Below are 252,350 nucleotides of genomic sequence, written 5' to 3' on the forward strand. Positions count from 1 at the left end.
GTGTTGATGTCATTAGACCACACCCCTTCTCATTACAGAGATGCACATCACCTAATATGCTTAATTGGTAGTAGGCTTTCGAGCCTATACAGCTTGGAGTAAGACAACATGCAGAAAGAGGATGATGTGGTCAAAATACTAATTTGCCTAATAATTCTGCACTCCCTGTATATATATTTTTTTTTTAAACAAAGGAGAAGGGGTGGGGTAAGGGGGAAAAAGGAGGGACAAAAGAGGAAAGAGGAAGTGGAGAGGGGGAGGGAAAAGGGAGGAAAAAAGAAGACACAAAGAAAAGTGGGGGTGGGCAAAGAACTGTAAGGGGAAAATAAAAGGCCGCAGTTCGCACCGCGAATGCTGCATCAAGTACTCAAGAGTCCACCCACAGGCCACGACACACCTGGTTTAGGATTAAAGAAAAGTCCACTAGGCAGTCCTATAGTCGGGGATACACGACAGGGCCCAAGGGAGGTACGGGGACGTTAGGAACCCGACCCTTTAAAAGACTCCCAACACCAATAAAACCACTGGATACTCATGGGGATACAAGGCACCTTAGGGAATAAAACCCTCACCTTGGCTAAGGTTTGGGTGGCCCGGGTATGCATGGCACCGGAAGGTGCACTTTACCTACCCTAACAAAAAGGGACCCATGCCCTTCCTACTGATGCACGAATCATACTGGTATAAGCTAATATACTAACTCCTTTGAGTAAAAGTTTATATACCTCATGTCACGTTGTCACTGCAAATTGGGAAGAGAGAAGGGATGGGAACCGAGAGAGACCTGTATATATCTATGTTTGTTTTTTTCCTTCCCTCTATACTTTTTGCTTAATTTTCAATTCCATCTGATTTCAGTTCATTATAATGTGAAAACCTGTAACTGTATAACCGTAAACCATACAGGGTCAAATATCATATATCGACACCCGCTGACTCTGGTGTCCTGAACCTAAACCAGTCAAGCTTTCCTCCACCTGGTATCGTAAAATTAGAGACTACATAGAGCTAACTATAAAACTCATAATACTACGGGAGGCTGAGAGGGACCCCTCGGACTTAACACCACTTCCCAAGCAAAACTCAGAGCCGCGAGACAGATCAGAAGAGGGCCACCCTGCAGGCCACTCTCCAGACTCTCTCTCCCTCCAACCCCACACATATCTTGGCATCCTAGGTATAAGACCAGGAGACTCTCCTCACATACCCAACCTGCTAGCCCTTGGCCTCTAGGCTAACTTCCTCCTTACCCCCCTCTCTCACAGACAGCCCTCTCTCTCCCCTCTCTTCCCCTCCACTACACACTCTCCAAACCACTACACCCCTCTTACCCCACGCTAACTCTATATGAGGTAAGTCCGCTGCCGCAGCTGCAACCAACAAGCCTAGGCATGGTACATCCCCGTCAACCCTTCGATAAGCCATCATGACCTCAGACTTGACATGTGTATCTATAAACTGCAAGGTTCTCAACAACCCCTCTAAGAGACATCAATTCATAAGATGGGCCAATAGAACTGGCGCAGACTTGTGCTCCTACAGGAAACCCACATCACCCAATCTAAACCATTCCCTCTCCTGAGCCGACACAATAGAGAATGCCACACGGCAAACTCATCAAGGCAGATACCCTACTGGCACGAAGACTAAAATGCAGATGCGCTCAAAAATGTATCAATCAACTACTGTCAGGGTACCTGCGGTCTCTACCTCCGAAAGAGGTAGAGACTTAGCTGTTCCTCCATCCAGACGGCCTGATGGCTCCCTTTCCCACGGTCTATCCGGTCATGCAAGGCCGGCCGCGAGGGAGTGACTGCCTTTTACAGCATCTAGGCAGGAAGTTGTCATCAGGACACTCCTCCGGAACGACCTGTCACTCAATTGCTGCAGGACCAATCAGGACGCCTCGGAGGCGTGGTTACTGCTCTGAACAGGGTATTTAACAGAGCTTCTTTCATTAGCTCATTGCCCTGTCGTGGTTCTAGCTTGTTCTAGTCACTCAGTGCTTGTGTTTTCTATTATCCCTTTTGGTTTTGACCCGGCTTGTTTACCTTACTCTGCTTATCTCTGTTACCCTTGATTCGGCTTGTCTCTCGCTTACCTGTCTTCTGTTACCCTCGACCTCGGCTTGTCTTTGACCATTCTATACTGTACTACTTACGTTAGTCCGGCCATTCTAAGGTCCGGTATACGTATCTGGCTACTGTTTGTACTCTGCGTATTGGATCCCTGTCCCGATCCTGACAACTACAAACCCCTGACGGACAACCCACACACATCCGTGAAAATTGCAAAGTGTCTCAAACCTACTTTGCCACTTTTTATGACCATACCCCAACTAATAGACAACAACAAACACTCCATTCCATAGAAGAATACCTTAACACTATTCCACTACCAGCCCTTTCCCCGGCGGTGATCACCAGGCTGAGCGAACCCATCACCATTGAAGAAGTAGCCAAAACCATTAAGCCAAACAAAAGCCCAGACCCGGTCGGGTTCACAGGGCTATACTATAAAACCTTTCCCACATTATTACTCCCTCATCTCTGTAACCTCTTTAATTCCATGCTCCAAGGCGACCCGTTACCCCCAGACATGCTAAGAGCCAACATATGCCTTCTCCCCAAACCTAACAACTCCACACGGACCCAGGTCACTGCAGACCCATTTCCCTACTGAAAATGGACATCAAACTCTTTACGAAATAATGGCAGACAGACTCAATCCACACCTACCCAAACTGATACACCCAGACCAGGTGGAATTTTTTCCCTCCAGACAAGCATATGAGAACACAAGACAAACCTTTGACTTATTATGGGTCGCAACACACAGACAGATACCAACCCTATTCCTATCGCTGGATGCCGAAAAGGAGTTTGACCGCCTCCTATGGCCCTTCCTATTCACTACTCTTCGCAGGTTCAGATTCCAGCAAACCTTCCTCAACACACTCCTGTAGCGGTACTTACCCTTTCCAGGGGCCGGCCGGGGTCCTCTGTTCGAGCCGCGCGCGGTCATGCTGCTGCACGAGCCGCACGCGGCTCATCCGACGGCTGTAACAGGAAGTCGGGCAGTGACCGCGAGAAGCAGTCACGTGTCCCATCTAACTCTAAGAGCGCGCCGCGGGTCTCGGGCACGCTCTTAAAGGGACAATGGGAGCCTAAATTGGAAAAGGCATCCCATTGGTCCCTGTCATGCCACACTCCCCATACACTTACCTTTTGGGGGCGTGGATGTGACAGGGACCAATCAAAATAGATGTTTAGGTATTTATACTCACCTTTTTCCCTTAGTTCCTTGCCCTATCGTGGTTTCTGTTTCAGTTCCCTTTAGCGCTTGTTGTATTCAGTTGTGTTCCTTCGTACTTGACTTTGGCTTTGCTTTCTGACTACGTTATCTCTTTATCCTTATCTTTTCTGTTTGCCGGCTTGCTGTTTACTGTGTACCAGACCCCGGCTAGTCCTAGTTTACGCTGTCTCTTTGTGCCCTTGACCTCGGATCGTTCCTGACTCTGTACTTCTCCTATATACGTCGAGTCCAGCCACTCTAAGGTCCGGAAGACGTATCTCTCCTCCGTGTTGTCTTCTGTTCAGCTGAATCCTGCGTGTTGGGGTATATTTTCGTTACAACTCCAGACTCTATACTCCACACCTGTAGCAAATCTATGCATCGAATGCACACCCACCCACCTTTCGATTCTTCAAATGGTACTAGACAGGGGTGCCCCCTTTCCTCAATCCTGTTTGTGTTATCTTTGGAACCTCTATTACAATTTAACCCACACATTAAGGGCTACAAATTAGGAGTGGAGAATAAAAAGTGTCAGGCTACACTGATGACCTACTCCTAACCCTTACAGAACCAACGCACTCACTACCACCACTACTTAGCGCACTGGCGCAATACTCCACAGTCTCGGGCTACCGGCTGAAGGTAGACAAAACTGAGGTGCTACCGGTTCAGATCACCACAGAGACACTGACCATCCTCCAAGTAAACTACCCATTCTATTTCAATTCCACACACATTCACTACCTGGGCACCAACCTCCCTGCAGACATATCCCAACCATATGCTCTGAACTACACCCCCTTCTGCAGAAGGCGACAAAAGACTTCAAGTCCTAGGAAGGACTCTCGATATCATGGTTAGGCAGACTGGCCTTGGTGAAAATGAACATACTACTCAGATTCTTATACCTATTCAAGACACGTTTCCATAAAGGACTTTAAAATACTACAGACCCACATAGATCAATATATACGGGCCCACAAAAGAGCCAGATTAGGGAGGGCTATATTGTATCTCTCGACGAGAGCAGGTGGACTGGGTTTACCACACTTATTACACTACTTTCACGCGGCACAATTGGCACAGATACAAACCCTACATGTACCAGCCAGGCTTAAGAGATGGGTAGACCTTGAACACAACCTATTCAGCAGTGACTTCCCGTCTTTACACATCTGGCTCCCAAAACAGGCAGGACCCCAACTCCCACAGAATACTCCGCCCCTAACAACCTGCATCAAGATCTGAGATAAACTTTCATTAAAACACAAACTCCCGATTAATCCGTCTCCCCTTATCCCGATTCTGAGAAATTAACAATTCACACCGGGTATGAATCCATGCGATTTTGCCTGCTACGAAGACAACGACCTCATACGAATCTATTATTTCTACCGGAACCATCAACTAATCCCATTTACAGACCTGCCTCACAACACACCATACACTACCACGATTACTTCTGCTACATACAAATCAGAAACTTCCTGGACACCACTGCCTACAAAACGGCAGGACGAACCACACCCATGGCATTCGAAACAGTATGCATCCAAAATCCGGTACAAAAAGGTCAGATCTCTTTGATCTACTCCCTCTTGATCCGATCGACTCCAGACATACCGTTGTCCTATGTCTCGGCTTGGGAGAGGGATCTGGGTCCCGCTGAGGATCCCTCAGACTGGAGGGCCATATGGAAAGCCACAGCAACCATCACAATTTGTGTCACAATCAAAGAGCAGGCATATAAAATACTAATGCGGTGGTATCTCACCCCTCTGAAACTGAAACAGATGGGAATGTCCACATAAGACCTGGAAGGGCTGTGGGCAAAAAGGGAATGTCACCAAACAGCCAAACTAATCTAGCCTCCAAAATCTTACACACAACCATCACAAAGGACCCTTGGACATGGTTACTCTCCAAACCCTTGAAATACACACCCCAAGCGCAAAACAAATTATTGGCCAAGATGGCACTGGTCATCAGAAGAGCAATAGCAACACATTAGGGGGAGCAACATTCCCGACCAAAGGAGACATAAAAAAAAAAATAGATAAGCCATAATCATCGCACTTATGACAAATCACGGCTTGAACTATCTTGCTTTGCATGTAATGCGTTTATCTCATATATCAGTTTCCCCTTTTACGCTGCATTACTGAAATAAATTAACTTTTGCACGATATTCTAATTTTTTGAGTATCACCTGTACATGTAATGCTTTCAAAATTCAGAAATAAAGAATGTTAAAAAAAAATAAAAAAAATTAGGAAAGTAGAGGCACTTGATTTTCAGGGACTTTGCAGATTTAAATTGAACATACATGTTATCAAAATGTTACATGCTTCTGTGTTTCATTAAAGCCTGCTTTTTCACGGATCCTCGAGTGCTTGGACTTTCATATGTTCTATATGTGTCTGTGTATATAAATGTGTGTGTATACGTGTCTGTGTGTATATAGGAATGCGTGTGTATGTGTCTGTGTTCATGTATATCAATGTGTGTGTCTGTGTATAAATATATATATCCATGTGTGTATCTATTTCCATATATGTACAAGAATGTATGTGTGAATATGAATGTGAATATGTGCATCTACTCTCCATAACAAAAGTGGGTTAGGGGTAAACATTTTTGCTTACTGTTTGGGGTAAAACCATTTTTGTTGCCCGTGTGTATGTAACTTAGATACATCTTTGCTCTAATACTTGAACTCTAAACATGTATCTGTAACTTTATTTGAGATATGCTATTTGTAACGTTTCCTGTGGTTGCCTCACTATGCCGCTCTGCCCCTGGTATTATTAACAATTTCAAGCCACTTGCTGTGCTTCTCCATAGAAAAGCATCATTGGGGGGCTACAGTGCATGCATGGCCATCAGAATCTCCTCATAAAATGACATTATACTAGATTAAGCTGTAGTGGTTGTGGTGGTGATGAGTGTCCCTTTAATTGCCCTCTGTGTGATCAGTAACATTTCTAATGTATGATTAATAGAATAGAATTAATAGGAATAGAAACCTATTCCTGAATGTCCTGTAATGTGTGCCTTTTGCCAAGTCCCATGTCCTGTATTGGTTTTAGTGATTGTAGGCTGTGCTGCAGGGGGCAGTGGAGAGCTGACACACAAGCAGTGTAACAGTAGCACTAAGTGGGCGGAGCTTTAAGGAACAAGGTCTTGTGTGGGGGTGGGCGGGGTTACATGCAGGTGGGGGCGGAGTTTAAAAGTTTAGGACTGGGTGAGGCTCGGTTAGACTAGTAAAGGGGCGGGGTTAATAAGGTGTAGTCGGGTGGGGGCGGAGTTACGATGTACTCATATCAGGCGGAAAGGGTACGGGGCGTGGTTCCGATAATTGCCGAGGCAGCACGGTGTTCTATCAAATAACGGCTCGTTCGTGAAGAGAATTTATCAGCGTTTAATATATTCCACCTGACTCGAACTAACATAACATGGGCTGACAATGACAGTAACAGTATGTCATCTCTCACCATAAACCGACTATGGGGTGCTTGCTAACTGCAAACACCGCCTCGCTCTGCCGACCGGTTGCATTCTGGGAATAAACGTTTTTACTGCTGGAATGTCATCCAGGCAGATCGCGTGAGACCTGCGGCTTGCACTACATGTCCCTTGATCCTTTGCGCGCTATCCACCTCCCCACTTTGTCTCTCCGGGGAGCATTTATGGGATTTGTAGTTCTTTTTCCTCACTTGTATAATGCAGTGAGCGGTGAAGAAAACTACACTTCCCGTCATGCCCGCGGGAATGACGCTATTATACTGCTATGTGTGTCTGGATGTCACTAGGGTGGGAGAGCTTTACTAAGGGGGTCTTGCTGTGACTCGGGTGATTGGGGGTAACAGAGAGGTTGCTTGCAATCCTTGCCATTGCATCACTAGGGGAGGGGACCCTGCATGCAGGTTATGGATCAGAGCCCATGTGAGCTATTGGAAGCTGCCCATGTATTCCAATGATAGGGATTGAGGGTCATTGCATGGAGTGGGAGCTAACTATCTGTATAGCAGGCATTGGGGAGGCAGCCTTGCTTTAGGGGAATTATGTAGACTCAACATGAATGTTAGAAATATAAAGTGCTTTATCTAACAGCACACATAACTGCTATGGTCATGCACATTGCACATTATTGTCAGGTGACTTTCAGTGTGTGTATACCTGTAGTGAATAATTCCATGGTGACTTGTAACATTTTTTTGATTGACCGATTTGATAGGAATTTTGAGACTAAGGGAATGGCAGCTGTGGTTTAATCTTGTGGTTCAGGCGTGTATTTGTGCAGGGGTGTTTTGCTGCTGTTAAAGTGTTGTCACATGGCTACTGTTGCCAAATATTCTACAATCCACAGACCGCTACACCAATAGGAATTATTGTTTATAATTTCCTTGTCAGATTAGGCGAGTACGTTTTATTTACAGTAATCTGGACAAAGTAAATTTGCCTAAATGAGAAATGGAGGTTGAGTTTTGTAGAGAGGTACGATACGTGACTTCAGCCGTCCATCACTGATCTGCCATTTTGGGGGGACAGACAGAGCTTTAAGCATGGCACTCCTGCGAGACTTCCCAGCTCAGGTAAGCCACGGGAATAGACTTCAACAGTTACAGTTGTTTTCATATAACCATGTGTTCAAAAATCTGAATGCAATATATTAATTTTTTTTATCCCTGGCCAGACTGAGAAATCCAGTCCTGGTTAAGTATTATTACAATACGGTTTATCTGGCAGTAAAAAAACAATTCATTTATAACTTCTATAGGTTGTTATATGGATAGTCAATACAATGTTAATCAAAAATCTGCACACCACTCAAGCCATAAGACTTGCATTTCCCACAAAAAATCACAAATTTGCAGTGATGTTACTACCGCAAAGGATTCTGGGTGGGCATATGCAAATTAGCTCAACAAGGAATCACATTTGTCTAATTTCATTTTAAATATGGATTCCTTAGAGTCTGCGTTTGCTGTATACAACAGCTTTTAAACACAACTTAGGAAAAGATGCAAAGCCAGTGAACCACTCATGGACAGCTGTTTCATTGTTAATGCAACCCATCAGCATGAGGTTGGTTACTGTTATATGGCAGACATAATAGGCTTAATAGTCTTTTGGCTTTCAGGAACACAAAGTGCACAGATGGGATAAGTGCTAGAGTGTCAACTGAGTATAGATCTGATAGCAGGCAAACATATATTCTTGACCCTATAGTGTTAAAAACACTATCTTGGCCCCCTAAAAATAGTAAAATCTTACTTTTATTCCAGTCTGCTGCTGCTGGCTCTGCCCGTGACCTGCTTGCTTGGCTGGCATTATCAGAAGTGATGATCTGAGCCAATCACAATGCTTTCCCATAGATAAGCATAGAATCGGTTGAGACTGTCAAGAGGCAGGTGTTCCTGACCCTATAGTGTTCCTTTAAATAAAAAACTTTATTTGATATCACATTTAAAAAAATTATACATTTGATATATGTACACATATTTTGTCCAAATGAATATTTCTTAAATACAAAAAGGATCAAATACATCAATTTAATAGCTACGTAAAGTAATACTAGTGTACAAAATCAATACAAGGTAGGAAAAATATCCCGCCACGCGGGAAGCCGGGCAAAGTAACCCAAACGATCAATGGAGAGTCCTATTTGAAGCCAAGTTTGAAGCCGTCTGCCGCAATTTCTGGCAACGCATCAACCGAAGGGCAGCCACGATAACCTGCTTACCTACCAAACTGAGAACCCACCCAGAGAAGCAACGGGCGGTCAAAACCCACACCCAGAGGGAACCCCGGAAGGGGGAGAAATCTAGGTCCCACGCCTGTGCTGAAGTGAAAGTGAGGCGGAATCAGAAGAGGACGCACTCAGGGACACCATACCGCAAATACCCCGCACCCTACAAGCCATCCTAGGCCGAGGGCCAACCGGAAAATATTTCCAAGGCACCGTCCACACTGCCCAAGACCCGACCGCTGCTGGCGGAGGCAGAACACCCGGGCACATCTAGGCACCCGAAAAAGGGAAGACCCGGCCTCCAGCAGTTCCCGAGTCTGTTGGCCGCAGGTGCTGGCCCTCTTCACGGCCTGGGGCATGAGGGCAGCCCTCCAACGCCCGCACTTCACTATCCTCAGGGGGTCACCCCAAACATACGGTACCCCCACACCCCGCTTGGGCATCGGCTGATCGAGGACTCAATGGTCGGGGGGACCTACATATAGCCACTTCCAGCTGTGGTCCTCACTGCTCACCGGGAACCCCACTTAGACTGCACACACTGCCCGTCACACGCCCAGCATATACTGGCTGTACCATGTTGATCCAGGGGCCTCCATAAGTTACTTAAAAAAAGCCCATTGCTGTCTACTGCTATGTAGGTTTTTCATACTGTAAAATAAGTTTGTTGTTACTAGCCTGCAATTACATAGCCATTGTGACCACTCAGACTGCAATGTACTACCTCTACCGAAGTAACAGACCTCAGCTCAGCCTTACTATGTACTATATTGTATAACCTGATAAGCTCATGTCCCAGCCTGTTAGCAGACTATATAAAGGGATAGACCCCTAGGTTCAAGCAAGCTAACAAGACTGGGTAGGGCCATAACTATTGTTACGAGAGACCCCTAGCACTGTACCTAGCACAGGAACAGCCACACGGTGTGATATGCCAATATAGAAATGCTTTTTTCTCAGGTAGACATGAGCTCCTGCCCTACCGCCGGTGCTCACTGATACCGACTCTAAGTAGTGTACCTTCCATTGAGATAAGCCTGTACAATTAACAATGTCATAAGTACTAAGCGACATAGTTCAGCATGTTCAAGTTTTAATAACCTATAAAAATGAGGCATCGTTATCTAGGAAATGTTACTTACAGCTGCGATTTCCCTAACATGTACCTACTATTGCACATTTCCCTTTTCTTTTTTCTGTATCCCATCTCTATTGCCTCAATAAAAGAAAGATTGACAAAAAAACAGTTAGGTTTCAAGTTTGCATTTGTACAGTTGATAAGATCTTTACTGGAACATATATGGCCAGAGTAAGCAGAGGTCAACGAAATATCACCGCAGCAGGTGCTTAACAATATATGCCAACCAAAAATAATGCTGATCCATCAAAGATAAAATTCCTCTTATATTAATAGTGTTGTAATATTAAGCCATAACACAGAATAGATACCCTCAAAAAAGTTAAAACATGTTGAGTAGATGCCATAGTTCAGATCTCTAGGAATGAGTTTATTTTGGTTTTGATCCTTTCTCCAGAGTTCCAGAATGGATCCAGAGCGCCTCTTCACCAAGTTAGAGGGCATTGGGAAGGGTTCATTTGGAGAAGTGTATAAGGGCATCGAAAACCGGAGCAAAGAGGTAGTTGCTATTAAAATCATTGACCTGGAAGAAGCCGAGGATGAAATTGAGGACATACAACAAGAAATCACTGTGCTGAGCCAGTGCGACAGTCCATATATCACCCGCTATTATGGCTCCTACCTCAAGGTAAGTGCAACTGGTCCCAGGTTGCTAGATGGAATTACAGGTTCAGCAAGCACAGTGGCAAACTAAGGAAACATGAATTACATCTATTCTATATTAAATGGACACTATAGGCACCCAGACTGCTTCAGTTAGAGGAACTGCAGTGTCTACCAGACAGTCACTAGAATGTTACCGGACCTTTGGTTGCCTAACTAATTAAAGGTTATATCCCTGAATAGTATGTTTTTGAAGTATTTATCTAGTTGCTGTTTTAAACATTAGTACAGACTCTGATAAAACCACCTCTTCAGACAGAGAATTCTACATCCGTATTCTTCTTACTGTAAAAAAACACTTGCCTTACACTAGATCTCCTTTTTTTTTTTTTTTTCCTGTCTAAATGTGTGGTTTTGTCTCCTATGTACAGTCCTGTTTATGAATAGATTTCAAGAGTATTGTTTGTATTGGCCCCGAATATATTTGTATAACGCTATCTTATCCAGTCTGAGGCGCCGTTTTTCTAAACTAAACAGATTTAAATTTGTTGACCTTTCTTCGTATCTAAAATGTTCCATTCTTTTTATAATTTTGCAGCCGACTTCTGCACCCACATTTGCACAGCATATTGAAGGTGTGGTCTTAACTTATAAAGAGGCAAAATTATATTTTTATCCCAAGAATTTATGCCCCTATTTATACATGACAAAACCTTACTGGCCTTAGCAACTGCCGATTGACATTGCATATTGCTGCCTAATGTGTTGTCTATAACAATTCCCAAATCCTTCTCGTGTGTGGTTATCCCTACCATGTAGGGTGTTAGTTGCTCGTGAATAATTTAGGATTTATCTAGTTTAAATTTAATCTGCCATTTTAGGGCCCAGTCCCTCAATCTATCTGAATCCCTCTGCAGCACAGCAATATTATGCTCACATGGTATCACTTTACAGAGTTTTGTCATCTGCAAAAACTGAAACATGGCTTTCAATGCCTATTTCAAGATCATTTATAAATATGTTGAATAGAAGCGGTCCCAGAAATGAACCCTGAGGGACACCGCTTACCACTTTTACCATTAAAGGGTTACTCCAACCAACATGACTACTTCAGTGATTTGAAGTGGTAGGAGTAAATATGTGCAGTATTTCAGCTTGAAACACTGCACATACAGACTTATTGCTAATTGTGTGCTGGGGCTAGTTGCAGCCCAGAACTCTGCACACTGACAACAGATGTTAAAATCTTCCCCTTGTAAGCTAGCTCTCCCATCCCAGCCTCCCTCCGTGCAGCATTGGTTATTTACATTTTGTAAAATTCCCTTCTACACACGAGCACATGCATGCACTCCATGCTAGCAATTGGTCCAATCATAGGCTTCTTTACGTCAGGAGGGGGTGAGGAGGAATAGCAGCGGAATTCAAGGAAGTAAAACCTTTTTATCTCCGCTTTTACTACACCTTTAGACCTTCCCCAAGTATCTAGTAGGGCATATTACACCTGAAAGATCCCCCCCTCTCAATTGGGTTACAGTAGCCCTTTAATGACAGCTCATTGTACTCTATCTTTAAGCCAATATTCAACCCAAGGCCAAGAATTTTCATCTAGACAAATTTCTTTTAGTTTGAGCAATAACCTATTTTGTGGAACCGTATCAAATGCCTTGGCAAAATCCAACTAGATCACATCCACTGCTGATCTATATTTCTACTTACTTCTTCGTAGAATGCAATTAGGTTAGTTTGACATGACCTATGTTTCATAAAACCATGCTGATTATTGCGTATAACAAAGTTCTTCCCAATGTATTTTTGGTAACCCCCCCAAAAAAAGTGATTGTAGCTGATTCTCTATTGGTTCTTTTCCTTCACATTCTAAGTGCTAACTGGATGTTCTCTTTCTGCAGGGGTCGAAGCTGTGGATTATTATGGAGTATTTAGGTGGGGGATCTGCTTTGGATTTGGTAAGGGCTTTGTGCGGAAAACAAATGCTGTCTTGTTTCAGTATTTATTTTTCCCTGACTTTTGTATGTTGTGCGATGCCTATTCCAGTCTATATAAATTTCTGTTCACTTTCTGTTACGTCCCTGATATTCATTGAGTCTTAATGCGGCACATGGATTTGGGGGTTATGATTTGTATGCTGTAACGGAGCTCCGTGTACTCCGACCGAGTACCCTCCGTTGATGGATGCTCCTAGCGCTTCCAGAGGACTCCAAGCACTCCACCAGACACCATAAGCACCGCAGGCTGCGGCTATCTCCCTTCAGAACGAAGCAGGAACAAGCTCTTACAAGAGCTCAGTGATTATAGCAAGGGAATATGCCTAGCATAGCAATCCCTTGTAGCAGATTCCCCCAATAAGAGACAGGACTCAAGTTGAGGGTAAAAATAGAACTCTCTGGCTGCTAGCTTGCAGCCCTTTTTATTAGGTGCTCCCATGAAGGGGAGGGACACACACAGTAACGTACATTAACCAATCACACCATAGTTACATCCCACACATAGCCCTCCCCTCTACCTGTAAACTAATTATCTGTACACACAGGAAAATACAATTATCATAGGTAGGGAAATAACAGTTTTTACACAACATTCATAACTCCCAAAATATAAATCACATTCGCATAAAAATACATATTCACAATCATACGAATTGGACCAGGGGTTCAAAAGTTAGTACAAATGTGCATTTGACCTTCTGGAAGCATGGTTTTTCCAGCTCAAACTAGTTCCACAGAATCCTCTATCCTGGAGACAATGGAGAAGCTGATTTAATTATATCCAGGGACAAACACAGCCTCCATTAAGCACATGTTACCAGCAACCACCAAAAGACATAAAAATACATAACTCCTGTTATACTAAACAGAACCCCCACATTCAACCCATCCCCAGATGGCTTGGATCTGAGCGCTCAACAAATCCAAACAGCGCTCCGATGCCACAAACACAGTTCAAACGCCATGGGGTTTAAGTTTCGTATGGGCTGATGAGAGGGCCCATAATCCTGGGGCAGCCCAATAACACACAGTATGCCCAAATACCGCGCATAAAGGGCCAAATCGCCCAGGGACCGTAGTCACAGGGTAAGAGGCGGGCAAGCAGCCCCCTCCAAAACACAGTGGCGAAGTGGCTTTCGCTACATATGCCATGGCTGGGACTGTTCTAACTATTTCCAGTGTAGTTTATTAGATGCTGCTACTTAATGATCATGTGTGTGTGCATATATGTATATATTCCAATATGTTCCTATTCATGACAGCTCAAGCCTGGACCCCTGGAGGAGTCCTATATTGCTACTATACTTCGGGAGATTCTTAAGGGTTTGGACTACTTGCACTCGGAGAGAAAGATCCATCGTGACATTAAAGGTACCAGACAGTGGCATGAAGCTATGCTGTCCCAAATGGTTACCCTATGTATTGATTTACATGTAAATGACCAAACAGCAGATGTTTTGCACTCATGCATGAAGTTATGATATTTAACCCTTCATGTCAAAAAGAATTAGCGGCAAGTAATTCACTTGTTATGTTGTTCAATGTGTCTGTATAAACTGAAAGTTTACTTTTTATTAAGTTAATCATAAATGGGCAACCTGGTTGTTTAAGCCATTATTGCAATAATAATAATAATCCTAAAAAGCTTAGGTATTATTAAGCATTAATCACATACGGTAATCTTGATATATTATCAGTATTACCAAGTAATGGACTCCGAGCTCTGACTTGGGATTTTATAGTGCTCACAAGAGTACAGTTTTTTTTTAACATGGTTTTACAGATTTTAACTAAATAATTGAATAGCAATAATCAAACCATTTCTAATTTGCAAAAATGGAATGCTGTAGCTTGCTGACATTAACCTTAATATATGGGTCATTTTATCTAGATTAGTAGCTGTTACTTTAAAAAAGAGTCTAGTCTAGTCAAGTTTAAGAACAATAGATATAATAAAAGCCTGGTATACTATAACTTGGTTTGTATAGTATGACTCCATTAATACAGAATGAATGCAAAAAGAATAAAGTATTTCTTTACACCATGCAATATTGTTTGGTTATTTCTTAGTATAGATAATAGACACCCAATAGCAGTTTCATGCACAGTTGACAATAATGGCGTTACTGTGTGTCTCTCCAGCTGCGAATGTGTTGCTGTCAGAGCAGGGAGATGTGAAGTTGGCTGATTTTGGCGTTGCTGGTCAGTTAACAGACACTCAGATAAAGCGAAATACATTTGTGGGCACTCCATTTTGGATGGCACCAGAAGTCATTAAACAATCAGCCTATGACTTTAAGGTAAGAAATACAGGATGTGCTGTACATGTCTCAAACTAAGAACATAACTCCAAATGCCTACCATTCAATGGTTTCTCCCTTAGAATGTGAGACCTGATATGTCTACCATAGCATCTGTGTTTGCTTTAGAATGGAACACCAAACATATCTACCGCTGGATATGTCTGTATTGGAACACAACACCAAACATATCTAGTACAGGCACAAAAATAAAGCACCGTGCTTACAGCAGCAGTAGCTTAGTATCTAACAGCTCAAAATACATAGACAAACACAAAGAAAGTTACTGTGCTCTGGCCTAAATCCCTATGTACATTTAAACAAAATGGAGGCTCTTTAGTTTTATTCCAATGGCCATTTGAATATAAGCTCACCTGCCATGTCAAGGCAAGCCTCAATAGGTGAGTTCCTACATTAGCCATTAGATATGCTGATATCAGCCAAGAATCTCCATTAAGACAGGAAGAAGTATTTTATAAACCCTTTCACATTTAACCCTTTATAGGGCTTCTACACATACAATAAACTTTGCTGGTATCAAAGTGTAAACATCTCTAATGAGACAGGAAGGGGTATTTTATAGACCCCTACATACTTATTAACCCTAAATAGGGCTATACCACATACAAATATCTAGTACTGGACATGTCTCCCATGGAACACAACACCAAACCTGTATACCCCAGGATGTCTCTGGTTTAGAAGATATGTATCATTATCTGACATAACCCAACACCAAACATATCTACCACAGAAGCACACCATTAAATGTGTGAGCCACAAGTTGTTGTATTTCTTTTTTTTTTTTGCTATCTTAGTACACGTCCCACAGGACTTTTCGAACTAACTTATAACTTTATTTGCTTTTCTTTCTCTCCTTCCAGGCTGATATCTGGTCCCTGGGAATCACAGCCATTGAGTTGGCTAAAGGAGAACCCCCATACTCTGATCTACACCCTATGAGAGTATTGTTCCTGATTCCTAAGAATAACCCCCCATCTCTTCAGGGACAGCACAGCAAACCATTTAAAGATTTTGTGGATGCCTGTTTAAACAAAGACCCCCGCTCAGTAAGTATGCAGTAGTGGGATCTTCACACAACATTATAGAGACAAATGAACATAAGAGCTAGCCCAGATTGTGGTAATATGACATTACGTAAATTAAATAAGAGGGGAAAAAAACAAAACCTTTTGGCCTGCGGGGCTCTTGCGGTGTGATCAAAGTTAAAAGTGAATGTCAATGTAACATTATATGATTACAATGTAAGTGATTGTAGTTGTACATTAGTTGGGTTACTTGAATTTTGTAACATTTTTTTCTTTCAGAACTAATAGGTGTTAATAACATCAGGAGGGATATTCTGTTGCAGCGTTATGGAAATGTGCAGTACGTTTAAACCTGTTTTTGTTGCTGCGGTCATTACTGCATTTTTAGAAGTCTCCTCCATGATGCATAGCTAGATATTATATTTAATTAGTGCTCACTTGTGTCAATACTAGGAATTACCATTTGCATATCAAAGTGATAGGACAGTTGAGAACCATTGTCGAAGAGATACAGAAACACAAGATAATTCTTAAAGCCTCTCACTGTGGAATTCTCCACAGTTAAAGGGACACTATAGTCACCGGAACAACTACAGCTTATTGAATTTGTTCTGGTTAGTAGTCATTACCTTCAGGCTTTTTGCTGTAAACACTGTCTTTTCAGAGAAAATGCAGTGTTTACATTACAGCCTAGTGATAACTTCACTGGCCACTCCTCAGATGGCTGTTAGAGATCCTTCCTGGGTCATGGCTGCCTAAAATGCATCCAAACACTCAGTATCTAATCCCTCTGCATGCAGACACTGAACTTTCCTCATAGAGATGTATTGATTCTATTCATCGCTATGAGGAGATGCTGATTGGCCGGGGCTGTGTTTGAATCATGCTGGCTCTGCACCTGATCTGCCTCTTTGTCAGTCTCAGCCAATCCTACGGGGAAGCATTGTGATTGGATCAGGCTACCACTTCTGATGATGTCAGCAGACTGCTTGTTTTTCTGAGTCTAACAGCATGCAGAGTTACAGCTTCAGGCTTGAATACAGTAAGATTTTTACTATATTTATGAAGGCATGAGGGGCCCAGGGGGGTTAGATGGTTGTTTTAACACTATAGGGTCAGGAATATATGTTTGTGTTCCTAACCCTACAGTGATCCTTTAAGGAATTAAATCACATTGTTTATGCTGTTGTAGCCACAGCTTTCCTGACTGTGACTCACACACCTACACAAAAAAATATTTAATTTTCAATCCGATCCTACAGCATATAGAGTTTACTATAGAAATTCCTATTTCCTGCTGATTACAATTGAATCACACAAAGGAGGCTGCTGCAAGCTCTAGTGATTATTTAACAGAGCAAGAGAACAAATATACATGCTGTGCAATAAGGGGAGTTTAAAAAATAGATCATATTCCTGATTCTGCATAGCATTTACGATTTCAGTACTACAGGGATTTTCTTTCTTGGTCCTTTCCTGTTCCTCAACTTCATTTGTCTTCATTAGTACCCAGTGGTATTACTGTCTCTCTGTTAAAGCTATATAACCTAGCATGATTTTATTATCCTCTTTATTACCCACTCCTGAAGTCAGCTAACAAACCTTGCCAAAGTTCTTTTTCTGTCCTTGACCTGACTCACACTTGTTTAACTTTCTTTTATTATAAAAAGTGCAGAGTCCTCGCCATTTAAAGTAACATCCATATTCTTTTATTGTCATTTCTACTCCTGTTAACATGTCAATGCAAGCTTGTATGTTTTATCCTGCAGTGCAAAAAAAAGAATGGGGGGGGTGAGGGGGGGAATAGATCTCTCTTTACAGGAAGTGTGTATTGAAGCTTTATTTGCTTCAGGCAGGGTAGGTGTGGCCATGGCTGCATAAACAAGTGACCTAAATTCTAAATGGTAGAGAATTGAGCAGTGAGACTGCAGGGGCATGATCTATACACCACAGCCACGTCAATATGCTAAAGCGTCCCTTTAAGGGACACTGCTTTGATAAAATTCTAAACTTGTTGGAGAACCAACTTGTCCTTCAGTTTTTAGAGTGATATCTCAACCTATGTTTCTTTCTGTTTTAGATTTATATGAAGTATTACAAATAACAAACGGTCTATTGCCATCTCTCTTATATGTGAGCTTTTCAGTATTTTTCACTGCAAGTTCTTTCTTTGTGACAGAGACCTACAGCTCGAGAACTGCTGAAGCATCGCTTTATACTAAGGTATACAAAGAAAACCTCATTCCTCATGGAGCTGGTAGAAAGATACAGGCGCTGGAAGTCCCAGGGTCAATCTGACGAGTCTGACTTGTGAGTGTGGCACGGTTCAATTTTATATAAAAAAATAAAATTGTCGTCCATTGTGAGCACAAAACCTTTTTTGTAATCCACCATTTTGTAGGTACTTCTAATCGCTTTTTTATCTCTGCAACTCTTAGGGATAGTGAAGATGAAATAGAAAATCCAAATCCGATGCCGCACTGGACCTTCCCAGAAACCATGCGGCCCTCATCTATGAGCAGAATGCAGTGGGAATATCCGGAGGTACTTGGTCTATGTGAACAGAGATGGAAAAAATTGTATTAACAGGGTTCTTCAATAAAATCTGAATAACCGGGAATTAAAAGTGAATTTCAAATGCCCAAAATAGTCGAACCAAACACAGAATTGACTTGGAGAATATTTTTAAATTAGCAACTGTGGCCCAAGTTTTGTAATTCACTTTGAATTCCCAGCAATTCTCACTCTAATAAATAACCCTGAATACGGTTTTGTCTGGAAGTTTATCATGAAAATAAACTCCAGTGATTATTTTGCGTGATGGGTGATAAAATATAAACATCTTAGACCCACACTCTTGTTTCGCACTTCCAAGAGTAAGTGGTGAGGTGCCTACACGTAATCTTCCAGCTGTATATTACCCAGAGCACACTCGGTGATGCTGACCTCACTCAAGTGAACAGTGACCATTTTTTTTTGTATTTAAATTTTTTCTATGTAGATTTTTTTTGGTTACGATCCAGTGCTTTCAAGAATCCTATAAAAATACCAAATAAAACTTTTTTTTAAATCAAATGATAGAGGAAAAAAAAAAACTTAGCTCCATAGTTTAGCCTTTAATTTTATAAGTAATGCTGACAGAAGCCATTGACTTTGTATCTGAATTTGGCATGGTCACTATGTATGTGTGTGTGTACTGGTTCAGTGACCAGGTTACACATACTTCCTGTTAATGTTAGTGCATGTTGTATTTATAGATTTCTTTGTCTCACACTGTTAATTATAATATATATATATTTTTTTTTCCCAGCAGCCTTTGGAAATGATTAAACGCCTGCCTCGGTCACACTGTCTGTCGGCCCTGGTAACCCCGGTCTTTCAGGAGGTGAGTACTGCATATAGATCCAGTGTGGGGATATAGTGCCAGTCTAACTGCAGAATAAAGATATTGTATCACAAACATGCTTCATCAGGAGATAGATTTATTTTGCTTGCACAGATGTATGTGTAAATACTGAGTCATGTCTTTATTTTTTTTTATATATATATATATTTAAAAAAATTTTTTTTTTTTTGGTTACACAGTTGCGGTTATTGATTATCTGGTAAACACATCTTGTATATAGAAACATAGAAAGTGACGGCAGATAAGAACCATTCGGCCCATCTAGTCTGCCCAGTTTTCTAAATACTTTCATTAGTCCCTGGCCTTATCTTATAATTAGGATAGCTTTATGCCTATCCCACGCATGCTTAAACTCCTTTACTGTGTTAACCTCTACCACTTCAGTGGGAAGGCTATTCCATGCATCCACTACCCTCTCAGTAAAGTAATACTTCCTGATATTATTTTTAACCTTTGCTCCTCTTATAGAATTAAAGCTGTTAATGTGATGGTTACAGGGGAGCATGACACTGCTGGAGAATTGTTACGTTTCTTACCAAGCAGGTCAATGTAGGAGGGAATTAGATGGGTCAGCCTTTTGATAGAGGATATTTAATAACATCCAAAGCTATAACATATCATTTCTCATTATGACAAAGGGTATACACATTGCCTTTCATTGGATGTTGGCTCTTAAAGTGAATCTTACATGACCGGTTTGCTTTAAAGCAGGCTTCTCAGATATAAAGAAATATACTTTTCATCTTTATACATAGAGTGTGATGTATTTTAATAATTCTTTTTGTTGTAGTTAAGGGAGCAGCGATGCGCGGGGGCATTTGGATCTGTGCAGGAGTTAGAAAATGCCTTCAGTTTGGCTGAGGAGTCGAGTCCTGGGATCACTGATGAACTCATATCTAACTTGGTTCAGCGAGTGCAAAGGTAACCGGCAGAGCTCACACATCATGCTGTTTGAGTTAACCAGTTATACACTAATAATGTATTAGAGGATGCAGTAAAATCACACAGCGCCCCCTAGAGGAACTAGAAGTTTTGGATGTTGAAAGCTAGTGGTACAGTGGCCAGTTTTTACTATTCCTTCAGTCAAGCTAATGGGGTTTTCAGATAGTGGCTTACACTTGGGAGGAGGACTAGTGATCTGCACAGCTGGAGGAAAAGAGCCCATTCGGGTGGGTTGACTACTCCAACAATCCTAGGATGGGTTTATAGGAATCATAGAGGGGGAAATGCTGTTGTAAAGCCTGCTAAAAGTTTACTTTAATTAGGAGATGAATATAAAGAAATGGGGGGGGGGGGGGGACACACAGCTTTGTTTGGCCAGTTTCTGCTTAAACATGAGATTTACATAGTATTAATAATAATGGAACTTGGTTTTATGCATTGTTTGCACATGACAATTTAAATTCTACCTCTTTGAAAATATAACTGCCGTCACTAGATGTTCGTAAAAATGAAATGGGTAGTAGCAATTTATGGGGTAACATGATACAAAAGCCAATCCCTGAGTGACATGGGAAAGTGCAAAAATGACTGCAGTGTGAGTGTGCCATTTGTCGGAGATATGGAAGACAAGCATACAATGTATTTTCTTAATAACGATGTCCCTTTCTCCCCTCCCCCCCCCCCCACAGGTTCTCTACTGCACAATGAAACCATGCTACTACTGCGCATGTGCATCCATTTTCATGTCCCATGTTATTATGGGACAATACTGTGATAGAAATGACATTCACACCATGGCATTACTTCTGAAGTGTTGTGTTCATTATTTTTATGAAGAAAATTGTAATAGTGTTTACTGATTGTTCTCATGAGCCAGTATGTTATGTAAAAAAGAAACACATATAAACTTACATTTCATACACAAGTGATCCGGATTCTTTTCCTGAAGTGTCTCGTATTCCTGAGACGTTTAAGATGTAAAAGCATTGGTGTGGGAAAGAAGGTATATCAGCGGGTAGGCAACTTTCAGTACAGTACTTCAGATGTTGTGGACTACATCCGTGCATATGCTTTGCCAGCAGTATGGCTGTAAGAACATTATGGAAAAAGAAATCCACAACATGAGTGCTGGATGTTTTCTACACATGCACTGTGTATTATGCAAGGAGAAATTGTAAGTCAGCAATTAGCTTTACAGAGAATGAATCATGTCAATGGAGATTGGAAACCAAGACAGAGGACCCATGTTTGTTTAGATATTCTAGCAAGTTGTGGGTAGTCCTGAGCTAGCCTTGTAGGCCTCTGACCTTATCGCATCTCTTTGCAACTTTGTTATGATTACAGGTGCCCCATGAGGCACATCTCAGCCTTCTCTGTTCCCCTTCCCACATTCTGCTGCAGCAATGGTGTGGGAAGTCAAATTCCATCATATGTGGTCTGTTATACCACTCTGGTCTATAGAAGCAGAGAATAGAGCTATATTGTATAGAGAATAGCTTTTGCTGTTTCCATAGTAGACTATGAAGATTCGGTGTATCTAGTTGGATAGTGTTATAGTGAAGTTGGTGAAAGAAAAAGATCGGAGAAGATAAGGTCTAAAGTGTAGCCAGCTTGATGGGTACGGTAATAAGACTAAAGTGCGAGGCCAGTGGAGGTAATCTGAGAGAAAGTTAGAGGAACTCGTAGGTGCACTAATAGGGATGTTAAAATAAAAAGCTAGGGGACAGAAGGTGTGGGAGTCAGGTGGAGGAGTGTTCCAAAAAAAGGGGGCCAGAGTGCCGAGGAGGGCGAAAAAGGCAGGTGGCTCACTCTCTAGTTACAGCGACCTGCCAGTAGCACAGGTCGGTCCCTGGGAGAACCAGTTTTATTCACATTTCAGTTCCAATAATATGTAATTAGTTTTTTCCAAGAAAGTGTATTAAATAGTTTTGCAATTCCACCAGTTCACAAAACAGACAAGCAACAATGAGCAATGCAATCCGTATTCAACATTTATAACACTTTAACAATTTATACACAATATAAATAATCTGTTGGGACATATTGGTAAATGAAATGGTGAAAGCTGTAGATATGTTGCTCACGGGTAGCATTTAGCGTCCTTGTTTACAGAGTTGTGATATAAGACCAGCTGCTTCAGAAAAAAAATCAAATATTCGGTGCAGGGTACCAGGACAGCTGCTTCAGACACAAGTTCAAATATTCGGTGCAGGGTACCAGGACAGCTGCTTCAGACACAAGTTCAAATATTCGGTGCAGGGTACTAGAAGACCAGCTGCTTCAGACACAAGTTCACATACCAATTGCTGGGTCCAACATGTGTTACATACAATGTTTCAGACAGACACTGTACAAAGATGATCCTGTGTGTGTAGTTAGAGCAGAATGGTCTTGATTGAGGTTCTGCACTTAATCTGTGGTTTGTAATACATTTGCAGTTAAATGCACCAAGTCATTCAGTAATTCCATCTTCTGCAAAGTGACCGATTTTCCCTGGAGAACTTACACAACGCCTGATTACTTCCATCCACCTGCAAAGAGAAGGGGGCCAGAGGTTAATCTTACATTCCATATTAAAAATGCAGATACAGTAACATGATGGGAGGATTGAATAAGAAATATGAACTGGTTGTGAAAAAGTGTGGAATGGGTGTGACACTGAGTTAATAGGAGAAAAATGTAAAGTGTAAACCCTATAGAGCCAACACTGTCTGATAAACTATCAGTGCAAGGGAATCGGTGCACCTCCATAAAAGATAAGCTGTGGAAGATTTTAAAAATCTGCCTAAATAACACAGAATTCAGATCTACTACATCGAAGTTCCCCCCACATTCTAGTAATAGGGAACACAATTTTATGGATTTTAAAGTAAATAACATTTTAATACAAAATGAAGGAAATAAATAGCCAGCCAAAAAGTGGTGGTCAAGTAGATTCTTGGAGATCTCACAGGTTCAGAAGCAAGTAAAGCAAAGTGTAAACAAAATGATACTACCTTCAATTACTGAACCATAGAAACATAGAATGTGACGGCAGATAAGAACCATTTGGCCCATCTAGTCTGCCCAGTCTTCTAAATACTTAATTAGTCCCTGGCATTATCTTATAGTTAGGATAGCCTTATGCCTATCCCACGCATGCTTAAACTCCTTTACTGTGTTAACCTCTACCACTTCAGCTGGAAGGCTATTCCATGCATCCACTACCCTCTCAGTAAAGTAATACTTCCTGATATTATTTTTAAACCTTTTCCCTCTAATTTAAGACCATGTCCTCTTGTTGTGATTATATTTAAAAGAACAAAAACTATCACCTTCTTTGTGATAAACATTACTGTATCATGTATATGTAGGGCTCAAAATTCCCACTCAACCATCTAGCTATTGGCAAGTGGAAATTCAACCTTACTGGGTGTGCCATTGACCCTCCAAACTTGCAGAGGCAAGTCACTTTTACACCTGGCAAATAGTGCAAGACTTGTAAGTTATTTCTTTTTTGCTTTCCTAGTAGGCACGCTACCTCTTCACAACACAAGAGCCATAAATATATTTAGGCTCAGCAAATAATGCAGAGAACATCTAGAAAACCAAGAATTCATAAATATAAATACGACATTGTAATCTAAAATTTGCAAGCAATTGGTCAATAAAACTTAAAATTGAAACACCGCTTTCAGATTGCATGACCCCTCTTCATGTTTCTGGAAGATGTCTAGTGTGGAGTTCACACTTAGATATAATATAAAAAACATGGGACTCATGTTGAACAGTGGAAGGCATAGTCGAGGTACCCTGTAAGGGGAAGAAGGAACTAAACACCTCCCCCCAACCGCAAAACAAGTTGCTCAGGGTAGACACAGGTCAACAAAACAATCCTCGTGTGAACTCAACATACTATTTGCCAGGTGTAAAAGTGACTTGCCTCTGCCAGTTTGGAGGGTCAATGGCACACCCACTAAGGTGGAATTTCCACTTGCCAATAGCTAGATGGCTGAGTGGGAATTTTGAGCCCTACATATACATGATTCTGTAATTATTTTCAGTAATCACACATATCCCAATAATTGACCGATAAATTATCTATGTATGGGCTGCTCCTTATAACAGTGTACAGAAAAGTACATTGTGTAACAGTATAACCAAACCTTACCCAGCTCATTGCAGACCATTTTTTTTTTGTCCCAATGTATCGTTTGTATTGGATTTCAACAAATACATAAGAACGTCAAGCCATTACAGAGAGCATAGTAATTCTAGACTTACTGGGATACAAACGAACACCGTACGGTTATAGAATAATGTGATTGAGATGCTTGTAGCCATCATTTCAGTTAATTTTTATGAAATAGATTCATTATGCACTCAAATTAGCAGTCTACCCAATACTTCTAACCGCCAACTCAGATTAAGCATTTACAGCTATGTACCTTCTCCACGTGTACTCGCTGTCTGCCCGGAAGAAATACACGTGTGATTTGAAGTGCAGTTTGAAGACATGCTGACAGCTGACCGGATCAGTATATGATGGGATGCTAACAGCGTACCCAAGGAGAGGCAGGGAGGCCAGGGGAGCGTCCTCCTGAAAACCGAATACAAAGCTAAATTCCATAACAGATCAGAGGCAACACATAATCTATGGATATTATGCCAGAAATGTCTGTATTTTTTCACATTTCACTTAAACATTTTTAATCAATCCTCTGTTGAGCAGGGGACTGCTATAAGACATAATATAAATATTATATATATATATATATATATATGTTATCTTTCACTGTAAGAATATATTACGTCACATTTTACCTGGTGTGTTTTGTAGAAGAAAAGGCAGAAGTTGGTAAAGACCACCCACAACCGCTGCCAACCATTGCTGTTCTTAAACTTGCGAAGCAGGTATCCCGATAATTGATTCTGGTAGATACAGATATTTATAAAGAGTTTATGTGTACATATATATGCACGCTATCTCCATAGAAAGGCAGGAAACTTAAAGGCCCACTCCAGACGCCTAAAGCACTTTATGTTTTCTGAATAGCTTTATGTATAAAGAGTGTGTCTTATTTTCATTTTACAAAAAGGGCAGATTTCAATAGACCTTAACACTTTTCTAAATTAACTTTGTTACACCCCCTTGGCTTTTAAGCAGCCAACTGGTCATGTTACTTCCTGGTTTGGTTAGCTCAGTGGAGATAAACTCAAGAGGCAGCAATTGCCCCGAGCACCTGCCTTGCAAAGACTTCTCATTGGGCTGCATTGGGAAGTCTGTGATTGGACAGCTACAGAAAGTCTGGGTGCAGTTAGAATGGGAGGGCTTGCAAAACCTGCAAACAAGAGATCTGTAGTATTTTCAATCTGTAATTATATATACAACCCCAATTTAAAAAAATGCATAATTAAATGCATTTAAGTTTTCATTTGGACTATATCTACTAAGCAGTGATTTTTATTTTGTATTTGGGCCGTGGAGTGTCCCTTTAAATGAAATCAAACTATTTTTTAGCAGAGAGGAAGCAGACACAGATCACATTCGTAAGTATTCAAAAATAAGGCAGACATCTGACTAATATCAGTTGCTGATGAAGTCTCTCTTTATAGCTATCTCTTATATTACAAGTCTGACAAAAATCTTTCAGTTACCTCCATCATGGTAGTGTGATCGCTAAGGGAGACACTCTGGTTCCTATACCAACAGACGTGGCTCAACGTGTTAGGGCGATGATTCTGAACAGTGGATGTTTGCGCAGGTTCTACACAGCAAAAATATAAACAAAAGGATTTATATTCAATGTTATTGTTGGACATTAGTAATTATTCTGCATGGCCCATGGCCTTATAAGAATTTAATGAAATGGTTTGACGCTCATAGTTGGTAGTTAAAGAGTCAGTCAGTTACTGAAGCGGTTTTGGTGCAAACACATTTTGCCCTTGCATTACCCATATACCCCTGCCATTCAATTAGACACTTCATTATAAGAATGATCAACTTTATCGACATTTTATGTTCTGTAATTCGTGATATCAGTTGCCAATTTAACGCTTCATTCAGAGAAGCAGTGGACTGGTCAGTTGCACTGCTCACCACGCAGTTTGTCATCAGTTTTTCTTTAGGAGAAATTCTTATTGTAAAGTGCTACGGAATCTGTTGGCGCTATATAAATGGCGATAATAATAATAATTTGTTTGGAAAATGGCCAGCACCAACAAATAGTTTAGTGCGTGGGGTAAAAAAAAATATAAGTGTTGGAATACTATTAGCCTAGCCTTTCCTTTTAATTATTAAAAAAAACGTTAAGTTTAAATTGTTAAATTGAGGCACTAAGATGAATAAAGAAACATTTACAGTTTTCTATTGGCCACTTCCCCCCCCCAATATTTATTCTCACAAAACAAGAAATGCAACAGAGGTATTAATGAGACCACTTAAAACCATTTGTATGACAAACCAGTCAATTTTGTTCACAAAAAAATAAATTAAAAAAATACATATATTCATCAATTTCCTTTTCATTTGATCGAAGCAGTATAGAAATAGAATTACATTAGGGTCTTATTTTTATGGAGTGTGTATAATACTATTCCAATAAAGGGGAATACACCAAAAATGTTTGTTGCAAAATTAGGGGGGCTGGGGGAGCATGGGCCATGGGCGCTGGATGTAGAGGCCAGCCACATCGAAACCATAGCCATAGAGACTTGCTCCACCGTCCGAGGCTTAGCCACACTTTACTGCAAATCACCGCTTGCTGGGGGGGGGGGGGGGGGTTGTTTCTTTGACTGTGTGTGACTGTATATAACAGTTTCTGTGACCATGTACTTATCATTGTGTGTGTGACTATTTGTATGACTGTGTGTGGTGTGCGCGACTGTGTACATGTGTCTGTGTGTGTGTAAGTGTATGTGTCTGACTGTGCATCTGGATGTGTAACGGTGTGTATATATACGTTACTGAGCATGTGCATGTGACAAAGTGCGTCTAACTCTGTGTCTAGGTATAAGTATGTGTAAGTGATTGTGTACAATTGTGTTAAGTGTTCTTGCATAGCAAGACCACTTAATGTTATTTCACATATATATTATTATTATTCTTATTATAGCCAAATTTACCACCCTAACTCCTCCCACCGTTTTTACACTACATAGACAGAAATGTGCGGATTGTTCCCGATCGGATTGCTATTACTTTGTGGAACGTTTCGCCGAATGGTTCATGAAATATCATCGTTCTTGTGGCGAAATTGGTCCCATAGGAATAAATGGCAAAATGTTCAAAACTAGAGTGGGAGCTGGCAAAAGTTGAAAAATCAGGACATGATTTCTAAACTGCCACCACTCCCTTATTTTCAAGCCCACTTAGTGGCATGAGTTGTTGTGTAGGAAGGGCCCCAGTGCATTGCTTTGCCCGGGGGCCCTTAACGCTGTTAAAATGGTACTGCTTGTGTGTGTCAGTGAGCTTCTATTTAGTGAGCATGTGTATGTCAGTGAGCTTGTCTTTAGTGAGCTTGTGTGTGTCCCTGAACTTCTTTGTAGTGAGCCTTCTGTTTATACAAGTGAGTTTGTCTGTAGTAAGCTTGTGTGTAAGTCAGGGAGTTTTGTCTGTCAGTAAGCCTATTTGCGCATGTCAGTGAGCTTGTGTGCTTACTGTACTATATATATATATTTTGACTTGTAGGAATGGCATACATTTTTGGATTTTTGGGCTGCTTTGGATTCTCAGGGATTCCCAGTTTGGCTCTGCCAGCGACTGCACTTTACCGCTGAATCATCTGTGTGAGCTGCCGCACATTTTAGCCCTGTTACACGCGTCTGGGAGCTGCTGTTGACAGGTACTTGTAGTCTAGCGATTGGGACATGGGGTATATGCTCAGCTATCTGTATAATACAGATCTGTGTGTTTATAATATCCCGGGATAGTCAGTGCTTCCTGTATAGTGCTGCTCTCTGTCTTGGGATATTATACACAAACAGACCTGTATTATACAGAGAGCAGCACTATACAGGGAGCACTGACTGTCCCAATTTATTATACACACAACCCTGTATTATACAGAGAGCACGGACTGTCCAGGGATATTATACCCAGACATTAATTGATAGCTGTGCTGCAAAATGTCCTTAGAAATTCTTTTCAAATGTTGGCAACTATGGCACTGTATCAAAGGAAATGTGTTTGTTTTTTTAACAATCCCTGGTGGAAAAAAATGAATCCTCCACCAGGGATTATTCAAAAAACAAAACACATTGTGTCAGGGGTGGGGCTTAACATGCACCAGGGGCAGGGTCAAACTGCGGCAAGGGCGGGATTAAAGGTGCCCCCCTACTTTTGTCCCTGGCCCTCCATGTGCCCCCCCTTAAAAATTAATACTAGAGACGCCACTGAGCCCACCTACACAAATCTTATATCAAAACGTTCAGCTATCCCTGCTGCCACTAGAAATGTTCACAGCTAAGCAATAGTACTGATAGTTTTCACAATATGACCATTTGTTTGCAACTCACGCCGTCCATTGACATTCATTGAAACTCCACTCTAGCCAGCTCAAACTTGAAGGGCAATTTCTAAACTGCGACTGTGCCTTCATTTTTAATACTTCAGAGACATACTATGCAAAATGTAGGCCCGTGTCTTGTGATTCTCACAATATAAAGCTCTTCGCTGTAGGATTTATAGTTTTTAAAATACGACCGTTTGAAGATGGCAACCGCCAAAATACTCTGACCTGTGCCAGGCTGGAGCAGCAAGTGATGTCATAGACAGGGCCTTTTGCACCTGCTTATGTTTTTATAACTATGTTTTAATGTAACTGTGAAGCACTTTGGGCAACAACGTTGCAATTAAATGTGCTATATAAATAAATAATAACAGTTACTCCGCCCACTCCAGTTGTAGACTACTGGTGGAGGCAAGAACACTTCACACAATTTCCCCAGAAATTGTAGCTTTTCTAGTTTATGTTGCAACTGTGTTTGTGTGTGAGTGCATGTATGGTTGCATGTCACTATGTATGTTGGAGCAAAAAAAAAGGTTAAGAAGGCTAAGAAAGACAAGAGGAAAAGGGGGTTAAGAGACACAGAAGAAAGTGAAAGAGTTTAAGAGATATAAAAGGTTGAAAGGGGGATTAGTAGACCTACACAAGAATGGTAAGGAGATACACACAAAGATGAGTAGTGCAAAAGCGACATAAAAGTTTAAAATTCAGGGGAGAGGTGCCTACATAGATAGTGACCTAGCTATGCCTCTGATTACGCTTACTCCAATTTGACTAGAAAGGTCTGTCATGGTATTTTTGCAAAGCAGTGTACCAAATATGTCATGTTTTTTTCCATGCCACAACAAGTTAAGTGTCTATCCCAAGACTGTTGAAATAGATGGGCAATAGCACTCTTCCAAATACTAGTCATCACTAGTTTAGTGGCAATTAAAATGGGATTTATCAATGTCCTATTGGATTTGCTGATCTATGTTAGATACATGTCCAAACGGGCAATTTCTGCAAGTTCAGGCACCCTAAACAAAATTAACTCAGCAATTAGAATGTCCTACCATAATGAGTAATGTGTGGATAACTGACCCCTTGTTATGGCAGAACACTCAATCTCCAATACAAATATGAGCTAATTCGAGAAATTAATGTTGCTCAGTTTTGTTGATAGAACCCATCATCTTCTCAACTATTAGGACTAACACCTGTCAGAGTATTTTGCTGCTGTAGGCCACTCACTTCTAGCCTTATCATGACACATGGTTACAGAGATGCCCTTGTACACAACACAAATTGCTAGTCATACATATTAGCAACAGTTAACCTTTTTAGCAAATTACAAAACAATGTGATGTAAGACGATCAAACTGCAATCTTATAGAGAGAGGTTTAAAGTAAATTTGAAAAGCCAAAATTAGCACAACTCACGCTGAAGCGGCAGGGCAGGGAGCTCACTATATCTTGGTGCCCTGCTTATGGCCGCAATCAGATCATCCAACCAGCGTCTCATATCGAGTTGAGAACTGAAAGGAAAATGAAGATGTTCCTCAAAGCTTCAGAGACGGAATGGGGTGGGAATCTAAAGATGCTATTCGATATCTCAATAAGACCAACACTAACAGCACTGCATACATGCAGATTAAGCATCACAAGAGAAAAATAGTGGAGTGAGTTTTTGGAATAAGAGCATCACTATACAAATCATTTAAATTTACATACATAAAGAACATTATTCTACATTTTGTGTGACTATGTAAGTAAGCACTGTTGAAATCGTTATAAGAATAAGTATTTTCCCTAAACAAAATAATTATTGTAAGTATGCCCAAAAAAGTGTAACTTTTAGAAATGTTTCTTCTACTACTCTGACATACTCACCATGGAAGGACCACGTCTGTCATTATTTTGCCTATTAATTACTAGAGGAATTAGAAATGTTCATATTAAAATGACCTCCATGATGCCTGTTCCTACTCGCTCACTACTCACCTGGCTGCTACACCGATTGTGGTCTGTGCAGAGTAGATGGTGAAGCAGTGGGGGACAGACGTTTGGCTGTCCTCAGCCTGTGGACAGTGACCACAAAAACATGAAGGTTCAAAGATGAAAGATATAGAACACATACAAAGACAAAGAAGTCGCAGGGAAACAGATTTTACACAAGTTTAAGAAATCTAAGGGTTTAAAGGATTAAGAAGTTAACAAATGAGAACAAAACAGCTAATTAGGAGGAGTCAATTCCATAAATGATAGGCTATAATACACACAAATAGCTCAATTATCTTAAATACTCACAGGTGGATCCAAAACCATCAGCTACAGAAAAAGTGACAGATAGTTTAAAGAGGAAGAATATAAATACAGATCACATAGAATAATCGCATTTTAAGTTATAGACATAGATTGTGCTTTATATTATCATATGCTATTAAGAGATTTTATATCTTGGTGACATTCCATGTTTTATTGACACCTTGCTAAGGTCACACTTCTACTTCTTCAAGTGGACCATCTCTCTTTTTTTTTTTTTTTTTTTACTACCTACTTTGTGAGCATTTTGTATAAATGAAGGTTTTACATCAAAACCACTGTTACGAATACTGTGTGTATATATATTTTAGGTAAGCCTCCCAATTCCGTGTATATTTAGTCACGACCAGATTCCTTGGCTTCAGTACTCTGCCCCTCCACTCCAGATGCCCCATTAGATGGTTCCACTAGAAAGCATATACTTGAGAACACTCCACTGCCCAAATGGGCAAACATGTATAATTCACTGTTTAGTAGATATAGAGCCAGGGGGTGTTCCAAAATGTTCCGGAGGTGGAACTGTGGCCTACTCACAGTGACCACGAGGGAGGTGGCCGATCCCTCAGCTTGTTGCCACACACCTCCCACGGAGACCTATCTTGTACTCTCCACCCCGCCGGTGAGGGTTATCCTGGCACCTTCTGCAGACTCATACTAATAAGTATCTATCCCTGTGTGCTGTTGATCACTCTTGCACCCCCTGTTATTTATTATTTTTATCTATTTCTTCAGTGGCATTTGAGTAATTTTAGACACTGGGGGTTGTTGCACTTACATTTGCACTTTTAAGCGCCAATCCACCTTTATTTTTGGTGTGCATAAAAGGTACATACATGGCGGTAATGACACAATAGCAGATACTGGCCACTCAAAGTAAACCGTAGTATGGCATGAGAAAAGACTGCACAATTTTTATAATAAACTTTGCGTGTTATATACGAGAAAAAGAAAACAAGATAAGGGCCATGCCTTCAGATGATAGTCGGTAGTTGGTTAGTCTGAGACATGTACTAAATCCACCTTTATTTTATCCTTTCTTGGATTTAATATTGTATATCTATAGTTACACCTTATCTCCACCTCTGGGCGAGGTTTGGTAATCTACAGGGTATATATCTAATGATACTGAAGTGTGTTTGTACTTGCTTGTGGGCCAGAATCCAATTCTAAGAAAGTCAACTCTTTTCTTACTAGAAACCCCTTGGGCAGAAATTCTTCTTTGAAAATCTAAGTAAGTGATTAAGACTTCTGTTATTTTATCCCTTTTGTTTTTATCAGTTGTTGGTGTAACTAATCTGATTGTCATCTATATTTTTGTATGCATTGTGACTATTGTTTGCTCATAACAATATTTTTTTAATCGTATGATTGGCAGAGGGTGGGGGGCACGGAGGCGGAGGGACACTATATAGTGTTAGGAATACAACTTTGCCTTTGAAATAAGTTGGTGATATCTAAATGCCAATAACCCCCAATTCAATATTTGTAGTTTCAATTATGCATATGGGCATGTGTTTAAGAGTAGAACAATTACACACACACAGATGAGAAAGAAAGTGTTATAAGAAGGATATTTACATATATAAAAAAAATGTATATATAACTATATATACTAACCAGCATCCCATGCAAAGGGAGACGTCCGTGGACGCGGAACTGATTGGTACAGCTCAACCCTTTCCGTGTGTACAACAGCATATCTGAAAACTGATTATATACATCAAACAAACCATTACCAACATTATTTACTATTGTTACAGTCCTCTTCTGATTACACAAACAGCAAATACCATGAAATGCATTTGTAAAATAGACAAGTAAACAGGACACCAATCACAGCATTTCTCTACAAGCAGGGCTTTGAGAGTGGTGAACAGACTAAATCTCAAACCCTCTTTAGGCTGTTCGTACGTACCGATTTCACCAGAGTCAGATTTGCCACAGTCTCCTCTGTGTAGGAAGCCCCCATTATATGTGAACAATATTGAAAATTGTTGTGTGTGCCTTTTTTTGTGTGCAATGTGGGATAAGACCCATGCATACTTACCAGATAGAACATGCGCTGTTGAAGGCCACTTTTGGTCAGTTTGAAGAGACAGCCCTCACGAATAAACTCCTGCAAGACATAACAGACACATGTTCCGGCATGGAGGTTTATACACTGGCACAGTTTTGACATGCCTGACATGATGTGTACTCACTCGGCCAGGCATTGAGAGGTGCTCTCCCCCGAGGAGATCTTTCTGCAGTTGACAAAGTCTCTGCAGGTTGTGTAGATGCAGCAGGCGGTGGCGGAGCTGGGAACTCGCTGCACTTGCCTCTCCGAGTGCCCCTATCATCAAGACACAGACAGTTTGATTTCCTCCTTCTGGAAAGCCCTACTGCACCTTCATAATCTAATGATACTTCACACAGGACACGTTTGTTGATCTGCACTCATAGGTCCTGTGTGAAGTATCATTTGGTTACTGGGAGGATTCCAACACCGAGAAGGTTACCCTGTTATGGCACCCATTGAGCGGCTAAAAGTATGATGAAAACCAGTATATCCATGCTTATTTAATTTTGGAGTTGCAGCTACATGTTTTTTGTGATTGAGGTATTTTATTCACTTACTTTTCTATCTTCATAATCTATACCCAACTGGCTAATTTTATGGATAGTCGAAACCATAGCCAACACACTATACGTGGCAAGTTCAGCTAACGAATACAGAGGTAGGACACTAAGGAAAGTCTAAATGATCAACCACTAGTTAATGTTAAAATAAGTCCTTTTTTAACACAACGTCCAAGTCCAGCCCATCGCATATCATGACTTAAAGGATCTGCTGCTAACATCTACCCATATTGTGGGGCTTATTCACTAAACACTACTGCTGTGAACTGAAAACCAAATGTAAAAATATTTACACCAATATAGGCAAGCTGTGACCATAGCAGATTTGGCCATTTTTTTTCTAGTTTGCAACTCACTTTTCAATGTACTATAATTGTGTTTAGTGAATAAACCTGATTATCTCAATCACATAACCACAAGTGTTTGAATTTTGGCTAAAACGTCTCTCATAGGCAAACTACTGTACCCACAGCCAGTTTTTTGCTCATCTACATCATTATGGTACAAAGTCGGTGGCCATCTGTGTTATCATGAATTAAAATTCTGTTTTTTATTTTATTTCATTTTATTTTATTTACACCTTAATCCAGTGGCAGGTCTTCTGAACCAAATCCAGAATAATTAATCCTGCTACCCATAAACTAATCTTACACATCAATAGTGATGTTGCATCTGCACAAACAGGAATATTGTTCTTCCAATGCTACACTTGAGTTTTTTTTTTCCTGCACTTTATTTGGAATTGGACCACTTGACCCATCCAACGCTCCATGGTAACAAACACTCACTCTGGCAGTTGTTGTAGTCACAGTGGGAGTGCGGGTAATGCCGGCAGAGCCGCTCCAGCAGCTTTTCATACTGTAGGGGGCGCTGCAGAGGTTTCAGCAGGAGACAGCTCAGAGGCAGGTAACACACCCTCTGCTGTTCAAATTCCTGCAACAAAACATTGATATCCTGCTGCTCTGGAGAATGTTGTTGGAGTTCCTGAAACCAATCTTCTAGTCTCTGCAGGGAAGGTAAAACAGCCTGGAACAAAGAATCAGTATTTACCAATATTATATTTCTTATCCAGGAAGGTTAAAGTACATAAAGAATCATTACATTAAATACCCTGAACATTCCATTTAGTAGATTCTATACATTGCAGTGATTGTCATCCATTGCTTACTGTACACTACAATCAGTCACTGCCTGGTGTTGCATAAGAAATATGACCGATCAAATATAATTATTAGATTTTAAATGGAAAACAGCACTTTTAAAATCACTGGAATTAAGAGGAGAGGTTCCTCCCACATTCAGCAAGCTGACCAATGGAGAATGGACTGGGGTGGTGCGTGTAATCAGTGCTGTATTTAGCAAAAGGCAAACAAGGCATTTGCCTTAAGCGGCACATTCCAGGGAGTGGTAAAAAAACGCTGCCCCACAAGTGCCCTGGCAAATAACTTGTTTGGCTTAACTAATAGGAGGCCAAAATTGGGCCGGCTGGCCACCCTTGAGCCCCCCCCCCCCCCCCCAGGGCGCCCGGACAGTTTCTTTTACAGGTGGGCGGCGAGGAAGCGCTGATCTAAACTCTTCCTGCTCATTTCCCTCACGCAACCTGCAGTGATGCCAGGAGACGGAATGTGACGTCACACCGGCACCCGGCATCACTAAGTGGCAGCGGCCAGCAGCCCCACTGGACCCCAGGTAAAAATCCACCCAGCTCTACCAAAGGTAAAAGTAAATAATTATTTGTAAATGTTGGGGGGGGGGGGGGGGGAAATGTGTGTGTGTTTTTTTTTTCTGTCAGTGAATGTGTTATATCTGTCAGTGTGTCTGAGTACTTGTCAGTGAGTATATTTGTCTGTCAATGAGTGTGTGTGTGTGTGTCAGTGAGTTTGTTTGTCAGTGAATGTGTGGTTCTGTGAGGGAGTGTGTGTGTGTTTGTCAGTGAATGTGTGTGTGTCTGTCAATGTGTGTTTGTCAGTGAATGTGTGTAGGTCAGTGTGTGTCTGAGTGATTGTGTGTGTCTGTCAGGTTGTGTTCAAATCAGCAATTGTGTGTGTCCATCAGATTGTGTTAAATCAGGGAGTGTGTGAGTATGTGTGTCTGCCAGTGAGTGTATGTCAGTGTATCAGAGTGTGTGGGTGTGTGTGTATGTCAGTCAAAGCGTTTGTTAGTCTTTAAGAGTTGTGGCATTGACAGGAAGGAGTGGGGAAAATTTAAATAAGGGAGTGCCTGAGTTCAGTCATGCCTAGGGCAGCACAAATTCAAAATACACCACTGCGTGTAGTACAGAAAAGACTGGGCAATGGACAACATAGACCACTGGAGACCACTGGAGAATGGACTGGAACTTCACAGAGATCTTTCTATAATGGATGAATTTCATATTCAGAACATATATACATAAATTCCATAAAATATATAGGCAAACAAAGGGGCCTACAATAAACACACATACTAACATATGGGGATGTCTTTAGACTATACAAGCCTGCAACACATGCGCAAACAAACATAAGAGGGAGCCTCTATAATACACACATGTATAAATAGATATTTGAATTCCTATAAAACCACAGACATAAAAATAGAAAGAAAAAAAAATAGGAGTGTATAAAATCTCACCCTTAGAGAGGTCATATTTCTTAACATGAAGTCTCCAATTATCTGTGTGTCCTTAGCGTGTGCAGATCGACCTTCCCTGGGAATAGATGCATACATACATATATACATCTAACAGGACCAAGTAGAAAATCTATTGAATTTAACAGCAAATGCCAACATCTGTACACACTGTATACACTGACCACCCACAGATTCACACACACAGTGAGGTCAGGCAGTCACAGACCAGATGTGGTGTGGGGGGGGGGGGGAATAAATAAACTTTTTTTATTTTGAAAGGGGGGGCGAGGGGGAGGTGAGGGCGTAGGCAGACCCAGAACATGCATTTCTCAGCAGTGGTGCTATCATAAAGACCAATATTTATACAAAATACAGATTAAGGACAAGCACATACAAATTTTTAACAAGGCTAATTTTAAATCACATATCAGCTAACAAATTTGTCGACTCAGTTCCATAATGTCGCCATATTGTGTTAAGACCACAACTACTTCACAGTACCCCAATATCAGTGGGCTTAACACAATATGGCCATGTGGTGGAACTATAACCCCATATTTGTTTGTAGTGACAGTCGACTTTAAGCCTCTTCACATTTGTCTAAATTTGCTTTCAAACTGATCGTTCAGATTTGGAGATCAATGCTGTGCAGTCAAGGAGAACTAGTGTAACTTAGGGGTCTACACTAGCGCCAATATATTTATCAATAACACAATAAGCAGTGCATATGGTACAGCCTATTGAGATGAATTCAATTACTATAGATATGAACCATTTATAACTCAACAGAAATTATACCACAGACCTCAAGAGAAACGTGCTAGTCAGTTTCCAGAGAGAAGTCACCTGCGGTAGTAGGATACAGCCCAATATATTGGGCAACAAAACCATCATCGAGAATTACTTTATTAACAGCAACAGAAGAGGAAAGAGTCTGTATTAGAACACTAAGATTTAACACCTCATATCACTGTATCAGACACAAAAAAGTCATTAAAGGTGCAATCCAGGCAACATAGAACATTTCAGTTTAGTGATTATGTTGCCAAGAGTCTCCTGGGCACAGTCTCTAAGTTCTTATTCAAACCGTTTAGGAAGGTTGTTACAAAATGAACCTGAGCATGGATTGGCTAAGAGTAGTGGGGGTGGTTTAGCCCTGCACTCTCTGCCGATCACTGCTGTCCACACTGAGCTGTAGTGGTTACGTAGTTTAGACCAGTGATCCCCAAACCAGTCCAGGTTTTGTCGGCATCTCCATAGGAATAAAACAGGGAAATACATAAATCCTGGCCTGTCGGTGGTCCATGAGCACTGGGTTGGGTAACACTGGTTTAGACAACCCCTTCAAAAATAATTTAGAGGAAGTAAAAAAATTAATTAATAAAAAAAAAAAAAAAAAGAGAAAAACGGCACATAGAACAAACCAAAGTTTTTAAGTTAGATTTTAAATAAGCATTTGAATAAATATATTTTTTAACTGTAAGATAAAAGAGAAAAAACTAGATCGGTCTTAAAGTATAAAATTGTGCAGGAGTCAATTTAAGAGACATTACAGAAAATGGATCCCGAAAACAGAAATTGTGAGCTGATGTTGGTGTTAAGACAACTAGAGGCAAGAAGGGCGACACCGCCAACAGATTCCTCACATCATAACCACAATAAACTGTTGTGATTATAGTGCATATTGTATCAATTTAATCAAAAAATATACAATAACATAAAGCAGGTGTGATCTCCAGACACATCAGCACAACAAATAAATGGAATCATCCTCCCAGTTGGTTTACAAGCAATAAAATAACAAAAACTTTAAAAGGAAAGTTCAAGAGAGGATTTTGACACCCACTTTTAATGTGCTAAGCAAAGCCAAACTATATATATATATATAAAAAGAGAGAAAAGTTTACTTGAGTTTTATCAGTACTTCCCTCTGAACCCACCTCCAATCAGGAAGTGGGGTGGGCAATAAGTCAGACAATTGATTTATATTTATTTGTATGGATGGATTAAAAACATGTCTAGTTGTGATGACATGCAAGACATGATAAGCTTGTGCACGTTCAGCAACTTCCAAAATTTCCCATTAGTTATCAGTAAATGCCACTGACGCAATACAGTCGTATTTGCCTCCTACTATCTTGCATGGGCACAGCTTGTGAAAAACCATGGTACTATCATTGTATGCAAAGAGAGAAAAAAACCCAAAAAAACGATTATTGATTCTTCAAACATAGACGATAGCTATGAATTCATGTTTCTCTGCCAGCAGTTGGGTGGGGTGGTTTATTAAGCAAGAAAAAAACATGAGCATCCACCTAATCTACCGGGAAAAGGCAGAATTATAATCTCATCAATCTGGCCGTCTCCAGAAGAATTAATCAATAAACAAACCAGATTTCAATTTAAGCTTATTTTATCATTCTTGGGAATAATACAAGAATCATTAGTAATTTATTTATTATGTATTACTAGGAAAACCGACCTTGGCTCATCTTGCAATTTTTGTGATCCAATGCTATGGTGGAAACAATGAGATGGTGAAACAAAAAGAAAGCAACATATAGCTCGCCAGAGTACTAACCAGAAAGTGAGAATATCCTCAAGTTGTTGGACAAAGTTTTGATGAAACTGATGCACAGGCTCCAAGTTAATAAACAGAGGTTTTAATAGTTTTTCTGATGACCCCTGGAAAACTTGTCCTTTATAAAGAGTCCCATGCAGCCACTGCAGAAGCAAGGGACACACGTAAATTCCATGTCTAAATCATACATTGTGTATATTTGAACGTGACAATTCAGCAATAGGTTTACATAGCCCTGATCGAATGAAACTCAGTTATCTGCAGTGTGCATCAGCATTTTTCAAAACATTAGAACTCACAGATCTCTACAGCTATAAAAAAAAACACAGCAAAGTGTAATGTGTTGCACAAAGTTCCCCAGCAAAATGACGACCAGTGATGTGAATGCCAGAGGTCCTCCGAAATAAACCACACAATAACGTGCAGTGTGTAAAGGACTGGCACGTCCATAAGGTGGCACAAGAAGCCGCCTTAGGGTGTACCTGCCCGGGGGCGCTAGATTAGAGTGACCAGCAGTCCTGCCAGTCACTCAGTGTAGCGCACAGTGTAATGAGAGAGAACTTCCTGTCAGTCCGGCCAGGTACATGAAACTGAAGCCCCTGTACCGCGGTCTGCTCCACTCGGCCACGCTAGGGAGGGGAGAAGAACACTAAAGGACAGTGGAGGGAGCGGGGAGAACACTATGGGATAGGGGAAGGGGGGGGAGAACACAAAGATAGGGAGGGGAGAGAAACATTATGTAGAGGGGGGCACCAAGGTGCAGGGGAGGGAAAAGGAACATTGGGGTAAGGGGGACAACTAAAAGTGAAGGTAGAGAAACATTAAGGTGAATGGGGGGCACTAAGACAGGGGAGGGTGAGAAGAGAGGGGCACGGGGAGAGAGGAAGACTAAGGGACAGGAGAGGGAGGGGAGAGAAACATTAAGGTGAATGGGGGCACTAAGGGACAGGGGAAGGAGGGGAGAGGAAGACTTAGGGACAGGGGAGGGAGGGGAGAGGAACACCTAGGGACAGGGGAGGGAGGGGAGAGGAACACCAAGGGACAGGGGAGGGAGGGGAGAGGAACACCAAGGGACAGGGGAGGGAGGGGAGAGGAACACCAAGGGACAGGGGAGGGAGGGGAGAGGAACACCAAGGGACAGGGGAGGGAGGGGAGAGGAACACCAAGGGACAGGGTAGGGGAGGGGAGAGGAACACCAAGGGACAGGGTAGGGGACGGGAGAGGAACACCAGGGGACGGGAGAGAAACACCAAGGGTCGGGGTAAGGGACAGGAGAGAAACACCAAGGGACAGGGTAAGGGACAGGAGAGAAACACCAAGGGACGGGGTAAGGGACAGGAGAGAGGAGAGAAACACCAAGGGACGGGGTAAGGGATAGGAGAGAAACACCAAGGGATGGGGTTAGGGACGGGAAAGGAACACTAACGGACAGGGTAGGGGACGGGAGGGGAACACCAATGGACAGGGTAGGGGACGGGAGAGGAACACCAAGGGACAGAGTAAGGGACGGGAGAGGAACACCAAGGGACAGGAGAGGGGTGAGAAAGATTCACAGAGGGGCTGGGGATGAAGGCAACACACAAAAGAGTCTGGAGAAGAGGAAAAAGACACGGATTGACTGGGGGGAGATGGACGGGCTGGTGGTGAAAAAGAAAGACACAAAGGAGCTGGAAAGAGTAAAAGACAACAGAGCTGGGAGAGAAGGAGACACACAAAGGGTCTGGGGGGAGTAAGACAGGGTAGGGGACGGGAGAGGAACACCAAGGGAAAGAGTAAGGGACGGGAGAGGAACACCAAGGGACGGGAGAGAAACACCAAGGGACGGGAGAGAAACACCAAGGGACGGGAGAGAAACACCAAGGGACGGGAGAGAAACACCAAGGGACGGGAGAGAAACACCAAGGGACGGGAGAGAAACACCAAGGGACGGGAGAGAAACACCAAGGGACGGGGGTAAGGGACAGGAGAGAAACACCAAGGGACGGGGTAAGGGACAGGAGAGAAACACCAAGGGACGGGAAAGGAACACTAATGGACAGGGTAGGGGACGGGAGGGGAACACTAATGGACAGGGTAGGGGATGGGAGAGGAACACCAAGGGACAGAGTAAGGGATGGGAGAGGAACACCAAGGGATGGGAGAGGGGTGAGAAAGATGCACAGAGGGGCTGGGGATGAAGGCAACACACAAAAGAGTCTGGAGAAGCGGAAAAAGACACGGATTGACTGGGGGGAGATGGACGGGCTGGTGGTGAAAAAGAAAGACACAAAGGAGCTGGAAAGAGTAAAAGACAACAGAGCTGGGAGAGAAGGAGACACACAAAGGGTCTGGGGGGAGTAAGACAGGGTAGGGGACGGGAGAGGAACACCAAGGGAAAGAGTAAGGGACGGGAGAGGAACACCAAGGGACGGGAGAGAAACACCAAGGGACGGGAGAGAAACACCAAGGGACGGGAGAGAAACACCAAGGGACGGGAGAGAAACACCAAGGGACGGGAGAGAAACACCAAGGGACGGGAGAGAAACACCAAGGGACGGGAGAGAAACACCAAGGGACGGGGGTAAGGGACAGGAGAGAAACACCAAGGGACGGGGTAAGGGACAGGAGAGAAACACCAAGGGACGGGAAAGGAACACTAATGGACAGGGTAGGGGACGGGAGGGGAACACTAATGGACAGGGTAGGGGATGGGAGAGGAACACCAAGGGACAGAGTAAGGGATGGGAGAGGAACACCAAGGGACGGGAGAGGGGTGAGAAAGATGCACAGAGGGGCTGGGGATGAAGGCAACACACAAAAGAGTCTGGAGAAGCGGAAAAAGACACGGATTGACTGGGGGGAGATGGACGGGCTGGTGGTGAAAAAGACACAAAGGAGCTGGAAAGAGTAAAAGACAACAGGGCTGGGAGAGAAGGAGACACACAAAGGGGGTTGTAAGAGATACGTCAAAGGAGGTGTAAGACACACAATGGGGAAAATAGGGTATAGGATACACTAAAGGGGGTAAGAAATAAAATGCGAGTTAAGAGGTACACATGCTTGATCTATTGTATCTTTTAGATAGGATTTAACTTTGACATATGGCTGTAGCATAATATCTACATATTCAGATAATTTAGATAAAATAGACCCGATACCGGAGACGATCGGTCTCCTGGGAGGGTTGGTGATGTCCTTGTGTATTTTAGGTAAAAAATAAATTACAGGTGTTTTTGGAGATAATTGAATTCCTGTTGATCTAAAATATTAGTTTGTTTACCTTTATCTAAATATTTAGTTTGTTTTATTTTGATGTTGGAAATAGGATCTTTATCAAATTTGAAGAATGGATCAGTATTATTGAGTTGTCTATAGGCTTCTTTCTCATAATATTCTTTGGATAAAACAACAAGGCCACCCACCGCCTTTATCGCCAGATCTAATCACTATACTATCATCATCTTGTAAGGTTTTAATGGCTTCTCTTTCTTTTCTATTAAAGTTATAGTTATTATATAAAAAAATTGTTATTTAGGGTATCTAGATCTTTATGGACTTTAAAAAAAAATAAATAAAAGAATTATAGAGCACTGGATTTAAAATAAGACGGATACAAATTAGATTTTTTCATTTTTATTTTTTTTTAAAACCTTTAAAAATTCTATTCCTCTTCATTATTTTGATTTATTTCTGTTGTATTCTCATTCTTTTTACCGATAAAATAGCATTTTAGAGTGGCATTTCTGACAAACTTGTTGATATCAATGAACGTTTAAAAAGGGTTGAAAGTCTTTGTGGGAGCAAATTTTAGTCCCTTTTTAAAAAAACATTTAGTTCAGTTGCACTTAAAATTTTATTTGATAGATTAAAAATTCCTGTGTTTTCTTGGTAATTTTTTGTAGTATTATTTAAAACCTCTCTATTCTTCCTTTTTTGTTTCTTCTTCCTCTAAACACAGCTTAGGACTTCCGTACATGCGCACGGATCTGATGTCTTCATGCATGCACACTACATAACATTTATGAAATCATCACAGCTGCCTTAAATAAATTATTTCCCAATGAGATAGGCAGAAATTCTAATTTGATTTACATACGGTCTGCTGGAATAACCAATTATGAATCAGATACTAACTCAAATTAAAATTTGCAAAACGGAAGTCTTCTAGGAAGCCAATCGGAACTTTGCTCATTATCTGTTACTATTAAACATTTATGTATATAAAATAAATTTGCTTCAAAACACCAGTCACACTTCTGATGAAACCCCACGGTGAAACGCATTGTGTGTTTTTATACCCTAATTTTGGTTTATATTTTATGCTTCACATTTTTGTTTATTTCTAGAATAAAGTTTATCCCTGTAAATGTAATAATTTTAATTTTTTGGGGGTATTTACTTCATATACCCTTGATTTCCTAAACCCCACACTTCCAGACCTGCATATCCCAGGTGGGGATTGTGCCACCAACGCTCAACTACACTACAGCAGGTTCATGCTCTCAAAAATGTGAGTAAAATAGCTACTATTACTCCAGAAAGTGATTTATGTATCTTACATACTATTCTATTGGATATCCCTGTTTGTGTATTCAGCAGTAGTGATGGTACTTTCTTGATAAAGTGCAATATGTTAAGACACAAACACCACTGCGGTTTACATATCCTTAGATGGGGATTGTACCGTCCACGGCTTCATCGGCAGATTTCTATTTAGCTTTTTAAAGCGTGAGTGCGCATTTGTCACTATATACTACCTCAAATATTTTATTATATTTATTGCACTTTAGATAATCTCTTTGTGGTCTTTCGTTTTTGAGATATTCTACTACCAACAAGCCTCTATTGTTACCATACATGTATGTATAATTTTTAATATCTATATCTGTGTGATTTCACCTATAGATCTACATATTATAAGTGTGGATTATCTTCCCTTTGTTTTTTGCACTTAATCATAAAGCCTGAGCTGGCAAAAAAAAACAAAAAACAAAACACAGCAAACATGCCAAAATGGTTTCAGTGACAGACAAAAAACAAATCTTCAAAAACTTCAGCCACTATAGTGTTCATGTCTCATCTATTAGCTTGTTGAGAATTCAAAGTATATGTTAGACCACAAACAGTATCACGAAAATACTAGCATTCTTAAAATGTTTTCTGCCTTTGACCTGCCCATCCCTTACTTACCACAGTTATGACTTCAATATCTTTCAGATGAGAAGTCTCTGTACTCAGTATTTCCTTGATTATGTAATATGCTTCATCCATCTGTAGAAGGGACAAACACATGGTTAGGCATCATAAAAAGCTCATGGTACCATGAATTCCCTAGTACTGGTGGAGCATGCTAAAACAGGAACTAACCAATAGATGGGGAGCCTTGTGGCTAACCAAAGCAATGCTTTGTCAAAGAGACATTTCCCATTAAATTAAGCTTTAGAGAACTTACACAATAGGGCACAGGAGCCTGAATGAGACAGAATGAACATTTTGCTTAAGAAATCATCTTGTGCAAAATGGTGACGGAATGAAAAAAATATTATTGAGAGAGGCAGAACAAATCGGTACAAAGACATGGGCGCCCATGGCTCATTGATGTACACGGGGAGCGTAGGTTAGCCTGTCGATCACACAGAAGAGCTACTGTTACTCAAATTGCTAATAAAGTTAATGCTGGCAATTATAGCAAGGTGTTTGCTGCCTTTTGCGGCTGCGTAGCCGCAGACCAGTTAGAGTGCCCATGATAACATCTGTCCACCACCAAAAGGTCCTTCAATGGGGATGTAAGCATTAGAATTGGACCATAGAGCAACGGAAGAAGGTTGCCTGGTCTGGTAAATCACATTTTCTTTTAGATCATTTACCCAGGGAAAACTGTGAACAGGATGCACTATGGGAAGAAGGAAGGCTGGCAGAGGCAGTGTTAAGGACTGGACAATATCCTGCTGGGAAACCATGGCTACTGGCATTAATGTGGATTTTACTTTGACACACTCAGTACCTAGAGATTGTTGGAAACCATGCACATCAACTCATGTCAATCATAGGCGTGCCTGGGCACACCCTAATCCCCGCGGCACGCATATGGAGTGAGAACGGCAGGGGAGATCTCAGGATCTCCCCTGTTGGCTTATGCAGAGCCAGCGCTATCCAAGCGCCAGCTCTGCTCTCAGCCTCCCTCCCCACTGCAGCATGGATGGAGGCAGGAGAGGACCCGGGGAGCTCAACCAGCAGCTCTGCCGGGTACCTCTCGCAAGATCTGAGCGTTGCTAGAGTTTACTCTCCACTGGACCACCAGGGAAAGCAGCAGGAACAAGAATCCCCCCTCCCCACATAAGGTAAGAAGGGAGGGGGGATATTAAGTAATGTACCCCCACCTCCACACAGCACACACACACCCACACATACAGCACCCTCACAAACACACACACAGAACACTAACAGGACCCCAACACACAGCACCCTCACAAACACACACACACAGAACACTAACAGGACCCTAACACACAGCACCCTTACACACACAACACCCTCAAACCACCCTCACAGCAGTGTATGAATGTATATACACATATATATATATATATATACACACACACACACACACACACTTACATATACACGCGGCGTGTTTGTGCTTTAGGGTGCACACCCTAATGCAATAGGCTGCGCACGCCTATGATGTAAATGGTGTTCCCTGATGGCAGGAGCCTCTTTCAACAGAATAATGCACCGTGCCACAGTGCAAACATTTTGCCAGTTTGAGTGAAAATGTTGGGAGCATCAGCTCGAGAGTAGCTGTACTGCAGGAAACTGTTCCTTCTAACAGCTGTGGAAACAGCCCCTCAACCGGACAGTTTGCTGTCTCCCGGGTGCTCGGGTCCAGCATATTGCTGACAGAGTGGAGGGATTATTGGGAGGGGCTGGGGATGACCCAGCTGTCATGGTCCATATTGGTACCAATGACAAAGTCAAAGGAAAATGGAAGGTACTAAAGAATGAGTTAAGGGAACTAGGAAATAAGCTAAAGAAAAGGACCTCCAAGGTAATATTTTCAGAATTTTCAGCTATGTAACTATGTAAAGTGTCCATAAATGGTTTAAGGAACATGACAAAGAATTCAAGGTGTTGCCTTGGCCTCCAAGATTTCAATCCGATTGAGCATCTGTAGGATGTGCTGAAACAACAAATCCATTCCATGGAGGACCGACCTCGCAACTTGCAGGACTTAAAGGATCTGCTGCTAATGTTTTGGTGCCAGATTCCACGGACCTGTTCAGAAGTCTTGTGGAATCCATGTTTTAACTCATTAATGCTGCTTTGCCAGCAAAAGGGGGATATGTGGTGGTAATGCCCCTTTGTAGTTACATTAAAAGTTTATCACAAAGGGTGTTTTAGCTTATCACTTGAAATTGATCTATGGTCCATTGTCATCTTTATTTTCCCGGCCAATTGTCCTTGGCCAGTCTGATTATCCTCTGCACTACCGAAATCTCTTGCTGCCAGGAGGGCTGAGGCTGCTGGTCGACTCAAACAGAAGATGCCTACCTTTACGGATATTTATAGAAAAAAACAAGGATAACCTTTTCATGGACAAACTTACAACCACTGTTCGAGGAAACATCCTCATTAAGGTGCCTTTATGCCTTGTTCAAAGCCATCTTGATGATAGGCTCTTCTGTACTTTTCAGGAATTACGTAAATTCTACCATGCTGGCTTTTATGTACTATCATGTGCCGCATTGTTTTCTACCTTGTACTCATATGTTTCAGGAAAATATTTGGATTGGAATTACTAAAGTACACTCTTATGTAAGAAATAATAATAAACAGTATAACACAATTCTCTGTCCTGTCCTCATATCAGGGGACAAAAAGATCCAATGTATTATGATAAAAGCGAAGAAGGGGTAAGTCCACAATTGCACTATTTAAAGAATAGTATTCCATCGGTAGACTGGCAGGGTTATTCACTTAAGGGAGAATTCAAAGTGAATTTCAAGGGACATCCATTACTTTGAGAAAACGGTCTCATTCAATGGCTTTTATTTTGAATGAGACCATTGCCTCACTCTGCAGGCTGTGCAGGAAGCAGGAAAATAGGATTTCCCTCCCCATATTTACCCACTTCTTCTGTGAAGAAGGGGCAGGGGTGGGGGAACTCTGACTTAACCAGTCAGTGTCCTATCCCTAGGGGAAAGCTGGAAAAGTGATCATCTTACAACATCCTGACAGGGGGAGAAGAGAGAGAGCCTGATTGGAGTTAATTAATGCAGAGAACGGTCAAGTGTTAAGTTTCTCTCTCCTTCTGCTGCACAATGATGCCCCAGTTTCTATCATTACTCTACTGGTGTCAGGATCGTGACAGGGATCCAACACGCAGAATGCAAACAGGAGTAGGTACGTATACCGGACCTTAGAATGGCCGGACTAACGTAAGGAGTAGACAAAGAATGGTCAGAGACAAGCCGAGGTCGAGGGAACGAGAGAACAGGTAAGCGAGAGACAAGCAGAGTCAAAAGGATAAGAGAAGTAAGCAGGGTCGAAAATACAAAGCCGAATCAATAACCAGATACACAAGAGAAGTAAGAGCACTGAGTGACCAGACTAGCTAGAACCACGACAGGGCAATGAATCATTGCAAATACATCTCTTTTATACCTTGGTTCTTTAATTGTTGACCACACCCCCAAAATGTCCTGATTTGCCGTTTCTAGCGGGTAGTGACGTGACTGACGTCATGACGTCGGCTATTGAGTGCCGCGTCATAAAAGGAGGCGGAGCTATCGCGGCCAGCGTGTAAAGGGCCGGAAAGGCTGAAGCAATCGGGTGTACCAGCCCCCTTCTGAGGAACCACGTCTAGGTGTCTAACCTCCTCTGAGGTAGACACCACAGGTACCATGACAATACCCCCCCCCCCTCAGAGACGCCCACCGGGCGGAAGGGACCGGGGCGAGACGAAAATCGAGCATGAAATGCCCGAAGGAGACGAGGGGCATGTACATTTTCATGAACCCCCCCGTGACCTTTCCTCAGGCCCATAACCCTTCCAGTCAACTAGATATTGCAACTTCCCACGAGAAATACGAGAATCAAGAATGGACTTGATTTCATATTCTTCCTGACCCTCAACCTGGACTGAAGGAGGGGAGGACACAAGGGAAGAATATCTGTTACAAACAAGAGGATGCAATAAAGAGACATGAAAAGAGTTAGGGATGCGCATGGCATGAGGAAGGGCAAGACGATACGCAACCGGGTTAATCCGTCTCAGGACCTTGTAAGGGCCTATGTAGCGAGGAGCAAATTTCATTGAAGGAACCCTCAAGCGGATGTTTCTGGTACTCAACCACACCCTATCACCCGGGGCAAAAACTGGAGCAGCCCGTCTACATTTGTCAGCGTGCAGTTTGAACACCGCGGAACTTTGAACAAGAATTCGTCGAGTCTGATCCCACAACTTTCTTAGATTGGCAACATGAACATCAACCGACGGTATACCTTGGCAAGGGGAAACCGACGGAAGAATGGTAGGATGAAAGCCATAATTCAAGAAAAATGGGCTATTATGAGTAGAATCACAAACAAGATTGTTGTGCGCAAACTCCGCCCAAGGAATCAGACCGACCCAATTGTCCTGGTGTTCAGAAACAAAACAACGTAAATATTGTTCAATCTTTTGGTTGGTGCGGGGAACAAATTGGGAACCTCTATCAGAAATGATCTCAGTAGGAATACCATGTAAGCGAAAAAATTTCCTTCGCAAATATCTCAATTCGGGAGAAGGCGGCAGTTTAGGCATCTAATGAGCATCTAATGAGCCATCTTAGTAAACCTGTCGATCACCGTGAGAACAACAGTATGTTTCTTGGAAACAGGTAAATCGACAATAAAGTCCATAGCTAAACTGGTCCATGGCTTCTTGGGTATTTCTAAGGGTTGCAAAAACCCACATGGGAGTGTATGAGGTTGTTTATTCTTCATATATATATATATATATATATATATATATATCACACGCCCTGACAAAATCCCTTATATCCTTACATAAAGTAGGCCACCAGAAGTCTTTGGAAATCAGAGAATAAGTTTTGTGTATGCCGGGGTGCCCAGCAACTTTACTGTCATGAAAGCAACGAAGCAGGTCCACTTGGAACTTAGGAGGAAGGAAGTACCGACCCCCCAGAGTAAGTTCAGGAGCTAGATATTGTTCTCTCTCAAAATCAGAAAGCAACGGCGAGTGTATCCTGACACTCGTGTTGGCAATAATATTATGTTTGGGAACGATAGAAGACAAAGCATTTTCCGTAACCGTAGTAGGTTCATGTTGGCGGGACAACGCATCCACCTTAGAGTTCTTAGAACCTGGTCTGTATGTGAGTACGTAATTGAAATGAGTAAGGAATAAGGAACAACGAGCTTGCCTGGCGGACAATCGCTTGGCTTCCCCTATATAGGATAAATTCTTGTGTTCCGTTAAAATAGTAATCAGGTGTAAAGTCCCCTCTAACAAATGTCTCCATTCCTTTAATGCCATTATGACCGCTAACAGTTCTCTGTCTCCAATGTCATATCTACTTTCTGTCTCCGACAATTTTTTTAGAAAAGAAGCCACATGGATGTAACGGTTTATCCAAACCTTGTCTTTGGGATAAGACTGCCCCTATACCTGACTCCGAGGTGTCTACCTCGAGTAAAAAAAGGCAACGAGGTATCAGGATGGACCAATATTGGCGCGGAGGCAAAATGTTCCTTGAGTGTTTTGAAAGCAGACAGAGCCTCCGTAGACCATGTTATGGTATTAGCACCCTGTTTAGTCATATTAGTAATAGGAGCAATAACAGAAGAGTAACCCTTAATAAAGCACCTATAATAATTGGAGAATCCGATAAATCTCTGAATGGCCTTTGAGTCCCCTGGGCAATGGGCAATCTAAAATCAATTTAAGTTTAATCGGGTCCATCATAAACCCGTCACCGGAAATTACGTAACCAAGAAAATTTATCTGAGATTGATCGAAGCTACATTTCTCCAATTTGCAATACAATCCATGTTGTAAAAGTTTACGCAATACTCTTCTGACTTGTCTGTGGTGAGTCTCAATCTCTCTAGAATGTATTAGTATATCATCCAAATATACTACAACGCATTCATGCTGAAATTCCCTAAGAACCTCATTAATTAGATCTTAATTAGACTGCTGGTGCATTGCAAAGCCCGAAGGGCATTACCGTGTACTCATAATGGCCGTAACGGGTATTGAATGCCGTTTTCCATTTGTCTCCCTTCTGAATTCTTACCAAGTTATATGCTCCCCTCAAATCTAACTTGGTAAAAATCTTGGAGCCCTTTAGTCTATCAAATAGCTCTGTAATCAGGGGAATGGGATATGCATTCCTAATCGTTATCTTATTTAAGCCCCGATAATCTATGCGAGGTCGCAGAGTGCCGTGTTTTTATCTACAAAGAAGAAACCGTCCCCAGCCGGAGATGAAGACCTCCTAATAAAACCTTTGTCTAAGTTTTCTCGTATATATTCCTCTAGGACTAAGTTTTCCTTAGTGGATAGAGGATATACCGTACCCCTCGGAGGCATAGTACCAGGCAAGAGTTTAATATTACAGTCGTAAGACCTATGAAGAGGTAAAGTATCAGCCTTCTTCTTGTCAAACACTGCCTACAAATCCAAGTACTGAGAAGGTATCTGTATGTCTGTAGATTGAGAAGAGTTAATAGGAACATTTACTAAGCAAACCGGTGAGACTTTCTGTAAACATCCTTCTCTACAACCCTGACCCCATGATACCATTTCTCCTAGTTCCCAGTCAATGGTGGGGTTATGCTTCTTAAGCCAGGGATACCCCAAGACCACTGGAACTGAAGGGGATGCGATTAGCATGAGACACATATTTTCCTTGTGTAGGATACCAATGGTTAATCTAACGGGTATGGTTTCACGAAAGATAACAGGCTCTGACAGTGGTCTACCATCTATGGCCTCAACAGCCAAGGGTGTATCTCTTAGTTGAGATGGGATAGAGTGGTTATTGGCAAAAGCTTGATCTATAAAGCTTTCAGCTGCTCTGGAATCTATCAAAGCCATTGTATCTATAACTCCCTTTTCCCAAGCTAAAGAGACAGGTATAAGAAGCCTATGGTCTTTATAATCATATATATAGAGGACAAGATAGAAACACCCAAGGCCTGTCCTCTTGAGAAACTTGGGTGCGAGCATTTCCTGGCCGGTTAGAGCAATTTAGGCGTAGGTGACTTCTTAGTCCACAATACATACAAAGACCCTCCCTTCTCCTGTACTGTCTCATCTTCTGAGAGCCGAGTGGTTCCTATTTGCATGGGTTCTGGAAGAGCTATGGTTGTAGAGTCAGAATTCTGAAATGAGGGGGCTACGAGTCTACGGGTTCTATGCCGAGTATTCTGCCTCTGTCTCATACGTTCATCTATTCGGGAAATAAATAAAACCAAATCTTCCAAATTTTCCGGACGTTCTCTTGTGGCAACCTCATCTAGAATCTCATCAGATAACCCGTTCAAAAATACGGCCATATAAGCCTGTTCATTCCATGTGACTTCTGCTGCCAAGGATCTGAACTCTAGCGCATAATCCACAAGGGTTCTGTTATGCTGTCTAAGATGTAACCGTAGTCTAGCTGCATTGGCCTTTCTTCCTGGGGGGGGGTCAAAAGTCCTCCTAAAAGCTGCGAGAAAAGCATTATAATTATAGACTAAAGGGTTATCATTTTCCCACAGAGGGTTAGCCCATCTGAGTGCTTTGTCAATTAGTAAGGTAATTATAAATCCAACCTTAGCCCTGTCAGTAGGATAGGCCCGGGGTCGTAGCTCAAAATGAATACTTATCTGGTTTAAGAAACCTCGACAAGTATCTGGAGAGCCGCCGTAGCGTAGAGGGGAAGTAACACGAGAAGAAGCACCCAATGTGGTTACCTCTAAGCCTGTGCTTACAGGAGAGATAGTGGAAGCACGCATTTCCTCTGACTGAGTATTAGGACGTGATAACAAAGCTTGCAAAGCTAGTGCCATCTGGTCCATTCTATGGTCCATGGCCTCAAATCTAGAGTCAGGGGAACCGATCGGAGAGTTCGCACCTGCAGGATCCATTGGCCCTGTCGTAATGTCGGGATCGTGACAGGGATCCAACACACAGGATGCAAACAGGAGTAGGTACGTATACCGGACCTTAGAATGGCCGGACTAACGTAAGGAGTAGACAAAGAATGGTCAGAGACAAGCCGAGGTCGAGGGAACAGGTAAGCGAGAGACAAGCAGAGTCAAAAGGATAAGAGAAGTAAGCAGGGTCGAAAATACAAAGCTGAATCAATAACCAGATACACAAGAGAAGTAAGAGCACTGAGTGACCAGACTAGCTAGAACCACGAAAGGGCAATGCATCATTGCAAATACATCTCTTTTATACCTTGGTTCTTTAATTGTTGACCACACCCCCAAAATGTCCTGATTTGCCATTTCTAGCGGGTAGTGACGTGATTGACGTCAGCTATTGAGCGCCGCGTCATAAAAGGAGGCGGGGCTATCGCGGCCGGCGTGTAAACGGACAGAAAGGCTGAAGCGATCGGGTGTACCAGCCCCCTTCTGAGGAACCACGTCTAGGTGTCTAACCTCCTCTGAGGTAGACACCACAGGTACCATGACAACTGGTCCTAATGGTCAATAATATCTGACCAAGTTTATAAATGTTTGTTACACACTTTTCAAAGTTTTTCTTGCTTAATTTTGATATATTTGTTTGAAAATGTTTGCTTGCTTGTTTGACAATAAATAAATAATTGTCAAGTGATGCATGTCCTTTTATGGCTAAAGTATCCAAAATGAAAGCGTAGCTTACTTGGAGAGTTTTACACTTTGGCTATTTTTAGCTTGAATTTGCACTTTGACAAAGAGGGAAATGTTTCCCATTACAGCTATTTTTGTTAAAATTTTAATTTCACTTAGAATTCACCCTAGCAGCCTTATTCAATAAAAACATAGAACTGTTGCAATTTGATAACTGGAATGGCAAAATTTAAGAGCATACAGTTAAGACGGAGAATTTTTTCCAAATCCGCCATTTTAGCCTCCACCTTTCATTCTGGATTTATTAGGCACAAAATATAATTTATTGAATAAACCCATGGATCCTCACCTTACTCACGGTCGAGTCTTCTACAACGTCAACTCTGTGACTACCAGAATCACTTAGCGCTGGACTCAACAAGGGAGATCTACCATTTTGAGTATAAGAAAAAGGAAACTTCGGAGATACAGGAGACAGGTGACAGCCTAGAAAGAGACACAGGAAAGGTGTTAAATTGCAGAAGGCACAGATACTCTAAAGCACATGAACTCTAGCAAGAAGGGTGACAATTTAAAAGTAAGAGGGTTTTTGGCACAGTTCAAATAAGTACTTTCTAGACAGGTATAGTAGGATATGTGAGAGAATGTATTCGATTGTTATTTAAAAGTTATTCTCAAGTTAGCAATGTAAAAGTCACATCAGTAAGAATATTTATCATTAAAGTGTTCAAACTAATGTTAGTTAAGACATATACAACATGCACAATCAACATCAGGAAAACAGATACATCCTCAGCAATCATGTCATTCCATTGCAGTATGAAATCTAGCAAATAGAGTACAGTAAGATGCCATCACAAGCAAGCCAGTTGAGGAAGATAATCAGACTGACAAAGAAAACCACCAAAAACAAAATCGTAGGAATTAAGTAGTGAGAAACCAAGCCAAAAGATATTAAACATTAACAAATCAAACAAGACAACTCAATCACCAGGAACTTCTTTTAACAAAGGATAAAGAGATGCAGACGAACATAGAAGAAAGTAGCAGCTGACCGTGCAGATGCTCAGACCCAGTTTGTTTAAAGAAGGGAATTATCCATCCACAGATCTCTCCATGCCAAAAAACAGAATATCCAGGATTCAGTGGTGTTCAGATGTGTGGCAACAAACAACTCACCCGATGTTTATTCCAGGGCATACAGCTGTGGATCAGGATATTAATTCCAAGCTGGGCACAAAACTGTATTCCATATGTGTAAAAGATTGTACACATTTCCTGCTGTGCTTTGATCTTCCATTAACAGTGAGTTGACAAGTGTTTGCTTTTTTTTTTCCTTTTCTTCTTCTTCAAAGGGTCAATTGGCAGAGAGAAAGCAATTTAAAGATGCACATAAGTTGATGAGTAAACTATCCAAAACTCTGCTAAACATGCAGTGAAGGTGAACACAGAATGTACAGATCAAGGAGTTACTTTGGCAGGCTTTATACCAAAGTATAAAAGGCAATCACACAACTGTTTAATGTTTTTGTAATGGTTCATGGATTTCCAAATGATGACGTGTACATCTGGAATTTTGTATAGCACGGTTTCTGTGCCCCAAGACACAAATGAAAAAGGGCAAAAACCTCAGGTATAGTTTTATTGGTGAGAAGAAAAAAAAATCCAATATAAATAAATTGATAGCATTTAAAAAAAAATATTTAAGTACAGAGTTGATAAATGTGTTTTTAACATGACATATGAAGGGATAACACGCCCCCCCCCCTCACCCCCCTTCAAAAAAGACGATATATTGGACATTTTGCCTTATTTATAGTCACCTGAATAACTTTAGCTTAATGAAGCAGTTTTGGTGTATAGAACATGCCCCTGCAGCCTCACTGCTCAATCCTCTGCCATTTAGGAGTTAAATCCCTTTGTTTATGAACCCCAGTCACACCTCCCTGCATGTGACTTGCACAGCCTTCCATAAACACTTCCTGTAAAGAGAGCCCTATTTAGGCTTTCTTTATTGCAAGTTCTGTTTAATTACGATTTTCTTATCCCCTGCTATGGTAATAGCTTAATAGACCCTGCAAGAGCCTCCTGTATGTGATTAAAGTTCAATTTAGAGATTGAGATACAATTATTTAAGGTAAATTACATCTGTTTGAAAGTGAAACCAGTTTTTTTTTCATGCAGGCTCTGTCAATCATAGCCAGGGGAGGTGTGGCTAGGGCTGCATAAACAGAAACAAAGTGATTTAACTCCTAAATGACAGTGAATTGAGCAGTGACATTGCAGGGGAATTATCTATACACTAAAACTGCTTTATTTAGCTAAAGTAATTTAGGTGACTATAGTGTTCCTTTAATATGACATGGTCCTCCAATAAGCAACGCTGGCAAGGTATAAACCACCACGATGCTTAGATTGGACATGACTGGCTGGCTTTAGTTCAAGTCACAGCTTTACCATTTGGAAAACAAGTAATAATGTAATTTTATCACCTGATTATTTTACAAATCACCCCTATTACTGCAACCTTCTGCAACCTTCTTTTGCTAGAGTGTACTCCACTACGTCAATTTTTCAATCCATTCCCCCAAGGCACATGAATTGTTGAGGTTTTGTCAGCATACCGAAACAAAAGTGAGAAATGCCTACACCCTGCACTGTTAGTATGCCTTGTACACTGGGTTTGGGAACACTGCTCAAGAGGACTTCATAGATCTGCACTGTCTGGGGGACACTATTTAAAAGCCCATATAATGCATTAAAAAGGGAATACAATCAAACTTTGTTAATTTATCAAGATGTAAAACGAGTAAAAGATGCTACAACCCTATTTCATATGTACCGGTATGTATGTATGTATGTATGTATGTATGTAATGTAATAAATAAAACCCGCATTTGCATGTACGAACACACACACACACGCGCACGCGCACAGAACGGTTGAAATAAAACACTAAGAATTTGTGTAAAAGAGGAGAGTACCAACACTTTTTATTACAGATGCTTTTGGTAATAAACAATAAATGTTACAGTTTAAAAAAAAAAAAAAAAAAAAATGTACGAAAATGTTTTTCCTGCATATAGATAAAATTGGCACTGGTAATTTTTAATATCACTAAATTTTCACAAAGGCACAGACATAGGGTTCTACAGTAACTGAACAGTAATCACAAAGCAGAACATCTTGAATGATAGGCTTTGATTCAATAAACCGTGAATTGCGATGGAGAGAGAAATTTTTTATTCAAGCTAAAATAGCCAAACTGCACTACAGAACAGCTGGACAAGCTTTCCAAATGAGATATTTCTTGCCTATATTTTGTATTTTCGCTCACTCTTCTCTACCATGTATTGTTTATTAAAGAAATCATGCAGAAGGGTTACAAACCGTGGCTCTAACAGGCCAGTAAGTAGCAATGTCTCAGTACAGCCACCTAGAATCATCAAGGCCGTGTCTCAAATCAAATCATCAAAATCTAAAGGTTTGTGTCAATGTAAAGAAAATATAGTATTCCAAAATAAACTGGCTTATCTGTATGAAGTGAGTAGCACAATCAGTGAGTGTCGGTCCACCCGCCTTGTGATATGACATATGAGGTGAAAGGAGTGTTCATTTATGTTTTCACAATTCAGAAATCTATCCTCTATCCCAAGTGTGCAGTAAATGGATACTTATTTGCCTATTTTCTTTTGTTATAAAATTAAAAGTAAAAAAATTAAAATAGAAATAATTATGTATATGCCATGTGCTTATGTCCATCCGATGAAGGGATATTTATTACATTCAGTTTATCTGCAGACAGATATACAATAGCTGTGCATAGATGGGATAACAGTAACAAATCTATAGTTTGCACTGTACTCAATCTCTCTATAGATCTGTAGTTAAGAACAACATTGTCATGAACATGTGCAAGTGTTTGAGACATTAAATATTTGGAATTGAGTATTTAATATAAAGCAACCATGGTGCTGTAGAGGTAGAATTAAATAGAAAATCATTTTTTATAATTAAGTAAGTTTTGTATATTAAAATATGACCCGTTTACGATCTAAACACGGCTGACTCGATCTGCGGTATCCTCATATTGTGCCACCGATGTGACAAGGGAGTACTTCAATGTCAGATAAAATTTCTCACGATGATTGTTCTTGTTAAAATTTTAACCAAATCAAACATTTTAAAATCAAAAGGATAACATGAAGCATACAAACTGGAAAAATGGATTCCTGATGGAGGTTTGCAAGAAAAAATAAAATAAAAAAATGACTGTGATACACACCTCACTATAGTTTGTATAACAAAGTACATGTCACATGCCGAGATTACTCATGGTGTAACAAAGCAACACAGAGTTTAAGCTCCGCTTTGGCTAACTTTTTCAACCCCGGGTTTAACATCATGACAATTCTTCACGAATGGCTGGAACTCCGATTGACCTCATTAAGCCATTTTTCACCCTTAATAGGTTTGAAATACGTTACAATACTTGAATAGCCCTCCTACAAAACAAAGATTAGAACTATAGTAGGCAAGCAGCTGGCCTGACACAAAAGCAACCATTTGCTGCAATTTAAAAAAAATCTATCGACATTATTATAGAGATAAAAGTTTAGAGTTTCTAAATCGTGCTAAATATAGTAGTACCTTACAAACCTTTCTTCTCTAGGCCATTCGTTCAGCCAACCATGGCACATTGCACAAATTGCCATTTATCTTGGCTTATATGGGTATTGCCAGGAAGTTTAACGCTGCTCAACACAGATCAACAAAGAGGACACTTGGGTCTTGTGACAGGGTATTTAGTGCTGTGTGTAATGCATTTCCTTAGAATAGTTTCTGCCTCATCTCCGAAATAGATGGAAGAGTTGCACTTTGAAGCATTACGTGATTATGCTGAAAATTAGTTTACCTCCTTGTGCTGTACGTTAATGACCTCGAAGAGTTTTATTTTTATAGGAATATCTGTACCTAGACAATGTTGCGAGATAATACACTAGTTATCAGTTGTCTCATAGCATCCAACCTAAACAGGTCTGATTACCTCTACAACTGAACATAAAATCAAAACAAAGCAAAAAAACAAAAAAACATTTACCCCCCCCCCCCCCCACACAAAAATTAAAATCACAAACTGTGCTTTATGTTAACATTACACAGAAATTTTTAATATGCTATAATTTACCACCAGAGCATAAATGTAACGGTTTAGCTTGCTTGAAAAAGGGATCCTACCCATTTGTTTGGCACAATTCCATCAAAGTACATGATTTACAAACGTGGAGAGCACGGTCGGTCTGGGCACGAAATTCGATGTATTTGCACCAAAAGACACTGCATAAAACTGCACCTCGCACTATCTGGGAGGAGTAAAGCCTCTTGAAATCTGGGTTATGTAAACCTTTGGCAAATCTGTAGAACATCTGATTTTTGGTTATAAATCCATCTCCATCACAGTCCCTTGCCAGAGACATAAAGGCTATAGTATGAATTCTATAATGCAGACCATCCCACACTTTTTAACTGTAAAAATCAGCATCACAGACTAAGCGGAGAGAAAGGAAAATCCCTTGAAATATACAATTACAACCATAGCATCCAAGGTCCCACGCTGAGTTTTGTTATTGAAAATAAAAAGGCTGATCACCCACTAAATCATGGCTCATATACAAAAGATAAAAGACAATTAAAGGCAACTTTCAATGTGGATTGTTAGATCAGCCATTTAACGTGGTTGAGAAAACACGGAGATGTCCAATGGACATCCTACTCCACTATCCACAACACACAAATTCAAGCTGCAAGATATTTTGTGACACAGCACATAAAGTGACACGTGAAAACAATGTATATAAAAAGTGAGCTACATCAAGACAACATGCTACTACAGGAAAGATTACAAAAAAAGTATTAATAATTGAAACAAAGAAAGGAAATAAAAAAAAAGGAAAGTGACAGTGACCGTGTAGTAGTGCGAAAGTACAGAGCCACAGCTTCATGGGTGACCTAAGTCTATGGTTCATTGTATAAAGACGTAGGGGGTTAGTATGCTAAATTACAAGGTTGCTTGCATAAATACAAGCATTATTATAGATCATTCTTTACATTTGCTATAGGAAATCACTCTTCTTCTTCAGCCCAACATTCCAGAGCATAAAATTAAATCTACCATTGACTCCAACATTAGATTATATGTATATACATAGGGATTTGTTAAGATTAGTTCTTCTAGTTTCAAAAAGAACAGACTACTGGAGTTTCCTCATATAATCACAGGTGAAAATCTACATTTAGGTTTCACAAACCTTTTTTGCTCATTAAAAAAAAAGCCACCAACTGGATGACAGCAGAAAATTGACAGAGGGGAAGATTTTTTGGGAGAGACCCATTACAGTAGATATCAAATATCTGGAATATCCCTCTTATCCTGCACACCCAAATTATTTAAATTAGCGTGATAATTTGTTAGAGGGTTGCTGAAAAATAAATTTATATCAAGAGGCGTTTCCTCCTCAGAGTCCCACGAGTCTCCTTCCGAGCTGCTAGAGTCCTCTGTTGTTGTAGGAGGATAACTCAGCTGCTCCAGTTGGTCCAAGATGTCTCCAAATTGGAAGGCAGAGCTTGATTCGGAACGTACAGAGCAGGCTGGGAAGTTTATCATAGAGCTAGCAGTGGAATGATTGGCAGAGCGAGAATAAGGAAGCATCCCGTTCAGGTTGGAGAGGGAGCTGCTCTCTGAACGATGGTGAAGTAGGGAGCTGCTCTCAGAGCGATGTTGGAGAAGGGAGCTATTTTCTGAGGGGCTCAGGAGGCTCTGCATGAGGCTAGCTTGTGCCTTCACTTCAAACAGCTCTGTTGCATCTGTAGGCCTTGGATTGCCATTGAAGTCCCTTGCATCTATTTCCTCCATGTAGAAGTCATCTAATGGAAGCTCTTCATGGACAGGTGACACACCTCTTCCACTGTAATTGTATAACTCTGCCCCACCACCAAACGATATGTCAGCTGGATCATCATCTATAAACTCTTCAGTCAAAAGGAGAGAGTCAGAAGCTTCTGACACCCACAACCTGACATTCTCTACCTGCTGAGAATTTTCTAAATCATAGATACATCCTTGATCTGGTCTACTAAGCAAAGAAGGATTGGGAGGTGTTGAAAGACCTTGGATAGTAGACTGTGATGTCTGTCCCACAGCTTCTGGAACTGCTCGGACTGGTTCCTCTTGTGGCCGAGAAGCTGAGATGTCATTGTTTTTAGGCTGGCTTTTTTGGAAAGAAGACATGACTGGGATGGACTGTGGCATCAGGGTAGGTGGAGAAGGTGATGGAACGCTCACACTCTCAGTGAAAAAAAAGTTCTGCAAGTAGAAAAAAAAATGTAAACAAAATCTGTACGAATATCAAGGACAGTTAAACAACAAAACTAAGAATCCAAATATAAAATCATGTGCACTACCAATTACTACCTGCAAACAATCTTTAGAACGTACAATTAAAAACATTTTTTTTTATATATTCTATAGAAATATAAATATAAAAAACAACTTTCCACGTGTCCCGCACTCACTGCTCCCGGTCTTGTTAATGCCTCGGTGCAAACTCCGACCATAAGTATATAAAGGTTCTTGTTGAAGTGCACTCACAGGACAAAAAGAAGTGTCGACGTTTCAGTCCTTGACTTTCAGTCCAAACTTTTTTCAAGTGTCTTGAAAAAAAGTCCGGCAAGGACTGAAACGTCGACACTTCTTTGTATTACTCGATGCTTGAATAAACAGCACAATTAGAAATATTATTGAGTCCTGTGAGTGCACTTCAACAAGAACACTATATATATATATATATATATATATATATATATATATATATATATATATATATATATATATATATATATATATATATATATATATATATATATATATACACACACACACACACACACACACACACACACAGTTGCAAGAAAAAGTATTACATGGGGTGTTCAATAAAAACATGGCAATATTTCATTCTGTGTGTTTTATTAGTTTAAGCAGACTGTGATTGTCTATTGTTGTGACTTAGATGATGATCAGATCACATTTTATCATATTTTATCATATCATTCCAAAGGGTTCACATACTTTTTCTTGCAACTGTATATATATATATCTATCTACATCTCTAGATATATCTCTAGATATATCTCTAGATATATCTCTAGATATATCTCTAGAGATATATATATATATATATATATATATATATATATATATATATATATATATATATATATATATATATATATATTAAACCTCCAAACCACAACTCTAAAGTTCTCAGAAATGACAGCTCAAAAACCTTCATTGAAATGACATTATTTATTTCTTTCTTTGTTCAGTACTCTTTGGATGCAGTAACAAAAATTATTCTAAACCAGATTGAGTGGTCACTATGGTTAATGAAAGCACAAAATACCTACACTTGAATATATTAGCATTTACCTTCTACACCTTGGTCTGAGGGTGCTACTACATAAATTAAAATGGGCCAGTCAACTACTGGAAAAGTCCACTTAAGTTAACCTCTACAAGTATTCCTATGGTGACCAACCCTTTCTTCCTCACAAACCACCATCAGCAAGTCATTTTGCAAACGCACAGCGCATCAAGCCTCCTCCTTCCTTTTGTAGACATTTGGCACAAATGACCAGTTTGATGACAGCTTGCAGGTGTAATGTCAATCTGCAGGTAATATAATGAATTGTTAAAAGGGTTACTCCAAGCACCATGACCACTTCAGTAATTACAAATAGTCATGGTACGTGGAGGAGTATGTATGTGCAGAGTTTCGCTTCGAAATGATGTATATACGGCGATTAACCCCCCAGCTACTGGAGGCATAACTCCATCATCATGCGCGTCATAGGGGTGTCATTATGCAGACCAGCTTTCGTTGCACAAGAATGTCAGCCCTTGGTTTAGATCGGTCAGCAGACACGCTCAGCCTGTAAATGTCAACCACTGCGGATTCTGGCTTCTGCAGCTCTGCAGGAGTCAGAAGCGTGTCACTGGTGGTTATGATGCTTGGAGTAAAAATAAATAAAAAAAAAAAAAAACCCAGACAGTCTGGTTTTATTTATTTTTCTGCAAAATAAAACTTTGACCATTGTCTTAAAATTATATCTAGCAGTTCAGAATAGCACATTGTGGTCCCTACTGGTGACAATATTATAGCTGGTACAAGATTTTACAGTGAGTGAAAGAGTCCTAAGAATACTAAACAATGTGAACATTAAACTGTAAGTTGGGGGAAGCCCAGGAGTCTCCCTTGTTTCCATTTGATAGGAGTAGAGTAGTACTAGTGGAATGTATCGGCATATGTACATATACTGAATAGAATTTGTAAAACCCCAGGTAGGCATTATGTTAATGGCAAGCAACAGCAGAAACAGCAAAGTGAACGGGGAAAGAGAAAGGAGGGTACTATGCAAGCATACAAAAACCCCAATGGCAACTAGAGAGAAGACATTTGAGAAAGCCCCAAGCAATAGAGACAGCAAAGCAAGAGGGAACCCAGGGCTACATAGCTAAACGCACCTGCTTTGGAGAATCAGGGATCACAGTGCAAGGGGACACTCTGGCTTTGCTGTGTCTCCTGCAGAACAGAGAGTAACACAGTCAGGAGAATCCCACTAATAAACCAAAGCCTGGCGATTAATACAGCTGTAGATCCATTACAAAAGCTCACATATTAATACATCTTAACCAGAAGGAGAAAGCTCAGTTATGATCACATCATAATGAGAAGTGTTAATAAGCACCAAGAACATTATTTGGGATTGGTTATTCCTAGTAGAAAGGGATCTGCAAACATGAAAGGCCTACAGTAGCTCGCTGTCCTCTAGAAACGCATTCTAGTCCGCTCATTGGCGCTACTTTAAGCATGAGAGCAGTCTAGGTCATTATCAGAGCATGTAATCTTCTATATGGTATATGTCAGATTAAAAATAAACATAGAAATATAGCAATATCTGGGAATGATCAATCTGGACAGCCATTCTAAATTCTAAATACATTTTTTATTTATTTTTTTAAATAAAAATCTATGGGTCGCTTGGTGAAGGGGCAGAACCCCAGGGTCTCTGAGTGAGTGAGCTGAATGCAGTCTGGAACGGAGTCCTCCATATATTGAATATGGTATCTGGGACCATGGGCTTCTTTTACCAGCGTAATAGAGTAGTCATTTCTGCATGAATACAAGATATGTGTACATTTAGACAAGATTCTGTTTAGTCAAGGACTGTTATTAGAATAAGCGTGTTACCACAGCTTGTGAACAACTGTAGGTAAGCCTTCTTGTCAGCTGTTAAGTGTTAATATTTTTAGGCCCCATTTGTACTCCGTTGATTAAGAAAGCTCCCAAGTTTAATGCGTTCGCATTATACTTCCCTAGATCAGTAGATTCATTTGTGATAGGGAAAAATGCCTAGAGGAGACAGAACAATTCTATAAATACAGAAGCTACCACACTGCAGACGTACTAAAGTGTTTGATATTAAGAGGTATTCAGTTCAAAACGTTACCATTCTGTAATTGCCAGTACACCATCACATAAGCCAGCTCGGATACTGTGCTGCGATACCCCATTATAATAGCCAGTGTGCTACCATTAAATCAACAAACTCCTAATATCCCACTGGATCTGCCAGTAAGCGATCACTTATAATACCCTACTGTAATTGTCCGTATTCCATTACTAACCCACAGTTCTGACCCCTAGCTGTAGCTTCCAGTAAGTTCCCACCGGACCAGAGGTTGGATATCCAACTGCCAGCAGGCTACCATTGACTAACAGAGCTCTGCTCTCCAGCTGAAACAGCCACTAAGGTTCCAGTGCCCAATAGAGTTCTGACACCCTATTGCAACTCCTACTAGGCTACCACTGACCAACATAGCTCTTATTCTTAATTTTCTGAATGAGAATTCTTTACCACGTGGCCTACATTACATCATTTGTTTTTAAAAGAGTCTCTCTGTGAACCCCTCTCTGAGCCTCTTGGTGTGTTTCTCACACAATCTGTCTATATGCAAAAAAAAAGGCCTAAAGAGACCCTCAGTCTGTCTCGCAGTGCAGAACAAGGTTTGTTTTAGTCTGAGTAACTGCTGAGTTTAGTTCAGAGTAACTGTAAATGTGTTTTTAACTCTGATCGAATAAATCTACCGTCATATCAAATATTGGCAGTTCCATATCATTTATTCATGGTCTTCCCACATCTAAAAAAAATTTTTAATGCATCAAAATAACACACAGTGCTCTACAGCATTCTAACATGTTGGTCTCGGTTTAAGGTGGAATGTTCCCCTTTATGATAATGGAACCTTGGCTACAAACCTGCATAAAATGAAGTCATATATATCAAATGTTTTTAGTTTACAAATGAAACATCCACCAACCTCTCAGACGGGGGTCTTTTTATGCTGGTGTCTCGCACATAGTCTATTAGCTGCTTCTGTGTGCGTCCACTGAAAGAAGACAAAGGGCTCATGTAAAAGGATGTCTTTAAAATCATATACAACCTGCTATATATATTGAGATTAAATGCATTTGCAAAACACAACACAGTACAGGCTATACAATTTCATAATGGTAATCTACAATACAACAAACACTATGGACATTTTCATGAGAAATTATACCTTTAACATTTTTTAAATTTTTTTTTTTTTTTTTTTTTTTTTTTTTTTTAGAAGTATTTACGGTACTTGTTTTTTAAAAATCAAAGTTAAAATGTATTTTGTTTTTAAACCGATCTTTTAAACCAAACTTATTAGCTGGCCTCACATAAAAAGTAGGTTTAAGCCATATAGGAATCAGGTTATTGAAATACCTTCAGATGCTCTTACTTTTGTAGCCTGCTACGTAGAATCACGTGACTCCTCTAAGGAGCACAAAAAACGTACAAATACAAACTACTAGAATGCTTTCACAGGTCACCCAGATGGAGGAGAAGACAATTGAAGCAATATGGATCCTTTATTTTGGGAGAAAAGTCTCAGTGAGCTCACATAAATTGCAGTATTGAGTGCCTTTGCTTTGTTTCCTTTAAATGATCAATTTGATCAAATAAAACCCAAATAAAATGTACACCTACAGCAATATTGGAAATAAAAGTACCAGATCCAGCATAGTTTGCAGTACACAACAGCTGATGCAGGAAGTCACATGCATGACTTGTCGTGCAAAATGAAGACAGCAGCTCTTTGCCTACACTAGAAATCTACATTATGGAAGTGAATTGGGTTTTAGAAGGAACGTCAGCCTTTAACATTACTCTTGCGAAGGTGTATCTCTAACAAAGTTCACAAGGTAGAAGTCACCAGTCATGTCCCTCTTCCTCTTCTGATATAAACCACAGCCACTTCTGGAGTTGGTGGGCTCACACAGAAGTGTATGGAATTGGACCTAGATGTGGGTATTTGCAGGGATGAGACTGCTCATTTCCATGGTCCCTGGTCATGGTCATGGATGTTGTTACAGGCCTCCCATGAAGAGGTGATTATGGGGAGGATGCCTGGAGGAGTAGTCAACTTAGTGAGAAGGGGGATGACATATACTTATGAAATGAGTGGACCTGGTCTGTCCCAGGGTATGGGTAGATCAATGACCCCTATAAAAGTCTCAGTCCCTCAATATAAAACACTGGCATTTTCGAACATTCATTTTCAATTCTACTGCATTTCTTGGTTACTGAACTTCTGGCTTGTTAGACAAGGCAATGATTGAATCATTGGTGCTTGACCTGACCCTCAGAACTGTCCAGGACTACACAATCAGATTATCCCTCGCTACACTTGCTTGTGGTATTGTTGATGTTCTAACTCTTTCTAGCTCTTCCATGTATAGAGCTGCTCCTCCTGAAACCTGAATGCCACTCTTCAAATCCTGACAACTCTCTACATTACTTTTGTTCCCCCCCCCCCTTTAACAGGTTTTGTAAAACAAAAATCATTTAGGTTTTCCCCAACAACAGATATCATGCTGTAGAACAATTCATTGCATACATAGTAATCCAAAGAAAAATAAATAAATTGGAATAAATAAAAATGTTTCAGAAGCAGTGCAGAGGTATAAAAGATTAGTAGTTACACTAATCATGTCTTGCCAATACACACCAAGGATATTTTCTACTTCCAAGTAAGCAGACCCCGTAACACATTCTGAAATGGGATTTCACAGCCTAGGACTATTTTATTAAAAATAATAAATACAATTTGAAATACCTTCTTGAAAATCAAATGTGTCAAATCAAAATAATAATATTTTGCCTACCTGTATCGGAAAGATGAGCCTCTGCTTAATAGAACCGGTCTAGATTTTGGCTTGGGCTGATCCTGAAGACGAAAAAAGCTGTGATACTCTACACAGATTTTCCAGAATCTCTTACACGTATCCCGGCTAGGTAGTAGGAATTCCAGTGAATCCTGATATGGGCCCTAAAAGGTGATGGACATATTTAAAACTATAACACCTGGAAAAAAAGACTTACATTTTTTTCCCTGAAATCCAATGCTGGGCAAAGCTCCTGGCGCTGCTATGCACGCCACCGTACAAGGTCATACTGGCCCTCAGAAGGGCAAGTCAAAATGTACCCTTTTACCAGCTCGGAGCAGGTACAAGCGCTCAGAGTTGGTGAGGGCAATTAAAAAGAATAAATTAAAAAAAAATTCAGAATGGAGAGAGGAGGGTGGCATGCAAGTCACGCGTGCCAATGGTACAACCCAGTCACAAAAATACAGACTACTCTGTATGTGCAGCGTTGTAAAACAGAAATGCTACAAATACAGACTTTTACCATCTTGACCACTTCAAATGAATGAAGTGGTAATGGTGATTGGAGTAACCATTTAATACAAATACATGCTAAAATCCTATATTTTACAAAATAAATGTAGACACAAAAAAAAGATGACAAAACATCACAGTGATGGACACAGTTACTGTGAAATGGGTTAAACAAATCAACAAAAATATATAGTAATTTCTCTGGACATTAGCTCACACGAATTTAGATGCTGTGTTGCCATTGTGATACATCATAGATGCAGTGAAATAACACTGCGCACATACATGGATGTAAAACCTTAACTGCAACGTGCCCAAACACATGGCAGACAGACAGACAGAGTATAGGGAATGTAAAATTGATTGATGCAAGATTCAATTACCCATAAGTCATTTACAGAGAATACGTGCATTAAATAATGTTAAAGAGAAGAAAAAAACAAAAACAAAACAAAGAATGCAAATGAGGTTGACCAGAGTTACATTCCACATTAGCGGTTAAGTAAATAGTTGTCTGTATCCCATTGATGTGTATTTTAACTCCCACCAGCCTCAACCAGAGTCTCACTGAGCATGATGGGAGATGTAATCCAGTATTACCAGGCAGCGTATTGCACTAAATTTGATGTGCACAAATTCTGAGCAGAGCAGTTTATGGTTTTTTGTTTTTTTTTAATCTCTCACCCAGGCCGTAAAATTTAAAGCTCTGTGCTACTAGCCAGGCTTTAAAAATACATTGCCCTTGCATGCCTAAAATAGATCAAGGCACACTCACTGGGTGTGTAGGTCTACTCACCATGGTTACATTTTCCCACACCAATGGCTAGTGAAACGTTTGAGCCCTGCTCTGACCTTTGCTCCCAAGGACGGAGCTCAAAAACCAGAACGGATTTACACTCCATATACATGTGGGAGCTAGAGAGTAAAATTGCCCGAGAGAGAGGGAGCGTGTGTGTCTCCCCCATCCATGGGCAGTCCTGTACAATGCATCTGGTACTGCCACCAGATGAAAATTTTGCACAAAATGGATATGGTCAGCCAAGATTGAGACTGCTTTATACACCGAAACATAATTGGTATTTACATCCTGAATAATTTTTTTGTTTGTTTGGTTTTTTTTTTTTTTTAAAGAAAAGTAAATATGCAATATAAAATCATGAAAAGAAAAAAAAGAAAACCAAAACCAAACCAAAAAAAAACAATATTTATAAATCTATAGAATATAACTGGGAAGGTAGAAGTATATTTAAGGACTATATAATAAACCTCTGTTTAGAAAGAAATAGAAAGGTTATATTTGTTGGTAAAGTTATAAATGTGGACGTATTCTGGATTTTGATTTATATACATATACACATTTATTTCATTGAAGCAGTCGGTTATAAGTGTTGCTTGCTTAGCAAGTGTGTTTTGTTTTGTTTTTTCTTCTTTTTAAATGATACACATTCCTATTCTAAAGTGTACAATAAGAAGAGCCAGACTACTGGGACATATTGGTTAGATTTTAAACATGCATTTAAAATAAATATCTTATTTTCCCATGAAGTCTATATACCTATTGGTGCTTACTTAAATACTAGCTTCCTGTATGCCTGTGCAGGGCAGATTATAGAATGCAGATAGGGCACAAAATAATTCAAACATTTAAACATAAAATGTCTACAGTCAGAGTTTTCAAACATGCTAGAAAACATTTTACCAATGCCAACAATTGCCTGATTATGGCAGCTTAAACACAGTCACTGCTAGGTTATTAGAGGTAACATCTGCAAAGGCTTGGTTGGAATCACAGTGGCTTTTATGTGATCTTTCACGTCAGAACGGTCTGATCTGGCCATGATGTCAGCATGCAGACCGTGTTTCCTGCTACAAAAGGCAGAACCTCTCGTGTGAATTACATCTGCACTCGGAATCTAAAAACCTCAGCTCCAAATTCTTCTTGATACGTATCTATTGATTTATTGATTTATTTTAAAGGGGACTTGCATGCCTTATGCAGGCTCTGCAAGGTTTCACATCTCAGGTTAATGACATGGTATGGTTTACAGATAAAGGGTATTTATCTGCATAATGATCTATAAAAAAAAAGTCCAAAAATATATATATATTTTTTAAATGGATTTGCTGGATTTTGGATTTGCTTGCAATAAGAGTTGTTTCTCTGCCTTTCTTTATATTTGTAAACTATAAAGTACCACACATAAAACACTCAAACAAGATAAAGGGACTAGGACACTAGTTGTGCTAAAACTCCCTCAGCTTCACCATGATGAAATACAAGACAGGCAGCAGTGGCAATATATCCATTTGCTTTCTCAAATCTAAACCGAATCTAAGCTGATCATTAGTGCACGACTTCTCTGTTAAAAGGGACACTAGAGGCACCCAGACCCCTTCAGCTCACTGAAGTGGTCTGTGTACAGTATCCTGATTTTCCTTAGTGCTGCAATGTTAAACATTGCGGTTCCAGAGACAATGCAATGTTTACATCACAGCACTAAGTCTGCCTCCAGTGACCATCTACCAGACAGCCACTAGAGGGCTTCTTGGATCGAAAATCGACCTTTGGTCCGGTATCTGACTCTTTGCATGAGGACATCTTTGTCCTTGTATTTCTGGCACTATAGTATCCCTTTAAAGGCACAACTCAGGCATCAAATTAACTTACAAGTTAATGTTTTGCAGCAATCTGCATATTATCCATGGCTCCTCTGACACCCTAAATACTTCCCTTCTTGCTGGTTCCTGTATGTGTGCGCATATTAACAAAATCACTCAAGCTAGGTTTTCAGTTGATATCGATGGTAAAATCCCACTTTAAAAAAATTACTCTGTATAGCTCTATGCTGACTAGGTAAAGGTGTTGCAGATACTCACACGAACCTCTGGGTGCAACTTTATAAGGAAACGCCTCCTCTTGAAACTTAACTTCCGAATCTTTGACCAGTTAAAAGTGTTAATTTTTGTGTTGCCCTGTAAAGGAAAACAAGATAGAGAACAGCAATCAGAAAAAGAGAAGAAAGAGGATGAACTATATATCACACACACACCTATTTGGACTGCAGATGTAAACTGAGAAACAGAAATTATTAAAGGGAAACTCCAGTCCTCTAAAGCACTTTATACAAAAATGCCAAATTTAAAAAAAGACAATGGTAGGCATATTAACAACATCGTATTGAAGTTCTTATATTGCCTGCAGTCCTGCCCCCTCATTCTACCAGCCAGAAACCGTAACATACCACCACATCACTGGCACACGCGCAGTGTCACCACAGTCTGCCATAGAGAATCACTGAGTACAATAATTCGGTATGTAGGAATTGCACGTTCATCATGGCTATGCTCCCCAATGCAACCAGAGGATGGGGGTCGCAGAAGTGCAGAGTCTCGGCGAAAGAGTGAGTAATCCGTTTAATATTTATTAAGTTTCTATTTTTTGTGCAGACGGAGGGGAAAAAAAAAATGTTACGGGGTACCAAGACTGTAGCGTTAAGAATACAGATATGTATTCCAAATGCTACAGTGTCCCTTTAATAGCGTGTGGTGTTCTTTATGTAGTTATTGTTACATTTAATTATCAATGGTCTGATATAAAACAGAATTAGTAGTGACCCTTACCAGAAAAATGTTTTAACTTGACATGACAGGTGGGCTTACATCTAATGGCCATTGGAGTTACTAAAAAACCTCCATTTATTTAAAAATGCATAGGCATTTGAGCTAGTGTGCAGGTAACTTTTTTTGATAGATGAATTTATATTTCCCTTAATAAAAAGGAATATAATCTTACTTGAAGTATCAAAATAAATAAAAATAGCAACACTTCAAGTACTATATTGCTCAGGGGACTTGACATGGTTATGCATGTAGACACAACCAAAGTTGGCCAATGGACAGATTTCTCACACACGCGCACACAGTAATTTCTATAACATTTATTAAGCCTTTACCTGAAATACTAGCACTCCCATATGCGACACGGACAGGTTAATTTTGGCACCTTCTCGGTCTGAAGCCAGATGAAAACGTGTTCCATACAGATCCAGTCTTCGTGAAATCTCTAGGATCTGAAAATCCGCATCAGCGGGAGACATCCCACTAAAAAAGATCAAAAATAGCGTGTCAACGTAAAGCATGTATTTACAAAAGGTATGCATATATTTTTCTTTCATTAAACCAAAATATATGAAAATTAAAAAAGGATATGCATGAAGGAAAGCATACAGAAACCAATTTACTAACATTTTACACACACGTTGGGGAGCAACCGCCTTGGAATCACCAATTGGTAAAGAAATGCTGGCGAGATTAGAGTAATGAAAAGGTTTTATTTGGAAGAAGGAGGGATGGTAAAGTACTCACAGGTGCTGCTGATGACATTGCAGGATCCGCTCTTCCAAGCTCTGCTGGCGCTGCACATAACGAGTACTTTTCAGATGCTCCTGATCTACTTTTGGATCATAATCTCCAACTTCCGCTAGAAGATGCAGCAAGAATACAAGGGTAAGAAGAATGGATTGATAGCCACAGGGGGAAAAAAGTATCTTATCCAGCCTTTCATCTAATTAGGCCTATCCATGCAATTATTGAAAGGAGATAAAGCCACAAAAAAAAATTATAACTTGACCATTCTCTAATTTTATTTTTTTATTTCTTATTTACAAACCCTAAAAGTAATTCATAGCTAACCAGAAAGCATGGCCACAAGCACTTCAATCGTTAACACGAGTGCAGTACACCCACAGTAGACTTCCACTCAACTGTAAATGTACAGCTAATGTGATTCTTCTCCTACTGGTATCAATAGGAGGTCAGAAATGCATGTGGAGCTCAAAGTCTCTTCCTGGTGAAAGTGACTGCTAAACATGGTGGATCACATTCCTCCCCTCTCCTTCGTATCTCCAGTCTAAGGAATACAAGCACATATTGCTGACACTTTAGCTGAGAAATGGCTGTACAGCTGGCCAGCCCCAGTTGTTCTCCGTTAAAAATTTGTTTTACTCCCCTTTTTTCCCCCAGAGGCACGACAAGATCCTGTCTCCTTGGCGGAGGTCATTCAATTTGATGATCTCAGCCAATCCAGTGCTTTCCCATAGAAAAGGATTGGGAGGCTAATGTGCATGCGCATCAAAACGCTGCACTACACCAATCAGGGCTGTCTGCAGTGCTGCCTAGGAACACCTCTAGTTGCAGTCACTCAAACACTGCTTTTTCTCTGAAAAGACAGGATTTACACTAAAAAGCCTGTAGGGACAGGCTGTACACACCAGAACAACTACATTAAGCTGGAGTGGTTCTGGTGACCATACTGTCCCTTTAATGTGTGATTCATATTGGTAAAATTAGCATGACGTTTGTATATACTATTTTCTTCTCACATAAACAAAGCAAAAAAATTGTTTGAAAGCAGAGTTTCCTTTGAAAACATCTCTCGGCTTTGTAGATACCATATTTGGAAATAGACTACAGTTTAGAACAAGGGAAACAAACAACTTACATTGCATTAGAAAAGAAATTAGCAGCGCAGTCGTATTGTCACTGCAGACCAGCTGTTCATCTCCCAAGTCTCTTTTGATTTGCAAAGCAAACAGATACCTACAAAAAAAAAAATAATAATAATTGTATAAGGATCGTTCAGTTAATGTATGGCATCGTATACACCAAAATGCAGAACATTAGATCTAACCTTGTGTATTCTTCTTGCAGTTGACCAGGGTCAGGAGGAAAGAATTTCACCGCCAGACGCATCTTGGCATTCTTTGGTTCTGCGCATAAAAAACAAGTATACAGCGTGTTATGTTCAGTGGATGATACTTACAAGCCTTAAAAGGATAGGGAATAGGAAAGGTTTGTGGACGCGGATGCAAAGGTTTCAGACGGTTTTGCTCCTTTTTAGCTCAATTTTTTTTTTTTTTTTTTTTTGTAAATCTTTATTTTTCAGTGCCGGTTCAATATTACAAATTGGAAATATGCCACAACAGCAGTCTTACAAAACGTTTCAACAATCAATATATATTGCCATTGGGGCTAGAGTGATCGTACACATTTTTTCATATAAGGCTAAATAGTTATAACGACATGGTCTCAATACCAGTGTAAACTATGCGTATCATGTCTAGTGTGAAATTAGGGTGTTGCACCTATAACGATATGGTACTGGTACGGGGGTTGCGCTGTGAAGACACCTGTCCCCTTTAGACGTGGAGAGGCATAGGCGAATGCGCTAGTGTAGGAACTAGGAGTTTGAGTATCGTCTATGTGTGGGTTGTCTATAACCCAAGATATATGTGTCTGAGCCGTGTGGAGGGGGGGTTCTCGAAGATGGCAATGGAGGTCTGTGTGAGTGAAAGCTTGTACCATTCAGGCGTAATGTGTTCCAACGGTTGCTACGCCTCTTAACCCTGAGACATTAGGGGGGGGGGGGGGGGGTCGGCGGCAATCCGCTGCCGCGTTGCCTTACGGGCACCCGGTCAGTTACAACCTAACGTCGTTAAAGGAAGCTGACTGTATACAGGTTAAACATAACTCAATGTGGTGCATTAAACAGGAGAGTAGAGCATAGAAAAACTTGAGCAATAACAGGAACTGAAGTTCTGGTCTTTGAACACTTCATGTGTCAGGGAGTCGGTTCTGGGTGCGAGTCGTCTTCACCGGTAGTGTTGTTGTAGAGTCCCAGTGTGTGCAGCAAGGCCTGCCCTTCTTCCCCGTTAGTGATTCTGTAGTGTTGCTCTCCTTTGGTCACCCAAAGCGTTCTGGGGGTTGCCCATCTGTAAGTCAAGCCCGCTGTGCGTAGGGTGGTGGTTATGGTCTGCATACTCTTACGCCATGTTAGTGTATCTCTGCATAAGTCCTGAAAAAACGTGATTTGATGAGTCTCAAAGTCATATGGCATTTTCCCTTTTATGGCCGTTATCAGGGCTATTTTATCTGTGACGGTTTGGCAGCGGAGGATTATGTCCCGAGAGGCCGACTTGGGTGCCTTTTGGGGTTTAGCAATACGGTACACCCCGTCAAACGTAAAATGCTTCGCCTGCTTGTTAGGGATGACCGAGGCCACCAGGCGTCTTACAAAGTGGGGCAGTTCGTCCAAAGGTATGGACTCTGGGACCCCCCTGATCTTAATATTTTTCCTCCTACCCCTATCATCGAGGATGTTTACCTGTCTGACGACAGAGGCTTGTAATGTTTGTAACTGGGCCACTTTGTCCGTCAGTGAGTTCAGGGCTTGGCTCAGGTCTTTTACTTCTTTTTCCGTGGTCTGTGTTCGGGCCGACAGTGTCTGTACCTCTGCTGCCAGCCCCTTCAGGTCTGCTTGCCACATGATTTGCAGGTTACTTTGGAGTCCCAGCAACATGGCCTGGATGTCCATTTTCGTCGCTGGGGTTGTTGCACTATGGGCTTGTGCATCCGAGGTGCCTGCAGTGGTCTCAGTTGTGCTGTGTATGGAGTCCTCATCGTCAGACCTTCTAGGTGAGGTTGCCTTGGGAGCCTGGGCCTGTGCGGGTGGATGATGCTGCAGTATGCTGCTGCTGTCCCTGTTAAGTGTGGGGGTGCTTGCTGTCAGTTTGTTGGACCTCCGTCCCATATCTGCAGCTGTCGGGGAGTTTACCTCTGTGGGTTGCGGGCTTTGTTCAAGCCACGTTGTCAGCTCCCTGGTGAGGTACTGGTCGCGTGTGCGGTAGGCCCCTTGCCCCTTGCTCCGGCGTTTCGTGCCCGACGGCTGAAAAAAAGGCATCTGCGTGTTCAGCAGGATGCCCAGACGCTGTGCCCGTCGGTGGTTTGGGTCGATGGGTGTCGGGTCTGCTTGTTTTTGGGGTCTTTAGTGCCTGTTATGCGGAGCGCTCAGAAATGGCGACTGCCTCGGTGCGCCGTTGGCTCCGCCCCCGCCTAGCTCAATTTTTTAAATGTGTTAGCAATACTGGGTACAAATGGGATTTATTCTCTACAACCAGGACTTTAAAGGAAGCAATAACGTGTTTAAACCGCCTACACGAGAAAATGCTGACCGGAATTAAAACATGCCAAGGACACAAAGATCGTTTTTATAATCTGTTCCCAGCAAAAACAGTAACAAAAAGTGCTTCACAGTCCCTTAAACGAGAAATAAGTTCTGTTCACCAGTGAAATGCTGACTATATACCCTAAAGTACACAAGAGCCATTTTTTTTTTTAAATACCAGCACACAAGCATCACTGTTCTGATATTGTGTTTAGCAGAATACTGTACGTCTGTCTCTCACTGTCCAAAAGCAATAAATATGAAAAGAAAAGCAAGTACAGAGGCCAAAATCCTAGAAGAGATATGGACAGCACAATCTTAAATCCCATACATCGGGATAAAATGTAAGTGCTTTGACACAGCTGAACTGGGTAATAAAAGTAGAGGTTAAGAAATATTTTTGTTTTGTTTTCTCCCCCCAGTTCTAGAGGGATTAGCATCCTTTATTCCAAATCAATAAATTATGTCTTCAGTAGAAGCAACAGGCATTTGAGCAATGTAGTTAGCATGAAGGAATGTCATATACTTTGTAAGTAACATTACAGATTTCATCTCGTGCCTCTCACAGCTCATCAGCTGGTGGAGCGCATCAAGTATTATAGTAGTATAGTAACTAGAGAGCAGGGGCTGCTATTAGAACGCTCTCAATGCTCCTGCAGTTTCTCAAATGTTTGATGGCTCCTTGGCATTCTACTTACTGCGCAACAGCTTGGAAACGAATTTCAGAGGCTCCGACCACACCTGAAAAATATTATATAGGAAGATTACATTTTATGAGCTACATCGTAATAATCGTAAACAGAAAATTATGGGAGGATCTATTAATAAGCATGAGCAATCTTCCACGCTTTAATTTTGTAGCCTTGTATAAGACAATATATTATAGGGATCAGGTTACTGACAACAGTTATAAAAATAATAATACAGTTTTAACTACTGGGATGAAAAAGATGAAATGGAAATTTTAAAAGGATTTTACTGAATGCTCTCCAGCAGCTTTCAGATAATTAGAAGTTTTATTTATAGCTGAAGATTTAACCACAATGTGGCAATACAAGATTTGTGTTAAATCTGCTAATTTTCTCCATGCTTAGAAAACCTACATCTTACAAACGGAAAGATTAAAAAAAAAAAAAAAAAACGAAGTTAAAGCAGCTCTGTCACTTTTGAGCATTTCATTAAGATATTATCTTTAGGGAATACCAATGTGGACTAAGTTGGAGAGATACCATAAGAAAAACTATGGAGTATTTTCAGGGTTATTTACTAAAGGGAGAGTTAGCAGGAATTCAAAGCGAATTTAAAATTTAAAGGCAAAAAAAAAAAAAAAAATTTCAAGTCAAATTCCGGTTCAACTATATTGGTCTATAATTTGAAATTTCCTTTGAATTCCCAACACAGTTTTACTTTGTTAAAAAAAATAAAATTAAAAAAAACGTTTAACTTCCGGACAAGTCTCAGGTTAACAAAAAAGTTCACCAACGGCGAACCTCCACTGCCCCTCTGTCAACTGTTGTTGAATATAAGCAGCCATTGCAAGCAACGGCCGTAGGATTCGGGTATTGACTCACTCATCGCAAGACCTACTCTATGGATTCCTCTGTCTTGTGGGATCTTTTATAGACCTTGCGAAGCACCAAGAGATGAAAAGGGTACCCTGAAAAAAGATGGTAGTTGTGGTGGGGGGTGGTAGAGTGTGATCGCTTCAGAGAAGTATTCATACCTTTCCATGGCTGTCAGACCCTAATCAAAGATCACACTTTAGGAGGTATTTGCATATTACAGCCCCCCTGCAAAGGACAGATTCACTTTAAAGTGATTTATGACCTGACAATTTTAGTGTCACTGCTGCGTTAAAATACAAAGTGATAGCAATAAATCTGTACAATAACTATCCTTAAAGTGAGTCATCCTGCAGGCTTTGACCAGCTGGGGGATCTGAATCTCTTGAGCAATGGCCAGTAAAAAAAAAGCTTAAGAAGTTGGTACCCTGCAGGCTGCAACTTCAAAGATCTGAATGCACAAACAAGAAAGTTTACGTACCCATTGTGACTGTGCGGTCTGGAACTCAATCCCAAAGTAGTCTGTCTCCACCACATTTAGATGAGTGAACACTTGGCTCAGCAATGTCTGTCCCGTGGTCTTTGGCTGCAGGGGACAGAGAGGGTGGTTAGGAATCTCCCAAAAAAGCACATTCACAGACAGCTACTGTTGCTGGCTAGCTATCTGACCCTTTAAAATATAATTACACAAGGGATGGAGAATCTTAAATAAAAGAAAAATGATTGGTGCCTCTAACAGCACAAACTCCAAATAAAGACTCAGTAAGCGTCTGCTGCTGCTTGCTACTTTAACAGACCTGATAATCCCCCAACCTTCTTGGCCAGGAAGGCCAGACAGAATAAACAGAGTGTTGTAAAATAAAGCATCCTAATCTATAAACAGGAGACACAATGCAGGAGTTAACCCTTTAAGATATTGTATGTGCACAAGAATTAATGCCAGCATAGAAATGTCTGACTTATTAAAGCGGCACTGTCATGCCAAGCTTACCTTTCCTCAATCTCTTCCTCTTCTCCCCCTCTCTCAGGATCTGTTCTCCGTTTCTTCCTGTCTGCTATAGTTTTCTTTGAAATCATAATAGAAAGTAGGGACTCTTTGCCTTATGGAGGTTTCCTCCGCTTGACCAGCTCTGACCAACGGAGGAGCAAAGTGTGCTTCATTTCCGCTGGTCAGAGCAATTTTCCCATAATTCTTACCTTTCCTCCCTGTTCCCACGATGCTTCCTGTCATTTTAGCCGAAACGCGTTCTAACTGAATGAGAACAGTTTCTCCATTCGTGTTAGGATGCAATTCGGGACTTTGTTCGGATCGCAATTTCATTCGAATGAATGAAACTCCGATCCTATTCGTGCTGTGGCTGCATCTTGCAGCGGCTTAGTAGATAACTCCCTAATTCCCACGGTATCAGGGAGTTATCTACTAAAAGGCTGAAAAACCTAAATTGGTCTTTCAGCCACATTTACTAATACTAAGTAAAGATTACTTAGTATTAGTAAATTCAGCCCCTACTCACTATACCGCAAGTAGGGGCATGTCTAGTAAACAGTGAGCAGCCTTTGGCTGCTCACTGTAAAAAAATAAATACAAACCTATTGGCCCCCACCCCTAAACGACGGGTGGGGGCCCTAAAGTAAAATAAGGGGGGAGACCTATTGTGTCCACCCCCCAGGCCCCCACCCCTGAGCGGTGGGTGGGGGCCATAAAGATAATGAGGGGGGGGGAGGACCTACTGTCCTTTCCCCGGCCCCCCACACCTGCGCGGTGGGTGGGGGCCATAATGAAGGGGGGGGGAAACCTACTGTCCTCCCCCTCTCCAGCCCCCACCCCTGGGCGGCGGGTGGGGGCCATAATGATAATGAGATGGGGGGGGAAACCTACTGTCCTCCCCCATTCCGGCCCCCACCCCTGGGCGCCGGGTGGGGGCCATAATGATAATGAGGAGGGGGTGGAAACGGTAGCTCCCTCCTTGTAATAAACTGAATGAACAAACTAACACTGATACTCAGTGTTAGTTTGTTCGTCTGATTTTTCTATTCATTCATTCGTCTGTCTGACGAATTAATGAACAGATGAAATTCCCGTTCGCATGTCCAGGTGTTTCACTGGGCATGTGCGGGAATCTCAGCGCTATCTAGTGTGGGCAGATGACGTGTCCCACAGGGACTTCATCTACCCACACAAAGATGGCGTCGCCCTGAATAAAGATCGGGGCAGAAAATAAAGATTAATAAATAGGTAATATGGGGGGCTTAGGGGCCTTTGGGGGTGACTAAGGGGTCAATTGGATGTAGTGGAGGCGGGGTTAAAAAAAACAAAAAAAAAACAAAAAAAAAAAAACAGGATTCGGCATGACAGTGCCGCTTTAAGAGTCAAAATCTCTGTATAGCTCTGGGTGGCTTGATCCATTTTGTGTAATAAGCGTCATTAAAAATCCCAAAAGACTGTCATAGCCTGAATGAGATTAGGTGGCTAAAAGAAGCAAAGTGCACAAACTGCATATAATCGGGTTTTAAAGTCTGTAGATACAACCATTGTTAAATTATAACCTATAAAACACACAGGGGTCGGAGCTTAGAAATAGAAGCAGTCGGATGCACAATTTAAGAGCACCAAAACGGATTGCTATCATTGCATTTAGGGCCTTTATAAAGCACAAATCTGGCTTGGACTTTATTAACCACTCTTATAAATCCACTCTTCTGGTCTTACATGGAGACTCAATTTTCACAAGATCTACCACGACTGAGAGCATCAATCCCAGCCAATGCAATGCTTTCCCAAAGGGGTAAACAAACTGAAAGCATAGTTGACTTAGAGAATTTTTCCATTTTGTCCTTGAAATTCTCCCTGAATTAACTTTGAAATCTCACTTTTGTGAGTAACACTGTCAATAATCTGTTATGTTCCGTATGTAACTTACTCTTATTTAAAAATCCCCATATAGAATTGTAAAGAACTGCGGAATATGTTGTAGTTCAAGCATGTCTGGGTTTAATCCAGTCTACCGGACAGCCACTAGAGGCGCATCGGCAATGATTGAGGCATATTAAGCCTCAATCACGCAGAGCGTCCATAGGAAAGCATTGAAAAATGCTTTCCTACAGACACTTTGAATGCGCGCGTTTCGGCGCCGGTGACGTCAGACAGGGCTCATATGTTATAAACCCCCAAATGTAAATATTAATGAGGAAGAACTGCTGTTAGAACAAATTGGTAAAGCTGCAAATCGGGGTAACACGTTAATTATTGGAGATTTTAATTACCCGGACATAAATTGGGATAGAGGGACTAGTACTTCAGCAAGGGGAATCCGGTTTTTGAATGTGTTAAATTACACCTTTATGTCACAACTGGTACAAGCACCAACTAGAAAGGATGCTTGTCTGGATCTCGTAATTACAAACAATGTTAAACTTTTAACCAACATTCAAGTAGGGAAGCATTTGGGAAATAGTGATCACAATATGGTAACTTTTGAAATAAACTCAAAAAAGCAAAAGAAGGGAGGCGGAGCTTGACCATCGAGCTATACAGACGCCATTCAGACAGGCTCCGCATCACCCTGAGCCAATCCAGCTTCCAAAAGCCACCAGCTGGATTCCCTACCTTCACCTGAGGAGATAGATGCCATTTTTCGCGGCGTCCTCCCAGCCGAAACGGAGGCGGAAAACTGGGGCCTACCCCACGCTGACACTCTCGGACCTGGAGAAAATATTCAGCGGCTACGAAACGCAGGACAGACCCTCCCCACAGAGATCAGACCAACCTGCGCACACGCCAGCCATGGGCCGCCGATCACAAAGACCACAAGCTGCAGAACACAGCAGGGATATAGGGGCCATGTTCCAACGGTCTACTCCGACTAAAATCACCCCCGCGGAAATACCGCGTTCAGCAACTCACTCCCATCACACTGAGCCACCGGAGCCAGTAACAACCCCAGAAACCCAAACAGAGCAGCAACCCCAACCTCCAGCAGACATGACCCCAACGTCCAGGCACGACCTGAAAATCTTATTATCGGACTTCCACAAAATTCTGGCGGCAGAACTAGCCCCCATCAAAATAGAAATCACAGCCACCACTAACATGGTGCAAGAATCCGAAAAACACATCACAGACTTACAGTCCCATCTAGCTGAGCTTCAAGACTCAGTGCAACAAGTCTGGACACAACAAAGAGTCATGATGGCACAGCAGACGGCCATGGAGGAACGCTACCGGCGCATAAATATAAAAGGAAGGGGCATCCCGGCAGCCATTTCAGCAGACAAACTGCCACACTACACAAGACGCCTACTGTCCACTATTCTACCCCACGCCACATTAAAGAAGATGGTCACAGGGGAGATATATCGCCTACCCGCACCAGCAAAGGTGCTCTCTAACGTGCCCCGCGATGTGATACTCAGGTGTCCAACGGTCCACGACGAGATACAGATCATGTCCGCTTTAAAAGGCAAAACACCTCTGACCTTTGAGGGCGCTAGCCTAACATTCTTCCAGGACCTCACAAAATCCACCCTTATGTGGCGCAAAACCTTCAGTACCCTCACTAATGGACTTAGGGCGGCAGGCATAACTTACAGATAGGAGGCAAACGGATCCCTGGTGATACACCAGAACGGAATCCAACACATACTTACCTCAATGGAGGAGGCACCTACACTCTTAGAGTCCCTGGGACAGGAGCTCCCGACCGCTAACCCACTCCCGAGACCCTCTACTGCTAACTGGGATCCGGAACGCACCACACCATTCGTCCCAAGGAACGGAAGCCCCCGGGCCCAGGAACCAAACCAACCTCAAGGGAATGGCTGACGACGATGCGCAAGTACCGGCGGAAGGGACCCTTCCTCAGAAACGGACTTTGCCTTAACAATTCTAAAGACTACAACATTTTATTTCCTTTTTTCTTCCCTCCTCCTCAACCTTTTCGTTGACATGGATCTTGTGACATATGATGTTACTCAAGTTTATTGTTTATGTTGACGCTATTTTCCTCGGCGGAGATAATCTCACTGATAGCTCATGACGGACCAACTATAGACATCGACCCCAACTGTTTGACATTACACGTTCAGTACGGCTCACACCCACACGACATGACACCCAACACACACAAAGGGCCATCAAACCCAAGACAAAAACAAACATGTAACAGGGCGACAAGTACACTCTCACCAAAACCCCCTCCTCCCTGCCCACAACTCCCATGGTTAGGAGTTTCTCACCCAAGGCATAGCACACAATCATAAAGGAGAAGCTGCGAACGAATATCCACACACTTCAGAAGTCACACAACTGTGCCCACTCACTTCTATGCCCACGAAACACTCACGCTCAACACATTTACACCCAAAAGTGCAATAACCACGGACGCACCCCTTCTTCTATGGCCCTCCAGCACAAGGGACAAGGACGCTAGGACTGACTAGGCGACCCACACTTATGTCTACATATATGTCACACATAGCAGAACCTAGATCCAAGTTTATAGCATGTTAAAAAAAACATTTAAAAACAGTGCAGACGCACATAATGTTATTCTCATACAATAATTGTATATCAGAATTACTATTACGCAACAGAATGTTTATTGTATGCAACACACTGCAAAAAGAAAGAATTTGAAGAAAAAAAAAAAAGCAAAAGCACTTGGGGTATATTAAAAACGTATAATTTTAAAAAAGCCAATTTTAATAAGATTAGGGCAGCTATACAACATATCGACTGGCATAAACTCCTTAGTGATAAAAACAATGAGGATAAATGGAAACTATTCAAACAAATATTAGAAAGGTACATTTCACAGTATGTACCATTGGGTAATAAATATAAAAAACAAATTAAAACCAATGTGGCTTAGTGGAGAAGTAAAACAAGAGATTAAAAATAAGAAAGGGGCTTTTAAAGCATTTAAATCGGACAAATCAGAGACATCCTATATAAGATATAAGGAAGCCAATAATACTTGCAAAAAGGCAATTAAAGTGGCTAAACTAGAAAATGAGAAATTTATAGCCAAAGAATGCAAAACCAACCCCAAAAATTTTCTCAAGTACATTAATTCTAAAAAAACAAAAAATGAAAGTGTAGGTACACTGAAAACAGAGATGGGTCTGTTAGTCAATGAAGACCAGGAAAAGGCAGAAATTTTAAATAAATATTTTTCTTCAGTATATATTAATGAGGATCCTATGGCAAGAGATATGCAAATGATTGCTGCAACAAACTTGCAGATAACTTGTGATTGGATAACTCGAGACAAGGTGCTACAGCTATTAAAGAAAATTTATGTAAATAAAGCTCTGGGGCCTGACGGTATCCACCCACGAGTAATTAAGGAGCTAAGTGGGGAAATAAGTGTACCTCTGCATTTCATTTTTCAAGATTCTTTTGTTTCAGGTATTGTACCGGAGGATTGGAGGAAGGCAGATGTTGTTCCTATATTTAAAAAGGGTTCAAAATCCTTGCCTGGAAATTATAGACCTGTGAGCTTAACTTCTGTGACTGGGAAATGATTTGAACGGCTATTAAGGGATAATATTCAGGAATTCATTGCGAAGAACTGTGTTATTAGCAATAATCAGCATGGTTTTATGAAACATAGGTCATGTTAAACTAACCTAATTGCATTCTACGAAGTAGTAAGTAGAAATATAGATCAGGGTGTTGCAGTGGATGTGATCTACTTTGATTTTGCCAAGGCATTTGATACGGTTCCTCACAATAGGTTAGTCTTCAAACTAAAAGAAATTGGTCTAGATGAATATTCTTGTTCGTGGGTAGAACATTGGCTTAAGGATAGAGTACAACAAGTTGTCATGAATGGTAAATTTTCAAGCTGGACAAAAGTGGTAAGTGGTGTCCCTCAGGGTTCTGTTTTGGGACCACTTCTATTTAACATATTTATAAATGATCTTGAAATGGGCATTGAAAGCCATGTATCAGTGTTTGCAGATGACACAAAACTTTGTAAAGTAATAAAATGTGAGCAGGATATTGCCTTGCTGCAGAGGGATTTGGATAGATTGGGGGACTGGGCACTTAAATGGCAGATGAAATTTAACGTAGAAAAATGCAAAGTTATGCACTTCGGGGTCAAGAATGCACAAGCAATTTACACCCTAAATGGTAGTGAACTAGGGATAACCACACACGAGAAGGATTTGGGAATTGTTATAGACAACAAATTAGGTAGCAATATGCAATGTCAATCTGCCGTTGCCAAGGCCAGTAAGGTTTTGTCATGTATAAAAAGGGGCATAAATTCTCAAGATGAAAATATAATTTTGCCTCTTTATAAATCGCTGGTAAGACCACACCTTTAATATGCTGTGCAATTTTGGGCACCTGTTCTAAAGAAAGATATCATGGCACTAGAAAAAGTGCAGAGACGAGCTACAAAATTGATAAAAGGAATGGAGCATTTTAGTTATGAAGAAAGGTTAAAAAATTTAAATCTCTTCAGTTTGGAAAAACGGCGCCTTAGAGGGGATATGATAACATTATACAAATATATTCGGGGCCAGTACAAACCATTATCTGGAAATCTATTCATAAACAGGGCTATACAAAGGACACGAGGTCACACATTTAGGCTTGAAGAAAGGAGATTTCATTTAAGGCAAAGAAAAGGATTTTTTACAGTAAGAGCATTAAGGATATGGAATTCATTGCCTGAAGAGGTGGTTTTGTCAAAGTCTATACAGATGTTTAAACTGCAATTGGATAAATACTTGCAAAAACATAACATACAGGGATATAATTTCTAATTAGTGGGGTAATAGCTGCTTGATCCACGGAGATATCTGACTGCTATTTTGGGGTCAAGAAGGAATTTTTTCCTAGTTTGTTGCAAAATTGGAAGCACTTCAGACTGGGTTTTTTGCCGTCTTTTGGATCAACAGCAAAAGTATATGTGAGGAAAACTGAACTTGATGGACGCAAGTCTCTTTTCAGCTATGTAACTATGATGCGGACGTCGGCGGGGGAGGAGAGGTAAGGGAGCCCGGCGGGGGAAAAGGGTGAGTAGCTGAAGGGGTTTTAACCCCTTCAGCGCCGGGGGAGGGGAACCCTGAGGGTGGGGGCACCCTCAGGGTACTAGAGCGTCAGGAAAACCAAGCTGTTTTTCTGACACTGGTGTCCCTTTAAGGTTTTTTTTGTTTTTTTTTTATAACAAAACAATGTTTAAAAATCTATTTAAATCAATCTTGTAGACCAGTGATTTCAATAAAATCCACCCTCGTTTCCATATATTACAGCTTTAAGATTTTGTCCACATATAGCTTCAATAAGCAGCAAGCACTAGCAGTGGAAAAATTATTATTATTTTTTTTAAATACGGTAGAAGAACACGTTGAGAGTGCATTTATCACATTAACAAGAAAATTGTTGAATGGTTTATTTTCCAAATAATTTACTGATTGACAAACGCTAGCATGCCTCACAAAATTAGGCAATTGTGTCAGAGTCATAAATCATGATCGCTGTTAAAACTGGATATTATAAAATATTGGATTACCATTTACAATTCTGTAGACGCAATTGTAAGACTTTGCTGGGGTTCCTATATCCTTTTTACCCATCTATAAATATTCCAAAATCTAAAGCTGGGAAAGCAAAAAACGGAGGTCAGGGAGGGACAGAAGATCGCCAGACACAACCTTTACTCAAAGGGCAGATCACATGACACAAAATCATTCATGAAACAGAAACACAGAACATAGTGCCAACTGGGAAAGACAGCAGGCTGTACGTGTTTGAGACTCTTAGACTGCACTTCTTCTAGGTCCATGCTTTGAATCTTTGAGGGCATAATATCTGTATTCAATGCATGATTACCCAGGACATACTTGAAAACGAGAGAAATCTCAATGTATCTTTCCTGGTAAAATATTTTATAAATAAATAATAATAAATTATAATTAATGATTGCAAAGCTAACGGTGCAGAGAGTACCCTGCATACAAGAGTGGCTTTTAACTGCAGTTATTTGTTATAGAAAAAACACAAATAATTATAAAAAAAAAAAATTAAAAAGCAAAAGCGGTCAGAGCCGTCAATCATGTAGCGGGAATTCTCCAAAAAATTAGGTTCTCGGTCCAATCAGACACTTTTCAAGCACTGCAAGCTGACAGATGTCAAATGGATTGTATAACGGAACCTATTAATTCCCAAGCCCCTAGAGACTGTCTATATCACAGCATATAGTAGGAGTGTAAATAGCAAAATGTAACTAATGTGTTTTGTCAGAAACTGCAGGAGCAGCATATGATAGAGTGATTTTGGTGCTTAGACTGTCCTTTAACGTGTTTGCAAGGTCAAAAATGTAATGGACATTAGCATTGAGAAAGGGCTGCTGCTCGAAACGTTTGCTGCTTTAACTTTGTCCTCAAATAAATTGTGGTAGCACCTGGGTGTGCACACCTATACTGGCTGCGCAGGACTCTTGTTTGTTTTTTGGTCAAAAATGTAATGTAGATATCCACAACACCATCCTAGAACTGAGTGACCCCATCTAGGCTCCCTGTCAATCATTATTATAAAGCCTATTCGTTTGGATAACAGAACAAAGCATGTGGAGGTGGGGAACCAAAACAATGTTAAAATGTTTGTTTCTATTTCTCCAATGGGTGCTCTGGTTGTGTCTGGACTTAACTGGATTGTGAATATTATTGCACAAATGTTGTACATTTAAAAAGAAAATAGGGCAGCACGTGATAAACTTTAAAAAAAACAAATAAATGGACCACGAGCTTAAGGAAATTTTCAGTAAGGTATTCAATAGCCAAAAAAAAGGAAATTAATGTACAGATTTCAAGCTAATCAACACTACTGGGCGTGACAGTGTTAACAAAACTAAACGATATTAGTCTTCTAAATAAAGCAGTTCAGCATCTGGACACAATTCTCTCAGGAATTCAGAATATTCCCTCACAAATGGAAATTACAGACTCAGCTTTTGTGAGGCCCAAAAATTTCCACAAGCTTAACCCACATGTATCTACACACTGTTCCTTGCAATTTGCCTGTGTCTAAAAATGGACAAAACCGAGCAAATTAGCCAAGTGTAGTAAAAAGAGAGAATAATGATGACAGACAGGCCCTTATAAAAGCATCTACTGAACAATCAATTGCCCCTTTTATGGCCATCATGACCATTATTCATTTCTCTACCCCAAGGCAATTTCCAAAAATTCTAAGGCCCTGTAAAATTCCACCCAGTGTGGCTTGCCCCAGCAGGGATGATACACAGTGAGTTACTCGAATGGATGAAAGCTAGCAAGACTTACTGGGTAGGTTTGTTGGCAAACCAATTTTTAGATCTATTCTCAAACTACCTCAAGCTACAATTACCTTGCCACTGGAAACAAATATAGGACTGACCATATGTACTTGGAGCAGCATGTCCTTATGGACTCCCAGAAACACCAGTATGTACCAATAGCCAATCAAAGTGTTGTCAGAAGGGAAGACTTAGACCCATTTAGCTCCATAACTGTGCGGTAAGGATTCATTAGTAATCTTGTAGGCCGTGTCATTATTTTGCAAACAGTGGCTGTTCGGCTGCCATTTGAAAATATCCAAACCAATAATGTTTTTTTTTTTTTTTCTTACGTGGAGGTACATGTTGAATTTAAACTGTAGAAGCAAACAATAGAAACGCAAGTTGCCCTTCAGTTAGTTCCTGCTTAGATCTCAAACTTTAACTCACAGTTGCAGATGACTCGTCATCTGCACCTCTTCTAAAATACAAACCTCTTCATAGGATCATCAAATGCATTTTTAAAGCCCTAAAGTAGGAGGTAACCCTCCCCCGCGCTTTAGGTTTACGCTCCTCTAACATGTAAAAATGTATATAATTAGGTAGTCACCAACCAATTTATTTACATACTGCTATTAGTCTTCATATTCCATTTTTCATATATTTCTGGAATAATTTCTATACAACTAGCGCAACTGCAGAAAACCAATTCAACATACCGGTAGATTATCTTTTTAATTCTGGATGTTAATACAGACATGTAATTGTAACCAGACAAGTGGACGTACAGGAACAGAGGGGTTGAGAGCCCTACGCAATGAGCTTACATGCTAGAGGGAGTGGGGTAAAGTGACACAAAGGGTAAAAGTAGGTTGTTAGAAAAGTATACTAGGAGGGCTTAGTAGGTAATTTTGATAGTTGCAGGAGAGGAGTCATTGGGGACAGGGGATGAAAATAGTTTAATTGATATGCTTTTTAAGTTTTCAATTACATTTTGGACAAATTCTGGCACGTTAAGGATGTAAAAGCAGCCCCCAACTGCACTTTACCCGCATCATTGCATGATGTTTGCAAAAGACAATTTGCGAGACAAATTGAGTCTTTTTACTTGGCCATTTCATCACTAATTTACTGCATTAATGATGGTTATATACAAGGACCTCTGCCCATCGAGAAGGTGTTAAAGCAGCACTCTCGCTTATGGTGTCATTTTTGCAAGGATCCCCCAAAATGACATGTCTACATTCATAGTGACAACCAGGCTGTGGAGGCGTAGACTGTAGGCTTATTTGAGCAGGGCCCTCACAAACGTTTGCTATTGCAGGACCATTTTGTGTTGTTGCAACTAATTGTTTGTACATACACCTATTGTACCGCTCATCAGAGTATGTCTGTGCTTTATAAATAACATACTTGACTAGACCTCTCTCTCTCTATTAAACATGACCATCAGCTCTTTACACCTTCATCTGCCAAGAACCGAATAATTCATGTACTCTGCCACATTTGTGAAGAAACTAAAAGGGGCACTGAGATGCATTAGACTTCCAATATAAAAAACAAACAAACAAAAAACGCCTTTACCTCTATGTTGTCATAGTTGATGGGAAATAGCATGATACGTAGGCAGAAGCTCCACTCAATGACAGATTTTGACAACAATCAGGATCTACATATAAAATAGTCTCTGCCATAATATTCCTGGATCAGTATTTTAATGTCTATGAAAAATTCAAGAGTAACATTGTTGTTTAAATGATTTTATCATAATTATGCGCTTTGAGTGCCACCAATGTGAGACCTTTTTAGGGCAATAACAGTTAACTGGCGTTCAGTTTAATATAATGGTCACCCTTTCATTTGCATTTCTAATTAAAAACTTAGATTTTAAAGTGGAGTCTGCTCCACACCCGATTCATGCATACCATGTAAATGACACATGAAATTAGCATAACTGGACTACAAACTGAAATTACCGGTAAATGGAATAATAATAATAATAATAATAATAATAATACGTTTTGGCAAAGCAATCTGAATTACTACCAAACAGGAAAAAAAAGAATGTCCTGGGTGTGTGGTTATTGTTAATACAACACAAAACCCTAAACGTTTAGACAATTATATTTCAATTGGCCTAAGATCTAATGAGTATCACATGCGTTTTATTAACTGAAGGCAGTTTTTATTAAGTGGCCAAACAAACGTTTGCAGGGAACGGTGGTTGGCAAGTTTAAAAGAAAGATGTCGGTTTTCAATTAGTGGCTCATTCTAACCGCGAACAAAAACTAACAAGAAGTCATGCAATTTGTTTTTTGGGGGGAGGGGAGAGGGGTTTTAAATTTACATTTGAATGATGAAAACGCCTTTTGTGCAGTAGCCTGATATGCACTGCACATAACTAATGTCTTATGATTCCTTGTATCCGGGGAAGCATGTGAGGATGCCTGTGACAGGGCATCAGGAGAAGTTGATACCCATCTGCACAGCGCCATGGAATGATGTTGCCATTCTAAACTCAAGGAGGAGATATGCATTTAAACTTCAAGGAACGCTCCAAGCACCCTAGTGAATTTCAGCTTGCTGAAGTGCTTTTGGAATTAAAGGGGAGCGGACACTTCTCTGGAATTTACAGGGACCTCCTGGAACCATAACTTTATTTCAATAAAGCGGTTATGGTGCCCGGAGTGTTCATTTAAAGGGTTGCTCCAAGTACCATGACTACTACAATTATTTGAAGTGGTCATGTTCCCTCAAGTCTGAATATGCAGCATTTTACCTGAAATACGGCATATACAAAACCCTTTCCTGCCGGAGAGGTAAATCCAAGGGTCGTCATTAGCCAGCCCGGAATTGCTATGCATTAGCGGAGAGTGGTCAGCGGACACTCTGAGCCAGTAAATAGCGGGCAGGATCAACATCACTTATGGGACCCAGTCAAAAGGGCAAACCATTGCAAAACAGTCTGCCCCATTATGGAGAAATGGGGTCAGTGTACTCCTGGCATCATAACCACTGCAGCAGACTTTACTGGTTATGATGCTAGGAGTAACCCTCTCATTTATTTATTTTTACAGCTTACAAACTTATATGTATCAAACACAGGGATTGGTAAAACACAATACTAAAAATCCATGGAAGCCTTTATAGGGTTACTCCAAGCACCATAAACACTTTAGTGATTTGAAGTGGTGATGGTGCTTGGATTCTTTATGTGCAGTATAACAGCATGAAACACTGTACATACGGAGCACTTTGCTGCTCAATGTGTAAGTCCACCACTGGCAGCATTATTAGACAGCCTGTGATGAGAGTTAAATCTGTGCATAGCTTGTGGTCTTCAACACACATAGCATGGAGATGACGGACGATAAGTGGCGACATACCCTCTCTGTACTACAGCAAGAGGGAGAAGTTGGCCTCAGCGTTGGATTGCATGCAAGTATATTATTTATTTCTCTTCTCTTATAAGGTGGAGGGAGTGGGACACCATGCAACCAAAAAAAAATGCTGCAGCCAAAAACTGTCTTACTATTGTTGGAGTTTTTTTGGGTCACTTTCTAGAGAAAAATCGATACTTTTATAAAGTTATGCTCTAAAACAGCTCAGCTGGTCTTCCTCACTTTCTTTGAATGCTCACTGTGCTCTCAATACACAGCTGAAATTAAAGGGTTTTGTGATGCATGTATCTATTCATGTTTCTATGCAATATATAGCTATGTCTGAGAGATTTAATGCTTCTTGAGGGTGGTAGACAGCCACGCGAGACTTCATATCCTATTTTCAAAAGTCACAAAATGATGACATGAACACCACTTTAGGATATTACAAGAAGCACACTTGCATATTGGAAATTAACGGCAAGCTGAGCAGTCACTTGTAAACACTCAAATCATTGGCTTTAAAAGGAACACTATAGTGTCAAGAATACAAACTAATTCCTGACCCTATAGTATTAAATAAACATTTTAAATGCCCAGTCCCCCTTAAATAAGAAGAAAAAAACAAAAACAAACCTCTTTTTCAGCATCCCGCAGGTCTGCCGTCGCTGGCCCTGCCCCCTTGGCTGAGATCATCAGAATTGACAATCTCAGCCAATCCAATGCTTTCCCATAGGAAAGCATTTGGAGGCTATTGCGCATGTGCGGCAAGATACCACACTGCACCAATCAGCAATGCATCTCTATAGGGAAAGTTCAGCACCTCCATGCAAAGCGTGGAAACGCTGAACGTTGGTGCTGTGTATTGTGCAGCACTGACTCGGGAAGCACCGCTAGTGGCTGAGTGATTGCCACTGGAGGTGTCCCTAAGCAGCAACGTAAACACTGCCTTCTCTCTGAAAAAGGCGTGTTTACATGAAAATGCCTGCAGGGACAGGCTGTAGACACCAGAACAACTACATTAAAAGGGATCCTATAGCACCAGGAAAACAAAGCAGTTTTCCTGGCACTATAAGGTTAATAGGTGCCCTCCCTCCCTCCTTCAGCCACTTACCTGAATCCAGCGCCAATGTCCCTCTGTGCTAGGTCAGGCGCCGCCCACGACCCAATGTGCATGCGCGGCAATGGCAGAGCGCATTAGACCTCCCCATAGGAAAGCATTATTAAATGCTTTCCGATGGGAAACATATGACGCTGGAAGTCCTCATGCAGTCCGTGATGATGTCCAGCCTCAGATACCGGATCAAAAGTCTGTTAGGATTCCGGAAGCCCTCTAGTGGCTGTCTGGTAGACAGCCACAGAGGGCAGACTTAGTGCTGCAATGTAAACATTGCAGCACTAGGTGCAAAAAAGGACACAGCACCCAGACCACTTCAATGAACTGAAGTGGTCCAGGTGTCTACAGTGTCCCCTTTAATCTGTTGCCTTCAAACTTCTGCCCAATCATCCCAACCTGAAATCATCAACCACTATAAGCACCTAGACCACTTCAGCTCAATGAAGTGGTCTGAGTGCCAGGTCCCCCTAGTTTTAACCATGAAGCTGAAAACATAGTTTCAGAAAAACTGCTATGTTTACACTGCAAGGTTAATCCAGCCTCTAGTGACTGTCTCCTTGACAGTCACTAGAGGCCGCTTCCGCGATTTACACTTAGAAAATCGCACTGAAATGACATCCTCATGGAGTACAGCGTAAAAAAAAAAAAAATCTGGTTTGAATGTACGCACGTGCATGTGGCTCCACTTGGGAGCTGATCTCGGCGGGGGAGGAGAGGTCACCAGCGCAAAGGGAGCTAGAACCCATTTAGCCCAGCGGGAGGGGGGGCCCCTAATAACCCTATGGTGCCAGGTAAATGGGTTTGTTTTCCTGGCACTATAGGTTCCCTTTAATAAACTTTCAACCAATCAAATGCTTGTAATAGATAAGTGTGTCTTAGAGGTAGAATAAAGGTAAATTTAAAAGCATTTTTAATTTTAGTTTTTGCTTGTGATGGAATTGATTTCCTTTCGATATAACCATGTTTAGGATAGTAAAGTATAAAACAAAGAAAGGGACTAACATTTCAAGGACATTGTTTGTACTTTCTGTTTTTCCCAGCAAACTAATATTTGGCTAGGCAGGAAATAACTGAGAAATGACGCGCTTCTAACAAAGATAAAGTAATGCCAGTTAACTAATAATGGGCTGGATTTATGGCCCCAAAAACGTAGTACTTTGAAAATGTGTTAACTTTTGATTGGTACAAAAGTTAAATCACGCCCTAAGACATGAATTCATAATGGTGCTACGCATGCAAATCTTCGGCAGTTCTTTATGAACTGGTGTGATTGTCGTCCATTTGAGGGCCTCCAAGCGCAGCAATCAATAAGGGTTCAGGTAAAAGAAGAGATCTCTAAATTGAAGTCCATGGCATTCTGATGTATCGTTTACAAGGGTCTTCACCACTGAACATAATTTTCTTACAGCTTGTTTTTTTCTTATAACATGAGGGTGCCACAAAAAACAAAACAAAAAAAAACAGTAAAGCGCTCTTTCTAGCAGATTTCAATCAATATAGAACATGAAAAAAACAGCATTCTAATTCCTATATTTGTAATAAAATTGTTTTTCCATGTTTAGGGTTGGTTTATTGGCATCATTGAAAACTCGTCCTGCAATACTGTAAAACCACGTGGGCTTCACTTAAATTCACTGGAAGCACTTGTGGCAGTACTGAGCATGTGCAAAACGAATGCATTCATATCACAGAAACAGCATTGCAGTAACACTGAACAGGACAAAACATCATGTGCGCTGACCACAGTAGTAGACGGAGTAGCAAACTAGATTTATCACTCATAGGCGAGTCTTGCATGATTCTCTTAAGTTATAGCCAAGATAAAGAAGCGAGTTGTGTTTTTCTTCCTTCTAATGCACGCATGCATAAATAAATCAGCATCTTTTATGTTAGGCAATTTCCTTTACTCCATCCTTCAACATGATGTGTTTCAGGTTCATGGTTTCATGTGAGTTTTCATTCCGGATTGTGATCGTCCTATGGGTCACAGAGTGATTGAAAACAACAGTCACTGAGTTTATCACATCGTAGATACATTTGCCTCTGGCTGGCCTGTACAGGATTTCCTATATTTCTACAGCAAGCTGACAATATTTATACTTTTCTTTCATCTGTGATCCTTTGTAGTCAGTCAACCTCTTGGTTTGGCCCCGGAGTTCAGATGGTTAACACATGTAATCTGGTTTAACAAGAGACAATGACTAAATCCTGAAAAAGATTCCTTATTTATCCAACTCCTGTATATAAACGTTTGTCATGAAATGCAACAACAAATCTTCAAATCCACCATCCTTTATTGTACGAAGGGCCCACCCTTTGCCCTCCAGCTCATGTCACAATACATTTTCTCGATTTATCTGAAAGTTGTGGGCTTTAAGAGAATTATGGGAATCCTAGGCTAACAGACTAGGGCCGTAGTTAAAAACACCCCTACTTTATGATTTCCTTTCTCTGTTATCCAAATGATCAACAGATTTTTAACTTCTCTCTTTGAGGTTATGTCCACCCGAGCAGGAAGCAATTATCTCAACAATTGGAAGCCCTGTGGTTTCTTGCTTACATGCTAAAAACCAAAGCTAGCTATTGCTTTAGACAATGTTCCTCTTGCAATCAGAACATGAGGGTGCATGTATCTACTCAAATTGTGTTACATAAGCCGATTAATTCCCACACTGCATGAACATTAAGTCATTATGGTAAATAGTCTGAGAAAGTTGTACTTTGGCAGAAACACCCAGCCTCCACGCTTGGCACGGAATGGCATCTATCCAATTGATGCAGCTCAATGAACGTACGCACGGTGCTTAAAGCATGGCACACTTAACTGAGTGTAGTGTTTGAGAGCCTCCCTCCTGACTCATATGTGAAGGTAGAGATCCCATACATGGGAATGGCCTTCATTAATAGAGCTGCCATTCAAAGAACCAAGAATACACAGGCTTCAGGTGCAATAGAGAACTGACGAGGAAATGCAAATTCAAGCCACATTGTAAAAAAAAAAAAAATAAATAAATAAACACTCCAGTTCAGATAGGTTTCCAGGTTTTGTCATTTTTCCATAAACATGTGCAATTCCCTTGTGAGCGTTTCACGCTTTAATTAGTGGTTACAAACCGGGCTAGTGGAAATCTGTCCCAGGCAAGTGTATAACTGCTCCCAGTAGTGACATTAATTCACTAAAGTATGAACTACAGGTAACTAAGAAGCAACTGCAAGTTTTGGGACAAAATAGCGGAATTAGAAGGGATTTCCACTAACCTACTTTAACAATTGAAGTTTTCAGTTTAGTGATATCCTGAAGGTTTACTTATAACACAGTAACAATCATTGCCATTTCAGGCTGAATTCAGATGGAATCTTCTATGCTTCCAATCGTGTATTTTAAATGCTACCTCCTATAATGGTCAGATTCAGAGGGTCCCTATTCAATAAATCTGGTTTCTGCAGCGTTTAGTTTGGCCCTGGGACTGCGTTTCTAAACACGCACAGCAAGTGATGCTCTGCCAAATTGACGTACACAAATCATTGCATGGGAAATCTGATAACCCACGCTTGAGGACTTTACTCCCCGAAGAGGAATTTTCTCAGACTGATAGACCACACCACAACATGCTTTTAAAAATGAAATCAAGGAAGCACATCACACAATCAATTATGCTACAGAGTGAGGCTGCACCTTTAAATGGAATGTTCTGGCGCTACAAATGAACAGGAATTTGTACACAGAGGTAAAATCAGTAAAGCTTGTTAGAACAGCTTATCCCATGTCCATCTGCTTCTCATTGACAGCAAACCTGCGCTGTGTAAGGCATCTACAAAACCTCATTCCACACTCACAATCTGGATTACATGGAGAGCCCTTCCTTAAAATTGTAGGTTTTCCCATGACTCCATGCAACAAATTAGAGAAAAAAAAAAAACACACAACAACCTTAGATGAATGCATTCCAATAAGCTTTAAAAGGGCTAACAAAACAGCAAAACCTTGAAACATTGAAAGAAATGTTAATCATAGCGATAAACATATGACACACTGCATGTACTCTTGTCTTTTTCCCAAAAAGTGTCACTAGTGCTAGACTATACAGTGATCTTCCAACTCAAAAACATAGCCCGCATCCGCCCCTTTCTTACGCAAGATGCTACCAAGGAGCTTGTCCATGCTCTAGTAATTTCCCGCATGGATTACTGTAACCCTCTCCTGATTGGTCTCCCCAAAAGCCGTACTGCCCCGCTACAGTCTGTAATGAATGCTGCAGCTAGACTGATTTTCCTATCCAGTCGGTCCTCTCACACCTCGCCCCTCTGCCAGTCCTTACATTGGCTCCCTGTATCCTATAGGAGTCAATTCAAAGTGCTAACCCATACATTTAAAGCACTGAACAATTCCAGCCCCTCTTATATCTCTTCACTGATCCAGAGGTATGCCCCTCCTCGTACCCTCCTCTCTGCCCGCGACCACCTCCTGACCGCTGCTCGCACCCGTACGGCCAACTCACGCTTGCAGGACTTCTCACGGGCGGCTCCTCTCCTATGGAATAACTTGCCTACTGCCATCAGACTCTCCCCTAGTCTTCAATCATTTAAGAAGGGCCTTAAATCCCATCTCTTCAGGAAAGCGTATGGCCTCCCAGAGTAATCTCTCCCTTACATACCTGTCTCTTGCTCTCCTATGGGATAGTGCTTTGCTCTCTCCTCCAGCTCTGCTCACTCCTACTTGATATTTCCTATCCTAATGTTTCTAATACCCCACCTCCTATAGACTGTAAGCTCATTTGAGCAGGGTCCTCTTCAACCTATTATTCCTGTAAGTTTTCTTGTAATTGTCTTATTTATTGTTACATCCCCCCCCTCTCAAAATATTGTAAAGCGCTACGGAATCTGTTGGCGCTATATAAATGGCAATAATAATAATAATACTTCAAGTCTCCTCAACATAATCTACTTTTTTCCAGCTACATATCTCAAGTAGTACATTAGGCACAACACTTTTGAGAAATTGTGTTTCTGCAATTCTCCCAGAATTCCCAGTTCAACATGTAAATGAGGAGAAGCATCCGGCTTCAAATTTCATCTTGCATTTCTGCCAGCAACCTTAACCATAGAGAATGATTTTAAGCACAGCTTTTCAACACATTAATTAGTTGTGACGCAAAAGGTGCAATGTTCTGATCAGCAGGGTGATGGTTCTTATCGAGGAGTAAAACTCTTGGTCGCCAAGTAGCCATGTACTTCCCACTTAGTTAATGCAAATAAAATAGTAAAATCTGAAGTGGGGGGGGCTATTTTGTTTGGGCTTACCACTATTTAGTATATTGAGATTAAACAATATAGGCATAGCGATAAGGATATAGAACCAATCTGCGTTTTTATGGGAAAATAACTCCACAGAATGGTTCTGAAGTCCTTTTAAAGGACCACTCTAGGCACCCAGACCACTTCAGCTTAATGAAGTGGTCTGGGTGCCAGGTCCAGCTAGGGTTAACTAATTGTTTTATAAACATAGCAGTTTCAGAGAAACTGCTATGTTTATCAATTAGTTAAGCCTTCCCCCTAATCCTCTAGTGGCTGTCTCACTGACAGCCACTAGAGGCGCTTGCGTGATTCTCACTGTGAAAATCACAGTGAGAGCACGCAAGCGTCCATAGGAAAGCATTATGAATGCTTTCCTATGTGACCGGCTGAATGCGCGCGCAGCTGTTGCCGCGCGTGCGCATTCAGCCGACGGGGAGGAACGGAGGCGGAGAGCTCCCCGCCCAGCGCTGGAAAAAGGTAAGTTTTAACCCTTTTCCCCTTTCCACAGCCGGGCGGGAGGGGGTCCCTGAGGGTGGGGGCACCCTCAGGGCACTCTAGTGCCAGGAAAACGAGTATGCTTTCCTGGCACTAGAGTGGTCCTTTAACAAACCATAAGACTGAAGGTAGAATGGTTTTAAAATGTGTAAAGAACTCGTGAGATGCTACTATTCGGATCAATACATGCTTCACCTTTATATCAGCTTTTATATTATTACAGGATATATTTTTATGTCAGTTTAGGGATTAATGGTTAGTGTTGGGATATTATGGATGTTAATACTTGTTGATCATGGAGTTCACCGTTTAGAGATAGTGCAGTGTGTTAAGTCAATGTAGGTGTTCATATGTAGTGTGTTACGGTAATGTAGGGGTTAAGGGCAGGAATTTACTGTAGGAGCAGAACTGACATTTTCCAGTGCTGCCTGAAATTAAATGAGAGTTACAGTGCTGGGCGACAGGTTATTTCAGTTGCCGTCAAGAAAATGACAGCAGGTACCACTAATCTCAGGCCAACCCGCCATGTATGTCCTGGTCTGCCCGAGATAAGGAGGTGAGCCATTCATTACAGAGAATAATTGCATGGATGACCTCACCATCTGTGAAGTACGGCTACTAGTAACAGGGAAGACTGACAGCGATAAACACTGGTTAGGTGGAAGCTGTGATTTAGGAACTGCAGGAGGTTGGGAAGGGGTTTCTAATTTTCACTTTGCGTTTCACCTGGCGTTGGACAACATGAGGCAATAGTGGAGAGCTCCATTAGTATCCATGCTCCTGCATAGGTGGCACAAAACATAGCGAAGATAAGGGAGAGGGGCTCAGCACTCTGTAACAGTACTCCCTGCATCTCACAGCATAACCAGCAAAGCCTATTGCACAGGCAGTGACAAACAAACTATTAGGAGCGTTTTTAATACATGCACAAGTGAGCTACTCACATTCCTCAGATGTAGTTATCCTTTGACAAGTTTCCCCCTGCTGCTTGACAGCTACCATTCAATTAAAACTGGTGATGCTTCCACACTAAATATCTTTAAATCCCCAGCACCATAAATCAGAGCTTAAATTTGCCAATTGGAACTCAGAATGGTACTTTGCTGCAATAGAGGTGGGGGAGCAGGGGGAGAACTTTCACACAATCAAATGCTAGGCTCTAAGGCAGGGGTTCCCAACCCATGGTACGTGTACCCCCAGGGGTACGCGAAAAAAGTCGGCAATGGCAGTGCAACCGGGTTCATTGGGAGGCCCATGCACTCAGGGCCACCGAAAGGACATGTGCTGTGAGTGGTCCGGTCGTGCATTGCAGCGCTTTACACGACCGGGTCCCTTCTAACTTGCCCGGGATGCTAGAAGTTAGAGCGAGACGCACACTTCCTTCCAGCTGTAACACATCAAGCCTCGTGGGAGGGGGCTGGGCTGACTGGACAGGGAAAAGAGATCTTCTCCCTCAACTCCCAACAAGCACAGCCAGCAAAAGTCACCCAAAAAGGTATGTGTGTGTTTTGGGTTTCAGAATGTATATAGTGTTTGTATCTGTGTATCCGTGTGCGTCTGTGCATGTGCGTATCTGCATGTGTGGCAGTGTTTGTGTCTGTGCATCTGTCAGGGCCAATCCATCTATATGTCCCAGTGGGACCAGTACTCCAGACAGCACTTTGACAGGGGCAGCGTTTTGCCATCTCTGTCAATGTGCCAGGAAAGCCCAGTCTTCTCTGATCAGCTGGGCCACCGGGGAGGGCGTTCTACACTAAAAAAAAAAAGAAAAGAAAAAAATCATAGGTGTCTGGAGAGGGAGGCTGATCTGGGGTTGGCCGGGTCCACAGGGTTATGACACTACTGAAATTCTGGCACTCTCTAAATATTAGCTGTGCGTGCCAGAACTTCATTGGGAACTTTACTCACAGCAATTTGCGGCAGGGCTGCTGCTGTTGGCTTGCTCTCGGGAGTGGCAGAATTCCCCTTTTGTCTGGCTATGTGTGCTGAAAGGGTAAATCAGGGCTCGACAAATCCAAGGCGCCAGGTTGCAATAGCAACTACAAATTTTGCGCGTTTAGGTACCTTCCCCCACTCAGCCTCCAAAAAGGTAGGCAGGCTGAGTGAGGTTCAAAAAAGAAAGTGTAAGAGTGTGCCTGCGCGCGTGTGTGTGTGTGTGCGCCTGTGCGTGATTTTAGCAGGCTCCTGGATTCCAAACAAATATGTCAAGCCTGGGGGTAAGTAATTATTAGCTTCAATACACACAATGAGCTTGACCGCCATGCGGAGAAGTCGCATGCACCCAGAGCTCCCACCAAACAGCTGACTTTGAACTCCCCTTGCCCCAATACAGCAAAGTTAAATGGGTTCCACACTTACCCACTCCACGGAGTCCCCGGTGGAGACAAGCCAGGGGCACTCTCCAGAGGCGCTAGCCGAGGCAGGTCCGACTTGCAGCCTAGCGGTTAATGCGGGGCTGGGGATGCAGCCGGTCCTCCAGTCCTGAAGTCCTGCAGACGCAGAACCTCCACTCCCCCCCCCTTTGGACCGTTGGGGGTCATCACGATCCACCACAGCACCCTCACAAGCCCAAACATAAACACCCGAGCCCTATTGGGCGGGCGCGGGCAGGAGGGGGCAACAGCACTCCACATACCTAAGATGGCGGCAGACAGCATCATGGTTCTCACTCACCCTGACAAGCAAACCCTCGTGGAGTAACCAAGATGGCCGCCACTTCTGCTGACCTGCAGTCACGTCACCCTGGGAAGCCAGATTCCATGCGTCCTGTGAAGCCCTGTGTGCAGCCTTCTGGACCCGAAACGAGTCTCACCAGCAGCAACACACATCCGCTACGGCTGGACCCGTGGAGATCTCCTGCGGTGATCCGGTGCTTCCTCCCACCTCTGGGCAGAGAAACAAAACGGCCCACAGACGCATCGACCACTCGCAATCACATTGGACTGCCGCACCGAGAGGCTTACCGACATGTGGAGTGAAGATGCAAATAAGCAACCATCCAAACGCCTGCTGTCTAGGAGATTCTCACCTGCGACAAGAAATCAGCGGAGAACTCGCACAGCACCTTGCGACTGAAGCGGATCTGGTACCCAAGCACAACAAAACTGTGGCAATGGCTGAAGGGGCTATCCCTCACTCATCTTTATAGGGACATCTTACCACCTACACTGTTTTGCCTCCAGTTATCTCACTCTTTGGAACTCTGTGCCAATATCGCCTGGTTAACCTGAACCCAAATGTTCTATCTAGTGGAATACCTCACCTTTAAGCATGTTTATATAGTTTACTTTATAAGCCTGAGTACCCATCCTGTCAGATTATTTAGTCTATATAGCTATCAGTCATCTACTGATTTATCAAATGCATGTTTATTCATGGTTTCTCATTAAAAAAAAAAAAAAAAAAAAGTGCAACATATTTTGATTAAGCATACTTACACACATCTTGTTAACATGACATGTCTAACGCTACGCTATGATTTATTGTTTGCTCTTGTATGCAACACTGTACCCCAAAAATAAAGAATTAAAAAAAAAATTTGTAAGGCTTTTAACCCCTTAAAGGACCACTATAGTGCCAGGAAAACATACTCGTTTTCCTGGCACTATAGTGCCCCGAGGGTGCCCCCACCCTCAAGGACCCCCTCCCGCTGGGCTTGATGGAGAGTATTCGGCTGAATGCGCACGCGCGGAAAGAGCTGCGCGCGCATTCAGCCGGTCTCATAGGAAAGCATTTACAATGCTTTCCTATGGATGCTTGCGTGCTCTCACTGTGATTTTCACAGTAAGAATCACGCAAGCGCCTCTAGCGGCTGTCAGTGAGACAGCCACTAGAGGATTTGGAGGCTGGATTAACCCATTTATAAACCTAGCAGTTTCTCTGAAATTGCTAGGTTTATAAAAAAAAATGGGTTAACCCTAGCTGGACCTGGCACCCAGACCACTTCATTAGGCTGAAGTGGTCTGGGTGCCTAGAGTGGTCCTTTAAGGACCAAACGTCTGGAATAAAAGGGAATCATGACATGTCACACGTCATGTGTCCTTAAGGTGTTAAAGGCTACATGAAGCAATAGTTAACAGGCAACACTGACATCCTGAGATTCTTAATGCATGTTAATTAAATAGCACGTGGGGAAATCTATCAAAGAATTCTTGAGAGAGTGTCTTAATTATGGTCTCTAATCTGTTCATATGTATTAAATGGTGATACAAATGGTCTAAAAAGTGATGTATTTTCTCTGCCTAAAAAATGAAAATAATAAATAAAAAATAAGGTGCGAAACAGAATATTTTTTCTAGTGGAAAACGTGACAGAAAGCTTGATAAAGCTATTGCACCAGTAAGAAAGAATGTGGTTAAGGTTTCACACATGCAAAAGAAGGAAAGAACAGTCTGAGATCCTGATAAATTTACCCCATGGTATGTTTACAAGGTTTTAAAAATAAATTCCAACATAAAATCCATAGTGTTCTGTCGGCTTCTATCTCCCTGTCAACAGTCATAACCTCCGTCCTCTGCACTTGTGAGCCAGCGTAGACACAGCACAGAGCGAGAAAGAGGAGTAGAAATACTGGGGGAGATTTAGCACAGTGCTCGGTTCTAGAAAGTGGTGCAAACAGTTAAAGGGGAGAAGTCACTAATGGAATGTATCTACTGGTTCCACTGGTTTCTATGCGGATTCCCCCACTTTTAGTATATTAGACCACTATTTACAACAAAACACTTTGCATTGCAGGAATTAAAACATCTGGAAGACTTATTAGTCAGTAGTGAGTTTTGACATGAATTGCTAAAATCATCAAGGAACACTATAGCATAACAAATACAAACATGTGTAGGTGCCCAATCCCCCTTGCAGAGGTTTAACCTTACATCCCATGCTGCAGTTCTGCCTCCCTGGCACAGTAAAGATATGCTCACTACAAGTTCACTACAAGCTCACTGACATACACAATGTCACTATAAGCTCACAGACGCAAACAAGCTCAATATAAGCACACTGACACTCAAGCACAGTACAGACATGCTCACTACAAGCTCACTGAGACATAACCTCACTTACACGCTCACTACAAACTCACTGACATACACTAAAGTACAGTACAGACATGCTCACTTCAAGCTCACTGACAAACACACAATCACTATCAATCATGTACTGCTTAGTGGATATACAAGTACCAGTTACTTCACTGTAACTGGACTTCAAGTGCAGTAGGAGTATTTTCCATGAAGCTCTTCCACATCCTGTGTGAAAGGTCACCAGGGTGAGGCAGGGGGGCAGAGCTCTAGTGCGGGGGCTGGATCTGCCAGACTGTCCATGTACAGCTGGAAACTAAGAAGAAGCTTTTGTGAGGGAGTGAGAGAGAGACTTTCAGTGCTCTCTCACTCCTCTCTGCTGCAAACCAGCTGTCACCTTTTTTTTGTTACCAGGCTCACTGCGGCCATCCAGCAAACTTTCTGCCCCTGGCTCCAGCCCAAACAAAAAAGGTCAGTGGAGGAAAAAAAGTGTAATGTGCTGCACCGGCCACTGGGGAATTTCCCGGTATCCCGGTGGGCCAGTCCAGCCCTGCTTCTAGAGTCCCTTTAATATACATGTAAAATTCCATAAAAAAGTGACATTTCCCTTCTAAGATCTAAGGCACATCAAACTAATAAGGACATCATTTAAACCATTACTCCCTTGCCTAATACGTATCTTTCCCATATGCGGTCCTTTCTACACAGCATAATAAATCACAAGAAATCATAAGGTTACATTTAGGCCTGTTGTAGACACCATTATTATCATGTTCATGGTAAATGACCACGATTAAAGCAAAACTCCAGACACCACACCACCTCATCCTGTACAAGCAGTTAATGCGGCAATGTTCATACTGAAAAGGGCCCTCAGGCTACCATGACTCAGTCCCCTCTATTGGAGGCATGGCTAATGCACCTACTGATACAAAGTAGTTATGGTGCCTAGAGTAATCCTTTCAAATCAATCTACTTATGAGAAACACCAATTAACCAATTAAATTCATGCAAAAAACAGTAAGCAGAAAAAAGTAGGAATTCTGTTAACTGAAAGGCCTATTCTGTATGTTCTGAAAGCTGAGGAGCAGTGCTGTTTTTGGATCTTACACCTATCTCCACGGGGAACATGGATCCGTCAAGAAGAAGCACATGATACTGCAAGTCATTTTGTGACGTCTTGGGTTGATATGAGGTCAAAGCAGTGTTGAGGTTCTGCCCGGGTTCAAGAGTGCTGATTCCAGTGTTTTTTGTAGTACCAAGGCGAGCACCAGGGGTCTGCAAGACACGGTATGTTCCTTCTATTTCCCCCATGATGACTGTAAGCCACTCCTGTGAAAAAAAATAAAAATAAAAGTTACATTTATTTAACAACACAGTTTCATTGCAACCAATACTCAACATCTAAAAGCGGTTTGCAGAACTGTTAAAAATAACCCACAAAATCATTTAATCTGTCGGTATTAAAAATGGCTTTAATAAAACCAGATTCATCAAATCACATCTGTTGGATTTTATTTCTTTGGAAAACTGCACCATTAATCCATTAAAACACACTGCCTTTCCCTGCAAATAAATAAATACAATATATTCATTTAACAGAACAGATGAAACAGTCATACAAGGTGAAAGGAAGTCTTGAATCTTTCAAACCAGAGTGACCAAACCAGTTTGACTCATAACTGGCTTGTGCAAGTAAATAGGACAATGGAAGAAAACAAGATCTCAGCACAGAGCACAAAGAAACAATCACTTGAAGGTAAAGATCATTTAACCTAGCTCAAAAGTAACTATTTTACTATTCGCTGAACACCCCTTAAGGACTTAAAATTAAGAAGAAAAAAAAAAAAAAAACAAACACAAAAGAGAGACACCATATTATCTGTAAGGTAGGCATAATTCAAATTACAGCACCATTTACGTGTAGAAAGGTCACTATAAAAGCACTCTGCATTATAGGTAGTATAAGGTGGGATATCTGGGCCACCAAGAAATTAACGTTGCTTGGTATGACCCTTCAAATATAAGCTGATAGAAAATCAAGACAACTTTTTGTTAGGAGACAGAATATATTATCCCTTAAAATGAATGTACAAAAACGCTTTACGGCATCCAAAGTTATCCTAGTCAATTTGATTTGCACTTCTTCAAATTTCACACTTCATAGCACTTTGCCCTCTCTCTGCTGTAAATTGGTTTCTTAGATTAGATAAGAAAAATCTTCAAGAGAGAAGGGAAACCATGAATCGGAATGCATGGTTTACCAACCAAGCAGGGGGGACAAAAAAAATAAAAAATTCCTTTATATATAAAACTTCCAATGCATCCATCAAAAATGCCAGGGGAGATAAATGGTCCTTTACCCTCCTTAACACATGCATCTTCACACTTCTTCAGAAACAAGTCTTGTACATTGTAGCCAGTTTCACTTTTTATGTTTCAGAGTTGATAATGATTGAAAGGTATCTAGAAAGGTTGACCTAGAATAGAGGTGACATTACTTAACTTGAACGGCTTTGCAAATTTAATTAAAACACAAAGTGTGTCTGATAGTCTATACAACAGGTAGGTATTCTATTTCTACACACAAAGAACAAGTAAGTAGCTTGTACTGGTTCTAGGAAGATGTAGTCCTATAGTCACATGTTGACAGTGTTCTGTTTTATACCCATGATTGCCAAACAAACAAGTCAATGGTTTCGCTTTAAATAAAGACCCCATCTGCCATCACTGGTCGTACAAACCACAACTTGACAAACAAGAGTTTTGTTATGTGGTGGTGGGGGGGGGGGGGGGGGGGGATTTCGTCACTTCTCACAAGTCTAGCCCTTTAGATTCAGATATATGGACAAATCAAAACACATTTTAAAAAGGACCAGTTTGGGTATTTTTCATTAAAATGTAAATTGGGCCTCCATGGTATGTAAAATGTAAAAGGTCAACTGTGATTGAATTTTCAATGCTTATTATATTTTAACTTTGCGACAGTTTGTAAATAAGGTATATTCTCTCTCCCCTCCCCCCCCCCCCCCCCCCCGAATATGTCACCCAACATGGCTACTCAGCCAGATAAAGTCAGGCTCTACTGCTGACCCTAATTTGATTGCTACTGTAGTTTCACATAGAATAATCACAGTAGCAGGCAAGCTATGTTGAGAAGCAGCTGATCAGATAAAACTGTCTGACCCAACATGCAGATAAAAAGTAGAATTTTCTTTAAAAAATAAATAAATTAAAAATCAATATACATAAATTTAAAAAAACATTATCAAGCATAAATGAATGTAAGAAAAAAAAAAAAGTGATGGCAATTGTTTAAGCCCATTATATACCTATGCTATGGTTAGTAAATACTGATGTAGTAAAAAAAAAAAAAAAAAAAAAAAAAAAAAAAGGTACAAGACACATGTATTAGATTTTCTGTGTGTCTGGTGATAGGAGCAAGTTTATTACAAGCAAAACAGAAAGATCTTCACATGAGGGAATGCAATGTATGCGGTGTTCCAGAACTCCAGATGGTCTGGTAACAAGTTAAACAAAACATCAAAACCCAACAGTCATAGTTCAAAGTAAAATGTTGTACAACCTGAGAAATGTTAGCAAGATTTTCACATCAGCTTTTATTTACCACAGATTTAGAAGGTTATACTTTTTTTGCTCCCTGTGATTATGATATATGCAGTGGTGTATTCTGGTTTTGTGCTGCCCTAGGCAGGACAAAATCAGGCGCCCCCCTCCCACCCCACCCAACCCTTCCCCCCGCCCCGCATTCTAAATACACACACACACACATTCACTGACAGATACACACACACACTAACAGGCAAACACACACTAACAGGCAAACACTCTCACAGGCAAACACTCTCACAGGCAAACACTCTCACAGGCAAACACTCTCACAGGCAAACACTCTCACAGGCAAACACTCTCACAGGCAAACACTCTCACAGGCAAACACACTCACAGGCACACACACTCACAGGCACACACACTCACAGGCACACACACTCACAGGCACACACACTCACAGGCACACACACTCACAGGCACACACACTCACAGGCACACACACTCACAGGCACACACACTCACAGGCACACACACTCACAGGCACACACACTCACAGGCACACACACTCACAGGCACACACACTCACTCTCACACTCACTCTCACACTCACTCTCACACTCACTCTCACACTCACTCTCACACTCACTCTCACACTCACTCTCACACTCACTCTCACACTCACTCTCACACTCACTCTCACACTCACTCTCACACTCACTCTCACACTCACTCTCACACTCACTCTCACACTCACTCTCACACTCACTCTCACACTCACTCTCACACTCACTCTCACACTCACTCTCACACTCACTCTCACACTCACTCTCACACTCACTCTCACACTCACTCTCACACTCACTCTCACACTCACTCTCACACTCACTCTCACACTCACTCTCACACTCACTCTCACACTCACTCTCACACTCACTCTCACACTCACTCTCACACTCACTCTCACACTCACTCTCACACTCACTCTCACACTCACACTCACACTCACTCTCACACTCACTCTCACACTCACTCTCACACTCACTCTCACACTCACTCTCACACTCACTCTCACACTCACTCTCACACTCACTCTCACACTCACTCTCACACTCACTCTCACACTCACTCTCACACTCACTCTCACACTCACTCTCACACTCACTCTCACACTCACTCTCACACTCACTCTCACACTCACTCTCACACTCACTCTCACACTCACTCTCACACTCACTCTCACACTCACTCTCACACTCACTCTCACACTCACTCTCACACTCACTCTCACACTCACTCTCACACTCACTCTCACACTCACTCTCACACTCACTCTCACACTCACTCTCACACTCACTCTCACACTCACTCTCACACTCACTCTCACACTCACTCTCACACTCACTCTCACACTCACTCTCACACTCACTCTCACACTCACTCTCACACTCACACTCACACTCACACTCACACTCACTCTCACACACACACTCACTCTCACACACACACTCACTCTCACACACACACTCACACACTCACTCTCACACTCACACACTCACTCTCACACTCACTCTCACACTCACTCTCACACACTCACTCTCACACACTCACTCTCACACACTCACTCTCACACACTCACTCTCACACACTCACTCTCACACACTCACTCTCACACACTCACTCTCACACACTCACTCTCACACACTCACTCTCACACACTCACTCTCACACACTCACTCTCACACACTCACTCTCACACACTCACTCTCACACACTCACTCTCACACACTCACTCTCACACACTCACTCTCACACACTCACTCTCACACACTCACTCTCACACACTCACTCTCACACACTCACTCTCACACACTCACTCTCACACACTCACTCTCACACACTCACTCTCACACACTCACTCTCACACACTCACTCTCACACACTCACTCTCACACACTCACTCTCACACACTCACTCTCACTCTCACACACTCACTCTCACACTCACACACTCACCCACATTAAAAAAATTTTTTTATTTATTTAAACACCCCCCCCAGCCTCCTTACCTTTGGGAATGCTGGGGGGGGGGGGGGGTGTCTCTGCAGAGGTGTGTTTCCCTGGTGGTCCAGTGGCTGCTGGGCGGCGCGGCCGGCGAGGGAGCACTTCCTCTGAGCTCTCTGCTCAGCTCCCTCGCTCGCCGCCCGCAGAGTGAGGCTGGGAGCCGGAATATGACGTCATATTCCGGCTCCGACTTCCAGCCTCACTCTGCGGGCGGCGCGCGAGGGAGCTGAGCAGAGAGCTCAGAGGAAGTGCTCCCTCGCCGGCCGCGCCGCCCAGCAGCCACTGGACCACCAGGGAAACACACCTCTGGAAGTGCTCCCTCGTCGCCCGACCGCCCAGCATGTCAGTTAGCCGCGAGGCTAACAAGGCATTTGCCCTGGGCATTTGGGGGCGGCGTTTTTTGCCGCCCCCTGGAAAATGCCGCCCAAGGCAAATGCCTTGTTTGCCTCGCGGCTAATACGCCCCTGGATATATGATTGTGTGTGTGCACAAGTGTGGGTCCCTGTGATGTGTGTGTATGTTGGTCTGTTTGTGTTAATGTGTAGGTCTGTACACACACACAGGGCCGGTGCTTGGATTTTTAGGTACATAGGCGAAGATGCATTTCCCCCCCCCCCCCCTCAAAAAACATCTTCACCTATGTGCCTCTTAACCAGCCCCTCTCCCCTCCCTGACCATTAATGGTCCCTTTGTGTTCTTCTCCCCTACCCCCTCTTTTCCCTGTCTCTTGGTGTTTCTCTCCCATTCCCTCCCTGTCCCTTGGTGCACCCCACACCCCTTTAGTGGTCACACTCCCCTTCCTGGTGTGTCAGTGTGTACAGAGTGTAGCGGAGCGGAGCGCGGTACAGGAGCTTCAGTTTTCTGTACCCGGCCGAACTGACAGGGAGTGCTCTCTCTGTGAGCACCTCCTGTCAGTCTGGCCAGGTACAGGAAACAGAAGCTCCTGTACCGCGCTCCGCTACACTCTGTACACACTGACAGTCACACACTCAATGACAAACACACAGACGTCACTGACAGACACAGACGTCACTGACAGACACAGACGTCACTGACAGACACAGACTCATTGATCTGACACACACTCATTCATTGACACTGACAGACACACTGATAGTCACACACAGACTCAATGACAAACATACGCTCACTGATTTGACAGACACACTCATCATACACTCACACACTCACACACTCACTATTTATTTTATAAATAAATATTTTCCACCCAGCCTCCCTACCTGGAGAGCTGGTGTGGATGATGAATCCTTCCCTGGGGTCCAGTGGGGCTGCTGGGCGGCGTGCGGCTGTGCTGAGATCAGACGCGGCGAGGGAGCTCTAACCTCTCTGCTCTCTCGCGGGCTGCCTGTCTGCTGATACCGCGGGAGCCGGAATATGACGTCATATTCCGGCTCCCGCGGTATCAGCAGACAGGCAGCGCGCGAGGGAGCAGAGCAGAGAGGTTAGAGCTCCCTCGCCGCGTCTGATCTCAGCACAGCCGCACACAGCACCGGAGGCCGAGATGGTGGCCCGGCAGGAGGGAGAGCTTCCCTCCTGCCGGTCACTGAAATCTTGCGCCCCCAGAGCCCGTGCGCCCTAAGGCGGCCGCCTGTGCCGCCTTATGGACGCGCCGGCCCTGCACACACATCTATCTCTATCTGTGGTTATGTCTATATGGATGTGTTTAGTAGATAGCTCCCTAATTTAGTAGCCTTAAAAATGGCAATCCCACAAATGATAACAAATAAAGGAGTTATCTACTAAACAATTTAAAATTAAAAGGACTTTTGAAGATAGATATATATATATAGATATATATAGAGAGATATATATATATATATATATATATATATATATATAGAGATAGATATATATATATATAGAGATAGATATATATATATATAGAGATAGATATATATATATATATATATATATATATCTATATCTATATCTATCTCTATATATATATTTTATGTGCAGCCCAAGACAATTCCTCTTCGCTCAATTTGACCTGGGGAAGTCAAAAGGTTGGACACCCGTGCTTTAAACTACAGTATCAAAGTAGTAGTAAATTAGTTGTGGGTAAATAAAATGTTTGTCTACATTTCCCAAATACTGAAATGGCAGAAAAGATTTTGAAGTCACCATAAAAAGGAGCTACAAGAGCTCAGTCCCTGGTAACACCTCCATGCAAAACAAAAAAAATAAAAAAATAAAACCAAATAAAACATAACTAGCCAAATACGTGTGATATGCAAATTTATTAAATGAGCAATGGTATATGCCATGAGAAGACAACAAACAATTTGCACAGCAAAGTAACCACATAAATGGATCATTTAAAAGACACTATAAGCACTAGATCAGGCATAGGCAACCGTTGGCACTTCAGATGCTTTGTCAGCATTATGGATGTAAGAGCATTATGGGGGATGTAGTCAACAACATCCAGAGTGCCAAAGGTAGCTTAATTAAGTGGTTTTAGTTTAGATTTCATGCTCCTGTCTCACTGCTCAACTCTCTGACAGCCTTGGCCATACCTCCTGCTTGAGACTCACACAGCCTCCCTACACACTTCCTGAAACACCAAACATCCTTTAGATTTACATAACCCTAGGTTGGGGATACCATCAGATGCTGAAGTTGTTTTTTTTGTTTTTGTTTTCTTAAGAAAAACAACACATTTGAGCTGAGATGTTATTCTTAAAGATTGCTACATACACAGTGAAATGAAGTCAGACTTTAAAAGTTACAGCTAAATTATTTAAAAATTCTAATTTCTTTGTTTACATGACAAACATGAAAACAAATTTGACACAATGTAATGGATCAGCAGATACACATACATCATGTTTTTTTCCCGGGTAGGTCACAAGTCTAATTATGCAGGGGTTCTTATGCGCCAATAAAATATACTGACCATCAACGTTTCATGTGGCATTACAGTTTAGTGAAGCGCTCGCAGAAATATACTCAAATCAGGAACGTTCAATTCTTGTCTGCCCAATAAACATCTAACCAGCAGGGATTTGTGGAATAATTATTTTATCCTCCAATAGCAGTTTTTATTCATGGTATAAAAGGAGTGAGTCACAGCCTGCTGGAGAGGCATAACAGCTAGCCTCCTGCCCACAGACTTTAAAATAAGGGGGTACATTGTGTTAATATTGAGCTGGATGAAAGCGATTGTGTTAATTGTATTATGTAAAAGACATTGTGCTATGTGTCTTGGTGTCCAGCAGGAAATTAAGTTATAAAGTCTTGACCCAATTATGTCCCAGACTTCCAGGCCACTTATGTGTGACTTCTCACACCGTACAGAGTAGCTGTGCTGGGGTCATTACCCCTACTTATACCTTTTGTGTCACTATACCCCACTCCCTCTAGCATGCAAGCTCATTGAGCAGGGCCCTCTGTTCCTGAGTGTCCAATAATAATAATAATAAAAAAGAGGAATTTAGGTGGAGCTCTGGTCTCCCATACAATCAAATTAACCCCTTTTGAAATTGACAATACCCCCTCTACCAAGCAGCCAGTTCACATATGCACAAACATAACTTTCGTTTTACCAAACCGATCTGAGACCATTTTGGATATGTTGCGCGCTCAGATCGGGGCTATTCAGGAATATAATTTGTGGGGTTCCGATGCTGTGATATGTGATATTTTTGTGATATGTAAAAATTGTATGCACATTTTCCTACTTGAGAGATAATTGAATTAGCTTAATTGGAGCTCAATTAACTCTCTAACACAATGGCTTGTGGGAGGAAACCCCTGTGATTTTGTATTAGAAACCCCATGCTAGGGGCACTGCATTAGTAGCAGAGTTTGGCCTAAGAAAGTTGAGATTGCTGCTTTCACCTAATAAGACTGGTTGCGTCCATTATATTAGGGAAACTCTAAACAAAGGGAATACTTTCACTATATTCCGCACATCTGGTATTAGGACTAGTGGAGGATTGAAGGAATAACAGCAATAGACTCACGAACCTGTAAGTGCAATGTGCTCTAAAAGCTGCTAGTAGCCATACTTCAGCTCAGGGGCGGGCTGGGAAGGGGGGCAGGGAGGCAATTGCCCCTCAGGCCGCCCTAAACCCAGGGCCGCCCACATCCAGCATAACAGCTTCTGTCCCCCAATTGCAACCCAGATTACCCACACCACAGCCCCTTTCCCAAATTGTAGCCATCAACCTACTTCAGCCCCTATTCCCCCCTACATTTCCTAAACCCCCAATTACAGCTTATACCCCCCACTATAGCCCCTGTCCCCCCACCGCTACAGCCCTGTCCCTTTACTCAGCCCGTCTACTGGTTTTAAAAGTGTCAAGTTTTGGTGTATGAGCGTGTGTGTGCGCGCGCCAGTGTGCGTGTGTGTGTCAGTATGTCTGTGTCAGTATGTCTGTGTCAGTATGTGTGTGTGTCAGTATGTCTGTGTCAGTATGTGTGTGTGTGTGTCTGTGTCAGTATGTGTGTGTGTGTGTCTGTGTCAGTATGTGTGTGTGTGTGTCTGTGTCAGTATGTGTGTGTGTGTGTGTGTGTCTGTGTCAGTATGTCTGTGTGTGTGTCTGTGTGTCTGTGTCAGTATGTCTGTGTGTGTGTGTCTGTGTGTCTGTGTCAGTATGTCTGTGTGTGTGTGTGTCTGTGTCAGTATGTCTGTGTGTGTGTGTGTGTCTGTGTCAGTATGTCTGTGTGTGTGTGTGTGTCTGTGTCAGTATGTCTGTGTGTGTGTGTGTGTCTGTGTCAGTATGTCTGTGTGTGTGTGTGTGTCTGTATGTCTGTGTGTGTGTGTGTGTGTGTCTGTGTCAGTATGTCTGTGTGTGTGTCTGTGTCAGTATGTCTGTGTGTGTGTGTGTGTCTGTGTCAGTATGTCTGTGTGTGTGTGTGTGTCTGTGTCAGTATGTCTGTAACAGTGTGTCTGTGTATGTGTCAGTATGTCTGTAACAGTGTGTATGTGTCAGTATGTCTGTAACAGTGTGTATGTGTCAGTATGTCTGTAACAGTGTGTATGTGTCAGTATGTCTGTAACAGTGTGTATGTGTCAGTATGTCTGTAACAGTGTGTATGTGTCAGTATGTCTGTAACAGTGTGTATGTGTCAGTATGTCTGTAACAGTGTGTATGTGTCAGTATGTCTGTAACAGTGTGTATGTGTCAGTATGTCTGTAACAGTGTGTATGTGTCAGTATGTCTGTAACAGTGTGTATGTGTCAGTATGTCTGTAACAGTGTGTATGTGTCAGTATGTCTGTAACAGTGTGTATGTGTGCCTGTCAGTGAGTTATTTAGTGTGTGTCTGTCATGGAGGGTCTGTTTAGGTGACTGCGCGCCCCCCCCCCCCCCTTTCAATCACATGGGAAATGTGTTTTTACTCTCCTCTTGGTGCAATGTGCCTCCTGACTGGATTTCCCCCTTAGGCTTAAGGCTGCCAGGCCTCCCCTGCTTCAGCTGCCATCAGTTTGCACACAGCCTGGTTCAAATGCTTAGTGAGCAGTAATCAGCTAAGCATGAGAGCAACAAAAATTAAAATGTACCACAACCAAAACTTAGGCCCCCTTTACCTCGATTTCCATGTCCAGATTGCACACCTACACTATTAAATAAATAAATACAAATTATTAAGACACTGTTTTTCAGTAATTACTACTAAACAACTAGATCAAATTTTTGTTGTTTTTTAAAAAATAATTTTCCAACTAGCAAACAGAGATCTTTTTTCAGTTCTGTGGGTCAGTGTTTGCATCCAAGCCACTACCACTAACTGCCTTGCTGCAACGAGAATCCAGTTATTGAGCAAGAATGTAAAGTTGGCAATAATGAAAGGTTTCAGCCATGTAATTACATTTAATACCAATGCCTATGGTGTACTGCCAAATTACATCCCCTCAGCAGGCATATATTGCTCGGGAGTGAATACGTGGCCACGTCTTTAATTCTAAAAAAAAAACAATTAAAGGACACACTAATGGAAATGGCAAGATTAGTTTCAATGCAAATTTAGAATGCAAAAATATTTTATAAATGTAGACACAGGAGTTTAGAATGTATAATCCTACACTTTTAACCAGTTCTTAAAAGTTACACATCACCACCTAATATTTATATTACAAGGGAAGTGGTACAGTCATTTTAAACAGCTTTGGTTACTTCGCTACTTTAAGTTTTGGTCCTATTAAAAGAAAGAAACTAAATTAATTAAAAGGGACAATTAAGTCACATTAGGGCACCATAACAATTCCACCTAAACAAAGTTGTTATGGTGCCAGAAAGCCCCCAGTAAAATCGATCTCCACTCCCCCCCAGACGACATCCGGCAGGGGGGCCACTAATTGGCTGAGAGCGGTCAGGCGATGCTCTCAGCCAATAAGTGACACTTCATTCACAAAACCGACTTGGGAAAAGTAAGTTGACTGTTCTCAGCAACTCAGCGGAGCCAATGCCCAGCGGCAGTCCATGCTTTCTGAAACTGAAATTTAAGAAGCCAGATGCCGCCCAGGATGAGTGGAGATCAGCGCTGCACGCAACTCTGGGGTTTAACTATTCGAGAAGCACCATAAACACTACATCATGCTGCTGGGAGTGCCCTGATGCCGCCTTATAAGTAGTCAAATAATTTTAGAATGTTTGGTTTCTTACCCGGGATCTGCCGGGCACCACTTCCTGCCTCCTCTCTGCACCTGGGTCAGCCTGAAGCTCAACTTTGGAGCTTCCATTAGCACTCCTGAGTCAAGCCATACAATGCAAGGATAACCAATTGGCTGAGATTATCAACTGACAACCCTGAGCCAATGAGTCAAGCCATACCTATCAACATTTCAAATTGACAAAGAGCAATATTTCAATTTTTGGGGAGTGAGGAACTCTGGTATTAGGCAGAGCTGTTCTGCGAAACTTTAGGGACTTCCAAATAATTTATACAACTAAGATGTAATGTAGAACAAGCACAATGTATCTTATTTACACATACTGATTTCTAAACACATTTATTCTAATTTTGGGACACATGGCTGTGATTATTATAATTGCTGTGGAGTTCTGGTATAAATATAGACACCATAAAACAAAAAGAACGAACCCTGTGCAAAGATTTAACCCACAAAAAAATTCTGACACTTACACATTTATAGACTCCAATTAAAAACACCCAGAGACTTGACATATAAAATATCAAACATAACGTTACCCACTCCTGCTTGTGTCTGTGAATTTCCCTTGCCTAGCTCGGCAATGTTTAAAAGGGACACTACTCACCAAAACAACTTTAGCTTAACCCCTTAAGGACACATGACATGTGTGACAAGCATGTATTCCTGACACTATTGTTCTAATAGCAATATTTAGGCCCCCAGTCTCCCTGTCAGAAAAGGTGGGGGGTGAGGCCTGACTCATGCTGGACAGATCCATTCTGAGGTCTGGCACATACTTTAACGAGAACAAACATTGCTATAACTTGTACCCCCATCGATGATTCTTGTTCACCCCAGGGTGTTCCGGAGCTGCCTGGGGTGCCACTTAATGTGTGTTTGATGTCCTAGAATGTCTACATTGCTGGAGGACAGGGCACAGGCTTGGCAGCCTAGTGAGTTTGGGAGAGTGGAGAAGCGGACAATGTCAGCTCCTGACCTGTGCTGCAGACAGGTGACCACCCCCTCCACCTACATTGCCATACTGAACACGCACCACTACTCGAGTAAAGTTATGTGCCTATTATTACTGAGACACCCATAAATAATTCATGTTAGGCCCCTGCATGGCATAGGCTGATCTCACAGCTGGGACCAAGTTGACCTTCTGTTAGCAAGACACCCTAGAAAAAGCTCTACATATTTAATTTAATCAGCAGTTAGATTGTTTTTATATGTTCTGTCTCCTCCTCATTGACAGTTAAACCATTTTTTCCCATGCAGCCTGTGTCAGTCACAGACAAGGGAGACATGCCAAGGCAGCATAAACAAAGTGATTTTACTCCTAAATGACAGAATTGAGCAGTGCGACTGAATGTGGCATGATCTAACAGCAATGCTGCTCCATTAAAGGAACACTATAGAGTCAGGAACACAAGCAAGTATTCCTGACCCTAGTGTGTTAAAAACAATTATTTAGGTTATTATTTTTCTCAACGGCGACGGAACCGCCCCCGATCCGCCTACTTGACTTCAGAATTGTCGATTTTTAGCCAATCCAATGCTTTCCAATAGGGATGGGGCAGGGCAGACACTGTTTTTGCCTATCAGCACCTCCTCATACAGATGCATTCAATCAATAAAACTTATAGAAAACGGTACATGCAGTGATAACACCACAAATAAATGAGTAAAAAATAAGAGTAGCAGCTACACACCCACTCTAGCGACTTAATGAGTTATATACTCTGAAATGGAAAATAGGGTGTGTGCGCTTAAGAATATAAAACTAGATAAATAGTATAAAAATCAAAAATAATTTATTAATTAAGTATAAAATAAATAAGCAAAGGACTAATTCCGATCACCACTGTTATACCTTAACCGGACAATTAAATACAAAAATATCATAAATCAAAATAACAAAAAAATTAAATAACACCAAATGTATCCACAAACTAACTGCACTGAATGGCCGAAAAGATGGAATAACCTCAATACCAGAAAAAAAAAAAAAAAAAATTATATATATATAGATATAGATATAGAGGTCCGATCACTAAGTGAAGGTAGGGTGGATATAAAAAAGCAAAAAAGTTTTATACCAATAAACACAATAGTAATAATAAGTGGGAAAAAATATATATCTGTCCTCGGTGTGGGCCCCCACCTGAGGTAGATATAACCAGAAGATGAATAAATGAAATATATAAAAATAAAAGACAAAAGACAAGAAACAATAATACTAAGTAAAATAAAGTAAAATGAAAAACCAGTAATTGTCCGGAAGTCCTCCCTGGGTAGGCAGAATAAAGGTAATGTCGGGCGGATCAAAGAGCAACCAGATAAACCCTCGTTATGGGAACTCCAACTCTCTCACACTGCGGTCGGGATCTTCAAAAAAGACCACAGTGGAGGTGAAGCCGTGAAGATGAACAAAGTAGGTGCAGAGTGATACAGCAACCGCCCAGACAGCAACCAGCAGATAGAAACCGCGGTCGGTATTTTCAAAAAAGACCGCGGTATTCAGCCAAAGATGGATACAAAACGTCAAACCCAGAGGAAATGGAAAGAAAGGAACAGCCAGCAGCCCACAGATCAACGCGTTTCGTCCCAAACTGTGGGACTTTATCAAGGTCAGTACTTGTGCATAGATCACCACCCAGGGTTTAAATACCTGCTCAAGATAAAACCAGCAGGTGAACCCCGGAGTGGATAATTATCAGTAATCAAGCTACATCAGTGAAACCTGTTAAACATAGAACATGTGCTAATGATATATACACTAAACTGACAGTTTAACACACAGGTAAGAAGTTTAACAAATTAGTTCCACACAATCTGATTTAACATTAGCGTATAAACAAAAAAATTTAGCGAGTTATTTCCACACAAACTGGTTTAATATTAACATATAAAGCTCCATCAAAACTCTGCACATAATATAAAAGAAATTTATAATAAATTCTATTAGACAGCAAAAATCTAGGTCAGAGGAAAAAAACATCTCCATACAAAGAGAATGCAATGCAGATGACCCCTATATTATTGTTACATCTCAATAATATAGCTATATAATTTTCCTCAATAGACCAACTAGATATAGAAAAGAGACCTCAAACTAAAAAAGTTCTATCTCCTCGTTTAGGCCATTGGGTGTGAGGGATTCCAACCTAAAAATCCATAAGGACTCAGCCCTGATCAGATGTCTTTTCCTAATAGCAAGATCCCTAGTGGGAACTCTATTCCCATCACTTTAATAGATGCCGGGTCACTATTATGAAACAACTCAAAATGTCGAGCAACCGAAGATCTCCTATCTTTGTTCAATATAGCCAGTCTATGCTCTCTAAATCTAGATTTCAGGGGTCTGGTGGTCTGTCCCACATAATGCTGATTACACGGACAAATCAAAAGGTATACAACAAAGGGGGTACTACATGTAATCCTATGGTTAACCACAAAAGTTTCTTCTCCCCTATATGATTTAAAGGTGGACGTATTATGGCAAATAAACCCACAGGTCAGACATCTGCTCCGCCCCGCAACGTAAATTGTTGACACCATTCTTACTAGTAGCTGGCCCCTCCACATTGTCCCTTAGTTTAGAGGGGGCTAATATATTTTTCAGGTTTGGGGCTCTCCTAAAGGTAATCTTCGGGAGTTCTGGAATACTAAAACAAAGTAAAGGGTCCTTTCTAAGGATAGGCCAGTATTTATAAACGACACTAATAATATCATCATAACATTTGTTGAAAACCGTAGTAAAGACAGGAGAAATCCCCACCCCCACATCCTTAGTACTGATATTGTATTTAGCTCTCCTCTTTTGTGGACAGTTATATTCATCCAAAAGGTTAAGGATAAGTTCGTGATTGTAACTGTGTGACACCCTAATCAAGTGTGACTCCTGATCAAGTGGCCCTACCCTATTCTTTAAACGGCCTAACGGAGGGACAAGGTCCTCTCTTTTTAGTGCCCCTGCCCTCAAATAAGCCCGTCTGATCTGTTCAGCCGGATACGCTTTTTCTATGAAGCGACGACATAAAACGAGTGACTCTCTCTCATAGTCCATAAGGGAGGAACAATTGCACCTTAACCTGTAGAATTGGCCAGAAGGGATATTTTGGATCCAAGTGGGATGGTGGCCACTATCAGCATGGAGATATCCATTAACGTCAACACTCTTTTGGAAGGTCCTAGTTAGAACTCTCCCCTGAAAACCAGTCAGGGTGAGATCAAGAAAATCAATGGTGGACAAATGTCTATGATAGGTAAAGGTAAGTCCCCATAAATTATCATTTAGGTAGGAGATAAAATCTTCTAATTCTTTCCAACCCCCCCTCCAAATGATAAGGATGTCGTCGATGAACCTGCGATAGAAGGCGAGTCGCCCCATCCAATGCGAATTTTCCAAAATCATGGTGCTCTCCCAGAGGCCCATGAACAAATTGGCATAGGATGGGGCGAAACTCGCCCCCATCGTAGTCCCCTTGGTTTGTAGATAAAAAACTTCATCAAATTCAAAATAATTATGCTTTAAGATAAATTCCGTGAATTTCAAAATAAAATCAGCCTGTAATTCCGGTAATAGAGGATCAGATGAGAGATATGAAATAGCTCCAAGAGCATGATCAATATTAGTGTAGAGTGAAACTACATCAATGGTAGCCCAACAATAATAATCTTGCCACTCAACCTGCATTCAATCAATGCAGCTCTGTGAAGAAAATTTTGCGCTGAACGGCACTCTGCAGCACTGCCCCAGGAAGCACCTCCAGTGGCCATAGAACGTATCCATAGGGGGCGATGTAAACACTGTTTTCTCTGAAACGGCAGTGTTTCCATGAAAATGCCAGAAGGGAATGATTATACTCACCAGAAAAACTACATTAAGCTGTAGTTGTTCTCGTGACAATAGTGTCCCTTTAAGCTAAAGTTGTTTTGGTGACTATTGTGTCCCTTTAAAGGCACCAAGGTTTACACATTACTGCATGGAATCACTGAATGCAGTATAGCTCCACTACAGTGTCTCAGATACGCCACAAAATTAAGCAAACATGTTTTGTCTGATCACATATCAAGAAGGTTAATTTTGTTTTATTGCATTTTTCTTTAAAGGGACAGTGTACACTTTTTATGTATTGCACTTCTGCTGCGCTGGGTATATAAAGTCTTTTGTGGTTTTCTATAAATTCAGAAACACAAAGACTATGGAGCACCTACAAAAGAGAGATTTGGGGCAAAATATTACATCCAATTTGTGCTTTTAGAGGAGGAGGAGTGCACAGCACAGAATTTGTGTTGTTGTCTTACATATCACATTCATATAAGCACCTATTCTACTCACACGTGCAGCTTCCACATAACATAAAACAACTGACACTACACTGGACCTGTTGACAGTCACTGTGATACAGAATTACTTTTGAATAAAGAATCCCATGTATGTTTGGCTGGGAGAAAAATTTTAATGGGAGCTGCAGTGGCCCCAGCCTATTAAATAGAAATATTAAAGGAGCACTATAGGGTCAAGAACACAAACATGTATTCCTGACCCCATAGTGTTAAAACCAACATCTAGCCCCCCTGGGCCCCTCATGCCTCCATAAATATAGCAAAATCTTATTGTATTCAAGCCTGAAGCTGTAGATCTGCATGCTGTTTGCCTCAGAAAAACAAGCTGTCTGCTGACATCATCAGAAGTGGTGGCCTGATCCAATCACAATACTTCCCCATAGGATTGGCTGAGACTGACCAAGAGGCAGATCAGGGGCAGAGCCAGCAGGATTCAAACACAGCCCTGGCCAATCAGCATCTCCTCATAGAGATGAATTGAATCAATGAATCTCTATGAGGAAAGTTCAGTGTCTGCATGCAGAGGGAGGAGATACTGAATGTTTGGATGTCTTTTAGGCAGCCATGACCCAGGAAGGATCTCTAACAGCCATCTGAGGAGTGGCCAGTGAAGTTATCACTAGGCTGTAATGTAAACACTGCATTTTCTCTGAAAAGACAGTGTTTACAGCAAAAAGCCTTAAGGTAATGATTCTACTCACCAGAACACAATTCAATAAGCTGTAGGTGTTCTGGTGACTATAGTGTCCCTTTAAGTCACTGCAGCAGCTTTGACCAACCCCAAACTAAATATATCCCTATAACATCAGGAGCCATCAAGTAGACTTCCTGTCGTTAGAGCATTACAACAGGCTTGCAAAGCTTCATAGGAGCAGTGAGCCAACTTCTGGGCAATAGCATCCCTGGGAATGAAGTTACAGAAATAACGGTTCATTCAAATGTAGAAAAGTGACAAAGATGGGGGGAGCTTTAAAGAAGACATTCTGCTACATTAGGTGACGGATTGTTAACAATGGCTTTATTGAAACGAAGAAAAAAAAAATAAGTGTCCTAGCAGTCTCTGTGGGCATTTTATTGTACCATGTACTAATTCCTCTGAAGACATTAAAAGATCTAGTAAATCCAATTGGAACATCTTGCTGGTGAAAATATACTTACAGAGGGCTTCAAACAGCTCCTATAATTAGCTATAATAGTTGAAGACCCTCACACGACATCACCTCATCTGCTGATCCGATAAAGTGCTACACACACACGATACATGAAAGACATTACATACTGCCATGTTCACAAAGGATAGAATAAATACACATATTGAGATCATTGCTGGTCATGTGACTCCCAGACTTGACAAAGGCCAAGGTAGTGCATCTACCCATGCACTTGTTACAATAAAAAAGGATTGCAACTATATTTTTACATTTTCGCTGGACAGCAGATCAGTAGCTCCCTTTGAAGGGAAGTTGTGCTCACCACTGCTATTCCTTTTTATGTCATTTCCTGGTACATTTTTTGCTCATCCACACACACACACACACACACACACACACTGGAAGTTAGTACAAGATACACTGGAGAACCACAAAAACAACGGTGGTAGTGAATAGCGCATGCTTGTGCAGTCTTTACTACGTGAGCAAAGCAGACGTCACTCATAGGGATAGTGTTCTCCAATTGAAGACATATAAACCATGACTAGTGCTGTCAGGTTTCTGCTAGGATGATTGCCATCTAATTTCTAGAGTCTCTTTCCAAGTCTTGAATATCCTGGCGTACCTAGCGTTAACGCAAAAGGGCAACTAAGCATTACAAAGCAGCAGAGACAGCCTCGATCAAAAGGTGTGTGAGCATGGAACCAACTCGGTATGTTTATAAGAGTAAATGTACAGATGGATGAAAGTTAATGGCCAATTAAGTACATTTTACAGTGCTGACTTTAGCTCCGAAATTCTAGGGAAAGTGGTCTTGCCCTGTAGAGATATGTAGACAAACACTCTGCAGCGATTCCATTAATCGTATAAAGCATTTGTAAAACTATAGAAATCATATACTCCCTCTTGGGACATCTGCTCTTAAAGTTCATGTTTTTAAACACATTTTCACGCTTTTGCATTTTCATTAAAAATTGTATATTGCACTATTACATTTTGTTTAAAGGGACACTATAGTCACCAGAACAACTCCAGCTTATAGCATTTGTTCTGGTGGTAGAATCATTACCTTCAGGCTTTTTGCTGTAAACACTGTCTTTTCAGAGAAAATGCAGCGTTTACATTACAGCCTAGTGATAACTTCACTGGCCACTCCTCAGATAGCTGTTAGAGATCCTTCCTGGGTCATGGCTGCCTAAAATGCATCCAAACATTCAGTGTCTCCTCCCTCTGCATGCAGACACTGAACTTTCCCCATAGAGATTCATTGATTCTATTCATCTCTATGAGGAGATGCTGATTGGCCGGGGCTGTGTTTGAATCATGCTGGCTCTGTCCCTGATCTGCCTCTTTGTCAGTCTCAGCCAATCCTATGGGGAAGCATTGTGATTGGATCAGGCTACCACTTCTGCTGATGTCAGCAGGCAGGTCAAAAGGAAACAGGGAAAAAGTAAGCAGCTGCATACTTGAATACAAGTAAGATTTTACTATTTTTATGGAGGCATGAGGGGTCCAGATGGTGGTTTTAACCCTATAGGGTCAGGAATACAGGTTTGTGTTCCTGACCTTATAGTGCTCCTTTAATTACACCCTACTATTTTTAGATATGTAAACATGTATTCCAAATGCTACAGTGTTTCAATATCTATGTAGGTAAAAAATAAAATAAAAATGATGATGATCTCAGACAATCCAATACTTCGCCATAGGGAAGCATTGGGAGGCTAGTGTGCATGGGCATTAAAACACTGTGCTGCACCAATCGAAATATGTATTAAGACATGCCTACCACACCACCTTTCTGTAAATTAGAGTTTACAGAGTAATATACAGGCATATTCAGCAAATACGATTTACATTATTTCTCCTCAAATTCAAACAGCTGGACCTGGATTTAGGAAACCTCACATTAGTTGTAGTAGCGTTGGATTATCTGTTCATTATCCCAGCAGTGATTATGGATAATTAGCAAGTAAGCCATTCAAGCATCTAGAGCACTGTAACGTTTTAAAACACATTATGCAAATCTTACAGAACATTTTATACAGGGAAGACATGATAACCACTCACATATAAACTCATCAAATTGGGCAAAACTGTAATCACTAGATCTTACCAAGTGCATTAGGAACGGGAAATAATCAATCAGGTTATACAATGCTAAAAGTTCTTCCCATTAATTATCTATAATTATTTGCAATATAAACAGAGTCAGTTCATTAAAATCCTTCTAGGAGTTTGAGGGATTTTTTTTTTTTTGGTGCAAAATATATTTAAAAAAAATAAATAAATACAAGGAGATAGACGAGGAGTGAATCATAGTGACAATTACCACACTAAAGTATAGTAACATGAGACGGCAAGATTTCAAAGGATACCAAATACAATATGGTGTATGGTGCAAGGAGTCTTTGGAGTGTTTAACCAGAGTTTCGACCTGCAACATTGTACACATTTTAACAACAATTCCCAAAATGAAAAAAGTCCACATTATATCAGTGGCAGAAGGGAGAAGCTTTTAGCTCAAGTATAGACCAGGTTTATTTTGCTCAAAACATTTTGATGAAAAATGGAGCTATGGCACCGAAAGATCACTTGCACTCCACTACAATAAGAAACAGTGATTATGGTGGTTGAAGGGTCCCCTTTATGGAATAATATATAGAAACATAGAATGTGACGGCAGATAAGAACCATTCGGCCCATCTAGTCTGCCCAATTTTCTAAATACTTTCATTAGTCCCTGGCCTTATCTTATAGTTAGGATAGCCTTATGCCTATCCCACTCATGCTTAAACTCATTTACTGTGTTAACCTCTACCACTAAAGCTGGAAGGCTATTCCATGCATCCACTACCCTCTCAGTAAAGTAATACTTACTGAAATGTCCTCTTGTTGTGGTAGTTTTTCTTCTTTTAAATATAGTCTCCTCCTTTACTGTGTTGATTCCCTTTATGTATTTAAATGTTTCTATCATATCCCCCGTCTCGTCTTTCCTCCAAGCTATACATGTTAAGTTAATTTAATCTTTCCTGGTAAGTTTTACCCTGCAATATGATGAAGAAACATGTACTGCATGGAATATATCTTAATTTTCTATGTGAAATGTTGGGATCTTATGTTCAGTATTGGGTGACTGATTTATGAAAGGATTTTTCCATAACTTGCTATGAAGTATGTGGTTTCCTAGTATTACTGCGGAATTAAAGCATCATACCTACTTCATGTGTTTTAGTTGCTTTAATAAAATGTCATCATATTGCAATCAACTTAATAGCAGAGCACACATTTTCAGCCCACAATAGGCAAGTTAGAACGTGTTGGTATGTAGGATCAATGATTATTTCTTGGGAACATTAACCAAGAGGTCAAAGATCAAATCTGAAGTTTTACAAAAATATTAGGTGGTGACGATTCAAATATAGAATTACTAATGTGATAATGTCCAAGCAATTGAAGCGGCATATAGAAACAAATACTATAGCCTACTGCCTTGAATTTGATAACTGATTAGGAAATAACAGTAAAAGGCACCCAGTCTGTTCAAGCCTGTAATGTAAAATCATGGCATTTATTTTGTAATAGCAATGTTTACAGTGCAGGTTTAACTAACTTCTAGTGGCAATGCTGAAAGTCAGCTATAGATCAGATGTTGCTCCCTTTAGCGAAGGGATGATCTCAGCCAAGGAGGCAGCAAAGAGATTGGCACGGTGAGTGATGAAAGGTAATACTCCCCTTTCACACCCTAATGGCGGGAAGACACACACACACACGCTTGTTCCTAATACTATAGTGTTGCTTTAATGAGTTTATCAGAACACCTCAGACTACATGTTTAATTTCTTGCGCAAGATGCGTATTTCAGGGTAGAAACCAAAGAAAATCTTGGGGGACCGGGCAACCTTTTATTTAAAAAAAAAAAAAAAAAAAAAAAAAAAAAAAACACAACCCCACTGTTCTTCCTCAAACTTCTCAAATCAAGTCGAATAGGGGCTGATGTATATTACTGTGTAGGGAGTCTATTAGTGGAATGGATCAATTCAATTGCCCTAGTCCCTTTACCCATTTATGTGGAGTTCAAGGAACACATTCCCATTGTTTTATGCATGCTGCCACTCCCTGGGTATACAGTGCTTTACTTTGAGTGGCAAAAATAAACAAAGGCAAGTAAAGAGTCACAAACTAGTGGCGCATATTACCACACACAAAGAAAAAAATTATTATTATTAGAAATAAAACTACTAAACGTGTACAGGCAAAGCATTATATAGAAACGCAATCATTTCATTAACATAACATGATAACGATAAACAGTCGTTATTACACAAAGCGACACAATTAACCAGCTAGTATAGATAGAATTAAAATCTGATATACGTTGGTAGCAATTCCATGACAGAACTCTAAATGTGGACTTACAGTGTAAACATTCAAAAGGTTTCTATGGTGATTGCTCCAAGTTTAGATCTTTACCCAGCTGCTCTTTGCACATAGCCCATCATGTATCTCACTCATTTCTGTTACCATCAGCACAAAACGTGTCCACCCCTTATCAGGGAGAGAAAATGGTTACAAATCCCATTCTAAACAAACCAAGAATGCCTGTGAATCACTGTACATGCCAGCTATATCATCACACCCAGCACATTGCCCTAGGCTGGGACAAATGTTCTGGTGCAGCTAGCAAGCAGCTCTTGGCGCAGGCAATGCAAAGAGCAGCAATAAGCAGAAGTGATAAGAAGTGTAGTGCTGGATGGGGATGATAAGGACAGCACTAGGCATGGCTTATAATAAGTGCAGCGCTAGCTGTGTACAATTAGTGCAGTGATGGGTGTAAATACTAAGTGCAGTGTTACATGCAATGCTACGTGCAGGGCAAGTGTGAATAATAGTCATAGTGCTAACTACGGATGACAATAAGTAGCGCTGGTTGTGGATGGTAATCATAACAAGTGTGCAGCACTAGCTATGGATGATACGTGTAGATAATAAGAGCAGTGCTAGCCGAGATAGATAATAAGAGCAGTGCTAGCCGAGATAGATAATAAGAGCAGTGCTAGCCGAGATAGATAATAAGAGCAGTGCTAGCCGAGATAGATAATAAGTGCAGTGCTAGCCGAGATAGATAATAAGTGCAGTGCTAGGTGAGATAGATAATAAGAGCAGTGCTAGGTGAGATAGATAATAAGAGCAGTGCTAGGTGAGATAGATAATAAGTGCAGTGCTAGGTGAGATAGATAATAAGAGCAGTGCTAGGTGAGATAGATAATAAGAGCAGTGCTAGCCGAGATAGATAATAAGAGCAGTGCTAGCCGAGATAGATAATAAGTGCAGTGCTAGGTGAGATAGATAATAAGAGCAGTGCTAGGTGAGATAGATAATAAGTGCAGTGCTAGGTGAGATAGATAATAAGTGCAGTGCTAGGTGAGATAGATAATAAGTGCAGTGCTAGGTGAGATAGATAATAAGTGCACTGCTAGGTGAGATAGATAATAAGAGCAGTGCTAGGTGAGATAGATAATAAGAGCAGTGCTAGCCGAGATAGATAATAAGAGCAGTGCTAGGTGAGATAGATAAGAGCAGTGCTAGGTGAGATAGATAAGAGCAGTGCTAGGTGAGATAGATAAGAGCAGTGCTAGGTGAGATAGATAATAAGAGCAGTGCTAGGTGAGATAGATAATAAGAGCAGTGCTAGGTGAGATAGATAATAAGAGCAGTGCTAGGTGAGATAGATAATAAGAGCAGTGCTAGGTGAGATAGATAAGAGCAGTGCTAGGTGAGATAGATAAGAGCAGTGCTAGGTGAGATAGATAATAAGTGCAGTGCTAGGTGAGATAGATAATAAGTGCAGTGCTAGGTGAGATAGATAATAAGTGCAGTGCTAGGTGAGATAGATAATAAGTGCAGTGCTAGGTGAGATAGATAATAAGTGCAGTGCTAGGTGAGATAGATAATAAGTGCAGTGCTAGGTGAGATAGATAATAAGAGCAGTGCTAGGTGAGATAGATAATAAGAGCAGTGCTAGGTGAGATAGTGCAGTGCTAGGTGAGATAGATAGTGCAGTGCTAGGTGAGATAGATAATAAGTGCAGTGCTAGCTGTGATAGATAAGTGCAGTGCTAGCTGTGATTGATAATAATAATCGCAGAGTTCTATGCAGTTAATAATAAACACACATTACTCCCTATACTCTGTATATAAAGTTCTTCTCGCCGGCCCCTCCTCCTACCTGGCAATGTGCTGGGCCCGCAGCTCCTTCACCTTCTTTCACCGAAACTCCAACCGACACTAGAGACTGCACTCCGGATTGGACGCTTATCCCTCGGAGGGCGTGGCATGCTGAGTGGGCGTGAAGCCGGAGGCGAAAACGGGAGGAGCCAAGTTCCAGAGCTGCATTCCGCCCATACAGCCCTGGGTTGCCAGGGGTGGCGTCTCCGTGACGTCACGGTCGAAGTGTTTGATTGGCAGATGAGCAACAAGTCTGGGTCGTCTTTTTTTTTTGTAAGTTACAGGGCTTCCAGAAGGCGTGTCCTGGGCGGATCATTACTAACTTCTCATTGGTTAGAATCAAAGTGGAGCCCAGTCAATAGCTGCGCAGGGATGACGTTTTACTCAGTGATTACGGAAGCCATTTTGGCGAAGACCATGGACTAAGTTTCCAAGTAATTTAGACTCCGGCAAAATGGCCGCGGTCTTCCAAGTTTTAGCATACCTAACATGCCTGCCTGTACAGAGGGGAGAGCCAGCTGCTCCTCATTACAGGAACTCTGTGTTTTATGGGAGCATGCAGCAATGAGACACACACACACAGTCATTGCTTTCTCTTTCAGCAGAGCCTTAGTAAACTCATTTAATATAGTTTGTGTTTAGTCTAGCCTACTGCATGGGGTAGGCAGTATTCAGCACTCCCAGATATTGTGAACTACATCTCCCACACTACTCCTACAGCCATAGTACGGGCAAAGTATCATGGGAGTTGTGGTCCAAGCACCTAGCCCTGCAAAAGGTTGCCTACCCCGGGTGGTACTTGCAATGTTTACACCAGCATAACTTTTAATTTATTAAAATATCCAGAATCTCAAAAGCCCACAGTCTTATAGTTCTAATCACCAATCCTGGTCCTTCCATTTGGGAACTCTGTGCATTTTGCATAATCCCTAGCACTTTAAAATGAATCCTGTACAACTTTCAGGAGACCCCATGATAGGAACACTTCAAACCAGCTTTGCACTTATTGTGCCCTCTGTGGGACTGGGCTGACAGTCCTATCAGATGATTCTTGCAGGCCAACAAACCATTTGTTTAGGAAACAAAAGCAATATTTTATGCAAGTTTTTAACTTGATTCCCTTGGGTGGAAATTTATCCAACGTTTTGACTTACCTTTGCAGCAGTATTTTGAGTGGAGGGATGCATTTGAGCATGGATAAAATGTGTTTTAAGTGGGTATTGGTTAGTCCATCCTGCCATCCCTGTATGCCCTTGTAGTGGATTATCTAGGAATCCATATTGGTTGATAGATCTGTTTTGCCTGTGTAGGCCAGACCACAAGGGCATAGTAATCTATAGTTTTCCATATCTTCAGTGTGGGCTACGTAGTGCCATATGTGTTTTATTTTTTTTGTTTGTTTTTTTCTCCCCACTGTGTGCATGATAAAAGTACTTACCTGGGATCAGGATCCCACAGGTGAGACAGCTCAAGCAATTGTTCATACAGGATTATATAATTCCTTGAGTTATTGTAACTGTGTCTGTATGAACATATTGGTATTTCAAGTTATATCCTCTACAAAAGCAGAAATGCAGGGAGAGCAGTCACTGGCCATAGTTTGCAAATTTTGGACAATGGTTTTCAGTTGACCTGAATCTGTGGAAAACATGGTTGGGAAGATTAATATATACTTTTTAGTCTTGCTTTTTTTTTTCGCTGTGGCATTTATCCATCTTTAAAGGTTGAGTCTCTGTATCCATGTTCTGTCCCAACCGTTCCAAGCTTGCTTCCCTGACATCCCACATTCGGGGAAAATAAATATTTGTACTCCGCAAGCATGGTGCAAGCACATCAGAAGCACTCACACTGCACTGACTGCAAACAACACATGAGCATACAACTTTAAATTTTTTTAATTTATTTTTGTTGTTTTGTCATATATTGTACTTGTATCAGGATGCATCATATGCATTTGCTATACGTTTATGTTACATGTGGTATTTAACATTTGACTTCCATATTATTTATGCAGTTGATTATCTCTGCTTCTCCTCATGGGCGTCTTGCATTAAGACATCACAGATTTTTTTGTAATAAAGTGCATACATTGACATAGGAACTCATTTCAAAACACTTCACCCGTCTGCCACGGGTGTAGCAATTCGTGTGTAAGAGATAAAGATAAGAATATCTGAGAGAAGAAAAGAAAAGACGACGACAAAAAGGTCATATGGTCGGAGTTCGGGGTGTAAGGGTCATTCAGGTTTGTTAGTTAGGTTTCTGCTATAGGAAACTTGTAGCATACACAATGGTTGGCCTGGCAGGGGTTTGTATCTTCGTAATTTCATGGTTTTGTGTCTTGCTGTGTTGGAGGGTCGGGGTTTTTGTTACTGGGTACAGGGGTACAGGGTCTGACCCTCCCAGCCATTTACAACTCCCATCTCTTTTCATACGATTTCATCGTGCCTCTAACTTGCGCTGGAGCATACTACTTTTAACAGTACTCTGCACATTTATACCAGGTTGACCCCCATTTTATACCTGATCTTAAATTACAACTGGACAAAAAAAAGTCTCCTATGGTATGGAAGGTGTTAAATGTGACGGTCACACCAGTACGAAAAGTGAAACCAACCCTAGAGACACTACTGGGTTCACCTATGGCATATAGCTGCAACATTTTGCTAAATTAATATAATTAAAACAGACTGGGAGTTCAATACAATATATAACCTATAGGAGTATTATTATTAAAAAGGGAATAAACACCAAAAAGAGCTGCAGAGTAACACCACTAAATCGTGAGTTTTCTGCAAAAATCGGTTTATTGCGCTAAAAAAAGAAAACCATCAATTTGTAGGTGCAACATTATCTTGGACACTCATCAATGTATGAATAGTCAAGAATTCAAAGTGAAAAGGCCTCTGAATTAAAACTATTAACACTTTATGGAATAACCTTGCCTGAAGAGAACCACCATATCAATGTTTGACGCAATATGATTTGATAATATTGAAAACATATACAAAAACAAAAAAGATCACATGTAAATTTTGTGTAATTGGATGTTCCTAGGCAAAAATTCAAAGTTTAGATGCATTTGATGATTCACAAAAATTAAACCAACCATGAAAACTATACCACATATTTGAAAAAGCAATTTATTCAATGAAAAAGCAATACAAACAATTACATTCTTCACAATAACCCCTCTTTGCTTCACAGTAGTATGTGACGGGGTTAATGAAGAGTTGCAATCTAAAGGAAAAAAATGAATCTCAATATATGTTACCAAGCAAAGCAGGAGTGGTACATCCCCTGTAATACAAGACAGTCTAAGAATATTGTAACTTAGGGGTGGCCAAAAGTAGATCCCACAGATGTTATTGAACTACACTTCCCAAGATTCCTTTCCATCTTTATTACTGGCAAAATATCATGGGAGGTACAGTTCTACAGCAGCAGTGGGTCTACCTTTAGACACATCAGTTGTAGAACAAAAGGTCAATAAGGTATAATGTGTAAAATCTATATATATATACACACTAGAGTTAAAATAGGATTCAAAAAACATTCCCAAATGCACAATAACCCAGTGTATGCATTTATTTGTAAAGATACTTTTAAAATAAAAAGAACTGTATTTCAACGAAGTGTAAATATATTCCATGCTGAATCACATGGAGTCCTCTGGTCATCCCCCCCTCCCCTCCCCCTCAAAAAAACCCCCACAGTACTAACAGTATGGTATACTGGTAGTGGCATGTCTCAAGTATGTTTTGGAGTGAAGGACGTATGTGGTGCATATAAATCTCCCAGCTTTAAAAAGGCACTTGCTTCTATATAAAATGTATAAGAATACAGTCACAGTCAAATACTTTTATGAAACAACAATAAAGGCTCACAGTACATACAAGAATAGCATTTTGCATTCTCTGCTGTGTAGATCTACAAGATCTATTCACTATACGGAAGAGTTTTAGTTTTCAATGTGTAGTAAAACAAAGGGGCGGCTCAGTCCCTTCTGAATTTACTGTTCACACCTACAAATTTCAGCAATCACCAAAGTATAAGACTAGGCTGCCCTTCTTGGGCACCAACATGACATCCATGCCTTTTGTATGGGGAGAAAACAAAACACCACACCTGTTGCAGCTATCTACAGCATAACTCCTCTTTAGCGATGCCTTCCTTTTTCACAAAAAAAGTATTCCTGATCGGAAGGCAAGCATTGTAAACCTAGTCAAGGAGAGATCTGTGTGAGCCTAGTACCCGACTTTACTTTGTCCCCAAAGCCAATCACTGTCCTCTTTCTTTTCTGTACAGTATATACATGCTGCCACAAGGCCAGTTTCCTCAATATACACCCCCCCCCCCCCTCACCACCACCTGCATGTATATTATAGTAATCTTTAATCATCTCACCGGCCATGATGCCAGTGTTACAAAGAAAGCACAACAAAAAAAAAAACTATAGATTTAAGTGTGGAGAAAAATATGGCATTAATAGGACGCAAAATCAAATGCACAAAAGTTGTGTTGGTGCAGGAGTGTCTTATTAATTGCATTTAGTTTTGGTCTCATTCATGCGGAGATTTTCTGCATATTCAATAGGAGAACAGTGATTGGCTGAACGGCTGTGCTACACCATGTACCTTCCAAATTGCATGATGCCTTGTGCAAAGGGAAGGAGTGGAACTGTGACAAAACCAGCAAGATTTGAATGTGGAGAAACCAAAGCATTAATAGGAGGTTAAAACCTTAAGTTATATTGGTACCCAGACTGTTCCTTTCACTCTGTGTTCAAGTACAAGATGGGGCTATACGCAATATTGCTTCCTTTAGATCAAAATATCCTCCCCCATAAAAAAAAAAAAAAATTAAAAAAAATCTTATAAGCATATTATGATATCAAGAGTGGATAAACACCGCCAACTGCTGGACTAAAAGAAAAAAAAAATTCTAAAATATGTGTAATTTCTTCATATAGTATTAAAGAGGTGGTAAAGGTATTTATTTATAGAACAATTTTATACATGTAAAATTAAACGGATTTATTCAGCAGATAGTCTTGCAGCACTGATGCTGGGTATAGAGGAATGCAATGTGGTACCCACCAGTTTCTTACATTGCTATACAATTTTAAAACAAAGGGTAAAAGTTCAATTGGACTGTATCTCTAGATGCCCTTAACAAGGAGAGTAATAGCTCCTGGTATGGTTTTTAATATTTAAGAGTGTCAGAAGCAGTCCATGAAATCATTTTGCCCTATTTTTTCCCCCCAATGTTTTATAGGACTCATTTAGGAAATGAAAAGGAATGTGATGCATCTGTTAAGGGCAACTGAGGGTGTGTACATAGCAGTTTGTCTCTATTTACTAGTGTGCTTTGTAGCACATATGATTTGGGTAGCCTGGGCTCTTTGCTTATCTATATTTTTTACTTTTCAATTGTTATTGCAACATTGTTGCTCTTTTGACTTTAAAGATCCTCTATGATGGTTAAATGCTATTCTATAGTCAAGTATCTGATACTTTGACAGTCATATTTAAATAGTTACAAAGCTTGTTTTGAGCAGACATTCTGCTGGAAATGATACTTGATATTTAGTATTCAACATTAACTACAATTACTCCCCAAGCTGTGGGGAGTTTGGATCAGAAACCAACTAGGAAAATATATACATTTTATGTTTATTATTGGTGGTCCTATTAGACTTTATTTTAACTATTAATAAAAGCTACATTTAAATCTCTTACCTCCCTTTTCCTTCCTTCAATTTGTAACATGGGGTTACACCCCCAACCCTCTTATTTTTTAGGGATTATTGTATTAGCTCAACTTTTTTGCATTGGTTATAAGAAGATTAAAAATGTACACAAAAAAAAGGAAGTTCAAAATTAGAAGTAGTTGGGAATTCACTTTTTTTTTTAAATTTCATTAAAAAAAAAAAAAAAAAATAGTGGTCCCATCCTTTATTGTTTTGTTATTTACCTGTATATCCATTGGACTACCAACTCATTACCCCCTACTTATAGGCAATATATTGCAGTCCTCTAATGTAAACTGGAAATACAACAGTAGCTATTTATTCCTGACCATTGCAACAGGCAAAAACTTGGCACAAACAGACAAATAACTAACAACTGCAGTATAAACTGTGTTACAAACCACAGCAGATACAGGTAGACTAGCTTGGTAAATTGAGAATTAAGGAACTTACTAGGAGGAAGACAAGTAGTTACAACTGCAATACATATAGAAGGGGTCAATGACAAATGGAGACATGGGTAAATGTAACAGCAGTAGATTGACCTTCCCATTGACCTTCCCATACGCATGGGGCTGTAACAGGAAGATTTAGACACTGCAAATGGAGTATATTAATTATTGTGCAATTAATTGAGAGTACTAGACTCTAAATGTGCTTATTGTGTAACAGTCAATGTACTATAATGCAGACACTTGCCACACGCACTATGTATATGTGTGCTGTAGAGAAGGCTGTGTATAACACAGTATAGACGTCGATGACGTAACTCAGGTCAGTATGTAAAATGCAGCTCGTATACTGGATAATAGGTCACAGGTGAATCTCTGTGGACCGGACTCCAGCTCCACAGGGTGATTAAAGACCTGTAAAGTTCAAAATAATCACATTAAAGCCAAGGTAATGATGTACATGTTTTCAGACGATAAATCTGCAGTTTTCTTACCTTCACATGTGTGCATCACCCTCTCCTACTTGTCTTTGGATCTGCATCTGAGCCTGCATCCTTACAATCATTTCTTGCATGCGACGCAGCTATAATGTACAAAAATCAGTAAGGCTTAGTGTATTTTATTAAGGAAACCTAGCAGAGCTTATATAGACACACACACACACACAATGAAGCAAACACTAGATAAATCATGAGGAACATTCCATAGGCATTTAAGTGGACTGCTCCACTTTAAAAAAACAAAACAAAAAAAAAAAACACAGCAATATAATATCTGGGTATGAAAATAGGGGTTATCCTGTCAGGGAAGAAATGGCACAGTGCAAAACTGTATGTCCAAATTATATAAAATATGCGTCAAAAGGCCACTACAATTTGTAAAAGATAAAAAGGCCTTTAGTATATTAGATGCGGATGTAGAACTGTTCAGTCTGAGTCTGTACATGTTACTATACAGACTCTGCGAATAGATTTTCCTTACCTCAGCTTCTTTTTCCTGCAGTATCTGGTCTTTTGACACTTCCACATTTTCCACCTTACTGCTAGGAGAAAGGAAACATCCATATTTACGTTATGACCTTTCTTGGCGATGAGTGTATATCAAACAAAAAAATGCCATCTAGAATTTTGCCTGTCCGTACTCTGAAACGTCATAAAGAAACACTCCAAGCATAAGTAAGTGGTCAAACAGTGCTAAAACAGTTTTACATAGAACCATTGGAGGCACCAGGGCACTCCTGGTACTGCAACCCTTACACTGAGCTTGGAGTGTTCTTTTAAAACATATCTAATTATAGAGGCTACTATTATCAGAATTTATATAGTGAAAATATATTGTATATAAGTACAATTATAGAAATTAGATAATTAGAGGTGAAGAAGGACATGCTCAAATGAGCTTCCAATGTAGGAGGATTGGAGAGAGGCAGATATATATCATAATACCTTGTCCAGGGACACTTATAGGCGAGGTGTGTGATTGAGATTCAAAGTTGTGTTTCCCAGTTCTAAGGCAGTGATGTAACCACTGCTCTAACAGCCGATAAATAAACATTGGTCCCAGAGACCTTGAAAATTGTTGTTTTAAGGTCACAGGTTTAAATTCTCGCAGATTTCCAGTTCAAAAGCCCGTTAAACAAGTCAGAATACAGCAAAGATTTCAATGTGTCATGTTTGTCAAGTAACCAGGCTTATTACAAGTGTTCTCTAAAATACAGGTTGATTATTTGCAGCGGTAAAAGTACTAGTACACATATATCTTACCATTTACATAAACACTGTGTGCTACATTATATTGAACCAATTCATTTTCCGGCATGGCTAACCTTTAAAACAGTGAGAATGATTTAAATAGAATTGATAATCCATAAATAACACCAAATAAGTCACTGGTATGTATGCTGGCTACTGTGTTAGCTACTTAATGGAGCTTTCCCCTTGTGAACCCCTTTGGACATGGTCTGTACAGCATACACAAAATTCCATCAAAGAGAGCTCACCCAGTGTGAGATTCTCGCATTTCTCATTATATAGAGATTGTGCAGTGAAGTTCTAAGAACTGGAGTTGAAAGAAAGGGGTATTCTCAGTAGGAGCAGCAAGAGAATGCCCATCTGCTTTCAGACAGGACTCAAAGAGTCAGTGAGAAAATTTTATTTTGTATAGATTATAAAAGGCTATGAATTACATCGGCCATGCCAAATTGAAAATCGATTCTCACAATCATCCATAAACTAAAATAAGCAGTACTAAATATATATATTTTCCAGCAATTGTTGTACTCGCTTTTAATCAGGACTCAAAATCTCAAGTCCTTAAATATATATGCAGTAAGAAAGCCTGGAGGGTCCATGTCACACTCACCAGGGGAGAGCTTTCAATTGCCAATAGCAAGTGGAGATTATAAGCCCTGTTTTTAACAATAGAATAGGAATCCACATTGCAAGTACAAAAGTACAGATAATTTTTCTCCATTAGGAAAGAAACCTGTTGAACGTGATCGGCCTTATCTAAATATAAAGGAGTGGTTTACTATAAGAATTCCACAAGTCATTTCAATAGGAAAAATGGAGGTTGTACCTGGCACCTCCTCTCTTGAGACGTTCTGAGCGGAAGTTTTCATAATGCAAGTCCTGTGTGACCTCCTGTAGATCCTGCATGTGTGTACTGTAGGAAGACAGAAAATTAAAAATATGTAAAGGAATTTAAAGGAAAGACCAGATTTTAGATTACAACTGTTACTTCAAATTCCTTTTGTGGTGGTTTCTCCAAAGGATCAGTTTTACCTCCTATAACACTCTGAACTGGACAAGATTTTGAAATGAATGCCCAGATTGTTTTTTTTTCAGGGGAAAAACAAACAAACAAACAAACAAACAAAAACACTTGATTCATACATACGAGAAGACAATGCAATAACTCATTAATGGATCACTATAGGGTCAGGAACACAAACATGTATTCCTGACCCTATAGTGTTAAAACCACCATCTAGCCCCCCTGGGCCCCTCATGCCTCCCTAAATATATGGGTATGAACATGCGTACTTGTGATGTTACAACAGCATAGACAAGTCATTTAATGGCATTCATAATAACACATGTTATGTATAAGTGGTGCACATTTTTTGTATATGGCAAGTAAGAAAAAAACAAGTGAGTTGATAACGTCTAGCTGTTAGGCTGAAGAATCAATATTATGAAGAAACAGCATGTGTTACTTACCAGCAGAAGTTGTTGCAATGCACTATACTATGGGTGCTCATGCGGGGGTCTGGATTTTAATAAGTAAGGTGAGTGAGTGTTCTATGGTTTGGACTTCTATGGGTTGTTGGGTTTTACATCCCTCTTTCAATTGGGGAGGGCATAAAGTGAAGGTTGACTTTGTTGCTTATCACAGTTAAAGTTGGCTTTCGTATCACTGTTGTCTTCATCATGGCACCAGTAGAGGGCATGTGCTGAGTATTCCGTACGTGAAATGATTAATAGTGTCGACCCCTAACCTAGGATGGTTACGGGCTGCTTAGGGTTCTTAGTTAGCAGTGAGTTAAAGGGAAACAAGAGCCAAATATGAAGTAAAAAGAACACCAGATAACTCAGTAAGGAGAAAACAACATAAAAACATGTATTGGCCTCATGTGGAGTGTTCAGGTTCCGCATTTCTTTTATGGAATATTTAATATAACTTACATCAGCATGGTCCTGAGTTTCAGAAAATCATTATGTTCTGGGTTTTCAACTTCCACCACACCCCATGGATAGAGACGACCTCTGACCTTTTTCCCCTTTGCCTCAATCAGCTGGTTGGACCCAACAACGGAAAAGGGTATGCTGGCCTGCAGGAGAGCAAGAGGAAGTGACATAAAATAAATACATTCCAGGATTACAAAAAAAACGAAACCAAAAACAGACACAGCAAAGCAAATGTTATTACTTGGTTATCCACAGTAAAGAAATTACATTTTGCATAATGTGTTTAAAGTTTCCTTTTAGACTTAAAGGGTAATTTGCATTCTAATTGTGTGACCCCTTCTCCCCTCCAACCCTTTTATTTCCCCTTTCTGTATCCCACCCCACAAAAAAAAAAAAAAATACTAAATATTTTTTCAATAAAGTACATATTAAAATAAATAAGGTAATTTAGCTTTTACAATGAACCAGTAACTTTCAAATTTTTATGTTCACTTTCATAATGCCTTATTCTGGTTAGCTATCCAATGGGAACATGTGATTCCTACCGCTGTCCAGGGATGGAAAATAAAGCAGTCATTATGAGCTTTGTACTTCTGATTATCTCAAACACAAAACCCTTCTCAAAAACCAATATACTTTCAATAGTGAACTGACATCTTCCCTCTCATATCCTTGCCTTTTACACTAAACAGCGTAAATCATTTGGGGTATTAATATCTAGTCTACACTGATTAATTATGTAAAGATGTAGATTTTAACAAAAGGCTCAAAATAAAAAAAATGGAAAAAAGAAATCTTGATATGGGCCCCCGATTTAAATTTGCTGTATTTGACACAGATTATATAATACAAACTTTTAATTTAAATAACTGCAAAAACAACAACATTGCTTCTACTCAGAGAAATATAGCAGAACATATCCCTCTCTACATACCTCAAAACAGAATGCACATGTTATGGTTGATTGTATATTTCCAACGTGTTCTATGTTAAATGTTGTATAGGTTGTGTATTAATATTGTTTTTGTATTTTATTGTACCCTGTTGTATCAATGCCATGTTTTGTGGACCCAGGACATACTTGAAAACGAGAGAAATCTAAATGTATCTTTCCTGGTAAAATATTTTATAAATAAATAAATTTGACAGGACATACCTATCCTAACATTTTGTTTCCTCCTGGAGGATTATACCTTATACGGATAAACTATGCTGAGGCAAAATATTCTCCAACAAATGTACAAACCTTTAGAAGCCTTGTCTGCTCTTTAAAGTCCTCATCTTCATCAGACTCTGCATCTGGCAATTGATAAATCTTTATCCCATGTTCTTCTATCTCATCCAGTATCTAGAAGACAGGAAAAGTCAGCAGTGCAGAGTACACCACCTGCATCCAATCTCAGAGCCTGAAATAACAGAATTCTAGCTATACTGTTCATGAAACGAATACTGCCCAGTAAAGTACCTGCCAGTACTCTAATTTAGAGCAAACTTTACAATTAAATGGTTGCCTGGTGGAAGAGAGAAATACAGTTGAATTGAAGAGTTTTACATTTCATAATTACATTGTGCTATCAGATTTACAGGAATTTAAACCCCCCCACTCCGCATCAGTCATTGTTTGGGATACATTGCAATTATGTCAGCATGGCCATACATATCAAGAAGTGATTGACAGTTGGACATGCCTAACAGTACCCTCCTGCAGCCAGTTCTCATGCTTACGATTAGAGCACTTATAGTGCATGCATAGTAATGTTGTTTAGTGTCTTTTACACTTTAGTTTGCACAACATAGTATTGTAACTTAGAGACAAAAGTCACTCCATCCTAATGCTCATGTGCATAAAATAAAAAAGTCAGCATGACTGAGCGCAAGGGGAGGCGAGCCACTGGAGGAAATATTCCGAATCCTAAAACCAGCCAAAGCACCACCTGCAGCCCCAGGGGATCTGGTGATACAATTCCAAAGCCACAAGGACAAAGCAGCGGTGCTGGCCGCCACCAGAGGGCAGTCGCCTTACAGCTTCGAAGGGATGTCAGTAGCCTTATTTGCAGACCTATCTAGAGGAACTCTGTCCTGGTGGCGATCACACCGACCACTTACCTCCCTCCTATGCACAAAGAACATACCACTGGACCCTGGCTCCCATGCTGCTAAGCCAACAAGGAGATGCCACCATCACCATCAGCGAACCAACAACATGCGGCAAAGAGCCTACAGGCCCTGGACCGGCCCCTAAACTCGCTGGGCCCGACGACAAGCTACAGGACACTCGAATCCTCATGGCTGGGACCCCGTGACTTTGTGCCTAGGTCTACTACTTTGTCCTCTCGTGCCACAGCCTGACTCTTCTGGGCCTGATCCAATAGTGTGCGGCTAATACCTTTATAGCACTCACCCTAATGTTACCACCTTTTTAGCTCTTCATTTAGAAGGAGAAAGTACTAATGCCATACCCGACGGTCTCTCTCACACACACACACACACACACACACACACACAATATCTCCCCTCCCCCCCTCCAGGCGAGTCCAGTATACCCTACTGACCAGCACAGCCAGACTATTCCCGACTGGCGCAGTTTGAGGGAAGGCTCAGGCCAGCGAAGCCCACACACTCCAACTCCAAGATATGTGCACCACTTACCCGTCCGAGAACTGACTGCTTTAGGTCCCCTGGCAATCCTATGATAGTGGCCACACAGACAACAAGCACACACACCGCATCAGCACCATACATTCAGCTCAACACCGACACTTCCACCCACAACAAGGAGCCGCTCACATACATACAACTATGCACTTCGCACTAACTGTGCACACATAGAAGGGAAGAATAGACACCCATGGGAGAGCATAGACAGTACCTGCTCGGACGGCTAGAGGGTTAACGGCTCACCGCAAAGTGAACACCGCTACCTGAGGACACTCACCCACTTGCGCTCAAACCAACAGTTAACCTTTATGTATTCATGTAAGACTAGTCAGCCCCCACGATTAGTCAATCTTCCTAAGCTGGTACTACATGACTGCCTAATCTACCTCAAATTAAAAAAAAAATGTGCAATGTTTTTTATGCCTAACATAAAATGTTGCTTGGTACGCTAGCAACTGCTGTTGGGGCACTATGAGCAAATCTGTAACGTTTAATCTCTGCACCAAAAATAAATACAAATACAATGCACATTGCATTAGCAGATTAAATATTTAACTCCTTAGAAACAGCTTCACGTGAACATCTTTTATAATAAGATTTTAGTCCCACTTTGACTGGTTACGTTTGCAAATATGATTAATACAACGGGAGAGGTGCAGCAAACAATGAAACTCTTACTCTTCGCTTGAGTCGCTCACGTTCCTTTAATGTTAAAGTATCTGCTTTGGCGATGACAGGAACGATGTTGACTCTGTTGTGCAAAGCTTTCATAAACTCCACATCTAAGGGCTTCAACCTGCAACAAACAACTGAAATGTATTCTGGCAACTCACAAAACACAGTACTGCTGTAATGCAGATTAACAGATACACTGATAAATGTAACTAACTTCTCGCATTAAACATCACATACATGAGTTACTTAAATAAGAATCTTCATAGTTACAGGATCACTTTACAGTGGGAGAGAAATGAAGAAATACATACCCATGACCAAAAGGAGAGATAAAATAAAAGCAGCAGTGGACACGGTTATCGATAATGTGACGCCTGTTCAAGCCACTCTCATCATGCAAATATCTCTCAAACTGATCATCGACATAGGAAATGATGGGCTTAAAACTGCAAGGGAAAGATACATCCATGGTTAGTAAACATACATTTATCAAATCAGAAGAGGCTTGTTTCAAATTAATTCTTAACAGGATTTGTAAAATCATGTAGATAGCCGTAAACTAATCCACTCAGTATAACCTAGTATACATTAACAAGGTACTGTATCACCACCAAGAAGGCACTGTCCGGCTTATTCACCAGTAGCACTGCAGAATGCAGAACCCAGTTAGTCCAAGCATATATTATGTTCACTACTGGGTTGTGTTAATGCACATATGCTGGGGTTGGGGAGGGGAAGAGAAGCGAGGGAGCATTGATGTTGCTCTTCTTTTTCACTGCTCCCTTGCGCACTATAAATAAAACTAATTTGCATGGGTGACTATATGAGAGTGTTTTTTTTCCTTTTTATTCTCCTTTCCGTATTGTCCCTTTGTTTTTGTAAGTAAAAGACTGAGCAACAATAAACCTAAAAAACTCTCGTACTGTTGTAGTACTAAACATATCTGGCATAGACCTGACTCTTCCCTCTGGTCTTAAAGTGTTGTGTCCTATTCTTTCACTTTTATTATTTATTTTATTTTCATACAAGCTGTATTATCCTGCATTATTTGTTGTCAATTAAATTTTTTAAATGTTATGTCGCAAATAGAGTGAGCACCAAGCAGACAGAGGTGGAACAGCAGCTATCAGTGTAAATAATATGACTACTCATAGATTCCAATTATTGAAACGGCTGCTGAATATTGAGCTTAACACTTCCCATAATACGGTTAATCAGGTGTTTATGGGATATGCAAAGCTTCCAGTGGAAACAAAAAGAAAAGAGGATTGTAAGGCAGGTGTCAATTCAAGAAAAACAAAAAGGTATCTTGTAAATTAAATCTACTCAGTATCTGTTTAACGTATTAGAAAAGGGGGATATACCAATCAATGAATACTTCTACCTCACGCAACACTACCCTCACCTCTGTCAGTCTTTACATTGACTTCCTGTATCACACATCAACATATAAAGCCCTTAACCACTCTAATGCCAGCTATTTTTGCTGTCTAATCCTCAAATAAACCCCTTTTCATGCCCTTCGCTCCGCCAATGACCTTCTTTTGTCCTCTGACGCACCCTCTACTAATTCACGTCTACAGGACTTCACCTTTTCTATGGAATGTTCTACCCTGCTCTATTTGCTAACCTCCAGTCCTTTAGGAATACACTAAAAACACTTATCTTTAGCAAAGCCTACCATCTTCCGGGGTAACTTCTCAATTCATTAGAGTTCTCCCATCCAGCCTATAGTTTCACATTCCTTCCACTCACTAGTCTCATGCAATTAACTAAATACTAAGCCATGATGTTTAATCATGTCCATCATCCACACCTCCCCTTTCCACATGCCCGCCCTTTGGATGTACCCTGACGAAGGTGTTGATATACACTGAAACACATGTCTGGCTTCTTAAAATGTTTTCTCTACTATTTTTTGTCTACTTCACCATCATGAGAGGTCTATTCTGATTGGTGATTTAGGCACAAGCTTTCTTTACTGTGTGGTCAAGGTAGCCATAGGGAAATTGCTAACTTACATGCAGGATAGGTTCCTTTATTTATTGGTATAGGAGGCCAACGTTTAAATGAGCCAAGGGAGAATGAATTAACCTGCAGTAATCCCATACAAACTTCCAAGGATAGTCAGCACTCAAAAGGTATTACTTTCTGTTAAAACCTAGCTTTTATTGCACTGTGTCAATGTTTCAGTTTTAAAATAAAAAAAATTCATTAGGTCCTGATATTTACACTTTTTTTTTTCTTCTTTCTATCTTATATCTTAACCCACTGGGTATATATTTACCCACTGAGCTTTTCCTTTTTGAGATTCTCTCTTCTAATTAATATAGCAGTTTGCTAGCATGTAACGGCTTAGACTTTATTTAAAGTAGTGATTTTTCTTCCACAGTGTGTAGGTGTATTTCACAATTGTGTTTTCAACTTACTACAGATTGTTTGTTTTGATTCTTATTAGCCATTCCCTTGCCCCATTTCCCTTCATATCTATAATAAATAGATAGATCTCTCTATCTGGCCAGGGCTTACTTCCTCCCCTCTGACACATTTTTCTTTCCCTTCCTCTTAGATTGTAAGCTTGTTTGAGCTGGGTCCTGTTGTCTGTCAAAACTACTGGTTCATTTATATCCCCAATGTTCTATTGTAACGTGTAATATGTTGGCACTAAGGTAATAATAATCACTGTGCCATTTTAAGTCATATGAAAGTCCAAGACGGTAAAAACACTATTGCCTTGCAACGGCAACTAAATAACCATTTACAGAGAACATGAAGAAAATCATTAGAGGCCAAGTCAGTAGAATGAATAAAAATCATATGTTAAATAAATACATTTATCAAAATGCTACCACTGAGTGTATACTCACCAGTCTTCACAATTCATTGCATCTCCATAGCCGGGAGTATCTACTACAGTGAGACGCAGTTTCACGCCTCTCTCCTCTATCTCCACAGTAGATGCCTCTATTTCCACTGTACGTTCTATCTTATCTACGGAGGACAAACACAGAATTATCATATCCAGACAGCTGAACACAGCATTCATTATGCTCTTTTATAAATCAGATTTTAACTGCACTATGTTTATAAGGGTCTCATGGATACATTTTGTATATGCGAGCTTGAAACTTATCACTGCCAGAACTACTACTGAAATATATACACTCATGGGAATGGAGGTAGATCAGGTAAGCAACAGCCAACCATTTCCTAAATCTGCTAAATAACTGAATATATTTGCAAACAGCTCCTCACGATCATATTTACAGCTTTGGCAGACCAAGAACTGATCACATGGATTACCTGCTGCACCTGGCACCACACGCTCTGGATAAAGATCAGTCAAGAACAGGCTGTTAATCAGAGTGGATTTCCCCAACCCAGATTCTCCTAAAGAAAAGAAAACAAAAATATAACATTACACAAGAACATTTTAAGACACTTCATTTAGAGTCTATTTAAATGAAGACTCCAAGTAGCATAACCACTAAAGCGAGCTCTGGTCATTATGATTCCAGGAGTGCACTGAAGCTCCCTAATGTAAGGAGTCAAACCATTTTTTAAAAGTCTGACTTCTTATCTAGGGACTGCTAGGTGCTGCTCCCCACTGCCACTGCTGGAGAGTCGTTCCTCAGCAGGAACTTCTGGTAATATAGCAATCCACTCTCCAAATTTAAACATAAATAAATGTAAAAAAGAATAGATAGATAAAAATCACTGTTCAGTAGAATACCCACAGGAAAATACATGCATGCATTTAAATTAATCATCTTATAATTGGGGGTATATCTAAAATAACTTGCAATAGTTGCAGATCTCTTGTGTGAAGCTCTCCCCTCCTAACCCCATCCAGACTTTCTGTGGCTGTCCAACCACAGATTTCCCAATGCAGCTCAATGAGAAGTCCTGGAGGGCAAGGTTTAGCTCATTGACTTAAAGGATCTGCTGATTGTTCTCAGCCAGTGATCCAAGTCTTGTATTGGTATGCAATATATTAAATTGGCCACACTTGCTTATCTGTTTGAAAAGGTTTCTTACCTACAACCATCAGAGTGAACTCAAAGCCTTTCCTCACAGATTTACGATGCACTTGGTTTGGGAGATTAGCAAATCCAACATAGCCTGGGGTTTCCGGGTTGGAGAACTGAGCTTGTTGCTGTAACGACATGTTGTAATATGGATCCAAAGCACCTATTCAGTTTGTTTCACTAAATGCAAAATGATAGTGAAGTCAAAGTGTATACTTTTAAGTTTAATGGTATACTTTTTGAAACACCATAAGACAAATTGACATTTGATTTGATTTTGAGTTAGTGCAAAACGCTGATAATTCACTAAACAAGAAAATGGTAGCAAACTGAATTCTGAATAACAAAATGTAAGTTCAAATAGCCAAGATGTGACTATAGGAGAATTGGGGTTAAGTAAATAAACACTTATGGATTTTAAAATGTCACAAATTCTTAGCATGAGCATCAAGTTAGTTGAGGCTAAATTGTGGCAAACAATACAGAAGGTTTTCACATGTCAATGTAACTGAAAGATAAAACCGATAGGCAAGAATGTACTTGAAGATTGAGTCAGTTCTAATGATTAATCTGGGGTATTTTGGGGGGTCAAAGAAGCAATAGGCAATTAAATAGGATTCTCAGCTACCAGAGGGCCAACACATTGAAGCGAAGGCTTAAAAGAACACTTCAAGCTAAGCAGAACTCTAGCAACAAACTTGGTTCTGTATCGGACGTGCTGAGCTCAAGGAACACATTATTATAATTATTGGCATTTACATTGTGTCAACATATCCAACAATGCTTTACAATATTATAAAGGGGGAAATAGCAGAATTGAAAGGGGATAGTGGGGTGTGGCCTTTTAGGAGAGAGTGAGAGATAGGTTTATGAAATAAAAAATTACTATGGGAGGCCATATACTGTTCTTAAGAAATGGGTTTTGGGGGACTTCCTAAATGATTACAGATTAGGGGAAAGTCTGATGGGGTAGACAGGCTGTTCCAAAGGGCATAATCTACCAGTGAGAAGTTCTGAAGCGCTTGTTAGTAGTAAGGGTACAAGCATTAGACAGTGTAAGGTCACCGGCAGAGCAGAGAGAAGGGACATACCTACAAATTAGTGAAGTAATGTAGTGGGGGCTAGATTTGTTTAAGAGCTTTATAGGCTAGGGTTATTACTTAGAATTCTATGGCATGCAGGAAGCCAGTGTAAGGATGGAGAGAGGGGCGAGGTGTGAAAGGAGTATCAGGAGAGAAAAATCAGCCTGGTGGCAGCATTCAGTAATCGATGCGAAAAATTACAAGGCATGTACAAGCTTTTTAGTAGATTTTTGTGTAAGGAAGGGGCAAATGCAAGCAATGTTTTAAAGGTGGAATTGGCAGGATTTAGCAACTGACTAGATGTGAGGCATGAAGGTGAGGCCAGAATCAAGGAGAACACCAAGGCAGCAAGCTTGCAAGGAGGGACTGATAAATGTACCATCAACCTGGCAAGGAGAGTGAGTGGGGAGAATAAGTATTACGAGGAGGAAAAAGAAGCTCAGCTTTAGAGAGATTGAAAAAGCAGGAGGACATCCAATCAGAGATGGAAGAGAGGCAACTGGTTATTTGTTCTAGAAGAGTAGTGGAGCGATCAGGGAAAGAGAGGTATATTTGGGTTTCATTGGCATACAGGTGATAGCGGAATCCAAAGGAATGAATACGTTTGCCAAGAGAGGCAGTGCAAAGAGAAAACAAAATGGTACAGAGAACAGAGCCCTGGGGACTGACCAGGTCAGGACGACGGGAGGTGGTGTTATTAGAAAAGGTGACACTCAATGAACTTTGGGGGAGAGAGGACGAGAACCACAAAAAAAAAAAAAAAAGATAGTGTCACAGAGAGCGAAGGAGCAAAGAGTTTATAGAAGGAAAGCATGATCAACAATGTCACAGGCAGCAGAGAGGTCTAGAGTATTTAGTATGGAAGTGGCTTTAGGGACAGCTGTGCCACGATTAGATTGTTATTTTAATCACAGCAGTCTCAGTAGAATGGAGGGGGCAGAAGCCAGATTAAAAATGGTCAAGGAGAGAGTTGGTGTTGAGAAAGCAGGTCAGAAGGACCATGTTTAAGGTGAGCTGGGACCATGCCTGATGTATTTCGGACGGCACAAGACAAAAGGAGAGATGTCAAGGTGAGATGGAATGGGATCAAGTAGTGGGCTGAAAGGAAAAGTGCAGCCACCTCCTGTTCAGTTGCCGGGAAGAAGGCCTGGAGAGATGGAAAAGCACAGTCCAAGAGTGGTTGAAAGAGAAGGAAGAGTGCATTCCTTAAAGGGAAACAGGTTCAGCCTCTGCCTCCGTTCCTCCTGGAAGTTCTTCTAGTGGCTGCCTGGTAGACAGCCACTAGAGTTGGACTTAATCTTAATCTTAAATAGGTAATTATTGCAGTTTACTAAAAACTGCAATACATTACCTTTGCAGGGTTAAGGGACCAGGAACACTGCACCCAGACAACTTCAATGAGCTGAAGTGGTCTTGGTGCCTAAATTGACCTTTTAACTGATTAAGCTGGTCAGTAAAACAGCATGAAAAGCTATAGGCTGAAAGGTTAGATTGGGGAGTGACCACAGTTGGGTGAAGAAGGGAGCTAAAAGTATCAAAAACACTTGGGAATGTGGGAAAAAGGCTTACCGCCTAACTGTTGGTAGTTATCTTTAACTATTTTGTGGGGTTTTTTTTTTTGCTTCATAGCTTGGTATATCAGACTATTTAAAAAAAAAAATTAAAAAAAGGAGAGAAGATGAGAGAAAAGAGCGTGAGCGCAGAGCGTGAGCGCAGAGCGCGAAGAGAGAGAGAGAGAGGGGGAGAGAGAGGGGGAGAGAGAGGGGGAGAGAGAGGGGGAGAGAGAGGGGGAGAGAGAGGGGGAGAGAGAGGGGGAGAGAGAGGGGGAGAGAGAGGGGGAGAGAGAGGGGGAGAGAGAGGGGGAGAGAGAGGGGGAGAGAGAGGGGGAGAGAGAGGGGGAGAGAGAGGGGGAGAGAGAGGGGGAGAGAGAGGGGGAGAGAGAGGGGGAGAGAGAGGGGGAGAGAGAGGGGGAGAGAGAGGGGGAGAGAGAGGGGGAGAGAGAGGGGGAGAGAGAGGGGGAGAGAGAGGGGGAGAGAGAGGGGGAGAGAGAGGGGGAGAGAGAGGGGGAGAGAGAGGGGGAGAGAGAGGGGGAGAGAGAGGGGGAGAGAGAGGGGGAGAGAGAGGGGGAGAGAGAGGGGGAGAGAGAGGGGGAGAGAGAGGGGGAGAGAGAGGGGGAGAGAGAGGGGGAGAGAGAGGGGGAGAGAGAGGGGGAGAGAGAGGGGGAGAGAGAGGGGGAGAGAGAGGGGGAGAGAGAGGGGGAGAGAGAGGGGGAGAGAGAGGGGGAGAGAGAGGGGGAGAGAGAGGGGGAGAGAGAGGGGGAGAGAGAGGGGGAGAGAGAGGGGGAGAGAGAGGGGGAGAGAGAGGGGGAGAGAGAGGGGGAGAGAGAGGGGGAGAGAGAGGGGGAGAGAGAGGGGGAGAGAGAGGGGGAGAGAGAGGGGGAGAGAGAGGGGGAGAGAGAGGGGGAGAGAGGGGGGAGAGAGGGGGGAGAGAGGGGGGAGAGAGGGGGGAGAGAGGGGGGAGAGAGGGGGGAGAGAGGGGGGAGAGAGGGGGAGAGAGGGGGAGAGAGGGGGAGAGAGGGGGAGAGAGGGGGAGAGAGGGGGAGAGAGGGGGAGAGAGGGGGAGAGAGGGGGAGAGAGGGGAGAGAGGGGAGAGAGGGGAGAGAGGGGAGAGAGGGGAGAGAGGGGAGAGAGGGGAGAGAGGGGAGAGAGGGGAGAGAGGGGAGAGAGGGGAGAGAGGAGAGAGAAGAGAGAGAAGAGAGAGAGAGAGAGAAGAGAGAGAGAGAAGAGAGAGAGAGAAGAGAGAGAGAGAAGAGAGAGTTTTTTTTTATTTATTTCCTTGGTACTATATGTGGAAATATGTATGAATAAAGATTTTAATATTATTTTTTATTCTTTTTTTAACCCCTTAAGGACACATGACATGTGTGACATGTCATGATTCCCTTTTATTCCAGAAGTTTGGTCCTTAAGGGGTTAAAGAGTCTGTTCCTCTTTATTCTAATAATACATTGTCAAATCTTTCTAAAAATGTTTTGAAGGATTACTCTGGGAGGGTGCCTGGAATCTTGAAATGTTCATTTAATATTCTAAATGTTTCTAAAGTATACCAGGAAGTATATATATAAAAAAATGTTTAAAAAAAAAAAAAAGTAGGGGCACATAAAAGATCAGGGGTGTTTAGTTATGTTGCAGTACTTGTAGATTTTTTTCCCTATTTTTAAGACAGCATACTTCGGTTTTAAAAGGAGAAATGAGAAAATGCAAAGAGCAGTGTTATTCTGGTAAACACGCAATACAGAGTTGTGTATGCTATTTTTAGAAGTAGTCTATAGAAGTAGTCCTATCTGAAACTATTAGACATTTGACTCCAATAGTGCCAGACTAAATTGTTTAATATTAAAGCTCAATCACTTGGCCAAGTTCTTAAAAGGAACACTATTGTGCTAGGAATACAACACTGGACCCGAAGGATCCGGAAGCGCTAGAGGTGAAATAAACCCTGCAAAGTAATTATTGCAGTTTCTCAGTAACTGCAATAATTACAATTACAGGGTTAATGGAACAAGGACATTGCATCCAGACCACTTCAATGAGATGAAGTGGCCTGGCTGCCTACAGTGTCCATTTAATATACCACCTGATTTGAGAAAATAAACAAAAGATATTAAATCATCAAGGTTTGCACAGCAAAATAAATAATGCATAGTGTGTAGAATGGGCATAAAGGGACACTATAGGCACCAACCCTAGAGACACTACTGGTTTCAAGACCTATGATGCAAACTGTGGCATATAGCTGATCTTTTAAACAGTTTTTGACAAAACATTACAAGTGTGGGGGAAAAAAAAAAAAAGAAGAATTCAATATATCAATCTATTCATTATACTAGTCACTAAACCAACTTTAGCCTAATGATCAAGCCCTTGCTGTCTCTATCCTCTGCCATTTAGGAGTTAATTCACCTTGTTTATACAGCCCTTGTCACTTCCTGTAAAAATGCCAGATAATTGGGCAATGAGACTGCTGGGGCATGAGGAAAGATTGCATGATTGACATCTGATTGGGCATATTTTATATTATTGTTACCCTTGAAAATTACCCACTATATTAGCAAATGGCTAATACATTAATTTCCAAATAAGCCACTAACATTTAGAGTAAGAAAATTTGTGAAATTGACACTGCTATGTTAATGTTGGATAGAGGAGCAGAGAAGTGGTTTATATACACCTCAAAATAATTTAGCTGTGAAAGTTCTAGAGATTATATGCAAATGATTTCACCCAAAACATACAATTCTAAATGTGGCGTGAATTATGTACCTTCAAATATTTCACATTTAGTCAATATTGTTATGCATTATGTCATACCTTTGACATCTTGGAGTGTTATAACAAAAACCTGCATGGGAGAAATTAAGATAATTATTTTAAGGCAGAGGACACAAAACACATACCGACCCATTGCATCCCCATTTGAGTGTCAAGCACTAGTTTATTTTCACTGTACATTTAACCCATTAATTAGGGATTGTCACATCTTCAATTTACCACAGCCCAACAGCTAACTAAAAGTTACCCATTACTGTTGGTATTTGTTTTTCTTTAATTCTTTATATTTAAAATAAGGGAAAGCATGTAATTTAACTCCAAGAGTGCCATTCGCCATGACTAAAGCACTGCTAATGGAAATGCAAGCAGGCATGTGAGTTCATGGCAATTCTCATTATACGTCTAACACACAAGCGCACTCCCAAGTGAAGTCACCACAACACTTTTTTGAAGTTACCTCTGATGCTTTATACACCCCAGTAAACAGTGCAATTGCATTCATTGGGATAAAGGAACAGGGATGCGGATTTACTATTGCCAACTCCTGATACACGTTGTTCTGGGTGCCAGACAGGCAGATTATTTATCCCATCCAGGGACACTACACATGTAGATGCATTGTCAGGACTGGAATCATGTGGTCTGCACCTCCAGCAGGTGCAGATCAACCTAATTGCTGCCTCACATGAAACAAAGTATCTGCAAAGTGAACAACATCCATTTGAGGTGGCTATTACATGGAGTTGATTGTTACAATTCATAATGGTCTCAGATTACATTATGTTCTATATCACTATAGTGGTAAGCATTAAATAAAGCCAGATAGATGTATATTTCGAATTTATAATTGTAGGTTTGAATGCCTGCTATAGAGATAAAGGCTCTTTTTTTATATGACCTTTCAATAATAACTTTTTTTATGAAATAAGTTTACACAGAGCTGTGCAAGTTGTTCGAGAGACATACAAATTCAGATCACAAGTTTGACATACAGGAAAAAGATGTAGTGAGGGTCCTACTCAAACAAGCTTACAATGTAAAGGAAATGTGGTACAAATGCACAGAAAGATAAATGTAGAGCACATTGTGACCAACGTAAAAAAATAAAAAATGGATTGTGTGTGTGTGTATTAATAGTACAGTCTATAAACAGAATATAACCAGAGTAAAAGGTGTCAAAGGGGAGAATAAGGCAGAATGAAATCAAATGGTTAGCTTCCGAAAGACTGAGCTGCTTAAACAACTGTAAACTAAGGGAAAATACAATCACACACACTGAACCCTCACACTGGCTGGTGGGAATAAAATCAAATATCAATATTTATATCCTGCTCACCTTTCTGACATTTACATGACTGCCAGGGCAGTGCCTAATTTTTTCAGCTGTGTTGCAAAGGCATTCCATAATTTACACAGATGGATCTCTTCTCCTGTGGAACTAATATTTAAATCTGTCACATAGACACACCAAATGTTTACATGGTGTGTGTATAACAAACTTTAGAGCACTAAACTTGGAATAAGTTTCCCCAATTTCTGTTGGGTCTGTGAGCCCCATCTTTTAGGTTCGCTGCTGCCTTTTCTTTTCTATTTGGTTGTACCACGCGTTGATCCTTCGGTTTGCTTTTTAACTAAACTTGGAATGCTAAGTTTAAACTGTATTTGGATAAATGCAATGTAATAGTTATGACGGAAACCAAATTAAAAAGCAAAGACGGTTTAAAAAAAAAATTGATTACCTATAAAAATGATAACTGCAGTGACAGATATTGGTCTTCCACTGAAATGTCCAAATGAGGTCTGGAGAGTGGAGAGGCCCCTCTGCTTTGCAAGCGTTCACACACACTGCACAGGAAGGAAATGGGGTAAAGATTGTGGGATCACTTAAACACACAGATACAGAGCCACTTCCTGTGCATTACAAGACTCACACAGACATTGACACAAACCTCCTGTTCACACAGACAATGCAGTAATAATGCCATGCACAAGAGACCAGCCAAACTATATACAGGGCACAATCAAAGCCTTGACTAGACCGACAAAATGAGGCAGTCTATTGGAAATAAAGATGTGGCAAGTGAAGCTTTTAAAGTGCCGCCCTTTGCCAAAAACTTGTACTTCCATGAGACAATGTAATCCAAATTAGTTACCAATTAGTTTTGAAAAATTCAAAATAACGGTCATTTTATTTTTATTAAATCAACTTTCACAACTCACAAAACATCCATAAAAAAAAAAAATTAAACTCAAAATGATAATTTTTGCATTAACAAAATTCTGTTACACATTCCAGTTTTACACAAAGGGTATGTGCATTGACATACTTTAAATTATGTATACTTCCTCGTAAAATATTTTAGAGATAAATAATTGACATTATAGAGCTGATAACATCATTATAAAAATGATCCACACAAAAACTCAGAGCCTGTTAGTACCTAAACGGATATGCACCAACTCACAAATTAGAGTTAAAGTAGCTCAGTGTTTAGAATTCTTAGTATTTTAAAAAGAACAGTAGGATTTTATTACAAGCCTAGGTCGAACTTGATCCTATTGCAGTCCTACACAATAAGGGCTGGCAGTGGTGTTTTGTTGAGATGACTGTAGGAATGGCTGTTATTTAAGTATGGTATGTGGAATGGGCCCCCACCCCACATTTTAGAAATTACATTCCAGTGGAATTTAAAAAAATAAAAAAATAAAAAAAACGAACAAACATTATAAAAAAAAAAAAAAAAAAAAAGTGCCATAGGGATGCCAGGCAAATTAACAATAAAATAAATAAAATTATATATTCACATCAAGGATGATCAAATAACATCACAGCTGTTGTAGAACCCTCGAGGTATCACGGGGCTGCAATATTACATATTTCTTTACCATTCTACATCAATAAATAAATATTAAAAAAAATACATTAAAAAAAAAAAATCAAACATTCACTAAATTAAAAAAAAATTATCCACATGGGGTTTTCACTGATAAAGGAGGTGGGACTGATTTTTTTGGGAGTGCCACAGACAAACAAATAATGTCACAGAAGTAAATGCAAAGTAGTAAAGCAGTGAAAGTGACATCCTTAACTTTTATGGACTACCTATGGCACTATGCTCAGCCAGCAAAATGGCTACCTGAGCACCAGGGGAAACACCATAACCACAAGTGGGGTGGGGGGAGGAGGATGGTGGTCAAAACGAATACTAAAAGGTTTTAAAAAAATAAAATAGCAATACTGTCACTCATAGCAGGATATAACATTGCCTAGTGAGACTAATGAAACCATTACAAGAATCTCCCATTAATATAACCAGCATACTGTGTGCTGCCGGGCTGAGTCCCGCTCCGGTTACACATAGAGCAGGCTTCCCCAAACTCCGGCCCTCTCCAGATGTTGCTGAACTACAACTCCCATGACTCTCAGCCTATCTATTTCATTCATAGAATCATGGGAGTTGTAGTTCAGCAATATCAGGAGGGCCGGAGTTTGTGGAAGCCTGCCATAGAGTGACACGGGGCGTTAGCTCAGGGTCCCGTTATCTCCGTTACCTTCCGGCCGCTCTCAGATCCTCTCTGCTCGCAAGTCCCAACCCAGAGCAAACTCGTAACGGACCCGCCTCAGCTGGGACCCAGCGCGGCACTCAGCCAATCAGCGAGCAGCAAGCGTCCAGCAACACAGCGCCGGACCAATCAGAAGCCGGCACAGGTAACTCTACACTGAGTTCCATCGGATGTGACTTTCCCAACCAATCAGCAGTGACGTGACATTGGAAATGCCGATAAGCGGATGTAAGCCCCGCTCCTGTTGGCTGCCGTTGAACTCACTGAGCCCGCTGCTGGTTTTCCCTAACTTTGCACATGGTGTTTGCCTATTAGAACAAGGCGTTAGCGCGTACCCTGATGCAAGGTCTGATTGGACGATCTCACGGATCCACGGACCAATCACATTATGCCTAACCTCGATGCATGCTCTGATTGGTCAGTTCGGGTGACCGCTAAAGCCTTCTAGAACCAATCAGATCGTGCATTATAGCATACACTAATATGGTGACAAGGAGTTATGAATATTTTTATCTTTACATACAAATCAACTAGAATGAAAAAAACCCATAAACTTTCAATACTAATAGCAACCCTCCATATTTGTGACCGTGGGAAAATGACTAATGGGAGGAAGTGATGGTGTTTTATCATAATTTATTACAATTTATCACAACTATTTATATACACAGTGCTAATATATCCCACAGCAATATTCAATGGGTAACACCTATAATAAATAAATAAATAAATAAACAATGGGTAACACAACTACACAGCGAGTAAAACAACTAAACAATGAATAACACAACTACACAACCAGTAAAACAACTAAACAATAACACAACTACACAACCAGTAAAACAACTAAACAATGGGTAACACAACTACACAGCGAGTAAAACAACTAAACAATGAATAACACAACTACACAACCAGTAAAACAACTAAACAATAACACAACTACACAACCAGTAAAACAACTAAACAATGGGTAACACAACTACACAGCGAGTAAAACAACTAAACAATGAATAACACAACTACACAACCAGTAAAACAACTAAACAATGGGTTACACAACCAGTAAAACAACTAAACAATGGGTAACACAACTACACAACCAGTAAAACAACTAAACAATGGGTAACACAACTACACAGCGAGTAAAACAACTAAACAGTGAATAACACAACTACACAACCAGTAAAACAACTAAACAATGGGTAACACAACTACACAACCAGTAAAACACTAAACAATGGGGGTAACACAACTACACAACTAGTAAAACAACTTTACAATGGATAACACAACTACACAACGAGTAAAACAACTATACCATGGGCAAAACAACTGGGCAAAACAACTATACAATGGGTAACACAACTGCACAATGGATAACACAACTACACAACGAGCAAAACAACTATACAATGGATAACAACTACACAACAAGTAAAACACAACTATGCAATGGATAACAACTACAAAATGAGTAAAAGAACTATACAATGTATAATACAACTACACAACGAGTAAAACAACTATACAATGGATAACAACTACACAATGGGAGGAAGTCTCGCACCCTGGCAGACTATCTGATAAACCGGTATGTTGATTCATATTGTGTTCATACAGTGCAGCCCTTGCTAAACAGTCATACTTTTCCTCTCTCATTAGTTCATGCTCCCGCAATCCCAGGCATCTCTGACACCTTTAACTCCTTCTTTGCCCTGCTGTGGCCACCCCCGAAACTAACCTTACAGCCGATAGCTTTGCATGCTACTTTACCAACAAGATTGAACAGCTAAGGAAAGAATTCTCCTCACCTTGCTGTTCTCTTTCTTAACTACACGTAGATCATGCCTTTCCTACCCTTCAGACTTTCTCCTCGGATACTGAACAAGAGGTGGCTGTGCTTCTCCTTTCCTCTCGCCCCACCACTTGCCTGCTCGATTCTGTCCCATCTCACCTTATCAGATCTCTCTCCTCTTGTCTTGTGCCTTCCTTAACACACATCTTCAACTGCTCTCTCTCTTCTGGCGTTAGTACCTATCCTGAAAAAAAAACCATCTCTCGACCTGTCCTCCGCCTCTAAATATCGTCCAATATTCCTGCTCCCTTTTTCCTCAAAGCTTCTGGAAAGACTTGTCTTTACCAGTATGTCTCACTTCCTCAATTCCAACTCTCTCCTTGACCCTCTTCAATCTGGCTTCCGCCCTCTCCACTCTACTGAGACTGCTCTTACCAAAGTTACTAACGACCTTATTGCAGCTACCGATGAGAATTAATATAAAAGAAAGGCAAGAAAAATATGTCTGAATAGGCAAAGGGGAAAAATGCAGTTATCATTTAACATTTAAAGAGACAAAGACAGAGACCAAATCTTAAAGTGGTATTATAAACTCTATCATGCGATCCAAAAAGCCGTTTTGATTAGCCCATTTAGGATGACCCAAATTTGTACATATACAAAAACATATATTCAAAATCAACCTAAAAAATAGCATTAAAAATGCAAACTGAGCTATAGAGTGAAACAAACCAAAAATAAAACATTTAAAACAGCTCTAGCTCCTCATTCAAACCGTTAGGTGTCATGGCATTGAGTCTAAAAATCCACATTGACTCGGACTTGATTAATTCTTTTTTCCTTTTAACCCCATCTTGATACGGGGGGAATATGTGTTAACCCTATTAATTTGATACCAGATGGATTCTTTTCATGAAAGGGAGCGAAGTGTCAAGTTACCGAAGACTTGGTATCATTGCGAATTATGGCTGTTCTGTGTTCACGAAACCTACATTTCAAGGGCCTGGTTGTTTGGTCCACATATTGGGCAAATTAGAAGATACACTACAAAGGGGGTATTACAGGTAATTTCAAATTGCACTGAAAAAATCTCTAAACTGTTATAAGGCCTAAAACTCGAAATTTGGTGGCAAATATAGCCACATGTGAGACATTTGGTATGGCCACAACACTTGTTAGTTAAACCCTCCTTGTTCGCTATAGTTTTCCTCTCATTGGAATGCTGTAACTTGGAGGGAGCTAGAATATTCTTCAGGCTAGGAGCCTTCCTAAATGTAACTCTGGGAAATTCCGAAATGCAAAAGGATAACCAGGGGTCTTTGGTCAAAATAGGCCAATACTTATAAGAAATCTCAATGATGTCATCAAAACCTTTATTAAATGTAGATGAAAAGATAGGTGTTGTGCCTGTACCCACCTCTTTGGTGCTGATGTTATATTTAACTTTTTTCACCTTGGGGACATGAGTATTATCCAATAGATAAAAAATCATCTAGTGCTCATTTGTATGGGACTCATGTTTTGAGTATATAGTTGTGGAACGATTATTCAAACTGGCAGGACCCATAGCGTGGTTCTCCAGCGAAGAAATAGCGTTAAAATTATGCCCTTTCAGATAAGCAATCAATATCTTATTCGGGGGGTAAGACTTTTCAACAAAGCGTTTGCATAACACAAGGGACTCTTTCTCATAATCAGATGCCAACAAACCCCTTAACCATAGGTATGGAGCAAATTAAGAAGCTCAAAAGGAAATGTCCTATGGTTTACTCCTGTGCTTACGAGGCATTGTGCTGCCTGTGTCCAAGGACAAAGGGCTGTCCCACGATTCCACCAAAACACCATATCCTGAAGTCAATCCCACACAAAGCACCGCCCGCTCCCATTACAAAAAATCGGTGCCATTTATGTTTTACTTCCTCTATTGATCCTTCTATTATCTGGTATGCCCCTTCCACTGCCACCCAAATTCATTTCCCTTCCCTCTACATCCCCTTTTGAACATATACTGTCATTGACCAACAGTTAGAGTCTCCCAGCCAGATTCAAACCACAGAGACTGTGTTAGAATTTGCTTGAGGTTGTTGACCTTATTTAATGGGATTAGTGTTGGAAAATATTACTTGTGTATTTGGTTAGCTTGTGTTTACTCTTCTTAAATGTGGTTAGAATAGAATATTGTAGGGGGCGGAGCCTGCGCCTGAACCGGAGCGGACGCAAGCCGCGGTAGCTCCGAGCCAAACGGGGAGAAAAACCCCTAAAACTACCCCTAAAAACCCGCAGCACCAAGCGACTCACCCGGGGGCACCGAGACCACGCACCCGGCAAGACATATGCCGTTCTTCCAAGCGGCCAAAGCGCCAAAGAAAAAGAGGAAGACCGGGGCCTACCACGCTACCCAGAGCCTGGACCTGGAGGCTCTGTTTGGCGCCTTCACTACACCAGGTACAGCGGGAGAGCAGGGGCTGGCAGGGCAGGCCACAACAGCCGCAGGGATGGGACGCAGACCCCCAAAATCACCCCTACACACACCATCAGGGGCACAGCACATCGGGCACATGCTTCAGCGGCAGCCTGCTCCTAAAATGGCGCCGCCCGGGTACAACAGGGCCGTGGAAATGCCAGAGAGTCCCCCACAGACTGACTCCAATACACAGCCAGTCCAGCCCTGCACAGAGCCCACCACACAAACTACAGGGGATGGGTCAGCCCCAGTCACCCAAAGGGACTTCCAAAACTTAGTAGGAGAAATAAAAAACCTACTGGCAACTAACATGGCAGCCATCAAGGCAGATATACAGAGCGTCAATGACAGAGTGAGCACAACAGAGGGGGATATTGCTGACCTCAAACAAGGCATGAATGCTACACAAGAAACCGTCCACCACCTACAAACCATGCAACAAGCACTCTCCATACATCTAGCCACACTGGATGATAGGTCCAGAAGAAACCATCTTAAGATAAGGGGCATACCGGACTCGGTAACTCCAGAAGAACTCCCCCACTATGTGAGGCGCCTGGTGGCCACCATCTTGCCGGCCGCACAGGCCAAAAAAGTCACTCTAGATGGAACGTACCGCCTGCCTAAGTCCAGCAAGGCCCCAGCGACGGCAGTACAAGACGCCATAGTGCGATACTCACACTCACAAGACAAAATCGCCATCTGGTCAGCGCTGCAGGGCAAGACGCCGCTCACCTTCGAAGGCGCTAACCTTACCTTCTACCAGGACCTCACAAGGTCCACCCTGCAGTGGCGAAGATCCTTACAACCTCTCACAACCAAGCTGAGATCGGCAGGGATTAAATACCGCTGGATGTCACCCAGGCTACTGGTGGTTAACCACAAAGGGACAGTACACAAACTCTCATCGCTCTCGGAAGCCCCAACTTTCCTCACGACACTGGGTCTACCACCTCATGTAGAGACCGACGACAGACGGGCGAACCCTCATGCTTGGAAACCCTCCCGAATAAACCCGTTCGTGCCCGACGCTGGCACGGCCACCCACCCAGGGACCTGAACTCTGGAAAGACTGTATACCTACCTGCAAAGTTGCAAAGTAGACTTCCAGACACTGTTACAAAACATTCTTAACTAACAATATGTAAATATGTTACTGCACCACACACATGTGAGCCCCCCAGGGAAGACCCACCACCCCACGACGGATAGAACCTGGTAAAGGGGCACTACTGGACAGGTGCTCAGCTCCACACAGGCTAACTCTCCCCCCCCGCCACCCCCTAGGTCAGGGGTGCCACCTAAGACGGGCCAATTTACCCACCCTCCATAGCTACACAACACACTATCAGAAGATAGAGCTATATCGAACGTCCCGGACCGACACAATCCTAACACGGATCTAGATTAAAAACCACACTTCCACATACCACACGCTCGCAACCACCTCTACAAGCCATCCTGGAAACACGACAACACACATGGTCACACAATATAAAAAACTGTGCAAGACAATTACTGTTATAACTGTTTTAACTATGCTAATAATATCTGTTGGTCAATCCCCGCTGCAGCTGTTGGGGCGCAGCGGTACAAAATGTTTATTGTTACCTATCACATGCACAACAAAAATAAAGAATTAAAAAAAAAAAAAAAAAAAGAATAGAATATTGTTAGTGTAATTAAGCCAGCGTGTTATAGGCCATATGTTCATGGTATTATCTGATAATGGTAGTAGTTCAGTGTAATAATGTAACCACATCTATTAACCACTCCATGCGAGGTGTCTGGCTGATGGTTGTGATTACCTGAAGGAAAACACTATTGTGATTTAAGTGCTATTAGTAGAATAATACTTTAGGTTACTGCTCCCTCGGGGGCTCTTGAATAGAATATGGGAAGAACGGAGTAACGGGTTGGTTCAACAGTGACCCACTTACTTAGATTACTAGATTTCCATTATATTCAGCAGCAAGAACCGTAATTTACTAGGGACTGTGCATTTAAATATTATTTATTTACTTTATGTTTGCAATGATCTGTACTTTTGTACACTGTTGGCTTTGCTATACCTGCAAGCCATAAGGCCCACATTCAAAGCAACTTGATCTGGTTCAGATTCCGCTCACCTTTTGAAAAGGGGAAACTGGAATTTCGAGCCATGCCTAAAACAACTTGCTTTGACCTATTCTCAAAACACACACTGGGTGGCAGCATAATATTGCTTTAAAAGCTTTCCCTTGCATTGCAATTTAAGTTTGATCATCTCTTTGTATTAAAGGCACAGGAGTAAGAAAAATTAGCAGTATGAAAAGCAATTATGGCCTTGATTTAATATCGTGGAGTACGCTTCAAATGATTTAATATTTTTGGATAAAGTTTGATTTTTTAAAAAAAAAATCTAAATATTAAAACATCAAAAAAAGATATAAAGTATCAAAACATATCAAAATATTACAAAATGTTCATATTTTTTATAATAATAAATAATTAAATTTTTTTGGGAAAAAAATAAATAAAAAAATCATGTGAAAAACCAACAATATTAAATTGAGGCATATGCTCTAGTATGGGTATTTATTGCAGTACCAAAGGAATTAAATAGTCTGCCCATCTGTTTGAAAAGAAAAAAAAGCAAATATTCTGTTTAGATTTTGTGTAGATTGGTTACAATAAGTTGGTTACTGCTGCATCATTAACATAAAAAGAATGAAAAGGTTGTAAAAGGGGGGACGGGGACATACTACCAAGAGGATCATATTGGTGGTATATTATCTAAATATTGCTCTAAATATTGCTCTATAAACTCGTTCTAAGGTTACCATACAAAAAAGGAAAATGCAAAAAAAGAGCAACAAGCAGTAAAATCTGATTAACAAACCAGCAGCTCATGTAATAAGTGCCTATAAAATATAAACAGAAAATATAAGTATCAAGTTGAAAATGCTTTAGCATTAAAAAGATAAAGTCCCAATATTAAAGGGACACGATAGTCACCAAAACAACGTTAGCTTAATGAAGAAGTTTTGGTGTATAGAACATGTCCCTGCAGCCTCACTGCTCAATTCTCTGCCATTTAGGAGACAAATCACACTTGTTTCTGTTTATGCAGCCCTAGCCACACCTCCCCTGGCTGTGACTGACACAGCTTGCATGAAAAAAAAATGGCTTCACTTTTAACCAGGCTAGCGGTATTACCGAGCGTGACTCGGGGTTAATTTTCGCTGCCAGAAGCGGTAACCCCGAGTCACGCTCGGGGTAGATAACTCCGAGTCTCCTTACCTTCTCCTTGCGATCCAGCGATGTCCCCGCTGTGATTGCCGGTGAGAGCCCCGGCGGATGCCTCCATCTGCCCTCCTGGATCCGTCTCTGTGAGCCGCAGAGGCTCATGGGGGCGGAACTGGGCGGGTAATTCAAATGCATAAAAGTATAAAAGTGACACACACACATAAAGTTAGGTGATACAGTGAAATCCTGTCAGATTACATTGTATCACCTCAGATTTGACACAGTATCACCTCAGATCATCCTACACTGCCCTGCCTGCCCTTTTTGCTGTAATTTCTGCACATAAAATAAATTTTTTACCATGGCATCAAAGCGTCACTTTAGCATCTCCAAAGCGGGTTTGGATCAGATGAGTGACAGCGGCAGCGACACAGAGCCCCTCGCAGAATTGAGCGACTGCGATAGCGATTCGTGGCAAGATTCGGCTGGGGCCGCAACACATGGCGGGCGGGCACCTGGTCGCAGGGCTGCGACCCGTGCGACCGCGGTATGTACGCCAGTGCATGCATAAACACATACACTTAAAGGACCACTACAGACACCCAGATCAAATCAGCTCAATGAAGTGGTCTGGGTGCCAGGTCTCTCTAGTTTTAACCCTGCAGCTGAAAACAGCAGTTTCAGAAAAACTGCTATGTTTCACTGAGGGTTAATCCATCTCTAGTGGCTGTCTCATTAACAGCCGCTAGAGGATTTTCTGCGATTCTCACTGTGAAAATCACAGAGAGAAGACGCTGAACGTCCATAGGAAAGCATTGAGTAATGCTTTCCTATATGGGCGGTTTGAATGCGCGCGTGGCTCTTGCCACGCATGTGCATTTGGAGCTGAGAGGCGGATCGGGACGGAGAGATCCCCAGTGCCAAGGGAGCCCGGCGCTGGAGAAAGGTAAGTGCTTTAGACACACACACACACACTCTCATGAACAGACGCACACATTTACTGACAGACACACACTCAGTGACAGACGCACACAAACATACTCAGTAACAGACACACACACTAACACTAACACACTCTAAAACTAACACACTCACTAACACAATCACTCACACTAACACACTCACTAACACACTCACTAACACACACTCACTAACACTCACTCACAGTCACTCACTAACACACTCACTCACTAACACACACACAAACTAACACAAACTAACACACTCACTAACACACACTAACACACTCACTAACACTAACACACTCACTAACACACTCACTAACACAATCACTCACACACTCACTAACACAATCACTCACACTAACACACTCACACTAACACACTCACACTAACACACTCACACTAACACACTACCACTAACACACTCACACTAACACACTCACTAACACTAACACACTCACTAACACTAACACTAACACACTCACATTAACACTAACACACTCACTAACACACTCTCTCACTAACACACACACACACTAACACACACACACACTAACACAAACTAACACTAACACACTCACTAACACTAACACACTCACATTAACACACTCACTAACACACACACTCACTCACTCACTAACACTCACACACTCACTAACACACTCACATTAACACACTCACTAACACTAACACACTCACTAACACACTCACTAACACTAACACACTCACTCACACTCACATTAACACACTCACTAACACAAACACACTCACTAAAACTAACACACTCACATTAACACACTCACTAACACTCACTAACACTCTCACTAACACACTCACTCACTACCACTCTCACTAACACACTCACTAACACACACACACACTCACTAACACACTCACTAACACACTCACTAACACTAACACACTCACTAACACACACTCACACACTCACACACACTCACTAACACACTCACTAAACACACACACACGTTTTTTCCGTTTTTTTTTTTAATTTAATCCCCCCAGCCTCCTTACCTGTGGGAGAGCTGGGGGGATTCCCTGGGGTCCAGTGGTGTTGCTGGTCACCCGGCTGGCGGGCGCGCGAGGGAGCACTGTCCCCTGGGTGCTCCCTCTTCAGCTCCCTCACGCGCCGCGTACTGATACCGGAGCCGGAAGAGGACGTCATCTTCCGGCTCCGGTTTCAGTGCGGTGCGCGAGGGAGCTGAAGAGGGAGCACCCAGGGGACAGTGCTCCCTCGCGCGCCCGCCAGCCGGGTGACAGCAGGGCCAGCCTCGGGGGGCCCGGAGGTGGCCGGCTCCTGGGCCCCCCAGCAGAAGAGGCTGGCCCTGTGGGTACATACCGGGTCGCAGGGGCGGCCGGGCCCCCTGGTGGGCCGGGCCCGGTCGCAGCCGCGACCCCTGCGACCCTGGTATGTACGCCACTGCACAGATGACGTCATTGAAAAGATTGTCACGGAGACAAATCGCTACAACGAGCAGCAATCAGCTACTCTGCATAGCAAGTTTTCCAGGAACAGAAAATGGAAACCGGTGACTAAAGAGGACATCTGGAAGTTTCTGGGGCTAATACTTCTTCAGGGGGTGGTGGGGAAACCCCAGCAGAAATGGTACTGGACTACCAATAAATGGCTGGCAACCCAATTTTTTGGCACCATCATGTCCGAGTACCGATTTTCCCTCATAATGAAGAATTTGCACTTCACCAACAACGAGGAATTTGACGAAGCCACACATCCAGCGTCAAAACTCAAGAAGATCTGGGAAGTATACCAAATGATCCTAAAAAATTTCCAGCAGGCCTATGTGCCAGATAGAGACATCAGCATTGATGAAAGTCTGATGGCTTACAAGGGACGCCTCAGCTGGATTCAATACATCGCATCCAAGAGAGCACGGTTTGGAATAAAATCCTATATGCTCTGCGAGTCTGCCACTGGCTATATATGGAATTCCGTCATATACACCGGTAAAGGAACACAATTCAACCCCAGGCACAGCGGCTATAGGATGGCAACGTCATCAGTCCTTACACTGCTTGAGCCATTGCTGAATCAGGGGTATTGTGTGACAACGGACAACTTTTACACATCGCCTGAGCTGTACGAGTTTCTGATAAAACACAAGACTGATGGATATGGAACCGTTAGGGCCAACCGACGTGACCTGCCATCTATGTTTGCCAAGAAAAAACTGAAAACAGGAGAAATGGTTGCCTGGCAGAAAGGAAAGATGATGGCAATGCGTTGGCGTGACAAAAAAGACGTATGCCTAATGAGTACAGTGCATAACACCTCCACTGCCATGGTCCACACAAGAGGTGGGAAAGATGTCATGAAGCCACAACTTGTGATTGACTACAACAACACCATGGGAGGAGTCGATAGAGCTAATCAGGCGATGACATTTTATCCGGCTATGCGGAAACAACAAAAAAAATATTACAAAAAAATCTTCAGGCATCTACTGGAACAATGCCTCTGGAATGCCTATATACTGCACAGAGGAAAGAGTGACATGCCTCTTGTTCATTCTGACTTTATCTGGAAGGTGGCGGAGCGGATTTTGGTGAACTACCAAACGGCATCAGTGGCCGTGAACAGATCTGGACGTCGTGCTGTTGACGTTGTCAACCCAGAATGCCTGACTGGTCGTCACTTTATGGATTACATCCCGCCAACCGCAAAAAAGGCAGCACCTACAAGGATGTGCGTAGTTTGCTGCTCAAAGCGAGATAGCAATGGAAAAAAAATCCGAAAGGAAACCAGATTCCATTGCCCTGATTGTGATGTCGGTCTATGTGCAGTCCCATGTTTCAAAATTTACCACACCCAGGATGTTTACTGAATTTTCTTTGTTTGACAAATTTCATTATTTATTACATTATTGAATAAAATTATATTATTTATTAGATTATAATTCATGATTTTATGTTTCGAACTTTATCACATCTGAGAGTATTTTTGGTCAGGTTTAAGAAAGTAATTACTGGCCTACAATACATAACACCAAATTTCCATGCAAAAAAATGGTACCGCTTTTGGTACAAAATTCCTGACATAATCATACCGCCAGGGAGGTTAATCAGATGTAACTTACTTTAAAAGTTTTTTTATCTCCTGCTTTGTATATTGAACTTTATTCACACACACCGGAGGCTCCTGCTTGGTCTAGGAAGCTTTTAACAGAGCAGGAGATAGGAAATACTAAATTAAACAGAATTTGCAATAAAGGAAGTGTAAACATTAGATGACTCTTTACATGAAGTTTTAAGGAAGACTGTACAAGTCACATGCAGGGAGGTGTGACTAGGGTGCATAAACAAAGTGATTTAAATCCTAAATGGCAGAGAATTGAGCAGTGAGACTGCAGGGACATGATCTGTACACCAAAAATGCTTCATTAAGCTAAAGTTGTTTTGATGACTATAGTGTCCCTTTAAAATCCTTTCATAGGGGTAGAGTAGAAAGCTGATAAACTGTAGCAAATTGTGCTTAATGCTACAAAGTAAATATTAATTGTAGCTACAATAAAAGCACAGTTTGCTGCATTTTTACTACCCTGCAGATAAATATATGAAGGTATAGTAATCTCCAAAGCAGGAGAGTTTACTTTCACCCAAAAAATAGATAGTGAAACAGAATATCAATTAAAAGGCTCTTAAATCGGGCTTCTGTATTGCTTATGTTTTTTTAAACAAATTGTATATGCACTTATTATACCAGCTCCTGGTGTGTTAATCAGTTTTTACTAATTGTTCTTTAGTTACTGCAGCAGCATTGCCTTTGCACATCCAAGTCCCCTTTGATGTTATGAAGAGTCAAAGTAAGGTGTTTGCTAAAGGAAATCTCAAAGCACATTAACCACTAGATCTCACTGCAGTGGTTATTGAAGCCCATGGAACAGTGAAACAGGGGAGTGGGCCTTGACAAGGCCAGGAAGTAGGCAGGTGGAAAGGTTTGGGATGTTCAGGGCGGGGCTAAGTAGGGGAGGAGTCAGGTAGTGTAAATAGGCGGCCATCTTAAGTGAGGAGCCAGTTAATCTGAATTGCACTGACCTGTCACTTGTGGCTGGTCGGCGGAGTTCTTTTTTCTTTTTCTCCCTCTGCAGGTAATGGCGTCCCTAGAGGAGATTCTGGACGGAGTTCGGGCGGCGGTTCGTGATCGAGGGCTGGCGTGGCTGCATGAACAGATCGGGGATGCTGCCACCCACGCGGAGGGACCGGAGAGGAGGTCGGCGCGGAGGACCAGGCCGCCACAGAGGTTGAGCCCGGGAGAGGCCCCGGCGGCCCGGCGGCGGAGGAGCCCTTCAGCGGTCGGCGGTTCGGAGGCTGGACCGAGCACGGCGGCGGCGGAGGGAATGCGGCAGGCGCCTTCGGGCGGACCCGCCGGGCAGGCGACTGCGGGCACAAAACGGAGGCCACGAGGTCAGAAGGCGCCCCGCGTAATGGCGGCCGGCGGGACAGCGGAAAGAGGGACTGCGGCACCTCCAGTGGACCATGCGGCTGCGGATGGCTTCACCCACGCGGCCAGTGGGCAACGGACTGAGCGTCCCGGTGAGTCAACCTCCAGCGGTATCACTGAGGGGCAAGGTGGGAATACTAGTCGGGTTACTACAGCACCAGCGGTCCGCCAGGCAGTGCGGGGAGACCAGGCCAGCAAGGGATCCGAAGGGGCGGCCGGAGGGAGGGCCAGGACTGAGATCAGTAGACTAGGAGTAGAGGACAGCGGAGCGGGTCGGGCGGCTCAGAGGGTCTCTGGAGCTAGGAAAGCGACAGGCGGCCTATCCTTAGGGGCTAGGGCAGAGTCAGACAGGGCGGCCGGTGGGGGGCCAGGCGCAGCGGCTGTGGGAGAGCCTGTGGTTTCAGCACGATACCGGGGAACTAGAGATGGCAGTATAGAGCGGGGGGGCCCATCCGGCTGCCCTCAGGTACGGCCTAGTGACAGGGATGCGGCAGTAAAGGGCCAGGGCGGCCAGCGGCGCAGCAGCAGCGCCAGGTGCGGCAGTGACAGGAGCTGGTCGGGAGGACGGGACAGCAGGGACAGGAGCCATTCACGGCTAGGCCGCAGTGAGTCCAGGTTCAGCGTCAGGGAGAGGAGAAGGAGGTCCAGGTCAGAGGAAGGGAGGCGGAGCAGAAGGCACAGTGGATCGAGATCTTCAGAGAGGAGCTTCAGGGAGCAGCGACGGGGAGAGCTCAGCAAGGGAGGTCGGAAAGAGCAGTGGAGAGGATCCAGGGCAGTCGGAGAAGAGCGTAGGGAGGAAGGGCGGGTAGGGAGCTACTCGGGCAGACTACCCAGGATGTCTTCTCCTTACAGGTTGCGGAGTAACTCACCAGCGGTTCCGAGGCGGGACCAGGCGGGCAGGAGTCGGCGTCTATTGGGAGCTCCAGTGTCAGAAATGGCGGATGGAGGGACAGCAACCCCGCGGCCTGCGGCGGCCAGGGGCATCAGCGGTGAGTCTACCTCTACACCACACCCGGGGACATTCATACATTGTTTGAAATCATTTATAGATTCGTGGTCAGAGGATAGGGAGCCACTTAGGTTCGATAGGGTTTGGTCAGCAGGTGAAGGCAGTGGGTCGGGGTTGGTGGGGGTATCCTCAGGAGTGACAGGTGGTACTAGGGAGGAAACGCGTCCCACTGATAAGCCTGACGGATCATCGGTGGGGGACGGGGTACTCGACGTGACGGGGGGGGACATTACGGAAGCAGCACGTCAGAATGTACATGTGTCCTTCGCGGGGCCGTTAGGTTGCCATTTGAAAGGGGAGGTGAAGGAGAAGATTGCGAAAGGGGAATTCGTGGAAATATTTTCCCTTCTTCCCCTGGAGGAATTCTTAGATTTAAAAGAGGAGGACAAAAAAGACACCAAGAAGGAAGAGGAGGAGAAACGGCGCAGGTATCGCAAGATACCGAAAACCTTCGGCAACTGGCTGCGAGCCTTTTGCATTTTGGCCAGTGTTATTGGGGAGAAGCGGCCGGAGTGCTGCTCCCAGTTGTTTTGTTACTTGGACGGAATCGGGGACGCATACCGCACCTATGGAGGGTTGGCATGGTGGAGGTATGACGAGCAGTTCCGTCAGCGACTGGCGGTCAACCCTTCCATGCGCTGGGACCAAATGGACCTGCCGCTTTGGATGCGGTTAATGATGGCGCAAAAGAGCGCGCCCTTTCCAGGGACTGCCGGCACCGCTCCCGGGGGGGCGGTGGCGGCAGGTCAAAAGAAAGGTGCCTGCTGGGCCTTCAACGAAGGACAGTGTAAGTGGGGATCCGCTTGTAGATTCAGGCACGAATGCTCGGGGTGCGGCGGGAACCACGGGGTCAACAGGTGCTTCAAGAAAGGTAAGTCGGCCGCAGGGGGAGGAGCAGCGGGAGCGGCCGCTCCCACAGCTCCCGCTGGGGGTGTCACCAGTGAAGGTAGGCGCGATGTTGCCTTGGCTAAGGCAATACGCTGATCAGGCTGTGGCAGAATTCCTTCGGGCGGGATTTGCCGAGGGTTTCAAAATTCCCTTCAAAGCCACGGGGCCGGGGGCACCTTGTGAGAACCTCAGGTCGGTCAGGGAACACCCGGGGGTAGTGCGGGAGAAGTTGGCCAAGGAGGTGCAAGCTGGGAGGATGGCAGGGCCATTTCCGGCTCCGCCCTTGGCGAATCTGAGGTTGTCACCATTGGGGGTGGTTCCCAAGAAGGAAGAGGGAAAGTTTCGTCTGATTCATCATTTATCGCACCCGAAAGGGTCTTCGGTGAATGATGACATCGACGCCGACCTATGCTCGGTCTCCTACACGTCATTCGACAAAGCCGTCGAGCTGGTTAGGAGAGCGGGGCGTGGGGCGCTGATGGCCAAGGTGGACGTGGAGGCGGCTTTTCGGCTGCTGCCCATACACCCGGACTGTCACCACCTGTTGGGGTGCCACTTTGAGGGTGCAATCTTCGTGGACTTGTGTCTGCCTATGGGTTGTTCCATCTCTTGTGCTTACTTCGAGAGGTTTAGTACCTTCTTGGAATGGGTGGTGCGCACGGAATCGGCCGGGGGTGCTGTAGTGCACTACCTGGATGATTTTCTGTGTGTCGGCCCACGGGACTCTGAGCGGTGTGCTCAGGTACTGAGGGTTTTTCAGCGGGTGGCGCATACCTTTGGGGTGCCGTTGGCGGGGGACAAGACGGTGGGCCCCACCACGTGCCTTAGCTTCTTGGGTCTCGAAATTGATTCGGAGCTCGGGGAATGCAGGCTGCCTAGGGATAAGCTGCGGCATCTGCGACAGCTAGTGGACGTGGTCAAGGGGGCGAGGAAGGTGACCTTGCGGGGGCTCCAGTCCCTCGTGGGGAGCCTTAATTTTGCGTGCAGGGTGATCCCCATGGGGAGGATATTTTGCCGGAGGTTGGCGCAGGCAACGAGTGGGGTGCGGCGGCCGTCGCACTACATTCGGGTGTCGGCCGAGATGAAGGACGATTTGGGGGTTTGGGAACAGTTTTTGGGCAACTTTAACGGGACAGTGTTCTTTCGGGAACCGACGGTGTCGTCGGCAGCAATGAAGTTGTTTACAGACGCTTCCGGCAGTATTGGTTTTGGGGCCTACTTGGCAGGTAAGTGGTGCGCGGAGGCGTGGCCGGAACCGTGGAAGGTGAGTCCTCTGATTAAGAACTTGGCGTTCTTGGAGTTGTTTCCCATCGTTGTAGCGGTGGTACTCTGGGGTACGGAGTTGGCTGACAAAAAGGTGGTATTCTACTCCGATAACATGGCGGTAGTGCAAGCGATCAATAGCTTGACCGCCTCGTCGCCCCCGGTAGTACGCCTGCTTCGACAATTAGTACTTAGTTGTATGTCATTCAACATAGTGTTCAGGGCTAGGCACATCCCGGGGCTCCAGAACGTGGTGGCTGACTCACTGTCTCGTTTTCAGTGGGAACGCTTCGGGGAGGCTGCGCCGGACGCGCTGGCCCAGGGTCAGGAGTGCCCGGGTGTGATGTGGCAACTCGGGACGGCCTGCTTGGAGACTGTGTGAGGAGGTCACTGGCGCCGAGCACGTGGGCGTCCTACGTAAAGGTTTGGAAACTGTGGGACGAGACGGTGGCTCAGGTGAGTAGCGCCCCTACGGAGGGGCAACGCTTGGATGCACTTTTGTGGTTGCTCTGTCGACTGTTCGCGGCTCAGGCGTCGCCTGCCATGGTGGATAGGCATCTCTCTGCCTTGGCTTTCCTGTTTAAGTTCAATGGCTGGGTTGATGATACCAAACACTTCCTGGTCCGTCAGGCAGTGAAGGGATTCAAGAGGGGGAAGAAAACGGTAGACTCGCGTAGACCAGTGTCCTTTGAATTGTTGCGGGAGCTGGTGGGCGTTCTTCCGGGTATTTGCAGCTCCACATTTGAGGTGTCGTTGTTCACGGTGGCATTTGTGTGGGCTTTTTTCGGGGCTTTTCGGATCGGGGAGTTGGTGAGCGCAAACAAGAAGGGCCTTGGGGGTCTTAAGCTCACAGATCTGGAGGTTCGCGAGGACAGGGTGCGAATTCAGTTACGCCGTTCGAAGACGGACATTTTTGGTAAAGGTTGCACAGTTGTGCTGTTCGGGTTGCCTGGGTCAGGGGTGTGCCCAGTTGTAAAGGGGTCGGAGTACCGGGCATTGCGCCCGGGGGGTGATGGTTGCTTCTTGGTGCACCAGGATGGCTCGGCCCTGTCGCGCTTCCAGTTCGCGAGGGTGTTTAGGATGGGGGTAAGTAAGCTGGGCCTAGAGCCAGGGCAATTTGGGACTCACTCCTTTAGAATTGGGGCGGCAACTGAGGCCGCACGGCTGGGACTGGGGGACGAGAGGATTAAACGCATAGGGAGGTGGGAATCCTTGCGTTTTAGATCATACGTTAGACCAGATAGGCTGGTGTGAGCAGGGCAATGGGATGCTGTGATGGAAGTGGAATCCATCTGTTTGGTATTAACGTGTGTTTCTTTGCAGGATGGAAAGTGTGGATCTGGGGCCACTCGTATGTCTATTGGGCTCAGAAGAGGGCTGCTGTTCGGAGAAGTGGAGCACAGCTGGGTTTTACTCAAGGAGAAGTGTCGATTTCTTGGTTTGGCTTTAGGGGGTTTAGCTGGCAAAGCCTTAGTAGTTTGTTGTTTAGCAGGTTGGCCGGGGGGTCTGCTCCAGACATAGTTTTATTACACGGGGGTGGGAATGATTTGGGTCTGATTCCGCAAAGGGAGTTGGTTAGACGGATGAAGAGAGACGTTGATCGGCTGTTGGACCTGGTCCCTGGCGTGGTGGTGGTGTGGTCGGAAATGGTCCCCCGTTTCACGTGGCGGCACGCCAGGGATCCAGCTGCAGTGGCTCGATGCAGGGGCAAGGTTAACAGGGCAATGGCGAGTTTTGTGCGGCGATTGGGGGGTATTGTAGTTCGGCATAGGGAACTGGAGGACATGCTTCCGGGCTATTTTAGGAGAGACGGGGTACACTTGGCAGACGTGGGTTGTGACTTGCTCAATCTAGGCTTTCAGGAAGGGATTAGCTTGGCCCTGTTTCAGGGTGGTGGGGGGCGCACATGTCCTTAAGGGATCAAGTCATGTGCTATGGCGGAACAGGGCGTGTTAAAGCCAGGAGTTAGCTGGAATTGGGAATGGACAGGCCAAGGCCTAGGCTGGAGTAGGCCAGATGGATTAGATGTTGGTAGGTTCAAGCTCTTCGGTGGCTACGAACCTAGGGGGTAGGGGTGTCTGGGTACACCCCTACAGTTAACAGATGGTTTTGGGGCCTCTCTGGTAGGCCGTGTGTTTCTGGTTATATGTTAAGTGAATGTTAATTATTGTTCAAAAGATAGGGTCATTGTCAGGGGTATTGTACGGGGGGATAGTAATATAATGTTAGATGGACAATGACCCTAAATTGTTAATTTATTTATTTATATATTTAATAATTAATAAAGCTGTGGACGTTATAATCCAACAGATAAATTCGGTGTCAGTGTTTTATTTAAGGTAAACTAAAATGGCACCTGCCGAATAACGACGGTGCATATGTCAAGTGCCAGGAGTTGCCTGGTGCCCCCCTACAGTGTAAGGAGTAAAACCGTTTATTTACACTTTGACTTCTAATTTGGATCTGCAGTGCGCCTCTCCCCGCCTCCAAACCGCAAGCGTCAGGTGCTTCCGTTAGCTCTCCTAAGCTAAGCCCTGTATTGATTGCACTGAGTAAATGTTACAGTTGTAGAATTGATAATGAAGGTAATGATATATGCTCTACGCATATAAAACAGCAATAAGATATGAATGCTGGAACAGGGGTGGTTTGGACGAGCCAGTAACACTATGTCAATCACAGTTGATGCCATAGTTAGCAGGCCTGTCCCACTCAGCACAGCTCATGCACAGAGCACTGTATTTGAACTGGAAGTGTTTGTGTCCAGGGCTCTCAGTGGAACCTCATAGACTTGTGAGAGAACCACTGTTCTATAGTACACAATGTCTGGAGTATTGTGAAGGGATCAAAGTGTCATAAGATTCTGGTTTTACACTATATAGTACTGAGGAACACAATTATTAATCTGTACTCCAAATACTCTCTTGACACCATCTTAGCCGTAACAGCCTTTTATCTAAATATTTAACTGCATTCCAATGAAAATGTCAGTTACTATTATTTTTCATCCAGACACTCACAAATTGTTAACCTTAGTGAGAATAACTCAAGCATGTCTTTCCATTTCAGATCTTTTTATTGATGCTAAAGTGCTCCTAAACTTTCAGAAGATCTTGTGTTTCTATAATCGTAGCCACCCACGGTTATTTTTACAATTAAACCAAACTGGTGAAGATATGCGTATTTTATGCTAAATTAAGTTTTTACAGTCAGAGCTTGGGTGGATCTCACAGGGTTATTCACTGACGTGTAGATTGCTGGAAGTTCAATGTGAAATTGACATATCACTATCTCATAAATTGCTGAAAATTACGTGAATTTCATGTATTAAAGGGACACCCTGAGCCCAAAAAAAACATTAATGCATTTGATAATTGCTGTATATATTGCTTTAAATCTTACCCCACCTCCTCTAGGGTCTTCATTAATCCGTATAACCTATCCTTCCCGTAACATTCTGTATTTGTCTAATTTATTGTTAAATTTAGCCTTTATAATTTTGTAAAGCACTGAGAAATATGTTGACGCCATATAAATGCCCATAATAATAATAATACACACCTTGGTGGATTGCAGACCCCACCTACCAGGAGCATTTCCTTCTGGTGTATGGGGACTGATCTTATTGTATCATCTTCTGTCTATCAGGAGTGTGGCGATAAATAGCGCGCAGATCTCTGCAGTTGGGGGATGAGCAAAGAGGATATTGGTGCTTTTTATTTTTTATTTAACATTAAGCAGCTGGGACTTAAAGCAGCCATCTACAATAAAAACAAGTGATCAGTAGTACTGTTGTTTTCCAGGCTTCTTAGAAGGAGGGACTGGTTGCCCTTTTGTGAACAGAACGGACAGGAGTGTTGATAATCAAAACTTTGCTGCACACCCATTTATTAGGTAGGTAGCATGGCAGAATTGCAGTGTATACCTTGCTGTGCAGAAAGCGCTTTTTTATGTTATGCTTTCAATGCTGTTCTTGGGTAGAAAGAACGAGACATAAAGGCGGGATATGTCATGAAACATCCACACTGTTCTGTAGGTATAGATGTCATCAAGTTTTTATCTGGGCTCACGCCCCAGGTGTTTCTGGATCCCAGCAATGCCCCTGCTAGAAGCCATACCACAACTACTATCAGCTTATAAAAAGTACAATTCACTGATTAGTGATCTTAGTGTTCCCTGCGTACGTGGTGCATGTAGAATGTGGACAAAATAACTAATTGATCTGGGCTGCCTGTCTGACAGCCTTAGTGGTGTGTCTTATACCAGCAGCTATTTCTACATGTCAGTGCCACTATTCTCCACTCTAAGACATGACTCAGGATGTTCTTAGCACCATGTACTTTGCAGTAATATATCGTGTTTATGGCGCTTGGACTGATCCTTTAAGTAATTAATGTAGAACCCTCTTTAAATTCAAATAAATAATTAAGCCAAACAGTCCTATAAATCTTTGACGTTGTGAGAAATAACCAAATCGTTGACATGTCTCCTTGTATAAATGATCCTCGGGGCAAGGAGAAGCTTTGGTGTGGCAGCAGCAATGAGCAGATAGTCATCGCATAATCCCATCCCAGTTAATGTATGATGTATAGGTACATGTAGGAACTCGCTTTATATGAGTAAATATTGATAATGGATCCTCTCATAGCTGAAAACCATTTGCATTAAGAAAACAAATTAGAACTGGCGTTGCAAGAACATACACTACTTCTTTTCTGCATTGTGTATATAAATGTTGGGTTTATTCTAGAGTGAGAGTTGTGGGAAATTCAAAAAGGAATTGAAGATGTTAGGACAATATAGCCAAACTGATAAAAGCCAAACAAGAAATGATAAGCTATTTTCTGCTCTTTATTTATCAGTTCCTCAGAAATCTTGGTTTAGTGAGCTACCCCTATAATCTCTGCATCTCCATGTGTCACTGACTGTTTAAGAAGACCCTCTAGTATCTAGAGGCGTGCTAGGTGGCAAAAAGACTAGAGGCTTCAGCCCAAAGGCACATTTTATGGCCCCTCCCACTCATACAGTGGCCACCTTGGCCAGCCCCTCACAGAACCACATGTAGGTCAGGCATGCAATCGTCACAGCAGCATACCTTACAAAGACAGCCATCACTGGGACCTCCAGATCTATTGTACATACACACTATGATCACATAGCTCATTCCACAGATGCTCCATGTTGTGAGGTTTGACACATGTTGCAGGCCACTTCAAAAAGGATATTTCACAGGTGTGTTTGTGAAGCCATACCTATTACTGTCTGTGCGTGTTATTGTCTGCCTGTAACTTTGTGTCTGTATTTAACTGTCTGCCTGTAACTGTGTGTGTGTGTGAGAGAGACTGTCTGCCTGCAATTGTGTGTATTTGTAACAGTGGGTGTGACTGTCTGCCTGTAACTTTTTGTTACGTTTTGTAACATCATTACTCTCTGCCTGTAACTGTGTGTGTGTGTTTCTCTGTCTGCCTGTAAGTGTGTGTGTGATTGTCTGTAACTGTGTGTGTGACTGTCTGCCTGTAAGTGTGTGTGTGTATGTGAATGTCTGCCTGTAACTTTGTGCCTGCATTTAACTGTCTGCCTGTAACTGTGTGTGTGTGACTGTCTGACTGTAACTTTGTGTGTGTGTGACTGTATGTTTGTGTGTGACTCACTACTTGTACGTGTGTGTACGACTGTCTGACTGTACCAGTGTGTGACTGTGCTTATATGACTGACTGTCTGTAACTGTGTGTCGGTATAACCCTGTGAGTGTCTTCCTATTTGTTCTCAGTCAGTCATCGTTATAAGCTCTGCCCTTTGCGTGCGGCAGTCAGTATAGAGAGAGAAATAGATACAGAAACAATGGGGCATTTTTCTACTCCAAAGCAATATGTTCCCTGGATGTGCCAGGACTTAACTGGCATGTGATGTCCACTGCTAATCTTTATTATTCATGTTAAACTAAACAGAGCATCGCATGGAAAGGTTTGGCACAAGTTATAGATAACTTTCAATGTTTTATTTAACTGAGTAATTTCCAGAGAAGTGAAGGTTTCTCTTTAAATTACATTGAAGCTTAAAAAGCCTTGACCTATGTCATCTTTATTTGCAATGAAAAGGATTTGCCAGTTACATCAGTCCTGGATCCAAGCCTTCACCTGAATTCACCTTGTTACTGTACTCCGAGGAAATAGCAGACCTTCGGAATGTTACAAACACCCATACGATTACCTTCCTCAGTGATCTTTGTGAACCATACTGATTAATTCATGGTAAACTGCCAGTAAATCTGAGCAGCAGTCTGTCACAGCAGGAAGTGGAGTGCCTTGGAGCATGCCAGAGATTTAAATGTTGAAATGTATTAACTATTCTATTCCCTTTTCTAAGGAAAAACAGCATTACTTCTGTAGTGTTCGGATTTTATTTTCCTGCAAAAATATAATGATTTGTTTTTCAAAATCTAATGGCGTCTGGAACTTTTTTGTTGCCATTTGGTAAATGCATGGACTGTAGCTTATGGGCCCGAATGCGCAAGGCCATTTTTGGATGAGGTTTAACACCTGCCAGATATGACACTGTGCAGGAAATGCTTTATTTATATTGATACAGCAAAGACAATACAGTGAATTTCTACATGCTAGAACAAAGGAACTGAATGGCAAATCACAAAGGATCTGTTTTGTGACAGCTGAAACTGATAGCACATAGTGATGGCAAAGGATGTAGACATGTCATACAATGACAAGTCAAGGTCAGGGGAATGTAGCAGGAATAGTGAGAACAGGTAATATTAAGCATTGAGGGCACTAAGCTAAGTGGGTTTTTAAATTGCTCTCATGCTGGTACAATATCCATTGTAAACTTGGGCTGCTGCCCGTGAGATGTGTAGGATGTTGGTGGGAGATGGGGTCTGCCAGAGGGTACTACTATACTTCCTATCTGGTGTTCATGTGTTTTATTTTGACACTCTCCGGGATTCAGTGTATGTTCTATGTGAGGTATGAAATGAATAACCCTACCCCAGATTATACCAGAGGGTCTTTTTGCTACACAATTCTCTCCTCAGTGGCATCTTATTGAAAATCTTTGATGACCTACATTGTTCTGATTCCTACCTACTTAATCAATGTCACCATTGATCTGATTCCCACATCCTGGAGGCAGATAGAGGTGTATTGACAATGAAAGTTTGGCTGAGATGAGTGAAAGATATACATACCGTGGAGGAATTGAATCTCCAAGCCACATATAGATACCAGTTTTATTCCATAACCTGGTTTTCATAGTCTCTGGGTTTGACCTACCTTGTTAATAGTTAAGGATATGTTCATTAATAAGATGCTACTGAGGAAGCTCATAGAGTGAAACGCGTTTAGCTGATTATTCTGGACTTTTTATTGGACTTTTATTGGATCTTTTTTACTTTCTAAGTACCCATTTATTTAGTTTTTAATACAATAAATGTTATTTACTATTTTATACTTTATATATATTCTTTATTTTTCGTGCTGACCGGTTTCAAAAGAACATGAGTGGCTTGCGCAGAAGCCTGTTTTGTAATTCAATGGTAGGTATGAATGCACGCAATACAGTGTTATTGGTACCTTTTTGAGTTTCGTAGCCTGTGACCTGCGCAGAGCCCGGTTAAGGTGTCTATTGCTGCAGTATCTGTCAGCTTTTTCCTTTTTTCTCTTTTCACATACAGTGTAACATTTCATAACATAATAAACCATATTAAAATAAAATAAAATAAAACAAAGTAGGTCAAAAACACGAGTGAGAGTTCGCTATCCAGGTTCTGTCATTTCTATTTGTCTTAGATGTCGTATTGTTCCCATGTGGCCCAGACTTTCCGGAACGTGTTGGTGATATTTCTCACCTGAGCTGTCATTTTAACCATTAAGTAGTTGTCCCTAATTTTTGTCTTGACCAGGGTGAGTGGGGGTGTTTCTGGGTTTATCCAGTGTTGCGTTATCGCTCTTTGAGCGGCTAGGTAGAGCATATTTAGAAGTCTTTCGTCATGTTTGTGGAGCCCGTGCTGTCAGGATCGGGACAGGGATCCAACACGCAGAGTACAAAGTGTAGTAGGTACGTATACCGGACCTTAGAATGGCCGGACTTAACGTAAGGAGTAAGTAGAGAATGGTCAGAGACAAGCCGAGGTCGAGGGAACGAGAAGACAGGTAAGCGAGAGACAAGCCGGGTCAAAGGATAACAGAGATAAGCAGAGTAATACAAACAAGCCGGGTCAGAACCAAAGAGACAATAGACATACAAGAGCACTGAGTGACTAGACTGGCTAGAACCACGACAGGGCAATGAGCAAAAGCGGGAAGCTCTATTAAATACCCCGGTTCTAGGAGGTAATCACACCCCCGACGAGTCCTGGTTCGTGTTCAGGGTTTGAGTGACAGGTCGAGCAGGCTTGGCGTCCTGACGTCGGCTACTGAGCGTCACGTCATAAAAGGGCGTGGATCCCTCGCGGCCGGCGTGTAACCGACCGGAGGAACCGCGAGGAACGGAGGAAACAGCCCTTCTGGACGGGAAAACGTCTAAGTCTCTCCTCTTATCAGAGGTAGAGACTACAGGTACCCTGACAGTACCCCCCCTCTCAGAAATGCCCACCGGGCGGAAGCAACCGGGACGAGATGGAAAGCGGGAGTGAAAAGCCCTGCGGAGGCGAGGAGCATGTACATCCTCCTGAGGTACCCAAGTCCTCTCCTCAGGACCATATCCCTTCCAGTCGACAAGATACTGCAACCTCCCTCGAGAAATTCGAGAATCGATGATGGAGTTGATCTCGTATTCCTCCTGACCCTCAACCTGAACAGAGCGAGGGGAGGAAACAGTGGAGGAAAATCTGTTGCAAATTAACGGTTTCAGCAAGGAAACATGAAAAGAATTAGGGATGCGTAAGGCAGATGGAAGTGCTAGGCGATACGCAACCGGGTTAATACGAGTCAGAACCCTGTAAGGACCAATATAACGAGGAGCGAATTTCATAGAAGGAACCTTTAAACAAATGTTTTTTGTACTCAACCATACCCTATCACCAGGAACAAAAACAGGAGCCGCCCTTCTGCGTTTATCAGCGTGTTTCTTGAACAACATGGAATTATGTAGGAGAATTTGTCGAGTCTGATCCCACAACTTCCTCAGATTGGCAACATGAACATCAACCGACGGTACCCCTTGGGAAGGAGAGACCGAGGGAAGAATGGAAGGATGAAAGCCATAATTCATGAAAAAGGGGCTAGAGCGAGTGGAATCACAAACAAGATTATTGTGTGCGAACTCTGCCCAAGGAATCAAACCGACCCAATCGTCCTGATGTTCGGAAACAAAACAACGCAAATATTGTTCAATTTTTTGATTGGTACGTTCAGCAGCTCCGTTAGACTGAGGGTGATAAGCAGAAGAAAAATTCAATTTGATGCCTAATTGAGAACAGAAGGATCTCCAGAAACGTGAAACAAATTGGGAACCTCTATCAGAAATAATTTCGGAAGGTATCCCATGTAAACGAAAAATTTCTTTAGCGAATATTTCCGCCAATTCAGGAGAAGTCGGAAGTTTAGGTAAAGGCACAAAATGAGCCATCTTAGTAAACCTATCGACTACAGTGAGAATAACAGTCTGTCTTTTAGAAATAGGCAAGTCAACAATAAAGTCCATGGCCAAACAGGACCATGGTCTCTCTGGAATGCCCAAGGGCTGTAATAGACCACATGGAAGAGTATGAGGTTGCTTAGTCTTAGTACAGATCTCACAGACTGCAATGAAATCCTTAATATCCTTTCGTAAAGAAGGCCACCAGAAATCTTTAGAGATTAAGGAATATGTCTTGCGAATACCAGGATGGCCCGCCACCTTCCTCTCGTGAAAACACTGTAAGAGCTCCCGTTGGAGTTCGGGGGGAACGAAGTGTCTTGCCACAGGAGTCTGCCCAGGTGCCAGATGTTGCAACTTCATGATTTGGTCAAGCAGTGGAGAATGAATTTTAAGACTTGTGTTGGCGATAATATTGCACTTGGGGACTATAGAGGATAGCACTGGCTCAGATACAGTAGAAGGTTCATATTGGCGAGACAAAGCATCGGCTTTAGAATTCTTAGAACCAGGTCTATAAGTGAGTACGTAATTGAAATGGGTGAGAAATAAAGACCAACGAGCCTGCCTGGAGGACAATCGCTTGGCCTCCCCAATATAGGACAAGTTCTTGTGGTCCGTCAAAATAGTAACAGGATGTAAGGTCCCTTCCAATAAATGTCTCCACTCCTTTAAAGCCATGATAACTGCTAGTAGTTCCCTGTCACCAATGTCATATCTGCTCTCCGGGCCAGATAGCTTTTTGGAAAAAAAAACACATGGATGTAATGGTTTATCCACACCTAACCTTTGGGACAGGATAGTGCCTACACCCGTCTCTGAGGCGTCTACTTCGAGTAGGAAAGGCAGAGTAGTATCAGGGTGAACTAAAATTGGTGCGGAAGCAAAAAGTTCTTTGAGAGTTTTGAAAGCAAGAAGTGCTTCAGTAGACCAATTCTTAGTGTCAGCCCCCTGTCTGGTCATATTGGTGATAGGAGCAATAATTGACGAGTAACCTTTAATGAAGCGCCTATAATAATTGGAGAATCCAATAAACCTCTGAATGGCCTTGAGACCCTTAGGTAAGGGCCAGTCTAAAATGGACTGGAGTTTATCCGGATCCATCTTAAACCCTTCCCCAGAAATCACATAACCAAGAAAGTTTGTCTGAGACTGATCAAAACTACATTTCTCCAGTTTGCAGTACAAGCCATGTTGAAGAAGTTTGCGCAAAACCCTTCTGACTTGTCTGTGGTGAGTCTCAATGTCCCTAGAATGTATAAGTATATCATCCAGGTATACAATAACACAGTCATGTTGAAATTCCCTAAGAACTTCATTGATCAAGTCCTGAAATACTGCCGGCGCATTGCAGAGACCAAAAGGCATTACGGTATACTCGTAGTGCCCATATCGAGTGTTGAACGCCGTCATCCACTCGTGACCCTGCTGAATCCTCACCAAGTTATATGCCCCTCTGAGATCTAACTTGGTGAAAATCTTGGAACCCTTTAAACGATCAAAGAGCTCGGTAATCAAAGGAATCGGGTAGGCATTTCTAACGGTTATTTTGTTCAAACCTCGGTAGTCAATGCAAGGTCTCAACGTACCATCCTTCTTTTTAACAAAAAAAAACCCAGGAAGATCTCCTAATGAATCCTTTGTCTAGATTTTCACGAATATAATCCTCTAGGACTAAGTTCTCTTTAGTAGACAAAGGGTATACATTGCCCCTGGGAGGCATAGTACCAGGGAGTAGATTAATCTTACAATCAAAGGTCCTGTGTGGAGGTAAAGTATCGGCCTTCTTCTTGTCAAATACCGCCTTTAAGTCCAGGTATAGTGGCGGTATTTGTACTTCTGTAGAGTCGGTAGACTGAGTGGATGTATTAACTATGCAAAGTGGTGAGACTTTCTGTAAACACTTCTCCTGACAATTCTGACCCCATGAGATTATCTCCCCTAATTCCCAATCAATAATAGGGTTATGTCTCTTTAACCAAGAATACCCCAGGACTATGGGAACAGAAGGAGATGAAATGAGTAACAAAGATATGTCTTCCTCGTGTAGAATACCAACAGTTAAGTTGACGGGTATGGTTTCACGAAAAATCACAGGCTCAACTAAAGGTCTACCATCTATGGCCTCAACGGCCAAGGGCGTCTCCCTTAACTGAGATGGAATAGTGTGTTTAGTGACAAAAACTTGGTCGATAAAGCTCTCAGCAGCTCCGGAATCTATCAATGCCACAGTCTCTACTACTCCCCTCTCCCAAGTTAAGGAAACGGGTAGCAGAAGCCTATGATCTTTATAATTATGAGTAGAGGACAAAATAGAAACACCCAAGGCCTGTCCTCTAGAGAAACTTAGGTGCGAGCGTTTCCCGATCGATTAGGACAATTTAGGCGTAAGTGACCTCTGACTCCACAGTACATACACAGCCCCTCCCTTCTCCTGTACTGTCTCTCCTCTTCTGAGAGATGAGTATTGCCTATCTGCATAGGTTCTGGAAAAGGTAAGGTTTTGGTCTCAGGACTTAGAAATGAGGGAGCTAGTTTGAAGGAAGGTCTACAGGTTCTATCTCGAGTGTTCTGCCTCTCTCTTAAGCGTTCATCAATGCGAGAGATAAAAAAAATTTAATCCTCCAAATTCTCAGGAAGCTCTCTAGTAGCAACCTCATCAAGTATTACATCTGATAATCCGTTTAAAAATACGTCTATATAAGCCTGTTCATTCCACTTAACTTCTGCCGCCAAGGACCTGAACTCTAGTGCATAATCCACAAGTGTTCGGTTATCTTGTCTAAGGCGCAACAGTAATCTGGCTGCATTGACCTTTCTACCAGGAGGGTCAAAAGTTCTTCTAAAAGCAGCTACAAAGGCATTATAATTATATACTAACGGGTTATCGTTTTCCCACAACGGATTGGCCCATCTCAGAGCTTTCTCAACGAGTAAGGTGATAATAAATCCGACCTTCGCCCTATCTGTAGGATAGGAACGGGGTTGTAATTCGAAGTGGATACTGATTTGGTTTAAAAAACCTCGACACTTCTCAGGAGAACCACCATAACGTACAGGTGGGGTAATACGGGAGGAGGCACCTACAGTGGCTACCTCTAAACCTGAACTTACAGGAGAGATAGAATTATTACGCATCTCTTCTGGTGGATTATTAGGACGAGATAATAACGCCTGTAGTGCTAAGGCCATCTGATCCATTCTATGTTCCATGGCGTCAAACCTAGGATCGGAAGGACCAAGCTGACTACTTGTACCTGCAGGATCCATTGGCCCTGTCGTAATGTCAGGATCGGGACAGGGATCCAACACGCAGAGTACAAAGTGTAGTAGGTACGTATACCGGACCTTAGAATGGCCGGACTTAACGTAAGGAGTAAGTAGAGAATGGTCAGAGACAAGCCGAGGTCGAGGGAACGAGAAGACAGGTAAGCGAGAGACAAGCCAGGTCAAAGGATAACAGAGATAAGCAGAGTAATACAAACAAGCCGGGTCAGAACCAAAGAGACAATAGACATACAAGAGCACTGAGTGACTAGACTGGCTAGAACCACGACAGGGCAATGAGCAAAAGCGGGAAGCTCTATTAAATACCCCGGTTCTAGGAGGTAATCACACCCCCGACGAGTCCTGGTTCGTGTTCAGGGTTTGAGTGACAGGTCGAGCAGGCTTGGCGTCCTGACGTCGGCTACTGAGCGTCACGTCATAAAAGGGCGTGGATCCCTCGCGGCCGGCGTGTAACCGACCGGAGGAACCGCGAGGAACGGAGGAAACAGCCCTTCTGGACGGGAAAACGTCTAAGTCTCTCCTCTTATCAGAGGTAGAGACTACAGGTACCCTGACACGTGCGTGGGTCTTGAGAGGAGGCATGCCCATGGGTCCGGTGTCAGTTGTCGTTCTAAAATTTGTGAGCATAGGTCTACTATCTTTCCCCAGTATTCCTGTATCTTAGGGCATTACCACCACATATGGATGTATGTGCCCCTCTCTCCGCACAGCCGCCAGCATGTGTCTGTAGGACTCTGTTTCATATGATATTGTTTCAGTGGGGTGGTTTACCACCGTAACATTATTTTGAAAGCTTGTTCTTGCAGTGTTGTGTAGATGGACACCTTTGCATTTGCCTCCCATTTGTCCTGCCAGTCTGTCCCCTCCAATGTTTCCCCCAAGTCCGCCTCCCATCTATCCGTGTATGTTTGAGCTCCCCATGTTCCCGATGCTGTGCATATGTGGTTATACAGCTGCGAGATTAGTTTTGCTGGCATTTTTTCTTTCAGGCATATTTGTTCGAAGAAGGTTAGGGGTTTCGCCGCGGCTGTTTTTTTTAAAAAAAAAATTAAATTCTTTATTTTTGTTGTGCACATATATATCACAGGCAGGTAAGAGGTGCCCCAAAAGCAGTCCTCCAACTTATCCCACGCTCAACATGCGGGGCCCAGGATGAACAGGCACATTTTATAATGTAATATTAACAAGTAAAGACAGTCGCTTGTGTAGGTAGTTAATTCAAGTTAAACGTTAGTTACATCGCTTTAGTGCTATTAGTGAACAATTCTGTTACTCAGCGTATTTTATATGAGTAAAGTAACGCATTATGAGTAAGCATTAAGCATGCATCGATTAGCAGTAGGATACAATTAGTTACTATGCTTTAAATTACTAAACAATGCTGACACATAAGATATATCATGAAAGAAAAGAAAGGAAAAAAGAAAAAGAAAACAAAGCCTTGTAAGTGAGCAATAAGCATGCATTTGCTAGCAACAGGCTAGATTCTGTTACAGCTCTCTGAAGTGTAACAACTGTAGATAAACTCCAGCTTGGGAACAGCCATATTAGGTGCAGTCCAGACAAGTGGCAGGATGATGGGTCTCTTATGGTGTACCTGCAATTTGGTACAGTGTCTGCTTCGGGTGGGAGTCAGATCCCCGCCGTCGTTTTCTTAGTGACCTAAGCTGTCAGTAGGTGTGAGACTGCTTCCTCGCAAAGCTCAGAGAGAATAAGTGTACAGGGGTTCGTCGCGGGTGCCGTTTCTCTCACTTTGAGGGTCCTCACTTTGTATGCTTGGTAGGTCTCCGGTGTCTGTCTCCGCTGACCGCTTATGCTGCTGCTTTCATGCGAATAGTGACCGGAGGCAGGAGTCTCCTATCTCATAAGTGAGGGTCACGTGAGGGGGCTGCTGCGGTTCGCTCGTGTGGGGCATGATCACTCTCCAGCTGCTTCCCCCAGTGTCAGTTCGATGTTGGTAGGTACCGCTACTGCTGTTATGCACTCTGACCTCCTGGCGGGGATCCAGCCTCCTCTCAGGTACTGCGGTCACTCTGCTCCGTCGTGCAGTTTATGCGGCGGCCATCTTAACTTGTGCCATGCGGGCCCAGACTGGCCTCGCCGTTGTCCAGCTCCCTGGAGTGTGCTCTGTCTCCCCGGTGGGGGGGCCGGGATAACCCCCACCGGCCCACAGGGGGGGGGAACGGGGCCTGTGATGAGCCCGAGGGAGGCCCTGCCGGACTAAGCACGGGAGATCGGCCGTTACTCCCGCCAGAGCCTCACAGCAGGCTCAAACCCATACAGTGTCGTCGGCAGTCGGACAGGAGCTGACTTTGCACACGCAGATGTCGCTTGGGTCCCCCTGCTAGTCTGCATCTGTTTGGTGTGGTTTCCAGGGGGAATTAGGCATATTTAGCCAGTTTTGCAGGGGTTCGTGGAGGAGCTGATGTGCTCCATGTCCTTCCAGCTCGGCGGCCAGGCCCCGCCCCCCTATTTTATACTTTAGTCCAAAGTCCTTTCTAGCCATCAGGAACTCCATTGGGGAGAGTGCTATTCCCCCTCTAAAGTAGCACATTGTTTATCAACCTCAGAGCCGGGATTTCAGGGCTCTGCAGAAGGTGAGCACAACTATTTATATTTCAAAATACCATTATAGTATGTGCAATTCTACACAGTTGTTTTTCTGCTTTTCTTCTCGTTGTATACTCCTGGAGGGACACTACCTGGGATAAAGGGGTGTGTTGCTGCCCTAAAAGCATAAAGGATCCTTTTACGGAGCCAATACCATATAGGCTCCTGTCCATAGAGCACTATCTGCTGTCCCAATTTTTTGTTCCCTTCTCCTGAGAATTGGACAGCACCAGACCCAAAGTGGACAAGAATACGTCATATCCTATAAGCAGGGATTATACTGCTGAACACCTGTTACCCCTGAGCTGGCTATAGCTCATGCAAATGTGAGTGTATTACATCTTATTACTTTTTTGCCACGTATCCCATACACTCTGCACAATTGGTCGTTTGTTCTTTTGTGTTTTCCATATCCCGGGAGGATCCGAATTACCATAGGAAGAAAGAACACTCTACCAGTGGAACGTGTGATATAGACATTTTATTATACAGACATTTTATCATTTATTTATCTTATCATATTGGGACTAATTTTACTGTATTTTATTTATTTTATTTTATTATTATTTTTATTTTTTATTTTTGGCGCAGCCTTTACCTCTCTTTTTTCTTATATATGTAGATGTGTCTGCTTATTAAGGAAAACCTTGCAGGCTGTATGCACAAGATCCACAGGTGAACAGACAATCACCATCTAAACTTTAATTTTCATAACAAGAAATTAAAGAATATACAAAGGAAAAAAAAAAGTAAAATCAAAATGAGTTGGTAGGAAACCCATTGATTTAATGGTAAGGGCCCACTCTAGATCCAAGACTGATCATTTTGAAGGTGTTCTACTTTTGTTTCTCGAAGTTGTGCAGTAAGTATAAACCATAGTTTTCTTAGTAATAAGGGACATTGAAGGACCTGAATCTTTCCAAAGCATAGCAAGCACAGGCATCCCAGTTCTACCACCACAGCTGACATTTGTTAAAGGACCACTTCAGTTTGTTGAAGTGCTTTATATATCTGGAGTTTGTCATCTTTGTGACAGTTTATAAAAGTGCCGATTTCAATAGATACACATCCCCTCCGTGACTGTCACTCAGATCATGTTTTCAGTGCACTATATAGCTTTGGTAACTGCATTATTTTTAAGAGTTTTACTTTCTCAACCAAACAAAGCCTCTCTTTCTTGTTTGCCCATTTATCTGAGCTGCCAACAATGTATGCCTGCATGGTGAGATAGGAACTTGGACAGTGGGGGGGCCTGACAGCCACTCTGGCTAGACACCATTTCAAGTAGCTCTGTTGTCATTGCCTTCCTAAACACTTTCTGGGATGCTCAACGGCCTGTAACTTCACAGATGCATGCAATGCAATGTCCTGGGCACCGAAACCTATGACATCAAGACCTTACTTCAGTGCCACCTGAGACCTAGACTGCCAGAGTCCGCCACTACGGAGCCCTGCCCATCTGCACCTGAGGATGGTGACCCTGACTACAAAGACTCCACCTAGGCAGAGATCTAGGTGACCTCAGATGGTGAAAAACCTGCCACAAAGCGAGAAATTAATTACTTGATGTGGATATTGCATTAGTTAAGGTGGAGGTAATGCTGTCACGCGTAGAGTTCAAGCAACAGAGGAGGATGTTATGGCACTACATCAAGATATGGCTACTATTTGGAAGTCCCAAATTTCGAGATTTGCCTAAATCCAGTCCCAGCAAAAAGGAGCTGGCTTTGATTAGACTCTCTGGATTAGAACAGAATTAGGAGGCACACTATTAAAATTAGAGACATTTCTGTTACTAAGGGGGAGGAAGAACTCCCCCATTTCTCACGGCGACTAGTCATATCTACTCTCCCACCTAAGCTTGCCAATAATCTAATCTTTGTTGGTTACTGTATTAACAAATAGTTTAGGGTACCTGCCACTGCCCCCAGGGATGTGATTGCTTGTTGTCAGTCTCTAATGGACAATAGTAGAGACGTACTGGATACTGCACTCGCCAAGTAACCCAGGCCTTCCTTCCAAGATATGTAGTATAAAAAAACGGTTCAGGAACTCCAGGACAATAGAAAATAGCAGCTTTATTGGGGCAAAACCAGCAGTGTAATAAAGACCCGGCAGGGTCGAAACGTTGCTGTTTTTGCCTTAATAAAGCTGCTATTTTTGCTATCCCAGAGTGCCTGAACAGTTATTTATTTTTCATATCTAATGGACAAATGTCACCTAATGATTGATCTTCAGGGTGAAATTCCCATACAATCCTGAGTATGACTAACTCACCTTTTTCAGCAACCTCACCCAATCCACCTTACAGTGGAGGAAAACAATAAGTTTGGTCATTACGCAGTTGCAGAACAAGGGATTAATCTATCGTTGGTCCACTCCGAGAACACTTCTGGTACACAAAGATGAGACACTTCATAAACTTACCTCACTGGCCGAGGGGACACTTTTTCTCTCCAAGCTGGGTGCCACCACTACATCACCACCCTCTGAACGTCTTTCTGGTTCTTGGGATCCCCAAAACATGGTTCCCTTGGTTCCGAGAGACAGGAAAATGGCTGAGGGCTAAATGATTCTTGTTTCAAGTGTGCACTTACCACATACTTACTAGAAAGATATTTTATTCTCTTTATGTTTTTACATAATACAGTAAATGTTGTTCGTATTGTATATACTTTGCATTTATTGGTTTGTGTTTGGTTTTCAGTTACAACCCTTTGACGCCTTTGCCTAAGTTAGGGGAATATTGTTTGTTTTCTTTTTATTTTCCTCTTGGAGCTCCCTTATCTTCAACCGTGGGCATTGTTTTACTCTCAGATGCCTTTTATGCCATAGTCGTTAATATTTGCCCTATATATTATAAGCCACAGAGTAAATTCCATTTCCCCTATGCCTCGACTCCACTCGATTAAGAATCAAAGTTCTAAGTTCAGAAGATTTGTCGCATCAATACTTAATTAAAACATTTTATTTTAAAAAGTTAAGTAAAATAATGGAACTTAGACAGCATGCAGCATGCGCCCAAGATGAAACAATTAGGACAGCGAAGAAAGTATTACCCACTCTTAATTTGACATCACCCACTAAAAGTTTTTGCAAAACTCTGCAGTTATCAGTATGTGCAGAGAAACAGTGATAGGGGACCTCCCTGCTACAAAACCCATGCAACAAGCATTTGGTATGGAGCTTAGAGTGACTTCTAAATCCTTTTCTGGTTAACATTTGCTTTTCATTTTGGCTTTAAAAGGTTCTAAAAAGTTTTTTTTAATGAACTATAACTCTAACACAAGTTCCACCTTGGTAACCACTGACTGCTGTGTCAACATCATCTCTTACTTATACTGTAAAAAAAAAAAAATAGTACTCCTGATTAATAGCAGGTCTTTGTCTGCATTGCAGTTTGAGAACCACATTCACCTCTTGTTAATAACTTGGATGATCCAGTATGGGTGGTTTCATCAGTAGCAAAGTTGTCTTTGGAACAAATTTTTATATGTAGAGTCGCTACTGGGAATGAAAAGGCATAATATTAATTGCGTACACAGTGTTGTGCCACTGTTTAGAATAATTATCTTCACCTATTTCACAATTACTTTGTGGCTTCTTAGAAACAAGGTATAAAATGATTATGTAACATGTGTATACAGTGTGTGGCAATTACGTTGGATATTCTTTATTTTTACACTTTGACTTAATAGTTTTTTTGTTTCGTTTTTTCTGTAAGTATACTTTTCATGATGTGATGATCCAGATTCAAGAGAAATTCTATGGACGCAACATGTCTTCCTTCTTGGTTTGTACCCAAACTGCGCTGGAACACAAACACAAATAGAAACATAGAAACATAGAATGTGACGGCAGATAAGAACCATTCGGCCCATCTAGTCTGCCCAATTTTCTAAATACTTTCATTAGTCCCTGGCCTTATCTTATAGCTAGGATAGCCTTATGCCTATCCCACACATGCTTAAACTCCTTTACTGTGTTAACCTCTACCACTTCAGCTGGAAGGCTATTCCATGCATACACTACCCTCTCAGTAAAGTAATACTTCCTGATATTATTTTTAAACCTTTGTCCTTCTAATTTTAGACTATGTCCTCTGGTTGTGGTAGTTTTTCTTCTTTTAAATATAGTCTCCTCCTTTACTGTGTTGGTTCTCTTTATGTATTTAAATGTTTCTATCATATCCCCCCTGTCTCGTCTTTCTACCAAGCTATACATGTTAAGATCCTTAAACCTTTCCTGGTAAGTTTTATCCTGCAATCCATGAACCAGTTTAGTAGCCCTTCTTTGAACTCTCTCTAAGGTATCAATATCCTTCTGAAGATATGGTCTCCAGTACTGTGTACAGTACTCCAAGTGAGGTCTCACCAGTGTTCTGTACAATGGCATGAGCACTTCCCTCTTTCTACTGCTAATACCTCTCCCTATACAACCAAGCATTCTGCTAGCATTTCCTGCTGCTCTATTACATTGTCTGCCTACCTTTAAGTCCTCAGAAATAATCACCCCTAAATCCCTTTCCTCAGATGTTGAGGTTAGGACTCTATCAAATATTCTGTACTCTGCCCTTGGGTTTTTACGTCCAAGATGCATTATCTTGCACTTATCCACATTAAATGTCAGTTGCCACAACTCTGACCATTTTTCTAGTTTACCTAAATCATTTGCCATTTGGCTTATCCCTCCTGGAACATCAACCCTGTTACATATCTTAGTATCATCCGCAAAAAGACACACCTTACCATCAAGACCTTCTGCAATATCACTAATAAAAATATTAAAGAGAATGGGTCCAAGTACAGATCCCTGAGGTACCCCACTGGTGACAAGCCCAAGCTTCGAATATACTCCATTGACTACAACCCTCTGTTGCCTGTCACTCAGCCACTGCCTTACCCATTCAACAATATTGGAATCCAAACTCAAAGATTGCAGTTTATTGATAAGCCTTCTATGTGCAACAGTGTCAAAAGCCTTACTGAAATCTAGGTAAGCAATGTCTACTGCACCACCCTGATCTATAATTTTAGTTACCCAATCAAAAAAATCAATAAGATTAGTTTGGCATGATCTCCCTGAAGTAAACCCATGTTGTCTCTGATCTTGAAATCCATGTGTTTTTAGATGTTCAACAATCCTATCCTTTAACATGGTTTCCATCACTTTCCCCACTACTGAAGTAAGGCTTACTGGCCTATAGTTGCCCGACTCCTCCCTATTACCTTTCTTGTGAATGGGCACAACAATCGCTAACTTCCAATCTTCTGGGACTACTCCTGTTAACAATGATTGGTTAAATAAATCTGTTAATGGTTTTGCTAGTACACCACTAAGCTCTTTTAATAGCTTTGGGTGTATTCCATCAGGTCCCATTGACTTATTTGTCTTTACTTTTGACAGTTGAAATAGAACCTCTTCCTCTGTAAACTCACGTGTAATAAATGACTCATTTATCCTTTTTTTTAACAGATGTCCCTTTCCTTAATTTTCAGCTGTAAATATCGAACAAAAAATATTCATTGAGGCAGTCAGCTAGACCTTTATCCTCATCTACATACCTTCCTTCTTTTGTTTTTAATCTAACTAATCCTTGTTTTACTTTTCTTTTCTCATTTATGTATCTAAAAAAAGTTTTGTCCCCCTTTTTTACTGACTGTGCTATTTTCTCTTCTGTGTGTGATTTGGAAGCTCTTATAACTTGCTTAGCCTCTTTCTGCCTAATCTTATAGGTCGTTCTGTCTTCCTCACTCTGGGTTTTTTTATAATTACTAAATGCTAACTTTTTGTTTTTTACTATTTTGGCCACATCTGCGGAGTACCACAGTGGTTTCTTGAATTTTTTGCTTTTACTGACAAGCCTAATGCAATTTTCTGTTGCCTTCAGTAGTGCAGCTTTTAAATAATCCCATTTATTTTGGACTCCATTTAAATTGCTCCAGTCTGATAATGACTCCTTTACACATATTCTAATTTTAGAAAAGTCTGTTTTCTAAAGTCTAAAACTTTTGTTTTTGTGTGATGTGACTCAGTCACTGTTCTTATATTAAACCACACTGACTGATGATCACTGGATCCTAAACTTTCACCTACAGTAATATCTGATACCAAATCTCCATTTGTTAACACTAAATCTAGTATGGCCTCTTTACGAGTTGGCTCCTCAACGACTTGTTTTAGAGACAATCCCAGTAGGGAGTTTAGAATATGTGTGCTTCTGGCACAAGTAGCTATTTTTGTTTTCCAATTCACATCAGGAAGATTAAAGTCACCCATGGTGATAACTTCCCCCTTCATTGTCATTTTAGCTATTTCTTCAACTAGTAGATTATCTAACTCTTCAATTTGTCCTGGGGGCCTATAAATCACACCTACACGAACTACTGTGTGATTACCAAATTCTAACGTAACCCAAATGGACTCTATGTTCCTCTCACTAACCTTTATTAGGCTAGATTTTATGCTATCCTTCACATACAGGGCCACCCCTCCCTCTTTCTTGCCTTCCCTGTCTTTTCTATATAAAGAGTACCCTGGTATTGCTATGTCCCAGTCATTTTTTTCATTATACCATGTCTCAGTAACAGCGACTAAATCTACACTATCAGTTGCCATTATTGCCACAAGTTCATGGATCTTATTCCCTAAACTGCGAGCATTTGTAGACATGACTCTAAGCTTATCATTTTTTAACACACTTGCTACAGGCACCTTCTGTCCTTGTTTTGGGGGACAATTGGATTGATGTTTTATCACCCTTTTGCCCCCCCCCCCATCCTAGTTTAAATACATCTTAGCAAAACCTCTGAACTGCTCACTGAGAACATTTGTTCCCTTTTGAGAAAGATGCAAACCATTTTTTTGTACAGTTTATTTCCATTCCAAACAGAGCTACCATGAGCAATAAAGCCAAATCCTTGCTCCCGACACCATTCACCAAGCCACAAGTTAAAGTCCCTAATACGCATCCGCCTGTCATTCTGAGTGTTATGCACAGGCAGAACTTCAGAGAATGACAGTGTGGAAGCAACCTGCCGTATATCATTGGCAAAAACACTAAAAACTTCCTTAACCTCTGAAACCTCATTGCAAGCCAAGTCATTTGTCCCTAAATGGACAAGTACATCCAATTCCCCTTCCTGCTTTGCTTGCTTAACAATATTACAGATACGTCTCCTGTCTCTGTGAGCAGTAGCTCCGGGAAGACACCTCACAAGACCACCATTGTCATCTCCACACCTCTTATGATGGAATCCCCCAACAACAACTGCTTTCTATTAGGCCTCATCATAGTCTTCAAGCCTCTCTGCACAACACCACTGGCCTCAATGCCTCTCTCCACAACAGCACTAGCCTCAGTGCCTCTCTCCACAACAGCACTAGCCTCAGTGCCTCTCTCCACAACAGCACTAGCCTCAGTGCCTCTCTCCACAACAGCACTAGCCTCAGTGCCTCTCTCCACAACACCTCTAGCCTCAGTGCCTCTCTCCACAACACCTCTAGCCTCAGTGCCTCTCTGCACAACACCACTAGCCTCAGTGCCTCTCTGCACAACACCACTAGCCTCAGTGCCTCTCTGCACAACACCACTAGCCTCAGTGCCTCTCTGCACAACACCACTAGCCTCAGTGCCTCTCTGCACAACACCACTAGCCTCAGTGCCTCTCTGCACAACACCACTAGCCTCAGTGCCTCTCTGCACAACACCACTAGCCTCAGTGCCTCTCTGCACAACACCACTAGCCTCAGTGCCTCTCTGCACAACACCACTAGCCTCAGTGCCTCTCTGCACAACACCACTAGCCTCAGTGCCTCTCTGCACAACACCACTAGCCTCAGTGCCTGTCTCCATGACACCATTACACTCTGAAAGTGCATAAAATGAATTATGTAGAACAACAGACTGTGCAATATGCCTTTTATCCACAACTCTAAGTCGACCAGATCCTACAGTAATCCATCTGCCATTCCTAGTATGTCTCTGTGGCAGTGGCTTTGCAGCAGTTCCAGCCTGAGTTTGTTTACCAGATAATTTACAAATCTCAGATTTCAAAAATACAATCTCCTGCCGCAAGATAGAGAACTGTCTACAGATTAGACAACAACTAAACCTCCAAAAAGTGGAACGCGAAACAAATGCATAGCAACTATTACACTGAACTAAGTCTGCCATTCCAATGAGGTGAATAATTTAAATCAAACAAACCTTAACTTTTTATTTATCCTCCTGAATACCACAGATTACCTCCAGTTTATCTCCAGAATATCTCCAACCACAGACACTTAGAAGCAACACTTAGAAGAAGCAACCAAGCTCTATGGCGTTCTTTTTTAAAACAATCATTTAAAAAAAAAAAAAGTATTAATAAAACAAACTAAAATATTATTGCTTATTTTAAATATGTGAACTAAATTTTATTTAAAAAATACACCACAAAATACCAAGCTAAGTCCACTTTTGAAGTAACCAGACCACTTTTGTAACAGGGTCTATCTTTTTTTGCAGCAGAATACTCACAAAGTACTCTACTCCACTAATCTAATCTAATTCTACTCTAAACATCCCTTGTATTTAACATTTGTGAATGGTAAACGAGGAGATCCCCATGAAAGTTACCAATGGATCTTCCCAAGTTGTGATGTGAACACATTAGAATAGATTGTACCTTGTTCTTTCCCTCTTTAAGAGTGATGGGAGTTAGACTCCACAACATCTCCGGTGTCTATATTAGATCAGGGGATTACACACAACATAAATGGTAACAGCCATGGCAGGGCTGGCAAAAGGGTTGTGGGCAACAGTCTCAAACCATTATTTTGAAAATGAAAACACAATAGTGAGAGCATAGGCGTGAACAGCAAATTTAATTAGGGTGTGCACCTTGGAATTTTATCCCTTTGTTGTTTTTTAATTTTAATTAAAGGGACACTCCAAGCATCCCGCAGCATGCAGTAGTGGTTATGATGCCAGGAGCCAAGCCGGATTAGCATAGGGGCTAATGGAGCTGAAGCTCCAGGTCCATTGATAAAAATATATATTTGGCTGGCTATAAAATAGTTGACATAAAGCTGACTCTCTAACAGTGTGGCATGTCTCATTTCTGCTACACTCCCTACATCCATCGGAAGCTCTTATTCTGTGTCAGAGTGCATATGAGGAGCTTCTTCCTGCAAGAGAAGAGAGGATTCAGAGTCTGTGATTAGTGGGAGACTTTAAGAACACATCCCTCTCATTCTATGCTGACCTATCTGGTGATACCCTACAGTGGAGGAGGCAAATGCAGCCTGTAACTGCCCTTCTCAGAAGCCACAACCTACCGTACAGATGGAGATCCCCAAGATCACTGCAGTCCTTCAAGGAGATGTGACACACTCTGTGACCGACCTCCAGGGAGCGAACACCATCCTGAGCCAGTTGGGACTATCTGAAAACCCTTTGCCCCAACCGGGCACTAGCGGGATGGGCCCAGCCACACATAAATGGAACCCGGCAAAAAGCAAACCATTCATACCACAGACAGCTACAGCCGAAGCATACGCAGCAATCACCACTTGAGAAAGTTGGACTGGCACCTGCACCACACCTGTCCCCTATCCAGGACCACGAACCACTGCGGTTCGGAGTAGATTTTGTTTTCTGTTGGACATTTCACCTTGTCGTTTTCCTTTTTATAATACGTTATGCCCAAGCCACCAGCAGGCACGTAGATCCATAACCCAAAGTGACCAACCCTCCCCCACACCACCACTACCCGCAACCAATCCTATATTAGTCAAGCAGGACCGGGGGTGGCCCAAGACTCACCTCACGGACCAGTAGCCACCTACTTCCCCTCTCACTCGCGCTACAGCTTAGCATAACAACCGGTGCTATTGAATAACGACGGCACCCAGGCACACCACCTAACCCAAGCAGTAGTTCACCCTGCGACCCACCCTATCCCTCTTCAGCAATTACTGATCTTACATGGCCCCCTAGGTACCCACGCGACAGATACCCGATGTAAGGTCGGATGTGGGACTCTATCAAGGATAACCCATCTAACATACCTACTAAAAGCCCTCTACTCACAGGCCGAATACACAGGCTGTTACATATGTTTCTCAGTGTGTATGTTTACGCATTCCATGTTTTTCATTGTAATGTTATTTCATTTTCCTGCATTAGCTCTCTCATGCTTGTGAGTGGAGCAAAAATAAAGAATAAAAAATAAATAAAAAAATTCAATCAGTAAAGAAAAAAATACTAAAAGAAAAAAGAAAAAAAAAAAGAAATAAATTAATAACTATATAATGACCATCTAACAATGTCATCTAAAAAAAAAAAATGTACGTGTTACAGGTGACTTGAGATAAAATAACTATTTTTTCAAATATAAATTGAGGTGGGCTGAAGCATTACTTTGCCTAAATAATTAGACGCTCCATTGCACTGACAATGGAAATGCACATTTTGTAGCCTAAAATTCCGTTTTCCACAGATCCTTCATTTTCTACAAAGCATGCATTGTCTTGGTTTTTTTTATTGGATTAAAACTTGAAGAACTGGACTAACAAATCTGATTTTACATCCAAACATGTTCAACCATTCCGGCTGTATTTTAAACCAGCACAGTGACAGTTAACGATGCCCTTCAGCATTATGTAATCCCTAGTAGACCTGTCACTCTGGAGTAATCACACCCTGCAATGAGTTTAATGATCCAGTGTACACCAGCAGTGCAACTAGAACAACTGGACACAATGTAACAGCAAAATAGGAATACAACATAGCTACTATAATTACTAAGATAGAATGGAATGTGAGCAGACACCATAACCTAACGCCAAAATAGTAAAGCAAGAGGCGGGGCCAGCTGAGCAACTGAGCGGACGTCAATGTGTGCAGCTCCGACTCCACACACTGCAAAAGAGACTATATTACCGGAATTTAAACCCCAGAACACGACCGAAAGCGCCTACTGCCCCATAGAGTACCATGGGGCGCAAACATAAGAAAAACGCCCGCCAAGAGAGTGTAACTCACTCCGATATCAGACTCTCCTTTGAGCGGCCACAGGCCCGAAACAAGATGGCGCCGGACGGGCCGCATGACAATGCAGACTCCAGCGATTCCATGGACGAAGAAGACCCGCCACAGACTACCAGCAGTGTTTACCTCAGGGTGGACTCTGACTCCGATGCCTCTCCCTCCACGAAGGGGGATATCAAAAAACTACTCCAAGACTTGAGAGCGGTCTGGAAGACTGACCTGGCGGGGGTGCAGGCGGAAGTCGGCGGGCTGCAACAGCGACTTGCGGCGGCGGAATCCAGAGAGGAATCCAGGGAGCGGTGGCTGACAGACACCCACTCCCGGGTGGAGACCCTCCAGAAACAAGTCCAAAGTCTCACCCGCACAGTGGCATCGTTGGAAGCCAGAAACCGCCGGAGAAATATCCGGATCCGGGGAGCGCCAGAGTCGGTGAGCCCAGAGGCCCTCCTGGACTATGCTCATAAGGTGATGAGGGCAATGGGGGTCAAGGAAGCCGGAGAATCGCAGAATAAGGAAGGCACCGACCGCCCCTGCGGATGCACCCAGGGACATAATTGCGGTGACACGAGACCCTGCAGCGAAATCAGCCATAATGGCCTGCTCCAGGAAGAGCCCAAATGTGAAACTGGACGCCTGCAGTGTCGCAGTGTATGCGGACTTACCATTTTCGGTCCTTCTGTCCAGGCGCAGGTTCCTGCACGTCACCAAACTACTAAGAGAGAACGGCATCAGGTACTTATGGGGAGCCCTGGGAACTCTAGTGGTACCAAAGGGGGAAAAAGTCCACGTCCTGTCAGACACGGAGGACCCAACAGACTTTTTGAACTACAACTGCCCCCCATACCGGTGATGCCCCAGACGCACCAAAGGGTCGGACCCCTAGCAGCTGCAAAGGGGAAGACATCTAACTCCGAGAAGACATCTAACTCCGAGAAGACATCTAACTCCAGGGCGAGGGAGAGAAGGGAAGCCTCCAGACGGCAGAACACCCCAGAAGACGGCCCATACTCGCTGTCCTGAGGGACCTCCACTCAGGTTATAAGACACCAGGTTATAAAACCACTTGTAGTCTCTTAAAGCATCTAAACCTTAACCACTTAACAAAACAATGTGTATTAAGACGTTTCAAAACTGTGCAACATCATCATAGGCCTGGTCAAGGAATACATTTTATTGCCTGCTACTGCTACTGGGACACTGCTGACGTGTTTGTCAATGTTTGTCAACTTTTACTGCAAAATCAAAATAAAGAATTAAAAAAAAAAAAAAAAAGTAGTAAAGCAAATTCCAAAATTGAAAGTACCATAATCACCATGGCACTTTGTAGTGGTTATGGTGGCCTCACAGTGTAATTTATCCAACTACTTTAGAACGGTTTGGCAACTTACCTTGGACCCCAAGCACTCATAAAGAGCTGAAACATCTCATTCAGATAATTGAAAACACCATACAATGACTGAAAGTCATCAATGGAAGATGCCAAGCACCATAACCACTACGGTCCTTTGTAGTGGTTATGGTGTCAGTCACCCTCTCATTGTAATTTGTCAAATCACTTAAGAACGCTTTGGCAACTTACCTGGGTGTCCCAGGCACATGTAAAGTGGAAACACCTATACACATTGAGCATTTTACTTGAGGTTCTTTCTATGTTTTGAGAAATGTTAACAACGCAAGTCCCTGCTTCTTCCGGGTATTACAATGGGATAAAGGCACAATAAATATCTAAATAGAATCGCAATTTGAATCTCAGGCTGTAAATGAGACCAAAGCAAACCCGAGTTGTAATCGTCAGTGATTCAACAAAATGAAATCTATTTTAAGAGTATACTAATCTATCAAATAAGTGATTGTGTGACCTGTGAGCAGAGAATGATGCATGTGCGCCAAGTCACACAATGTCATTGAATTGACCTTTTATTGGAAAAAAATAGATTTGATTCAACTTTTAATGTAATGTGGAAATATTGTAATGTATATTAGGAATGTACAGTATAGTAAGGTCAAAAGGAATGCATTTCATCAGCAGTGACTTTGTTTCAAAATGTAAAAATATGCATCTCTGTCAAGGGTTATTTTAAAAATATTAAAGGACCACTCTAGTGCCAGGAAAGCATACTCGTTTTCCTGGCACTAGAGTGCCCTGAGGGTGCCCCCACCCTCAGGGACCCCCTCCCGCCCGGATCTGGAAAGGGGTTAAATCTTACCTTTTTCCAGCGCTGGGCGGAGAGCTCTCCTCCTGCTCTCCTCCTCCGATCCGCCTCTTCTCCTCCCCGTCGGCTGAATGCGCACGCGCGGCAAGAGCTGCGCGCGCATTCAGCCGGTCACATAGGAAAGCATTCATAATGCTTTCCTATGGACGCTTGCGTGCTCTCACTGTGATTTTCACAGTGAGAATCACGCAAGCGCCTCTAGTGGCTGTCAGTGAGACAGCCACTAGAGGAAAAAGGGGAAAGGCTTAACTAATTGATAAACATAGCAGTTTCTCTGAAACTGCTATGTTTATAAAACAATTAGTTAACCCTAGCTGGACCTGGCACCCAGACCACTTCATTAAGCTGAAGTGGTCTGGGTGCCTAGAGTGGTCCTTTAATAGAAATCCCTGGCATCTTACGTTCAAGACAACACACACCTTCCACTACGCTCTGAATATATGCAGGTTACATGTTATATTTATATCAGCTGCTTTACATACCTTTCTACATACTTCCTTACTTAAGAAAACTCTAAGCCGAATATGGAAACATTCCTGAAGGTAAACTATTTTTTCCCCTTGTGTGCACGTTTTAAGATGTCACCAACCGACGTGCATGATATTTCCTCACAGAAAATCTCATAAATTAACAGAAATACGCTGTTATTCTGTAAAGTAAGAATTTCCATCAATAAAAAACAAAAAATCAACTATCAGACCAAAACAGCAAAACCTAAAATATAGCCAACTTTGTTCTTTCCAATTTGGCTCTTTTGACCTAATCTGAAATTCACTATAATCTTCCCATCAATTTATACTTTACTGAACATTTCTGTTCATCTATTCATTTTCGAGCCATTTTAATATCTATACCTATATGTGAATTAAAGAAGCCTAACAAAATTGATTAAACTGAAACAAAATATAATTGATGTTGGTGCTGAGGTTTTACACAAAAAAAGGTAATTTAAATTTGATGTGAAGTACAGCACAGAAACCACCTTGTATAAATTTTAACACATATTTAATTTATTTTACTATGTGGCTGTCGCCCACCATGACTCAATAATGAAACATCAATACTGCAATAATTTCAAGGCGATATCGCAGGATACAATCTTGATTCTATTCAGCAGGAACGTTATGGAACTGGAAAAGATTATTGACAGTCGCATTGTCGCCACATGGGCTGGTGGAATAAACAATCCCCATCATCCACCCAAAAAGACACAAACACTGATGTTATGTGGGTCAAATAAGTCCACAGCTTTATTAAATATATATTAATCATAACTTAACATAAACATAATTAAATAAAGTCATTGCCCCCAACCCGCACTCTGTAACTGAACATAACCCTTACATCATGGAAAAGGCAATGACCCATATTTGTAAGCAATAAACATTTACATAACAAAATAGTCAACATCATAACCAAAATACATAAAGTGCCATTTACTTTGATAGCCGTGGTAGGGGTATAACTGAGCTACCGACGAGCTCGAAACCTACCAAACTTAAAGGATCACTATAAGGTCAGGAACACAAACATGTATTTCTGACCCTATAGTGTTAAAACCACCATCTAGCCTCCCTGGGCCCCTCATGCCTCCCTAAATATAACAACATCTTACTGTATTCAAGCCTGAAGCTGTAACTCTGTATGCTGTTTGCCTCAAAAAAAAACAAGCAGTCTGCTGACATCATCACAAGTGGTAGCCTGATCCAATCACAATGCTTCCCCATAGGATTGGCCAATCACAGCCCTGGCCAATCAGCATCTCTTCATAGAGATGAATTGAATCAATGAATCTCTATGAGGAAAGTTCAGTGTCTGCATGCAGAGGGAGGAGTCACTGAAGGTTTGGATGCATTTTAGGCAGCCATGACCCAGGAAGGATCTCTAACAGCCATCTGAGGAGTGGCCAGTGAAGTTATCACTAGGCTGTAATGTAAACACTGCATTTTCTCTGAAAAAAACAGTGTTTACAGCAAAAAGCCTGAAAGTAATGATTCTACTCACCAGAACAAATCCAATAAATAGTTGTTCTGGTGACTATAGTGTTAACCCCTTTTTAAACAGCATAATAACTACTCTGTATTTAACAAAGAGCCTGTTTTACCCTTAACCTTCAGCTCACTAACCCCGACACTGTGACAAGATGGGAATAAACAGTTCCAAACCTCTTAGGGAGGGAGGGCGGGACAATTTCAGCCAGGTAGGAAAATTAGACTGATGAATTCTAAAATGGCCAGGAAAGTCTGATTACGTTATATTTTTATGTGACACAGAAGAACATATGTATGATACTAGGAGAGCCTATTTTACCACAAGAAAGAAGAATATACACACATACATAAAAAGGTGTCAAGTAGAATTATTGTTTTAAGATTTCATTTTACGACAGGCTGGCCCCAATACAGAAGATAATGCAGCTGCTGAGGAACTCCCTGCATAGTCCTAGTGCCCTCCACAGAGCTTGAGTGTGTCTAATGATGTACTGTGCTGCCTGGAAACAGTTCTCTGGTGTCTGTCACTTTTTCTGCTCACTCCTGGTGTCATTCTAATGTTTACTGTAATGTTATACTCTTGTCTCACGTCAAACTCGATGTCAGGCAAAAAGAGGTAAAAACAAATCCCAACCTTGCTCCTGTCTTGCAGCGATAATGACGCAAATGGTAATGTCCGCACTAGATGTGTAGCCAAAAATTACGCAAGTTCAACGTTATTTCAGAGTTGCAAATCTAGAACATTTTGCCAGACTCTAGCGCTATTTAAACTCAGTCCACCAGATGTCATTTGCCCTGTTGTACTCCTTGTATACCCGAGAGTGCATTACTTGGGTTTATTGATTATTTGTTACTGGCTTCGGCTTGTTTGACTACTCTTGTCCTCTGTACTCCTGAGTCCTGACTTTGGCTTGTCCCTCAATATTGTGTCGGTCTGTGCACCTTGCCCTGGCTTATTCACAACATGTCCTACTCTGTTTCCAGACATTCTATTTGTCTATCCTTAGTGCTAGCCTGTCCACTCTAAGGATCGGTGCACACTTCTATCCTGTGTCTATCTAGATTTCCGTGTTTAGGGTTAAGATAGTCAGTTCCCAGACACATACAAAATCAGGGACATCAGGACAGGACCTTTAAATATTGATTGTCCTGAGAAAAGCTGGACCAATGGGAGGCAAGCTGTTTTGGAAAAAAAAAATTTCAATCTGCACCTTATGACTAACTGCTGCTATGTGGATCTATATTTACTAAATGTCAGACTTAAGTGAATAAACCCCCTTATGACTGAGTTTGGTGCTCTGAGCTACTGAGAACTTTTTTTTTTTCTTAATTAAAAGCCAACATCTGCCTGGCAGCTGATGACAGCGTGGACTTCCATAGAAAAGGGGAGTGGTACGACTTTCATTATGTGGGAGGTATAATAGGCACACATATAAACTATATGGTACTAAGTAGAATGCAATTTTGCCTCTAGAATACTCTGAATTCTTAATAGCAAGGTTCTTCAAAGATTCCATATACAGTTTATTTAGTCTCTTCTCCATAGAAAGAGTCAGGTACTTTCTGCACATTTTTCAGCTACAGATTCATGCTGTGGACCTCCCATCCCTCTTCATTCCTACGGAGCTCTATTGGATCAGGGGTAATATAAGGTAACAGAGTATACTGCACATCCTGCTCTATTACCAGGCTTAAATGGACACTCCATTCACCAATCCATTTAATACAGTGTACAACAATCAGAGAAACTGCAAACAGGTAGTGATATCCTTACTATATGCCTCCCTAGACATTCTCTCCTTCTAATGCAGGTTACTTTGTAATTCAGATTATTCAGTGCTGTCAGTGGATGAGCTGTGTACGCACATTTGATAAGGAAGGCTTTTTTGGAGTGAGGGGGTGTGGCTAAAGAGGCAGGTTTATAGTGCAGCATATTGCAAAACTTTTTTTTTTTTAAATGCAAAAACGATAATAAACACCCTTTTGGGACAAGATATTCTTTCTCTTTTTTTTTTTTTTTTCTTTTCAATTCTTTATTTTTGTTGTGCAGATATAGACATGTAACATTTTCTTCCCATGCCACAACAGCATTAGAAAGGCGTGTATAGACAATTGGTTAATATGGCATATGGATTAACAGCACATTTTTCAATAAAATTAGGCTAAGTCCAGAGGAGTTGTGTCGCTAAGAGCATTAGAGGTCTAAACTAGATTAGTAAACTACAACTGTGGTGATAAGTATGGTGGGTACGTAGGACACATTCTTATTGACAGAGTGGCTTGGTCAACTATTACGTGAGCTATACAGTTCAGGCGAGAATGTATCAGGTTAGGGCTGGGTTGAGGCTGTACCCTGTATGTTGTGGTATCTGAGGGGCCTAATGCTGTGTCCTTCTATCTGGTTCTCGGCTTTATGTCTGAGTGTCAAGTCGGGTGTTAGGTCGTGCGGGTCGGTGTGTTTGGGTGATTAAGTGCGGCTACGCTTTGAGTGGGGGGCCTAGGTAGGCTATAGCTCTAGGGGAGGTTCTCTCTTAAGTGAGGTCGCCTTCATGGTTATGGGTGTCACTGACTTTGGTAAAGTGCGTCTTCCTAATAGTGTGGGTGAAACGTCCGTCAGGGGGCAAACACAAGATCATAACATATAACACTCTTAAGTTATAAAGCCATAAGTGGCATAATCAGAATAAGTAACAGGTTGCAAGGCCGCTCCGAACATAACGTGAGTGACGGAAAAAGCAGTAGTGGGAGATAAGTAGGAGAGTGTCCCAGGCATGGTGAGGTCCTATCAGGGAGCCCCAGAGGGCTTCATGTGGTTGCCGCCGCCGACGTTTCTGCTGCGGGTCTCCGTGGGATGAACGGTGTGACCCTACTCGGGTCCCAGGCGTGTGTGGGTCTGTAATTGGGTTGCGGTTGTGGTTGCGACAGATAATCCTGTGAGAGTCCCAGGTCTCGTAGGAGCGCGGTTGCATCGTTTAGGCTCTGGATAGAGTAAGCAGTCTCCCCGTGAGTGGCTTGGAGCATGCGAGGTGAGCGCCAGTGGTATCCGATGTCGCGTTGGCGGAGCAGTAGGGTAAGGGGTCTGAGTGACCGTCTCCAGGCCATGGTACTGCCCGACAAGTCACTGTAAAATTCCAGTGCCATGTTTTCGAACCTGTAATTTGGCTTGCCCCTGAGTGCCTTCAGTATCGCCATCTTATCAGCTCCATTGCGGAATTGGATGATCAGGTCGCTCGTGGCGGTTGGAGGGGCTTTGGCCGGCTTAGGGATTCGGAAGAGACTGTCCAGTGGAGTGGCTTTGGCCTGTTTAGGCGGCAGTCAGTCGTCCATCATCCTACTTATTAGGTGCGGTAACTCCGTTTCGGGGACCGTGTCGGGTACCACCCTTATTTTCAGATTATTTCTGCGGCGCAGGTCTTCTTGGGCCGCAAAGCGGCGTTCGTGGGCCTGATTCTGCTTTTGGAGGTCCCGTACTGCCCCCTCCAGCGCCTGTATCCGCTGGGAGTCTCTTTGGGCGTTTGTTTCTAAGTTCCCCATGCGGTCTGTTAGGCCCCCTTTTATTGTGGCTATGTCTGCCTGTAGGGTGGACTGTAGATCCGCTAGGAGCCCCTTCAGTGCCGATATGGTAACCGGAGATGCGTCCGGGTCGGTTAGTTTTGGCAGGGATTTCGTCGGTGTGGGTAGGAAGGTCTCGTCCTCCTCTGAGGCCAGGTCCTCCGAGAAATCGGAACAGCCGCCAGATAGCGTGGCCATCTTGGGCCCAGTCGCGCCATGCGCCTGGCGCCATAGTTTGCCAATATCCATTCCCATATTGGGACCATCTGGTTTGACTTTTTTAGTCTTACGCCCCATGCTGGTTTATTGTGCGGGTATGCTGCCCGGGCTCCCGATATCTCCGGTTTTTGCCCGTGCAAAAGGCTTTTTTGGCCGTTTTGTGCCCGGAGCTGCAGAGGCTTGCGTCCTTTCGCTCAAGACGGACAACTTCAACCGATATTCTTTCTCTTATTATTCCACCTGCATAGGGCTCTATTCCAATCCCCATATACCTTACATAGCACCCCAGTAGACCATAGCATTCACTGCTTTACATCACCTTACTACATACCCTACAAAACACAATATATTTCTTTCCCCAGAAATACCTCTCCCTAGGTATGTGCTTTCTCACTGACACCTTAACCTGCTCATTGGAACTAAATATCCCACCTAGCACATCACTGCTCCATATACTTAAGGACACAAGAGTTATCGTAATGTCCTCTCCCATGGTCACCGAGTTCCCCCTTCCCTGCACAGAGCCTTCCATGCCATTAGAGAACTAAGCTGGTATTGCTCCCAGGTTGTAGGTATCTGCCTCTGTATTTGGTGGGTCTACTCCGAGATCCAACCATACTGGAAACACATTCACTCCACCATTCTCTCCATTACCGTACACCCCATCCCTTATCTTCCTGCAGTGATCCTGCTACGTTCTAACCCAAATTTAGGAAATTATTCCACAGAGTAGATGAAATCAATAAATTGGAGGAAAATCTACGTATTGCCAACAGATGCCTAGACACATGTTGCCATACTTGGGCCAGATTGCCTCTCACACCACCGCCTCCTGGAGATCACCCACAGTGCCTATTGGTAGCACTTTTTGAAATACACCCACAACCACTACTTTGCTATTTAGTATTAACACGTATGCCCCTCTCTTTCCCATTCCTCATTTAAATCTGTTGCTCCTGCTGTAACCCCGATTCCCTTTCTATTACTCTACTGATAATAGATGCTCCTGCCGGAAGACTTTGTACCTAGGTAACACTATTACATTACTGTATTCTTCCCCTATTGCGAATGCTGTATCAATAAAATAACATCTGGATGCTGTGCTAAGCTGATCCCCCGTGACAGGGTTTATTATCCTGCTGGTTATGCATTCAGCTTATACAAAATTGGTATTAATGATTTATAATAGCAGCAACAGCACCGGCCTGTACCAGTGGCTCAAGGCAGTCTGATGAGTGGATTGATAATCTTTACAATAAATTCTAATTGTACAACTGGCTGTTTTGCAGCAGATATGAACAGTCTTTTCCTGATATAACATTTTGGTGATTTGAAGCCTGGCATGGCTTTCTACTGTGTAACTAATTCACTTAGAGACTCCCTATTACACGGCACTTTTTGTAAATGATATTTATGGATTTTCCTCCAACTTGAATGAGCTGTCACAGCATATATCTCTATTTGCATTAATGAGTAGTAGGACTGACTACCTGATAAAATAGTCAATAAGTGTGTATGAATATTGTAAGAACAGGCCTCTACGCCAATCTAGCATTCCAGCAGCTGTAGACTGCAAATCCCATTATGGTAGGGATGTATTTCTCTGTCTGAGCATAATGGAAGCTGAAATCTGCAGCAGGCATGATGAGAAGGATTGGCAATGCTCTCCTATGACTGGCTAAGCCTGAATCCCTGGCTTTCTATGACTGATACACTGAAACAGAAATTCTCAATTAAATGATGCGTCATGTCAGTGGAATGTGCTCAGGGGTACGTGAGGTGTTCCCTGGAATGTCACTCTGCACCTCCTGGCAAAGGAAGATAAGCAAATAATTATGTGCGAGACGCCTGAGCTCATCCAGACATACAAGCTCATTTTACATGGATTTACATAATTTCTCTACATGAGGATTTGGAAGCTCATCCCGAGACGTTGAGAACCTTGCAATTATAATATAACAACATGTTCTGCCAGGTGCTGATACTGGCACCTTTTGCTGTAACAAGGTGAAAGCCATCTGATCATTAAAGGAACACTGTGGTGTTAGACTACCTAGTTAGGTCCCCGGTGCCCCAGAATGGAGTAAAAAAGTAGCTTTACTTACACTTTCTCCATCACCGCACTGGTCTCACAGTGACTAGCCCCGCCTCCGTGCCTGAGATGATCAATCTTGACAATCTCAACCACTCCAAAGCATTCCCACAGGAAAGCATTGGGAGGCTATTGCGCATTTGCAACAAAACCCAGTGCTACTCCAAACTGCTTCTCCTCATAGAGTAACTGCACCAGAGGTATTACTAGGCAGCAATGTAAACACTGCCTTTTCAATGAAAGGGCAGCCAAGCTATAGATACCAGAACTACATCAGAAGACTTGTCCTGCCCCCTCCCTCCTGTAATGCATTATGTAGAATATATATATATATATATATATATCACATATGTACAAAACCCTGTGCTTCTACGGATTGATTTACCTTCTACCCTGCAGTGTGTTGGTCTTGCTGCAGCTGATCCTGGCTGAGATCATCTTGGTCAATCCAATGCACCCCTATATTGAAGCATCGGGGAGGCTGCTGCTCACGCGTGGCAATATCCACTCTGCGACAATCAGCATCCTTCCAAAGAGACACTTTACCTCTATCTCTCCCTTCGTTTGGTGTCTTCATGCAGTGTGTTAACAGTGGCGTCTCTAGGATTCATTTTTAGGGGGGGCACATGGTGGGCCAGGGACAAAAGTAGGGGGGCACATTTAACCCCGCCCTCGCCGCAGTTTGACCCCGCCCCTGCCGCATGCTAAGCCCCGCCCCCGACACAATGTTTTTTTGTTTTTTTTTAATAATCCCTGGTGGAGGATTCATTATTTTCCACTAGGGATTATTAAAAAACTATCATTTCCCTTGATATAGTGCCATAGTTGCCAACATTTGAGAAATTGGGACATTCAGCGCTCCCTGTACAGTGCTGCTCTCTGTATAATACATGGCTGTGTGTATAATATCCTGGGACAGTCAGTGCTCCCTGTATAGTGCTGCTCTCTGTATAATACAGGTCTGTTTGTGTATAATATCCCAAGACAGAGAGCAGCACTATACAGGGAACAATGATTGTCCCAGGATATTATACAGACACAGACCTGTATTATACAGAGAACAGCACTATAGTAGTATACAGATAGCTGAGCATATACCCCATGTCCCAATCTCTAGACTACAAGTACCTGTCAACAGCAGCTCCCAGATGCGTGTAACAGGGCTAAAGTGTGCGGCAGCTCACACAGATGATTCAGCGGTAAAGCGCACTCGCTGGCAGAGCCAAACTGGGAATCCAAAGCAGCCCAAAAATCCAAAAATGTATGCCATTCCTACAGGTCAATATATATATATATATATATATAGTACAGTGAGCACACAAGCTCACTGACATGCGCAAATAGGCTCACTGACAGACAAAAAACTCTCTGACTCGCACACAGGCTTACTACAGACAAACTCACTTGTATAAACACAAGGCTCACTACAAAGAAGTTCAGAGACACACATGCTCAATAAATAGAAGCTCACTGACACATACAAGCAGTACCATCTTAACAGTGTTAAGGGCCCCCGGGCAAAGCAGTGCACTGGGGCCCTTCCTACACAACAACTCACAGGAATAAAAATTGTAATTATTGATAGACTGCTGAGTACATACACACAGTACACAAATACGAACACCGAGAAACTTCTAAATACGCACACACAGACGTTGCTGAATGCACACAGACGTTGCTGAATGCACACAGGCTGATTTTTACACTTACACACAGACTGCTGAATCCAACACACACACAGCTGAGTCCATACACACACACACACACAGACATACAGACTGCTGAGTCCATACACACACAGACTGCTGAGTCCATATACACACAGACAGACACACAGACTGCCGAGTCCATACACACACAAACACACAGACTGCTGAGTCCATACACACACACATTGGGCTGAGTCCATACACACACAGACTGCTGAGTCCATACACACACACACACACACAGAGTGCTGAGTCCATACACACACGGACTGCTGAGTCCTAGATACAGACACACACAGACTGCTGAGTCCTAGATACAGACACACACAGACTGCTGAGTCCTAGATACAGACACACACAGACTGCTGAGTCCTAGATACAGACACACACAGACTGCTGAGTCCTAGATACAGACACACACAGACTGCTGAGTCCTAGATACAGACACACAGACTGCTGAGTCCATACACACACAGACTGATGAGTCCATACACACACACACACACACACTGCTGAGTCCATACACACACACTGCTGAGTCCATACACACACACAGATACACAGACTGCTAAGTCCACACACACACACACACACACAAACACACAGACTGCTGAGTCCATACACACACACACACACACACAGACTGCTGAGTCCATACACACACATATACACACAGACTGCCGAGTCCATACACACACAAACACACAGACTGCTGAGTCCATACACACACACATTGGGCTGAGTCCATACACACACAGACTGCTGAGTCCATACACACACACACACACACACACACAGAGTGCTGAGTCCATACACACACACAAACACAGACTGCTGAATCCATACACACACACAGACTGCTGAGTCCATACACACATACAGACTGCTAAGTCCATACACACAGACACAGACACAGACTGCTGAGTCCATACACACACACACACACACACACAGAGTGCTGAGTCCATACACACACAGACTGCTGAGTCCTAGATACAGACACACACAGACTGCTGAGTCCTAGATACAGACACACACAGACTGCTGAGTCCTAGATACAGACACACAGACTGCTGAGTCCATACACACACAGACTGATGAGTCCATACACACACACACACACACACACTGCTGAGTCCATACACACACACTGCTGAGTCCATACGCACACACAGATACACAGACTGCTAAGTCCACACACACACACACACACACACACACAAACACACAGACTGCTGAGTCCATACACACACACACACACACACACACACACAGACTGCTGAGTCCATACACACACATATACACACAGACTGCCGAGTCCATACACACACAAACACACAGACTGCTGAGTCCATACACACACACATTGGGCTGAGTCCATACACACACAGACTGCTGAGTCCATATACACACACACACACACACACACACACAGAGTGCTGAGTCCATACACACACACAAACACAGACTGCTGAATCCATACACACACACAGACTGCTGAGTCCATACACACATACAGACTGCTAAGTCCATACACACAGACACAGACACAGACTGCTGAGTCCATACACACACACATACTGCTGAGTCCATACACACACATTTACTGCTGAGTCCACACACACACACACACACACACACACAAACACACAGACTGCTGAGTCCATACACACACACACACACACACACAAACACATAGACTGCTGAGTCCATACACACACACACAGACAGACAGACTGCTGAGTCCATACACACACACACACACACACACACAGACAGACTGCTGAGTCCATACACACACATACAGACTGCTGAGTCCATACACACACAGACTGCTGAGTCCATACACAAACACACAGACACAGACGCAGACTGCTGAGTCCATACACACACAGACACACAGACTGCTGAGTCCATACACACACAGACTGCTGAGTCCATACACACACAGACTGCTGAGTCCATACACACACAGACTGCTGAGTCCATACACACACAGACTGCTGAGTCCATACACACACAGACTGCTGAGCAGAGGCGGCTCTAGACTTTATGAGGCCTTAGGCGTAACTCAAACATGAGGCCCCACTAACAAAAAAGTGTCACATATACACATGTTTGCGTTTTTGTCTGAGACTGAAGTGTGTTGTGTGTATGGCGGGTGATGGTGTGAGGGGGGGTGATGGTGAGAGGGAAAGGGGGGTGATGGTGAGAGGGAGAGCGGGGTGATGTGAGAAGGAGAGCGGGGTGATGTGAGAAGGAGGGGGGGTGATGTGAGAAGGAGGGGGGGTGATGTGAGAAGGAGGGGGGGTGATGTGAGAAGTAGGGCGGGGTGATGTGAGAAGGAGGGGGGGTGATGTGAGAAGGAGGGGGGGTGATGTGAGAAGGAGGGGGGTGATGTGAGAGTGGAGGGGGGTGATGTGAAAGTGGAGGGGGGTTGATGTGAGAGTGGCGGGGGGTTGATGTGAGAGTGGAGGGGGGTTGATGTGAGAGTGGAGGGGGGTTGATGTGAGAGTGAGGGGGGGTTGATGTGAGAGTGAGGGGGGGTTGATGTGAGAGTGAGGGGGGTGATGTGAGAGTGGAGGGGGTGATGTGAGAGTGGAGGGGGGTGATGTGAGAGTGGAGGGGGGTTGATGTGAGAGTGAGGGGGGGTTGATGTGAGAGTGAGGGGGGTGATATGAGAGTGAGGGGGGTGATATGAGAGTGAGGGGGTGATGTGAGAGTGAGGGGGGGTGATGTGAGAGTGAGGGGGGTGATGTTATGTGAGAAGGAGGGAGGTGATGTGAGTAGGAGGGGGGTTGATGGTGAGGGTGGTAGGGGGTGAGGCTGAGGGTGGTGAGGGGGTGAGGCTGAGGGGGGTGAGGCTGAGGGGGGTGAGGGGTGAGGCTGAGGGGGGTGGGGGTGAGGCTGAGGGTGGTGAGGAGTGAGGCTGAGGATGGTGAGGGGGTGATGCTGCGGGTGGTTGGGGTGGGGGGGGTGATGCTGAGGATGGTGAGGGGGGTTATGCTGAGGATGGTGAGGGAGGGCGATGCTGAGGATGGTGAGGGAGGGCGATGCTGAGGATGGTTAGGGAGGGTGATGCTGAGGGTGGTGGGGTGGTGAGGCTGAGGGTGGTGGGGGTGGTGAGGCTGAGGGTGCTGAGGCTTAGGGTGGTGGGGGGTGCTGAGGCTGAGGGTGGTGGGGGGTGCTGAGGCTGGTGGGGTGGTGAGGCTGAGGGTGGTGAGGGGGTGAGGCTGTGGGTATTGGGGAGGGTGGGGAGGCTGAGGTTATTGGGGAGGGTGGGGAGGCTGAGGGTGGTGGGGGGTGCTGAGGCTGAGGGTTGTGGGGTGCTGAGGGTGGTGGGGAGGCTGAAGTTGGTAGGGAGGCTGAGGGTGGTGAGGCTGAGGGTGGTGGGGAGGGTGGTAGGGAGGCTGAGTCCATACATACAGACACACAAACTTCCTCACTAGCAGACAGACACACACACACACACACACACACACAAGCACATTAAGCCTACCTGTCACTGGAGCCTGTTGCTGGGGGTCAGGCAGCCATCTTCCATGCTTTCCAGCAGCAGCAGCATGGGCTGCTGCTTAACGGCGGGGGCGGGGCTTGTGTGCGGGAGGCGGGTCTTCGTGTGGGGGCGGGGCCTGTGCCGGGGAGCCTATCAGTGCTCCCTCCAGCCCCAGACAGCCCCCAGCACACTTCCAGCTCCTCTCTCCTGCATTCCCTCGGGCTGTAACAGGCTGTTACAGCCCGAGGAAATATCATTTAAACACATAGCCAGTAGGTTGCTGGCATTTGGGGGGCACAGCATGATGTAGGGGGGGGGGGGGCATGGCCCCCTCTGCCCCCCCCCCTAGCGACGCCACTGTGTGTTAACACACCAAACATTGTTCCTGCAAAGTTTGCAGTAGCACACCAGGAAGAGCCTCTAGTGTCAGTGACAAATGTAACACTGCTGTACTAGTTCTGGTGTTTACAGCGACTCTTTAAGAACAGAACAGCAGCTTAAAATAACTGCAGGGCTGCAGGCAGCTTACCAAAGCTTCCAGATGCATAGTCTGCATGCACTAGGATCTGCAGCAATGTGCACAAACACAAGGGTCCAGTGACAGGGCACCTCATTCACCAAAACCTTAGAAAACCAACAGAGGAGACAGACAGGTCCATGGTGGAAGGTTGGACACATGGGGGGAATAAAAGGGGGCAGAGTAAGAAGGCTAAAATAAAAGGTAAATAAGAAGACAGAGAAGAAAATTTAGAGAGCTTAAATGAAGTAAAAAGAAGAGATGGAATTAGTGGATACAATGAAGAGATAATAAGGAATAAAGAGAGAATAGAATATATGGCTAAACAGGAAAGAGCTTGAGTTAAGGAATTTAAAACATTGAATGACTGTGACCATTACAAATCACCTGCATTTATACATTACATCAACTCGAACACAGACTATCATTTAATAATTACAACAGGTAAAGAGAATATGATGAAACAAACAGCATACATTTATTGTATTTACATGTCTTTATTTACAACGTTGACAACAAAACACAAAGGAAAACTTACATCAAAGCAAAAAATACAGTTAAACATTTCCAACTTTAGGGAAACGTGGATTTCTTGCATTGCTTTCCGTGAGAAGGCTCCACCAAAGCTGTGTGCCTGTGCGCCTGACCTGGCTTTTGGTAGTAGCTTAGTTATGAAAATAATGAATGAAGCTACTCACACATGTTAAAAGGAACTTTGTGTCAGCCTATCAAGCTATACAGCTGATATACGCGGTCCGAGAGTATATAGGATATTCACAGCAATCCCACTGAAAACAAGGCCACTATCTTTCCCAATCACTGCAGGCATTGGGGATGGCAGGACCTCTGTGTCTTTTAGTTATTTTACTATTTTTACTCATTCTCTTCATCATTCTAATAGGAAAAGGAGGGGGGAATAAACACAATCTGGAGTGCTTCCACTTTGTATTAAAAAATAATATCAGGAAGTATTACTTTACTGAGAGGGTAGTGGATGCATGGAATAGCCTTCCAGCTGAAGTGGTAGAGGTTAACACAGTAAAGGAGTTTAAGCATGCGTGGGATAGGCATAAGGCTATCCTAACTATAAGATAATGCCAGGGACTAATGAAAGTATTTAGAAAATTGGGCAGACTAGGTGGGCCGAATGGTTCTTATCTGCCGTCACATTCTATGTTTCTATATAACTTCTAAAATAAATAAATATATATATATATATATATATATATATATATATATATATATATATATATATATATATATATTTAAACTATTATTAAAGTAATCTACCCTGGAATTATTATTATCAATATTAGTATTATCAGAGTATTTATTGATCCATATTATAATTCCATATTCTGTAATTCCACAGGGAACGCTGCGACTTCCTCCACATCTTCCTTTGATCACACACTCATACAGGACATCAGTCACAATGCATCATTATGTACACAAATAACCTGTGTCCCATTGTACTATGCATCCCAGAGTAAATAAACAAAACACAGTAAAAAAAAGAATGCCAGGAACCCTTAATATGGAAAGGTCATGGGAATATGGTCCTGTGAAGTACAATGGGCCACATTGCACCTTTAAAATCTTATCATTCCCTCCTCTGTCTCTTACATTTTTGCTGTTTTCCATAGAAGGATATAGTAAGATAGCTCCCTCCTATTCCCCACCCCTTTATTTGTGTCTCAAAGCTTCTGGTTAGACTCTGCTTCTGTCAGAACAAGCGCAGGGACTGAGGAGAGAGGTTTGTCGCAGGAGCCAGTAGGGTTAGGAGGGAGATTCAGCATCAGACAGGGGGTGAGACCATATTAGACAGGGATTCTGGTCATCAGTCCTGAGATGCTCTGATACATCTTGCAAGATAGCCAGAGGACAGCTTCACTTGTTTAGAGATCACAAGTACATCTGGTGAGTATTGAACTGAATATTTCAATATATAGAACCATGGAGCTCTCAACATTCTCTGCTGTTTGTAAAATTGATACATACAGTGAAGGACAATATTATTTATATTGTATACATGGAATATTGTTTGTTACACCTGCTTGGAAATGATTTATTATTTTGTGATTACACCCCTGCTGCACAATGGGTTTACGATGGGTGAAGCAATTTGACATAGTAATACGCTTGTGGAGTTATTCAATAAAAAGTAAATTGACATTTGCAATGTAGTTATTAATTCAAAATAATAGGGGGGGAGGGGGGGGGGGGAGGGCAGGGGACACTAATCTGGATATTTCACCCAAAATAGCTGAACATTTTGTGGTTTGAATTTTTAAATTTAATTATCAGCTCTCCAAAGTGTGCTGCTTAGTGACTCAACCCTTTAGGGAGCAAGTGATCTGAGAAGGCATTTTATAGCTCCAATTCTGATGAGCTTTACCATCTGTAAATCTTGAACATACTGTGAATAGTAGTTCATGGGAATTGTAGTCACTGAGCAACATTTTATTTGCAGGAAAATGATTTTGTCCTACTAATGACACGTTTCTATAGTAATTTGTCATAGAATTATATATTAGAAAATAGAGATTACATCCATTTTTACATGCTATATTTTACTGCGCTATGGGCACTTCACTTGGGTTTTAGCTCAGAATTTCCCGGTAAAGCCTGTGGTCATTTCTAATCATACTCCATCTCCAGACATAGAATCCACCCCCTAATGGATTTCTATCCAAACCACAGAAGAATTTCAATCTGGTCAGTTCACAAGTTCTAGGCATTTCTGAATATTTTAAACAGCCATATCCGGACCGTCATAATTAACTCTAATATTATAGAGGGGTTGGAGGTAGGATATAGAATCTGCTATTCCATTTACACCATGATTTGGGCTCCTATTTATTTCATCATCATTTAAATTTGTTGTTGTTTAGTTATCACCTATTTTTTTTTCAATTTTTTAAATATTAATGTTATTAACCAAATTAACCAAAGACAACTATCTTCATCAGCAGAAATTTTTAGTTTAAAGGGAAACTATAGTCACCAAAACAACTACAGCTTAAGGTATATGTTCTGGTGAGTATAATAAATTCCTTCAGGCTTTTTGCTGTAAACACTGTCTTTTAAGAGAAAATGCTGTGTTTATATCCTAGCGATAACTTCACTGGCCACTCCTTAGATGGCTGCTAGACGTGTTTCCTGGGGTTGTGCTGCACACTGAGCAGCATTGCCATTCAGTGTCTCCACCCTCTGCATGCTGATTGGCCAGAGCTGTGTTTGGCTTGTGCTGGCTCTGCTCCTGATCTGCCTACTTGACAGTCTCAGCCAATCCTATGTGAAAGCTTTGTGATTGTGTCAGAACAACACTTCTGATGATGTTAGCCAAGCAGGCAGATCAGGGGCAGAGCCAGCAGCTGCAGACTTAAACAAAAGTAAGATTTTAATATATTTAGTGACTCGGGGGGGATTAGGGGCGCTAGATGGTGGTTTTAACACTATAGGGTCAGGAATACATGCTTGTGTTCATGACCCTATAGTGTTCCTTTAACAATCTAACCACTGAAAGAGTGCTACTGCATCAATATCTGGGTGCCATAGATTGACGCCCCTGGTTTCAGTTGCTTTCCGCTCTAGAGGATTTTGAGATTCTACAACTGGAGTGCCAAAAGTCAGTAATTATTAATTGTTTTGAGGAAACCACCAACATAATTCACAGAGCAGTACAATTGGTAAACAAAATATACAAGTTTATAATGATAAATTTGGGTGACTTTGAGGTGTGTGACGGATTGACCCGGTCACTTTAACAACTTGCACTGGACTCCGGATCAACTCCTCTACAGGAGAGCTTTTATGTTTTCCCCTCCATGTTGTGCCAGGACTTTACCGGACATAAGGGAGCCTAGCTTTTTGGCCCAGCTAGCCCCCACAGGTTTTCAAGACACTCATTGGGCTGACAGGAACACAGAGTCATGATAAAGCTGTACACAAGATTGGGAGAATGCCACAATCCGGTTAAACGTCTAGTGCATGGGTCCTCAAACTCCGGCCCCCCAGATGTTGTTAAACTACAACTCCCATGATTCTCTGGCTATCTATGTAATTCAAAGAATCATGGGAGTTGTAGTTCAGCAACATCTGTGGGGCCGGAGTTTGAGGACCCATGGTCTAGTGGGTATTGCTCGGTACCAGGACCTCTGACCTAAGCGCTATTTGGAGCAGAGGTCAGGGAAGTGATGACACATCCAGCGACACCAACGACTTGAAGAAGCTCTCTTTTACAGGGCTCCAAAAAGCCAATATTTGAGACCAGGACATGGAACCAAACAATCTGGAACTCTGTGTCATATTAGAGGATGGTCGAGGTCCAGCCAACTTGCAACTGGTAATTACTCAGCCTAGACACCTTCGACCCGATCACTTTTTGGACAGCTTGAACCTCTAAACCACAACTCTTCAGGGATGTATAGCTTTGGGAATAACTTATTGGAACTCTGTTTTGGGGACAATGTTCTAAGGTGTCCTGATGTCTAGTTTTTAATTCAATCATCCTGCCTTTGATTGAATTACGACCCAGACACCAAGGTGCCGGGGTGGGATTGCATTGTTTGGTTTGATGACTCACTACTCTAGCTGATCTGATCCAGAGGTGGATTTTTGGAGCAAAGATACTCAGTCTGTGTATAGGAGCTCTGTCACAAGGCATTTAAAACCATGTTCCATGAGCTTACACCCTAAATATAAAAGTAAGGTATAGCCACACAACTGGACAGAACAGAACTAATTTTATTTATGCACTCGGGAACATTATAATTGTATTGCACAGTAAAATCAATATTAGCCAAGCTGTTACTATAGCAGAGTTCTTGATTTTTTCCAATTTGGCTGTCTAAAAGATACAGTCTAAATGATGCTGTATGATTTTCATTTTGTAAGAAAATTCAGAAGATAAAAGGCTCTGTTTCCCCTAAGGGCTGCTAATGGACAGTTAATTTACATTTTATTGAACAGCGAAACCAATTTTACATAAGAGTCCATTAACCTTACAACAATTTGCGGGGATTTGAGAGTCACCTGGCATATAGGCCCTGGCTTCTCTCTCAAAAGGTAGGGAGGATGGGTAAACATAAATAAAAACAATAAAAAAAAAAAATTGTGAGTGTGTGTAAGAAAATGAGTATATGTCTGTCAGTGAGTGTGTGTCTGTCAGTGAATATGTGTATCTGTCAGTGTGTGTCAAATCAGTGAGTGTGTCTGTCTGTAAGTGTGTGTGTTAGTCATTGAATATGTGTGTCTGTCAGTAACTGTGTCTGTCAGTGTGTGTTAAATCAGTGAAAGTGTGTCTGTCAGTGTCCTCTGTATTTAAGAGTGAGTGTGTGTCAATATCATCTGTGTGTAACAATTATGTGTACATTATATTTTCATTATGTGACTTTTATACTTCAGATTAATATTTCATACACTCCTCCTTACATACACAATAGTCACATTATGTCTTATTTATTTGAATAATATTCTTTACTGCCTTTAATCAGGCTTGCTCTCCAATATGGACTAAACTTAACTATCAGTGTCTACACCTTTTATTTTAAATTTAAATTAATAGAAATTACTTTTTCAAAGGCGGGGTTACTTGGGAATTTTGTTTTAGACCTGCAGGCACCAACTGGTGAAGCATTATGGGGGTTGTAGTTCTTCAAGAGTGATCTACCTGCAATTTCTGCCGTGTTGCTCTCAATCTTTAAATGTGGAGCAATCACCATGGAAACCAATATAATGCTCCTACAGAACACTCTACTTTTAGAATGTTGAATATGTAATCCTCGTTGTGACCTGTAAGAGACTATACTTAGTGGGCATGTCAGATCAGGAACAAAACGTTATTGCGCATTTGTAAAATATTACAGAAGTAAAAAAAAAAAATTACTGACAATGTCTGCTAACATGTCATGACAATGTCATGATAACTGAATAGAATAAATAAATAAATTAAATCTCAAGCCGCTTTCATTTCCTTCCTTTTTTAATTGATTGCAGCAGACCTTTGGATCCTGTTTCCCTTGTAGGCTTCGAACAATGACAGCATCTGTTTAGTATATGTGTTTTACTTTGACACTTTCCCTTTAAAAAAGACTTTATAACCTAAAGCAAATTCTACTAACTTAAATGCCAGATATCTATAGCAGTGGAACGGTCGTAATGTAATGTTATGAAAAGCTATTTTTGGATTGTCCATGCTCTGGGAAAATTCTTTGAGATAAGTGTTTATTTTAATTCTGTCAACACTGCGCTCGAGCAGTTTGTTATGTATTTCTTTTATCTAAATATTACTCGTTATTTGTGATTCTGCTTTGAGGTCCTCCTTCAGCGTCAGCTTTCTCTTTTTGTGGAGGTGAAAAACACCATATATACGTACACCCAAATAAAAACATCTGAGAGCAAGAGAGAGTCTGGAATACTGGAACCTACTGTATTATTTACACATCCATACAAGTATATTGTGCGCTTGCTATCACAGTTGATACGGAATGCAACTCCTACCACCTTTAGGCAAACACTGACCCATAAATACACATAAACACTACCCAGACCCACATACACACGCACAGACACCCAGGTTGACACCAGAGAGGCAGTAAGATCCCACAGGGCCTTAGGTAGGTCAACAGTTTGGCCTCCCTCTTCATTCTTCACATAAGGATTGTATATGTGGCCAAGTAAATTTATGATTCCAAGGTCCCTGTCTAACCCCTGGGCTCTAGGCAGCTGCCTAGCAGAGCAGATCCTGGGGGCTGCAGACCGCCCAGATGTTCTGTAGATAGGCAGTGTGTGCAGTGTAAGGCTCCACCCCTCTCAGGTAGATCCTATGTGAAGATGGCAGCAAACATATATCAAGTGACATTTATACCCACCTACAGCTGGAGAAAGGAGAATGGCTGAGGCACTGCATACTGGCTGTATGGACAGTTAGCATATTTAATGTACCTTAAATGGGTGTCAAAAGAGCATTGCTCTGTGTGTGGACTACACTCCTTCACCACTTGTGGATTTGCAGGGCACCTTAAATAATAAATTAAACAATATATGGGGAATATGTAATCTCTGTGAATTTTAGGGTTTGGAAAGAGAATCTGCCTGTTTAAATAACAGATCATATAACACACACATTTATATATACCTATAATATTTATAAATGTCTGTGTGGTATACATGATCTATACAGAGTGCACACATGCACACACACACGTTTATATATCTATAATCAGAGGCGTAACTAGAAAATTGCCTTGGGGCCCCCTCATATGTCTACCCATCGCCGCATTTCTCCCCCCCCACCCCCATAAGTTCCTCCACACACATGCAGACAAACAGATACACATGCAGACACACACATACAAACACACACACATACACACACAGAGACCAACACAGACATACACACAGACAGATACACATACATACAGACACACACACACACACACATACATACAGACACACAGAAAGATACACACACATACATACAGACAGACAGGCACCCAAATAGACACACACACACACACACACATACAGAGAAACATTCACACAGACACACATTCAAACACACACACACATATACAGACACCTACAAACAGACACACATACAAAATGTTTTAGTCACCCTCCTGTTTCCTATCTTTTAGGTGTAGAAGGGTGACTTTCCCTGGTGTCCAGTGGCTCAGCTTGATGGAAGTCAGAGTTCCCACTCTGACTCCCTCTTCTCCTTCCTCCTTCCGCGCGGCTCCCGGTGGTTGATGGGAGGAAGTGACCGGGGCTGTCACTTGCTCCCAGCGTCTGACATCATCACAGGAGGCCCAGTCGCGCTGACCGGGCCCCCTGGAAATTCATTGCCATCGGAAGGCCCTAACAGCATGGGCCACCCGATGGGCCCCTTCAATGCGGCCCCTGCGGTTATACCGCGCAGGCTGGAACCCGCACAGTTTCAATTCCTTAAAAAAATAAACTAAATCACTAAAAACCCGCTTCTCCAAAAAGGTAGATCACAGCTTTCCCTTCACACACTTCACTAACTCACCTTGCTTCCTCGCCTGCAGCGGAGTCATCTAATACATACAATTTTTATGAAGACGTACCACAGAACCTACTCTTTCCTTACATGAAATGCATCTCTCCCTTACCTCTTGTGTCATTTTATCCCACCCCCCTTAAAATGTAAGCTTGTGTGAGCAGGACCCTTCAGCACCTTCTGTTCCTGTGCGTCCAGCTTGTCTTGTTTGCAACTACTTGTTTGTTAGTTCACCTGTTGCACAGCGCTGTGGAATATGTTGGTGACTTATAAATAGTTATAATACATACAGATCAACAGAGACACTAGGTTAGGTATATGTAGTAGGCTAGTTAGAATTCATTATTTTCTCATGGATAATTAAAATGCTCTTAATAGCGTTAATGTAGGTTAAAAATTATCATTTGCCCTGAAGGGATATATTCGCGACCGAATGAAAGCAGAAACTTGGAGTAGGCTTTATAGTGGGAGTCACATCTAGACTGATTCCCACATACATCATCTCACAGCCCAGACAACGGAGCATGGGTACTACCAAGCTATTAAAACTGGGTGCAATACGAAATTCACAGCAATCGGACGAAAAGACCAATAACACCATGACTTCCCAAAGGACATCACAGGGGCCTACAAACCTTACACAAGACACGACGACACTCCAAACACAATTAGTTAGGACTCACTAAACCAATCATTTTATACAGCCCATGACATGTATACGACCAAGAATTTGACTAGGCAATCTCGATACAAGATGTGTCAAGAGGTTCCATCTTAGCATTATCTATGTGATAACTACTGTCAACCTATAGGGGAGACAAATGTAAGCTGAAAGTTATCCGTTGAGACAAACATCCTATAAAAACAAAATACTCCACATAAACAGCAGGACAAAAAAGTTACATTCCATAGGGTCAGTTACAAATAAACAATATATTATGCTACTAATGGAATTTTACAATACCCTAAGTTTAAACCCTTTATTGTTCATACCAGACAACAAACATGATGCTCATGTTCCTAGCAATCTATCAGGGGACAGATATCTGACAACAGATACCCCAATACGAATTAAAGTTAAGTTTGAGCACAGATCACGGACACGCTCCTTAGCAGCCATATCCACACAATGGGACACGCACAACTTACCATGTTATTGCTCAATCATTCTCATCCGCATGGGACCATCTAGGGAGGAAATCTGTTATGGGTTCGTAAAACCCACTTACGCATGCTCATGATGCTCGTGAACTGATAACGCACTGTACCAACCTATGTTAATTAACATCCAGATAACAACGTTAAGTTGTCTCATAAGGAACCCTGTTAGATGCATGTTTACAAAATGTCACTGAATATATTTTTGTTATCTCAGCTTCTGTTATCTGAGCAATGTTATCATCATTTATGAAAATCTTGAATATAAACAAAAAAAATTATCATTTGTATTATATTACAAAAATTTTTTTTTCAAATAATTCACTTCATAATAATAATAATACATATTTTTTTTATAATAATGTACAGCTGAACATTCTAGATTTCTAATCATTTTTCTGTGTCTTTTACTTAGGTTGGAGTACTGAGTACCGAGTACATTCTCCAGTACAAAGCACTGTCTTCTTATAATCCCGCCAGTGTGCTAACACAAGACACCGACCTCCCCAGCAGTAAATGGGGATTGTATAGTGCACCAGGATTGCCTGATCACTCTCTCTGAGGATGGAGATGCTACGACGCTCCTCTGTCTTTGCTGCTGAAGTTTTCGAGGCCTTTGACAGATCTCCCACAGATAAAGAGCTTGTTTCACAGGGAAAGGCGCTATGCAAAGACTTTATACAGGCCCGGCTTCAACGAGCTGGTCTGGGATGGAGCAAGCAGGAGCATGGGATGTCCTCCACGTCTGCAGGACGTATGGCTGAAGTATCAGCCACTTTCTTAAGATTGGGTTAGTATTGATAGATAATATCTATTTGATTTCTCTGTTTTACATATTCTTTTTATATTCCTAAAGGAAACAGTTCCTTTGTATGTGATTTTAAAGATATTTAAAAATATTGGATTGCTTGACACATAGCAGTATAACAGATTTGACTTCACTTATAATAGCACTAAATCATCCTGGCATTGTAAATCTGTGTGGTCCACATGGTGTAGTATAATGTTGGGCAAACACTAGCAACACAGCAGCCAAACCTAAACTGACAATAAATTTAGTTTTTTTGGAGAACTAGAAAATGTGTCTCTAGCTTGCGGTCCATATAGGCAGTCAATGTGGCGGTTAATGCATTTCTTTGAGGTCCCAAGATTTTACAGTATAGTGTGATCATAATCAGGTTGTCTGATGTTGAGTCGTAGTGCCAACAGTATAAAGAAGGCAAACCAGCATGGACTTTTTGGGAGAGTTTATTGAAAATAGCACAACCATAAGTGTCACAAAACACTGATAAGTGACAAGTGGTTTCTTGGCCAACAGCTTTAGGATAGTGATAACTGTGCACAGGATGTGACAAGCTGTACTGTCGAGAGCCACCCACGGTGTCAAAATGGCAGGCTTTATTCTAAAACATCTGGCATTTCCGAGTAACAGTCTCTTTATTAAGATCTTTTTTTTTCTTGGATACAAAGTGTTCACAGAAGTATCTTCCTCCTGTTTTCATGTCCAGTAATATATATGCGACAAGTCACTTTCTATATAATTACTAATTTAAGGAGTTTCTTCAATAAAAAAATAAAATAAAATGGGAGTATATATGCCTAATGATACGTGCAGCTGCCAAATATGATTCATCCAAATTAATTTACATTTATTTCAGTCTCACCAAGAGGACCATTAATTTATAAGCGTCAGAATGGTTTAGAGGACAAATCAAATCATGAGCAGATGTCCTGAATATTGATCAGTGAAAATCAGAATATTTGATCTCGCTTGTGTAGATGATCTATTCAGTGATAAATAATGGGATTAAGCTCTGAGTTTATAATGCTTTTAGCATAATTTGACATTTTCGCTTTTTTTTTATTTTTATTTTTTAAATCTTTTTTATTTATTTTTTTAGCACATGCGAGTTTGTACATGAACATCGGGGCTAAGCGCAGCTATGGTTTAACTGAATCTTGCTTTTTAGGCCAAAATCTGTTATGACTTTATCAATATCTCCAGTCTTAATACAACATGTTTTACCAACCTGGAAATGGGGATATTGTGCAATAGTGTTTTATTATGCTGTGCGTCTTCTATCTGCTCTATACTCAAGAACATCAAATTTCATCTTATCTGAGAAATGAAATTCTGAATAAATGAAATGTTTGTTGTGAGAGCTAGCTTTAACTGGGTTTATAGAAGTGCAATAGAGCCCATTGCTTTGTACTATTATCAGGTGACTCCATGCATCTAATTATTCTGTTCCTATTGCTGCATTGCAGGGGATGAGCTGGAATACATGAGACCAGCTGTATACAGGAACATTGCCCGGCAGCTGAACATCTCCCTCACCTCCGAGACAGTGCTGTCTGACGCATTCCTGGCAGTTGCAGCTGAGATATTCACAGCAGGTAGTCACAAGAGGACTGCAGCGCTAGCTGAGGCCAGATTACATACTGATTCTGTACGGCATTCCTGTTATATTTATACATTTCAGAAGCAAGTGTTTCTGAACATACCCTGGTACAGCATGACTTCACTCTGTAATGCTTAAAGGGTTTCTCCAACCCTTTTTCAGTTATGATAGAATAATGCTGTATTTGCAATATTTTATCGGTCCCTCTCCCCCCCCCCCACCCCCCCCCCCCAGCATTTTAATAAAAACTATTTGAGAGCTTGAGAACGGTTAGGGTAGTTGCAATTCTTAGGCCCTAATAGGCTGACTGTCTATCCAGTTGGCTATTAAGGACCAGAGTTTGCAATTCCCATGGTTAATTCTCAAAAACTCCTGTTTTTCATTTGTATACCATTGGTAACAAAGCATCCTATAATAATGGACGGTATGCCAGACTGTAGGTTTTTTAATTATTATTTTTTCCCAGTTAATATGCATGGGCATTTTCCAACGTTCAGCTGCACCAATGTATAGAAACATATAGGGTTATATTTTTATTTACTAAATGGTGGATCGTGATTCCAGTGACTACGTTTCAACACCAATAGCCAATTCAGACACTCTAAAGATTCTTTCTCCAACTCAACTATTATGGCCTAGAATGTATTTGCTGTCATATCAACACTCTAGTGTTGCTAGTGAGTAAACGATTAAATTATATGATCTGTGCTAAATAAATTTAAAAAAAATAGATATCACAGTGCTCTAAAGTGACATTTTAGAGTTTCAGAATTCGTTAGAGCACTTCAAAATAGACTTATAACACGTTGGCATAACTGTTATTACTGTTCATTTTGGGAATAATGTGGAAACACCCAATTGTGTTGGAGCAGATGTGACACTATGTGTCCACACATTTATTAGGTTCAAGCTACATTCATGTGACAATTAAACGTGACCCTCTCTGTTTTGCAGGTATTACTTGGGGAAAGGTGGTGTCCTTATATGCAGTGGCAGCAGGCCTAGCTGTGGACTGTGTCAAACAATCCCAGCCTGCATTTGTTCTGACGATAGTGGACTGTTTGGGGGAGTTTGTGCGCAAGACTCTGGTCACATGGCTGAAGAGAAGAGGAGGATGGGTAAGAGCTTTATTCAGCACTTTTTACATTTCTAATAAACGCATTATGTGGTTTCACAACTCAGCAATAATATCTGTTGGTATAAATTGCGCTAATTGTACACTGTTCTAACTCTTATGAGCAGTTAACTTTATTTTGCCTGCATCAACAACTGCATTCTGACTGTACATTCACTTTCCAATATGACAGTCATTCTTGTCTGACTGCATCTCCACTCATTAACGTGACAGTCATTCCAGTCTAACCTTACCTCCACTTACTAAAACAGTAGGCTAGGGGTGCCCAAAGGGTAGATCACCAAAATATTTTAAAACTACAACTACCATGATGCTTTGCCATTCTAAACGCAAACCAAAAACATGCAAAGCATAATGGGGGTTGTAATTCTACGACATCTACATTTTGGGAACTCCTGCAGTAGGCTATAGGTCCTTTCAAAGCCGTTAGCTTTATTCTTAGTGTGTTCTCAAGCCATGTGTCTACACTTTTATTTTACTGCCAATCCAGCATATTGCCATTCAGTATCACCCACTGCTTTGTCACTACAACTCCACCCTTGCTACTGATCTTGTTCCAAATCCCACGGCCATCTGTCACTGCCTTTCTGTGCCCCTCCTGTGCGCCAAGCTAATGAAAGCCTACACATGTACACGCGTCCCGCATAATGTTTACCTTTAAAGGATAGTAAGGGAAGTGTGAGTTTGCTACCCATTGTAGCTGCCAGTTAGACAGAACAACCATTGATATTTAACTTTTTTTTTACCGTAAGACAAGGAAGACAGACACCCAGCATGCAAAGCACCATCCTCTATTTCTTGTCCTCTTCTCAATACCGTCTGTTTTTAGGCTTTCTGTCCATGAATGGTCCCTATAGTATTAAAACACACAGCGACACAATCACAGCATATTGAACTGAAGAACTCTAAGTTCAAGTAAATCTTAAGCCGGATTAAGGAACCGTTGACGTAGTTCAGATACACAGAATTAATTGGTAAAAAAAAAGAACCCAGCTTTCTGGTTTCCTGATAACATTGAGATTATTTAGCTCTATTTACTTAAGGTCACTTGCTAGCGAGATGTTAATAATAGAATATTGTTTCAGAGGGATAATACGTCTTCCTGTAATTTATTCCCAAGTGAATTTCTTTATATTTAATTTGATAAAGTACACCCATAAATACAAGTAACCCTTTAAAAACTGTTCAACTAAACAAATAAACACAAATCCACTGTCGAGGATTTCAAAAAAGAAAGTAGAACTTCAGTAGAGGGAGTGCACATTCACAGTGAGAGGAGTGAATTTAAAGGGGGACTATTACTTCTCATGACTTTTTTTTTAAAACAGGAAAAGAACCATTTAATTTGTTTATGTTGTGCACTCCAAAACGGCATATACTCATTGTTATACATAAGTTGTTAAGTTAAGAGGCATAGCATAGAGTTACTGTGCACATTTTTATATTGTCACGATATATAGTCGAGTATGTGTCGCTTGTGTGAACTTGGTGTAAGCATATAGAGTGAGTCAGCGCTTGAAATCAGTCACCCCGAGCCATCAGAGACTGGTACTCCCATGTGTGCATAGCAATAAGTGGTCGAGTATTGTGCTGTGTTGTGTGCATGGATACGGCCTTGTGTAGGCGTTTGGTGCGAGCGTGAGCGTGTTCCCCCAGGCTGTGTACACATGAGGAGACATGTCTGCCGTCATGAGGGTATGGAAGAGGTCATCAGTAACATGCAATATCAGTCCTCAAGCACTCTGTGGTCCCCACATGGTACGGGAGGCATAAAGACTGTAGTGAAGAATCTGCAGTTAGCGTCTCTGAACCTGTCCATGATGGTTGGTGCCGGTATATACGGCCTCGGCTTGGCATGTGGAAGTCTTTAAATGTGGGCCGGTGTGTTGTCCCAGTGAAGGCTTGCCCCATGCGGTTGGTACGCAGGTGTTATACAATGCTCTGTTGATTCATCATGGGGTGACATTAGGTTGCTCACGTGAGGCATATCCGCCCATAGTCCCTTTGAGCTGTAGCTTGTTGTTCTCCCTCCATGAGCCTTTCCCCATCCTGCTGCGTTTCCGCGGTCGTGGCTTGTTGCTGGTCTTGGGCTGCTGTTGGATAGGGGATGCTGTTTGGAGGGTTGATTGATTGGGGGGGGGGAATGCAGCGTTGTGTCTAGGGCTCCGGCCCTCGTTTCTGACAGAGGGGAAGTAGCTCGGTGCGTGGCGCCGGTGGCAGTATCTGTGGTGCCGCTACTTCTCATGACTTTTAATACTATGCTTACTTATTACTTATTGCCTATATTTAACAAATGTGTTTGTGAGGCATGACAAATAAGATCAAATATTAAAATCAACACTTCTTTATCCTGCATCTGAGTGCTTCCATCAGAAATGATGGGGTTCCTTACACAGTTCAAGGCCTGAACCCTTGGAGCTTGCCGCCAAGTTGTCCTACAGGGCTCACCCCTGAGTTCACAAGGATGAGTAAAGTGGATGCAGTGTTTTTGTATAGTGGATGCAGTCTGTGTCTGTGTGTATTGGATGTGGAGTGTAGACAATGTAGTGTGTATATGCAATGGATGCAGAATGTGCGTGTAGTGGGTGAAGTGTGCTCGTGTGGTGGATGCAGTGTGCGTGTGTAGTTGATGTGTGCCCGTGTAGTGGATGTAGTGTGCACGTGTAGTGGATGCAGTGTGCGTGTGTAGTGGATGCAATGTGTTCGTGTAGAAAGATGCAGAGTGTGTGTAGTGGATGTGCAGTGTGTGTTTGTGTTAATTTGTGCATTTGGAAAGGGGCTGTGGGAGTTGAGCAGTTTTTAAAATTTTTTTAAAATTTATAATCCAATTTATACTTTTCTCCTTAACACTTACCTGTGACCAGTAGGGGGGGCACTAGATTCTTGGGCGGTTCGGTGTCACAGTCGGTTGTATACTGAAGAGAGGGCCCAGGAGTCTCCATCTTCCCCCTCCGACATGGGGCAGGTCCTTTCCCTCTCTCGCAAACCCTGTATGTGTGTAGTATGGAGTGTTGCCCTGGCTTCCCACAGCAACACTCTGACAGCTGGGGTTCGCAAGATGACACTGCCAGAGGTGGAACATCTTCAGTATACACGCCATCAGATGACTGCAGGGGCATACATATAGTGATACTCGCTATAAATATATATGTATATATGCACAATGGGGGTATAGGGCATACAGCTCTATTGGCTATACCACCCTGATGGTGGCCCTGGCCATTTGCAACTGGCAGTTGACACAGAGAATGCATAAAGTTTGTAATGGAGTGAACTAGATTGTGATGTAATTTGCTACATTTTTAATATCAATTTCAATGAAATGGAGCATCACGTGAGAAAAAGGTTAAAGGGTTACTCCAAGCTTCATGACCACTTCAGTGATTTGAAGTGAGCATGGTGCCTGGAGTCTGTATGTGCAGGGTTGTGATATGATGGCAACAGACATCCAATGGCAGGGAGTATGGGGCCCTGACGCCCACCCTCCTTGACCTCTTTCCTTGCTCAAACGAGAGGGAGTGACATCAGCCATGGAAGATCAGGCTGCAGGGAGGAGAACTTTAGCTTTGTTTTTTTTTATTGATCGGGGAGACCAGTTCAGCAAGAATTGCTCTAACCAAACCAGTGTTTATGAAAACACTCTTTTCTTTTGTTGGAGTAAACTTTTAACACAAGTTATACATCATTTTAATTTTTTTCAGTAGTTTAATTTTCGCAGAAATTATGGTTATTCACTAACAAGGGAAATAAAGAATATTTTATAAGCAAAATTATATGCTTCAATACATACATTGTTAAAGCATTCTGGTGTCTAGGAACAAGCTAGCTAAGGTTTTTTGTAGACGTGCTTTACCCAAATTCTGCTATAAACAACGGAAGTAGTCAATGCACATATAGAACGTTCTTGCAGCTAGCTTGTGACTACACACTGGGACCTGATAAATCTGATTACAAATCTATTTTATAAATAATTGATCATTTATACATTTGATATTCATTCATTTGGCACAACAATGAGATTGATACGATTTGTAAAGGAACAAAATAAGTGTAGTGTGTAGTCATCTGTGCATGTGTTTTATTAATTGCTTATACTGATCTAATACTAATTTGGTCTTTGCTTTACAGACGGATGTCATAAAATGTGTTGTGGCCTCTGATCCTGGGCTGCGATCCCATTGGTTGGTATCCAGCGCTTGCAACTTTGGTCATTTCCTGAAGGCAGTCATCTTTTTTCTGTTACGTGAGCGATAGTGTGTCATTCTTTTGGAGAAAAAACAAAACAAAACTTTGTCTGCAGACTCATCTCTAGCTCTGAAATCCATTCACTGCCTGATCTTGTGTTGCTGAAGCCAGGTTTCAAACAGACAGTGGTTTGTTAATGATGTGTCCGTCTGAGTTACGTAAACTCTGGTCTTAATGTGCAGTGACACACTCCACAATAATGGGCCGCTACTTTCAAACCCTTGCTCACCAGGCTTGGTCCTAAATCGAGACACTTTGCAATGAGTTTTGCAGGATAAATGGCTCCCTGGGATATTGCTCCTTCTTAAAACACCATAGACTTTACGCAGGAACCATCACTCTTCTCAGCACTTTGGATGGACAAGGTTTTGGACATAATGTCCACGGTCAGCGTATGATGCAGTGGTATCACGAAACAGTCACAAAAACTGTGGAATAATCTTCACACTGTTTGCTTCTAAACTATAACCACTGCGTCTGTACCTCATTCTGAAGTACACCATTGAGGAACTATAATAATGTGTCATAATTAAAATGTTAATTACACTAAAATTAACCTATATAAGGTATCTGCTGTCTTGCAGAGATGTTCAAACCTTCATACAACCTCTACGTAGGATAATATGATAACTGGAGGGCTGTCTTTTATTAGAGCAAAACCATGTGTTAATGAGTTGATACATTATTGCAACCAAGTTAAGTTGAACAGGAACAGTTTATATGAGCTTAGAGTCTAAACTCGAGGACAAGGGTTACAAAAAGGCAAGTTGTGTAATGAAACGATGTATAATGTTTGCAAAGTTTTTAGCAGTAGAGTAAAAATGTGAAGTAAGATTAAACACATTGGGAGTATGGGTTGTGTGGCGTGCGATAAGGGTAGACAAACTTAGGAATTACTAGTTTTGAAATTAAAACTAATATTCTTCACAATTTCTTAAATGACTGGAGACTAGGTGATAATGTAAGAGAATGAGTTAATGCAATCCATAAAAATGGAACGTAACTTTACAATCCTCCAGAGCCAGGGCCGGACTGGGGATACAAAGCAGCCCTGGAAAAAAAAATCTATGCCAGCCCCATAAGTCATTGCGCCATATATTGTCGCTATACATATATATATATATATATATATATATATATATATATATATATATATTGCTTTTTCTAATATAATATATTGGTCCTTTCAGAGTAAAACATTTAATTATACAGTAAGCATACTCACATGCAGACACAGACAATCTCACTGACACACACAAGCTCATTGATACACAGCCTCATAGACAAACAATTTCACTAATATACATAAGCTCATTGACATAAAAACACAAGCTCACTCACTAGCAGGCACACACACACACACACACATACACATGCAAGCAAGCTCACTAGCAGGCGCACACACACACAGCTTAATGTAGTGGTTCTGGTGTCTATAGCCTGTCCCTGCAGGCTTTTGAATGTAAACACTGACTTTGCAGAGAAAAGGCAGTGTTTACATTGCTTCCTAGTGACACCTCTAGTGACAGACACTCAGACGGTCACTAGAGGCGCTTCCTGTGTCAGTGCGGATTGGCTGAGATCATCAAGCTTGATGATCTCAGTCATAGAGGCAGAGACCAGCACGACGTTGGAAAAAAAAAAAGGTGAGTAAAACACTATTTTTAAAAACACACACAGACACCACGACTGACACACACACACCACGACTGACACACACACACACACACACCATGACAGACAAAGACACACACACACACCATGACAGACACACACCATGATACAGACACACCGTGACACAGACAGACACACAGCATGACACATACAGACACACACACACAGCTTAACAGACAGACACACACACAGCGTAACACATACAGACACACACACAACGTAACACAGACACACACACAGCGTAACACAGACAGACAGACACACAGCATGACACAGACAGACACACAGCATGACACAGACAGACACACAGCATGACACAGACAGACACACAGCATGATACAGACACACCGTGACACAGACAGACACACAGCATGACACAGACAGACACACAGCATGATACAGACACACCGTGACACAGACACACAGCATGACACATACAGACACACACACACAGCGTAACACAGACAGACACACACACAGCGTAACACAGACAGACACACACACAACGTAACACAGACACACACACAGCATGACACAGACAGACACACAGCATGACACAGACAGACACACAGCATGACACAGACAGACACACAGCATGACACAGACAGACACACACACACACTGCATGACACAGACAGACACACACACACTGCATGACACAGACAGACACACACACACTGCATGACACAGACAGATACACAGCATGACACAGACACACACACACCGCATGACACAGACAGACACACACCGCATGACACAGACACACACACAGCATGACACAGACACACACACACACACCATGACAGACACACACACACACCATGACAGACACACACACACACACAATGACAGACACACACCATGATACAGACACACAGCATGATACAGACACACACACACCGCATGACACAGACACACAAACAGCATGACACAGACAGACACACACACACCATGACAGACATACACACACCATGATACAGACACAGCATGACACAGACAGACACACAGCATGACACAGACAGATACACAGCATGACACAGACATAAACACAGCATGATACAGACACACACAGCATGACACAGACACACACACACAGCATGACGCAGACACACACACACAGCATGACGCAGACACACACAGCATGACACAGACAGACAGACACACACACACACAGCATGATCCAGACACACACACACACAGCATGACACAGACACATACACACACACCATGACAGACAGACACAAACACACACAGCATGACACAAACACACACTTCCACTGACATACATATTTTTTAGTACCTGTGGGCAGGGGCGTACCTAGAGCATTTGGCACCCGGGGCGGACCCTGAGTGTGGCAACTTCCCCCCCCCCCCCCCCATAATAAAAATGTAAGAAAACACCCACATATTTTTTCGATGTTTTCAATAATATTTATTGCACAAATTTGTAAACTGCTTGTAAAATTTGTAAAATGCGCCAGTTTTGTAGAAGGGGGAAGACCAGTGCTTTTGTAGAAAGGGGCTGGTGAGAACCTTCTAGAAAACTCCTGCCCTGCCCCTTTCTACAAAGCCCCTTGTCTCGCCCTTCATATAAAAACCCTGCACCCCGATCACATAAATTTCAGACACTCCCTACACATAAAAACCCTGCACCCCGATCGCATAAATTTCATTCACTCCCTACACATAAAAATCCTGCACACCCCCTTAATAAAAAACCCTGCACACCCCCTTAATAAAAAACAAAAACGTGCACAACCCCTCTTAATAACAAAAAACCTGCACACCCCCTTAACAAAAACAAAAATCTGCAGTGCACATCCTCCCTTAATAAATAGAATACTGCAACACCCTTAATCAAAAAAAACCTGCACCCCCATTATGTAAACCTCCCCCTTTAATTCTTTAATTAACAGCCCCCTTTAATTAATCCACACACCCCTTAATTAATACACCCCCCTTAATAAATCCTCACCCCCCCTTAATTAATACACCCCCTTAATTAATCCTCACTCCCCCTTAATTAATCAACACACCCCTTAATTAATACACCCCCCTTAATTAATACACCCCCCTTAATTAATCCACACACCCCTTAATTATTACACCCCCTTAATTAATCCTCACTCCCCCTTAATACACCCCCCTTAATTAATCCACACCCCCCTTAATTAATCCACACCCCCTTAATTAATACATCCCCCTTAATTAATCCACTCACCCCTTAATTAATCCACTCACCCCTTAATTAATCCTCACTCCCCCTTAATACACCACACTTAATTAATACTCACTCCCCCCTTAATTATTACACACCCCTTAATTAATCCACACACCCCTTAATTAATACACCCCCTTAATACAACCCCTTAATTAATCCACACCCCCCTTAATTAATACTCACTCCCGCCTTAATTAATCAATACACCCCCTTAATTAATACACCCCCTTAATTAATACACCCCCCTTAATTAATACACCCCCCTTAATTAATACACCCCCTTAATTAATACACCTCCCTTAATTAATACTCACTCCCCCCTTAATTAATACACCCCCTTAATTAATACACCCCCTTAATTAATACTCACTCCCCCTTAATTAATACACCCACTTAATGAATACACCCCCCTTAATTAACACACCCTTAATTAATACACCCCCTTAATTAATACTCACTCCCCCCGTAATTAATCCACCCCCCCCTTAATTAATACACCCCCCCCCCCTTAATTAAACCTCCCTCCCCTTTAATTCTTTAATTAATCCATTATCCACCCCCCCCCCCCCTTTAATTAATTTAGCCCCATCACATAAAATGACTACTTACATTTGTGGGTGTGTGGGTGGGCAGACTGGTAGCTGTGCTGGCGGCCGCAGGGAGAACTTGAAAGGCGGCCGCAGGGGAAGCTTTTCATGAGGCCGGGAGCAGGCTCTTCTGGGGGAGCAGGCTGTTCTGTCTCTGCTCCCCCTCCCTCGCGCGCTAGAAAGACCGGGGCCGGAATATGACGTCATATTCCGGCTCCGGTCTCATTAAGCTGCGCGCGAGGGAGGGGGAGCAGAGACAGAACAGCCTGCTCCCCCAGAAGAGCCTGCTCCCGGCCTCATGAAAAGCTTCCCCTGCGGCCGCCTTTCAAGTTCTCCCTGCGGCCGCAGGTCACCCCGGCCCCAGTTGCCGACGGCCCACCGGGAAATTTCCCGGTATCCCGGTGGGCCAGTCCGGCCCTGTCCAGAGCTAGACATGTGGATGTGAATGAGGACAAGCGAAGTTCATAGTCAGAGTAGAGTGACCGAAAACAGGTCTACTGCTGAACTAGAGAAGAAGATATATGGTTACATGGTTCTTGGGACAGTTACTGAGGGCTTCTGGGTGAGGGTCAGGATTTCAAATAGAAATATTAAACTACTAGTGGCAAGATCGAAGACTGAATGGATTGAGGAGCAAAAGAGAGGTGAGAGTTAAACGGAGCTTGGCGAAGTTAAAGTGATATGACAGAAAACAGGGTTTTCCTTGTAAGACCACCCCTCTTCAACTGCACTTCCAAACTATCGATATTCAGCTTTATCATTATTGGAACCCGTCCCAGAACTCTCAGTTTGTTACTGTCATCCAGGCGGGCAGAATTGATCTTGATATGATATGTCAAATCTGCAATATCAAGGCTGCTGAAGAGGGGGAGGTATATGGACAAGTAGAGCCCATTTACTGTCTAACTGCTCTAAAACAGCTTGACCAAAAAATATAAATTCCCAGTACCATAACCACTAAATTGAACTGCAGTGGTTATGGTGTCTCCTCTAAAATATAACAACAATTAAGTGAACACGTAGACTGTGGTTATTAATGATGGCAGCACCGATCTGATGGGAATGTGATAAAGGAGTGTTAGCTCTTCAGGAAGTATAGAGAAGAAGGTGTATGTTGAAAAAAAGGTGGGCAGCCATCCAGCTACAGACAGAAGGAAAGCATTTAATGACATGACATTTATCTGTGTTTTCACTGTGTAAATATAGTGACACATGGGAAAAACTAAACTAACTCTTTTTTCAGCACTGCCTTTGAAAAATGAATTGTCAGGGTTGTGGCGGGCTGATATTAACTCTGGAGCGCTGTGTTAACAGAAGCTGGAAAGCTACCGTACTGTGATCACAGAGAAGATTTGGGAGAAGATATTGCCAGAGTTCCATTTTTTTCTGTGCCATGTCTCATGTTCTTTTTTATGAATCCCAAATTTGTATGTCTGTATTTAATGGGACAGCACAGTGGCCATTGAGCTTGCTTTGGAAGTGTTTGTGTAACAAATAACAATTTTTTTTTTTTGCCAAAATGTTTTTTTTAGAAAAAATGTAGCCTATTTATTAAATATAAAAAGGGAGCTGAATGTTGTTTGTGTGTCCAAATTCGACGGCTTCAACTGAAAGTTAGCTCTCTGAAACCCATTCACCAAAGGCAAATCCGGTTATGTAAGCTACATCTGCACTTCCATTTGGCTGACTTCTGGTTAGCTGTTAAAATCTCTATTTAAGTTTGCTAACTCGGCTATTCACAGGCAGCCAAATTACTGTCAGGTTTATTTTAGCAGCTATATTTTACATTAAATACATTTCAAATTTAGTTTTCTATTGGGACACATACTTGGCTTAATGTGTTGTATTTCGAACACTTGGTTTTAACGATTGATGTTTTAATTTAATCAACCACCTAGGCTCTTAGAATTGGTCCTAGCTTTAAATTGCTACTCAAAATTTATGACCTTGGGTAAATAAACATTATCATTCTCTTGATTATGTATGAACGTCATTATGACAATTATTTCCTTTTAATCTTTGTAGCAATTAGCCATGTTCCACCTACGGGAGCTAAAAACGAAACTTCCTGGAACGTAGTCAAATTCAGTTATTTCTAGAGAATTTCTGTAGGAAATTGTTTTGTTTAAGAGATTGTCATAACCACATAAACTAGTCAATTATAACCTTATTGAAATCATGCAATTCTGTTAACACTGTTGTAGATGGTTGACTACCCTCTTAGCCCTGAATGTGGGATAGAGGGCAGTGCAGCTGGGGTTACACTGGATTAAAAATTGGGGTGATGGGTGGAAGAGGAAGGCTGGGAGCAGTGATAACACTGCTGATCTGAAGCCCATCCGGCATCCAGACACACTCCAACATGTACACGAACAACCAGCCTTTAGAAGATAAGCAGTTTTACTGTGAATTCTATGGTTTTACATATCAGGACATAATAACAATCATCTGTTCCTTAGCAGGTCTTAAAATTAGGTAAATACAACCTCAGATGAACAACACACGTGACATACTATACCGTGTCACGATTTATTTAACAAAAATAAAGCCAAAATGGAGTACAACAGGGGTGGAACGCAGGTACTGGTTGCTCTTCAGGTGACTCGCACGTTCTGGTTACGATGCTTTCCACCAAGAGGTCATTGCGCGCTATGCACAATGCAATCTTGGCACTTGGAGCCAAATTCAAACAGGAAGGTCTTGTAGACTTTATATTCCCAGCCACAACTACCCGGCAACCAGGTGCTGTTCAGCTCTGTTGTAGGTGTGCTGTCACCAGCCCTCCAGCACACCTGGAGGCCTAACAAGGTAAGAGTTTGTGCCTTTGTTTTAGTCCTCTTGTCCCCAGTTTATTTTAGTTAAATCTTTTCTTTCTTTTTTAGTATGTCTAATCCTGAAACCACTGGCAAACCTGTAGAGAAAGAGAAATGTTTGCCCAAGTTCACAAACACCTTAACTGTGTGTCCTTCAGTCAGCCTGTGCCTGATGGGTTTAATATGAATATCTGTAATATTTGTTAGGCAGCAGAAAAATCTAAGAAAGCTGAGATTTCCTGTCTTGGTTGCAGTCCAGTCTCCAACAATCAAGCACTGTACACAAATACACCCCTGCATGTGTACCTGTGTGTGTACATATCTGTGTCAGTATGTGTGTATCTCTGTGTGTGTATGTGCCAGTGTGTGTATGTTTGTGTGTTAGTATCAAAGGGTGTGTATCTGTGTGTCAAAGGGTGTGTATCTAAGTGTGTGTGTGTTTGTGTATATGCCAGTATGTATCAAGGTGTGTTCATGTGTCAAGGTGTGAGCATGTGTCAGTGTATTTGTGTGTATCTGCATGTTAATGTGTTAATGTGCATACATCCCAGAAATCACACAACATGCAAACACACCCCTACAAACACAAACATTACATTAAAGCACACCCGTTTGCTGAAACACCAATACTACACACAAATGTACATATGCATTTAAAAGACAACACTACATTCAAACACATCCCTACATGCAAATACAAACATTACATACAAACACATCCCTGTATTAAAACGCTAAAAAATATATACAAACACTAACTCTACACACAAAAGTACACCTGCATTTAAAAGCGAACAATATAGACAAACCCCCCCACAAGTACACCACTGCATTCCAATGGTAACAGTACATACATATACACCCCTACATGCACAAATACGGTCTCCTGTACTGTGTACAATACTCCAAGTGAGGTCTCACCAGTGTTCTGTCCAATGGCATGAGCACTTCACTCTTTCTACTGCTAATACCTCTCGCTATATACAACCAAGCATTCTTCTAGCATGCTTTTTACGTCCAAGATGCTTTATGTTGCACTTATCCACATTAAATGTCAGCTGCCACAACTCTGACCATTTTTCTAGTTTAAAAGTCTTGTCTTGGCCTTTAGATTCCCCTGACCTCAATCCAATTGAGCATCTGTGGGATGTGCTGGAACAACAAATCTGTTCCATGGAGGCCCCACCTCGCAACTTGCGGGACTTAAAGCATGTTCTGATAATGTTTTGGTGCCAGATACCACAGGATATGTTCAGTGGTCTTGTGGAGTCCATGTCTCAATGTATCAGACCTGTTGCGGCAGCACAAGATGGGCCTACATGATATTAGGCAGTTTTTTTTTTACTGTTGTGGCTGATAAATGTAAGCAAACAGATAAAAAAAAAAAAAAAAAGTGATACCCAAAAAGGAAATTAAATATTCAACTTAAAGCGGCACTGTCATGCCGAACTTAACTTTCTTTAATCGATTCCTCTTCTCTTCCTCTCTCAGGATCTGTTCTTTTTTTTTATTTTTTTTTTTTATATTTAATATTTTTATTGTGCATATTTGATTGTATCACATAAGCTTGTGGTGCCCCAACAGCAGTCCTCAAGCGCATTTTTTAACAGCATTGGGAGCATAGATATAACTTGCACATTTTTCTTTTTTTTTTTTTTTTATATTCTTTATTTTTGTTTGTGCGGGTGATAACAGCATGTTTGATCAGCCACGACAGCTGGACCAAACTCGATAAGGGTAACATATATCAAACAGTATGGCACATAAAAACGGCACATTTTTATATATGGTCTTAGAAATACAAGTCTGGGTCTGTCGTCTCTGTTGTGTTTGCACTGTACTTGTGGGATGACTGTTATATCTGTTAGTAGTCTAACATCGGTAAAAACCTATGTATACTTGGGTGCCTAGGTGTTGCCATATCGCCTATAAGTGAGGCCTATCGTGTCTGCGGTGAGCAGTAGTGGAGGAGCAGCCCAATGTGGCTGTTTTGAGGTTCCTGGAGCTGTATGGAGTGGGGCTGACTAATGTGGTGTTGGCTTGGGGTGCGGGCATATAATGGGATCCCATACATTCTCAGAGTGATAAGCCTGCATACCTGGCGTCTATGGGCAGCGCCTCTGTCTATATGTGGGCTGTGGTATCTGCAGTCCGTCCGGTGGGTCGTCGGGGGCTACCTTCTGTGGCCCGAGGTGTTAGGCGGAGGTGTTCCAGGATTGGGGGGTGTTTGTCTACAGTTCAGGTATCGTCCTGTGGCGTAGTGCTCTTCTGTCTGTGCGGGGTGCCGGAGCTCGGCTCTCGCACCCAACTAGTGCTTAGGTGGCATGAGTATGTCTGGTAGTCGTCCTGTATATTTTTCTTTTAAATGAGTGAGTACAGACATACAGCTTAAACATTATGATGTCTAAGTGGTCAGGCTATAGTTGTATGAGTGTGTAATCGCTTTATGGATGTCTGTGTGTCGGCTTTTGTCTGAAGGCTAAAATTGCCACGGGTTCCAGGGCCTAATGTGTTCTAGGATTTGGTGCTGTTTCCCCGAGTCTGATGGCGTGCGTGCTTGTGTGCAGTCGGAGCCATGTGGGTTGCTGTGCCAGGGGTTTGTGTAGTATGTATCTGCCTTATGGTGCGTCGTGCTGGATGTGCCTGCGAGTGGGGTTGCCATGTTGTCAGGTGTGTGTGTAGTCGCTTGCGGGGCTGTGTGTGCTAACGGGTGCATGAACAGTCCAGCATATCAGGTTGGTGTGGGAGTCCCTGAACCGCTTGCCTCGGTTCGACAGTAGGGCTGGAGGGCAGAGTGTGATCGGAAGGCAGGGCTCGGGCTAGCTCTCCCCAACGCCCTGGGCCGTCTTGAAAGCCTGCATCGTCTGGCCACGGACCGGGTATCTCCTATGGGAGGCCGGGTCTTGTCCTTGCGGTAGGCTGCAGTGTGTCCCGGTGTGAAGCCGCCGTTCTTGGCGTGGGGTCCACCGCGCCGGTGGCCGATGCTTCGGGAGTATGTCCCTGGTGGCCTTCAGCCCTGGTGGGCCCGTCGTGTGGGTATAAGTGCTGTAGTGTAGAGGGTGCCCAGGGAGATCCGCTCTCCGCCCGCCACCCACCCGCTCTCATCCACTGTCTTGTCCTGGGGGGAGCTCAGGGACCTGTTCAGGGTCTATGGCGTGGGCTCCCGATTGTTCTTGGTCGTCTCGCCTTGTACTTGCACACGTGGCTGCGCGTTATCGGCCATTTTGTCTTGTGCTGCTTTGTTTGCCTTGCACTGCTGGGTTGGTAGTTGGGCTTTATGGCAGTTCAGGCTGTCACCTGTGGGGACCGGGATATCCCCCCCGGTCCAGAGGGGGGGGTAACAGGACCAGATCCGCCCGATCTAGAGTGTCTGTCGGGCCACGTTAGGCGGGATAGTGGGGCAGCGGCCGTCTGCCCCACTCACCGCCGGAGAAGGACCCGCCGGAGTCAGCAGTGATCTCTCCTCCGAGGGACTTAAACTCCAGGAGCAAGCCTCACCTCGGATCCGGCAGCCCCTGTTCATTGAGGGTCGCAGCTACAGGTAGGTAAATTTGTCCGAAGGCATGGAGTATTAGCTTCATAGATGATGATTTGCAGGAGCTGATCGTTCCTGCGACCGTCCATCTTGGCGGTCCAGCCCCGCCCCTCAGGATCTGTTCTTAATTTCTTCCTATCTGCTCCAGTTTTCTTTAAAACATAAGACAAAGTATGGACTATTTGTCTTATGGAGGTTTCCTACGCCTGACCATCTCTGACCAGCGGAGGAGCAAAGTGTGCTTCATTTCCGGTGGCCAGAGAAATTTTCCCACAATTCTTAGCTTTCCTCCCTGTTCCCGCGATGCTTCCTGTCAGTATTGCTGAACGTCCTGTCACTTAGACAGAACGCCGGTAAAACTGCCAAATTGTGTCCAAACAGAATGAGAACAGTTAGGATGCAATTTCAGGACTTTGTTCGGATCGGAATTTCATTCTAATGAATGAAACTCCGATCCTATTCCTGCCGCAGCTGCATCTTGCAGCCGCTTAGTAGATAACTCCCTAATTCCCACAGTATCAGGGAGCTATCTACTAAAAGGCTGAAAGACCTAAATTGGTCTTTCAGGCAGATTTACTAATACTGAGTTAAGATTACTAGGTATTAGTAAATGCTGCCCCTACTCGCTATATCGCGAGTAGGGGCATGTCTAGTAAACAGTGAGCAGCCAGTCAGGTGTCTTTTAAAAAAAAGATTACATTATAAAACTAGATATAAAAAACTAGAAACCAAGGTGATAACAGATAAAACATAATTCCCTTCCACAAACCATAACATTTCAGTTATCTGTCGCTTGTTTCACAATTTGGAGGGTTCCCCAGACAGAGAGAGACAGTACATATCTCATATGTTAAATAAAAAAACAATTTAAAAACTGTAATTACCACCCAACAAAATGAAGGCAGTATATCAAGCAAAACCTGAATAAAAATAAAAAAACCATATTTGGAATCCGGGTGGTCTCCCTGGTAGACAGACACCTACAGTTGCAAGAAAAAGTATGTGAACCCTTTGGAATGATATGGATTTCTGCACAAATTGGTCATAAAATGTGATCTGAACATCATCTAAGTCACAACAATAGACAATCACAGTCTGCTTAAACTAATAACACACAAAGAATGAAATGTTGCCATGTTTTTATTGAACACACCATGTAAACATTCACAGTGCAGGTGGAAAAAGTATGTGAACCCTTGGATTTAATAACTGGTTGAACCTCCTTTGGCAGCAATAACGTCAACCAAACGTTTTCTGTACTTGCAGATCAGATGTGCACAACGGTCAGGAGTAATTCTTGACCATTCCTCTTTACAGAACTGTTTCAGATCAGCAATATTCTTGGGATGTCTGGTGTGAATCGCTTTCTTGAGGTCATGCCACAGCATCTCAATCGGGTTGAGGTCAGGACTCTGACTGGGCCACTTCAGAAGGCGTATTTTCTTCTGTTTAAGCCATTCTGTTGTTGATTTACTTCTATGCTTTGGGTCATTGTCCTGTTGCAACACCCATCTTCTGTTGATCTTCAGCTGGTAGACATATGGCCTTAAGTTCTCCTGCAAAATGTCTTGATAAACTTGGGAATTCATTTTTCCTTTGATGATAGCAATCCGTCCAGGCCCTGACGCAGCAAAGCAGCCCCAAACCATGATGCCCCCACCACCATACTTCACAGTTGGGATGAGGTTTTGATGTTGGTGTGCTGTGCCTCTTTTTCGCCACACATAGTGTTGTGTGTTTCTTACAAACAACTCAACTTTGGTTTCATCTGTCCACAGAATATTTTGCCAGTACTGCTGTGGAACATCCAGGTGCTCTTGTGCAAACTGTAAACGTGCAGCAATGTTTTGTTTGGACAGCAGTGGCTTCCTCTGTGGTATCCTCCCATGAAATCCATTCTTGTTTAGTGTTTTACGTATTGTAGATTCGCTAACAGGGATGTTAGCATTTGCCAGTGACATTTGTAAGTCTTTAGCGGACCCTCTAGGATTCTTCTTCACCTCATTGAGCAGTCTGCGCTGTGCTCTTGCAGTCATCTTTACAGGACGGCCACTCCTAGGGAGAGTAGCAGCAGTGCTGAACTTTCTCCATTTATAGACAATTTGTCTTACCGTGGACTGATGAACAGCAAGGCTTTTGGAGATACTTTTATAACCCTTTCCAGCTTTATGCAAGTCAACAATTCTTAATCGTAGGTCTTCTGAGAGCTCTTTTGTGCGAGGCATCATTCACATCAGGCAATGTTTCTTGTGAAAAGCAAACCCAGAACTGGTGTGTGTTTTTTATAGGGCAGGGCAGCTGTAACCAACACCTCCAATCTCATCTCATTGATTGGACTCCAGTTGGCTGACATCTCACTCCAATTAGCTCTTAGAGATGTCATTAGTCTAGGGGTTCACATACTTTTTCCACCTGCACTGTGAATGTTTACATGGTGTTTACATGGTGTGTTCAATAAAAACATGGCAACATTTCATTCTTTGTGTGTTATTAGTTTAAGCAGACTGTGATTGTCTATTGTTGTGACTTAGATGATGATCAGATCACATTTTATGACCAATTTGTGCAGAAATCCATATTGTGACGAGACCAATCTCGCCACTGTGCATTGGAGGAGCCTGGTTGCCCGCCTGCTGCCTTTAGACTATGGCCCATGTTGAAACGCTTGATTTTCCCCTGCAAAGACACGAAAGCCGGGTCATTCGGTGCTTGCCCTGTTTGAGCGGTGATACCCCAAATAGCTATGCCATGGAGCCCATTTGTATAATGGAAGACTATGGGAAAGTCTTTGGCTCCATGGCAATTGAACTGTATGTGTGTGATCTGAGCGCCATTCAGTAATAATGTGCGTTCAGATCTGAGCTATCTGGGGATATGTTGAATGTACCTGTTTTATGCAATGGCTGCACAGTTATATATTTCTATGTATTTTGTTGTCTTTTGCTGCCATGTGTTCAATGGAGTTTTGCCTCTGTCCTTGGAGATAATTTGATTACTTCCCAATTATCTCCAGGATAGCAGACTCTGTGGAACTGGTTTTGGGCAGAAAAGCCATGCACGGCGGCATCCAGGGGCGTCCAGCACCCTTCTCAAGCAAAAATCACCCCACCCGGTCGAGAATCATCAAGAGAGTGGCTCGCCGGCAGTGACCACACAAGAGGAACACACTACACATACCTGAAAGACGCCATATGGAGCGATTAGCGCTGAAGGAGGGGAGACCCCCGATAGGGCGATCATTCAGGAGGCGAAGTGCAGCGACATACAAACTGACTCAGAGAAAGGTGCCGATACGGACCAAACCTGGACTCCCTTTGAACACTCTGCTTCGCTGGCCTCCACATGCGCTCAAGGCCCTGAGGGACTGCGTAGCAGATTTCCTGCATTTCCCCAATATCAGGAGTTGGCTAAATATGGACTTAACATGCCCTTCCGTGCCTGGGTTACCGGACCCGCTATACACCAATAGCAGCCACCTTACCTGATTGTGCAAACTGTTAAGTGATATAACTCATGATTCACCTTGTTTTCTCAGCCTTTGCTCTATGTCACTCCACCACACTAACCTTACTCGCCTGATATATTCCTGTCCGTTACACTCTTAATCTCCTTCAGATAGGATAATCTTGTGCACAGTAGGATTTCTCATGGTTACACAGGTTTACTTTTAGGTTAGTTTGCATAGCTTGTATATTCTCTGCATGCTTAATCATAACGCTTTGGATTGTTCTCACAATGTATGTTGTAAGCCAACACTGTTTAGATATCAAAAGCATAGCCAATGCACAGATCTAGCCTAAATTATCCATACAGCTACCTACACAAGTGACTGTTTCTACTTGTTATTATTAAAAAATGTGCCTGTTTATTCTGTGCCCCACATGTTGAACGTGGGAAAAGTTGGAGGACTGCTTTTGGGGCACCTCTTACCTGCCTGTGATAAATATATGCACAACAAAAATAAAGAATAAAAAAAATAAAAAAAAATAATGTGGAATAACTGTATTTCTCTGCCGGTGATAATTACATTACCCATTGTCTAAGGTAATTGTATCACAGGCAGAGGGGAGGATTTTGTGTGGGAGTGTCTGAATGTATTGTACGTGTTTGTTGATTGTTTTCCAAAACCCTGTGGGTGGTACTAATGTGTATATAAGAACAATAAACCCACAGCTCTTTCTGTTCCTGCTTGACCCTCAAAACAGAGCGTTGTCTCGTTCTTGGGGGGATTTATTGTATGCTGTTCCAGTCTGACTGCTAGGAGTGTAAACCTATTCATATGGTTTTTCCTATTCGGCTGTTTACAGCATTCGTATGTTTGAGAGCATTCATATGCTTCTCCGATTCGGTGTATTGGTGTCTACAGTAGCTGTGTCTGTGTCTCTGGAAGGGAAGATCTACTAAACGGCGGTTTAACCCTTTTATGTCTGGGGGTGCCGTTACACATATCATTCCAAAGGGTTCACATACTTTTTCTTGCAACTGTATAGGCAGCTGCCTATCCATCCTATTGGCAAATTTGACCCTGCTAACAATGAACTTTGTCAACTGAATGAGGTTGAGATATGATTTTATACCACGTTGATAAGGAGATGGGATTTAGAGATATTAGGTAATTGGATCCTTTCATACTAATGGTAATGAACGTGATGGAAGGTAAAGGATAAGAGAGCTCAGTTTGTGCACTGTGATCTCATATACTCATTGAAATCCATGCACATTATACCACATGATCACTTGTACAATACTAGCCCTGATGGAATGTACCTCACTCACTAGTTTCTTACAATTGCTGTAAATGTTACTGTTGTAAGAGAGCTCAGCAGTCACACAGCATGTTAATTTTATAGGCTGCTTAAGATTCTTAGTCATTACCAATAGGCTTTGGGGTATTAATTGGAATGCCAGTTAATCATCACTGCTCATAAATTAAAGCCTTTACACAACAAACTATAAATCTTTCGAAAAACTGATTAAGAATTAAACTATAAGCAATGAAACCTGACCAAAACATGTATTAGCGCCATGAAACAACTTCACAGTATTAAAACAGAAACATACTTAATTAACAGTCATAGCACATTCACAGGGTTATTCAGTAACGTGTCAATTGTCGGGAATCATTTAATCTATTTTGAAATAAAATTCAAATTTTACTTTGAATTTACGTTGTATCAGTAACGTAACTACCACCAGTGCATCTGCCTGGAAGAGCCAACTTGGAAGGGCTAATCAGGTGACCCTCAAGTTTGGGACACTCAATTGGCATTTTTGATCGGAGGCACTTATAGTGCCCCTCACAGATGTTGCTGGGAGGAAGAGAGTTCAGATCACTTCCTGACAGCTACCAGAGACAGCCCCGTCATGATGGATGGGAGGTTTCAGACGGGGGAAGAGAGAGGAGGCACAGAGAGGAAGGAGCATGGGTATCTGTATGTGTCAGTGTGTATGTGTATCTGTGTCAGTATGTGTGTTTATCTGTGTGTCAGTATGTGTGTATTCATGTGTGTCACTATGTATCTGTGTATGTGTCAGTATGTGTGTCACTGTGTATCTGTGTGTGTATCCATGTGTGTTACTGTGTATCTGTGTATATCAATATATGTGTATCCATGCGTGTCACTGTGTATTATTATTATTATTATTATTATTATTGCCATTTATATAGCACCAACAGATTCCGTAGCGCTTTACAATATCACGAGAGGGGATTTAACTATAAATAGGACAATTACAAATAAACTTACAGGAACAATAGGTTGAAGAGGACCCTGCTCAATCAAGCTTACATTCTATAGGAGGTGGGGTGTAAAACACATTAGGACAGGAATTTACAATCAAATAAGGTGGGCTGCCCTTTAGGAGAGGGCAAGCGACAGGTATGTGAGGTAGGGGTTAGTCTTGGAGGCCATAAGCTTTCCTAAAGAGATGGGTTTTAAGGCACTTCTTAAAAGATGCAAGACTAGGGGAGAGTCTGATGGCGGTAGGCAGGCTATAATAATAATGCGTGTCACTGTGTATCTGTGTATGTGTCAGTAAGTGTGTATCCATGTGTCTCACTGTGTATCTGTCTATCCATGTGTGTCACTGTGTATCTGTGTATGTGTCAGTATGTGTGTGTCAACGTGTATTTATGTCAGTAGATGTGTGTGTATCTTGGTGTGGCAGTGTGTATGTGTATCTGGGTCAGTTTGTATGTGTGGCAGTGTATATATGTCCACACATTCCAGTTTCAAACACCAACACAATACACAAACACACCACTGCATTCAAATGGCAACAATACATACAAATACACTACTACATTCACACACATACTACATACAAAAACATACTTACATTCAAAGGCACAAAAACTGCTCACAAACACAACCCTGCAAATGGGCAAATGGTAGATACCCAACTGGCAAAGTATTGTGGTAGTTGCACAACAGTTAAGAATCCAACTTTTGGCCATCCTTGTGCTACAGAGGGGGATCCTTTGTTGTACCGGGCCCTCATTCCTGCTGATTTATACTTTGGTGAATAAGCCCTGTCAGTTTTAACTTCACAAATGATCATCAAGTTCAGGCAAATCTTGAATGTTCTGAAATATGTCTCCAGAAGTCTGATGTTTAGTTTTTCTTTTAGCGTTAAATATAATTTCCAATCTGCATATTATATGCTGGAATTACCATAAAAAGGAAATAAAAAGAATATGGGAGATGTTTTATGCTTGTTTTGACCTGTTTGTGTAAAAAAAAACAAAAAAAAAACACCAAAACATTTCTAGTGTAACAAAGCAGAAAAAAAAAACCATATTTCAAGGCAAAAGGAGATTTCCTGTTTCACACATTATAATTATCTATCCATCTAGATAAACAAGGCAAAAGCTGCTTCTAGGCCAGTAATCTCAAATTCTAAGCCCCCTCTCCCTGATGTTAATGGCCTCCCAAAATTCTTTGAATGCAATACATGGCCAGAGAATCATGGGAGCTAAGCCTATAGGTCAAACAACATCTGTATGGCCGGGGTTTGAGATGCCAGTTCTAGGCTTGTGGAGCCCTTACAGAAACAAATTGTAGAAATGAAAGTGGATATAAGTCAGTCAGCACTCACACAGTGGAAATAATTCAAATGTTTGTGGTTGCATTTGGTCATTTAAAAAACATGTAAACTAAAAATTTCAGAATACAGCACAACACTAATGCTTGCTTGCTTAGTGGTAAACAAGCTAATGGGGTCATGCACTAAAATGATCTGTAATGCAAAATCTGTCAGCCTGCGCCAACAGTTTCATAGGAAGGGTTATCCAAATAAAGGCATATAAAAGGACCCTGGAGAAAGATAGATCGTAACCACCAACCTCCAGTGGAAGGTCGGAGCATCTGATTAGGGTCATTGGTTCCTTTGAAGCAGTGTAGGCCATTAAGCGATAGACACTACAATGCGTTTGATTGTTGTTAACTGTGTGTAGCAGTGTGTGCGTGTGTTAAATGACATACACCTTATTGACATGTTGTGTCCACATGCAAGCATTACAGCACATAGGGGTAGACACTTATGGGATATACTTGTCCGAAGTGATTTTCAAATAAAGGTTAACAATAACAAGAAAAGCTAGTTACCAGAGGCGACTCTATAATTAGGCAAGTTAGACCGCCTAATTACAGCTATTACTCCCACACACAATATCACCCCCTCCCACACACTATCACTCCCAAACACACACTATATCTCTCCCACACACTGCCACCCCTTCCAAAACACACTCCCCTCCCCATCTCATTCACCCCATCGTCCTTTCACACTCATCCTGCGATAGTTATCCAGTTACTCACCCTGTCACAGGCACCAGCTGAAGACATCATACACACAGTCATGAAACATTGCCATAAACACATAAACAAGCTTTGCCATAAACACAATGTACAAAGGCAACAGGCAGACCCCCCTCTATATATGTGAAGGGATTATAGAATATGTGGGGAAAATGCATATGACACTATTTTCTTATCCTTAGTTGGCACATTCAGACAGCGGGTGTGTTGTATGTAAATATATCAAAAAATGATTCCAAACAAATTTATGACAGTGAAAATTGTCAGAAATTCCAGATCAAGTCGGTCTTTAATTGTAGGACGTCAGGACTGGTTTATCTGCTTACTGCGAATGTAGGATAAAATATGGCAAGGTCTTTCGTCCTTTCACAGAACGCATAAAAGAACACAGTAGGTCTGTTATGAAGCCCATGGAACAACGCAGGCGGGGAGTGGGCCTTGACAGGGCCAGAGAGTTGGCAGGTGAAGTTAAGGTCAGGGGGTGGGTTTAAATTAATATTGACATAGGGGGGAGGAGAGTTAGGGTTTAAATACCGGCCATTTTATGATTTCCCCCTCTTTAACCTAAATCTCACTTACTTGTTTCTTGTAAGTCTGTGTGGTTTTTTGTTTTCTCTTTTCTGCAGGTATGGCTTCTGCTGAAGAAATCCTGGACGGTGTTAGAAGACTGGTGGAGGAGAAGGGGATGTCGTGGCTGCAGAACCAGTTGGGGGTTCCGAGCACGTCTGCTCCCCCCGCCGCGGGGATCGGAAGGAGGCCGGTGAGGAGGGCACGTCCGCCCCAACGGTTGAGCCCAGGGGCTGCACCGGCGGTGAGGAGAAGACGGAGTTCGGCATCGCGGAGAGCTGGACCTGCGGCCCAGGCGGAAGGACGGGCCGCGGGGGTTGGTGTGCGCCGGTCGGGAAGTACCCGGGCGCAGAGGCCTTGCGGTCGGAATGCGCCCCTCCGCACGTCTGCGGGAGGGAGGCCGCGGAACACGGCTGGATCCAGCCCGAACTTGGAGGCAGCCGGGCAGCATGGAGAATCCGGACCGGAGTTGCACCGTCCCGGTGAGCCTGCCCCTAGTGGCACTACTGAGGGGCAGGGGGGAAGGGTAATGAGAGCTAGCTCGGCGCCAGCGCCCCCTCAGGTGACAGGGGGTGTAGCAGATGGCAGGACAGCAACGGGTTTAACCCTTACTGGAAGGGGGCCCAGGTCACAGAGCAGGGAAAGCGACAGCAGCCCTAGGCATAGTGGAAGCGCGGGGGGGGTTATCCCAGCCCTCAGGAAGTGGTCAGGATGGCAGAAGGGGACAAAGCGGGATGTCTGAGGACAGGCCCAGGAATGTGGTAGAGGCTCAGGGTTCAAGGAGAAAGGAGCAAGGCAGCACAGAAAGGGGCGGGCGGGGGCCACCTAAGGGTCGCTCCCAGGATCGGCTGGATAGGACCCGGGACAGGATGCCAAGCGAGGCTAGCGAGCAGCGCTGCGACAGGGACAGGAGCAGCAGCCAGCGGAGGTCAGCAGAGCGAGTGATAAGCCAGGACAGGAGCCGGTCTAGGAGCCAGCGGAGCAGGCAGCGGTCTAGTACCAGGGAGCGGAGGGCAGGGTATCGGAGCAGTGCTTCAAGTTCGTCAGACAGGAGTGTGACAGGTAGACGGAGGAGGTTATACGGCCGGGAGGGTCAGGCGGAGAGACAGAGCAGTGGCAAGGACAGGGCGAGGATACGCAGGGACGATGGGCGGGTGGAATGTCGTGCGGACAGACTACCCAGGTTGTACTCTCCCTGCAGGTCGAGGAGCATGTCACCTACGGTCCCGAGGATGGGCCAGGCAGACCGGAGTCGGCGGCAACAGGATTCTCCGGAGCCTGGGAAGGCGGACGGAAGGACGGCAACCCCGCGGCCGGCCACGGTCGGGGGCACCGGTGGTGAGTCACGAATTGCACCACACACGGGGACCTTACTGGGTTGTTTAAAATCTTTCTTAGATTCATGGGCGGGGAAGGAGGAGTCACCTCCGCGGTTTAGCAGGGTATGGTCGCCAGAGGGCGGGGAAAACAGGGAGCTGGGGGCCGAGGTGACGTTGACACGTAGGTCAGGCATCAACAATACAGGTGACAAGGAGTCGGCAACTGACAAGGCGGACGGGTCAGGGCAACGGGTAGTTGGGGGTGGTGAGATAGCAGACGCGGCACGACAAAATGTCCACGTCTCCTTCGCAGGGCCGCTGGGATGTCACCTAAAAGCGGAGGTAAAGGAAAAGATCGGAAACGGGGAATTTGTGAAAATCTTCTCCTTGCTTCCACTCGAGGAATTCCTCGACTTGAAAGAGGAGGATAAAAAAGATGCCAAAAAAGAGGAGGAAGAGAAAAAGCGTCGGTATCGTAAGATACCGAAGACTTTTGGGAATTGGCTCAGGGCTTTTTGTATTTTGGCAAGTGTAGTCGGGGAAAAACACCCCGAGCGATGCTCGCAGCTTTTCTGTTATTTGGACGGGATAGGGGACGCATACAGGACATATGGGGGCTTAGCTTGGTGGCGGTATGACGAGCAATTCCGCCAGCGCTTGGCAGCGAATCCGAACATGAGGTGGGACCAGATGAACCTACCTTTATGGATGAAAATAATGATGGCGCAGAAAAATGCGCCCTTTCATGGGACGGCCGGTACGGTCACAGGTAGCACCGTGTCGGCCGGACAGAAAAAGGGTTTTTGCTGGCTCTACAATGAGGGTCAATGCAAGTGGGGGGCGTCGTGTAGGTTCAAGCATGAATGTTCCGGCTGCGGGGGCAATCATGGAGTCAACAGATGTTTAAAAAAGAAATCCAATCTTGGAGGTACGGCAGGGTCACCTGCCACACCTGTTGCACCTGGGAACGTCGCCAGTGAAGGTAGGCGCGATGCTTCCCTGGTTAAGGCAATACGGTAATCAAGCCGACGCGAGATTCCTATGGCAGGGGTTTACGGAGGGTTTTGTTATTCCATTTCGGGTTAGGGGTCCGGGAACCATGTGTGCAAATCTCAAATCGGTTCGCGAACATCCGGGGGTAGTACGGGAAAAGTTGTCAAAAGAAGTTCAATTGGGGAGGATGGCAGGGCCGTTTCCGTCCTCGCCGTTGGCTGATTTGAGGGTGTCTCCGCTGGGGGTGGTCCCCAAAAAGGAGGAGGGTAAATTTCGCTTGATACATCACTTATCGCACCCACACGGGACTTCGGTAAATGATGATATCGATGCAGCACTGTGTTCCGTATCCTATGCATCATTCAATCATGCGGTCGAGTTGGTTCGAAGAGCGGGACACGGCGCACTAATGGCGAAAGTGGATGTAGAAGCAGCTTTTCGGCTGCTCCCCATCCATCCGGAATGCCACCACCTACTGGGGTGTTTCTTCGAAGGGGGTTTCTTTGTGGACTTGTGTCTACCAATGGGCTGTTCTATCTCGTGTTCCTATTTCGAAAAGTTTAGCACCTTTTTGGAATGGGTAGTGAGGCAGGAATCAGCCGGGGGATCAATAGTACATTACCTCGACGACTTTTTGTGCGTGGGGCCGGCGGACTCCGAGCGATGTGGCCAGATACTGAAGGTGTTTCAGTGGGTTGCGCACTTGTTTGGGATTCCCTTGGCGGGGGACAAGACGGTTGGCCCCACCTCTTGCCTCAATTTCTTAGGGTTGAAGATTGACTCGGTAAAAGGCGAGTGTAGATTGCCCGCGGATAAACTACTTAAGCTTTGTCAGCTGGTGGACTTTGTGAGGCAGGTGAGGAAGGTGACCTTGTGGGGGCTACAGTCACTGTTAGGGAGCCTGAATTTCGCATGTAGAGTGATTCCCATGGGCAGGGTTTTTTGTAGACAGTTGGCTCAGGCGACGAGCGGGGTACGGAGGCCGAATCACTATATCAAGGTTACGGCGGATATGAGAGCGGATCTGGGGGTTTGGGAAAGGTTCCTAAGGGACTTTAACGGTAGGGTATTTTTTCAGGAACCGGGGGTATCCTCCAGGGATATGGGCTTATTCACAGACGCTTCCGGGAGCGTGGGGTTTGGGGCGTATTTGGCGGGTCAATGGTGCGCTGAAGAGTGGCCGGCGGAATGGAGGGCGAGCCCGCTGATAAGGAATCTATTATTCCTGGAATTTTTTGCGGTGGTAGTGGCGGTAGCGCTATGGGGTGACCAGATGGCGAACAAGAAGGTGGTCTTCTATTCGGATAACATGGCGGTGGTCCAGGCTATCAATGGGTTGTCTGCTTCATCGCCGGCGGTTATACGGTTATTAAGGCATTTGGTATTTTTGTGTATGGCCAGCAACATAGTGTTTAGAGCGAGACATGTTCCGGGTTTCTTGAATGTGGTGGCTGACGCACTGTCTCGTTCACAGTGGGACCGTTTCCGGGAAGCAGCTCCGGAGGCACGAGTGGACGGACAGGCATGTCCAGCGGAAATGTGGCAGCTCGGGATGTCGTGCTTGGGGAGTTCATAAGGAGTTCCCTGGCACCGGGCACCTGGGCGGCATATGAAAAGGTTTGGTATGACTGGGAGGAGACAATGGCACAGGTAGGAGGGGACCATTCAACGGACCAACGGCTAGACATGTTGTTGTGGGTACTGTGTCGACTATTCGCCAGGAAAGCGTCTACGGCCATGGTGGACAGGCACATGTCTGCGCTGGCCTTCTTGTTTAAGTTTAATGGATGGGAGGATCTAACGAAGCATTTCCTGGTTAGGCAAGCCATAAGAGGCTTTCGGAAGGGTAAGAAATCAGTGGACGCGAGGAGGCCGGTGTCTTTCGCGGTGCTGCAGGGATTAGTGGGGGCTCTGCCAACTCTGTGTTACTCGGATTATGAAGTAGTACTGTTTTCTGGTGCATTTGTCTGGGCTTTCTTCGGGGCTTTTCGGATTGGGGAACTTTTGAGCAGTAACAGAGCCGGGGTGGGTGGACTTCAGCGGGGAGACGTGGAAGTCAGTAATGATAAGGTGCAGATTAAGTTGCGCCGTTCAAAGACGGATGTTTTTGGCAAGGGATGCGCGGTGACGCTGTTTAAATTACCAGGGTCCAAGGTTTGCCCTGTTGCTTGCGGTGCCGAGTTCTTGGCAGTCCGCCCCGAGAAGGAAGGCTGTTTCTTCGTCCATGCGGACGGGAAGGCGTTGTCCCGTTTTCAGTTTGTTCAGGTTTTCAGGGCTGGGCTAGGTGAGTTGGGCCTGGACCCTAGGCAGTTTGGGACGCATTCTTTCAGAATTGGGGCTGCGACGGAAGCAGCCCGTTTA

General features: G+C 42.4%; 4 protein-coding genes across 7 annotated transcripts; 2 read left to right on the top strand and 2 right to left on the bottom strand.

The window, feature by feature from the left end:
* Positions 1 to 7,032: 7,032 nt before the first annotated feature.
* STK25 (serine/threonine kinase 25) lies at positions 7,033 to 21,387 on the top strand. Of its 2 annotated transcripts, none has more exons than XM_063442418.1 (11): positions 7,033 to 7,892; positions 10,585 to 10,815; positions 12,698 to 12,754; positions 14,056 to 14,164; positions 14,936 to 15,093; positions 15,978 to 16,163; positions 18,322 to 18,452; positions 18,581 to 18,686; positions 19,456 to 19,527; positions 20,339 to 20,469; positions 21,180 to 21,387. In XM_063442418.1, exons 1-11 carry the CDS (start codon positions 7,863 to 7,865, stop codon positions 21,196 to 21,198), a joined length of 1,230 nt encoding a protein of 409 aa, XP_063298488.1. In that variant the 5' UTR covers positions 7,033 to 7,862; the 3' UTR covers positions 21,199 to 21,387. The 2 variants fall into 2 exon arrangements, with proteins under 2 accessions (XP_063298488.1, XP_063298487.1); XM_063442417.1 differs by having other exon boundaries at positions 7,035 to 7,892; positions 19,453 to 19,527.
* Positions 21,388 to 22,531: 1,144 nt separating this feature from the next.
* Positions 22,532 to 126,943, bottom strand: FARP2 (FERM, ARH/RhoGEF and pleckstrin domain protein 2). Its single transcript, XM_063441677.1, has 28 exons — positions 126,866 to 126,943; positions 102,985 to 103,206; positions 76,780 to 76,884; positions 75,435 to 75,477; positions 72,424 to 72,502; positions 72,235 to 72,332; positions 71,100 to 71,214; positions 70,688 to 70,835; positions 69,612 to 69,707; positions 66,222 to 66,385; positions 64,346 to 64,414; positions 62,489 to 62,546; positions 59,311 to 60,268; positions 53,255 to 53,391; positions 44,263 to 44,343; positions 39,094 to 39,236; positions 36,513 to 36,588; positions 34,688 to 34,925; positions 33,482 to 33,612; positions 33,328 to 33,396; positions 32,898 to 32,987; positions 31,266 to 31,286; positions 30,960 to 31,036; positions 30,399 to 30,493; positions 26,128 to 26,237; positions 25,294 to 25,401; positions 24,918 to 25,069; positions 22,532 to 23,021 (listed from the first exon to the last, which is right to left on the bottom strand). Exons 2-28 carry the CDS (start codon positions 103,186 to 103,188, stop codon positions 22,943 to 22,945), a joined length of 3,744 nt encoding a protein of 1,247 aa, XP_063297747.1. The 5' UTR covers positions 103,189 to 103,206; positions 126,866 to 126,943; the 3' UTR covers positions 22,532 to 22,942.
* Positions 126,944 to 132,773: 5,830 nt separating this feature from the next.
* SEPTIN2 (septin 2) lies at positions 132,774 to 153,157 on the bottom strand. 3 transcript variants are annotated; one of them, XM_063442421.1, is made up of 14 exons: positions 153,084 to 153,157; positions 151,271 to 151,376; positions 149,571 to 149,601; positions 144,129 to 144,246; positions 143,394 to 143,480; positions 142,958 to 143,081; positions 140,402 to 140,536; positions 140,094 to 140,211; positions 138,004 to 138,105; positions 136,755 to 136,900; positions 135,646 to 135,732; positions 134,050 to 134,110; positions 133,563 to 133,651; positions 132,774 to 133,482 (listed from the first exon to the last, which is right to left on the bottom strand). In XM_063442421.1, the coding sequence occupies exons 3-13, from the start codon at positions 149,577 to 149,579 to the stop codon at positions 133,565 to 133,567; spliced, it is 1,074 nt and encodes a 357-aa protein (XP_063298491.1). In that variant the 5' UTR covers positions 149,580 to 149,601; positions 151,271 to 151,376; positions 153,084 to 153,157; the 3' UTR covers positions 132,774 to 133,482; positions 133,563 to 133,564. The 3 variants fall into 3 exon arrangements, with proteins under 3 accessions (XP_063298491.1, XP_063298490.1, XP_063298489.1); XM_063442420.1 differs by having other exon boundaries at positions 134,050 to 134,107; positions 144,129 to 144,298; XM_063442419.1 differs by having other exon boundaries at positions 144,129 to 144,298.
* Positions 153,158 to 213,236: 60,079 nt separating this feature from the next.
* On the top strand, positions 213,237 to 229,479 carry BOK (BCL2 family apoptosis regulator BOK). Its single transcript, XM_063440973.1, has 5 exons — positions 213,237 to 213,414; positions 221,094 to 221,468; positions 222,947 to 223,075; positions 224,035 to 224,198; positions 228,344 to 229,479. The coding sequence occupies exons 2-5, from the start codon at positions 221,243 to 221,245 to the stop codon at positions 228,467 to 228,469; spliced, it is 645 nt and encodes a 214-aa protein (XP_063297043.1). The 5' UTR covers positions 213,237 to 213,414; positions 221,094 to 221,242; the 3' UTR covers positions 228,470 to 229,479.
* The last annotated feature ends 22,871 nt before the right edge of the window (positions 229,480 to 252,350 follow it).

Source organism: Pelobates fuscus, chromosome 2 (genome assembly GCF_036172605.1).
Source record: "Pelobates fuscus isolate aPelFus1 chromosome 2, aPelFus1.pri, whole genome shotgun sequence".
Classification (NCBI taxonomy): Eukaryota; Metazoa; Chordata; class Amphibia; order Anura; family Pelobatidae; genus Pelobates; species Pelobates fuscus.

Excerpts from the sequence above, each read along its gene's own strand:
- STK25 (XM_063442417.1), top strand. The coding sequence starts at position 7,863 with ATGGCACTCCTGCGAGACTTCCCAGCTCAG. Across the intron at positions 14,165-14,935 it reads GATCCATCGTGACATTAAAG|CTGCGAATGTGTTGCTGTCA; the intron begins GTACCAGACAGT and ends GTGTCTCTCCAG. Across the intron at positions 15,094-15,977 it reads AATCAGCCTATGACTTTAAG|GCTGATATCTGGTCCCTGGG; the intron begins GTAAGAAATACA and ends CTCTCCTTCCAG.
- FARP2 (XM_063441677.1), bottom strand. The coding sequence starts at position 103,188 with ATGGGGGAAATAGAAGGAACATACCGTGTCTTGCAGACCCCTGGTGCT. Across the intron at positions 69,708-70,687 it reads TGGGAGTGCTAGTATTTCAG|GGCAACACAAAAATTAACAC; the intron begins GTAAAGGCTTAA and ends TTTCCTTTACAG. Across the intron at positions 33,397-33,481 it reads ACCTCTCAATGCCTGGCCGA|GAGTTTATTCGTGAGGGCTG; the intron begins GTGAGTACACAT and ends TATGTCTTGCAG.
- SEPTIN2 (XM_063442419.1), bottom strand. The coding sequence starts at position 144,258 with ATGTCGTTACAGCAACAAGCTCAGTTCTCCAACCCGGAAACCCCAGGC. Across the intron at positions 143,481-144,128 it reads GTTCACTCTGATGGTTGTAG|GAGAATCTGGGTTGGGGAAA; the intron begins GTAAGAAACCTT and ends TCTTTTCTTTAG. Across the intron at positions 136,901-138,003 it reads AGCAGACAAGGCTTCTAAAG|GCCAGCATACCCTTTTCCGT; the intron begins GTTTGTACATTT and ends GCTCTCCTGCAG.
- BOK (XM_063440973.1), top strand. The coding sequence starts at position 221,243 with ATGGAGATGCTACGACGCTCCTCTGTCTTTGCTGCTGAAGTTTTCGAG. Across the intron at positions 223,076-224,034 it reads AGCTGAGATATTCACAGCAG|GTATTACTTGGGGAAAGGTG; the intron begins GTAGTCACAAGA and ends TCTGTTTTGCAG. Across the intron at positions 224,199-228,343 it reads TGAAGAGAAGAGGAGGATGG|ACGGATGTCATAAAATGTGT; the intron begins GTAAGAGCTTTA and ends TTTGCTTTACAG.